The sequence below is a fragment of the Sminthopsis crassicaudata genome, chromosome 4 (genome assembly GCF_048593235.1).
Source record: "Sminthopsis crassicaudata isolate SCR6 chromosome 4, ASM4859323v1, whole genome shotgun sequence".
NCBI classification, from domain to species: domain Eukaryota; kingdom Metazoa; phylum Chordata; class Mammalia; order Dasyuromorphia; family Dasyuridae; genus Sminthopsis; species Sminthopsis crassicaudata.
In genome coordinates, this window is record NC_133620.1 from 165,312,022 (window position 1) to 165,600,379 (window position 288,358).

At 33.7% G+C, this 288,358-nt stretch overlaps 9 protein-coding genes and 3 pseudogenes across 11 annotated transcripts; 1 reads left to right on the top strand and 11 right to left on the bottom strand.

The window, feature by feature from the left end:
• Positions 1-1,645: 1,645 nt before the first annotated feature.
• LOC141541159 (trace amine-associated receptor 9-like) lies at positions 1,646-2,698 on the bottom strand. Its single transcript, XM_074265306.1, has one exon. The coding sequence runs from the start codon at positions 2,696-2,698 to the stop codon at positions 1,646-1,648; it is 1,053 nt and encodes a 350-aa protein (XP_074121407.1).
• A 13,407-nt stretch (positions 2,699-16,105) lies between these two features.
• LOC141540663 (trace amine-associated receptor 7a-like) lies at positions 16,106-17,167 on the bottom strand. The gene has a single exon (XM_074264685.1). It carries the CDS (start codon positions 17,165-17,167, stop codon positions 16,106-16,108), a length of 1,062 nt encoding a protein of 353 aa, XP_074120786.1.
• A 14,897-nt stretch (positions 17,168-32,064) lies between these two features.
• On the bottom strand, positions 32,065-33,108 carry LOC141540664 (trace amine-associated receptor 6-like). The gene has a single exon (XM_074264686.1). The coding sequence runs from the start codon at positions 33,106-33,108 to the stop codon at positions 32,065-32,067; it is 1,044 nt and encodes a 347-aa protein (XP_074120787.1).
• Positions 33,109-40,721: 7,613 nt separating this feature from the next.
• On the bottom strand, positions 40,722-41,783 carry LOC141540665 (trace amine-associated receptor 8b-like). Its single transcript, XM_074264687.1, has one exon. It carries the CDS (start codon positions 41,781-41,783, stop codon positions 40,722-40,724), a length of 1,062 nt encoding a protein of 353 aa, XP_074120788.1.
• A 14,426-nt stretch (positions 41,784-56,209) lies between these two features.
• Positions 56,210-56,784, bottom strand: LOC141540666 (trace amine-associated receptor 9-like; annotated as a pseudogene).
• A 13,527-nt stretch (positions 56,785-70,311) lies between these two features.
• On the bottom strand, positions 70,312-71,355 carry LOC141541160 (trace amine-associated receptor 6-like). Its single transcript, XM_074265308.1, has one exon. It carries the CDS (start codon positions 71,353-71,355, stop codon positions 70,312-70,314), a length of 1,044 nt encoding a protein of 347 aa, XP_074121409.1.
• Positions 71,356-94,849: 23,494 nt separating this feature from the next.
• LOC141541161 (trace amine-associated receptor 9-like) lies at positions 94,850-95,902 on the bottom strand. The gene has a single exon (XM_074265309.1). The coding sequence runs from the start codon at positions 95,900-95,902 to the stop codon at positions 94,850-94,852; it is 1,053 nt and encodes a 350-aa protein (XP_074121410.1).
• A 9,970-nt stretch (positions 95,903-105,872) lies between these two features.
• Positions 105,873-106,925, bottom strand: LOC141541162 (trace amine-associated receptor 9-like). The gene has a single exon (XM_074265310.1). The coding sequence runs from the start codon at positions 106,923-106,925 to the stop codon at positions 105,873-105,875; it is 1,053 nt and encodes a 350-aa protein (XP_074121411.1).
• Positions 106,926-115,418: 8,493 nt separating this feature from the next.
• LOC141541163 (trace amine-associated receptor 9) lies at positions 115,419-116,465 on the bottom strand. The gene has a single exon (XM_074265311.1). It carries the CDS (start codon positions 116,463-116,465, stop codon positions 115,419-115,421), a length of 1,047 nt encoding a protein of 348 aa, XP_074121412.1.
• Positions 116,466-118,202: 1,737 nt separating this feature from the next.
• Positions 118,203-119,781, bottom strand: LOC141541164 (polypyrimidine tract-binding protein 3 pseudogene; annotated as a pseudogene).
• Positions 119,782-124,063: 4,282 nt separating this feature from the next.
• LOC141540667 (E3 ubiquitin-protein ligase RNF8 pseudogene) lies at positions 124,064-170,882 on the bottom strand (annotated as a pseudogene).
• Positions 170,784-221,905, top strand: STX7 (syntaxin 7). 3 transcript variants are annotated; one of them, XM_074309811.1, is made up of 10 exons: positions 170,784-170,991; positions 179,105-179,257; positions 201,881-201,950; positions 210,239-210,332; positions 211,471-211,608; positions 212,714-212,766; positions 213,305-213,401; positions 216,855-216,927; positions 218,057-218,139; positions 220,631-221,905. In XM_074309811.1, exons 2-10 carry the CDS (start codon positions 179,173-179,175, stop codon positions 220,727-220,729), a joined length of 792 nt encoding a protein of 263 aa, XP_074165912.1. In that variant the 5' UTR covers positions 170,784-170,991; positions 179,105-179,172; the 3' UTR covers positions 220,730-221,905. The 3 variants fall into 3 exon arrangements, with proteins under 3 accessions (XP_074165912.1, XP_074165914.1, XP_074165915.1); XM_074309813.1 differs by having other exon boundaries at positions 170,989-171,189; XM_074309814.1 differs by lacking the exon at positions 170,784-170,991 and adding an exon at positions 178,839-178,861.
• Positions 221,906-288,358: the final 66,453 nt, after the last annotated feature.

Sequence of the window (288,358 nt, forward strand, 5' to 3'; positions counted from 1 at the left end):
CAAAAAGTACAAAGAAGACTGACGGAATCCTCTGACCACTTATCAACTGTGCCCAAGTGTTGAGCCAAAAATGGTGAGAAACCTTCCAATTTCCCCTGAACTGCCCAAAAGCCCCTCTATTCAAAAAAACCAAAACAAAACAAAGTGCCTTAGAGGAAGTCCAAGCCTATAAGCAGTAGGATTCTGGTTTCCTTGAAGGGGATCCAAGATTGATATAGAGGCAAAGTATTAAGTTATAAGGAAGACATAGTTTTTCTAACATTTTAATATTCTGCACAAATCACAACACAAAGAGAATTATATTTTCTAACAAGTCTGTTCTGCATTGAAATACACAAAATTATTAATACTTTTTCTGCATTTTTTTCATATACACCTCTTATTTAGTTGGTAAAGTTTTGAAATAAATATATTCACAATCTCTTTTTAAAATTTACTGTATTTGTAACTTAAAGAAAAAAGAAATTACACTTCATGGAATTGATGACTATACAGAAAATAGTAACAAGATAGACAAGTATCCTTATTAATTTTATGACTTTTTTAGATTATTAAAATAGGTTCTTATATTAATTGAGTGAGCATATAGTTGTAAAAGCAAATTAGATTCTGCTGTTAATTGCTTGTTTGGTTATGCCATATTAATGAATTATATTGTTGCTACTGAGACATCTATTTATTTAGTGAAGTGGATACAATTAGGGGTCTTAAATTAGAGTGAATAGTCTAGCCTCAATTACTTTTAATCCTGGACAAGTCACTTCACTTGTCTCAGATCTGTTAATTGTAAAATGGGGATATAATACCACTATTATCTTAGATTGTTGTGAAATACAAATAAGAAAACATTTGTAAAACACTTAGCACAGTGTCTAGTTCATAGACTATATAAATGCTTATGATTATTATTAATGAAGGGATGGCATAAAAACAATGATAAAATGTACTTACAATCCACAAAACACCTTTGTAGGACTAAATTAAATTTAGGTAATTCTCTCATTGAATAGAATATAAAGAAAACCAAGAACTTTAGGGGCAGAAAACCATTGTGATTGTATTAACTCCTTTTACATGGAGACAGCTTCATTATTAGTTGGAGATGGAACTGACCTCTCATTTCACTTTCTTTTTTTTTAAAGAAAGAAAAAACAAAATTATATCATTTAGAATAGAGCTGAAGCATTTCAGGGCTATTGATTCAAATAAATTAAATTGGTAACTACACAGTAGAAAATTATCCAGATTTTTACATACAAGTTTTTTTAAAAAAAACTTTTAAAAGGAAGCAAAGATATCAGAAATGTTCTTGCAATGAAAGAGAATAGGCAAAGTAGGTGCCTTATCTACCATATTAAAACATTAATGGAGGGAAGGGATTAGACAAAATTATAAAATATTAATTAGAGAAGAATTGGTCCAAGAGAAGAATTATGAACAAAAATATAGGCCAAATAAAACAGGAACAGAAGTGCAACTTTAAAGTCATGTAGTAAACACTATTCACATGTAATTTGGCATGCTAAATAAATTTTATTAACCATGAATCTTGAAAGGAGGATTTAGACTGTGTAAAGAAAGCATACTTCCCTCTCATAATAATTTACTTGATCCATTGTTGACTTTGTTTCATATTTTAACTTCTTCAATCTAAAGGCTTTTTTTCAGAAAACAAATCTATTGTTGAAGAGTGGCCTCTGAAGACTTTCCCAGTGATAATAAGTTTAATTGCTCTTCGAAACCAAGGGTAAAAGAAAGCATAAATCAGAGGATTCATGGCTGAGTTATAATAGGTAAACCAAATGAAAATCTCATAAATATAAGTTGGGGTGATGAACCCAAGGTAAGCATCAACTAGTGTCTCAATGAAATAAGGGAACCATGAAATCACAAATGCAATCACAGCAATACCCAGAGTTTTTGCTGCTTTTCTCTCCCTCTTGGATACTCTGGCTTTGTAACTCTCTGAGGATGACTCAGTTTTGTTGCTCATACTTTCAATCTTTCTAGCCTGTTGTTTAGCTACTAGAAAAATCTTACAATAAAGAATGACCATAACCAGAGTGGGAATAAAGAACAATAGAAAATCTACCAATACCCAGTTTTGATTCATAGCAATTTGACAACCTCCCACACATGTAAGAGCACTTACTAATTCCTCTAGTCCATCATCATTGGCACCTGTGTAAAAAAGTGAAAAACTATATGTAGTGGCAAGGAACCAGGACAACAAGATGCATATTCCTGAAACCCAGAGAGTGAATTTGGTTGGATAAACAAGAGGGTCAGTTACAGCAATGTATCTATCAATGGAGATGAAGCACAAGTGAAAAATGGATGAATAACAAAATGATCCATCAAAAGATGAATGAAATTTACAGTAACTCTCCCCAAAGTACCAACAACTCTCCACCAACCTCACCATACTGAAGGGCATCACAGTGACTCCCACCAAAAAGTCAGCACAAGCCAAGGAGGCAATGAGAAAATTGGCTGGAGAGTGCAGCTGTTTGAAGTGAAGGATTGAAATCATGACCAGAAGGTTTCCAAAGACAGCCAGCACAATTCCAAAACCAAATACCAGGTAGAGGAAGACTCGGGGTCCAGTGGAGTAGGAAGTTTTAATGCAGGACCCATTGATGTTCTCGTAGCATAGCTCTATAGCTATAAGCTGGGATCCATTGCTACTATTTATCATTCTTCTTTCTCAACTTATAAATTTCTTTTTTGTCTTTGCATTCACAAAAAAGTTATCATTAACATTTCCAATATTCCTGGGGGGGGGGAAATAAAGTAAATTAATGTCTGTACAAAGTAAAATACTATGCTTTATGAATCCATTTCACTGAGATAATATTTCAAAAACTCTTAACACATTGCCAGGCACAGTCAACACTATATAAATGCTTAATCTCTTCCCCCTTTCCTACAAACTATGAAGCCCTAACACTCAGTAAATAAAACTGCTTCCTTTAATCTAAAAACCACTAAATAAATAGCTTTAGCTGTCTCCTAAAGTTTGGCACCAAGACAGTCAATATGTATCTGCTTCCTAACATTTCCCCTCTAATCCTCATTCTGTATTTCTGATAAAGTTCTCTGTAAAGTTAAGTGAGATACTAAAGGATTCCTTAGTTCAAGGATCACCTTTTATTTGCCCTACTTCATGTTGTCAACTCTGAGTTAATGCCCAAAGTACTTCAACCTTTTGAGACCTTAGCCAGAGAAGTGCCAGAAAACTCCTAAGATACAATCCCTATGGGGTTATGTGTGAACTTAGAGAAGAAACTTTTTTTCCAACAACCATTAGTAAAGAATTCATTCTGTCATGTTACTGTGTACTTTCTAGGAATATAAATAATCCATTTTATTTTGTAAGATTTGCACATTTAGGTTTGTTGGGATTTTTTGGTGATTATTTTATGGATTTTGTTTTTGATGATTGGATTCATGGATAATGTACTGCCATCTCATATGTACGTATGTATGTACCTATATGTGTGTATGTGTGTGTGTGTATATATTCATATATAAGATGCAGTTATATATGTACTTTTATACACACACAAGTAGCTATGTATGTCTGCATATGTTTGTAAGTGTAATTATACCCTCTACATTTATATAAAAGCATGCGTATATGTGAAAATATGTGGGTATACACACATATGTACTTATATTTTAAAAGTTTCTCCTTTACTTAGGTATTGGTTCCCCATGTTAGAGTTTAACTCGTTAATAGCATTTTAGATATTTTTCCATTGTTAGCTGATCCCCATATCACAAGCATATCAGCAATTATTTATTCTATACTTCAAGTCTTTTCAGCTTTGATCTGCCTGAATATACTTGAATTCATTTTCAGAATTTTAGAAAACCCATATATATATATATATATAATATATATATATATCATATATATGTGTGTATATATGTATATACACACACACACACACACACATATATATATATATACATACATACATATATTTCATTAATGTGAGAAATTTCCAATATGGACATAACTTTCTACAAAGCAAATTGGCAACTACCACATAATTTACAATCCCATAGAATTCTGGGGGAGGGGTAAGGGAAGGGGAAAGGGGAAGAGGAAAGGAAAGGGTAAGGTTTTTGAGAGGCTAAAAATTTTTCTCATAAACCAGCATGTACCAGAACTCAGGTATTCATAATTACAAAGGAAGTCCTTTTTTTTTTAATTCAGTGTTGCCTCTAAATATATAGAGTATCACAAAAGTATTAGTGCAGTTTTAAACTTTAAGTACACTAAGACTTTAGTAGCTTGACTAGAATAAGACTATATACATATAAGCACATATGCCTTTATACACATATAAAATATATGTACACAGAACATGTATATATAATGTGCAAATATAATTATAAACATATATGTATATATGTATATGTATATATATTTTATACATAAATATCTATATATATCCCCACTTCTATCCAGATGAGACCCATGTTTGCATTGTATAGGAAATAAAACAAGATGTCAGAATTAAGTAATACTTGAAATCCAAATCAACATTTGGCCTCTTTCTGTGTAGCATAAAGAATTTCATAACTTGTAGGTAAGATGTGAACCTAAACTGGAGTAAGACTTCACAGCAATACTTTTCTCCAAGTTGAATTCTTTCCTGATAAATCTATTCAATAACAATTGCAATTGATTGGAGCTGTTTGTCCTTCATTTTAAAAAAAAAGGATCAATGTTCACAAGGGTTGATGTTTTGATTCATGGATGAATGAGATTTGAATTATATTTGGATAATCATCAGCCTCATTTTCTCTATCAGAGTCTCTATCAGAGTCCTGTCCAGTGGCAGGAAAAAGACTGCCAATGGCCTGAGATGCAACTTAATGGCTTTAATGTCTAACAAATCTGCCTTCATGACTGTTGTTACAAATTGTTTTTATTTGCCTATTGCAAAGGATTCACATCATTGAGATAGACAAACCCCTAATTCACTGATGAGTTTGAAAACTGTCAGTTCTCCTTAATTAATTAGCCTTTCTACCAATACAATCTCACCCAGGTTTGGCTTCTGCATGTTTCAGCTTCTTATAGCTATAGGTAAGAATTGGCTGGTTGGTGGACACCAAAGTGGATGAGCAACCATGAAAATGGCTTCACACCTCCTGGAAACCCGCATATTTCCTTGAACTGTACCTGTCATTTTATTGCTATGAGAAACTGGTGTTATGTAAACTCACCTCTGCCTAATGACAGTTGACAACATCTGTCATTTCTAATGCCTGAGAATTGGCTGCAGGCACCGAGAAGGAATGTGACTTGCCCTTGATCACAAATATATTAAGTGTCAGAGAGGATATATTACTTGTCCTTGGCCAAAAGCAGGGGTTCTCAAACAATGGCCCTCAGGCCAGATGTGGCCGGCTGAGGACGTTTATGTGGCCTGCTGGGTTATGGCAAATGGGCTGAGGGGAGGAGACAGAGTGTGAGTTTTTGTTTTTACAATAGTCCGGCCCTCCAACAGTTTGAGGGACAGTGAATTGGCCCCCTATTTAAAAAGTTTGAGGACCACTGGCCAAAAATATATTAAGTGTCAGACCCCAAGTCAAGATTCTGACTCCAAGACCAAGCCTCAATTCACTAGATCATGTTGCTTTTCTTTGCATTAATTATAAATAAGGAGGTGGTCCTAATCTAGGTATGTAATAATTTAATCTATAAAATACACATAAGAAGATAGTAAGTCCTTGTTGTTTCCTGCTTTCTAGAGCCCCCAAGTGAGGGTGACAAAATATGCCATGTTTTCTAGAGCCTCCACACTGGGGTGATTAAAATATCCTGTCCTAGTGGAGAAGTGATGAGGTAGTACTCCTGAGTATGGTGGAAATATGGAGTCCATTTCTTCCCAGCTCTTTCCCCTTTTTATGCCCTCATACCCTTATGTAACAAAACAACATTGGGCATGCAATAAGTATGTACTCTGCATGTGGGACCACATAAACAATTTGCTATTGTATGTAGTTTGCTACTTGATATCACTCTTTCACCTGATTTCACTCTGCTGCAATCACAACATAGGCCCCCTGACTTCTCAGGAAGGCTGAAAGCGCTTAAGGTAGATGGGGAGCCAAACCAGACATTGTTAGCAGGTTTCCTTTGGGATGAAAGGTCTTATACCTCATCCAGAGTTCCCCCACTGTCTGTGACCATCTACAAGCCACTATTTGGGTAACTAGATGTTCAAAGTACAGAATGCTGGAGCCAGGAAGAGTTATCTTCCTGAGTCCAAATTTGGCCTCAGACACTTCCTTCCTAGCTCTGTGATCCTGGGCAAGTCACTTAACACTGTTTACCTCAGTTTCTTCCTTAGTCAAATGAGCTGGAGAAAGAAATGGCAAGCCTCTTCCATATCTACCAAAAACAAACAAACAAACAAACAAACAAAAAAAAAACCCAAATGAGGTCATGAAGAGTCAGTGCAACTTTGCCTCACTTAAATCCAGTTAATGGGTATATCAAAACATCAAAACATGATGTCACTGGCATGTTCAAAAATGAAAGATGAACAACAGAAAGGGAAGAGACTGAAAAAGCCAAGATGGAGGAAGGATTTGATAGCACTTCAGTGACTTTATAATCCAGAAAAGAAACACTTTGTCTTTTTTCATGAAGAAATATGAACCAAATCTATAACCTCCAGTGAGATGCAGAGGACTTCTCAGCATCTGGTTTACCAGCAAGGAAACAGCCCAACAGAATAGAGTGTAATCAGTTTGGATGCTTCAGAAATATCCAGTTGATAATGAAGCCTTCATAATATGAGCTTGAGTGGCACAATGTACAGAGTGTTGGATGTGGACTTGGAAAGACCTGAGTTCAAGTACTCTCTTAGACATTTGTTTAGCTGTATGAGCCTGAACAAGCCACTTAAATTCTCTGACATTTATTTCCTTATCTGTAAAATGAAAGGCTCAGACTTGACTTCTTTGTTCCATTTCACCTCTAGATCTATGCCCTTATTAATGTGTCTGATTTTGGTATCTTCATTTTACCTCATTTCAACTTGGTCTCTCTTAGGGAAGTAACATTTTGTAAAAGCATATTGAAATGTCTAGCTGACAAGAATATGATCTATTTCAGGGTTTTTCAATAGCACCTGGAGACTATAGGGAATGATCCTCCTCACAGATGAGCCCTTTGTCCACTATAATTACATTGAATTGGATTCTTTTTTAAGGCAAATGCCAGCATAATCAGCAGAGATCCCTTCTATATAATCAAAAAAGTATAAAGAAGACTGAATACATTTTTTGATCATTTACTACACGACGCCCATATGTTGAACAACAAAGTAGGAGAAACTTTCAATTTTCTCGGCACCATAGGCAAGTTTCTCTTTAAAGAATCTGTGCTCTAGTGGAAGTCTAGACCTATAAACTGGAGGATTTGGTTCCCACCAAGGACATCCAAGACTGATATAATACCTTGTATTAAATTATGAGGAAGACAGAGTCTGTCTGACATTTTAATATTTCGTCCACAATCATAACACAAGGGATATCATGTTTTCCAGCAAGCCTAATGAACATTGAAATGCACAAATATTATTAAAACATTATAACATTTCACATCTCTCATTTATTTCTTGAAAATATAAAACAAATATGTTCACCATCTCTTTTGAAATTTCTTGTACTTTTTAATTAAAAAGAAAAGAAACTAAATTCTATGGAGTTATGACCATGCAGCAAAATATGCATTGGTTATACCCATTTTTGATAGCATGTGGTAAGCAATATCATAATAATATGTATATGTTTGTATATATGTATGTGTGTCTAAAATGGTAATTGACACCTAAAAGCAATGCTTTTTAACATGAATTCTATGGCTCTCTAGATTATTAATTTAAAGTTAGGAGATTGAGCAAATACTTACAAAAGTAAATTTTAATTATTTGCTATAATTGTTAGTTTGATAAAGTTACTAGCCTTGTGGAAGTATGTTATTGCTAATGAGGCAGTTAAATGAAAACTGCTGACCTGGAATCAGGAAAACCTGATTTAAAATTTAGTATTTTTCACTTACAAGCAATTCTAGCAATTCACGTAACCTCTCTGCCTCAGTTTCCTCAACTGTCAAATGGGAATGATAGCACCTAACTCCTAAGGCTGTTATAAGGATCAAATGAGATAATATTTGTAAAGTTATTGGAATAAAAGAAGAAAGAGGATCCCAAGAAGCCAGAGAATTTTTAATTAGCTGGGACACTATGTAAATATTAATCATTTATAGTAGTTTTTAGCAATTTTTTTAATAGGTTAGAGAGACATATAACTGCCCAAACTCTGAAAGACAATATGACTTGTCTTAAAGGAAAGAATGATTGTTTTTCATTTTCCATAACATAACATTATCACTAAATTAAGAATTAGGAATAGATCAGAAAATTATATTGGGAAAAATGCAAACTGAACTTCTATTGGACACTACAAGAACTTCTTGTATTTGAAGCAGCTCATAGTTTCATTTAACATTAGATTTCTTTATATTTATTTCCATGATGCTTTTGGTTGTTTTTCATTTCTTTTACTTTCAATTATACTAATAACTTCTTGAATTATTTTGTTGTCATATTTTCATAAAACTGAGTTTTGGGGAGTAAGAGTGAAAAATCAGTGTACGACAGGAAATGAGGATGATAGTATCTAATCTGATTTCAAGTTTAGAAAAATCAGTATCCACTGGACATACACATCCAATTAACAATTGTGTTTTTCATTATATTTTAATTTCTAATTTATGAAATAGAACAAGCTTTTCCACAATGGAGCACAATAAAAAAGGTGATTGCACATGAAACTGTAAATCCTCCATGGACAACTTGCTATTTATTTCAAATATACAAAACTATCATTTAAATTTCTTTTTTCTTCCTGCTCCATCCCCCCCCCCCCGAATAGTTACCATTAGGCAGCCACAAAGATGTATGTATAGGTAAAATTATTCTATACATACATATACTTATCAGTTCTTTCTCTGGATGCAGATATGTTTTTTTCATAGGTCCTTAAAGTTAATTTGGGTATTTATAATAATCAAAATAACTTATTCATTCAAATTTATTCATTCTTAAAACAATACTGCTGTTACTGTGTATAATGTTCTCTTATGCTCATTTCACTCTTCATTATTTCATACATGTCTTTCCCTCAGTGACCTCATCATTTCTTATAACATAGTAGTATTTCATTACAATCATATATCACAACTTGTTCAGCCATTCCCCGTTTGATGGATCTCTTTGAAATTTCTAGTGGTTTGCCACCACAAGAGGTTCTATGAACATTTTAGAACATCTAAGATCTTTTCTTTTTTCCCTAATCATCTTTCAAAGTAGACCAAATAATGGTATTGCTGGATCAAAGAGTATAGGTAGTTTAATAATCCTTTGATTTTAATTCCAAATTACATTCTAAAATGGTTGGATAGCTCACAATTCCAAGAACAATGCATTTGTATCCTGTGACATGAAGAGTCCTGAATGGTAGAAGGCAAGGAGATTTCACTTTTATATCCTGCCTTACCCCCACCCTCAGGTCTAGAAGGAAGGAGAGCACCTGTGTTGTGCTGATTTGTTTTTCCAAAGCTAGACTCCCCATTTGCCCTTTTGGAAATTGGATGGGTAAGGAGGGATAGTTAATTTATCTTTTGTTACTGATTTAAGCAGAGTACTAGCATACCATACCCATTGTGGGTGGCAGAGGGAAGAGGGAAGGGGAGAGAGCAGGGAGGAAGAAAGGGAAAAAGGGAGAAGAGGGGGAAGAGTGAGGCAGAGAGGGAGAGTGAGAGAAATTGCAAGCTAAAATGAGGGTAGCTAGGTCTTATGGTAGATAGAGGCCTGGACTTGCATTCAGGAATCTAGTCTCCGATACTTAATTAGCTGTGTGACCTTGAGCAAGTCATTTAATTCTGTTTGCCCTAATACCTCCTCTGTAAACTGAGCTGCAGAAGGAAATGGCAAACCACTCTAGAATCTTTGCCAAGAAAACCCCAAATGGATCAAGAAGAGTTCAACACCAACACTACTGGAAAATAATCTAAAACCAATGCTGGCCCATGTTAATTGTATGACTTTTTCAGATTATTAAAATAGGTTCTTATATCAATAGAACAAGCAAATAGTTGCATTGAGGTTCATAGGGGATCTCAAAATTTTGGGGTTCCAGACCAATACCATGAAGTATTTCAAAAAAATTTGTAGGCTCAGACACATCTCCAAGTCAATGGGCAAAGTTTATTATAATTACAACACCAGGTAAAGCAGGCAAAAGAAGTTAGCAAAAAAACAAACAAACCAAAAAACAAACAAACAAACAAACAAACAAAACTAGGGGCTTCGGGGAATTATCTTTTTAGTCTTGAAATATCGCTAGGTCAAATGGCAGACAGCCAATTTTGTTCCGTATTTGTGTCAACTTTAAGAGCCTCATTACTATTGTTTATTAGTCTCAGAAACCCTGAAGACTTAGCAAACTGGTCTTATAGGGTAAACTATGGTAGGATACCTTAAGGGAAGAATTACATTACTTTCATCTACATTACTTCCAAAGCCTGATGTCCTTAGGTTATTGCTACATCCTTCTTAAGGGCTAGCACATATCAGTTATGAAAGCAAATTAGATTCTGTTGTAACTTCTAGTTTGGTAATGTTATATTATTGTGTTATATTGTTGCTAATGAGACAACTATTTGGTGTAGTGAATACAATTATGGGTCTAAATCTGAAAGACCTGAAACAGCTGCTTACAATTTTAAGGAGTTCTGGGGAAGGGATTAGGAGAAAGGATAAGATACTTTCTCAGATACCAGCATGTGTCAGAACTCATGTCTTTAATAATTACAAAGTAATCCTTCCTTCTACTATTCATTGTTATAGCACCATAAAGAGTGTGAAACAAAAGTGAGTGCAAAAAATTGCAATTTTAAACTTTAATTGCTTAAGACTACACTAACAATACCTTAAGACTACAATAAGACTACATGTACAAATTAGACACACATATATTTGCAAATAGAATATATGTATAGAAAAGCATGCACAGATATAATATGGATACAGAACATACATAGGCATATACATACATCAATACCTTTAAGACACGTGTGCATTGCATAGGAAATTGCAGAACAAGGTGTTAAAATTGAGTAATATGTTGAAATCCAAATCAACATTTGACTTATTTCATGACTTTCACAAGTGGCACAAAGAATTCCACAACTTGTTTGTAAGATGTGAAACCAAACTAGAATAAGACTTCAGAGTGGTGCCTGACTCTAAAATGTATTCTATCCTGATAGATCTATTTGCTCCAAATTACTCTCCCTGACTCAAGACTTTCCTTTCTCTCATTTTCCATTACTAAAATACTTCATTAAATCATTAATCATTAAATTAAATCATTAAAGAAAACAATAACAAAAGTTATTGAAAGAATCCACTGATCATCTCTTGAAAGAAACCCCAAAATTAAAATGTCAAGGAATAATATAGCTAAATTCCAGAACTCTCAAATCAAGGAGAAAATACTGGAAGCAGCCAGAAACAATTCAAGTATCCTGAATTCTTAGGGAGTTGATTGATGATTTGTTCAATATTTTTTTTCTAAAACGAACTATTAAATTAGTTTATTTTCTCTTCTGTAATCAGTATAGTCTATATTTTTGTCAAGATATCACTCCATGATATCATTGGTCCTCCTCAAAAATGAACAATGAACAATAGGAAGTGGAGCCATGTGGTATAGTGGAAGGTAGGGTTTTTTATATCAAAGATCCTAGTTCTTTTACTTTTTCTGTCACTTATTTTGGAGGAACTTCAGGCAAGTTTTCAGCTCTCTCTGAAACTCATTTTTTTTCAAAATGAAGGTGATTGGAGTAGGTGACCATTAAAGATCTTTAGAAGTTTCTACATCTAAAATCTTATATAGTTTCCTATATAACTATATACTATATGCTATATATAGTGTATATAACCATATACTATAACACCTTTAAGGATCAGATCTGTTTCATTATTTGCTTTGTGTTGCCAGAAATTTGCAGTGTCGATAATGATTTTTACCTTGCCTTGATCACATTTCCCTTTTATTCATTTCAATAAACAATGCACCGGGGCTCAATGGCTTCTAATTTAAGTTGCTCTCCTGAGAATCAATATCATATGAAGTCGAAGCTCTTAAATTTTTCCAGTTTAAGTAGCAAAAAACTTAGTCAAATAAGGAGAAATGCTTTGTAGTAGACAGCTCAATTCCTTTGAAAGTATTTAGAAAATGTTGAAAAACTTCAGAAATAGTCTTTTTAGCTGCTATCTTATCATCTAGCATTGTTCAGCCTTTTTTTTTCCAGTCATCTATAACTTTTCATGGCTTTGGGATTTTTTTGGGAAAGGTACTAGAGTAGTTTGATATTACTTTCTCCAGCTCATTTTACAAATGGGGAAATTGAGAGAAACAGTGTTGTTAAGTTACTTGCTCAGGGTCACACAGCTAGTAAGGGTCTGATGCCAGATATACTTGCACATTTTATTCTCTCCCTAAGGCAGGTCTAGGGGAAATGGAGTAAAACAGATATAAGAATAGTATATGGAATTTCATAAATTTAGTGCTGGAAGGAACCTTAGAGTTCATAAAATCTAAGCCTCTCATTTTACATATAAGGAAATTGAGGCTTATAGAGTTTAAGTGACTTGTCCAGAATCACACAGCTAATAAATGTCTAAGGTAGCTTTTGAAATCAAGTCTTACAAGCTCCACATCCAGAAATCTTTGGCTATCTAATGGCTCCACTGGTTCCTTTGCTGGTAATACTAATATTGAGAAGTCTCCTGCCACTTTGCTTGAAAAAACCCAATGTATATTGGATTTCTGACACAAATGTGTATTGGCTCAGATTTCTCAATAGAAGCTAGAAACTAAAGGGAATGCCAAAGCTTAGAAATGAGTCCTTTGTCCAATATAAAAGCACTGAACTAGATTATCTCTTTTAAGGCATATTCCAGTTAGAAATGTGTTATGAAAAATCTAAGGAGTAAAAATCTTCTATACTCACAGTGTATTCTAACTGCTGTACAATTATCCTCTATACCTTTTATATGACCAAAAAAAAAAAACAACAATAAAGATTGGAAGCATCTTTTGGCCACTTAATTAAGCAATACTCAAATGTTGAACAACAAAAGATGTGAAACCCTCAAATTTCCTCTGAAGAAACCCCTCTTTAAAAAATCTGTACTCTACTGAAAGCTCAAGCATAAAAATTGTAGGATTTGGTTTCCACCAAGGGTACCTAAGAGTGATTTAAGGTAAAGTCCTCAGTTATAAGGAAGACACACTTTGTTCAACATTTTAATATTCAATTACAAATCACATTAAAAAGAGAATCATGTTTTCTAACAAGTGGGTTCTGCACTGACATACACAAAATTATTAAAATATTTCATATCTATCCATCTATCTATATGATTTAATTCCTGAAAGTTTAAAATAAATACAATCACAATCTATTTTTAAAATTTACTGTGTTTTTTACTGGATGAAAAAGGAAACTACATCCCATAGAATTGAGTACTATACAGCAAGTAGTAAGAAAAAATTTCTGTAGGTTTTCCATTCTCAAAGAGGTCCATGACATCAGGGAGGTGATACCATGACATGTAAGTAAGGGAGGGCTATGCAAAATCACCAATCTCATCTTCTCTTCCAGTTCATCTGGGTCCAGTAGCAAGATGAAAATCAGTAAAGCTGAAGATGACATGGAAGAAATGAGAAAGTTTGGTCCAATGCCCAATCATTTATTAAGACTAGGTACTCAAAGGTTGTTTTTTTTTGTCCTTTCTTAAAGAGAATTATGACACGAGAGGTGTGATGACAGGACTTGCAAATGAATTGCATTTTAATAAGAGACAGCTGTGTAAACTCACATGAGTTTATTATGAAGATTATAGGAGTGTGGGGAATACAGCAAGATAAGGTGAAAAACTTACAAGAATATGTGAATTCTTTTTCTGTATTTTATTTTCATTATTTCTGTGTTTCTGCTATGACCTGTATAATATGTGCAGGCCCATATTTACTTGAGCCTTGGCTAGCTTATAGCCATATTTACTTAACCTGAGCTGATGACATTTATCACTACTTGACATTTATTGATATGAATTTGATTTATCTATTAGCTGGACCACTATCTGATTGATTAAGCCTGAAGGCCTGATTTTCTGTTTCCTAGAAATCAGGAGATTTTGGGGAAACAGAAATCTTCCATTCCAATCTCTCCAAATAGCAACGACAATTAGATGCCTCCCCCTCCCCTTCTCAATTCTCTCTTACTTGTGATGTAATTTCTTGTATAAAAGCTATGTATCTTTACTACTTCTTTGGCCCTCCTATCTTCAGCTTAATCTTTTTTATCTCTTGATGGGACGGCTCATCCTCTGGAGGTTTTCGATTCTGCCTTCTACTGAATGATCTCTGAGTAGTCATTTTAGGTAAGGGTCTTCTACATCCCTCACAGGAGTTTATATGAAAAATATAACATAAGTAGTTGCAGCATATTTGATAGCATGTCCTAGTCAATAGCTTTACATTTATACATTTATATATTCACATACATGCATATATATTGCAAGTATTACCTAAAATTGAACCAGCTAGATGAGGTACTGTGAATAGAGTTCTGGGCTTGGATTAAAGAAGACATCTTTGTGAGTTTGAATCTGACCTCAGATATTTTGCTAGCTGTGTAAACCGTGGGCAAGTCACTTACACTGTTTTTCTTAGTTCCTCCTCTGTAAAATGGAGAAGAAAATGGCAAACCACTCCAGCATCTTTCCTAGGAAAACCCCAAATGCATCAACAAGAGTTGGACACAATTGAACAACAACCTAAAACAAATTCTGTCCCATATTAATTTTATGAATTTTTTAGATGATTAAAGTAGTCTCATATTAATGGTTTAAGGAAATAGTTTTAAAAGCAAATTAGATTCTGCTGTTACTGCTGCATTGATAATATGTTATTGATTTATATTGTTATTAATGAGGTGTGCTTGATATAGTGGATGTAATTATGGGTTTTAAGTCAGTAAGACCTGAATACAAATCCAGCTTCAGACATTTGTAATCTTGGGCAAATCACTTCAATTCTTTTTCTCTCAGTTTCCTCAGCAGTAAGGTGGGGGTTATAATAGCACCCAATCTCTAGGGTTCATGTTGAAAATCACTTAAAAACATTTGTGAAACATTTAGCACAATGCCTGGTAGGGAAATATATAAATGGTTGTGATTTTTATTAATGGAGTAGTAGCATAAGAAACAAGGATAAAATGCATTTACATCACAAAAAAAAGTAGGGTAAGGTAAATTAGGTAGTTCCACCAATAATTGGAATATAAAGAAAGACAAACTTTTAAGGCAGAAAACCATTGCTACTGAATGAATTCCTTTCATAGGAAGACAGCATCATTATAAGTTCTAAGTGAAATTTATCCTTCCCATCACCTTCTTTAAAAAAAAAAGGAAACAAAGTAAAACAGAAAAAGTAACAACAAAATTTTATAACTCAGAATAGAGCTGAAAACTTTTTAATGTTATTTATTCATATAAATACAATTATTAACTATACAATAAAACTTATTCAGATTTATTATATGTGAAAAATATTTAAAAATTAAAAGGAAGAAAAGATATTATAGATGTTCTTGGAAGGAAACAGAACAGGAAATACAGGTGCCTTATTTATTAGAAATGAAAGGCTAAAGGAGGGAGGACATGAGACACTATAATACGCTCATTAGAGAAGAAAAAAAATTGTTACCTCTTGGTCCAACAGAGGGAAAATGAACAAAAATAAATGTAGAATGAGAAAAGACAGGAACAGGAGTACGATGATGAAGACAGCTGGAAAATACATTCCCATATAACTTATAATGGTAAATAAATTTCATTAAACATGAACCTGAAATTGGAATTGGGGCTAAATGGAGAGAGGATACTTTTATTTTATAATAATTCACCTATTCCATTATTAACCTCGTTCCACATTTTTAACTTCTATCTAAAACCTTTTTTTTTTGAGAAAACAAATCTATTGTTGAAGAGTGACCTCTGAAGACTTCCCCAGTGACAATCAGTTTAATTGCTTTTCTAAACCAAGGGTAAAAGAAAGCATATATCAGAGGGTTCATGGCTGAGTTATAATATGCAAACCAAAGTAAAATTTCATAAATATATGCTGGGGTGATAAACCCTACAAATGCATCAATTATTGAGTCAATAAAGTATGGCAACCATGAAATCAGGAATGCAATCACTGCAATGCCCAAGGTTTTGGCTGCTTTTTTCTCCCTCTTAAACACTCTGGCTTTGTAATCCTCTGACGATGACTCAGTTTTGCTGCTCAAACTTTCGATCTTTCTAGCCTGTTGTTTAGCTACTAGAAAAATCTTACAATAAAGAATGACCATAACCATAGTGGGAATGAAAAACAATAGGAAGTCTATTAATACCCAGGTTTGATTCACAGCAATCTGACAACCTCCCACACAGGTGAGGGCACTTACTAATTCTTCCAGTCCTTCATCATTTGCACCTGTGTAAAGAAGTGAAAAACTAAATGTAATAGCAAGGAACCAGGACAGGAGAATGCATAGTCCTGAAACTGACAGAGTGAATTTGGTTGGATATACCAGAGGATCAGTGATAGCAATGTATCTATCAATGGAAATGAAGCATAAGTGAAAAATAGAAGAATAACAAAATGACCCTTCAAAACAAGAGTGAAATTTACAATAACCCTCCCCAAAGTACCAGCAACTCTCCACAGATCTCACCATGCTGAAGGGCATCACAGTGGCTCCCACCAAAAAGTCAGCACAAGCCAAGGAGGCAATGAGAAAATTGGCAGGAGAATGCAGTTGCTTGAAGTGAATGATTGAAATCATGACCAGAAGGTTTCCTAAGACAGCTAGCAGAGCCCCTGAGCCAAAAGCCAGGTAAAGAATGACTCGGGGTCCAGGGGAGTAGGAAGTTTTAATGCAGGACCCATTGATGCTCTCATAGCAGAGTTCTGGAGCTGCAGAATGGGACCCGTTGCTGCTGATTGCCATCTTTTCTCCTAGATTCTAAATATCTTTTCCTGGTAATCACACAAAAGTTATTATTGACATTTCTAATATATCTAAAAAAAGATAAATGCATATCTGTACAAAATTAAATACTATGCTTCACGAATTATGATCTACTTTACTGGGATAATATTTGAAAAGTACTTAACACTTTGCCTGGCATAGTAGGAACTATAAAAATAGTCTCTTCTCCCTTTCCTATAATAACTGAAGCCTCCCTCCCCCCTTATATTCAATGTGTCCATTTTACTCAGAACTATTTCCTCTAATCTAAAAACCACTAAATACATAGTTTAGAATAAGTATACTAAAGATCATCAAAGCTTATCTGCCTAGTAACATTTATCATTCTGTACCTGTGACAAGCTTCTCTGCAAAGTTCAATGAGATATCAGAAAATTCCTCAGTTCAAAGGTCACCTTTTATTACTTGGTCCTTTTTCATGTTGTCAACTCTGAGTTAATGCCCAAAGTACCCCAACCTTTCTGGAGCTCAGCCAAAGAAGTACCAGAAAACCCCTAAGATAAGATCCCTATAGGCTTAGGTGTGAAGTAGGAGAAGAAACTTTTTCCCCGGTAACCTTTGGCTATGAATTTACTTTGACTTTGTTTTGTTGTTGTTTACTTTCTAGTTACATAAATCATCCACTTTGTTTTATAAGATTTGTACATGTATGCATTTTTTTTGTTCTATGGATTTTTTATATACTAATTTATGGTGAATTTACTGGCATATATATACATACACAATTCTCCTACATATATGTTTGTATATGTGTTTATTTATACACATGTATGAGATGCTGATATATACATAATTGCATACACAAAAGTACTTATATATTTGTGTGAGTATATTTTAGGCGTAGCTTTAAAGCTTAACATTTCAGAGTATCTTTTAGGATACTCTGATCATATTTTATAAAAAGATATACATACACACATATGTATATATACACATATATAGATAGATGGATATAAGTATGCACACATTCACACAAATGTATGTATATTTTAATAGTTTCTCCTAATCATTAAACAAAATCTGTAGTTTCTTAGGTATAGATAGACTGACCATGTTAAGGCATAACATTTTAGAAGTTTTTCCTTGCTAGCTGAAATCCTAATGCAAACACAGTAACAATTATTAGCAATTATTACTTCTCTATCTGAAGCCTTTTTAGTTTTGATCTGTCTGAGTATAATTAGTTTTATTGACAGAATCTTTTTTTACCAGATATATGCATGGGTAATTTTACAATATTGACCATTGCCAAATCCCCTGCTCTAACTTTTCCCCTCCTTCCCCCCACCCCATGGCAGGTTGACCAATACATGCTAAACACGTTAAAGTATAAATCAAACACAATATATGTATACATGATTGACAGAATCTTAAAGAACAACTAATCCTTTCCATATTACATTGAGGCAAGAGAGGAAGATTTTATTGAAAATTCTGAATATATGTTTCATACATAAACATATAAATATAAGTATACATATACACACACATATATACTTCATCAATGTGAGAAACACATCTTTCTACAAAGAAAATGAACAAATATTGTATAATTTACAACGTTGTATAATTCTAGGTAAGGTAAAGGTATAATTCTAGGTAAGGTAAAGGCTAAAAGATTCTATCTCATAAAACAGAATGTGTCAGAATTCAGAGCTTCATGATTACAAAGCCTTCCTTCTACAATTCAGTGCTGCCCCTCCATATTTATGTTGTCACAAAACTATTAATGCCATTTTAAACTTTAAGAGCTTAAGAATACAATATGAATTTTGGGATATTCTATATACACAATTATATACAAAATACAATATATATTATATACATTTACATGTATATACAACACATACTCATATCTATACTATTTCAGTATACTCAAATATAAATCTATACCATTTGAGTAGCTAGATGTGTAATGGCTACAATGCTGACCTGGAGTCAAGAAAATTCATTTTCCTCATACTTTCTAGCTGTGTGACCATGGACAAGTCACTTAACTCTGCCTGAGTTTCTCAATAAGAAATGTTTCAAATAAGCTGTCAAATAAACTGGAAAAAAAGAAATAACAAACTACTAGTATCTCTGACAAGAAAATTCCAAAAAAGGTTAAGAAGAGTCATACATGACTGAAAATGCTGAATAAAAAGGCCCTATTAAAATGAGCACAGTTTCTAAGGAGTACAAACCTTTCTCAGACACAGGACAAGGAAAAATCAATGTCTCAAGGCAATCCCACTGTGGATACATCTAGATTGTCTATGCCAACCTAGGATTGGAAAGGAAATAATGCCTCTAAGCACATAGTATTTATAGTTCTAGGTCATTTTCCTTTGTTCTTCTAATAGCAATGGGGGCATACACTTGTCCTATCAGCCTGTTTTTATTTCAAATGTTACCATCGAAGCAATGGCCCTTTAGAGTTTTATCCAAGTTCCTGGAGATGCTGGACCTTTAGTGAAACCTATTCAACTGCCTTTCACCACTGGCAATATCATAACTGACAGTTGTCACTTTTCTCAAGGGAAAGAGCCACTTCTTCCTGACCCCTAACTCTACTGGAACAATTGTGGAAGCTAGCTGGCAGGGGAAAAATCAGAAGTAAAATCATGGGTAAAAACTCCAGAAAACTTCTCTAAAGTAGGTCCTTGATAAATGATAGCATTTTAATATCATTATTATTATTATTGTTGTACTTCTACTTTCATTGGAATTTTTAGTTAGGGTGGTAAATTTTTAATTTAGGGTGATAAATTTGGTAGAATGCTTTTTTGCTGATAAATGGGGCTATGCCTTCCCTGAAGCAGAGATACTTGGAAAAAATCTTGTATATAAATAAGATATTGTGCTTCATAAGACAAATAACAATATCTAGCACTTACAAAGTATTTTAAAGTTTTTCAAGCATTTTTCCAGAGTCACATAGCTATTAAGTGTCTGTTGTAGCATTGTAATTGGGATCTTTCTCTCCCCAAGTTTGTTTTTGTACCAGTTACAACAATCAGTTGCTTCCCTCTGCCAGGCAAGAGCTGGGCCATAGGCTTGGATCCTAGTAAGGAGATACATGACTAAGGATTGACACATAATCTAGATGTTACCTGTGCATCTCCAATTGAACATATCTAAAGCAAACTTCACTCTTCTTCCTCTCCTATAATCCTTTCAACTTTCCTTTGACCATCAAAAGCATTCTTTTGTCACCTAGGTTCACAACCTCAATTCATCATTGAATATTGCACCTATTCTGTCAGGAACTGTGGACCTAAGAATTACTTTCAATTCTTAGTTCTCAAATATCCCACATATTCAAAGAGTTGAACTAATATCTTTCTATTTCTACTACTTTAAGTTGTCCCTATCTTTCTGTTCACACAGTTACACACTGTTCACCCTAGTTTATTTGGATGGATATGTCTTAGTTTCTGGGGCCACTATGGACCTGTAAGAAAATATCCTCATCCCCTCTGCTTCTCCCCTCTCTGCCCCCCCCCACCCCGGCAATATAATCACCTGTTTTATCTCTTGCTTGGATTACTGTAATAAACTCCAAGTTGCTCTCCCTGACTCAAAATTTTGCTTTCTCTTATTCGTTTTCCACATAGCTACTAAAGTGATTTTCATAAAGCACAGGTTTGAGCATATCACTTCCTACTCAGCATGGCCTCTATGGGCAAATAGAAACTCCAAATTTATTTTAAACCTTCTATAAAACTCATTCCTGACAACCCTTCTAGCTTTCTATATTGCTTCTCAGTTCTGTATAATTTAACCAAAAGAGCTATTTTATTCCCTTACACAATGTCTTCTGTCTCTTTGCCTTTGCATTACCTGATTTCCACATTGAAAAGCAATCATTCCTCACCTTTGTCTCTAAGAAAGCTTTTGTTTCCTTTCAAATTCAGGTCAAGTGAAACTTTCTACATAAAGTTTTTCCTAATCCCCATCAACTTCAAGTGTCCTTCCCTCAGTTATTTGTGATATATTTATTTATATACATGTTGTATCCCTTGTTGAAATATAACTTTCCTGAGGGCACTGGCTATTTCATATCCATCTTTGTGTCTGTGACACATTGAGGTAATTCCTGGCACATGGTTTTTAGAAAGTGCTTATAGATTTATGACCATCATAATTTTTAATATTTTTCACCTTAAATCCTTTGGAAGGGGAAGTGGAAGATAATGAAATAGTACTGCTTAATTAAGACAATAAAAAGCAAGTAGGAAATAAATTTACAGAAAACTTTTGCAAGTGATCTAATTTGGCCAGATCACCTAAGAGTATTACCAAATGGAATGAAGTGAGAGACCAAAAAAAAAAAAAAAAAAAAAGAAAAAGAAAAAAGAAAAAAATGGAAAAGAAATATTAATGTTTCCATAGGCTCATAATTGAGTACAGAGGCATCTTATTTGATCTCTACCATCACAATCTTTGATTTGATGTATTTTTTAATAATGATTTTTTTCTAAAAGGATATTAAAGACCAGGAAGATGGAAAGAACATCCTGATTAGACCAAATATACATGTAGAAAATTATTGATGGGGGACATATAATATCTAAGGTTTGGGACACTTAAAAAATCAGATCCTATTACTCAATTTTAAGTTTTATTCAAATTATTTACTCATCACTATTACTCAAAAATGAGATCAATAAAATACCACTAACTACTATAATTTACATTCTTTCTACTCTATAAAATCTGAATTAGAATGATTTGTGCACCCATCAGTCAGCAAGTATTTATTAATCACATATGTCATGACAGATCATTTTTGAACAAAGTAAGATAAAATAATAAGCAAACTATTGCAAATTGTATTTATTAGCAGGCTATGTCTTGAAGTCATACAACTGTATGAACATGAAGAGAATGCAAGATCCTACTTTGTAAAAATAAATATTTTATTTGTAGAACAAAATGACCCCTTAGACACTCTGAATCATATGTTAATTTATATTAAATTCTTTTGTTCAATAGCCCTCATTAAGATCAAGAGAAAATGTACTAACCAGTGATGTTTTTCTCTGATATAGATGATGTCTAGTACAGAGTTCAAATGAAAAAAAATCAATACTCTAAAAATGATGAAATCTTCCAAGTGATCCAATTTGCTGATGAAAAGTGCATAAAGAGCAGGAATGTTCAGGGGGTCCTAAATGAGATTCAGCATAACAATAAAAGGTAGATAAAGAATAGCTATTGACCAGATTGTTTTATGTAGATGAATAGCCAAAAAGTTGAACTGTGTGTGTGAGAGAGAGAGAGAGAGAGAAAGAGTGTGTGCATGTGCACATATATGCACATTGACATACTTGACAACTTGCCTTAAGTTACATATTTTTACTTAATAAATGTTTATTCATTGTCTGTGTTTATGTGTACATATACACATCCATAGCATAATCACTAGTAGACAAAAGATTTATCTTATGATTAAAAATAAATAAAATTACAAAATTACCTTTGAGAAATTGTTTGGTGTTTTCTGAAACAAAGGCTAATATTTTTTTCATAAATAAATTTTTTCTGGCAAAATAATATATTCACACATTATTAAGCACCTGTCATGTGCCAGGCTAGGTTTTGAGCATAAATGAATAAAAATGATAATATTCACTACCCTAAAGAATTATACATTCTATGTGGGAAAATAGGTGTACATGTATACATATAAGAATATTAAACTTCATAAAAGTAAAAGCAATATCCTTTTGAGAAGTGAGGCAGTCATAAAAATGTTTATTCTACTGTCAGAGAATCTAGATTCAAATCTATCATTTAGAACCTCTGTGATTCTGATGTTTAATCTCTGGGCTTTAATTTCTTCATTTATTAAAAAAGCAAAAGATATTTGAAATAGGTGGCATCTGAGATCATTTTTTGGCTCTAGTTTTGGGATCATTTGAATAATTTGAAACATAATAACAGCTACTCTCTATAAGATTTATTAGAGTTGAACTTGAAAGATGTTAGGGACTCTAAAAGACAGAGGTGATAAGGAAATGCATTCCAGGTTTGGGGGCAGTCTGCACAAAAGCATTGTATGGATAGAATTTGGTGGTTAACGCAGACAAGAGACAGAATGCATGATGGTAAGTCATATATAGTATTACCTGCAAAGGAGGCTGGAGCCAACATGAGAGGGACATTAAATAACAAACAGAAGAATTTGTATTTGATTTCAGAGGAAATGAGGAATAAGTAGATTATTGAATTGTGAATTGATGTCATTCTTTAAGAATGGTGGCATGGCAGACTTTAACAGTGCTGTGGAGGATGAATTTGAAACAGAAGAAATGTGAGGAAAGATGCTCAATTTGAAGGGTATGGAAATAGTTTAGGTTAATAGTGAAAACAGGCTAAATACAATGGGGGCTTCATGATTTGAGAGTGATGGATGGAAGATATGTTGGAATAGTAAATCAAATAGATTTGTCAATGGATTATATTTGTATAATGAAGTAGAATGAGGTGTTAGGGATGATTTCAGTTTTGCAAACCGAATAGTTTTCTTGACAGAAATAGGCAAGTTCAGAATAAGAATAGTTCTTTTTTTTTTTTTTTTTTAGGGGAAAAAAAATTTTCACATTAGTCATGTTGTGAAAGAATCAGAACAGAAGGGAAAAACCATGAGAAAGATAAACACAATAACAAAAAAAATACTATTGTATGCTTCAATCTACATGCAAGCTCCATAGTTCTTTCTCTGGATATGGATAGCATTTTTTATCCTGAGTCTTTTAGAATTGTTTTAGATTATTGTATTACTAAGAAGAAGAATGTCTGTCAAAGTTAATCATTCATACAACATTGCTATTACTGTGTACAGCATTCTCTTGGTTCTGCTAATTTTGATTAGTATCAGTTCATGTAAGTTTTCCCAGACTTTTCTGAAATTATTCTGCTCATCATTTCTTATAGAATAATAATATTCAACTGCATTTATATACACAATTTGTTCAGCCATTCCCCAATGACCATCCCCTTGATTTCCATTTATTTGCCTAACAAGGAAAGCTGCTATAAATATTTTTGTACATATGGGTCCTTTGCCATTTTTAATGATCTCTTTGGGATACAGCATGGTTTGATAGCCCTTTGGGCATAGTTCTGAATTGCTCTCCAGAATGGCTGGATCAGTTCACAACTCCACCAACAATGCATTAGTGTTCCAATGTTTCCACATCCTTTTCAACATTTATCATTTTATACATACAAATATCCATCCATATATATGTGTATATACATATGTTTATATATATATATATATGTATATAATTATTTTCTTCTTTCTTCAATCTATTTGGAGTATTAGTAAGTTATAAGGTACCAACAGTTTCATTAATGTAGAGCCATAGTTCCCTACTGTTTTGCAGAATGGTTAAATCAGTTATAGCTCCATCAAAAATACATCAATATATTTAATTTTCCCATATTACTTAGCAACTTATGTAATTTTCCATTGTTTTTCAACTTTTTCAGCCTGATAGATTTAAGTTGAAATCTCATGCATTACATTTTTCATTTGAATAATCATTAGTGACAGTACATTTTTAAAATTTACCAATTGATACCTTGAATTTCTTCCCTTGAGAGCTGTGTTCATATGCTTTGCTTAACAGTTGGAAAATGGTTCATTCTTATTCATTCTAAATAATTCTTTCTTATTTATAATCAATATAATTAATTCCTTATTTTGGAAAGTCTTAGAAAATTTTCCCAAAAAAATTGCCCTCTGTTGTCAGTTTTCCTAATAATTTTAGTTGCATTTTAACTAATTTTATGTAATTATAATTATCTATTTGACTTCTGTGTTCTTCTTAACTTGCTGTTTGCTAAAGGATTCTTCTCTTACACATTGATCTAAAAGGTAATTCCTTCTAATTTGCTTGATATCATCTTTTATATCTAAGTACCGCATTCATTCACTGATTCGTATTCAAATCCTTGTTACATGTATTGATATATTCATCTGTAACTAGCTTCCAGTTTCCCCATTACTTTTTGCCCCTGTAAGAGGGATTTTTTGCTTTTACTAAATACTTGGCTATTTTAGTTTTGCTTCTGTATGTTGTAGGCCCAATCTGTTTATATTTGTTCATAGTGTTCCTTCTTTATTTTGATTCTCTGTGTTTAGGTATCAAAACCATAACTGTACATAAAAAGAATTTATTAGGATTCCTTATCATATTTGTTCAAATAATGTATACAACATTGGAAGTAATTAATTTTTGAATGTTTGATTGAATTAATTTGTAAATCCATACATTTCTATTTCCTTTGGGAAGCTATTTGTGGCATGTTCAATCTTTTTTCTAAGTTTGGATTATTTCTCTACTTTTTGTTCTATAAATCTGGGCAGCTTGTAAATATTCACACAATTTAGGTGAGCAGTTTTATTAACATACAAAAGGAAAATGTTATTTAAAAATTTTTTTCTTATTAATTATGCATTTCATTTTAATACTGATAATCATCTTTGGCTGCATCATAGAAATTTTGGTTGATGGGCTATTGCTGTCATATTTAATGAAAGTATTTATTGTTTTTCTCGTTTTTCTTTAATTCATCAGTTTTTAAATATTCAGTTATTTAACTTCAATTATTTTATTCACTTCTTTAGTGGCTTTTAGTTGAACATACATTTTATTGTTCTGTGGTAATTAAAAAATGTGATTTTCTGTATGTTAGTGAAGTTTAAGCCTGGTCATAAAGTCAATTCTTGTAAACATGTCATGAATAGCCAAGAAATGTCTATAAACATTTATATTCATATTCAATAATCACTGGAGGCCCATCATCTTGAACATTTCAAAAAATTTACTTAAATCTTTAGCTTTTTTCTAGTTTGGGGATTTTTTTTGCTTATATAAGTCTAGGTTTAAAAGGGAAAGATTATTTCTCCCTATAACTCATTCAACATTTCTTTTAATATTTGGATGCTATTCAGTCTAGTAAGTATTATTATTAAGTTATGTTTTGGGTATCTTTCAGCATAATGAAATTTCTTTTAAAAATCTCTTTTATTCAAGCAGATTTTTGCTGTTGCCTTATATAAAACCATGACTGCTATTCCTACCTATTTATACGTTAGCTAAATCATGAGATTTTGCTCCCATACTTTAATTTTAATTATGTGTGAATCTATTATTTTATTTGTGTTTTTTAAGCAATATTTTTTTAAATTTTGTTTTCTAATCTATTCTGTTATCATCTTCTGTTTTATGGGTAATGTCATCCCATTCACATTTTATGATCATTAATTAGATGGTGCTTTCTATACAATATTCTTATTTTTTATCTTTACAAAGAAGTGGCTGAGAAGGGGAAAATATATTCAGAACCATTCTTCTGTGCTAAATTAAATCTATTCCATTCCCCTTCTTTTCTTCTACTTTTAATTTTAAAACACAGATTCTGATATTTTCATCTCTTTAGAAGCTTCTTTTCATAATTAACACTTCATCATTAAATTGTTTTCCTTAGGATTCATAAATTCTTGAATATATTAGTGAACATACCTTCGCTTTAAAACCTTCATCCTTTCTCCCTGCACACTATTAATTCCCTGTTGAGTAAAATGCATTCCTGTACTAAAAATATGTTGGTGTGTATTCCATTTGACTTTGACTGTTTAAAATCAGAGCTTCCAATGATACCTAGACAGAAAAAGAATACATGAAGGATAGATGAAAATAGGTAGTGTCTCCAGGTAAGGTAATTATGTAGGAATTTTGTGTTGAAGAGGATAAACTTCAGGGTCTATCTCAAAGAATGTGGGTCAGTGGTAGAGAATGTTAATTCATTATTATTATCATGGAGATATCATTTTACAGGCCAATCTCCTTTCATTGCTGAGCCTCCAATATTAACTCAATAAACATTTATTAAACACCTATTTTATATAAGACATTGGTTTAGGTGCAGGGAAGACAAAGAAAGGCAAAACAGGCCCTGCTTTAAAGGAACTTGTCTTTGAATGGATATGTTCTTTGCTTGTAAATTACTAGATATGGAAAAGCTTTATATAAACTAGTTTGGTTATTGGCTAAGAACCTCAGACCAATGGTAACCCAAATTATCATCATCTTCTTCCTTTTGTATTTTGCATTTTGAGGGGAGGCAATTGCGGTTATGCAACTTACCCAGGATCACACAGCTAGTTAGCTAATCTGAAGGTACATTTGAACTCAGGTCCTCCTGACTTCAGGGCTAGTGCTCTATCCACTGTGCCACCTAGCTGTCCCTAACCCACATCTTCTAGAGTATCTCCATTCCAAATGCTACTAGATAAATCAAGTACAGTTTTTCAGAACTTTCCAGAAAGATCATATGGTTATAGAATTAGTTCATGGAATGCTGCAAGTGATCTTAGAGATATATTGAATCCAACTGCCTCATTTTCTTAATTTACAGATGAAGAAAATGTGGCTGATGAAGAAGTTTAAATGACTTGGCTAAACAGCTAATAAATAAATTAGGCAAGATTTAGATTCAGGTCTTCCTGAATTAAAAAAAAAAAGCAATCTATACACTATGCAACTTAGCTGTCTAAGGTTAATTTAACTTTTAAAAATTATTATTCACTGCAATTTTCAAAACAAACAAACAAAAAAACAAAAAACAAACTAAAGTGACATATCAATTATTTTAATTACTTCAGAAAACACTTCTAAAGATTATAAACTTTTTAACTACTATCTTGTCTACATCTCTTTATATTAATTCCCCAGCAGCAAGTGTGAGAGATTTATATTCAGGTCCAGCTTTTTAACCCTTTAGCAATCACAAAATTTGTACCTGAGAAAAGATTGGTGTAAGATGGTCTTCTACACCTGTACTCATATCTTTTTCTCTGGGGAAGGCTTGAAGAACAGTATTCTGACTCTAGCCTCAGATCCTATCAGTAGAAAACCTATTTAAGATTTTAGACATAGTATTTCATTTTTTTCATGACCATATTTGCCATGTGACTTCAAGCATTATATCTATTCATGGGAAATAAATCAAGCCAAGGATTTAGTGGGGGTGACTAATAGACTTGTTGTAATGCTAATGTTTTCCTTTAGTGTTCAGATGGTGATAAAATTTTATAACTTCTGTGCTAGGTAGCAGACTCCTGTTGTTATCTTGATTGTATGGGTTATACTAAGTTGGCTCATTTCTTCTTCAGTGATGGAATTCTTCCTATATCCAAGACATCTACCAGCTTCTGAAGGAAGATTTCTGATTTTTCTTCTCTTATCTCTGATTAGTTATCTATTTATCTCCTACTTCTGGCTACCATTTACTTTTATTTAAACAGTGATTCACTTTTATTTGATCTATCACCAAACAATCTGATGATCATAGAAAGTGCACATATTAAAACTGGGGGTAAGTTCTGATGCATTCCCAAACCAGGGAACAGAATCTTTGGGGTCATACTTGCTACTATTAGACTGGCTACATCACCTACTGATTACTATATATATGACATATGTATGACCCCGTGCATCCAACCAGAACTTTTTAGATGAAGAGTGGTTTCTATCTATTGTATCTTTTTTTATATTTACCCCCTTGCAATATAGTTGTCAAGTCAATGGCTATCTGGTGGTGCTGAAGGCTACTGATTCAGACTTGAAGTATACTCTACTGATAGCCAAAGTTGATTATAAGCAAAGAGAGAGTTAAAACTATAACCTTGGGTCTTTGAACTTAGAAATTAGTTATGAAGAGTTTTTACATGCCAAAAAAGATTATATTTGATCCTAGAAAGAATAGGGAACTACAGGAATATATTGCATGGGGAAGGGTTCTCTGACAAAGATCTGTTTCTTAAGAGAAATAACCTTTGAAGCCATGTGAAAGATAGTTTGGAGTAGGGAATGGTTTCAAACAAGATCACATAGGAAATGTTTTCAGTAATCTAGGTTATAGTTTATCTTGAAATACAACCGTGATAGTATGAATGATGAGACTTTTCTAAATGATGTGTAGATATCCTTCTTAGGTCTCTCCTTCACTCAGATACCCTCACTGGCTCCCTCTAGCTCATCATACAAATTCCACAGCTAGATATTGAAAGGCCTCAATAGTCTGACACCAATAGACATTCTCATCCTTATCATGCTTTTCCAGAAAGTGTCCTAGATAAACTTTAGGATATTTAATCATAGAATCAAACATTTTGGCCTAGATAGGAACGTATGTATTATCAATTTATAGTTAAGGAAAATAAAGCCTAGAAAACTCTAATGATTTATTCAGGGTCAGAGATCATGTCAGAGGCAAAAATTTGAATCTAGATTCTCTGAATCCCAGTGCAGGGCTCTTTATCAATGGAGAATACTGCTTCTAACCAATTTCTGTCTCATCCTTATTTCTGTTTTCATGTCTTTGCTCATGCTACCCAGGGTTTTTTGGAAAGTACATTCCCTCCTTCTCAAACTATTGAAGTACTTTCCTTTAAGGCAAAACTCAAGTACCATTTTATCCTTCAAGTAATTCCAGACTCTGCCTCCCCACGTTCTTGAGTTAGAACAATCTCTATGACCTCCTATCCTAGACCAAATCAGAATGGTAGCATAGTATAGTGGATAGGCATTGGATTTGGACTTAAGAAGGTGTGAATCCTAATTCTGCCTCAGAGTGTCTGTGTGAAGACACTGGGCAATCAGTGGACCTCTGCAGACCTTAGTTTCTTCCTCCACAAAATAAATGTTTTGGACATCATGATTTATAAAGTATAAATTGATGCTTTTAGTCTTAGAGCTTTTTATCTTGGTCCCTTGTTTATACTTACTTCTTTTTTTTGTATTTCAATTATTGGTATCTATAACTTCCTCATAGATTATAACACATCATGTATATGTGTATTTATGTATATATATATATACATATATATATGTTTCTATTATTGTTGTTTAGTCATTTTGATCTCTTCATGACCCCATTTGGGGTTTTACTGGCAGCTCATTTTATAGGTGAGGAAACTGAGGCAAAAAGGATTATGCTTGTCCAAGATCATATAACTAGCAAGTGTCTGATTTCCAATTTGAACTGAGGTCTTCCTGACTTCAGATCCAGGGTCTTTTCACTATACCACTTAGGTACCCTTTGTATATAAAAATCCATTCATCTATTTTTCTATCTATCATTTATTTTTTTTATCTCAAGATTCTGACATTCTTCTTAGCAAATAGTTTTTAAATTTTTGTTAAATTTACAAATGAACTAACATGTTCTCATTGTCTTTGATTACAAAAATTTATTGAGCTACAATACCACATATATGGCCTTCTTGCTAGGGGCTGTTGAATGAAGTCATTGGGTAACTAGCAGGACAATGGGTCCATCAGTCTGGAATTATGGGAGCTAACAGTGCATTCAGATTTACATAGACAAGAAGTTTTCTACATACCAACCAACAACTACAAAAGGAACTTATATGATGTGAAAAACTTGGAAACTTTCACTTTAAGTTTTGATACAGTATTCTAATATTTGTGAACTCAATGTAGTACATATAATTTTTTTCCTTTGCAGTAAGTATGCATTAATGTCCTTGCCAGAGAAAGCTTGTAATCTATGGATACATACATAAATAACTAAAACATCATATAGCATCTATGGATACATACATAACTAAAGCATCATATGGCATTTTCTTCTGCAGAAGTGAATTCACATGCCCCAAAGGAGCAAGTAGTTATAGGGAGAGTTGATAAATAATTTATTTTTTTGATGTGTGGTTATGTAATTTACCTCATGTACATATATCCTGTAGAAGACAGGATATATTAATATTAATTGTAGGGAAAGGACCATTTATTATATAATCTGTATATCACTCAGGCTGTTGAATAATACTGTGTATTTGTTAAGCGAAAATATTTATTGAATTATAAACTTTGCCAAAACAAAACCAGAAAAATACTTAAATAGTTTACACTCATCTAAGCAAAACAAAAATTAAACGAGCACCAACAATCAGTTGCACTTTAGTTTTATTATGTGAAAAGGAAAAAGTCTAGTGAAATATAATAAGCCAAGATATTTTGTAAATGTGATTAAAATGATTTAGGGCAGTATCAGCAGAGCATACAATTTGTAGGGAAATGTGATATCAGATAATTCCCAAAGCCTGTATCAGCAACAAGGAGAGAGAGGGTGTTGCTATATTAGCTAGCAATCAGAAACAAGCAAGACAACTACTATTAGAAAATGATACACCATACCTCATAAACTGGAACTTAGTCTAACTTTATACCCAATGAAAACAGCTTTGGTCAAAGTGTTACTTTATTAATATTACAAGGAAAATTTATTAAATGGTGTTTTTTCCTTAGGCAGGAAGAAAATGAGAATTAGGCTTTTCTTGGAGATTGCCAACCTATGTGGGCAACCTATGTGGTAGGAACCAGTGCACACAAATGAAAATTGAATAAATAAGGAGGGGCAGGATTGTTACAGCTGAGATATTTCACAAGTTCTTGGGAAATTTTGGAGATAGAAAATGAAGGCAAGAAGAATATTTAAGAATACACATCAGGGATAAAAGAGTAGTGGAATTAAAAAAGTAAATGAGCCAATAAGGGTGTTGATTAGAGCAGAGTTAACTAATATTATTCCTTTGTAATATCTGCCAGAAATTTTGTTTTTAGTAATATCAGAGAGACATACAACTGCCAAAACTCTGAAAACCATTATGACCTGGCCAAAAAGAAAGAATGATTCCTTTTTTCACCTTCTCTAAGAGGTTTGTTAATTACATTTAGTTTAGTCATTTAGTAATACTTAATAAAGTGAATAATTTAGAAAATCAAAAATAGCAGGAGAAATGAAAGTGAAATTTCTCATTTTAACTTTTATTCTTGTTCAGAAAACAAATTCATGGTTGAAGAGCCATTCTGTAAGATTTTGCCAGTGACAATGAGTTTTATAGCTTTCCTAAACCAAGGGTAAAAGAAAGCATAAATGAGGGGATTCACAGCTGAGTTATAATAAGCAAACCAACAGCAAATTTCATACACATAGGCAGGGGTTACAAAGCCAAGAAATGCATCAATTAATGAGTCAAGTGAGTAGGGTAACCATGAAATTAGAAAAGCAATCACAGCAATGCCTAGTGTTTTTGCTGCTTTTCTCTCCCTCTTGGCTACTCTGGCTTTGTAACTACCTGAAGATGAAGATTGACCTTTACTACTTGTGTTTTCAATCTTCCTAGCCTGAAATTTTGCTACAAGAAAAATCTTAGAATAAAGAATAATCATAACTAGACTGGGTATGAAAAACAACAAAAAATCTATTATGATCCAGTTTTGATTCACAGCAATCTGACAACCTCCCACACAAGTGAGAGCACTTACTAATTCCTCCAGTCCATCATCATTGATACCTGTGTAAAAAACAGAACCACTGTAAGACATAGTGATGGTCCAAGAAAGAGCAATGCATAGTCCAGAAACAGAAATGGTGAACTTGGTTGGATAAACCAGAGGGTCTGTAACAGCAATATATCTATCAATAGAGATGAAGCACAAGTGGAGGAGAGAAGTATAACAAAATGCAACATCAAAAGTGGTATGCAGTTTGCAGTAACTTTCTCCAAAATACCAGCAGCTCTCTACTGACCTCACCATGCTGAAGGGCATCACAGTGACTCCCACCAAAAAGTCAGCAAAAGACAAGGAGGCAATGAGAAAATTGGCTGGAGAATGCAGCTGCTTGAAGTGTAAGATTGAAATCATGACCAAAAGATTTCCCAAGACAGCCAACAGAACTCCAGAACCAAAGGCCAGGTAGAGAATGACTCGGGATCCAAGGGAATAGGGAATCTGAATGCAGGATCCATTGATGTTCTCATAGCAGAACTGTACAGCTGCAGACAGGGACACATTGCTGTGGCTCATGATTCTTCTGAACCTTTCAATGTTTATATTTCTTGTGATCACACAGAGCCTTACAATGGTAAGAAAATAAGCTGGTGTCCATACAAAAGATACCATTTATACCTTCAAAACAGTAGGAAGTTTTTCCAGGTTAAATATCTGATCAGAGGCACAATTATCTTATACAATTAGTTGTTGATATTGTTGCGTAACATTAATAACTGAGAAAAAAAGTAAGCCATGAGTTTTGACTCTTGATCTTCTACAAAAAGAGATCTGAACCTCTAAGAAACTGTCTTAAGTAAACAGCAAAAAATTGTGATATTACCCATATAAAGGGGCACCTTTTATTAATATTCCCTTTTATCTGATCCAGGTTTTTCCCCAAGCATTCTGTACTCTCAGAAAGTCAGCAAATGAAGCCTCATCCCTAAAAGGCCATTAGAGGGAATCCCAATAGTAAATGGTCCCAGTAGTTTAAGCTGTGAACTGTGAGAATACACTATTTTTTCCTCCTCCAGTAATCATTACTTAAATATTCTAGGGACAAAAAGGTTTTTGAATTCAACCTATGTTCTCTCCCTCAATGATGTGATCTGAAAAACTATAGAAATTTGTATCAGCTATGATAATATAAAATGTAATCAGATATAACAATGTAATTATTGACAATCTCCAAAGACTTTATCTATCAATATCAGCCTCTTTAGATGCTCTATTAACTGAAAAAAAAAACAGAAAACATGGACTTCAAAAGTTACAGTATCAACAAAAATTCATACTTTAATATCCAGGACTTAATGCAATGAGTGCTTGCAGTATTGACTTTAGCCAATCCACACTTTCTCTGTGAAATTCTTTTCCAGGCATTTTCATAAACTTTCAAATTTAGGGTACAGAATGAGACATAGGCATATGTGTAAATAGGTATATGTATTGATATCTGTGTTGAATTGTTTTCAGTTCAATGTTTGTGACCTCATTTGAGAGTTTCTTGATAAAGATACTGCAATGGTTTGCCTTTTTTTCCACTTCATTTTTACAGATAAGGAACTGAAGCAAACAGGGTTAAGTGACTTGTCTTGAGTCATACAACTAATCAATATCTGAGGCCAATTTGAACTCCACACACACATAAGCATACACACACAAGAATGTAATTACATTTATATATTTACATGTCTCCATCTATTGAGTGAATTTGTTTTACAGAACTCTGTTTGACTGTTTTAAAGGAACCAAGAATACATGCTGATGGTTGTTAAGAAAACAGGGAATACTCTATCTTCTCAAAGACTGATTCATTGATAGTTTTTCTTATTTCTATTATAAATGAAAAGTTAGCAGGAAGGTTTATTTTATGTAGACATTTGCTGGCTTTCCTATCAGGTTTTGAAGTGATTTTGGCAAATTTGCCTTAAAATAAATTTAAAAAATTTAATGATAGTCATCAGAACAACTTAGGAATAAGAACTGATTTCAGGATTTGACTTTCATTATCAATATCATTGGCTATTTCCATGTGTTGAATTTAAAATTTCAGTGTCAAAATCAGATTTTACCATTTATGTATGACTACATTAAAGCATTTATGAAAAAACTTGGCTTTTGGGAAAGACAACTAAAATTTGTTTTTTGACATATCAATTATCAAGTCATTTGGCCCTTGATGTTTCAGTGAGTATCAAAATATTCAATAATTAATATTTGAATTTGAAAAGTGATTTGGAGTATTCAAAGGAAGTTAAAACTCTTCAGGATTTCATTGTCTTTTGATATTAAAAGCAAAAAAAAATTGTTCAAACAATGCAGGAAGACTTTTAAAGAAGAACAGTAGAATTATAATAGGTCAAATATAGAATTTAGACAATTTTTGGTTCATTGGATTAGTTTGTACAGAGAAAGTCAAGATGAAAAAAGAACTTGGGAGCACCATTACCCCTTTATGACCCAGGAAAGACACATCTTGTGGTTTTTTTATGAGGAAGAGATGTGAACCAAATCCTTCACTTCCAGTAAGATGCAAGGGATTTCTCAGCATATGATTGATTTACCAGTCAAGAAACAGCCTTACAGAATAGAAAATGATTAACTTGGAAGGGGAAGCTTTAGAAGCATCCTATTGATAATGGAATCTTCATAATGTGAGCCTGGAGCTATTAGACAACTAAGTGGCACAATGCATGGAGAGGTGCATATGGAGTTGGAAAGACCTGAGTACAAATCCTCTTTTAGACATTTATTGTCTGTATAACACTGGACAAGCCATACAAACTCGGTAACATTCAGTTTCCTTATTTGTAAAATATATATTTATTTAGAACACACACAAACACACACACACACACACAACACAACAGATTCTTAACTTGTAAGTTGTGATCCCATTTAGGATGTGTAACTGAATGAGGAATCACAACATTATGAATTTTTTTTTATCAGTAAATGTTTGATTTGTATATCTATTTTATATATCTATATATCTGGGGTCTCATAAAAATTTCTCCCATGAAAAGGAGTAATGAATGGAAAACGTTTAAGAAGCCCTGATTTAGAAGAAATGGCACTCAAACTTAGATCTGTGTTTGTATGCATTATATTTCCTGATGTAAATGTACTCTAATTTCTCTCAATAAGGTATAAATTGTGAGAAAGCTTTGTCTAGACTTTCTGAGAAAAAAAGAACAATGTAAGAGGTCATGAGAATGAAGTGGGAAGGGAAGTATTCCTATTTTTCCCATGATCAATTGATATTTCTCTACATTCACAGAATGGTAGATGCCAACCTTTAAGTTATGTGCACTGACTTGGCAGAATTTTGCATGAACTTGGGATAAAGACTGTACTGGGACCCAAAATAAGATTGTGCTGGGGCATGTCATAAGGATAATAGGAATTGTCTATCTATCCATCCTAAGTATTAAAAAAAAAAAGCCTTGAGACTCTTGATTTTTTAACAAATAGCTTTATTTGGCTCCTCCTCTATCTCAGTCTTATCTCCCTAAAATGAAAGACTGAGTATCAAGAACTTCTACCAAATCTATTAATATCTCACTATTGCATGATAAATACAATATTTCATGCTGTTCAAATCTTCAGATATGATGATACCTGGATCTGCTGGCTTGAAATACAAGGTGAGGTTCACTATCAAATGGAATAAGCATCTCATAATTCCCAGGGTGGGATTGGACAGTCATGCATATATGACAGGTTTCTACTTCCTCACCATAAAGTCATTTCTGTTTAACATTCTTTTCATAAACTGGAGCAAATCCAAAATTGGTTTCTTATTCTCCTCCCTGTTCACTTGTCTTTCTACTACATCACATTCCCTTAATGTGTTGGCAGATGAGCAAAACCATCCTGAGGGTAACTGACAAGCCTCAAACCTATTTGGTAAGTTAGGGGGATGTCTACCCCTCCCTGAAGAATAAGTAGATGAAACCAATTGGTTCCAACAACCATGAGAGTGGAAAGAGTAGGTACTTTGGAGGCTTAGAATTTGGTCAAATATAGAAGATGCCATTATCACCCACTGTTTCCTAAGGTATAAGTTGTCATGATTTTTATGGTGCCATTGAATTTTGATGATTCTGAAAGAGAGAGTCGGGCTGATGACTTTGTGCAACTCTGTCTCACTTAAATCCTTAAGAAATCAGTTGAGATGTCACTCCATGATATCATTGGTCCTTTTCAAAAATGAAGGACAAACAACAAGAAGAGGAGTAATGTGGTGCAGTGGAAAAACAGGCCCTTTGGCATCAAATTTCTTTTTTTCAACACTTAATATTTGAGGGATCTCAAGCTGTTGTCTGCTCTCTCTGAAAATGAATTTTCTAACTTACAAAATGAAGGGGATTGGAATAACTGACCATTCAAGGTCTTGTAGGGGTTTCTAATTCTAAAATCCTATATTGTTTCCTTTTATAGACTGTAAAATCATTGAAAGCAGGGTTTATTTTATTTTTTGCTCTGTATCTCCAGATCCTAGTAATGTCCATAGAGATTTTTGCCTTGCTGGGATCAAATTTCCCTTTTTTATTAATGTCAATAAACAAGGTACTGAGGCTCAGTCACCTCTTCAGTAAGGTGCCCTTCTGAGAGTCAATATCATAATATCTAAGTGCTTAAACTCATCCAATTTAAGTAGCAAAAGACTGAGCCAAGGAAGAAGGAAAGTTTTGTAGCAGACAGCTCAATTACCTTGAAATTATTTAGAAATTTTTGCAATATTATTTGGAAATTGCCTTGCCAACTGCAGCCTTATTATCTAACATTGTTCAAACTTTTTTTTCAGTGATATGTGACTCTTAATTACTCTATTTGTGATTTTCTTGGAAAGATACTAGCATGATTTGCTATTTCTTTCTCCAGCTCACTTTACAAATGAGGAAACTGGGGGAGACAGAGTTAAGGACTTGCCCAGGATCACACAGCTAGTAAGCATCTGAGGCCAGATTTGAACTCAGAAAGAGGGGTCTTCCTGGCTGCAGAGCTGGTACTCTCTCTTCTGCACCATCGAGCTACCTTCATTAGTTTATTCCTACATTATTTGCATATATATATTTTTTTCTCAAGGAATTCAAGAGAAAATGGATCAGATCTTGAAATAGAAACTTAGCTGGATTCAATGTATAGCAGCAAGAAGTTCTGCCTCCAAAGGAGCAATGTCTAACCTATCTAAATAATATTTAGCTTTAAGGTATTTTTGATTTCATGTACAATTTCTTATTTAATATGAAAACAAACCAAGGCCTGTGAAGATTAAATCTGAAGTCATATAGATAGTAAGTTTGGATTCTGGTCATCTGGACTGACATGATGAGTAGAGTAAAAGAGAATGGAGTGAATTTTGTGAACATCAATTATAGAAAAAGAGAGATGTGTTTCAGAATATGAAATCCTGTATCATCAGGGAATGTTGGAATTTGAGTACCTGTTTACAAGTCAGATATTAGTGGCCAAAAAAAATTTAAAACAAATCCTGGTTTCTTGTATTTCTTCTGGCATTAGAAAACCAAGTTGGGATAAAGCCTGGGTAGCAACACAATGATTTTATGACCCAGAAAATATTAATTTTCCATGAAAAACAGTTACACACTAAACTCTCCAGGAAAATTGGTGGATACCAGCCCAACAGAGAATAGTGTAATCAACTTAAATGGAAAATGAATTGGGGAGTGAAACCTTTGTAATCTAATCCTGTTTTCAAGATACCAGAACCATTAGACAGCTTAAGTGGAAAAGTGTATCAAGTTGTGAACGTAGAATTTGGAAGGTGAGTTCAAATCCTCCCTTAGACATTTATTATCTGTGTGACTCTGGACAAGTCATTTAACTTTCTTTCTTTTTTTATTTAAGCTTTTTAATTTTTACAATATCTGCATAGATAATTTTTCAACATTAACTCTTGTAAAATCTTGTGTCCCAGTTTTCCCTTGCCATCTAGAGGAGGAAGTAGAAATGAGGTCAAAAATGGCCTTTTTTATCTAGTCAAGGAAAAAAAAAAACAACCAAAAAAAAAAAAAAAAACCAAACAAACAAACAAACAAACAAAAAAAAACCACAACCAACCAGGGAGGGTCAAACTCTCAATGTTTCTGGCAAAAACAGAACCGATTGCTCTAATCAAGGTCCGAGCAATGTCCAAATGAGCCTTGGTCTGGGACCTGATGTTGTTGAATCAATAAGAGCCAGATAGATTTGGATTTAAGGCTAACTCATAAACTCCAAGAAATCTAAAGCTATAAAAATTTACATTCCTTTTGTGAAGATAACCTGCAAATAAGGGTATGATACCTATGTGGGCAGAGGGAAGAGAATGGAAAGGAAAAGAAAAGGGTAGGGAAAGAGAAGGTATAATAGAAGTGAAAAACCATGTTGCCTAACTCCATTTCCAGTCCCCAATAAGGCAGCTCTTCTCCTCCCCTTGAAGGGGACCATGACACCAAGGAAAAGGTGCCATGACATTTAATTTAACTGAATTTAAGTGAGGAACCCCTGGGAAAAGTCACGTTATACTAAAAGTAGAATTTTCATAGTTACAGCATATTTGATAGTATGTGGTGGGCAATAGTTCTGTCTAGAGACACTCTTACACACATTTATTTACATGTATACATATATTCATATCCATCTATACATATAATTATCTATCTATCTATCTATATCTATCTAGTACAATTGCAACCTAAAATTGTGGCAGTTAGGTGGGGTATTGTGGATAGTGTGCTGGGCTTGGATTCTGGAAGATTTATCTTCATGAGTTGGAATATCATCTCAGATATTTAACAAGCTGGAAAATTCTGAGGAAGTCACTTAAGTCTGTTTGTCTTAGTTCCCCATGGAGAAAGAAATAGCACAAGCATCTTTGCCAGGAAAACCTAAATAGATCAAGAAGTGTTGAACACAACTAAACAAGAACCTAAAACCAATCATGTCCCATATTAATTTTATGACTTTTTAGATGATTAAAATAGCCTCCCATATCAATGCTGTAACGGCTGGTTTGGTTATGTTATATTGTTGCTAATAAGAAAGCTACTAGGTGTAGTGGATACAATTATGAGACAAATCAGGAAGATCTGAATTCAAATGTAATCTCATATTTATAGTCAAGTCACTTTAATTCTGTTTGCCCCAATTTCCTCAACTATAAAATAGGGATAATAAGAGTTGTTGTGCAAAACAAATAAGATAACATTTGTGAAGCACTAACCTTGTGTGTGTGTGTGTGTATATATATATATATATATATATATATATATATATATATATATATATATATATATATATATATATATATATATATATATATATATATATATATATATATATACTACATACATGGTTGCAGTTATTATTAATGAAAGAATGGCATAAGAAAGAATGATAACATGGACTTAGACATACACATACACACAAAACTCTTGTGTAGGCCTAAAGTAACTTTAAGTAGTTCTGTCACTGAATACAATATTAAGAAAGCAAAGGATTTTGAGGCAAAAAACCATGTAAACTCTCTCATGTAAACTCCTTTCATCTGGAGGCAGTTTCATTATTGACTATTGGTGGGATTGATACCTCACTTCCATTTCTTTTAGAAAAAAAAAGAAAGAAGGGGGAAATGGCAATAAAGTAACATGATCAAGAATAGAGACGAAAACTTTTCTAAGTTATTGATTCAAATAAATGCAATAGTTAACCACAGAAGATTAAATTGATCAGACCCCAAAATTTTAAAATTAAACTTTTGAAAGGAAGAAAATGTCAGATGTTCTTGAAAGAAGCAGAATAGGCAAAATAAGCAACTTATCTACTACAAATGAAAAGCTAATGGAGTGAGATTAGATAACATTATAAAATGTTGATTAGAGAAGAAAAAACATCTTTTGCCCTTTGGTCCAAGAGTGGAATAATGAACAAAAGCAAGGATGAAATAAGAAAAGATAGGAAAAGAAATGCATTTTGAAGCCAAAGGGAAACAGTATTCACATGCAATTTGGCATGGGAAATAAATTTCATGAAACATGAGCATTAAAATTGGGACTAAATGGAGAGAAGATACTTTTATCTCATAATAATTCATCTGTTCCATTTTAAACTTTGTACTATATTTTAAATTCTTCAGTCTAAAATCTTGTTTGTTTGTTTTTTTTTTCAGAAAACAAATCTATTGTTGAAGAGTGACCTCTGAAGACTTTCCCAGAAACAATCAACTTAATTGCTCTTCGAAACCAAGGATAAAAGAAAGCATAAATCAGAGGGTTCATAGCTGAATTATAATAGGCAAACCAAGTTAAAATTTCATAAATATATGTTGGGGTGATGAACCCTAAGAATGCATCAATTATTGATTCGATACAGTATGGCAACCATGAAATCAGAAATGCAATCACTGCAATGCCTAGGGTTTTAGCTGCTTTTCTCTCCCTCTTGGACACTCTGGCTTTGTAACTCTCTGAAGAAGATTGAGTTTTGCTGTTCATGCTTTCGATCTTTCTAGCCTGCTGTTTAGCTACTAGAAAAATCTTACAGTAAAGAATAATCATAACCAGAGTGGGAATGAAGAACAACAGAAAATTTATCAGTACCCAGTTTTGATTCACAGCAACCTGACAACCTCCCACACAGGTGAGGGCACTTACTAATTCTTTCAGCCCATCAGCATTGGCACCTGTATAAAGAACTGAAAAACTAAATGTAATAGCAAGGAACCAGGAGAACAGGATGCATATTCCTGAAACCATCCGAGTGAATTTGGTTGGATAGGCCAGTGGGTCAGTGACAGCAATGTATCTATCAATGGAGATGAAGCACAAGTGAAAAATGGAAGAATAACAAAAAGATACATCAAAACAAGAGTGAAGTTTACAGTAATTTTCCCCAAAGTACCAGCAACTCTCTACTGACCTCACCATGCTGAAGGGCATCACAGTGACTCCCACCAAGAAGTCAGCACAAGCCAAGGAGGCTGTGAGAAAATTGGCTGGAGAGTGTAGCTGCTTGAAGTGAAGGATTGAAATCATGACTAGAAGATTTCCCAAGACAGCCAGAAGAGCTCCTGAACCAAAAGCTAGGTAGAGGATGACTCGGGGTCCAGGGGAGTAGGAGGTTTTAATGCAAGACCCATTGGTATTTTCATAACACAGCTCTACAGCTCTAAGTTGGGACCCATTGCTGCTGCTTATCATTCTCTCAGCTTAGAAGTACCTTTGTTTTTCTAGGAAAGCACAGAAAAGATCTCTTTGACATTTCCAATATTTTTGGGGAAAAAAAAGAAAGAAAAATGCCTTTTTGTATAAAGTCAAAGACTATTCTTCATGAATTGTGATCTATTTCACTAAGATAATATTTCTAAAGTAAGTAACACATTTCCTGGCATAGGGGGCACTAATATATCTCTTTCCCCTTTCCTATAAACAATGAAACCCCCATTTTCAGTTATACTCAAAATATCCTATTTCTCTCAATATACAATTGCTTCTCCTATTCTAAAAATCAATAAATAATGGCAGAAATTAGATATGGATCCACACTTAACACCATATACCAAGATAAGATAAAAATGGGTCCATGATTTAGGCATAAAGAATGAGATCATAAATAGATTAGAGGAACAGAGAATAGTCTCTACTTCTCAGACCTGTGGAGGAGGAAGGAATTTATGACCAGAGGAGAACTAGAGATCATTATTGATCACAAAATAGAAGATTTTGATTACATCAAACTAAAAAGTTTCTATACAAACAATACTAATGCAAACAAGATTAGAAAAAAAGTAACACATTGGGAAAATATTTTTACAGTTAAAGGTTCTGATAAAGGTCTCATTTCCAAAATATTTAGAGAACTGACCCTAATTTATAAGAAATCAAACCATTTTCCAATTGATAAATGGACAAAGGATATGAACAGACAATTCTCAGATGATGAAATTGAAACTATATCCACTAATATGAAAGAGTGTTCCAAATCACTACTGATCAGAGAAATGCAAATTAAGACAACTCTGAGATATCACTACACACCTGCCAGATTGGCTAAGATGACAGGAACAAATAATGATGAATGTTGGAGGGGCTGTGGGAAAACTGGGACACTGATGAAAAGGCTGTGAAAGAATCCAGCCATTCTGGAGAGCAATTTGGAACTATACCCAAAAAGTTATCAAATTGTGCATACCCTTTGATCCAGCAGTGCTGCTATTGGGCTTATATCCCAAAGAAATACTAAAAGGAGAAAGGGACCTGTATGTGCCAAAATGGTTGTGGCAGCTCTTTTCATAGTGGCTAGAAACTGGAAGATGAATGGATGTCCATCAATTGGAGAATGGTCGGGTAAATTATGTTATATGAAGGTTGTGGAATATTATTGCTCTGTAAGAAATGACCAGCAGGATGAATTCAGAAAGGTTTGGAGAGACTTACATCAACTGATGCTGAGTGAAATGAGCAGAACCAGAAGATCACTATACGCTCCAACAACAATACTGTATGAAGATATATTCTGATGGAATAAAGAAGATCCAACACACTTGCAGTTGATCAATGATGGACAGAAACAATTACACCCAGAGAAGGGACACTGGGAAGTGAATGTAAATTGTTAGCACTACTGTCTATTTACCCAGGTTACTTATACCTTCGGAATTTAATACTTAATGTGCAACAAGAAAATTGGATTTACACACATATATTGTATCTAGGTTATACTGTAATACATGTAAAATGTATGGGATTGCCTGTCATCTAGGGGAGGGAGTAGAGGGAGGGAGGGGAAAATTTGGAAAAATGAATACAAGGGATAATGTTATAAAAAATTACTCATGCATATATACTGTCAAAAACAATTTATAATTATAAAATTAAAAAATAAACAAATTAAAAAATTTCAATAAATAGCTTTGAATAAGTCTATTAAGGATATGCATCAAAACAGTCAATACTTACCTGCTTGCTAGCATTTTCCTTTAATACTGTGATTCTGTACCTTTTACAAGCTCCTCTGAAAAGTTCAGCGTGATACTAAGGGATTCTTTAATTAGAGTCACCTTTTATTTACCCTTTTTAAAGTTATTGACTCTGAGTAAATGCCCCAAGTACCCCAACCTTTTGGGAGCTTAGCCAGAGAAGTGCCAGAAAACCTCTAGGATACAATCCCTATGGGGAAAAGTGTGAACTATGAAAATAAACTTTTCCCAATAAGTATTAATAAAGATTTTTTCCTGCTATACCAATTTATAGGAATATAAATTATTCATTTTGTGTAATAAGATTTGCACTTATGTGAACTTTTTTGTTCTATTTTTTGATGGTTAAATTTGATGGTTAAATAAATAAAATATATATTTTAGTATACATAAACATGTATGAGAGCAGGTTTATACATGTACATGCATGTAGTTATGTATGCACGCATATGCTTATATATGTAATTTAATAGCTTAAAACTGCACTGTCTTTTAGAACATCTTGCTTTTATTTGTATAAAGACACATACATATATATGAATAAATGTAAATATATACATTCATGCACATATGTAGGTGTATTTTAAGTCTCCTGCTTATTAAAAAATAACATGCAGGTTTTTTAGCTCTTGGCTTCCTCTATGGAACTTAACTCCTCAGTAACATTTTAGAAGTTTTTCCATTCTAATTCATTCTTAGACCACAACCATATAAGTAATTATTGCTTCCATAATTAATTCTTTTTAGTTTTGTGCTGCCTGAAAATACTTGGATTAATTGGCAGAATCTTAGAAAAGACTTGGTCATTTCCCTATTACACTGAGGCAATAGACAGATGAATATAATTTGTTCCAACAGACATAAAGGCAAGTGAAACAGTTGCTATGGAGTCCTGGGTTTGTCAGTATTGAAAAAATTAAGGTCTCAGGTCATTGCCATTCTGAATTTTATTTATTATTATATATAATATTACAAAAGGAGGATTTTATTGGAAGCTCTGAATACTTAATTATACATATATTCATTATATATGTACACATTTCATCGATGTAAGAAACATCTCACTGTGCACATGTCTTTGTACAAAGGTATCATCTACTGTATAGTTTATGGTGTTATAAAATTCTGGGGAAGGAATTAAGGAAGATATTGAGAAGCTAAAGGCTTTCTCGGGAACAAATATGAGTAAGACCTCAGAGCTTCATAATTACCAAGCAATCCTTCCTTCTACTATTTAATGCTGCCCCTCCTTATAGAGAGTGTCACAAAAATTTTAAACACTTATTGTTTGACTACACTAAGTCTTTAATAGTGTAAGCTTAAAAATAATATATACATACATTTACACATGTATAATATATGCACATATATACAAATGTAAACATCTGTAATATGCACACAAAACATGTATATATACAACTCTAATATATATATATGTATATATATACTATATTTACACCATGTGCATTGTATAAACAATAGAGCAAGATGTTAAAATTAAATAGTAAGTTGAAGTCCAACTAAAATTTTAACCTCTTTAATGAGGTCATAAATTCATAATTCTGCACCTTATTTGTAGATATAAAATAGAATAAAACTTCATGGAGCCTGCCTCCAAACTGTATTCTCTCCTGATAGATCTCAACAACTGCAATTGATTGGGGTTGGAATGGACTGCACTATACCTGTTCTTGTTTGTCCTTCATTTTGGAAGACAACAAATGACTTCAAAGGGCAATGTCTTAATTCATAGGTGAATTGGATTTAAGTGAGTCAGACAGGCGTATACAGTTATCAGCTTTACTTTCTCTTCCAAAGTCAACAAAATCCAGTGACAGGAAAAAAATTCAGAATGGCAATGACCAACTATTTTACCTTCCTTCATGTCTGTTGAAACAAATTATATTCAGCTCAGTGCTGGGGATAGGGTAGAGGTGGGGAGTCTTCACATGCTTGACATAGATATAACTCTAACTCACTGAAGGGCTTGACAGTTGTCAATTATCCTAAACTTAGGTTAGCCTCTCTGACAGACAATTATATCAACGTTTGGGTGCTGTACATGCTACAGCTTCTTAGAGATATAGGTGAGGAGAGCCCTGAAAAGGCCTTGTTAAGCCTTTATATAAGAGATTTTCGTCCTCCTGAAATATTTCATATAGCCCTGAACCATACCTACTTGTTATTTCATTACTGTGTAGGAACTGATAATATAAAAATTTTCTGCACTAATGCCTAACAATTGCCTGTGGGCTTTGAGTAGGTATGTAATTCTCCCTTGGTCAAAACTACATTGTCAGAGGTGGGAGAGGATCCCAAGACTCTAAATCAAGATACTGACTCCGAGTCAATTTACTATCATGTTGATTCTTTATGCATTAATTATAAATAAGGAGAGTGTTCTATATAGGAAGCAACTTAATGACAATAAAATACACATTAAGAATAGGAAGATAAGGAAGATAGTAAGTCCCTGTTTGGGTAGGCAATTGTTCAGGGGGTAGAATGATCAGAAGTCAGAAAGACTCATTTTCCTGAGTACAAATTTGACCCAACTCTTCCTAGCTATATGATCCTGGGCAAGTCACTTAACCCCTTTGCTTAAGTTCCTCTTCTGTCAAATGTTCAGAAGAAAGATATAGCAAACTACTCTAGTATCTTCACCAAAAAAAAAAAAAAAAACCCAAATGGGGTCACAAAGTCAGACGATAGAAACTCCTGAATAAAAAATCCCTGATTAAAATGAGTACAGTTTCTAAGGAGTACAGATCTTTCTTAGATCTAGTAAGAGGAAAGTCAATGTTCTTCTAGGTTCTGTCACCTATAACCCAAAGTGACTGGGAAGTTAGGAATGCCTATGAAAATACAATATTGATAGCTCTATCTCATTTTTCTTTGTTCTTTTAATACCTAGCATGGGCATGCTGTCCTGTCAGCCTATTTTATTTCAAATATCGACACTGAAGCAATGCAGCAACACTGGAGGGGTAGATCCAGGCTGCTGGGGACACTCTGGAACTTTAATGAGGCCTTCTCAGGTCTACTCCATCCTTGGCAACATTATCACTCTTATTATTTCTTGCCTTGATTATTGAAAATTGCTCTCCATGTCTCAAAATTTTCCTTTCTTTAATGCATTTTCCACATGGCTCCTAAACTGAGTTTCCTACAGCACAGGTCTGACCATATCTCTTTCTACTCATAGATCTTTCTATAGGAAAATAGAAACTCTGAGTTTTTATTTTAAACCTCTTCTACAAGGTGACTCCACATATAGCTCTTTATAATTGATGGTTTAATCCAAAAGGATTGTTTTGTTTCCTCACACTCAAAACTTTATGTCCCATCTCTTTCCTTTTCATTTGTTCTCCATGCTTAAAGTCAGTTTTTCCTCTCCTGTCACTAAAAACGCTATTATTTCCTTTAAAATTCATTTCAAGTGCCACTTTGTATATAAAGTCTTTCTCAAAGCCCATCAGCTACCAAGGCTCTTCCTTTAAGTTACCCTGTAACTGTTTGCTACATGCTTATTTATGCACACATTGTGTACCTTGATAAAATATAACCTTCCTGAGAGCAAATATTGTTTCATTTTATCTATGTTTCTATGGCTCATTGAATTAGTAACTGGAATATAGTTTTTAATAAATTCTTTTAAATTCGTAACACATAATTTTTGTCATCATAATCTTTCTAGAGTCCTTTTGAAGAGGAAATAGAAGATAATGGGAAACTATTCCTTAATTAAGACAACAAGAAAACTATTCATTAATTAAGAGAGCAAGATAGGGAATAAATTTATAGAAAGTGGACAAGTGACCTAGCTTTCCAAATTATCCTGATATTTACAAATGAAGTCAAAAAGGGGACAAAAAAAGAAGCAAAAAAGGAAGAAAGAGCTGTCAATATTCCTACAGGCTCTTAACTGAGTGCTTTGCCATTATATTTGTCTTCTAATATCACAATCTTTGATTTGATTTGATTTTTTGCATAAGGACATTTTTAAAAAGCAATTAAAGAAAAGAAAGAGAATCTAATGTAGACCAAATATACAGTTAGGAAATTGTTGAGGGTTATATAATGTCTAGGGCTTAGGAGATGTCAAAAAGAATCAGACAATACTAAAACAAGATTAAGAAAATATCAATATAAATGTTGGAGAGTATGTTGGAAAATTGGGACACCAATCCATTATTGGTGGAATTGGAAACTAATTGGGAATTATGCCAAAGAGCTATAAAACTGTGCATACTTTTTAATCTCTCAGTGTCACTATTGGGTCTGTATACTAAAAAAAAAAGATCATAAAAGATGGAAAAGCACCCAGATACACAAAAATTTTTGTAGCAGTTTTTTGCATTGACAAGGAATTAGAAATTGAGTGAGTTCCCATACATTGGGAACTGGCTGAATAAGTTATAGTATATGAATGTAATGGAATATTATTGTTCTTTAACAAATGATGAGCAGGCAGATTTCAGAAAAGCCTAATGTCTAAGTTCTTTAATTTCTTAAGTAGAAAAAGATGGAGTCAAGGAGGAAAGCATTGTAACAGACAGCTCAATTTATTTGAATGTTATTTAGAAATTATTACAGTAAGGGGCGGAGCCAAGATGGCGGAGAAGAAACACACAACTCTGTGAACGTCCTTACTCCCTCACTCAGAAATAGCCCTGGACTGATAGATACCACAAGGACTGGAAGCATGACTTACCAGCTGAAGAGAATCTGGAGTTTCAACAGAAAAGGTCAGTTCCCAGGGGAGGAAGAAGAGAGGCCAGCATAGACGGCTGGGTGCTAGCATACTGCACCGCTGATTGCGCTGGGAAGGGCTCTGGGATCAGAGAAGACACTGAGATAAAGGAACCTGTCACAGGCTGTTAGCTCTTCTATGCTTATAATATAGCAGTTCAGAAGGGAAATCTAAACACTTTAAAAATTCAGATAGATTAGATTTTTCCCGATCCTGGGGGTGACTCAGCAGATCTCGGCACCAGGGGGTGTGGCCTCAGCCCCCACCTAAGACTAGTTAAGAGATTGACAAGTGGGCAGATACGGCCCAAGGCAACACACACTGCCTAGCTTAGCTGGAGGGGGTGGAACTCAGGTGTGGAACTCACCTCCAGAAGTCCCAGAGAAGCGGAACCTTTGAACTAGGGGCCACGGTTTCTGGCAGACACTTCCAGTTTGAGCGCAGGGGCTTTTCACGTCACCTGCTGCAGACATCCACGCCCCACCAGGAAGCATAGGCTGGGCTTTGTGCCTTCTTTACTTCAATCTCAAAAGTCAGGGAAGCCTCTAGAACACAATGCCCTCAAGGCACAGCAGTGCTAGTCACCTCTGAGGCACTTCCAGGGAGGGGGTGGGGAACTCTCTCCCAGAGCTCTATCTTAGCTCAGGCCCAAGAGCCGCTACATCCATCCGGTCTGGGAGGAAGCTGATAAAGAAGTAAATAAATAATTTCCTACCCCAGGGACAGACCCCAAAAGATTTTTTAAATATGAACAAAAAATGCCAGGAAAACTATAGATTCCTTCTACACAAAGAGCGGGCATCCAACCCCTTGGAAGTTAACAGCAAAGATTCAGCAGATAACAACCTAAAGGGGAACGATTCCTGCCCCCCATCACATAACTCTCTCCTAGAAGAGGCTATTAAAAAGTTAAGAGATTTTGAAGAAAAATGGGGAAAGGAAAGGGAAGCAATGATAGAGAATAACAACGTCCTGAAATTGGAGTTGGAAAAAATAAAGAATTCACAGGAGATGCAGGGAAACAAAATTTGTGAATTAGAAAAGCTTAAAAAATCACAGGAAAGTAGGATTTCTGAATTGGAAAAGATAAAAAAATCTCAAGAAAATAGAATTTCTGAATTGGAAAAAGAAACTAATTCTCAAAAAAAAATTAGGGAAATGGAAAAAAATTCAATAGAGCAAAATAATTCATTTAAAAACGAAATTGGGCATTTACAAAAAGAACTAAAAACTGTGAAAGAAAAAAATAACTCATTAAAAGGCAGGATGGAACAAATAGAAATGAATGATTCACAGAGAACCCAAGAATCAGTCAAACAAAACAAAAAAAATGAGAAGCTGGAGAACAACGTCAAATACTTACTGGGAAAATCTATAGACCTGGAAAATAGATCTAGGAGAGATAATCTGCGGATCATTGGACTTCCCGAAAACTATGACCAAAAAAAGAGCCTAGATTCTATTACAGGAAATTATCAAAGAGAACTGTCCAGAGATAATAGAAACAGAAGGGAAAGTAGATGTGGAAAGAATTCATCGAACTCCTTCTGAAATAGACCCTAAAAAAAGAACACCACAGAATATAGTGGCTAAGCTGCAGAATTACCACACAAAGGAGAAAATCCTGCAAGCAGCTAGAAAAAAAAAAACAATTTAAATACCAAGGTGCCACAATAAGGGTCACTCAAGATCTGGCTGCCTCCACATTAAAAGATAGAAGGGCCTGGAACCTGATATTCTGTAAGGCAAAAGATCAAGGACTGCAACCAAGAATGAACTACCCAGCTAAGTTTAGCATCTTTTTCCATGGAAGAAGATGGTCATTCAATGAAATAAAGGAATTCTATATGTTTCTAAGAAAAAAACCAGACTTAAACAAAAAATTTGATCTACATCTACAAGACTGAAGAGACACAGAAAAAGGTACACAGAACCCTTGAGAACTGTAACTCTGTTGTGGGTATATAAAAAGTACTCAAGGATAATTTGATTTTACTGATATAAAAGAAAAAAAAGGGGGGTGTAGTAAAGGGAAGGAGGTCGTTTCAGAAAAAGGGGAAGGAATGATAAAAAGAGGGAAACTACGTCCCATGAAGAGGCATAGAAAATACACCATATCTGAGGGAATTTAGTAAGGGGGAGAATCATTGTGTAAATCTTACTCTCATCAGAAGAGGCTCAAAGAGTAAATAATTAACATATTTGTTTTTCAGAGAATTTTCTCTCACCTCATTAAAAGGGGGGAGAGAAAAAGGTAAAAGGAAAAGGAGAATAAGTGAAGGGACTTGGAGGGAGGGGGGAGGGATACTAAAAAACAAGGGAGGGTTGCGCATCACAAGGGGGGTCTGTAAATTAAATATCGGGGAGGGGGATCAGGGGCGTCAAGGGAAAAAGCATAATCTGGGGATAATATGATGGCAGGAAATACAGAATTAGTAATTTTAACTGTAAATGGGAATGGGATGAACAATCCCATCAAATGGAGACGGATAGCAGATTGGATCAAAAATCAGAACCCTACAATATGTTGTCTACAGGAAACACACTTAAAGCAGGGAGATACATACAGAGTAAAGGTAAAAGGTTGGAACAGAGCCTATTATGCTTCAGGTAAAGCCAAAAAAGCAGGGGTAGCTATCCTTATCTCAGATCAAGCAAAAGCAGAAGTAGATCTCGTTAAAAAAGATAAGGAAGGAAACTATATCCTGCTGAAAGGTAGCATAAATAATGAAGCCATATCAATACTAAACATATATGCACCAAGTGGTATAGCATCTAACTTTCTAAAGGAAAAGTTAAGAGAACTGCAAGAAGAAATAGACAGTAAAACTATAATAGTGGGAGATCTCAACCTTGCACTCTCAGATTTAGACAAATCAAACCACAAAACAAACAAAAAAGAAATTTAAAAAGTAAATAGAATATTAGAAAAACTAGGTATGATAGACCTTTGGAGAAAACTGAATGGCAATAGAAAGGAATATACTTTCTTCTCAGCAGTTCATGGATCCTATACAAAAATTGACCATATATTAGGACATAAAGATCTCAAAATTAAATGCAGGAAGGCAGAAATAACAAATGCCTTCTTCTCAGGTCACAATGCAATAAAAGCTACATTCAGTAAAAAGTTAGGGGTAAATAGACCAAAAAGTAATTGGAAACTGAATAATCTCATCTTAAAGAATGACTGGGTGAAAGAGCAAATTATAGAAACAATTAACAATTTCACCCAAGATAATGACAATGATGAGACATCATATCAAAATCTTTGGGATGCAGCTAAAGCAGTAATAAGGGGAAATTTTATATCTTTAGAGGCTTATTTGAAGAAAATAGAGAAAGAGAAGATTAACGAATTGGGCTTGCAACTTAAAAGGCTAGAAAAAGACCAAATTAAAAACCCCCAACCAAATATTAAACTTGAAATACAAAAATTAAAAGGAGAAATCAATAATATTGAAAGTAAAAAAACTATTGAATTAATAAATAAAACCAAGAGTTGGTTTTATGAAAAAGCCAATAAAATAGATAAACCTTTGGTAAATCTGATCAGAAAAAAGAAAGAGGAAAATCAAATTGTTAGTCTTACAAATGAAAAGGGGGATCTTTCCACCAATGAAGAGGAAATTAGAGAAATAATAAGGAGTTACTTTGCCCAACTTTATGCCAATAAATTTGATAACTTAAGTGAAATGGATGACTTCCTCCAAAAATATAGGCTCCCTAGATTAACAGAGGAGGAAATAAATTGCTTAAATAGTCCCATTTCAGAAAAAGAAATAGAACAAGCTATTAATCAACTCCCCAGGAAAAAATTCCCAGGACCAGATGGATTCACATGTGAATTCTACCAAACATTTAAAGAACAATTAGCCCCAATGTTATATAAATTATTTGAAAAAATAGGGGACGAAGGAGTCCTACCAAACTCCTTTTATGACACAGACATGGTACTGATACCTAAACCTGGTAGATCGAAAACTGAGAAAGAAAATTATAGACCAATTTCCTTAATGAATATTGATGCTAAAATCTTAAATAAGATATTAGCAAAAAGACTTTAGAAAATCATCTCCAGGATAATACACTATGATCAAGTAGGATTTATTCCAGGAATGCAGGGCTGGTTTAATATTAGGAAAACTATTAATATAATTGACCATATTAATAATCAAATTAATAAGAACCATATGATCATCTCAATAGATGCAGAAAAAGCATTTGACAAAATCCAACATCCATTCCTACTAAAAACTCTTGAGAGTATAGGAATAAATGGACTATTCCTTAGAATAATCAGGAGCATATATTTAAGACGGTCGGTAAGCATAATATGCAATAGAAATAAACTACAACCTTTCCCAGTAAGATCAGGAGTGAAACAAGGTTGCCCACTATCACCATTACTATTCAATACAGTACTAGAAACGCTAGCCTCGGCAATAAGAGCCGAGAAAGAGATTCAAGGAATTAGAGTAGGAAAATGAGGAAATCAAACTATCACTTTTTGCAGATGACATGATGGTATACTTAGAGAACCCCAAAGACTCTGCTAAAAAGCTACTAGAAATAATTCAAAATTTCAGCAAAGTGGCAGGATACAAAATAAATCCACATAAATCCTCAGCATTTTTATATATCACTAACAAAATGCAACAGCAAGAGATACAAAGAGAAATTCCATTCCAAACAAATGTTGAGAGTATAAAATATTTGGGAATCCATCTACCAAAGAAAAGTCAGGAATTATATCAGAAAAATTACAAAACACTTGCCACAAAAATAAAGTCAGATTTAAATAATTGGAAAGACATTCAGTGCTCTTGGATAGGCCGAGCGAATATAATAAAGATGACAATACTCCCCAAACTAATCTATTTATTTAGTGCTATACCAATCAGACTCCCAAGAAACTATTTCAATGACCTAGAAAAAATAACAACAAAATTCATATGGAAGAATAAAAGGTCGAGAATTGCAAGGTATCTAATGAAAAAAATTCAGAGGAAGGTGGTCTAAGTGTACCTGATCTAAAGCTATATTATATAGCAGCAGTCACCAAAACCATTTGGTATTGGCTAAGAAATAGACCGGTAGATCAGTGGAACAGATTAGATACAAAGGACAAAAAAGGATACATATATAGCAACCTAATCTTTGACAAACCCAAAGATACCAACATTAGGGATAAAAATTCATTATTTGGAAAAAACTGTTGGGAAAACTGGAAATTAATATGGCAGAAATTAGAAATGGATCCACACTTAACACCATATACCAAGATAAGATCAAAATGGGTACATGATTTAGGCATAAAGAGGGAGATAATAAATAGTTTAGAGGAACAGAGGATAGTCTACCTCTCAGACCTATGGAGGAGGAAGGAATTTATGACCAGAGGAGAACTAGAGATCATTATTGATCACAAAATAGAAGATTTTGATTACATCAAACTAAAAAGTTTCTGTACAAACAATACTAATGTAAACAAGATTAGAAGGGAAATAACAAGTTGGGAAAATATTTTTAAATCTAAAGGTTCTGATAAAGGTCTCATTTCCAAAATATATAGTTTCATTTAAATGTTCTGCCTCAGTTTCCCTGAATTGTCCTGCCTCAGTTCTCCTAAATTGTTTTGTCTCAGTCCCCCTTGTTAAACATTCCCCCACCCTTGTTTCTGACAATTAGAACTGATATAAATTAGGGATGGGAGCTCTGACCATTAGCATTCCATAAGAGCAAATGGCTAATCTCAGATACCTAGCTGGCACCCTTTATCTTTCCTTCCAGACTTTCTGTCTCTAGCTTGACTACCTACTTCACTCTCAATTTATAGGGATTTATGATCCTTCCTGTCAGAACCAGATTTATGGTTCATTCCTAGAAATTCCTGCTCACCAATGTTCTAACCTCCCCCCTCCAACTTTGTTTCCCTGATAGCTGGAACCTATAAGAATCTTTGGAATTCTTCATTTGTTGCTGGATTCTTTGAGATGTGAGTCCAATCCAGTCAATTAATCTAAGCTCTCCAATAAAATATTAAAACTCTCTAATTTCTATCTTGCCTCAGTTTCTCCAGCATTTCAATGTTATATGAAAAGTATAACATACATAGTTGCAACATATTTGTTAGCATGTATTAGAGAATAGCTATACACACATTTATATACACATGCGCGCGCACACACATACACACATTGCAATAGAGTGCTGGACCTGGAATAAGGAAAACTCATCTTTATGAATTGAATATGACCTCAGACACTTAACACTGTTTGTCTTATTTCCTTCTCTGTAAAATGGAGAAGGAAATGACAAATCACTCCAGCATTTTTTCCAGGAAAACCCCAAATGTATCAAGAAGAGTTGGATATAACTGAACAACAACTTAAAATCAATACTACCCAAGATTAATTTTATGGCTTTTTTAGATGATTAAAGTAGCTTCATATTAATGGAATGAGGAAATGCTTGTAAAAGCAAATTAGATTCTGTTGTAACTGTCACATTAGTAATATTATATTATTGAATTATATTGTTGCTAATGAGGCAGCTACTTGATAGAGTAAATATAATTATGGATCCTGAATCAGGAAGAGATGAATACAAATCTAGCCTCAGATATTTTTAATCCTGGGCAAATCACTTCAACTCTTTTGTCTCACTTTCTTCAACTGTAAATTAGGGATGATAATAGCACCTACATCTTAGGGTTCACTGTGAAAATATTTATGAAGCATTTATCAGAGTGCCTTAGTATGGAGAATAAATAAATGCTTGTGAAAAGTATTAATGAGATAATACCATAAGAAACAATGATAAAATGTATTTACACTAGAAAGAATACCTGTGGAATATGTAGAGGATAGTTCTTAGATAGTTCTCTCTTTCACTGGAATATAGAGAAAGACTAGAACTATTAGAGAAGACAATTGCTATTGAATGAATTCATTTCAAAGGGAGACAATTTCCTTATTGGCTATAAGTGAGATTGATCCCTTACTTTATGATCTTAAAAAAAAGAAACAAAGGAACAAAGAAATAAATAAAGGAAGGAGGGAGGGAAGAAAGGAAGGAAGAAAAATAAGAAAAATGAAGAAAGAAAAGAGAAACAAAGAAAGGAAAAAAAAAAAGAAAAAGAAATAGCAGCAGCAAAATTCTATAACCCACAATAGAGTCAAAAACTTTTCAGGCCTTATGATTCAAATAAATACAATTCTTAACTATATAATAGAAACTTATTTAAATTTATTATATGTGAAAATTAAAAGGAAGAAAGATTTTGGAGATATTCTTGGAAAGAAGTAGAATAGACAAAATAGAGGTCTTATCTATTAGAAATGAAAGGCTAAGGGAGGAAGGGTATTAGATATAATCATAAGATATTTATTAGAGAAGAAAAAAATACTTTACCCATTGGTCCAAGAGAAGAAAAATGAACAAAAATACATATAGAATGAGAAAAAGCAGGAATAGGAGTGCAACTTTGAATATTATTGGTAAACATTATTCCCATATAATTTGTCATGGTAAATAAATTTCATTAAACATGAAACCTGAAATTGGAATTGGGATTGAATGGAGAGAGGATAGTTTTATCTTATAACAATTCATCTGTTTCATTGTAAACATTTTCCCATATTTTAAATCCTTCAATCTAAAACTTTATTTTTTTTTTCAAAAAACAAATATATTGTCAAAGAGTGACCTCTGAAGAATTTCCCAGTGATGATAAATTTAATTGCTCTTAGAAACCAAGGATAAAAGAAAGCATAAATCAGAGGGTTCATGGTTGAGTTGTAATAGACAAACTAAAGTAAAATTTCATAACTATATGTTGGGGTGATAAATCCTAGATAAGGATAAAATATTAATTCATTAAAGTATGGGAATCATAGCAATCTGACAACTTCCCACATAAGAGAGGCAATTACTAATTCCTCCAGTTCTTCATCATTAGTACCTGTGGAAAGAAATGAAAAGTGGAATGTGATAGCAAGGAACCAGGAAAAGAGAATGCATAGTCCTGAAACCTACATGGTAAATTTGGTTAGGTAAGCCAAAGGGTCAGTGACAGCAATGTATCTATCAGTAGAGACAAAGCACACATGAAAAATAGAATACAAAATGACCTTTTAAAACAAGAGTGAAATTCATGATAACTTTTCTCAAATTATCATCAATTCTCCACAGACCTCACCATGCTGAAGGGCATCATAGTAGCTCCCACCAAAAAGTCAGCACAAGCCAAGGAGGAAATGAAAAAATTGATTGGAGAATGCTTGAAGTGAAAGATTGAAATTATGAGCAGAAGGTTTCTCAAGAGCAGTAGAGCCCTTGAGCCAAAAGCTAGGTAGAAGATCACCTGGGGTCCAGGGGAGTAGGAAGTTTTAATGCAGGACTCATCGATGTTCTCATAACAGAGTTCTTGAGGTGTAGGATGAGACCTATTGCAGTTGCTTAACATTCTTCTCTCTCAACTTCTAAGTATATATTTCCTGGTAATCACACAAAAGTTATTAACATTTCCAATATTCTTAAAAAGAAGATAAATATATATTTGTACAAGTCAAACACCATCCTTCATGAATTATGATCCATTTCATTAAGATATTTGAAAAGCACTTACCACTTTGCCTGGCACAATAGGCATTATATAAATGTTAATGTCTTCCCCCTTTCCTATAAACACTGAAGCCCCCCTCCTCTGTTATACTCAATATGTGTAAGTTCTGGGATAGCTCTCTGGAGGCCTCAGAATCAGCCACAGTCAGGATAAGCAAAAGTCCTTGGTCTTTAGGGGGAGAAGTGAAGGGGATGGACAAAACTGCCAGAAGCTCTCCACCAACCTACCTTCTCCTCGTCCTCCTCCAAAGTGACTCTGGCTTGTCTTACTCCACCTTCTAATCCCTCCTATGATTATTTGTATACACCAAAAGATCAAACCAGCAGGGAATAAGGAGAAAGGCCATTTTTCCAACCATATGCTAATAGAGTTAGTGTCCAATAGGTAATTAGCCTTAAGTGCTCGGTTGTCTGATTCCAGTGCACATATTCGGTTTCAGCCCTTTACAAATATGTGCCCATTTTACTCAATAGAACTGCTTCCCTTAATCTAAAAAACATGAAATATGTAACTTTGAATAAGTCTACTAAAGACTACAGCAAGACAGTCGATGCTTAGCTGCTGAGTAACATTTATCATTCTGTATCTATGACAAGCTCCTCTACAAAACATGGGTCAGTTTTTATTACTTTGTTCTTCATGTTGTCAACTCTGAGCTAAAGTCCAAAGTACCCCAATCTTTCTGGAACTCAAAGAAGTGCCAGAAAACCCCTAAGATATGGTCTCTTTGGGGTAAGGTATAAACTGCAAGAAACTTTTCTCCACTAGCCTTTGGTAAGGCATTTATTGTTTTGCTGCTATTTATAGTTATACAAATCATCCATTTTGTTTTGTAAGATTTGTAGATTTATGTATTTTTGTTCTATGCATTTTTATGTTATAATTTATGATGAATTTACTGGCATTTGAGATATTTATGTATATGTATATTTTATAGACAAACACATCTATATTTGTATACATGATTATACACACATGAGATGCTAGTATATACATATTTATATACACATCAGTAGCTATATGTGTGGTGTATATTTTTATATGTAGCTAAAATTTCAAAGCTTAAATTTACAATGTTTTAGCTAAAATTTCAAAGCTTAAATTTACAATGTTTTTTTAGGATATTGACTACATCAATGTGAGAAACTTCCACTATGCACACATCTTTCTGCAAAACAAATCAACAACTTTTGTATAATTTACAGTGTTATGGATGAAAGTTTGGGAAAGGTACTGAGAGACTAAAAGACTATCTCACAAACCAGTATGTATTAGAACTCAGGTTTTAATTACAAAGCAAATCTTCCTTCTAAATTTAGTGCTGTTCCTTCATATTTATGGTGACACAAAACTATTAATGCAGTTTTAAGCTTTATGAGCTTAAGACTACAATAAGAATTTTGGGATATCATACATACATAATTATATACAATGTATATTATATATTATATATATATTTATATGTAAATATAACATATACAACCATATCTCTGTATGTATGTATGTGTGTGTGTGTGTGTGTGTGTGTGTGTGTGTGTGTGTGTATAAAATGTGTCTGCATTGTGTAGGAAATAGCAGAACAAGATGCTAGAAAAAAGCTCCTCACATGTTTGAGCGAGACATAACCCTCACTCACTGTTGGATTTAAGTACTGTCTCTTATTCTCAACTTGATTAGCTTCTATTCCAAGATAATCTTAGCCAGATTTAATTGTTATTCATGCTATAGCTTCTGAGAGCTACAGATGAGACTTGGGTGGGAGCTGGAAATCAAAAGTGCACTAGGAGTACTTAAAAAGATAAAACAAACCAACCTACTAGAGGTTCTAGTCTTCCTGGAACACCTCAAACATCCCTGGACTGGATTTATCTGTCATTTTTTTGCTGTGAGGAATGGAAGGTGTGGAAACTCCATCTGACAGTTGATGACTTGTTTATCTCTTATAATCCTTGAGAGTTGGCTGTGGGCACTGTAAGTATATGTGACTGGCCCTTGATCACAAATGCATTAAGTATCAAAAGTGGGAAAAGATCCCAAGACCCCAAATCAAGATTCTTGACTCCAAAATCAAGCCTCAATCCACTATACCATGTTGCTTCTCTCCACATTAATTTTAAATAAGGAGATGGTCCTGTTCTAAGTATACAGTAACTTGCTACAAAATACACATAAGGAATAGGAAGACAGCCCCTATGTAGATAGGTGTGTAATGGATAGAAAGGTGATCTGGAATTAGGAAGACTCATTTTCTTGAGTTCAAATCTGACCTCAGATACTTTGTAGCTGTGTGACCCTGGGCAAGTCATTTAACCCTGTTCACCTCAGTTCCTCACCAGTAAAATAATCTGGAAAAACAAATGCAAACCACTAATATCTCTGTTAAGAAAATTCCAAAAGGGGTCAAGAAAAGTCAGTTATAACTGAAACTGCTGAATAAAAAAGCCCTGTTAAAATGAGCAGTTTCGTGAATGGATCCAACCATTCTGGAGAGCAGTTTGGAACTATGCTCAAAAAGGTATCAAACTGTGCATACCCTTTGATCCAGTAGTGTTACTACTGGGAGTATATCCGAAAGAGATCTTAAAGGATGGAAAGGGACATGTATGTGCAAAAATGTTTGTGGCAGCTGTCTTTGTAGTGGAAAAAAACTGGAAACTGAGTGGATGCCCATCAATTGGAGAATGGCTGAATAAATTATCGTATATGAATGCTATGGAATACTATTGTTCTGTAAGAAATGACCAAGAGGATGATTTCAGAGAAAATTGGAGAGACTTAGATGAACTGATGCTGAGTGAAATGAATAGAACCAGGCAGTCATTATAAACAGAAACTACAAGACTATACAACTATCAGTTCTGATGGACATGGCTCTATTCAACATTGAAAGGATTCAAATCAGTTCCACTTGTGCAGTGATGAAGCCATCTACACCCAGAGAGAAACATGGAAATAGAGTGTGGAACACAACATAGCATTCTCACTCTCTCTGTTGTTATTTCCTTGCATTTTGTTTTCTTTCTCAGTTTTTCTTTTTCTTCCTTCTTGATCTCTTGTGCAACAAGAAAACTGAATATATATATATATATATATGTATATACATATATATATGTATACACACACATATATATTGGATTTAACATGTATTTCAACATATTTAACATTATTAGACTACCTGCCAGCTAGGGCAGAGGATAAGGGGAAGGAGGGGAAAATTTGAAACAAAAGGTTTTGCAAGGGACAATGTTAGAAAAACTACCCATCCATATGCTTTGTAAACAAAAAGCTTAAAAAAAAACATGAGCAGTTTCTAAGTATCATAGACCTTTCTCAGATACAAAAGAGGGGAAATATCAATGTCTCAAGACAATGCCATGGTGGATACATCTAGATTGTCTAACCCAAGCTGATTGGAAAGGGAATAATGTCTCTGATCATATAGTATTTATAGTTCTAGGTCATTTTTCTTTATTCTTCTAATAGCCAATGGGGGCATAAACTTGTACTTTCAGCCTATTTTTACTTCAAATGCTGACATTGAAGCAATGGCCCTTTAGAGCTTTATCCAGGTTCCTGGAGTTGCTAGACTTTTAGTGAAACCTCCCTACCACCATTGGAAATATCATAACTGACAGCTGTCACTTTTCTCAAGGGAAAGAGCCACTTCTTCCTGACTCCTAACTCTATTGGAACAATTGTGGAAGCTAGCTGGAAGGGAAAAATTCAGAAATAAAATCATGAGTAAATGCTTCAGAAAGCCTCTCTAAAGTAAGTACTATATAATATAATAAATAATAATAATTTATATATAAAAGCTTATTGACTGACTGATTTATTGACTGAAGCTACTTCTTCCAATCAAATCAGGTCACATGTGCCTGGTCAAGCCTCCCATTTTTGGGATCCAAGGTAGGCCTTTAGCTCCTACCTTCCAAAGGTAAGACAGAAGTTAAGTGATGTAATTGAAGAATAACTGGACCTGGACTCAGAAACACCTGTGTTCAAATGCTGCCACTTATTAGCTGTGTGACTCCAGGCATGTCATTTAACCATTCCCTGGCTCAGTTTCCTCATCTGTAAAATGGACCTAATAATAACATCTGTCTCCTTATGTTGTTGTGAGGTTAAATACTATTTAGAATTCACTTTATAAATGCTAGTATTTTAATATTATTGTTGTTGTTGTTATTGTACCTCTACTTTCATTAGGAATTTTTAGTTAGGGCAATAAATTTGGTAGGATTAAGATTCTGTCTGCTGATAAATGGGGCTATGCCTCCCCTGAAGCAGAGATGACTTGGAAGAAAGCTTGTATATAAACAAGATATTGTGCTTCATAAGACAAATAACAATATCTAGCACTTACATAGTGTTTTAAAGTTTTTCAAGCAATTTCCCAGGGTCACACAGCTATTAAGTGTCTGTTGTAGTTTTGAAATTGGGATCTTTATCTCTCCAAGTCTGTTTTTCTACCAGACAGCTTGGTTGATACTAAAGAACATGATGGTATGCCTGCAAAAGCGGAATGAAGTCAACATATGAAGAGCTTTCAATACTAAACAGAGGAATTTGTATCTAATCCCAGAGATAACTGGGGAATGAGTGAAAGTTATTGAGAAATAAAGTGATGTCATTTCTTTAGGAATGCCACCATGGCAGTGGTACTGCCAGTTTTCAGTGCTATGGAGAATGAATTTGAAATAGAAGAAATGTGAGGGAGAGTCTCCAATTTGAAGACAATAGTTCAGGTTAGTAATGAAGAGAGCTTACACACAATGGGGGCTTCCTTATTGAAAAGAAATGTTGAGTTCCATGGATACAAGATATCTACCTCATTGTAAAGTGAGGTAGAGTGAGGAGTTAGGGATGATTTCAATTTTGTAAACCTGTCTAATAGTACTTTTGACAGAAATAGGTAATTCAAAATAAGGGTAGTTATTTTTTTCTTTTTTTAAAAACATTTCCACATTAGTCATGTTGTGTAAAGAATCAGAACAAAAAAAAGTGAAAATAGTATGCTTTAATCTGCATTCACCTTCCATAATTCTTTCTCTGGATGTAGATAGCATTTTCCATCAGAAGCCTTTTAGAATTGTTTTAGATTATTGTATTAACGAGAAAAGTAAAGTTTATCAAAGTGGATCATTCGAACAATGTTTCTGTTACAATGTACAATTTTCTCTTGGTTCTGCTCATTTCACTCAGCATCAGTTCAAATAAATCTCAAGATTTTCTGAAATCACCTTACTCATCATATCTTTTTTTCCCTGAGGTAATTGAGGTTAAGGGATTTGCCCAGAATCTCAAAGCTAGAAAGTGTTAAGTGTCTGAGACCAGATTTGAACTCAGGTCCTCCTGAATTCAGGGCTGGTGCTCTATCTACTGCACCACCTAGCTGCCCCCTACTCATCATATTTTATAGTTCAATAATATAACAGTGTATTCATATACCACAATTTGTGCAGCCATTCCCCAATTGATAGGCATTCCTTCAATTTTCAATTCTTTCTTACTACAAAGAGACTGCGATAATCATTTTTGTACATGCAAATTCTTTGCCATTTTTGATGTTCTCTTTATGATACAATGTAGAATATTGCTGGATCAGAAGATGTGCATAGTGCATAGGCAATAGTCATTTGAGCATAGTTACAAATTTCTCTCCAGAATGACTGGATCAGTTCACAACTCCATCAATAATGCATTGGTGTTACAATATGTGTGTATGTGTGTGAGTGTGTGTGTGTGTGTGTGTGTGTTCATGCGCACCCACACCTACCCACACACCCACACACACACCCATAGAGAGAGAGAGAGAGACAGAGAGAGACAGAGAGAGAGACTTTTTCCTCTTTGTTCTCTTTAGACCTATAATATCAGTGATATTGATAGGTCATAGGGTACACATAGTTTCACAAATTTGGAGTCACAGTTCTATATTGCTTTTAAGAATGCTTGAATCAGTAATAGTTTCATCTTAATTTCCCACAGACTTCACAACATATGTAATTTTCTTTTGTTTGTTTTTTTTTTAATTTCTGATAGATGTGAGTTGAAACCTTGTACATTGATTTTCATTTCTTTAATCATTAGTGACTTAGAACATTTTTTAAATTTACCTATTGATATCTTGAACATATTCTTTCAAGAATTATCTGCTCATATTCTTTACCTATTAACACCTAGGTAATGACTCATTCTTACATATTTCAATCAATTCCTTTTTGGAAAGTCTTATCAGAAAGATTTTCTATTAAAATTCATCCTTCATATCAGATACATTGGAAGTAATTGATTTTTCAATGTTTGATATAATCATATGAATTTATAAATGATTTCTATTTCCTTTGCGTAGATATTTTTGGCTTGTTCAATCTCATTTCTGTTGGAAATGAGCTCTCTATTTCTTGTTCTATTAATCTGGACATTTTATAAATATTCACACAATTTAGGTGAGCATTTTTATTAGCATAACATAGGGTAATATATTTTAAGTCTTTTTTTTCATTTCTTATTAATTATCTATGTCATTTTGATACTGATGATCATCTTTGGCTGCATCATATAAATTTTGGGTTAATGTCTCATTGCTGACATAGTTAATTACAGTATAGTTTTTCTAATTTCTTTCTATGACCTATCAGTAGCTTGTGATTAAATTATTAAACCTTCAATTAATTTTATTCATTTATTTAGTAGGTTTTAATTAAACACATTTATTGCTTTGTGATAATTAGAGAATGTGGCTTTCTGCATGTTAGTGAAATTTATGACCTGAACACAAAGTCAATTCTTGCAAATATGTCATGACTAGCAAAGAAATAGCTAAAATGTTTTCTATTCCTATCCAATATTTATCAGAGGTCCATGAGCTCTCACTTTTCTAAAATTTTCTTTAAATCTTAAACTCCTTTCTAGAGGATTTTTTTCCTTATAAAAGACTAGGCCTAAAAGGGGTGCCTATTATTTTTACTGCCTATTTCTTCCTATAATTCATCCAGCATTTCTTTTAAATATTTAGTTGCTATTCATTTTATTAAATATTGTTATTAATTTATTGTTTTAGGTACTTTTCAGCATAATGATGTTTCTTTATCTTTTAACCAAGCCAATTTTTACTGTTGCCTTATGTAAGAACATTATTGCTATACCTATGATTTTTTACTTCAGCTGAATCATAAGATATTTTGCTCCCATAATTTAATTTTATCTATGTTCAAATCTACATATTTCACTTGTGTTTATTTTAAACAATTTTGTTGGATTCTACTTTCTAATCCATTTTGTTATCATCTTCTATTTTATGTTACATCCCATTTGTATTTTATGATCATTAATTGAATATTGCTTTCCATCCAATACTCTTGAGGTTTTTTTAAATCTTTACTTCCAGCCTCCTCTTTATAAAATGAATACAAAACAGACTCAACCCTACTCCTCTGTGCTAAAGTAAATATTTTTCTATTCCTTTGCCTCTCTTTTCCTTTCCCTTTAATTTTAAACACAGATTCTTATTCTTTTGTTTCTTTCAAACTTCTTTTTATTAAAAAAACACTTCATCATTAAAGTTTTTTATTCATATTTTCTGAATATACCTTCCCTCTAATAACCTCACTCTTTCTCTTAATTCCCTCTTAATTTCCTATTGAGAAAAATGCATTTCTGCACTAAACAATGTGTTGGTGTGTATTCTACTTGACATTGACCCCTTAACATGAAAGTAAGGTTCCAGTGTGATACTTAGATAGAAAAAGGCTACATTGATGCGGCCTAGGCCCCTTTAAGATTCCTTGTCTGATCTACCTTTGGGACTGATCTTTGATTTACAAGATCTGGTCAAAACCCCAAGGGAAGAGATCAATATCTGAGCCAGTTTAGGCTTGTACCCAACCCCCAACTATCTGCTCAGATTTCCCCAAAACAGTTTCTTCCTTATCTGAAAAGCTGCCAAAAATCTGGCCTTCCAGAAATCAACCTGAGCTCCGCCCATATGCTTCTTCAAGCAGATAAAGGCAGCAAAGGTGGGGTCGTCCTTTGTCAGAGAGTTGAAAGATGCCAGAAAAGATGCTTTGCATCAGAGACTCTCTGTCCCGCCACTTTTGGCGCATATCTTCCTCTATCTAATGCCTTTTACTTACCAGACTTTAACCTTGCTTCCAAACCCTACAATAAATCTTGTTTTTACCCATCTAGGTTTTCGGGCCTGTAAATTCATTTACAGGAGACTCTCGCCGCCACTAGACCTGATTTAACTTTGTATCCTTGAGCCGAATCCTAAGGGCTTGCAGGGGAGCTCCATGTGACTCCCTGTACCCCAATTCTGCCACTAGGCCTTAATCCTAATCCCATTGAGGTATATACCTCACCATTAAGTATTTACCTCAATTATTTGGTTCCCTGTTACCTCATCATGTTACCTCATCAACATGAAGGATAGATGAAAGTAGGTAGTGTCTCCAGGCAAGGAGGATTAATTATGTAGGAATTTTATGTTGAACAATGTTGTGGGTCCAAAGAAAAAATCAATTGTGCAGAATGGATCATTCATTTTTGTTATGGGAGAGATCATCTTAATAGACCATTCTCCCTTCACTGTTAAGCTTCCAGTATTAAATCAAGAAATATTTATTAAGCATTCACTTTGTGTCAAGCTTTGCGTTAGATGCAGGGAAATAAAAGAAAGGCAAAAATAGGCCCTGATTTAAAGGAACTTGCTTTTGAATGGTTATGGTCTTTGCTTGTAAATTATCAGATACAAAAAAGAATTATATAAATTAATTGTGTTTTTGGTTCCAAGAACTCAAAACAATAATAACTAAAATCTTCCAAAGCATCTCCATTCCAAATGCCTACTAGATAAATCAAATACAATTTTTCAGAATTTTTCAGAAAATTTATATGGTCATAGATTTAGATCATGAGTTAGAGATTTGTGTGACTTTAGATGTATATTGAGTCCAATCCCCTCATTTTCTTATTTTACAGGTTAGATTCAATTTTAAAGGTTTAATGGCTTGCTTAAATAGTTAACAAGTGAATTAGCCAGGATTTTAATTCAGGTCTTCCTGAATGTAAAAAAAGCAACTTAATAGTCCACTATACCTTCTGAATATTTAGTATTCAATTTCACTTTTTTATTATTCACTGCAACATGTAAAAAAATCAAGACACTAAATTGATATATTAATTACTTGTTACTTCAGAAAACACTTCTAAAGATTATAAAATCTTTATCTACTAAGCCTTAGCTTAGCTATATCTCTTTTTATTAATTTCACATCAATAAGTATGAAAGATATATATTCAGGCCCATTAGCAGTCACAATATTTGTATCTGAGAAAAAATTGGTCTCAGATGCACTTTTGTACCTCTACTCACCTCTTTCCCTCTTGGGAAGACTTGAAGGACAACATTCTAGCTCTGCCCCAAGATATTGTCAATAAGGAACCTATTTAAGACTTTAAACATAATTGTTCCTTATTCTCATGGCCATATTCAAAATTTGATTTAAATCAGTATATCGAGTATTGGGAATTAAATGATCAAACCAAGGATTTAGTTCATAATTAGATGATTTCCTTATGATTCATATCTTATTAAATATATTCATGAACATACCTTCCCTCTCTAATTTCACCTTTTCTACCTGCCCTCAATTCTCTATTAACTAAACTGCATTTCTGCACTAAACTCTCTGATTTTAACAAGTATATTCAGTCATGGGAAATAGATGATCAAGTCAAGGACTTAGTGGGAGTGACTAATAGATGGTGTAATGCTATGGTTTTCCTTTAGAGTTTGGATGGTGACAAAATTTTATATCAAAAGAGATGTACTTCTGTCCTAGGCAGCAGAATGCTGGATATCTATGTTTCTTAAGGAAGATTTCTGGCTTTTCTTTTCTTATCTCTGATTAATCATCTATTTATCTCATACTTCTGGCTATAATTCACTGTTATTGAGACAATAATTCACTTTTATTTGACCTGTCACGAAATAATTTGATTTACAGAGAGAACACACAAATTAGGGGGTAGGTTCTGGTCTATTCCTAAAGCAGGGAAGGCAATCTATGAAATCATACTTGCTACCCAAAGGCTGGTTAGATTATCTTCTGACTACTATATACATGGCAATCAATGCATTCAACTAGAACAGTGGTTTATATTTATGCTGTCTTTTTCATATTTACCCCTTATGATACAGTTATCACAAACAATAACTATTTGGTGAACATGGAGGTTACTGAGTCAGACTTGAAATACACCCTACAAATAGCCAAAATGGGTTACAAACAAGGAGACAGTTAAAACTGTAACATTGGCTCCTTGAACCCAGAAACCAGTTTTGAAGACTTTTACATGCCCCAAAAAGTTATATTTGTATTTAGCAAGAGTAGGGAACTATTGGGATATATTGAATGTGGAAGTGTTCTCTGACAGAAATATTTTTAAGAGAAACTAAAGTTATGTAAAAGATAGACTGGAGTAGGGAATGGTTTCAAACTAGGAGATCATGTAGGAAATGTTTCAAGTAATCAAGTAATCATATTCATGGTAGCGTAATTTCACTTAAATACCTAAACTGGCTCTTCCTAGCTTGCCATACAAATTCCAGAGCTAGATATTGAAGACCCTCAATAGTCTGATACCAGTGAACATTCCCATCCTTATGATGCTTCCCAGAAAGTGTTGTAGGTATATTTAAATATATTTAATCATAGGATCAGACATTTAGGGCTAGATATTACCACAAGTCTTATCAATTTATACTTGAGGAAAATAAGACATAGAAAATCTATGATTTATTCAGGGGCACAGAGATTATGATAGAGGCAAAATTTGAATCTTTATCTTTAGAATCCCAATATAGGGTTATTTTTCATTATAGCACACTGCTTCTGAACAATTTTTGTCTCATCCTCTCTTCTCCTGTTTTCATGTCTTTGCTCATCCTATCTAGTTTTTCTTGGAATGTACTTTCCTCCCTTCTCAATTTATTGAAGTACCCTCCTCAAGCACCATTTTATCCTTTAAGTAATTTCAGACTCTGAATTCCCTACCTCCTTGAGTGAGAGCAGTCTCTATGACCTCCTATCCTCCATCAAACTAGAATGGTAGCCCCATATAGTGGATAGAGCATAAGATTTGAATTTAAGAAGACATGAATCCTAATTCTGTCTCAGACCATTACTAACTGTGTGATGATACTGGGCAATCACTGAACCTCTCAAGGCCTTAATTTGTTCCTCCACAAAATAAGAACATTGGATGCCATGACTTCTAAGTCTAAATTGATGCTTCTATTCTTAGAGCTTTTAACCTGACTCCCTTGTTTGTACTTATTTTATTTTTCTTTGTATTTCAGTTATTGGTGTATATAGCTTCCAGTTAGATTATAAAACACATCATATATATATATATATATGTGTATATATATACATATATATATATATGTATGTATATATAATATGTGTGTATATGATTATGTTATTGTTGTTCAGTCATTCATCTTCATGACCCCAATTGAGGTTTTGCTAGGAGTTCATTTTATAGGTGAGGAAACTGAGGCAAAAAGGGTTGTGTTTTTCCAAGGTCACACAAGTAGCTAGTATCTGAATGAGGTTCTGAACTTGTATTTCTGATTCTCTGATTATAGTTTCAGTGCTCTCTCCCCTATACCATCTAGCTACCTTGTGTATGTAAATATCCATCTATCTCTCTATCTAGCAACTATGTAATCTTTGTATCTCCAGATTCTGACACAATGACTATCAAATAAGTAGGGTTTAAAGAAATTTTTGTTAAATTTACAAGTGAACTAATCTGTTGTAATGTCATTAATAACAAAATTTTATTGAAGTTCAGCATCACTTGTATATAGGCTTCTTGCTAAGGAATTACTGAATGAATTCATAGAGTAACTAGCAGGACAAGGGGCCCACCAGTCTGGATTTATGGGAGCCAACAGCCCATTCAGATTTACTCAAACATGAAATTTTCTACCTGCTAACCAACACCTAAAGAAGGAACTTTTACAGTGTGCTAAGCTTGGGTACTTCCATGTTAAGTTTTAGTATAATATTCTAATATTTGTAAACTCAATGACACAATATAAAACAATATATATATATATACATATATATATATATTTTTTTTTTCCTTTGTGGAAGGAATTAAAAATGTCATTGCCAGAGAGGAACTTGTAATCTACGGCATACATATGTACTTAAGTAAAAAATCATATGGCATTTTCTTCTGAAGAAGGGAAAGTTGAAAAATGATTTCTTCTCATGTACATATTCTATGTCCTCTAATTGTAGGGAAAGAATTATTTATTGTATGTTTGTGTGTCACTCAGGTTGCTGAATTACAGTATTATATATTTGTCCAATAAAAATATTTGTTGAATTGTAAACTTTGCCAAAACAAAATCAAGAAAAGCATTTTAATAGTTTAACCTCCTCTAAGCAAAACAAAAACAAAAAATCATCAATAATCAATTGCAGTTTAGTTTCTTCATATGAAAAGGAAAAAGTCTAGAGACATAGTCAGCCAAGATATTTTGTAAATGAGTTGATTAAAATGGTTCAATGTAGCATCAGCAGAGCACACAGTTTTCAGAGTGTAAGGAAAACATGGTATCAAGGAATTTTCAACTCCTGTGTCAGCCAGGAAAAAGAGGAGGGTATTGCTATACCAGCTGGGGAGCAGAAATAGTATCAGTAAGACAACCATTTTTAGAAAATGATCCTTCACATATCACTCACTAGAATTTAATATAATTTAGTACTCAATAAAAAAATTGCTCTGGTCAGGGTGTTACTTGATTAAGGAAATATCAAATTGTGCTTTTCCCTAGGCAGGAAGAGAAAGAAAATCAGGCTTTTTTCCAGAGGCTACCAGCTGTGTGGGCAGTCAAGAACAAGTAGGAACTAGTGCACACAAATGAAAATTGAACAAATAGGGAGGGGCAGAATTGTGAGAGTTGAGACATTTCTCATGATCTTGGGAAATTGGGGAGGAAAAAAAATGAAAAACAGAAGAAGCGTATTTTAAAAACACATCAGAATAAAAGAGTAGTGGAATCAAAGAAATAAGTGAGCCAATAAATAAGTCAAGGAGTTATTTAGAGCAAAGGGAATAATGTTAATCTTTGTATTATCTGTCAGGAATTTTTTAATACCATAAGAAGCACATAAACTTCCAAAATTCTGAAAAGCATTATGACCTGGCCAAAAGGGAAAAAAAATGATTCCTTTTTCATCTTTTCTAAGAGGTTTGCTAATTTAGCTTAATCACAATAATTCTCAATTAATAAAAGAAAATAGTTTAGAAAATTGTAAATATCAGGAGAAATTCAAGTCTTTATTCTTGTTCAGAAAACAAATTCATGACAGAAGAGTCATTCTGTAAGATTTTGCCAGTGATAATGAGTTTTATAGCTTTCTGAAACCAAGGGTAAGAGAAAGCATAAATCAGGGGATTCACAGATGAGTTATAATAAGTAAACCAACAGCAAATTTCATAGACATAGGTAGGGGTAATGAAACCAAGAAATGCATCAATTAATGAGTCAAGTGAGTAGGGTAACCATGAAATTAGAAAAGCAATCACAGCAATGCCTAGTGTTTTTGCTGCTTTTCTCTCTCTTTTAGCTACTCTGGCTTTGTAACTATCTGAGGATGAAGATTCCCGTTTGCTACTTGTGTTTTCTATTTTCCTAGCCTGAAATTTAACTATGAGAAAAATCTTAGAATAAAGAATAATCATAACTAGACTGGGTATGAAAAACAACAGAAAATCTATTATGATCCATTTTTGATTCACAGCAATCTGACAGCCTCCCACACAGGTAAGAGCACTTACTAATTCCTCCAGCCCATCATCATTGATACCTGTGTAAAAAACAGAACCACTGTAAGACATAGTGATGGTCCAAGAAAGAGCAATGCATAGTCCAGAGACAGAGTTGGTGAACTTGGTTGGATAGACTAGAGGATCTGTAACAGCAATATATCTATCAATAGAGATGAAGCACAAGTGAAAAACAGAAATATAACAAAATGCCACATCCAAAGTGCTATGCAGTTTACAGTAACTCTCCCCAAAATACCAGCAACTCTCCACTGACCTCACCATGCTGAAGGGCATTACAAAGACTCCCACAAAAAAATCAGCACAAGACAAGGAGGCAATGAGAAAATTGGCTGGAGAGTGCAGCTGCTTGAAGTGAAGAATGGAAATCATGACCAAAAGGTTTCCCAACACAGCCAGCAAAATTCCCGAACCAAAAGCCAGGTAGATCAGGACTCGGGATCCCAGGGAGTAGGGAGTCTGAATGCAGGACCCATTGATATTCTCATAGCAGAACTGTTCAAGTGCAGACTGGGAACTATTGCTGCTTCTCATGATTCTTCTTTTGAACCTTGCAATGTTTATGACCCTTTTGATCACACAAAGTTTACTATTGAAATCTATGGTTTTGTAAGAAAATATTCTGTTAAGCTGATGTCCACACAGGAGATGCCAGTTCTACCTTCAAAGTAGTAGGAACTTTTTCCAGTTTAATTATCTTATTAAAGACATAATTATCTTATAGAACCAGAAGTTGTTGATACAGTTCAGAGAGTAACGTTAATAATTTAGAAAAAAGCAAACAAGTAATTAGTTTTGACCGGTGTATTGGAGAAACTTGCCTTTTGATTTACTAAACTAGAGGTCTATACCTCTTAGAAACTATCTTAAGTAAACAGCAATAAATTGTGGTGCTACCCATATCAAGGGGTATATTTTATTAATATTCCTTCTTCTCTTTTCTAAGCTTTTCCTCAAATCCCCTGAGCTCTAAGAAAATCAGCCAATGAAACCTCATCCCTGAAAGGCCATTAGAGGGAATCCCAATAGTAAAAGATCCCAATAGACTACTTTTTTCCTCCTTCAGTAATCATTATTTAGACACTTATTCTGAGAAAAAAATGGTGTGGGGTTATCACTTAAACTTATGTCCTCACCAAATCAAACTATCACTATTTGCAGATGATATGATGGTATACTTAGAGAACACCAAAGACTCTGCTAAAAAGCTATTAGAAATAATTCAGAACTTTAGCAAAATTGCAGAATACAAAATAAATCCACATAAATCCTCAGCATTTTTATACATTACCAACACAATCCAACAGCAAGAGATACAAGAGAAATTCTATTCAAAATAACGGTCGATAGTATAAAATATTTGGGAATATATCTACCAAAGAAAAGTCAGGAATTACATAAGCAAAATTACAAAACACTTGATACAAAAATAAAGTCAGATTTAAATAATTGGAAAGACATTAAGTGCTCTTGGGTAGGCCAAGCGAATATAATCAAGATGACAATACTTCCTAAACTAATCTATTTATTTAGTGCTATACCAATCAGACTCCCAAAAAACTATTTTAATGTCCTAGAAAAAATAACAACAAAATTCATATAGAAGAACAAAAGGTTGAGAATTTCAAGGGAAGTAATTTAAAAAAAATCAAATGAAGGTGGCCTAGCTGTACCTGATCTAGAACTATATTATAAAGCAGCAGTCACCAAAACCATTTGGTATTGGCTAAGAAATAGACTAATTGATCAGTGGAATAGGTTAGGTTCACAGGGCAAGATAGTGAATAAAAATAGCAATCTAGTGTTTGACAAACCCAAAGATCTCAACTTTTGGGATAAGAATTCATTATTTGACAAATACTGCTGGGAAAACTGGAAATTAGTATGGCAGAAACTAGGCATGGACCCACACTTAACACCACATACTAAGATAAAATCAAAATGGGTCCATGATTTAGGCATAAAGAACAAGATTATAAATAAATTAGAGGAACATAGGATAGTTTACCTCACAGACTTGTGGAGGAGGAAGGAATTTGTGACCAATGGAGAACTAGAGATCATTATCGATCACAGAATAGAAAATTTTGATTACATCAAATTAAAAAGCTTTTGTACAAACAAAACTAATGCAACCAAGATTAGAAGGGAAGTAACAAATTGGGAAAACATTTTTACAGTTAAAGGTTCTGATAAAGGCCTCATCTCCAAAATATATAGAGAATTGACTCTAATTTATAAGAAATCAAGCCATTCTCCAATTGATAAATGGTCAAAGGATATGAACAGACAATTCTCAGATGAAGAAATTGAAACTATTTCCACTCATATGAAAGTGTTCCAAATCACTATTGATCGGAGAAATGCAAATTAAGACAACTCTGAGATACCACCACACACCTGTCAGATTGGCTAAGATGACAGGAACAAATAATGATGAATGTTGCAGGGGATGTGGGAAAACTGGGACACTGATGCATTGTTGGTGGAGTTGTGAAAGAATCCAATCGTTCTTGAGAGCAATCTGGAATTATGCCCCAAAAGTTATCAAACTGTGCATACCCTTTGACCCAGCAGTGCTACTCCTGGGTTTATATCCCAAGGAAATACTAAAGAAGGGAAAGGGACCTGTATGCCCCAAAATGTTTGTGGCAGCCCTTTTTGTGGTGGCTAGAAACTAGAAAATGAATACCTGCCCACCAATTGGAGAATGGTTGGGTAAATTATGGTATATGAATGTCATAGAATATTATTGTTCTGTAAGAAATGACCAACAGGATGAATACAGAGAGGCTTGGAGAGACATCAACTGATGTTGAGTGAAATAAGCAGAACTAGTTGATCATTATACACTTCAACAACAATATTATATGAGGATGTATTCTGATGGATGTGGATATCTTCAACATAGAGAAGAGCTAATCCAATTCCAATTGATCAATGATGGACAGAATTAGCTACACCTAGAGAAGGAACACTGGGAAATGAATGTAAACTGTTAGCATTTTTTGTTTTTCTCCCCAGGTTATTTTTACCTTCCAAATCCAATTCTTCCTTTGCAACAACAACAAAAATAACAAAATTCAGTTCTGCACATATATATTGTAGCTAGGATATACTATAACATATTAAATATGTAGGGGAATGCCTGCCATCTAGGGGAGGGGGTGGAAGGAAGGAAGGGAAAAATTCAGAACAGAAGGGAGTACAAAGGATAATGTTGTAAAAAAATTACATTAAGCATATGTACTGTCAAAAAAAGTTATAATTATAAAATTAATAATAAAAAAAAAACTTATGTCCTCACCCTCAATGATGTGATCTGGTAATCCATAGATATTTGTATCAGTTATAATAGTTTATGCATATAACAATGCAATTCCTAACAGTCTCCAAAGATTCTGTCTGCCAATATCGGTCTCTTTAGCTTCTCTATTAATGGCAAATGAAGCAGAAAACATAGTTCAGAAGTCACAATACCAACAAAACGTCATACTTTAATATTCAACTTTAATGCTATGAGTGCTACCAGTATAGACCTTAGCTAATCCATACCTTCCCTTTGAAATTCTTTTCTAGGTTTTTCCAGAAATTTGAAAAATTAGGGTGCAAAATGAGACATATGTAAATAGGTCTATGTGTAAGTATGTATTGTTGAATTATTTTCAATCATGTTAAACTCTTTATGACCTAATTGTTTACTTTCCCTGAAAATGAATTTTCTTATTTACAAAATTAAGAGGATTGGACTAGGTGACCATTCAAGGTCTTTTGGAAGTTTCTAATTCTAAAATCATATATTATTTCTATTTATTAACAACTTGAGGGCAGCTTCTGGTTCGTTTTTTGCTTTATATACCCAGAACCTACCAATGTCTATGGAGATTTTTGCCTTGCTGGGATCATATTTCCTTTTTTTTTTTTTTTTTTAGTTTCAATAACCAAGGCACTGTGGCTCAGTTACCTCTTTGTTAAGTTGCCCTTCTAAGAGTTAATATCATATAATATCTAAATGCACAAACTTTTCTAATTTAAGTAGCAAAAGATAGAGTCAAGTAAAGAGGAAAGCTTTATAATAGACAGCTTAAATACCTTGAATGTATTTAGAAATTATTGCAATATTATTCAGAAATAAGACTGCAGCCTTATCATCTAGCATTGTTATTTTTCAGTGCTTCATTACTCTATTGGAAATTGTTTTGGCAAAGATACTAGAATGGATTAATATTTCTTTATTCAGCTCATTTTACAGATAAGGAAACTGGGGGAAACAAGGTTAAGTAAGGATTTGCCCAGGGCCACACAGGGAGCAAACATCTGAGGTCAGATTTGAATTCAAGAAGATGGATCTTCCTGACTCCAGACTCACTATGTCCCTTGCCCCATTATATATTCCTACATTATTTTTATATGAAATTTTCTCAGGGAATGCAAGAGAAAATGACAATTCAGCAGGATTCAATGGATACTAACATCTCCAAAGAAGTATCAGGAACATTCAACCTTTTTAATTGAAGATAATGGAGAAGTAATCTAGTTTGAATCTTATTGTTAGATTGAAGGAGTTTATTGAGAATCACTGTCAGTTAGTGATTGTAGCTTTTTGCCCTGAGAAGATGAATAGGGTGAGTGGTAGGATGCTAGTAAAGAAAGCGAGTTTATCTTTGAGTTCACATTGTAAAAAGTTCTTATTTAATATGAAGAAAAATCTGAGACTATATAGGTTAAATTTATGGTTATTGAACTAGTAAGCTAGGACTTATAGAAAGCTGGACTGACATGATAATTAAAGTAGAAGAGAATAGAGTGGATTTTGTGAGCATCAGAGTTATGGGAGAAAAGAGAGACATGTTTCAGAATATGAAATTCTGTATTTCCAGGGAGTGTTGTGATTTGAACACCTGATTACAAGCCCCAATAAAGTACTTTTATTAAAAACTTCCTGATTTCTTATATTTCTTCTGGCCCTAGCAAGTAAAGTTGGAGTAAAGGCTAAGGAGCAACTCAATGATTTTAGGCCCAGAAAAAAATAAATTTTAGATTTATTTCATGAAAATAGTCATAAACCAAACCCTTTACCTCCAGTAAAAATGCAGGGGATTCCTCAATATCACTTTTATAAGCAACAGAACCAACCCAGCAGAGCATAGGGTAATCAACTTAAATGGTAAGGCTTTAGAAGCATTATTTGGGGAGTGAAGCCCTGGTAATTTAAGGCTACTTTCCAGACACTGGAGCCAGAGTATAACTAAGTGGAAAAGTGTATACATTTCTGTTTGTGAATTTTGGAAGACTTGAGTTCAAAACCTCCCTTAGATATTTATGCAAGAATGCATTACAATTTCCTCTGAACCATAGACACAACACTTTACAAAGAATTTATACTGTAGTGGAAGCCCAAGCCTATAAGCTGGACCATCTGATTCCAATAAAGGGGACACAAGGGTGATATAAGGCAAAGCATTAAATTATAAGCAAGAAACAGTTTGTTTGACACTTTAATATTCAATTTACAAATCACAGCACAAAGAGAATCATCTTTTCTCCCAGTTTTGTTTTTCAATGAAATACACACAAACTTATTAAATTATTTCTAGTTTTATCATATATATATATATATCTAATTTAGTTTCTAAAGATTCAAAACAAATGCTTCCCAATGTTTTGTTTTTTTTTTTAATTTGCGGTACTTTTTAGTTAAAGAGAAAAAAATTACATTCCATGAAATTGATGACTACAAAGCCAATAATAACAAAAAGTTGTTTATCCATTTTCAAAGAGATACATGATATTAGAGAGGCATGACATACATGGCATATAGTGAACTGGATTTAAGTGAGGGAGAGCTGTGCAAGATCTCCAGCCTTACCTTCTTCTCAAGAATAATCTGAGTCCAGCAGCAAGATATAGATCAGGACAATTGGAAATGACCCTGCAAGCAGTGGGAAACTCCAGGTTAATGCTCAATTTAAGGCTAAATAAGAAATGAGGCAGAGATTGGCCTCTTTTTCCTAGTTTAAAAAAACAATAAAAGAGACATACCCTTAATGTTTCTGGCAAAAAAACCAGAAATAATTGCTATTTAGATTCACTCTGCACCAATCAGGGCTCAAAGAATGTCCAAGTGGGGCTTGGTCTTGGACCTAAAGTTGTTCAATCAAAAAGAGCCAGATAGATTTGGATTAAAGGCATGGTCCTAAATCATAAACCCCCAAAAAATCTTGTGAGGTTTAAACTATAAAAATGTACGTTCCTTTGGGCAGAGCATCTGCAGATAAGGGGGTTGATAACTTATGTAAGCAAAGGGAAGAGAAGGTAAAGGAAAAGAAAAGGGTAGGGAAAAGGGAAGGGAAAGTAGAAGGGAAGAACTATGTTGCCCAACTGGACAATACCAGTTGTATCCCCAGTAAATTAGCTGCTACCCCTATTCCTACTTAGCGAGCTTGTTGTTTGTCCTTTCTCAAAGGGGACCATGATGCTAAGGTGGTGATACCATAACATTTAAGTGAACTGGATTTAAGTGACAAACCCCTGGGCCAAGTCACCATGTTACCAAAAGTAGAACTTTCATAGTTGCAACATATCTGATAACATGTGGTAGAGAACAGCTCTGTCTGTCTATATATACACATACATACACTTATATGTATATGTATATTCATATCCATCTACATTTCCATTATATATAGTACAATAGAAACTTAAAATTGTGGCAGTTAGGTGGGATACTGTGGATAGAGTGCTGGGCCTGAATTCTGGAAGATTTATCTTTATGACTTGGAATCTGGTCTCAAACACTTAATTATCTGTATAACCCTGAGGAAGTCATTTAAATCCTTTTTTTGCCTCAGTTCTTTATCTGTAAATTGAAGAAGGAAATGGTAAAGCACTACAGCATTTTTGCCAAGAAAACCTCAAATGTATCTAGACCTATTGGACTTAATGGAAAAAACAACCTAAAAACAATAATGTCCCATGTAAATTTTATGACTTTTAAATGATTAAAGTAGCCTCCCATATCAATGCTGGTTTGGTTATGTTATGTCATTGAATTATATTGTCACAACTACTAAGAGTAATGAATACAATTAATTATAAGGCTTAAGTCAGGAACTGAATTCAAACCTAGCCTTAGACACTTATAATCTTAGACAAGTCACATTAGTTCTTTTGCCTCAGTTTTCTCAATTGTAAAATGGGGATAATAATAGCACCTACTCCCTAAAGTAGTTGTGAAAAATAAATGAGATAACATTTGTGAAGCACTTAGCACAGTGCCTGGTATATTTACTACATAAATGGTTGTTATTATTAATGAAGGAATGGCATAAGAAACAATGATAAAATCCACTTAGACACCAAAAAACACCTGTATAGGCCTAAGGTAAATTTGAGTAGACCTGTCATTAACTTGAATGTAAAAAGAAGCCAAGGACTGTTGGGATAGAAAACCATTGTTACTGTATGAACTGCTTTCAAAGGAAGACAGCTTCATTATTGACCATAGATGGGACTAATCTCTAACTTCAATTTCTTTTAGGAAAAAAAAAGAAAGTAAACAAACAAAAAAAAGCAACAAATAAATACAACAGTTAACTACAGAAGATTAAATTGTTCAGACTCATTATATGTAAATTTTTTTAAAAAATAAACTTTGTGAGAGGAAGAAAATATCAGACATGTTCTTGGAAAAAAGCAGAATAGGAAAATAGGTACCTTTTCTACTATAAATGAAAGGCTAATGGAATCAGGAAATTATAAAATGTTAATTAGAGAAGAAAAAAATGCCTTTTACCCTTTGGTCCAAGAATGGAATAATGAACAAAAGCAAAGATGAAATAAGATAAAACAAGAAAAGGAGTGCAACTTCAAAAGCAGCTTGTAAAGTCTATTCACATGTAATTTCCCATAGTACATATATTTTATGAAACCTGAAATCTGAAATTGGAATTGGGAATGAATGGAGAGAGGATACTTTTATCTCTTAATAATTCACTTGTTCCATTTTAAACTTTGTACTACACTGTAAATTCTTCAACTCCCAAAAAATATTTTTTTCAAAAATCTAATCTATTGCTGAAAAGTGACCACTGAAGACTTCCCCAGTAATAATCAAGTTAATTGTTCTTTGAAATCAAGGGTAAAATAAAGCATAAATCAGAAGGTCCATGCCTAAGTTATAATAGGCAAACCAAAGTAAATTTTTATAAATATACTTTGGGGTGATAAACACTAGATAAACATTAATTATTGATTCAAAAAAGTGTGAAATCAGACCATGAAATCAGAAATGCAATCACTGCAATGCCCATGGTTTTATCTGCTTTTCTCCCCCTCTTGGACACTCTGGCTTTGTAACCTTCTGAGGACAACTTAGTTTTGCTATTCATTCTTTCAGTGTGTCTAGCTTGTTGTTCAGCTACTAAAAAATCTTACAATAAAGAATGACTATAACCAGCGTGGGAGTGAAGAACAACAGAAAGTATATATCAATATCTAGTTTAATTCCCAGCAGTCTGAAAACTTATCACAGTAAGTGACCACAGAAAAATTCCATAACTTGTTTAGAAGATGTGCGATCAAATTGGTACAATCCTTCACAGTGGTGCCTGCCTCCAAACAGTATTCTCTCCTAATAGAGCTCAGCAACAACTGCAGTTGTTTGGAGTGGAATGGACCACATCTATTCTTGTTCTTCATTTTGGAAGACAATAAGTGATTTCAAAAGGCAATGTCTTGATTCATGTATGCATTGGATTTAAGTGAATCAGACATACACATTTATGAGCCTTACTTTCTCTTCAAGAGCCAAAGTCCAGGGGCAGGACAAAAGTTATACTGACAATGACCAGTGACACATCTTGATGTATTAAATGTCTAATGAAACTCAGAACACTCCACAGCAACTGCTTCATCTGCCTTCATGTCTGTTGTTATGAATAGTATTCTTTTTTTCCATTTTGGGGGGTTGGGGGGAAGAAGTGGTGAATCTTCACATTCTTGATGTAGATTTAACCTTAATTCACTGAAGGGCTTGAAGACTGTCAGTTATCCTCAACTTGGTTAGTTTCTCTGCCAAGACAATCGTATCCAGGTTTGGCTTCTGTGCATGCTTCTTAGAGGTACAGGTGAGAATTGAGTGGCAGGTGAAAACCCAAAGGTGATGAAAAGCCCTGAAAAGGCCTTATTAAGTCTTTACAGAGGTTTTAATCCTCCTGAAACATATCTTATAGCTCTGGACCATATTTATCTGTTATTTCATTGCTATAAGAAGCAATACTGGAGGGTAGATCCAGAAGCTGGGGACAATGGAACTTTAATGAGGCTTTCTCAACTCCATTCTACTCTTATCATCTTTTGCCTGGAATATTGATTGCTCTTTCTGACTCAAAACTTTCCTTTCTTCAACTCACTTTCCACATAGCTACTAATTTTTTTTGTGAAGCACAGATCTGACCATATCAGTCCCTATTCAGCATTGTTTCAATGGATAAATAGAAACTCTGAGTTTGTGTTTTAAACCTTTTCTACAATCTGACTTCAAGCTCCATTTCTAGCTCTCTATATTACTTTTTGTGGGACAAAAAGCACCAACTCAAATAAGAAGGAGATTTTTCAAGGTCAAAGCAAAAAAGAAATTTTATTAAGATCTCTTGAGAAAGGGTGTTTCCCTCTCAAAACACAGTCAAGCAAAGAGGGGTAAATTACAGAAGGAGAGAACCAAACTATATGCCTCTAAGGCAAGAAATCTCCCATCCATTAGTGGCCTCATTCCCAGTAACCAAGAGGCAGGCTCATAATGTAAGTCAAAGGATAAGAAAGCAAAATTCAACCAATACAAACTCATAAACTTATTTAGCATAACTTTTGCTGATGTGGCAATCTTGTAAAAACAGTCAAGGGAAGAGGACTCCCTGAAGTTCCTATTTCTGGTAAGTCAGAAGATTCTTAGTAAGTGACCTTGAGGCATAGGATATGAAGAAATTTATCCTAGTGGCTCTGAGAAGTCTTCATTTATCACACTCACTTCTCTATTAAAAACCATTGGTTTAACCAAAAGGATTGTTTTGTGCCCTCACACTCAACACTATATGTCCCATCTCTTTGCTTTTGCATTAGCTGTTCTCCATGCGTGAAGTCAGTCCTTCCTCACCTCTGTCTCTAAGAATGCTATTTTTCCTTAAAATTCATTTCAAGTGCCACTTTCTATATAAAATGTTTCCCAATGCCCAATCAGCTTGCAGGGTCTTTCCTTCTAAATTGCCTCATAGTTATTTGCTATATGCTTATTTAACACATTCTATATCCCTTCTTGAGGGCAAAGACTGTTTCATTTTATTTCTGTTTCTGTGGCACATTGAAGTAGTATCTGGAATATAGTTTTTAATAATTCTTGTAAATTCATGACACACATAGTTTTTATAATCATAATCCTAAAATTCTTTGGAAAGAGAATTAGAAGATAATAGAAAACGATTCCTTACTTAAGATAGCAAGAATTAGGTAGAGAATAAATTTACAGAAAGTGGACAAGTGATCTAGTGTACCCAATTATCATAAGAATATTTACAAATGAAACTGAGAAAGGGACAAAAAATAAGAATAAATAAAGGACAAGAGCTGTCAAAATTCCTACAGGTTTTTTAACTGAGTGTTGAGCTTTTATATGTGTTCTCCAATATCAAAATCTTTGATTTGATTTGATTTTTTTTACATAAGGATATTTTAAAAGGCAATTAAAGAAAAGAAAGATAGGAAGAGAATCCAATTTAGACCAAATATACAGTTAGGAAATTTTGTTGGTAGAAATATTATGTCTAAAGTTTGGGAGACATTAAAAATCTGATAATATTACTTAAAAACAATATTAAGAAAAAACTGATATAAATATTAGAAATGTATGAAAATTGGGATGAGATAATTCATTGTTTGAGGAGGTGGTAACTGATCCAGCAATTCCAGAGAATAATTTGCAATTATGCCAAAGAACTATAAAATTGCATATCTTTTATCTATCAGTGTCACTACTGGGTCTGTATCGTAAAGAGATGATTAAAGAGGGGGAAAGGTCCACATAAACAAAAATATTTTTAGCAGCTTTTTGCATTGGCAAGGAACTGGAAATTGAGTGAATTTCTTTAAATTGGGAAATGTTTGAGTTGAATGTAATGAAATATTATTGTTTTATAAGAAATGATGAGCAGGCAGATTTCAAAAAAGCCTAAAAAGATTTACACAAACTGATGCTGAGTGAAGTTAGAAGAAACGGCAGAACTCTGTACATAGTAACAGTAAGATTGTGTGATTATCACTATGATAGAGACTTAAATCTTCTCAGCAATGTGATGATCCAACACATTTCTGATAAACTTGGGATGGAAAATATCATCTACATACTAAAGGAGAAATAGGTATTCTGAATAGGAATGAAAGCATACTATTTTCACCTTTTTTATTTTTTCCCTTTTCTTAGCTTTTTCCTTTTACTGATTTTTTCCCTTTTGCTCTGATTTTGCTTTTACAACATGACAAATATGGAAATATCTTTAAAATGATTGTATATGTATAGCTGATATCAGATTGCTTGCTATTTTGGGAAGGGAAGGAAAAGGGGAAAGGGATAAAAAAATTGGACATTAGAAATCAATCAAATAAAAATATTTTAAGTGAAAAAAAATGGAGAAATATATCTAATTAGAAAAACAACCAACCTGGAAAATAGACCCAGAAGAAATAATCTAACAATTATTGGACTATCAACCAGATCAAAAAAAAAAACAAAAAAACAAAAAAACAAAAAAAGGAGGTTGAACAACATCTTTCAAGAAATAACTAAAGAAAACTGACCCAATATCTAACACCAGAAGATAAAGAGTCCACTGATCACTTCCTGAAAGAGATATCAAAATGAAAACTCCAAGGAATAATGTAACTAAATTCCAGAATTATCAAATCAAGGATAAAATACTACAAGCAACCAGAAAAAAAGCTATTCAAATATTCTTATAAATTAAGATAATGTGGATAGAATGTCTTAGGGAGTACATTGATGGTTTCTTCAATTCTTCTTTCTAAAATTGTGTTATTTAAATATTTTATTTTCTTTTCTGTTAATGTAATCTTTATTTTTGTCAAGACATCACCCCATGATAACACTGGTCAGTTTCAAAAATGAATGCTAACAACTGAGAAGGGAGTTGTGTGGCACAGTGGAAAGAAAGGGCTTTTGGCATCAAAGGTCCTAGAAACAGAATTTTCTTTTTCTACCATTTATTATTTGGGGGCTTTCAGGCAAGTTTTCAACTCTCTGAAACTCAATTTTCTTATTTTTTTTTCAAAATAATTGGAATTGGTGACTTGGAATAGGTGACCACTCAAGGTTCTACATCTAAAATCCTATATTGTTCCCTTGATAAACTATAATACTTTTAAGGGTCAGGTCTGTTTCATTTTTTGTTTTGTGTCCCCAGAACCTTGCAGTGGCCATGGTGATTTTTGTATTCCTTGGACCATATTTCCTTTTTATTAATTCCTATAAACAAAGCACTGGGGCTCAATGACCACTAAGTTAAATTGTCCTTCTGAGAGTCAATATCATATGAGCAAGGAGAAATTCTTTGTAGTAGACAGCTCAATTACTTTGAAAGTATTTAGAAATTATTGCATATTATTTACAAATAATCTTGCTAGCTGCTGCCTTATCATCTATCATTGTTCAGGGTTTTTTTTCCCAGTCATATGTGACTTTTCATGATTCTCTTTGGAATTTTCTTGGCAAAGATACTAAAACAGTTTGTTCTTCATTCTCCAGCTCATTTTCCTGAACTGAGGGAAACAGTGACTTGCACAGGGTGCATGGCTAGGAAAAATACACGGGCAAATTTGAACTCAGGAACACAGATCTTCCTGACTTCAGATCTACTAATCTGTCCACTGCACCATCAAGTGTAGTGCTACATTATTTTAATGTACATTTTATCTCAAGAAATTCAAGAGAAAATGGATCAGATGTTGAAATGGAAATCCTCTGGATTCATTAGGAATGTCCAACTATCTACAAGGATTTAATTTTAAGGTATCTTTGAATTCATGTGGTACAATTTTCTTAATGTGAAAAAAAATTGCAACCGATGTATGTTTAATCTGCAGTCATATAGGAAGTGCGTTTAGACTTCTGGACATCTAGAATGATATGGCTTGTCCTGGAACCTATTGTTGTTTAATGGAGAGTGAGAGTGATTTGGGTTTAAGGTATAGTCCTAATCTATAAAACCCAAGAAATTGTGTAGTATTTTAGCCATCAAAATTTATATTTCTTGAAGCAGAGCACTTGCAGCTAAGGGCATGTAAATTGATTGAAGAGAAAGAAAAGGAAAGAAAAATGGAAAGGAAAAGACAGAAAAGGGAGGGAAAAACTATGTTGCTGACCTGGCCAGCTTTAGTTGGGTCCCCAGTGGGGCAGCTTCTATTCCTACCTACAGAAATTGATTTTTGCCCTTCTTTTTTAAAAAGGATCATGACATAAGGGCTATGATGCCATGACTTACAAGCCAGTTGCATTTTAGTAAGGGACAGCTATGTAAACTCACTATGTTATATGAAAAGTATAACATATGTATGCCAAAAACTTTTCAGGCCTAATGATTCAAATCAATATAGTTGTTAATTATACAATAGAAAATTATTCAGATTTATTACACATGAAAATTTTTTTAAAACTTTAAAAAGGTAGAAAGGATATTAGAAATGTTTTGGGAAGGAAGCAGAACAAGAAAAATAGGTGCCTTATTTTATTAGAAATAAAAGGGTAAGGGAAAGAGGCTATTAGAAATGATTATATAATATTTATTATAAAAATCATTTTACCCCTTGATCCAAGAAGAAAAATGAACAAAAATAAATTTAAAATGAAAAAAGACAGAAAAAAGGAGTGCAACTTTAAAGACAGCTGATAAACACCATTCATATATAATTTGGCATGATAAACATGAACCCTGAAATTGGAATTGGAACTGAATGGAGAGAGGTTTCTTTCACCTGTTTCATTGTTAACTTTGTTTCATATTTTTAACTTCTTCTATCTAAAACTTTCTGCCTAAATCAGTAGGCTATTGTGGTTTTGCTTTTGTATGTTGTATTCCTAATTTATAATGTATTTTGTTTTGACTCTGTATTTTAGGTATCACAACTGTAACTGTATCATAGAAAGAATTCATTAGAACTCCTTATATTTGTTTAAATAGAGTATGCAACATTGGAAGTAATTGATCTTTCAATATTTGATAGAATTCACTTGTAAATCTCTAGGATTCTGTTTTCTTTGGGTTGTTATTTTTAGCTTGTTCAATCACTTTTTTTGAGTTTGGGTTAAATTCTCTATTTCTTGTTTTGTTAATCTGGGCATTTTTGTAAATATTTACAATTTAGGTGAACAGTTTATTGGTATACAATAGAGCAATATATTTTAAATTAAAAATATTTTCATTACCTACTTCCTTTCAATACTGATAATCAGCTTCAACTATAGCATATATATTTTGGTTTAGTGTCTCATTGCCATAATTATATTTCATGAAAATATTGTTTCTCTAATTTTTTTCTTTGATACAGCAATACTTTAGGATTAGGTTATTAAGCTTTCAATTAATTTTATTCATTTCTTTAGTGGCTTTTAATTAAATATACTTTTTTTTTACTTTATAGTAATTAAGGAATGAGGTTTTTTACATTTGTTAATGAAGTTTATGTATCTACAAAAGATCAATTCTTGTAAGTATATCACGAATAACCAAGGAATATCTATAATCCTTTGTATTGTTATTCAATAATTGTCAGAAGTTTATCATGTCTAACTTTTCTAAAATTTTCTTTAAATCTTTAACTTCTTTCTAGGTTTCTTTTTTTGAGGGGTTTATATAAGGCTAAGCCTAAAACAGGTAAATTATTGTCTATTTTTAACTGTCTGTTTCTTCCTATAACATTTCTTTTAAATATTTACATGCTATTCATTCTATTAAATAACATTATTAGCTTATTGTTTAGGTACTTTTCAGCATAATTGTGTTTTTCTGTTTATCTCTTTTAATCAAGCTGATTTTTGCTGTTGCTGTTGTTGCTAAGAACATGACTGCTACTCCTACATTTTTACATCAACAGAATCATAAGAGATTTTCTTCTATTAACTTTAATGTTAACTATGCATGAATCTATATATTTCAATTGTGCTTTTTTAAAGCAGCCTTTTATTGGATTCTTCTTTCTAATCCATTATTTTATCATCTTCTGTTTCAAGGGTGACTTCATCTCATACACATTTTATGATTATTAACTGTATATTGCTTTCCATCAAATACTCTTAGTTTTTTTTTTTTAATCTTTACTTCTTGCCTCCTCTTTACAAAATGGGTGATAAGTAGAAAATAGACTCAGTACCATTTCTCTGTGCTAGATTAAATCTGTTTCTACTCCTCTGCTCCTCTTTTCCTATCCCTTTAATTTTAAACTTATATTTTTATACTTTGCTCTTTTCAAACCTCTTTTCACAATCATTACTTCATCATTAGATTTTTTTCTCTTATGATTCATATTTTCCTGAATATATTCCTGAACATACTTTCCCTCTAATACCCCCATTCTTTCTCCCTATTCACTCTTAATTCCCTGTTGAGGGAATGCATTTCTATATTAAAGAATGTGTTGGTGTGTATTCCACTTTATTTTGACTATTTAAAATAAAAGTGATATTCCAGTAATCCTTAGAGGTTAAAAGGCTCCATGAAGGACAGATGAAAGTAAGTAGTATTTTCAGGTAAGAAAATTATATAGTAAGTTTATATTGAAGGCCATATACTTCAATGTCCACCCCAAAGTATGTAGGTCCAAAGAAACAATCAGTTGTGGAGAATGGATCATTCATTACTGCTATGGGGGACATCATCTTACAGACCACTCTCCCTTCATTGCTAAACCTCCAGTATTAAGTGAAGAAATAATTTGTGATAAACACTGTGTTAGGTTCAGGGAAGACAAAGAAAGGCAAAAATAAATACTGCTTTAAAGAAACTTGTCTTCTAATCTGTAGGCTCTTTGCTTGTAAATTACCAGATACAAAAAAAAAAAAAAAAAAAAAAAAGGGAATCATATAAACTAGTTCTGGTTTTGGTTCATCAGAACTTTGCAGAAAGATTTTATGGTCATAGATTTAAATTTAGACTTATAAGGTCTAAATTGATGCTTCTATCTTAGAGCTTTTTATTTGACTCCCTTGTTTATACTTATTTAAATTTTCTTTGTATTTTAATTGTTGGTATACAACTTCTTCCCAAATAGATTATCAAGAACATAATGAATATGTAAATATATATTTATATTTATGTATGTGTATGTTTCTTTTATTGTTCTTGGTTGTTCAGTCCTTTTGATCTCCCCATGACCCCATTTGAGATTTTCCTGGTAGCTCATTTTATAGTGAGAAAATTGAAATAAAAAGGTTTATGTTTGCCCAAGATCACACAACTAGCCATTGTCTGAATCTAGTTTTGAACTCGGGACTTCCTGATTCCAGCTGTGGTGCTCATTCCCCTATACCATCTAACTACCCTATGTATATTATTAAAACATTATAACATTTTTCCATACATCTCTAATTTAGTTCTTAAATATTTAATATTTAAAACAAATATGTCCACAATCTTTTAAAGTTTCTTAATACTTTTTAGTTAAAAGAAGAGAAACTAAATTCTATGGAATTAGTAACTATATAGCAAGTAATAACAAAAACATAATATTGTTGCAAGTATATTTGATAGTCTATGGTAGGCATCAATATGTTAATATTATTCATGTATGTATATACATCTATGTATGTATTCATCCATATACATATCTATTTGTATAATTATATATATGCATATATAACTATAATTGAAAACTAAAATCAATGCTTTCCAACATTTGGTAATTCTGAAGTAATAAATAAAAATAATTCAGAAAATCATATCAGGAGAAATGCACAACTAAATTTCTGTCAAAAACCATAAGAACTTGCTAAAGATAAATTAGGTCACAATTTCAGTTAACATATTTTACTACATTCCTTTCCATGACAATCTTAAATGTTTTTGTTTACTTTTACTTTTAGTCATACTAATAACTTGAACTTCCTTGTTTTTGTTATATCTTTATGAAACTAAGTTTTTTATTATCTAAATAAAAATCAGGGTAGAACAGGAAATGAGAGTAGATTAATCAATCTGATTCCAAGATTAGAAAAACAGCAGTTTCCATTAGATACACATATCCCCATCAATAAGTAATTTTATTTCATCATTAAATATTATTTTTAATTTATAGAGTAAAACAAGCATTTCTACAATGTAGTACAATTAAAAATGATGATTGCACACGAAACTAAAAATCTACTATGCACAACTTAATTTTCCTTTCAAATTTATAAGAAAATTATCATATATATTTCTTTCTTCTCTTCCTCCCCCTGAGATGGTTACCATTAAACACAAATTCTTATATATATATATATATATAAGAATTTGTATATATGTATATATGTAAAATTATTTTATAAATAGCTTTATTTAGTACTTTTTAAAAGATGCATATAATGTCTTTCTTCATGTATCCTTTATAGTAAATTTGAATATTTATGATAATCAAAATAAATCATTTGTTCAAAATAATTCTTAATATTACTATTATTATATAGCATGTTCTCTTGCTTCTCCTCATTTCACTCTTCATTATTTCATGAAATTCTATAAAATCATTGAGTTCATCATTTCTTATAATTGGTAATATTCTTAGAATAATATAATTGGTATACAATTTATACCACAGCCTGTTCAGTCATTCCCTAATTGATGGACACACATGTAATTTCCAGTTGCATGCCAGCACACACACATACACACACACACAAAAAAAAAACAACTCTGCTATAAACAGCTTAAAAGATTCTAGTTTAAGATAATTTAGAAGAATTTCAGGAAAGATATGTCTCATTTGGGTCAAAGGATAATACAGCCCAATGCAGACAGCTTTCAAAAAATGCAGTAGTAGACTGTAAGCCACAACATGGATCAGCTACTGAGACCCCATGTTTCTGGCTCACCAGATCAATGCATAACAGGACATTAGTGAGGCCTTCAACCCCTGGACAGAAGGCAGACAGTCCCAGAACCATGGCACAATAAACTTGACTAGGTTGGGCTACTCCAGTGCAGTGGCAAAGTTAACAGCACCTGACGCTCAAGAACAGAAATCCAGGCCTCTGGACACCTGCACAAAAAGATTGGGACAATGTCCCTTGTGCTTTAAGAGCAGAAATCAACTTTAAAGTCATGAAATAGACTAAAAATCTATTTTCACTGACCATAGAAAGCTATTTTTGTACCAGGGAAGATCAAAACACAGACTCAGAAGGGGACAATAATACCTATCAATGCCTTCTTGTAAAGCTTGAAAGGAGTATATGAATTGGTCTTAAGCTCAAAACGCCTACTTGGAAGAGCTCAAAAAGGAATCAAACACTGTAAAAGGGGATAATAACATCACTTAGTTTTTTAGTGTTGTGAGGATTGAATGAAGTGATATTTATAAAATGCTAAACACCTGGCACAGAGTAAGTGTTCAATAAATAGTTCTGTTCCTTTTTTCACTTCTCTCGCTAAGATAAAATCACAGGTTTAGACCAAAAAATGACATGCAGTTCTCATGGAGGAAACATAGACTGGGGGAAATTGAGACTTCCCTAAATAGCATGTTATTATTGTTCAGTCATTTCAGATTCTTCATGCCCCCATTTGGGGTTTTCTTGGCAGTGGTTTGACATTTCCTTCTCCAGCTCATTTACAGATGAGGAACTGAGACAAAAATGGTTAAGTGATTTGCCTAAGATAACACAGATATTAAGAGTCTGGGGCCCGATTTAAACTCAGAATGGTGAATCTTTCAGATTCCAGGCTCAGTGCTATCCCATGTATAATGGGATAAGGTACAACGAGTTTCTAAAACTGATTAAGTTATCTACTACCTCTGTGGCTCTGAAAAATCTTCTTAACCTATTTGGAATTCATTTTACTTCCTTGTAAAATGGCTTTGCCTATCTTGCCTCCCTAGCAAAGTTGTAGGATTCTAATGAGATTGTGTTTAAAACCATTTTTTAAAGATCTAGGCAAATATAAGGTATTATTTCAAGAAACAATTCTCTTTCTTTCCTTTTTCCTGTAAAACTGTACTGTTTCCACCTATTTCCTTTCCAAATCTAAGACCCCATTTCTGCAGAACAAAACAGTCATGTAGCTTGTTCGGTTAAGGGTCTCACAATCAAGGACTATTTTTCAAACTGTTCTTTAATATTGGCTTTTTACACAGTTTTCAGAGGAAAAATAATAATGATGATGATAAAAAACAAATATTTGCACAAATCATAAAACATCATTTCCAGTACCTATACATTACTATGTCTTCTCTAGTTGTGGTTACATATGACAAAAGTTTAAGAATGAAAGGGGCATAATAGACATGACATCTCATCTTAGGGGAAAGATTATTTTCTATTTCTTGCCTTTTTTAATTGGAGCAGGCCACTCTGAAAAGAACACACTCTGAGGCATAGTGATTTTTGATTTTGAGATATGATTTAGAAATCCTAGAAAGTAGATATGATACACAGAAGTTACATGATAGTTAGCCTGATTGTAGTGGTATAGAAGACTAGCATACACTCCTGGAAGTTACAATTACTAGTCCGTCCTAGGCCCAACAGAGTACCTTTGACCACTGACCTTTGCAGTGTCAACTCTATCCGGCTCGCCTCTGGCCATGATCTCTTGAATCTATAGTTTAATAACTGGTAGTGCACTCAAGAACAGCCGCATGTAATCTTAAAAGCCTTTATTATACCTACTCACATAATGCCCTGACTTGATACCCTGACTTGTTGGTTCCCTAATGAACACCTGGTCTGAAGGCCCACATGTTCACTACCAAACTCCTTACCTCTCGGCTTTCCATCCACTTGGCTCAGCTACCCCAGGTTAGGGAGCCAGGTTAAAAAGTGCCAAGTTAAAGAGAGCAACTGCTGTCTGCAGTGGGCTTATAAAGGGCCTGTGAGGTCACATACACAGCCAATCAGCGAGAGAGTCACCAATTACGAAGCTATCTCAATGTGGCCAAGATCCCACCTACAGGGCAGTCCTAATATCCACAGAGAATACTTCCTGGGGCACTCAATCTCCCATTGCACTGTGGCGCCACCCATTTAAAGAGCCCTTACAGAAGACTAGGTAATGGTTATACTTAATAAGACTGGAACATGATGCAATAGGGGTATAGAATACAGAATATCAAACTGAGTACATTTATCTTCCCATCAGCGGGAATGGGGAAAGAGCAGGTCCTGGAGTCCCTTGATGCATCCAGATATTATCCAAGAGCTCTCTGAATGTCATAGCACGCAAATGTATTATGGACTCTACTTGTGATGACATTATATAACTTTTGATGATACTTGACAATCTGGACTGTCATGTTAGAAACTGAATAGAGGAACAGAAAGAAGACAGAATTTGGAGTTAAAAAAAACCTCAAGCACAATAAAAGTAGTATCTCTGTTGGTACATTAAGACCATATGCAAAAAATAATGTTTGCTTTATGTTGGCTGAATGCTTTATTAGATTTCCTTTCCACTTAATTAAGAATAGAGTTAAAACACATTTTTTGTTATTATATATTTTACTTCAAATTTTAGAAATAATTTCATTTTTAAAAATTTTATTATTTTTTTTAAATTATAATTATTAATTTTTTGACAGTATATATGCATGAGTAATTTTTTATAACATTATCCCTTGTATTCATTTTTCCAAATTTTCCCCTTCCTCCCTCTACTCCCTCCCCTAGATGACAGGCAATCCCATACATTTTACATATATTACAATATAACCTAGATACAATATATGTGTGTAAATCCAATTTTCTTGTTGCACGTTAAGTATTAGATTCCAAAGGTATAAGTAACCTGGGTAAATAGACAGTAGTGCTAACAATTTACATTCACTTCCCAGTGTTCCTTCTCTGGGTGTAGTTGTTTTTGTCCATCATTGATCAACTGGAAGTGAGTTGGATCTTCTTTATGTTGAAGATATCCACTTCCATCAGAATACATCTTCATACAGCATTGTTGTTGAAGTGTACAGCGATCTTCTGGTTCTGTTCATTTCACTCAGCATCAGTTCATGTAAGTCTCTCCAAACCTCTCTGTATTCGTCCTGCTAGTCATTTCTTACAGAGCAATAATATTCCATAACCTTCATATACCATAATTTACCCAACCATTTTCCAATTGATGGACATCCATTCATCTTCCAGTTTCTAGCCACTATGAAAAGGGCTGCCACAAACATTTTGGCACATACAGGTCCCTTTCCCCTCTTTAGTATTTCTTTGGGATATAAGCCCAATAGCAGCAATGCTGGATCAAAGGGTATGCACAATTTGATAACTTTTTGGGCATAGTTCCAAATTGCTCTCCAGAATGGCTGGATTCTTTCACAGCTCCACCAACAATGTATTAATGTCCCAGTTTTCCCACATCCCCTCCAACATTCATCATTGTTTGTTCCTGTCATCTTAGTCAATCTGACAGGTGTGTAGTGATATCTCAGAGTTGTCTTAATTTGCATTTCTCTGATCAGTAGTGACTTGGAACACTCTTTCATATGAGTGGATATAATTTCAATTTCATCATCTGAGAATTGTCTGTTTATATCTTTTGACCATTTATCAATTGGAAAATGGTTTGATTTCTTATAAATTAGGGTCAGTTCTCTATATATTTTGGAAATGAGACCTTTATCAGAACCTTTAACTATAAAAATATTTTCCCAATTTGTTACTTCCCTTCTAATCTTGTTTGCATTAGTATTGTTTGTACAGAAAATTTTTAGTTTGATGTAATCAAAATCTTCTATTTTGTGATCAATAATGATCTCTAGTTCTCCTCTGGTCATAAATTCCTTCCTACTCCACAGGTTTGAGAGGTAGACTATTCTCTGTTCCTCTAATCTATTTATGATCTCATTCTTTATGCCTAAATCATGGATCTATTTTGATCTTATCTTGGTATATGGAAAACACTTTTATTTTTGAATCTCTGTGATACAACTAGTCCCATGACTTAAGGAACATCTTAATGTTTGATGAAGCATTTTTCTTAATAAGTAGTAGGAAAGGTACTAAAATGATGGAAGGATAATTTGTTTTGGGTCAGCATCTAGAAATTAAAAGAAAGGCTACATCTTCAAATCATATTCTAATGTGCACAGCTCATCTCACAGGTAAGAAAGTACTTTGTGCTAACTTTAGGGAGAAAAATTGAGACAGAGAGAAGCACACAGATGATTTCCAAATTTAAAATATACCTTAACATAGAAATAGAAGTAAGTTGGGGAAGAACAAGGGATAGACTGTTGTTCTGAAGATTTTTCAAATGTACCATAATTTGGCATTTATATCTTATGTTTTCCAATTTTGTGGGTGTTGAAATAATTATTGAAATGATGATACAGATAAATTTACCTGAAAATAGACTAATTTTTTCAACATTTTCTCTCTTTCAAGACCCTGAGAAAGGCTTCCAGAAACCTGACTTGCACTCAAGGAGAAGAGATAAAATATTACACAATTCACTACAGCATAAAATAGAATTTGCAAAGTACATTTATTTCAAAACACTAAAGGTAAAGGAGAGTTCATTGCTGATACTACTATTTGATTATTGGCAACATATTCCATTTTTAGGAAAATTTTCAGTAATTTTGAGGCAATAAGATGGCAGAATAGATAGAGCACATATCTTGGAGTCAGAAAGTCATCCAAAGCCAGCCTCAGGTAATTCCTTATAGTATGATCCTGGGCAAGTAACTTAAACTTTCTGCCTTGGTTTCCTCAGCTGTAAAATGGAGATATACCTTTCTGAAATATATTGAGAATAAAATGACCTATATATAAAGTGCTTTAAACCTCAAAATGCTACATAAATGCTAGTTGCTGATATTACCTTTCTTTTGGGTACCAAACATAAGTGAAAATGCTACAAAGATAAAATTTTAAAATTGTAAGTTATTTGTAGAGAGAAGCAAAAGGCAACTCAAACAATTTTTTCCAACTCTAAATTTATTTTCTTGTTAATTGTCTAAATATTGATGATGAAAAAGAACAGTTTAATCTCTTCATTGAATATACAAAGATTTATTGATGCCTTCTGATTTTGTATCACTGACAATTATGTTATGTCCCTTGTATTACACCTCATCTCTCAAAGTTCCTGGTAACAAAAAAAAAAAAGTTAAACAAATACACAAAATACTCTGATACAGTAATTACATTTGATATTGTAGCTACCATCCTACCTTCATATTTTATCATGTCTTTGTTAACAAAAGAGAATTATATTTCATTAGATATTCTTTTGGATTTTTTTTTCAGAGTTTAGTTTCTATTTAATGACCTTTACATTTACATTGTCGAAATCATTGTATACATTATTCTTTGTTTTGTGCTTATGTATTCATGTGAATCAAAGTCCTCATATTCATCATTTCTTACTAATAATAGTCCATTTAATTTATGCACAATATCCTCACCCCACCCAAATGATGGGAATCTATTTTGTTTCCAATTCCTTTCTATATTAAAGAAGCTGTGTTGAATATTTTGGTACACAGAGAATTTCTCCTTCTCCTTGTGTCTCTTTAGATCAACTTTCCTCATTTTATAACTGAAAGTTACATAGAAATTTTACACTGTCAGAAAACACTATCTACTTCTGATATTACTTTGAAAATGTCTGAGCATATCATGGCAAGAAATGTCAGAATTATTACCAGTTGAATATAATTTTCTATGAATTTAACAAATATATTTAATTTCTTGAATTGCCCATCAGAGATTCTAGATTTCCTTTCATTTTCGAACCATATAAGTCTGTACTTCTATGCAAAACTTTTCTCATTTATGTATTTCTGCTTTTTCAGAAAATAAATTCATCTCTGAAGAACCATTCCTCAAGACTCTGCCACTCACAATTAGCTTAATTGCTTTCCGAAACCAAGGGTAAAAGAAAGCATAGATCAAGGGATTCATAGCTGAATTATAGTAAACACACCACACTAAGATTTCATAGATATAAGGGGGAGTTATGAAATTCATATAAGCATCAATTAATGAATCAATGAAATATGGCAGCCAAGAGACAAGAAACACAGCCATAGCAATCCCTAGTGTTTTAGCAGCCTTCCTCTCTCGTTTGGCCACTCTGTCCTTATACTTCTCTGCAGAGTTCTGGGTTTGACTGCTGGTACTTTCTATCTTTCTAGCCTGCTGTTTAGCTACCAAAAAAATTTTACCATATAAAACGAGCATGGCAATTGTTGGTATAAAGAACAAAAGAAATCCAAAGAGAACCCAGTCTTGATTCATTGCAGCCTGACAACCTCCCACACAAGTGAGAGCAATTACCAAATCCTCCAACCCAGCATCATTGACCCCTGTGTACACAAGAGAAAAACTATATGTTACTGAACAACCCCAGGACACAGCAATACATATCCCTGAAATGGGCACTGTGAACTTTGTTGGATAGACCAGAGGATCAGTGACAGCAATGTATCTATCAATGGAGATGAAACACAAATGGAAGAGAGAAGCATAGCAAAATGACCCATCAAAACATGTGTGAAGTTTACAATAACTGTCCCCAAAGTACCAGCAACTCTCCACTGACCTCACCATGCTAAAGGGCATCACAGTGAGTCCAACCAAAAAGTCAGCGCAGGCTAAGGAAGCAATGAGGAAGTTTGTAGGTGTATGTAGCTGTTTAAAGTGAAGAATGGCAGTGATGACCAGCAAGTTGCCAAATACTGCTAGCACAGCTCCAAAGCCAAAAAACACATACAGAATCATTCGAGGCATAGGAGAATACGAAGTTTTGATGCAGGATCCATTCACATTCTCAAAACAGAGCTGCACAGCAGCAAGTTGGTAAGAAGTGTTGATCCTCATTTCTGTGTGTGAATCTTCCAGTATTTCCATATTCCTTCAGCATTTCTAAAATTTTAAATTTGGAGAGTGAGATTAAAAATTCGTAGTCAGGCATAGAGTATCACAATCAATGTATTAGAGTAGCTATGGAAACCATTGCCAAATAAATCTCAAATCCTTCATTATTTTTAGACTGATAAAATTTGCTTCTATATAAACCTACATTTAGCACATGATTAAAATTTGTTTTAAATGGATATGCTATTTTTTACTGATTTGAAAGATTGTCTTTTGTAATTTACCCTTCTGAATTGCTCCTTTATTCCAACACTCATAACTTGGTACTTTCTCAGACTCCTAATGGCATTTGTATTTTCTGGCAGTTTAAAAAAACGAAAAATGCTGATCACTTTGTGAAGTTACCAAAGGAGTGTTTTATTAGGTTATAGTTCCCTGAGGAACCATAGAAGAGCTAATCATAAAATATACTCTCAAGAAGCAAGAGAATATGTTAATCTTCTCAAAACTTTTATAATGAAATCCCCAAGGTGTGAAGTGTGAATCATAATAAATGTGTTTAGAAGCTATCTTAATAATGTTGATATGCAGCATGGTAAAGTAGGTCCTTTACCTACTCCTTGAATTAAAGGAGACCTGATTCAAATCTTAATTATGACATCTAATAGCTGTATGACAATGGAAAAGACCCCTAACTTTTCAGAGCCAGAAGAAACTCATGGGACTACAAATTACAGAATTCTTACACAATTTTACAGAAATCTATAGTCTTATATGACTAAGTTACAAAGTTCTAGGATAGGAACCATTATCCTAGATGCAAAGCCTGAGAAGATAGAATACTGTTTGATTATTCTTGTCAGACACATCACATAGATACTTCTACATATCCTGGGGTTCCAACCACCAAATGTAGCTTTGTTTATTTTGCTAGATAAAGCTTTCTTCTTTCCTACTGGTACCTGTTAAACTTCATCATTCTTATTCAGAATATAGAAGGATCCTTCCTATTTCAGAGATTCCATCTCTACTCACTATGGGCAGGGTCTCAAATCTTTTAAGGTTCAATGATTTTTTCCCTCCCCGCATCTGCCTTAATTTCAGTGTTTTATTCTGTGACCTTCCAAATTCCTGACCCCGATTTGAACTTCTCTTTGCTTTCCTTGACTCTTCCTCTTATACTTTCATATTTTTAAGTCTTAATCAAATTTATCTTCCTACACTTATCATATATTATTCATCTGTATGTATCCTATGGTCCTCTGAGCTGGCTTTGCTGTTCTTCATAAGCTTCTTTCCATCTCCTGTTTTATGTGTCTACACATATTATCTCCCATGTCAGAAATGTACTATTCTTACTTCAAATCTCAGGGTTTCCTATTTCCTTCATAACTTTGCTCAAGAGCCAGTGTGTCCCCTTCCTCTTCCCCCCAAAAAATCAATTTGTATTTGTGTAATTTATATTAAATATATTTTCATTTACATACATGTTATCTCCTCCTATAAAATGTAACATGGCCTAGGATCAGGATGCTTATTTTTGCATTTTTATTCTCATGTGCTAGCTTGGTGCATACAACAGGGATTGGTTGATTAGAAGATCTTCATTTTCTCCTTCCGATGAAGGAGTTTTGAAGAATTCCTCCAACTCTTTCATTCTTTTCTTACTATGGAAATTTTCTTCACTTGCATTTTGTATCTGCATATTTGTGGGATACGGGTGGCTAAGCATTGCAGTGTTTCCTTCTTGTAATTCAATGATAAGAAATTTATCTGATATTAAAAATATTTTCCTATATAATGGGAATTCATAAGAAGTGAATCTAGATCCCAGGGGACTGGGAGAAATATATGCATTTTCTTATCACCTTACTCCCACTCATATGAGAATTTTGGACTTTGGGGATGGCATTAGTGCAGTGGTCAAGTTGGCTGAAGGAGGAAAATTCCTAGAGGCAGAACCACCAACCAGTAGAATTCTAGGCCACATAATCTTAAATACCAGGAGGAAATTTTGAGACAATCCCAATTTCTTGTCCAAATCTCCTGGGGAGAAGAGAAAAACTCCCTAGATAATGCTGAGTTCCTGAATCAAAGTGGGAGTTCTAGGACAAACAAGAAATAAAGCTAGGAGTAGCAAGGGATAAAGCTATGATTTGGAAGAGCAATGGCAATCCTTGTCCTCCCCTAGTACTATAACTTACTCAGACTCTGCAGTTGTAGAGTAAAGGAATCAACTTTAATAATTTCAGGTGTTTTTCTGTACATATACATTTAGGTATGTGTCTGCATCTGACCATATATATGAAGACAGCACTTTAAATAAGAAGGCTAGATAGTTCCTGGGAGAGGTAAAGCTTTATGAGTCTTAAGTGCTTTCTTTTTAGGGGAATCTCAATGGGGATTATATTATAAAAATAGCACTGAGGGCCCAGGTTCTCTAAAAGGCAAAGTTCCCAAAAGACAGAAACATTGACTATTAAATAAACACAAGTCTTTTCTCCTTCAAGAAAAAGGGGGGAGAATTTAAAAAAAAAAAATCCAAACACTAGGGGTTAATTGCTTCTATGGAAGCTGGATGTGCATGAGGATTAAGCCCTCCATATATAACATATTTTTTTTTTTTGCCATAAACTCACCTTCTTTAAATCTTTTTTTTCTCTCTCCAGGAGATTTGATGATTTTTTTCCTCATCACCTGCTCTACGACTCTCTTTCTACTGTTTCCATCTATAGGGCCAAAATGTTTTCTGCAGGGACCTGATTCCAAAAATGCCTTTTTATCTCTCTCCTCTCTGTGTCTGTACTTTTGCATTTAAAAAGCTACATTTTACTAGTCATTGACCCACACATAATACTGTATACCAAGATAAGGTAGAAATGAATTCATGATCTACAGGGGTTCTCAAACTACGTCCTGTGGGCCAGATGCGGTGTTTATGTGGCCAGCCGGGTTATGGCAAATGGGCTGAGGGGCAGAGATAGAGTGTGAGTTTTTGTTTTTACTATAGTCTGGCCCTCCAACAGTTTGAGGGACAGTGAACTGGCCCCCTATTTAAAAAGTTTGAGGACCACTGGTAGACATAAAGAATGATATTATAAACAAATGAGAAGATCATAGGATAGTTTTCCTTTCTGATCTGGAGAGAGGAAGTAATTTGTGACTAAAGAACAACTAGAGGTCATTATTGATCACAAAATAGATCATTTTGATTATATTAAGTTAAAAAAGTTTTTGTACAAACAAAACCCAATGCAGATAAGATTAGAAGGGAAGCAATAAACCGGGAAAACATTTTTACATTTAAAGGTTCTGACAAAGGCCTCATTTCTAAAATATATAGGGAATTAACTCAAATTTACAAGAATTCAAGCCATTCTTCAATTGATAAATGGTCATAGGATATGAACAGACAATTTTCAGATGAAGAAACTATTTGTAGTCCTATGAAAAGGTGCTCCAAATCACTATTGATCAGAGAAATGAAAATTAAGAAAACTCTTGAGATACTACTGCATAACTCTCAGATTGGCTAATCTGATAGGAAAAGATAATGATGAATGTTGGAAGGGATGTGGGAAAACTGGGACACTGATACATTGTTGGTGGAATTGTGAACAGATTCAACTGTTCTGGAGAGCAATTTGGAACTATGCTCAAAAAGTTATCAAACTCTGCATACCTTCTGCATACCTCTGCAGTATTTCTACTGGGCCTATATCCAAAGAGATCTTAAAGGAAGGAAAGGGACCCATGTGCAAAAATGTTTGTGGCAGCCCTTTTTGTAGTGGCAAGAAACTGGAAACTGAGTGGATGGTCATTAGTTAGAGAATGGCTCAATGTGTTATGGCATAAGAATGTTATGGAATGTTATTATTCTATAAGAAATAATCAACAGGATGATTTCAGAGAGGCCTGGAGAGACTTACATGAACTGATGCTAAGTGAAATGAGCAGAACCAGAAGGTCAGTATACATGGCAACAACAAGACTATATGAGGATCAATTCTGATGGACATGGCTCTCTACAACAATGAGAATATTCAAACCAGTTCCAGTTGTTCAGTCATCAAGAGAGCTATTTACACGCAGAGAGAGGACCATGGGAATTGAATATGAGCCACAACATAGCTTTCTCACTCTTTCCGTTGTTGTTTCCTTGCATTTTGTTTTATTTCTCAGTTTTTTCTTCCTTCTTGATCTGATTTTTCTTGTGCAGCAAGATAACTGTATAAATATTTAAGATATATTTTAACATATTTAACATGTACTGAACTACCCGCCGTCTAGGGGATGGGGTGGGGGATAAGGAGGGGATAATTTGGAACAGAAGGCTTTGCAAAGGTCAATATTGAAAAATTACCCATGTATATGTTTTGTAAATAAAAAGCTTTAATAAGCTTTAAAAAGCTATATTTTAATTGGAGTTCAGTTTTATAACTAATCAGAACTCATTCAATGCTCCTGAAAAGTGGTAGTACTAGAAATTTATCATATAATAATGTTCTAATTAGAAGCCTGCTAAGTAGTTTGGTTTATGGAATATTGGGCATAGATTCAGGGAGATGATTTCACATCTGAACTCAGACACTTACTTGTTGTGTGAGCCTGGCCAAGACATTTGAACTATTTATTAATCCAATAGAAAAGGAAATGAAAGAAAAACTCCTAGACCATAGGGTTACAAAAAATCTGACATGACTGAAAAACAACAATGTAATAACGACTCCATTATTTGTGTTTATATATTTATTTATATTTATGTATGTAAATCTCCATTATTTATGTGTTTATACATATTCACAACATTTGTAGAGAAACATATTCAGCACCAATACTACAACTTTGTCAGGAGTAGCAATGAGGACTACACAACACTTACAAAGTTTTACAAGATATTTTTCAAATATATTATGTCTTGGCAAGTAGTACCTTATATTCCCTTTCCCAAGATAAACAAACCCTCCCTGTCAATGTTAAGAATCTTTTTCCCACTCAGCCACTAAATTTTCAATGCTATTTGAAGTTTCATTTTAATTTTGGATACATGGGTCAAATACAGAGCCAATATGATGAAATTCTGATGGAATTTATCTTGGTGTCCTGGATGAAAATTTCTAAATACAGTAGCTTGTATGTTCATTTTGATTGTCCACAATTTTTATTGTCCACTGCAATTAAGTAGGGGAGAAGGAAATTTCAAGATGAGGTTTGTGAGTTCCCAAATAAGAAAATCCTCTCAGTTATTTCAGAATGGTTATGATTATACTTAAAATAAAGACAAGATCTACTTCTTTTCTTGCTTAGTATCTACTCTCCTTAATCAGTGAATAGGTATGGCCTCAATGAAACCTGCTAAGGACTTAGGTCTCCCATTTTATTCAAGTTCATCTCCAGTTGTCTTGATCTATGTGTTTCCACTGGATCCAGATAGTAGTGGAGGGAAAAATGAGGCAGGTGCCTTGAACAGCCCTCACTTCAGTCCAATTCACTTGCATGTCATAGCATCACCTCCCTGAAGTCATGGTCCTCTTCAAGAACAGGACAAACAACTACTGTGTTCAGTGAACAATGGATTTTAGGTGTTTTGACTAATTCACTTAGTCAGGACTCCATCCAGCTATTGGGTTTCTATGTGTCAATAAAAGATATGTATTAAAAGTTTTCTGTGAGCCTTCTGAATTATAATAAGAAATAGGCATCTTTGGTTTCAAATTTTCCCTTGTTAGTACTAATAATTAAATTTTGTTTCTAAGTCAAATACTTTGCATTTATGTAATTTTAATGGAAATACTATGAACTTTATCAATAAATACTCATGTAACTCATAGCAAGTTATCCTGTCTCTATGAGTCTCAGTTTTCTTATTTGCAAATTTGAGAATAGAAATTCTTGCCTGGACTAATTCACTAAGGAGGTGAGAGTATCAAATGAGAAAATTTATGTAAATGCCTCAAAATCCACAAAGTACTATGCAAATATCAACTATTATAATTTTAAAGCCTTTTTACATCTATTATATTTTTTATCCTTACTAAGAAACCTTTTTGTCATAGATAGAGCATTATTAGTCCAACCTTCCAATAGAGGAAACTGAAGTACAGAGAAGTTAGTTAATTTCCTTAAGATCACACAGTCATATAGTAGCAAGATTGAGAGTGGTCCTCACATGTTCTATCTCAGTACTCTTTCTATGAGATCATGTTTCAAACTGCTTTATTTACTTGTTTTAAAACATGATTCCCAATCTGAATCTCCCTAAATTCCAAATTTCTCTGAATTTCACTCCCCTCTTTGTTTGATTTAAGATATTTGTAATTATAAATGATTTTTTTTTCTGAATAGCTCCAAGTCTGAAATAAGAGGTTGGGAGGAAAGGAGTATGCTCCCAGATTTTGAATTGCAACTTATTGTTGTTTTTGTTATTATTCAGTCATTTCAGACTCTTCATGCCTCTATTTGGGGTTTTCTTGGCAAATATTGGAATGGTTTGACATTTCCTTCTGGAGTTCATTTCACAGATGAGGAACTGAGACAACTGGGTTAAGTAATTTGCCTAAGATAACATAGATATTAAGAGTCTGGGGCCAGATTTAAACTTAGAAAGATTAATCTTCCTGCTCTAGCCCCAGTGCTATATTCTCTGTTCCACATAGTATAAGATTAGTGAAATGTATAATGGAATAAAGTACAAAGAATTTCTAACACTAATTAAGTTGGCTACTTCCTCTGTGGCTCTGAAAAATATTCTTACCCTATTTGGAATTCATCTTACTCCCTTGTAAAATGCTTTGCCTGTCTTGCCTCTTAGCAAAGTTGTAAGATTCTGATCAGATTGTTTTTAAAACCATTTTTAAAGAGCTAGATAAATATAAGTTATTTCAGGAAACAATTTTCTTTCTTTTTCCTATGAAACTGTAGTATTTCCTCCTATTTTCTTTCCAAATATAAGATCCCATTTCTGCAGAACAAAGTAGTCATATGGCTTGTTTGGTTATTGATGGAAATGGCCTCACAATCAAGAACTATTTTTCAAAATGTTCTTTGCTATTGTCTTTCAGACAATCAGTTTTCAGAGGAGAAAATGCTCCAAATGAAATATCAGGACTTCTGTTAAATAATAATAAAGCAACTATTTGTTCAAATAAGAAAGGTTACAATTATTAAGACATCCCTTTGTTTTCACTTCCAGTTCCTAAAGCATGAGTATTGACATACATTATTATATCTGCTCTAGCTCTGCCTACATGTGGCAAAAGTTTAGAGTGAGAGGGGCATGATAGACATGACATTTCATTTTAGGGGAAAGATTTTTTTTCTATTTCTTGTCTTTGGCAATTGGAGCAGTCCACTATGAAGGGAACTCATTCTGAGGCATAGCAATTGTTGATTTTGAGATCTGATTTAGAAGTTTTAGAAAGCAGATATGATGCACAGAAGTTACCTGATAGCCTGAGTGTAGTGGTACAGAAGATTACGTAATGGTTATGACTGATAGGAGTCTGGAGCATGATGCAGTAAGGTATAGAACATAGAATATGAAACCAAGCACATTTGGGTAAACCCCACTCCAATAAGCTGGAATGGGGAAAGAACAGAGTCTGAAAGCCCTTAATGCCTCCAGATGTTATCCAAGAGATGTTATTTCTAAATGTCATAGCAGGCAACTGTATCATGGACTCCACTTGTGATAACGTTGGAATAACTTTTGATGATACTTGACAATCTGGAATGCCAAGTTAGAGACTGAATAGAGGAAAAGAAAGAAGACAGGATCTGGAGTTTAAAAAAATCAAGCTCAGCAAAAGTAATGTCTCTGCTAGTACATCAGCACAATATGCAAAAAATGATGTTTGTCTTATATATATATTTTTGCTGAGGCAATTGGGATTAAGTGACTTGCCCAGGATCATACAGTTAGGAAGTGTTAAGTGTCTGAGACCACATTTGAACTCAGGTTCACCTAACTTCAAGGCTGAGTACTCTATCCATTGTGCCAAATAGCTGCCCCAATGTTCACCTTATATTGGCTAAATGCTTTATTAGCTTTCTTTACAGTTAAATAAGAATAGAGTTAAAGCGCTTATTTTTAAATCTCTTTGACATACACTGGCCCCATGACTTAAGGAACATCTTCATGTTTGATGAAGTATTTTATTGGTAGGAGACGTACTAAAATGATAGAAGGATACTTTGCTTTGGGTCAGCATCTAGAAATTAAAAGAAAAGCCACATTTTCAAAAACAACATATTTTAATGTGCTCAACTCAGAGATAAGGGAATATTGCATGCTCACATTAGGGAGTAAAATTGAGACATAGAGAAACACACAGATGATTTCCAAATTTAAAATAAACCTTTAGCACAGAAATAGAAGCTGACTTGGGGAAGGACAAGGGATGGAGTATTCTGAAGATTTTTCAGATCTACCATACATTGGCATATATGTTCTATATGTTCCAATTTTGTGGAAAATTTCTCCTTTTTGTGGTTGTGGAAATAACCATTAGAATGATAATACAAATAGATTTACCTGAAAATTGACTTTTTTTCAATATTTTCTCTCTTTCAAGAAAGACCCTGAGGAAGGCTGCCAAAAACCTGGCTTACACTTTAGAAGAAGAGGTAAAATATACAAAATTCACTATAGCATAAAATATAATTTACAAAGTAGATTTATTTCAAAAGCACTGAAGAGAGATAATAGTTCATTGTTGACATGATTATTTGCAACATATTCAATTTTTAGAAAATTTTCAGTTGTTTTGAGGTAATAAGGTGGCAGAATAGATGGAGCACAGGTCCTGGAGTCTGAAAGTCTTTCATCAAAATCCAGCCTCAGGTACTTCCTTGTAGTGTGATCCTGGCAAGTAACTTAATTTCTTTCTGCCTTGGTTTTGTCAGCTGAAAAGTGGAGATAACGATACCTTTTTTTCCCCATAAGTATGACGAGGATAAAAATGAGATAATATCTATAAAGTATTCTACCAACCTTTTAAAGTGCTATATAAATGAAAGTGCTTCTATTACCTTTCTTTTTGGTAAGTGAAAATGATACAAAGATAAAAGTTAAACTTATAAATTATTTATAGAGAAGCAAAAGACAAATACAAACCATTTTTCCCACTCTAAATCTATTTTCTTATCAATTGTTTAAGTACTGATGAGGGAAAAGAACAGCTTAATCCTTTCATTGAATACACAAAGATGTATTGATACCTTTTGCTTTTATATCACTGAAAATTCTGTTATGTCCATTTTATCACACCTCATCTCTCAACCCAGAATTATACCCTTCCTGGCCATAAACATTGTTAAACAAATATAAAAATTACATTTAATATTGTAGCCACTATTCTATCTTCATAATTTCTCACCTCTTTGCTAAGAAAGTAGGATTATATTAATATGTTCTTTTGGACTTTTTTCAGAGTTTAGTTTCTATTTAGTGACCTTTTCATTTATATTGCTTTATGTATAATGTTCTGCATCTAGTTCACTGTGCTAATGTGTTCATACAAACCTTCCCATGTTTGTCAAACTCATATACACCATTTCTTACTAATTAATACTCTATTAATTTGTGCACCATTTAATGGTAATCTACTTTCTTTCTATTTCCTTTCTGTGTTAAGGAAGCTGCTCTGAATGTTTTGGGTAAGAAAATTTCTGCTTCTCCTTGAGCCTCTTTGAATCAGCTTCCGTCATTTTATAATTGAAAATTATATTAAAAAAAGGAAATTTTACATTGTCAGTAAACATTATCTACTTCTGATATTAAATTGATATTTAATATTAATTTGAAAGTGTTTGAGCATAAGATGGCAAGAAATTTGTCAGAATTATTACCAGTTGAATGTAATTTTCTATGAATTTAACAAATATATTTAATTTCTTGAATTGCCCATCAGAGATTCTAGATTTCCTTTCATTTTCAAACCATATAAGTCTGTACTTCTATGCAAAACTTTTCTCATTTATGTATTTCTGCTTTTTCAGAAAATAAATTCATCTCTGAAGAACCATTCCTCAAGACTCTGCCACTCACAATTAGCTTAATTGCTTTCCGAAACCAAGGGTAAAAGAAAGCATAGATCAAGGGATTCATAGCTGAATTATAGTAAACACACCACACTAAGATTTCATAGATATAAGGGGGAGTTATGAAATTCATATAAGCATCAATTAATGAATCAATGAAATATGGCAGCCAAGAGACAAGAAACACAGCCATAGCAATCCCTAGTGTTTTAGCAGCCTTCCTCTCTCGTTTGGCCACTCTGTCCTTATACTTCTCTGCAGAGTTCTGGGTTTGACTGCTGGTACTTTCTATCTTTCTAGCCTGCTGTTTAGCTACCAAAAAAATTTTACCATATAAAATGAGCATGGCAATTGTTGGTATAAAGAACAAAAGAAATCCAAAGAGAACCCAGTCTTGATTCATTGCAGCCTGACAACCTCCCACACAAGTGAGAGCAATTACCAGATCCTCCAACCCAGCATTATTGACCCCTGTGTAAAAGAGAGAAAAACTATATGTTACTGAACAACTCCAGGACACAGCAATACATATCCCTGAAATGGGCACTGTGAACTTTGTTGGATAGACCAGAGGATCAGTGACAGCAATGTATCTATCAATGGAGATGAAACACAAATGGAAGAGAGAAGCATAGCAAAATGACCCATCAAAACATGTATGAAGTTTACAATAACTGTCCCCAAAGTACCAGCAACTCTCCACTGACCTCACCATGCTAAAGGGCATCACAGTGAGTCCAACCAAAAAGTCAGCGCAGGCTAAGGAAGCAATGAGGAAGTTTGTAGATGTATGTAGCTGTTTAAAGTGAAGAATGGCAGTGATGACTAGCAAGTTGCCAAATACTGCTAGCACAGCCCCAAAGCCAAAAAACACATACAGAATCATACGAGGTATAGGAGAATATGAAGTTTTGATGCAGGATCCATTCACACTCTCAAAACAGAGCTGCACAGCAGCAAGTTGGTAAGAAGTGTTGATCCTCATTTCTGTGTGTGAATCTTCCAGTATTTCCATATTCCTTCAGAATTTCTAAAATTTTAAATTTGGAGAGTGAGATAAAAATTCGTAGTCAGGCATAAAGTATTACAATCAGTGTATTAGAGTAGCTACAAAAACCATTGCAAAATAAACCTCAGATCCTTCATTATTTTTATACTGATGAAATTTGCTTTGTTATTTTATACAAACCTAAATTTAGCACATGACTAAATTTTTAAAAATTGTATATGCCATTTTCTACTGATATGAAAGATTGTCTTTTGTTATTTACCCTTCTGAACTGCTCCTTTAATCCAATAATCAAAACTTGGTATGACTCCTAAAGGCATGTGGGTTTCCTGGCATGTTAAAAAATGAAGAAATGCTGATCAGTTTGTGAAGTTGCCAAAGGAGTGTTTTATTAGGTTATATAGTTCCCTGAGGAATCATAGGAGAGCTAATCATAAACTATACTCTCAAGAAGCAACAGAATATGTAAATCTTCCCAAAACTTTTATAATGAAATCCCCAAGGTGTGAAGTGTGAATCATAATAAATGTGTTTAGAAGATATTTTAATAATGTTGATATGTGGCATGGTAAAGTAGGTAAAGTAGGACCAGCCTTGAATTAAGGAGACCTGATTCAAGTCTTTATTATGACATCTAATAGTTGTATGACAATGGAAAAGATCCCTGTTTTTAGAGCCAGAGGAAACTCATGGAATCACAAATTACAGAATTCTTGCACAATCTTACAGAAATCTATAGTCTTATATGACTAGGATATGAAGTTCTAGGAAAGGAACCTTTATCCTAGATACAAAGCCCGAGAAAATAGAATACTGTTTGATTATTCTTCTCAGACACATCACATAGCTACTTCAATATATCCTGGGTTTCCAATCACCAAACGTAGCTTTGTTTATTTTGCTAGAAAAAGCTTTCTTCTTTTCTACTGGTACCTGTTAATCTTCATCATCCATATTTAGAATGTAGAAGAATCCTTCTTTTTTCAGAGATTTCATCTCTATTCACTATTTAAATGGTCGCAAATCTGTTAAGGTTCTATGATCCTTCTTCCTCCCCCTTAATTTCATTGTTATATTCTTTGACTTCCAAATTCCTGACCCAGGTTTGAACTTGTCTTTGCTTTTCTTAACACTTCCTCCTTGTACTTCTAAGCCCAACACAGCCTGAATCTAATCTGTTCTTCTAGGCTTATTATACATTATTCACCTTTATGTATCCTATGGTCCTCTGACCTGGCTTTGTTGTTCTTCATAAACTTCTTTCCATCTCCTGTTTTATGTGTCAACACACATTATCTCCCATGCCGGCAATGTACTGTCCTTACTCCAACTCTTAGGGTTCCCTATTTCCTTCATAACTCTGCTCAAGAATCCCCTTCCTCTAAACCCCAAAATCCATTCGTATTTGTATAAATATATATTAAATATATTTTATTTACACACATGGTATTTCCTCCAACAAAATGTGAAGTGGCCTAGGACCAAGGACACTTATTTTTGCCTTTTTATCCTCATGGACTAGTTTGGTGCACACAACAGGGATTGGTTGATTAGAAGATTTAAATTTTCTCTATTATATGAATGAGTTTTGAAAAATTCTTGCAACTCTTTCATTCTTTTCTCCATTATGGAAATTAATCCGCATTATATGCATGAATATTTGTTGGACGTGGATGCATATTTGTGAAAACTACGCATCACCTACAAAGTTTTACAAGATATATTTTTTTCAAATATATTGTGTCTTGGCCAGAAATACCATATATTCCCTTTCCCCAGATAAACTAAGCATCCCTCCCCATGTTAAGAATCTTCTTCCCACCCAGCCACCAAATTTTCAATGCTATATGGAGTTTGATTTTAATTTTGAATTCATTGGTCAAACACAGACCCAATATGATGAAATCCTGGAGATATTTGTCTTTGTGTCCTGGATGAAAATTTCTAAGACACAGAGATTGCATATTTCTTGAATATCCACAATTTTTGTTGTCCATTATAATTAAATAAGGGAAAAGAAACTTTAAGATGAGGTTTGTAAGTTCCCAAACAAGAAAATCCTCTCAGTTATTTCAGAATGGTTATTGTTATACCTAAAATAAGGACAAGTTCTACTTCTTTCCTTTGCTAAACATCTACTATCCTTAATCACTGAATAGGTATGACCTCAGTCAAACTGAAACTTGTTGAAGACTTTAGCTTAAAAAGGCTAAGGTCTCCTATTTTATTCAGGGTCATCTCCAGTCAGTTTAAACTATATCTTGTGGACCCAGATGGTACTGGAGGGGAAAGTGAGACAGGTAACTTGCACAGTCCTCACTTACTTCAATCCAATTCAGTTGCATATCCTAGCATCACCTCCCTGAAGTCATGGTCCTCTTCAAAAACAGGACGAACTACAACTAGTGTATTTAGTGAACAATGGATTCTAGGTGTTTTGATGAATTTACTTAGTCAGGACTCCATCCAGCTATTGGGTATCTGTGTGTCAATAATAGATATGTATTAAAAGTTTTCTATGAGCCTTTCGAATTATAATCAGAAATAGATAGGCATCTTTGGTTTCAAGTTTTCCTTTATTAGTACAAATAATTAAATTTTGTTTCTAAAGCAAATACTTTGCATATTTACATAATTTTGAAGCTATTGTAATAAAGTGTTAAGTGACAGGTCAATTCTCTGACAGCCTCTACAGCTGTAGATCATAGCTTCTGAAGGAGTTTCAGGGCAGCCTTTGCTGACATAGATGTTGCAGAGTGGGAATTAGATAAATTGGAGGCAGAGGGAAGAGGAGAGAAGTCAGACAACGTAACGGCCTTTTAGTCCGGGAGGTCAAAGAACAGCAATGGCCTCTCAGTCTTTTGTATCATTCTCTCACAAGAGAAGATCCATGCTGGATTGGATCTCCAGCAGCCATTGTCAGATGGCTCCCGTGTATTCCAGAAGCTCTCCTGTGTATTCCAACAGGAAAGAACATTGGGTATGGGATCAAAAGATGTAGCTTTATCTATGAGCTTTATCAGTAAATTCTCATGTAACTCATAGCAAGTTATCCTGTCTCTATGAGTCTCAGTTTTCTCATTTGCAGATTTGAGAATAGAAATTCTTACCTGGACTAACTTAGTAGGTAGTTAAGAGTATCAAATGAGAAAATTTATGTAAAATGCCTAAAAATGCACAAAGTCCTTTGCAAATATCAACTATTAACATTTTAAAGCCTTTTTACATCTATTATATTTTTTACCCTTATTAAAAACTTTTTGTCATAGATAGAGCATTATTAGTCTGACCTTCCAATAGAGGAAACTGAAGTACAGAGAAGTTAGTTAATTTGCTTAAGATCACACAGTCATATAGTAGCAAGATTGAGAGTGGTCCTCACATGTTCTATCTCAGTATTCTTTCTACGAGATCATGTTTCCAGATTAATTTGTATACTTGCTTTAAAACATGATTCTCAATCTGAATATCCCTAAATTCCAAATTTCTCTGAATTCTACCCCTCTTTGTTTGATTTAGGATACTTGTAATTATATGTGATTTTTTTTTTCTGAATAGCTCCAGGTCTGAAATAAGAGGCTGGGGGGAAAGGAGTGTACTCCCAGATTTTAAGTTGTGACCTGTAGGGGCAAGAGGTCTTACAATGTTAAATGCTTGTCATTGTTATGTTCCAGGAGTCCATAATTTTTAGTACAAAATGAGGAAATGATTGTTGTAAAGTTCTCAGAGGAAGATGAAAATTTATCTCAGTTCTTGACCATATTCTGTTCTTAATCCTGGAGATACTAATACTTTAAAGCAGAACTCGTTTCCCTTTCTTAACTCAGCATATTGGTTTATCTCAGTAACACAAATGCAGTAGAAGATAGTCAATTGAAAGTATACTTTCTAATTAATAAAAGCATGTGAACAATATTTCACCTGGATATAAAATTGACCAGATTTATTTCTTTGTCAATTCAAGGAAATTTACTTGATAACTTTGTTATATGTTTAAAAGGACTAGAAAATTATACATAATACATTTGCAGTTTTATGTGCAATCATAATTGTTTTATTCTGTGATATTATAGAAATACTTGTTTTGCTTCATAGATTAAAAAGAAAATAAATAAAATATAAAAGGTACTGAGAGATCATACTACCAGTGAATTGAAGAAAAAAGTCCTGGAAAAAATATTTTCCCTATTGTTATTGACATTTCAAGGTATAATCTTAACATATGAAGATTAGCTCTACTAGCCTGCTTTGAGTTGTTTTCATATACTTGGATGGATGACAACAAATAATACATGAAATTCCCTTTGTGATTAATGGTATACTTTTGCAAGAATTCAAATGAGTTTTAGAGGGAATTATAAAGCATTATTCTTCCTTTGTTAGTTTGGTGGACTAAGTCCTAGTAATTTTCATCTTTATTCTTCTTTTAAAAGTTGCCTTGAAGATTTGTTTGGTAAAAGCCCTCCATTATTTTCTCCAATCCTTCCTAATAAAAGTTTTCTCCTATTCTTACCTTTTCCCCCTTTTAATTATTTATGTTTTACACACACACAAACACACACACACATACACACACACACACATACACACATACATACACACACCAGGAGTTTCATACATGGATAAACTCACAGATTCAGACCAAAGCTAACAAAATAAATAAACCTGACATAAGATATGTCCATTAAGGACTTGGATTACCTTGTTGGGGAGAGGGAGATTTTATGGTTCTGTTGGCCTAAAAACAGAAGAGAATAGAAAACATCTCATGGCAAAAACAGTTGGAAAACTGATCAAGGGGAGACAATTAAAAAACAGTTGGACTACCTAAAAGATATAATTTTTAAAAAAAGAATATTGATACAATATTTCAATAAATTATCAAGGAATATTGCCCTTAAGTTCCAGAACAAAAAGGCAAAAAAGACATAGAAAGAAATCCACACATCACCACTTGAAAGAAAGGAGGAAAATTTACAGGAATATTATAGCCAAGTTTCAAAGCTCCCAGGTTAAAAAGAAAATATTTCAAGCAACAGCAACAACAAAAATAAATACTATGGAGCAACAATAAGGATTACTCAAGATCTAGCAGCTTCCATGTTGAAGAACTCTAGGTCTTGGAAAACTATATTTTGTAAAGCAAAAGAGCTGATGTTATAAATAAAAATAATATACCCAGAAAAGTTTAAGTGTGATTCTGAATGGGGAAAAAAGGGAAAAAAACATTTAATGAACTTATATTTGGTCTTTATTGATCTCCATAAGGTCCTTTTTCTTTTTTGTTTTTACTTCTTATGTGTTAAAATGTTATCAGTATTCTTATAACTGCCATCATTATTTAGTAGTTTAGAAGAAAGGCTTAGACAAAACTATGTTTGTGGTGATTTAAAAAAAAAACACATCAAACTGGGTAGGGAGAGATAAAAAAGAATAATTATCTTATACAAATATATCTAATGGAGGTATAAAAGTCTTCTAAATTGAGTAAAAAAATAAAAATGGCAAGGGGACAGAAAAGCAGGGATTCTGAGGCGTGAGTAGGTAAAAGAATTGGACATCAAGGCAGGTAGTAGAAGGAAAGCAGAAGAGTAAAAAGGGATAGGGTAAATTGGGTGAGTGCTTAATGAAGCAAAATAGGAAGGAGAAAAACAGTTACAAGGTAGCTTAAAATGTGAATGGGATAAATTTACTTACAAAACAACTGGATAACAGATTAGAAATCTGAATTAAACAAAATGTTGTTTTCAATAAACAATAAAAATAAGAGATATAGTCAAAGATAAAATTAATGGCTGGAGTAGAATTTATTAAGTTAAAAAAGCAGGAATAATAATCATGATTTCAGAAAAAGTTAAAGCTGCAATAGATTTAATTAGAAGAGGAAATTGGGAAACTACACTGTCACCAATATTATTCAACATTGTTTTAGACTATAATTAGACAGTATAAAATGCCTGAAAATATGCCCCAAAACACAGAGAAATTACATGAACATAAACATAAAGCAAATTTGTACAAATAATTGGAGCAATATTTATTGTTCATAGCTAGGCAAAGCAACATAATAAAAAACCAATATTTTGTCAAACTAATCTATTTAATCAGTGCCATCCCAATTAAGTTAGTAACAAAATTATTATAATGAATTAGAAAGAATAGTAACAAAGTTCATTTGGAAGAAAAGATTGGAGTTTCAAAGAACCTAATAGGAAAAAAAAAAAAACTAGTGAAAAAAGATGTAAAGGAAGTGATTACAGCAACAGCAGACTTTATTTAAACCATATTATTAGTGCTATTGAAGTGTTATCATTTTAAATTAAAGAATGCAGGAATTTTTTAGGGGTGGAACTATCATGAACTATCTCTCAGATAGAATATGATCGTATTGGAATACTGCTCTGTTACTAAAAATGATGAGCTGATTAAGTTAGAAAAAAATATATAAATACTTGGACCTATGAAGGAAAATGCTATCTACCTCCAGAGAAAGAGATGCCAAGTAGAAATATACATAGTATGGTCTTACAAATATGCTTAAAAATGTGTGTGGGTGTATGTGTTTGTGTGTGTGTGTGTGTGTGTGTGTGTGTGTGTGTGTGTGTGTAACATTTCTGAAGAACTTCAGAATTAATTGTGTGAAATGATATCCACTGGCACAGGATTGCCCAGAATGGTGTACCATCATCAAAGAAAGTACTGAGCAGTATGATCAAAGCAGAAATGCAGTAGCTCAAAGGAAATATGAAATGCACAGATTTAGAGAATTACCTCAAATGTCCACATGGACTCTTTCTGCCCAAGCATTCCTTTAATGGCTTCTTCGAAACCCCTTTCCTTGCTAACTCTATTGTTCTCCCAAATTTATTTCTATTTACTATTCCTGATGCCTAATTTTCCTCTTCATTTTGTCTTTAACCTTTTCTTTTAACTGAATGTACGTTTTGGCAAAAAAAAAAAAAAAAAAAAAAAAAAAAAAAGCTCTCTCATCACAAATGCATTGTACCTTGTATTTTAAACTAGGAATTTCTACTCTATTGTTTCCCTTTCAAGTTCATAAAATAGGGGTTTATTTTACAATATAACCTATACCAGAGGTGTGAAACAGCTTCATGTGAACCACAACTCAACATTGTATAGCTGAACTAGATTAAAATGTAATTAAGAAATACTTTAAAAAAAATAAAAATAAGACATGGATAATTTTAATTTGTGGATTTTCTAAATGAATATCTCCATGAAGAGATCCTTATGTATGTTTGAAGGTCTCCCATTTCTATTTAGATTTGATATCACTGAATTATACATATAGAGCTTTGACAGACATTTAAAACCTTTGTTGGGAGGGTAAGAAACCTGTTGTTTATTGTTTTGTTCATTTCTTCCCTCATGTTACACTTAAATAGATCACAAAAGCTTATCTTGCAATTAAACTGAATTAAATTTTTTTGGTAATAAGAATATGCAATAAAACTTGAGGTAACTGAAACCACTCACAGAGTGTTAAAAAATTCTTTTTTAAGAATTGTTGATTTAGTTATCATTGAAGTGGCTGCCTATGTAATAGATACTGAACTGGGAAAAAACAACATAAAAACTTCCCCCTCACAGATTTGTTTTCTTTTTTCTACTAAAACAAATTATACATGTTCTCAAAAGAAAATAGTATACAATATACCATGTTTACAATTCCACTGTATATTAGACATTACACCCAGAAAAATAGGTTATTTCTAACATGACATCATAGTTAATCATCTTTAAGAATATAAACATAGTGTTTTAAATATATGATTTCTTCCCAAACCAGTTGTTGTGAAATCTCATTTTTAATATGTGAAATCTCATTTAATATGAAACATTTGGAATTAAAAAAAACTTTCTAGTACTATCAAAAAAAAAGATCATTATTAGATGTTCATTATAGCATTTAAAAGTAAAGGCATTTTATTTCCAACAATCCTGTAGTTGTACCAATACCAATTTTACAGATAAGGTAATTGAGCTTCAGAGAAGTCATATTATTTATCTGTCAACCTCAAGCTCTTCTCTCAAATTTATCTGAAACTAGAGTTTTTCAAGTCTTAAAATATGAATTTTTCAAGAGGAATTTTTGCTGCATATATTTTGAGATATTATATATACTGGGTGTATGTGAGGGAAAATAATAAAGTTTCAAATTGAAGAAGTGGAGGAAGGGATAGAATTTAGCTGACTGAAATAATTGGTAATTGGTTAAAAAAAAAGAGATATCAGAGATACAAACAAGCAAGAATTGTTATAAGAATACCATAGCTACATATGAGCCAATTTTATAACTCTCAGTACATATGCAGATATTTGTTCCAAATCCATCAGTAGCTGAATGTAATTTTCATCTGATTGAATGGATCTTACATTTCTAAGCATAGGTTTACATTTTTAATCTAATTCCATATACAAGATTTAATTTAGATTTAATGCAATTTTTCAATCTATTTCTGCTTCCTCAGAAAATAAATTCATTGTTGAAGAATCATTCCTTAAGACTCTACCACTCACAATCAACTTTATTGCTTTCCGAAACCAAGGATAAAAGAAGGCATAAATTAAGGGATTCATAGCTGAATTGTAATAAACACACCACACTAAGATCTCATAGACATAAGGGGGAGTTATAAAATTCATATAAGCATCAATTACTGCATCAATAATGTATGGCAACCAGGAAACAAGAAAAGCAGCCATGGCAATCCCAAGTGTTTTAGCAGCCTTTCTCTCTCTTTTGGCCACTCTGTCCTTATAGCTCTCTGCAGAAGATTGGGTTTGGCTGCTGCTGCTTTCTATCTTCCTAGCCTGCTGTTTAGCCACCAGAAAAATCTTGCCATATATAATGATCATGGCAACTGTGGGTACAAAGAATAAAAGAAAACAAAGTAGAACCCAATTCTGATTCAGTGGAGCCTGACAACCACCTACACAAGTAAGTGCAATTACCAAGTCCTCTATTCCATCATCGTTGGCCCCCGTGTAAAAAATAGAAAAGCTGTATGTCACTGAAAAGAACCAGGAAAGGGCAATGCATATCCCAGAAACAGGCACTGTGAACTTGGTTGGATAGATCAGAGGGTCAGTGACAGCAATATACCTATCAATGGAGATGAAACACAAATGGAAAAGGGATGCAAAGCAAAAGGATGTATCAAAACATGTGTGAAATTTACAGTAACTCTCCCCAAAGTACCAGCAGCTCTCCACAGACCTCACTGTACTGAAGGGCATCACAGTCACCCCAACTAAAAAATCAGCACAGGCCAAGGAGGCAATGAGGAAGTTTGTAGGTGTGTGCAGCTGCTTGAAGTGAAGAATGGCAGTAATCACCAGCAAGTTGCCAAATACTGCTAACACAGCCCCAAAGCCAAGCACGGCATAGAGAAGGGCTCTAGGTCCTGGGGAGTAAGGGGTTTTGATGCAAGATCCATTCACATTCGCATAGCAGAGTTGCACAACTGGTGGTTGAGACAAATTAGTGGTCATTACTTTTCTATAAGAATTCTTGATTCTGGCAATTCTGGAAAATAAGGAAAAGTCTCATAAGTGTGGAAGTTAACATGACTTTTTCGTCAATTATTACATTTTCATATGAATTATTTGGTATCTGAAAATAATATTCAAAACTTTTGGTATATTTAGAAGTTAAAATTATACTAGCAGTCTATTATGAGATAAATAAACTAAGCAAATGACTAAACAGCTAGAAATACATTTACAAGTAACAGAAAATGTAATTTACTCTTCACAGGAAATAGTCTTTTTTAATTATTTACCTTATAAAAACTTCCTTGTTCAGAACAGTTGTAAGTTGAAGTGCATTTGAATAGGTTGCCCAATATTAAAGGTTTATTTAAAAGGTGATTTCCCCTGAGTTGTCCCAACAGCATCAATGATAAAATACATCCTATACACTAAAGAAAAACAAATAACTGTCCCTAATCATTATTGTGAAATCCCTGTAGTATATAGTGTGAAGACTAAATTTATCCCTAATAATAATTGTTAATAAGTTATTTTTTTTCTCTTGGAAGTAAAACTAGTTGTTCTCTCCTTGCTTGGTAAGCCTAGCTCAGTGACATGATTTACAGAAATGTATGTCAAACAACAAAACTAAAATAAACATAGAATCATAGAATTATTTCAAAAGACCTCAGTAGTGGTCCTGAAAAAGAAATACATTATACTTAACATTAGTTATCTAGTCTCTCCTGGAAGACCTACTGTTGCCAAAAACAATCCATTCTACTTTGATAAAATTCTAATCATCAGGAATTTTTTTTTATGTGAATCCCACGTTTGCTTTTTGTGACATCCACTAAATGTTCCTACCTCAATCTAGAGCCAGACAGAACAAATCTGATTCATTTTCTGAATGGTAGCCTTTTTTTATTTTAATCAGGACTATTTTTTCCTTTTAATTTTTTTCCAGAATCAGATACACATCATTTCATGGGGAAAATGTCATTGTTAATTCAGATAAAACATGATTTTTTACTCAATAAACATTAATTAATCTTATAAACAGGTCTTGGTTCTATCTCAATCCAACTTGATTTGGGGAAGAGAGTTAGGCACTGCCTTTCTTTAAAAATCTTACTTTCATAATAAAATTAAGAACATAAAAATGATTCAGAAAAGTCCAATGAATGAAAAGATCAGTTGTTTTTCATTAAGAAATTCATAATTAGAAATTCATGTTTGAGACATTAGTCTTTCAATTTGCCTTTGAATTCATTATCACATGTCACAAAATAGTGACCATAAATCACACTTTCTAATCAGAGACAAATACATGAATTTTTGCTTACACACAGTGATTTAAAAGTACTGATATTTAAATAGTTCAAACCATGAAGGAATTTGGAAATGTTGTGTAAGCTTGATTTGGACCCAAAACTAAAAGTCTAATCTCTGAAAGAGAATTAACACAGGGCATCTGATTGAAAAAAAAATATTCCTTTTTTAATAGGATATTTCCACAGAAACTTTGGTGCGGAGAAATAATAATAAATCTTTTATACCACATACTGACAGAAAATAATGGAAAAAAGGTAATCCCTTGATTCTTAACTGTGTATGAATACAATCAAACATCAAACTCAGTGAGAGTTTAATTCAGTATTTTGTAAAAGAGGCAGAATTCATCTTAAGTTGCTTCAGTCTGTCTGAAGGTTTTACTGAAATTGTGGTCCAGTCTTAAAAGGAACGTTCACAGAAAAGTTAAATTGTTGACTTTAAGAAGGAAACTCTGGGGTGGTGATTTTCTCCAAGATCATGATTATGCAACTCAATAAGTGCCTGAATTGCTTCCTTTACAGATCCCAACTGGATAAGTGCCATTTTGCAATCTTTCTGGAAGAATTTGAAGGCTTTGACTGTACATCCAGCATCTGTAAATAGATTCTTCAGGTCATCAACCATAACTGAAGATGGGATATTTGAAAGATGCAGGGTGGCAGATGGTGGGTAGATATTCTGGAAATTCTTAGAGCCAGGCTTCTTAAAATGATGTAAAGGACTATTGCTAAAATCCTTAGTCAAACCTTGGTCTTCTTGGCCCTCATGAGGAAGCTGGACTGACTGATGTTTCGACAGAGTAGCGCAAAGCACTTTTCCATAAAGTCTCTGACCACTCAAGTGGTTTATGGTTAGTTGAGCTTGATTTGCATCTGCCATCTGAACCAAAGCATTTTCTTTTTTATTAAACATAATCTTCACATGTTATACATCACCATATACTCCAAATAGGATAAAAAGTCCATGTGGTGTGATAGCATCAGGATTGAGGTTGCTGACAAGCAAAACAGAATTCCCAAATACAACCAGAAACCCCAGGAATTGCCATTCTTCCAGTGACAGCAGAGATTGTGATGATTAAAGAATCAAGAGCTCCAGGAACAGCTGGAACTGAAAGACCTGTAGCTTGAGGAAATCCAATGGCTGGGGCAAATCCAACAGCCCCTGCATATGATAAGGAAATTATACCAGGTGCACCAAAAGCAGCAGCCATAGTAGGATCAATGGATGGCTGGCCATCACCAGAAGGAAAGTCAAGGCGAATGAAATCTCTGCTTTTGTCATTATTATACTTCACATTAAGGCTGGCTAACTTGGAGCAGTCAATTCACAGAGTGCAGCATGCATTATAGATATTCTGGCCATCCAGAGCCATTTTGGCATAATGTGTATTCAGTGGGTTGGCATACTGAAGCAAGGCCTGAAATTGATAGTTCTTTGTAAAGGTGATAATCCTCATACTGTTCCAAACTTGGAAACAACCTAATAGAGTACTTCAAGAGTAACAGGGTAAAAGAGGTTTTTCACAATTATTCACAGAACAGGGCTTTGCCCAGGAAGAAATCCACCTTCATTGCCTGGGGCTGCAGGGAGGGCCAGACTTCCAGACTGGACAGCATTCATGGCTTGCAATGCAGCTTGAGCTCTAGCTTGATTAATTAGATTGTCAGTCTTAAATTCTCCGTGATTAGAATACTGAATATAAACAGGTTGACTTTGGAGGTGAGGAATAACCGGAGTGTAGTCGTTCACCATAGTAACAGAAGCTTCCTCAGAAGCCATTTCTAAGAATGCCTGGCTTTTTCCTTTCAACATCAAGAGATTGGTTAGTTTGCCAAATGGTAGACCTAATGATATGACTTCTGTTTCAGTAACATCATTTGGAATTTTAAGAAGATGGAGAACATGAGAAGGAGAGCAGGGAGACCGATCTCCTTTAAATTTCTTGTTATCATTCCCTTTAGCTGTAGCTGGAGTTGAATTGCTCATGGTAAAAGGCCCGTTAGTGATACCAGAAGAAAGAATCTCATCAGATCCCCACCATCCATGGCCCAAGAAGGACGGGAAAACTTGGAGCAGGAAGGAGAGAGGCTGTGGGGAAGTCCTCGGGCTGGTGGGCCTGGTGCAACACAATGAGTGGCGGCCCCAGGACTCCAATAGCCTTTCTTTTTACAAGAAGAAATTTCTTTTTTTAGAACCTTATATGTATCTATTCATTTTAAATAATAACCTTTTATTTAAATATATATATATATATACACATACAGGTTTACAAAGTCTTGTGTTCCATTTTTTTCCTCCCTTTCCTATTCCCTTCTCCTGGACAGCAAATAATCCAATATATGTCAAACACGTGCAGTTCTTTTATAGATATTTCCACAATTATCGTGAGATGTAAGAAAAATCAGTTGAAAAAGGGGGGAAATGAAAAATAGAAAAAGCAAGCAAAAAGCAACAAAAAAAGGTGAAACTACTACACATGCAGGCTCTACAATCCTCTTTCTGAATCCTCTTCTGAGAGACATCTATCTTTCTCCATCAAAAGTCTACTGGAATTGTCTTGAATCACTTCATTGTTGAAAAGAATCATGCTCATCAGAGTTGATTATCACATAATCTTGTTGTTGTTGTATATAACATTATTTTGATTCTACTCACTTCACTTAGGATCAGTTCCTGTAAGCCTCTACAAGCCTCTCTGAAATCATCTTGTTGATTATTTCTTACAGAACAATAATATTCCATAACATTCATATGCCATAACTTATTCAACCATTCTCCAACTAATGGCCATCCACTCAGTTTTCACTTTCTTGCTATTATAATAAGGGCTGCCACAAATATTTTTGCACATGCGGGTCCTTTGCCCTTTTGAGATTTCTTTGAAATACAAGTGCAGTAGAAACATTGCTGGATCAAAGAGTATGCAGTTTGATAGCCCTTTGAGCAAAGTTTCAAATCGCTCTCCAAAATGATTAAATCAGTTCACAGCTCCACCAGCAATGTATGTGTCCTAGTTTTCCCACATTCCTCCAACATTTATCATTATCTTTTCCTCTCATCTTAGCCAATATGAGAGGGGTTAGTAGTAGACAACCTCAGAGTTATCTCAATTTGCATTTCTTTGATCAATAATGACTTAACAGGGGTTCTTAGCCCGCCAGATGCAGCCTGCTGAGGACAGTTATGTGGCGCTGGGTTATGGCAAATGGGCTGAAGGGCACAGACAGAGTGTGAGTTTTTGTTTTTACTATAGTCCGGCCCTTCAACAGTCTGAGGAACAGTGAACTGGCCCCTTATTTGAAAAGTTTGAGGACCACTGACTTAGAGTATCTCTTCATAAGATTGGGAAAGGTTTTTATTTCTTCATCTGAAAATTGTCCGTTCATATCCTTTGGCCATTTATCAATTGGAGAATGGTTTTAATCTCAATAAATTTGAGTCAATTCTCTATATATTTTAGAAATGAGTTTATCAAAACCTTTAGATATAAAAAACTTCCCAGTTTACTGGTTCCCTTTTAATCTTATCTGCATTGGTTTGTTTCAAAAACTTTTTAATTTGATATAATCAAAATTATTTATTTTACATTTTATAATGTTCTCTATTTCTTCTTTGGTCATGAATTTTTCCCCCCTTTTCCAGAGATGTGAGAGGTAGACTATCTCTTGTTCTCCTACTTTTCTAAATAATGAATCCATTTTGACCTTGTCTTGCTGTAAGATGTTGGATATTTATTGGTCAGTGTCTAATTTTTGCCATACTGTTTTCTAATATTATTGATAGACTTTTCAAATCTTAGAAGAGAGCTATCATATTTCTCTAAGTCTTCTTTTCTCCAAGCTAAACATCAGCTCCTCTGAACCACAGAATTTTGTGTTTACCCTCCACTGCTTCACTAGTGTATTATTTTCACTTTAGAAGATTTATACAATAAAGAAAAGCCTTGAACTCGAACTTAACCACTGGAAATGAGTCTCAATTAGGGTCAACTATAGCAATATTCTTATGTCACTACTATTTCTTATGTTCCTACACTGAACCTAAATTCAGGAGCTTTTCTCTTTTTATTCACATTATTAAAAGAAGGATCTCTACTGCTAATGTCTGTTTTCTATAAATCATGCTCCACACTCCAACTCAAGTAACTACATTCCTCTGCTAATGTTATAATCAAACACATACTCCATTAAGTGTCTAAGAAATAAGTATTAATTCAGTCACTTTATAAAAAATCAACTAAGTAAAAATGCTTTTACTATTAAGTCCTGGTTACTACCCCACATCCCATTTAAGGTCCTTATCATCCCCAAATCAACATGCCATGTTAATCTAAGTCTGATTCTTTTTCCACTTGGAAAAGGCTTTGAATTCTTGCCTTTGCTAACAGATTTTACTAAGAGACTTTCCAAAGATAAAGAGTACAGAGGTCTAACACTATTTTACAGATAAGGTCTGGAAATGAAGTGTCTTGACAAAGATTACACTGCTGGTTAATGGTGAAATTGTAACATTTCTTATTACCAGTCCATTGAATCTTTATACTATGTTCTATTACCTCCTATGAATATATTCTGGGACTGCAGGATAACTCTTGATTGGGTCTTGGTCAGTCTAATATAAGCCTTAGCGGCTAACTATACCACTATCTTCTTTTAACCATGGCTTTGTATAGGTTTAGATTATTAACTGTCTGGAAAGTGTTACATTGGGAACTTGAGTTCCTAATCTTCTTCAAGCTATTCCTTTTGTTTGTCCCATACTATATATCTAATTTTTATTATATGTAATAATGATAATAATAATTTTATTCTGAATTTAAGGCATATGTGTGCATACACACACATAGATATACACACACAAACCTATGAGCATATCCATATTCAATGGAGAACATAAATGAGCATTGTATATAAAACTGTTAATCTCTATTTCACATAGCTTGCTTTCTAAGAAGTATAAAATAAATGCAACACATTTCAAAATGTCCTATTTGTTAGTATATTCTTCTGACTTTCCATCTATTAGTTTTTATACATGATTTAATGGTTTTCTTTTTTCTTTTTTTTTACATTAGATCCATATTATCTTTCTTTATACATAGATCTGCTTATGCATAAATAAATAAATATTAATTTTTATCTGGTCAGTAAACAAAAGGAAGGGTATAATGGTTAATATTTTGGATAAAACTTACTTGAATAAAAGTTTCCACGCAGTCTTGTGCTCCTTTATTATAAAGTTTCTTTCAGGAGATGACCAGTATAATCTTTCTATTTCTACCTTTCCTTCTAGTTCTCAGAGATACTGGGTACTTTTCATTTATTCCTTCTTAAAATATGATATTGAGGCTCTTATTTTGGGTTATAACTTTCAGATAATTCAATGACTATTAAATCAATTCTTTTTATCTAGTTTCTTGGTTAGTTATTTTCACTTTGATATAGCATGTTTTCCTGAAATTATTTTTTCACATAAAAAACTAACTTTTAATTACATACATTTACAAATAAGACAGATCATATTTCTATGATATTTGGTAAAATGTATTGGTAATTCCAGATGTACGGCTGAAGGAAGACAAACCCTTCAATAGGACTTCAGCAGTACAGAACAATTGGTCCACTTACCACATATTGGAGCAGAAAGGAAAACATAATTGTGTGAAACTTTAACAGAGTACATCTGCTCTAAGTCAATGAGATATGACTTAGTCTCCCTGACTAATGTTCATTAATGGAGTATCATTTAATCCTGGATACATCTGCTTTGTTGCAGTCAATGAGCTGCCTGTGTTTGCTTGTGAAGCTACATTGGTGCTAAAAGGGAAGGAAGGTAAACACACCAAAACCCAGCTAAGTAGCTGATACATTTTATTATTTATGAATGGATATTTAAGTCCACCTAGGAGAGATATACCTGTCTTCCTCCTGCAGCAAAACAGCTTAGCTACACCAGGTATTTGGGTAATTCACAGCTTCCTCAAAAAGTCAATGTGGATGACAAAAAGGGACAAAACCCTCATTATTGCCAAAACCCCATTTTTATGTGATGAAGTGCTTATGATAAAACATCCTCCACAAAGTGACAAATAAAAACAACACCCAAATTGGGGAGCTGCTCTGGTAAACAAAATGATGATGCAGATAGTGATAGAGGCAGGAGTTCAGTACATCATGTCCAGATCTCTGTTCCAAAGGCAGAAATGAGCTCCTTATGAACAATGTCCCTCCAGATCCTCATTGAAATTTCCTTATCGCATATGTTGCAGGGAGCTTCAGTCTTCAGAGTAGGCTGTTTTCTCTCCTTTCATTAATGAGAATTTGTCCTCTTTCATTTCAGAGCTCAGTTTCTCGACCGTCTTGTTGATGCAGTTGAACAGCACTAGGGAACAAGTTTCAGATTCAATATCTTGTTCAACAGATAGAACATTTCACTTTTTGCTTCATTTACTCATTGATGCAGTAGGAGCAAAAACTATGGGCACAGCTCAAGGTGATAGCCCCAGTGAAGTATTCCTCGAAAATGATGTATTGAAGCTCATTTTCTAGCACATCATTCATCTGGTTTAGAACCTCTTCCTTCTGGGTGCTCACTTTGTCTTTCTCCTCCTTGGTCTGTTCCAGATCTTTATTCTTAGCTTGAATGATTGTTTCAAAGTCCTTTTTGCTCTGATTTAATTAACTCTTCTATTAGAATATGATGTTCCTACAAGACCTATGCCAGCTGTTCCTTCAGATCCATTTCCCCATGCTATTTCTCCAAACCCTCTAAGTGCTGCTCCTTCCCCTGAAAAACTTTCTCTAGCTGCTCCACTCTCTCCTGTTGCTGGATCTGCTCCGTAAACAGCTGGTCCTGTAACTTCTGGAGCTCTTACTCCATCTTCACAATTGATTTCCTTCTGGGCCCCCTTGTGGTTTTGCTGATTCATGCTCAGAACAGCTACCTGCTTCTCCTGAACCTTGACCTTCAACTTAAGGATTTTGACCATTGTCCTCTTGTCAAGCTGCTCTGGGGCTGTGACAAGCTGGGGCCTTTGTGCTCCTTGATCTACAAGATTTGCTTTTTTTATGAACAGAATGAAGGTCATTCTCTGTTGCTCTCTTTCTACATGGTCCAGAAGAAGCCAACTTTAGGTCCATGTTTTTAGGAATCTGTTTGGCCATTTAGGCTCTTCCACGTGATTTCCCTGACTGCTCATAGGTCATTGGACTTTGATTCCAAGTCTGGAGAATCCTCTGATCTAGGACTATTCAATTCCTCTAAACTACATTTCTTTTTGGTTCTTGAGCTCTTACTACTGATCTACTGTTTCGCGGAATAAGATATAAGTGAATCTTGTCCTAGTCTTCTTCTATTACTGCACATTTAGATTCTGCATTCTATTTTCTAGTGAACTCCAAGCTGGATTTATTCCTGTAAAGTTTCCATGTTTCCTTGTTCATTCAAACCTCATTCACACTCTTGCTATCATTGTCTACTGGCCTCAGCATTATGCAAGAAAATACAGTGGTTTCAGCAAAGTTAGATGGTCATCAGATAGAGTATTAGCTTTGGAGTTAGGAGGACCTGAGTTTAAATCCAGCCTCAGACACTTAACACTTATTAACTGTGTGACCCTGGGCAAGTCATTTAACCACAATTGCCTTGCCAAAAAAAGAAAAAAGAAAACACATGGTTTCAAGAAATCATCAATGGACAAATTTTTGAAAGAAGCTGGTATGTGACATCAAATTTTCTACCAATTGTCACCTCTCTGTGATCCTCCAGCAGCAACCACTTGGCACTCATCCCTACTTGTTGCAGGTACCAGGCCAGGCAGCTCCCCACTGGGATCCCCCATGGCAGGTGAGACCAGTACAGACCTATATCCGACTCTGGTCTGGGATCTAATCCCCACTCTCTCAGTTAGCACTGGGCAGGACCCGGGTCCTGCTACTGCCATCACCACCATCATGTCTAAATAACAGACAGGAGCCCAAGTTTTATTTTATTTTGTTTTTCTTCAGTTTTTTTTACTTTATTTTGATACTTCTTGTGTCATAGAGGCATTAGCTTTTATTTGGTCCATTGTAATTTTTAAGGCCAATTTTTCTTGGATAAGGTATTATATCTCTTATTCTGAACTGTACATTTTCTTTCCAAATCTTTCTTTTGCAGCGACTTCTTTCTTTTTCCATGTTTCTTTCTTGTATTCTCATTTGCTTTTAAAAATCTTTTTTTGTATGAATTGATGCTGAACAAAACAAGCAGAATAAGGAATACATTGTACACAGTTACAGGATTGTGCAACAATGCTCAAGTACAAAATATTTGGTTCTTCTCAGGGGTTCAGTGATCCAAGGCAATCCCAATAAATTTTGGATAGAAAATAATATCTGCATCCAGAAAGAGAACAATGGAAATTGAATATAAATCAACACATGGTATGTTCAGTTCTTTTTTCTATTTTTTTCTCTCCTCTGGCTTTTCTTTTTCTGATTTTTCTCTCCCAACATGATTCATAAAGAAATGTGTATTTTAAAAGTCAATATACATGTAAAAATAATTTTTTATCTTTAAAACAAAAGTTGCTTCATGCTTGAATTTTCATTGGACTAGTGTCCAGGCTACATTTTAATCTGGAGTTTTGCTTGTCAATGTTTTGGGGTCATTTTCTACTAGGTTTGGATCTTGACCTTCCCTCTCACTATGAAACCTCTTTAAGGAGAGAAACTATTATGTTATTTATTTCTTGGCTTGATTATTATTCTTGCTTCTTTATATCTTTTGTTATTCTCTTTACTCTTTTGTTAGTCTCTTCTGTGTCTGGAGAATTATGGGCTCGGTTTCTATCTTCCTGAGACCTTCATCTCATTTCTTGGAGATAGTGAATGTTATAGATTCTTTAATAATTAGAGCTATCCAGAAATAAAGTTGCCCCAGGATCTAAGTGACTTCACAATAGAACTAGCTTTTTTAGTGCACCCAAAATAATCTGATGCAGGAGAAAGTCTGATTATTGCCCTCCATTTAGGAGCTCTTCAAGATCCTGACCTGGAGTGTAGGGCTTAGGAACTCACTTTTTGGCTCCACTCTGGTAAGAAGTTTGAGACTGCTTTTGAACTCAACCAGCTAGAAAGTTCTCTCAGTCAGCTAGAAAATTCTCTCAGCATTGCATGCTTCCTATCTTGGGGAGAAGGGGAGGGAAAGGAAGAAAATCTTGGAGCACAAGGTTTTGCAAAAGTGAATGTTGAAAATTATCTTTGCATGAATTTGAAAAATAAAATACTATAACAAAATTAAAAACAAACTTTTAAAAAAGTTCTCTTAGCTAGTTAGAAAGTTCTGCACATTTGGAGTTACAGAATTTTAGGTTCCATCTTTGCTCAGGGATTTCCATCCTTTCTATTCTACTGATGGCTTCAGTTTGGATTGGAGGCAGAACTGAGATCTTGCTTCACTCCTAAATTCAGAGCTACATATTTACTGTTTGCTTCTGAATTTGTTTCTCACTTAATACATACCCTGAAGACTTTGAATACTCCCCATCCTGCTCTACTTTTCTTCTTCCATATCTTTAGACTGTTCCCTCTTGGCACAGGTTTCTTCCTTAATGTGCCTTCGATCTGTGACCCAGGATTAGGCAGTGAATGATAGAACTACCAATTGAAACCTGTTTCTGTCTTCTTTCTAGACTGAAGTTCTCCTATGTAAGTCTGAGGATTTTTTTCTCTCCAGCATTAAGTCTCAGTATTCTTTTGGTTCCAAATGCTAGAAATGCTCCAAGTAGAATGCCCTTGCCTCTCTATCTGTCTCTTTGTGTTGACTTGACTTGGAAATATGAGGCACTGTTATTTTTTTGTTTCAATTTCCTGATCAGAACTCATTCTGGTATTTTTTAAATAGATCTTTGTGGAGGAATTATGGAAGAATTCCTGCTACTCTACCATCTTGGCTTCTAGTTCAAAACCACTGTTAGTAGGGTGAGTCTGTTTTTTTCCTTGAAAGGTGACAGTGGTATCTCTGGATTAATCAGGATTTTATTAGTCAAGGAGCCTAAGGTTCAAGTCATTCCTACTTTAATAAAGTTTCCTAATATCTTTGGACATATTTATGTGGCTTAATGGTCAGCTAACAATATGAATTTTATTTATCATATTCTCTTTTCCCCTACTAAATTTTGCATTATTTGAGGGAAGAATCAGAAAGGTCATATCTAGGATTTTCAATTTCCTCAGTGCTCTATCAAAGTAGATGCTCATAAATACATGTCAAATTATTTTCCCCCCCAATGAATTCTAGAAAATGCATTTGAATAAGTTTCTTGTGTGAGTTACATATCCAAAGAAGTTTAATCAGGATCTACCTTTTTAATTTTTCTTTAGAACAACATCTGGTGCAGGCAGGTGCTTTCCAACAATAGGCTAGTCACTGAAACAAGGTTTCATAGACCAAAGTTCTTTGTTTTCAATTTTTTTTCTGCAGAGTTCCCATTGAAAAACAAGAGGAAAAAAATGCCCCACTAACACTTTTTTTTTACCTCTTACATTATTTAAAAATCCCACAGAGTGGGACACTATCTTTCCTTTAAAATCCCTAACTATATCTATACCTATCTATCTATGTATATCTACATAACTACATGATCTTTCCTTCCTTGAAACCTACAAAGTAATTTATTGGTATCTTTTTTGGCTCTTATGTTACACTGATTTGTATTAAAATGTTTATATTGTAATTATTTGTTTTGTTCTTTTGTATTTTATTTATTATGTCTCCCCCCTACTGAATTATAACTATGAAGAAAGAGGTCAGATGTTATCTAGACTTTTAATCTCCTCAGTGATCTGTCAAAGTAGGTGCCTCATAAATACTTGTCAAGTTATTGTGATATATTTCACAATAACCATATTAATAGAATATATATATAAGCTATATATATATACATATATATATATAAACACATACATTTCCATAACATTTTGAAATATGTTGGGTCTATAACACGTACTCCACATATACTGATAAAATGGATGAGTTTTTGTGGTTTTTATTTCATGATCATTTTTAGAGAGCAAGATAACAAGATAGACACAAATATAAAAAGTAGCCTACAAATATGATATGATTGCCAAACTTTTGCTAAGCATACAATATACAAGGATTCAATGATTGTTTGAAGAAATATGAAGCTTCCTGGGGCAGCTAGGTAGTGCAATGGATAGAGCACCAGCTCTGAAGTCAGGAGGACCTGAGTTCAAATTTGGTCTCAGATACTTAACACTTCCTAGAGGTGTGACTTTAGGCAAGTCACTTAATCCCAATTGCCTCAGCCAAAAAAAAAAATTTAAAAAAAAATGAAGCTTCCATTGAAACATGAGGTACAAGACCACCATAGATTATTTACAAATTGCACTAAGCCCTGGAGTGGCTGTCTCATTGAAAACAGTCAACCCTTCTTCCTTTTCCATTGACCACGGCCTTCTATAGCTTTAGGAGTGAGAGACTAGTCTCATAATACCAATAGTTATTGTATTATATGCATTAGCTGCATGTTGCTGTTGTATGAATGGAAATAATATTTCAGTCTCCCAAGGCAACAAACACACTTTCTTTATTCCCATCTCAGTTTCATTGTGTTATCTCCTCCAGAATAGAAACTATAAGAATAGTCAAAAATAAAAAAAGCTTCGAGATTCTCTTTTCCCACCATGAACCAGCATGCTTATCCACTTTTATTCTTACTCTAAAGCAGACCCAGAGTTATGAAAATTTGAGTCTAAATCTGGCCTCAGCTATTCACTAGTAGTGTGATCCTGAGCAAATCACTTAACCTCTCATTGCCTCAGATTTTTCATCTGTAAACTGGGAATAATAGTATTTATAATATTGATTTGTTATGCATTTGTTATGAGGACCAACTGAGATAATAATTGTAAAGTTCATAGCATACTGCCTGATATGTATTAAGCTCTATATAAATGGCAGCTATTATTATTATTCATCCTCTGAAATTGTCATACCCATAATCCTTTGCAATAATATCCTTCTTATTGTAAACTTTGAATTAGGACCAATTTATTAAACATGCACTCTGTGTGTATTGTGCTAGACACTAAGAAAAATACAAATTTTAAATAAAATACAATCTCTGTTTCAGTAGCTTTAAAGTTTAGAAGGAGGGTAAAAAATAACACTAAATAAAAAGTTTACTAGAGTATAAAAGAAAGTTTTACATGAACTCCAATAGAGGAATGAAACAATAAGCAGGGAAGATCCAGGAACACTTCATGGAGTAGGTGAAGCCTAAATTGGACTTTAAAGGATGGGAAGAAATTAAAGAGGTTAAGAGGACAATGAAGGGTGTTATAAACATGGGGAACATAAGAGAATGAATAAGGCCAGAGATCTGTGAAAACACAGAACGTTATCAAAGAAGGGAGTTCTGAGAACAGTGGCCCAGTTTAAGGATTGTTATGAATTAGTGTGGTAAGGTAAGCAGTATCAGTTTATAGATAGACTTGAATGGCAGCTGAAGGAATTCAAACTTTACTTAGTAGAAATTACTGAATACTTTTTGAGTAGAAGATTTAATGTGACTGGATTATATGCTAAACATTAATCTAGTAGCAGTATGCAGATTTAATTAGAAGAGAGATAATAGATGAAGGGGATCTATCAAGAGGCTAATTATTAAGAGATGATGATAGTCCAAGAAGGTAGTAAAAACTGCAATTGCTAGAGTGATGACAATAGAAATAAGGAGAAAATGATGAACATATGAATAGTTTTGAGGTAGAATTTATAGTCTTTCTCAATTGATTGGCTATAAAAACCAAGAGAAAAGAGTTAAATATTACTCCAAGGCTTCCAACATGGAATACTAGATAAATGATAGTGCCATATGGAGAATGAACTATCATAGACTTCTTTTCAGACGTCTATAGAATACATTAGTAAAGAGATGTATATTAAATATCTTTAAAAAGAAGGCATATGAGTGAAATGAATAGAACCAGAAGATCGCTGTATACTTCAATGCTGTATGAAGATATATTCTGATGGAAGTAGATGTCTTCAACATAAAGAAGATCCAACCCACTTCCAGTTGATCAATGATGGACAGAAATAACTACACCCAGAGAAGGAACACTGGGAAGTGAATGTAAATTGTTAGCACTACTGTCTATCTACCCAGGTTACTTATACCTTCGGAAGCTAATACTTAATGTGCAACAAGAAAATGGTATTTACACACATATATTGTATCTAGGTTTTATTGTAATACATGTAAAATGTATGGGATTGCCTGTCATCGGGGAGAGGGAATGGAGGGAGGGGGGGATAATTTGGAAAAATGAATACAAGGGATAATATTATTTTTTAAATTACTCATGCATATATACTGTGAAAAAAAATTCTAAATAAAAAAAAGAACCTATCATCCTAAAAAAAAAAAAGAAATATGTTTAGAAGAATTGTATGTTTAACCTCCATGGAATTGCTTGTAGTACTGGGGGGAGAAGGAGAAAAAAAATTGGAACTCAAGGTTTTATAAAGGAGAATTTTAAAAAGTATCTTTGCATGTATTTGCAAAAATAAAATATTATTTTAAAAAATAATAAAATAAAAAGAAGGCATAAATATCCAGAATAGCTTATAAAGAACAGGTCATTTATTCCAGACTAAATGTATTTCTGTTTTTTTTCTTTTTTTTCTTTTTTTTTTTTTGACAGGGAACGTATAAATCAGAAAATGGTATAGAAATTGCTTGTCTAGATTTTAACAAAACACTTGTTAAAATGTCTCATTTTGTGGATGTATGTGTATGGGAATCAGATCATAAGATCATAGACAACACTAAAAAGAACATTAGTGGTCATCTAGCCTAGTCTCATCATTTTATTAATAAGGAGTCCAAAACTGCTTGAAGAGAAACTAGAAAAGGATGACCCCACTGACTTCAGCCTCAGTCAAACTCCATGTGGAGTATTTTGTTCAATTCTGGATGCCACATTTTAGGAAAGATTTTGATAAGGTAATATCTAGAAGAGGGGCACTCAAGAGAATGGTGAGCTTCTAAATCATGTCATATGCAGATCAGTTGTATGAACTGAGAAAGTTCAACCTGGGAAAAGAAGACTCGGGGCAAATGCAGATTTCTTCAAATGTTTGATATGGAAAAATAAGTTCTGCTGATTCTATTTGATGTCAAAAGACAGAACTGTAGGTAGAATTTGTAAACACACAAATTTAAGTTTGATGGGAGGAAAAATGTTCAAACAGTTATCCATAAAGAAAGTTGCCTCAGAAGATCATTTGTTTCCCCTTATTGGAAATCTCCAACAAAAAGCAATATGACCATTTGTTAGGTTTGCTTTGGAAATTGATTGGAAAGAACAGGGGAAGTGCCTGGTGAAGGTCCTTCCAATTCTAATATTCTGAAAAATAGTGACTATAGATGGAAATACAATTTTTATAGGAAAAACCAATTTATAGGAAAAACCAGACTTTTAGATGTGTGGAATGGGAGGCTATAGTGAGACATTATTACTCCAGATTAATATTGCAACAAGTAGTAATACATAGCATATACATATAATATGTGGCCATAATATGATATGGCCACTCACTATATTTATTTCAGGGATTGCTGAGAAACATGTCAAACAGCTAATATCTATCCATCTTTCTCTCTCTAAGCCTTTAGTGAAATGATGACTATATAAGGATATATGAAAGGAAATAGAGAAGAATCCCTATCCATCATCTAGTGCTCGAAGGATAGGAAAAAGACATCTTGAGAAATACATGGGGATTTAGTTTCCACAGAGTTATGAAAATTAAATTGGAAAAATGAATCTAAAATTAGAAAATTGAAACCCACAAGGACATCACAGAATTATCAGGGATAAAGGCTTTAGATTTGAATCTGAGTCTTCTGGATGTTTCCCCTTTATCTTTCTCAAAGTTATCTTCCACCATAAGAATATAAGCTTCTTGGAGGCAGGGACTGGCTATGTGATAAGAGCTAGAAATTCACATTCTGTAGTTTCTGCAGTTAATGGAGATTTGGGAAGGGACTTGTACTTCATAATGGGAAATTAAATACTGCCTTTTGCAGTTTCAAAGGTTTGTCTACTAACCTAGGCACCCATTCTTGGAAGAATGTAAAATAAAATTTTCCTGCATTCATCACTGAATCAGTGGAGTTCTTGGTAAGATATTTTGTTTCTTAAACATCTTACAAAATTTCTTATTCACATAGAAAGGAAAAAGTTCCCTGTGTGTGACAGAAACATCAGGAGTGGTGTTTCACTACATTTCAGTACATGAAACAAATGTGTGCCTGGAAATTTATCCATCACCACGCCACTTTACAAATGAAAAATATGTTTTCCTGTATTGATTCTTATTATGTTATTCAAAATATATAGGTATTTCTAGACAACTACTGGCAGCAAGATATATTGAATGGAAGTCAGGAATATTTAGGTTCGCATTCAGACACTTCACTTTTTGACTCCGGGTCAAATCATTTATACAATCTTGGCCAAAATTTTTCATTTGTAAAATAATAGATTTGGATTTAATAACCTCTGAGACTCCCTTCTAGCTCTAATTCTCTCATCTTATCCTAAATCAGGGGAGAAATATAAGCACTTTCTTTTAAAATTGATTTTCTTCCTTCATTTCTTTCTTTTATTTCTTACTCTTTTGTTTTGCCAATTTTAAAAACATGAATACATATTCCTGAAACCTCCCCATATTCCTTTGCTATCTATTGCTTGTTTTTTACCTGAATCCAGAGGATAAACATTTCTAAAAGCAGTGAGTGATATTCAGCTGCTGACAAAAATTTAACTTTAGAAATAATTTCAGAGAAACATAGTTTTATATCTGGGAGGGACTTCAGGGTGATCTACACAGGTAATAAGTAACATGGACAAGATTTTAAATGAAGAATTTCATTTCTGACTTCATTTGCTAATATTCTAGAATACATATAAATCTTTAATTGATTTTCTAGCTCTAAACCCAGGACTCTTTTCCAGCATATAATTTGACTTTTTTTTTTTTTTTTTTTTTTTTAACAAAGAGGTCAGAGAACTTGGCCCAGAAGAAAATAACAGCAACAAAACAAACAAATGTAAAAAACAACAACAACAACAACAACAACAACAACAAACATAACTTGAAAATCTTTGTGCATACTTAGTTTTCATTTCTATCAAATTAGGTGTGCAGGAATCACAAAGTAACATGGGATTGTGAAATTGCTGAAGATGGAAATTTAGCACAATAGTCTTTTCATCCATAATAAATACTTTTATGTGGACAAATAGACAAATCAAGTTATTTAGTGGTAATCATTAATAATCAGTGATATATATATATATATATATATATATATATATATATATATAACATATATACAAATTGCATGCACACATTTATCTATGTGTTTATGAAGAGAGAAGTATAAGACTAAGACAGAATGCTGTCACTGATAGCCTAGTAAATACTTAGTAATTCTGAACATAAAGTTATTTAAAAAGAAAACTGAAAAGAATTTATAAAATGCATGTTCCTCCCTTTATTATAGAAGTATAAAACAGTGAATATGGAATATTATATAAAGGTGTATTTCTGTCTATCTGTGTGTTAGTCTTTATGTGATATATATATATATATATATATATATATATACATATATATAAAATCTGCAAGTGTGTATGAAATTTTTTTAATTAATTTCTTCCCCATTTTAAACTGTTCTTACAAAAAGAGGCTCTTTATTTAGGACAGGGATATTTGAGAAATTATTGAGATAAACATGATATTGAGATAAACATGAAACATGATTTGATGGATAAATAATTTCAAAGAAATTAATCTATACAAAAATAATTAAGTGTGTTTCAAAAACAATTTTCTATATTCTTTGTCAAAGATTAAATAAATGTAGGAAGGTTGGTCATCTTCTTCCAATTAGTTTCATACTTTGTAGAGAAAGAATAAAGAACTGAGCGTTCAGCAAGACAGGAAGATTTCATTTTGTACAATGGGAAGTAAAGGGCAAAACTTAAGAAGATGTTTATTTATTTTATTGACAATGATAATACTTGGGTTTGTATGGTTTGTTATACTTTTCAAAACACGTTTACTTCCATGGTCTCACTTGATGCTTTTAATTTTTGTTATTACTCCTTGCTCTAAAAAGCTAGCCAAATTTTAAAAACAAATACTCATTTTTGACTAGAAATATTAAATTAATTTTATTAGCATTAACATTATCATAATAAAGTATATGAAAAGAAATTTCACTTCTTTCTTGTCTTTATTACATGAAATTCTACCAAATATGTTAAAAGTATTAATTAATGTTTTAAGAATGACATCCAATAACAATGAATTATAGGACTGACATAATAAATGATATTATACAGCAAACATTTCAACATTGTATATGCAAAGGAAACAGTGGTTGTAATTATTGACAAAATTATTGGCAACATCTGGAATAATAATAGTATAAAATCATAACATTCACAGCAATTCAAAATTTACAAAGTATGCTCATATAGGTTATCCCACAACAAACCCTGTGAAGTGGGTAAGACAGATATTATTATAGCATATATGCAGCAATTAGGTAGTGCAGTGGATTCAGCATTGGTGGGTGCTCAGGAAGGTCTGAGTTTAAATCTGATCTCAAATACTTATTAGTAGTGGGATGCTGGCAAGTTATTTAACCTTGGTTGCCTTCATTAAATGAATGAATGAATAAATAAGTATATAAATAAATAATGAGCAAGCAAATGAATGAATAAATAAATAGATAAATGAATCAATAAATAAATAGTTTATACTAATAGAATTCAGTGTACTGTGGTAGCTAATGAACTAGCCTCAGAATTAGGAAGATCTGAGTTCAAGTCCCCTATCTGCCATATATTAACTTCACAGTCATGAGCAAATCATTTAACCTCTCAATATTATGAGATTTCAAACTTTATAAGAGCAACTGATTTGCAGTCTCACTAGGAGTTTCCAATACTAGTAAAGTCTCAGATTTGGAGGGGGGGAAAACTGTGTATAAGATGTACACTAAACGAAAGAATGTTAAAGCAGTAAAGAACCTTGAAGATCATTTAACTCAAATTGCTCACATTATATATGAGGAATCTGTGACCAAGAATTTAAATGATTTTTCTGTGCTCACTCAAATAGAAAGTGTTTCAATTAGGACATGAACCCAGTTTTACTGACTCCAAATCTGGGGCTCTTTCAACTGAAGTAGATTTTTCAATCTGAAAATAAGTTCATAGAGGAGCAATTTATCCATAGAATTTTGCAACTTAAGACCACTTTGATGGCTTTCCGAAACCAAGGGTAAAAAAAAGCATATATCAAAGGGTTGATGGCAGAGTTTGAGTATGCAAACCAAATCATAATGTCAAGAGCAAGAGGTGGGATTATGTAATGGAAAAAAGAATCAATCATTACAGTGATAAAATAAGGGGACCAGAATACTTAAAAAGCCATTACTGCTATCCCCAAAGTCACGGCTGCTTTTCTTTCTCTTTTTGACACCTTGTCACTCTCTGAAAACATTTTTTTACCCGTTTGTTCAATCGTTCTAGCTTGATGTTTAGCTACAGCAAAAATCTTGCTATTCAAAAGTATCATGATAAAGAAAGGTATAAAGTATAGGAGAGAAGATATAATTACCCAAGTTTTGTTAAACAGTATTTGACAATTACCTTCACAGTGAAGAGCATGCACTACTTCCTCCAGACCTTCTTCATTTGCACCAGTGTATAGTAATAAGAAACTATACAAGAAGGCAGATATCCAGCTAAGAGCTATGAACACCCCTGATAGAGTTACTGTGAATCTGATTGGGTAAAGCAAAGGGTCAGTAATGGCTACATATCGATCAACTCAACAGAGACAAAGCACAAGTTAAACATAGAAGCTAAACAAAAACAAATATCTAAAGCAGAGTGAAACTTGCAGAATCTGTCCCCAAAGTACCAACATGTTTCAACAGATCGTATTGTGCTGAAAGGAAGTACAATCAATCCCAAAGAACAATCAGCACAGGCCAAGGAGACAACCAGGAAGTTAGAAGGAGAGTGAAGCTGTTTGAAATACATAATTGAAAAAATTACCAGAAGATTTCCACCTACTGTAAAAATTGTGATGAAGCCCAAGATCCCATAGAGACTGATCCGAATTCCAGGAGACCATGGAGTCATCATACAAGAACCACTGATGTTGTGAAAGCAAAACTGAACATCTCCATTTTGTTGGTTGATAGAAGCCATATTTTTTCCCTTTTGCAATTCTTTTGCTATCAAATTGTCGGGTTCCTAGAATGATACAAATAAGCCAGTTGCAACTTAAGATTCAGATGTTAAGATAAGATCATGCAATTTTTTTCAACACAAGAAAAATCTTCATTTTATTTTAATATATAATTCCTAGGGTTTGGATATACTGCATTACAAGGTCAAACTTACATAGAATGTCTAAACTTTATAAATATAAACTTTCAAAATCATCAGAAGAAAAGAATTTGTGGAACTAAAGAGAAACAAAATAAAACAAAAAGTTATTTTTATATACTAAGTAGAAGTCAATTACTTTGAATCACCTTATGTTTAGTCTCATGAAACCCTATTTTTCCCAATGAAATAGTATTTGAAGTAATTACAAAAGTATTTTACATGTATATATAGATTTCCCCTTGACTTATTTTTTTCACAATCTCTTTTCTTTCCAAAGGACATCCTACCTCTCAAAAGTATAATACGAGAAAGTTCAGAGCAATCGACAATCATCCCATATGACACATTCCCTCAGGGAAGAGGTGTGAGCTCTAAGAAACAAATACCTAACAAGAATTATTGAGTACCATATCATTTGTTTATTAGTTAGAAAAAAGTTAAGTTGAACCAAAAAGTTTATTTTATTTCTATTTTAATTGACATAAATAATGTGGAGTATAAATATTACCAAAGAGGGAGTAGATTCCTACATAAAATTGTAAGAATTAAACTTTTTATAGTTTAATTAATGAAGAAAACTATGACAGTTAAAAATTCAACAAAATATGAATAATAATAAAACATTTTTGTCACCTGAATCAAAGTGCTTATTAAAATCTTACCTACATTGATGATTTTATTGCTTTTGCAATATGGAATTATTAAAATACAAGAATAATGGGATTTTTGCTAAGAATGGCATTCATCTAAATAGGACTGGTGAGAATTTATTTTTCTGGAGTCTTGTAAGAATGGTGATGGAAAATGTTACTATGATTTTGTTGGTAGAGAGAATTCTCAGATAAGGAAAGTCCTTGCAAATATAGGTCAGCTGCTTCTCTGCAACCTGAAATTTAGACAGATGTCTAAAACATTGAGAAGTTAAATAACTTTGCCAATATACCATGCTACTTCTATAACAAACCTAGTTTAAAAAAAGTTTTAAAGTAAAAGAGAAAAAAAAAACTACTGTATCCACAAAACTAGAAAGATTAGATTATATAGATTAGCTATAATATAAAAAGAATAATAAATGAGATTCTCAGAAATCCACAGGAGACAAAAGACTCAGTCATAAGATCCATGTAATCAAATTCTCAATAAAATATAAGGTGTCATGGCATAAGGGACAGACTATTGAACCTAGAATCAGGAACACTTGGTTTAAATCCCAACTCAGGCCTTCCTGCTATTTGACCATAAGTGATTGCCTAAAACTCCCAATCTCAGTTTCCCCATATGTTGCAATAGGAAGATAATAATAGTACCTATCATAAAAGGTTGATGTAAAGATTAAATTAGATGATAAGTAAAAACATTTTGCAAAACTTAAAATGTTATATAGATGTTGGCATTTGATATATAAATAACAAAACATGGTGTATAAAGATCAAACAAAAACCAGCAAATATGATTGATAGACATTATTGAAAATTGATCAGATATGCCTTATGATTTGCATATAACTTTGGAAAGGCATAAATCCATTACAAAGAAAACATATAGGGGGCAGCTAGGTGGCACAGTGGATAGAGCACCAGTCTTGAATTCAGGAGGACCAGAGTTCAAATCTGGTCTCAGACACTTAACACTTCCTAGCTGTGTGACCCTGGGCAAGTCACTTAACCCCAGCCTCAGAGAGAAAAAAACAAACAAACAAAGAAAACATAATGGACAAAGAGAGACAAGGATAGATATGCATTAGCTATTATTATAATAGCCCACTGTTTCATTCCAGTTCTTTAAAAATAATTTTGATTTCATATCTACTCTCATTGATGCTTTCAAATTTCATCCCCTCTTTATTTCATTCTAATAACCAGTCACTTTATTAATCATATGATACTAATTGTAGTGGTAGAGAAATAAAATACCAATGGCCCAAATCAAATCATCTCCCATCTTCCCAAGATTGGTAGTTTTAAGTTTAATGAGATTTATATTCCAGTCCTGTGACCTGGCTATGGCTCCTTTAATGATGAATGTTGGAGGGGATGTGGGAAAACTGGGACAATTATACATTATTGATGTAGTTGTGAACTGAGCCAATCATTCTAGAGAACAATTTGGAACTATGCCCAAAAGTAGTGTCTCTACTGGGCCTCTATTCTAAAGAGTTCATAAAACAAGCAAAGAGACCTAGGAGTGCAAATATGCTTGTAGCATCCCTGTAATTGCAAAAGACTAGTATGCTTGTCAGTTGGAGAATGGCTGAATAAGACATAGTATATGAATGTTATAGAATATTATTGTTCTATAAAAATGATCAGCGGGATGATTTCAGAAAGGTCTGGAGAGACTTACATGAACTGATGCTAAGTGAAATGAGCAGAACCAGGAAATCATTGTACATGGCAATGAGAAGATTATATGATGATCAATTCTGACGGACATGGCTCTTTTCAATAATGATATGATTCAGGCCAGTTCCAATGATCTTGTGATGAAGACAATTATCTACAGCCAGAGAGAGGACTGTGGAAACTTGAATATGGATCACAACATAGCATTTTCTTGCTTTATGTTGTTGTTTACTCACATTTTATTTTTTCTCAGATTTTTTGCCCTTTTTGAACAAATTTTTCTTGGACAGCAAGATAATTGTATAAATGTGTATACATATATTGTATTTAACATATATTTTCACCACATTTAACATATATTGGATTACTTGTCATCTAGGGGAGGGAGAAGGGGAACAGAAGGGGGAAATTGGAATACAAAGTTTTGCAAGAGTCAATGTTGAAAAATTATCCATGCATATGTTTTTTATTTATTTTTTATTATAGCTTTTTTATTTACAAGATGTATGCATGGGTAATTTTATAGCACTGACAAGTGCCAAGCCTTTTGTTCCAATATTTCCCCTACTTCCCCCCACCCCACTCCCCCAGATGGCAGATTGACCAATACATGTTACATATGTTAAAGTATAAATTAAATACAATATATGTATACATGTCCAAACAGTTATTTTGCTGTACAAAAAGAATTGAACTTTGAAATAGTGTACAATTAGTCTGTGAAGGAAATCAAAAATGTAGGCAGACAAAAATAGGGGTATAGGGAATTCTATGTAGTAGTTCATAGTCATCTCCCAGAGTTCTTTCGCTGGAGGTAGCTGGTTCAGTTCATTACTGCTCTATTGGAACTGATTTTGTTTATCTCACTGTTGAAGATGGCCACATCCATCAGAATTGATCATCATGTAGTATTGTTTGTTGAAGTATATAATTATCTCCTGGTCCTGCTCATTTCACTCAACATCAGTTCATGTAAGTCTCTCCAGGCCTTTCTGAAATCATCCTGTTGGTCATTTCTTACAGAACAATAATATTCCATAATATTCATATACCACAATTTACTCAGTCATTCTCCAATTGATGGGCATCCACTCAGTTTCCAGTTTCTGGCCACTACAAAGAGGGCTGCTACAAACATTCTTCATGCATGTGTTTTTGAAAAAAAAATGCTTTAATTTAAAAAAAAAAGGAGAAATGATTAGCAGGATGATTTCAGAGAGGCCTGGAGAGAATTACATGAACTGATGTTAAATGAAGTGAATAGAACCAGAGCATTGAATATAGCAACAGCAAAAGTATACAATGATCAATTCTGCCAGACATGGTTCTTTTCAATAGAGGAGTAATTGAGACCATTTCCAAAGGTTTTGTGAAGAAGAAAGCCATCTGTACCTATAGAGAGGAACTGTGGTAACTGAGTGTAGATCATTTTTTTTATTGTTGTTTGCTTGCATTTTGTTTTCTTTCGCATTTTTTCCTTTTTTTTTTTGTTTGTTTTTTGTTTTTTTGTTTTTGTTCTGAGGCTGGGGATAAGTGATTTGCCCAGGGTCACATAGCTAGGAAGTGTTAAGTGTCGAGACCAAATTTGAACTCTGGTCCTCCTGAATTCAGGGCTGGTGCTCTATCCACTGCACCACCTACCTGCCCCACTTTTCCCCTTTTTTTATCTGATTTTTCTTGTGCACCATGATAATTGGGGAAACATGTATAGAAGAATTGCAATATTTAACATATTGGATCACTTGCCTTCTAGGGGAAAGGGTGTGGAAAAGACATGGAAAAAATTTTGGAATACAAGGTTTTGCAAAGGTGAATGTTGAAAATTAACTATGCATACATTTTGAAAATAAAAAAGTTTTATTTTTTAAAAAATTTTAAAAAGAAAAAAATAATTTTCATAAGCTAGTCTAGGGTGCAGGTTTAGAGCCCAGCATGTCCTCTACATTTCCCACTTCTTTTAATGGAAAGGGACAGTGGTTTCTTCTGTAATTGCTTCAGTGGAGAAGGGGGTATAGAGCTGAGCCTGCTTTACAGATCTCAGTCAGAGGTGATGAGTTCAAGGCCCCAAAACCTGATTGAAGCAGCATCAAATGGCTGAAATTTTGGACATGCATATATACATGTATGTTTACATATATATGTATGTATATGTATACAGTCAGCTTGTTGAAGGTCTAGGACTGAGACAACAGAACTTGAAAGTTACCCTAGTGTGCCCTCTGCAGTTATGTAATATACATGACAGGTGGAGCTGCATACTTTGACAAAATGTATTGTTTCTGAGAAGAGGATTAAATGTGAGTCACAAGAATATTCATCCTCACCCCCTTACTTAGATAGTAATGGGGTAACTTCAATGATCTGGTGTAACTAATAATAATTTGTTGATTTCCATACAGATAGCTTCATCCTTCAAAAGATGGAAGACTCAGTGAGGAAAATTCTGTTCTTAGCCTGATTCTCACTAAGAAGGATTTTTTAAAAATTTGTCTTAAATAACATTTTTTCTTCTTAAAGAAATTAATGTATTGATGTATTTTGTTTTAACATCCCAAAAATATATAGATTAGTATTTTTCTCTGAGAGGTTTCTTATAGAAAAGTGAACTAGTTAAATAGATGTATTAATGCCAGTGATATCATCTGAAACATCATACATTTTCCATCTGCAACATCTCAATATCTTATTTTAAAAATGAAAAAAAGAGAAAGGAAAAACAAATCAAATCCCCTTAAACAAATATGCATTAGGCCAAGAATTTATGTGTATTTCTGTGCCCTAAATTCATCACCTCTCTAAAATGGATAAAGTGGTTCATTACTGATCCCCTGGAATCAAGGAGGAACTTTTGCTACAATATAAATATTGGGAACCTTGGAAGAAAAGATTCTGAAGCTAATAGCTATTTCATCTTAAAATTTAAGAATGTAAAAAGAAAGAAGATGAGCATAGTTTAAAATATATCCTAGACTTTGATTAGATTGCAAAGGATATAGAAAAGCAAGTAACATACCATGACAATTATCATATTCTCTTCTAAATCTTCTCTTCTCCAGTCTAATTATCCCCTTCTTCAATATATGTTCATTTGTCATAGTTTTGAATCTTTCCACTATTTGCCACCCTCTTTTAGACGTATAAAATCTCATAATCTCATGAAAGAAATCCTAGCAGGTATATCATTCACATAATTAGATAAAGATTAGTTCCATGACTGGCATAAGGATTATTTGAGTGAAGAACTCTGCCCACTGATATAGTTTGATACTTTCTCTGAAAGTTATGATCTTAGAAATATGGACACCAAGATGTTTAGTTACTGGCTCAATGTCACATAAACATTATGTGGCAGAGGCACAACTCTTCCTATCTCTGGATCCAAGCTCAACTCTATTCACTTTGTGTGTGAGTTCATCCTATTTGCACCCACAGTTATGATTACAAAGTGTGTATTTTCTTTCATTCTATTTTCTCCTATTTATTCTTTCTCTCTTTTAATTCTATGCTTCTTCAAAAATCTATTTTGATTCTGACCACCACCTTTCTTAAACCAACTTCCCTTTTGTTACCTCTACCATCTCTTATTCCCTCCCCCTTATGGTTTTCTATTGATTAAGAGAGGTTTCTATACTCAACTAAGTCTGTGTATGTATCTCTCCTTTCCTCTTTGAAACAATGCAAATGACATTGAGGTTTAGGCATTACCCACCCTACTCTACATTTTCCCATAGACTAAAAAAGCTTTTCCATATGCATATTTTTATGTGAGAAAATTTCCCCATTCTATTTTTCTCTTCCACTTCTCCCAGTACTACTCTTTTCCATCCCTTCTTTTTTTTTTTAGAGATCATCCCAACATAATCAATTTACATTCATGCCCTCTGTCTATATAAACTCTTCTAAATGTCTTACTAATGATAAAGTCCTTAGGAGTTACTTGTATAATTATACCATATGGGAAAGTAAATAGTTAAACTTTATTAAATCCTTTAGATTATTCTTTCTTGTTTACCTTTCATGTTTTTTTTTTTTCTTTCTGATGTTTAAATGGCAAATCTCTATTCAATTCTGGTCTTTTTTTTTCTGAGGCAATTGGAGTTAAGTGACTTGCCCAGGGTCACATAGTCAGATTCTTGGAAGTTTTCTTTTATTAAATATCCATTTTTCCCCAGAAAGATTGTACTTAATTTTGCTAGATAGGTGATTCTTGATTGTAATCCTAGCTCCTTTGCCTTTCAGAATATTATATCCCATGCTCTCCTCTTCTTTAATATGCAAGCTGCTAAATCTTATGTGATCCTGACTCATATGATGCAGTTTAAACACAGAAGAACACTGGAGAGTTTTTGCAGGCAAGCTTAGGAACTTTATTCATGTGGTTTATATCCTACTCTAAGACCTCCTGCACTCTCTTAGCTCCTTTTCCTTGACATAGCTCCAGGTAAAAAGGGTCTGACTCCTTCCCCACTGAGCTTATATCAGGTCCATGTGGTCACAGGCACAGTCAATCAGAGACAGAGACATTTCCCATTCCTCACTAGATTTCAGAGTGTTCAGGGTTTCTAAGATGGCTGGAGATCCCACCCAAGAAGGTAGTCCCTATGTACTCATACCCAATTACATCCAGGGATCTCTAGGCCATATGCCTGTGTTATATCCTAATTGTGCTTGCCTGGCCTCTCTTAGAGACCCTTACAAATAAGTTTTTGTGCCTTTTTACCCACTTAGTCAATTCTACGTTTTAAAAATAATTTTCTTCAGTGAATTGTTGTTACTCTTTTTTTTACAAGCTATTACTTATCTTTTTATAATTTTCTTGCAATCTCATTTCTTTTCTTAATTTTTCCTCTACTACTCATCTCTTTCTTTAATTCTTACTGGACTTACAAATAATTGTGTCTAGTTAGTATTTTTCTCCTTGAGATTTTGTTGTGACAGTTTTTATCTTCTTGTCTTTTGAGTTTGTCTTGTACTTTCCTGTGACTGTAGTAATTTTTTTGTGATCAAGTTACTTCTTGGTTGTTTGCTTATTATTCCAGCCTATTTCTTGACTTTGAATCTTATGTTAAACTTGGGCTCTATTCACCTGAGTTTGGGAACTCCCCAACTGTTGTTGTTTTCAGAGTAGTTCTAAAACTTTGTACATTTTCAATGTTCATTTCCTCTCTGGGGAGAGGTATGATCAGAATTCTCATGGCCTACACTCTTGTCTTTATCCAGGAAGGGCTCTTGCTTCCCAGCAAGTGCTAGAGTTTCTCTTAGTTCTGGAATTGTATACAAGTCCCCTGCTTTCCTGTAGTCATAAGCAGCAGTGCTCTTTTCTGCCTTTAAACTGAGAGCAAGGGTCCTGTTCCCTTGTCACTGACCTGGTAGTGCATCCCAGAATTTTGTAGGAGCAATAAAGTTGCCAGTTAGTGTCAGCACCACTTAGCAAAGGATGCTCTATAATTTCTTTCTGACCAATTGTTCAACCTCCTTACCATCTCTATCCTGAAAGTCCCATCAGCTATTGCTGCTTCCACTATCATAGCTGCCTCCAAATCTCACTGTTAAGTCTGCTGATGCATATGTTCTGGTCACTCCAGTGTCATTGACTTCTCTTGTCAACCTCCTAAGTTGTTGTGGACTGAAAAAAAAATCACACTCTGACTTTTAGTTGGCTCTGTGACTCTGAAATTTGATTTAGTTAGCTAATTTAATTATTTAATAATAAGAATATGTTGGAAGAGTTCAACTTGGCTGCTAACTCTCCTCTTCATCTTTTGTCTTTCTACTTGATTATTTATATCCGACTTGTGGCAGATCATTATGTGTTCATATTGGTCTAAGAAGTCATAGTCAAACATACTAACTTGATTTTAACATATTGGTATCATTTTGATCCTCTTCAAGAATGAAGGGCATCACCCAACCAACCAACGCCCTACTCCCTTCTCTTATTTTAAAGGGGAAGAAGTTGAGGCTCAAGTTTGTTAATCTAAAGTAACTAAAGAATTGTGTGCATGATAATTATAGAAATATATATATAGAAGAATTGGGCATGTTTAACATATATTGGATTACTTGCTGTCTAAGGGAGGGAGGAAAAAAGGGAAGGAGGGAGGAAAGGAAAGGAGGTGAGAGGGAGGAAGAGAGGAAGAAAGTGAGGGAAGGAAGAAGGGGAAAAGGAAGGAAGGAAAGGAGGGAGGAAAAGGAGGGAGGGAGGGAGGAAAAAAGGAAGGAAATAATCATAGACTGAGAGCAATAGGTTTACAGAAGAAAGTATGTTGAAGAAAAACTTTGCCCACTTCACAATTTGGTCTAGAGTCAATCTTGTGTGCTGTCAACTTTCTTTTAACATTCGTTTAAGAAATATTTGTGAGTGCTCACTATGCTCTTGAAGAATATGGGTAGCTGAGAGGAAGTAAATCAAGCAGAATTAATGCTGTCTTTGACTTAAATATTCATAAAGAGGAAGGAATCATTCTTTAATCCAAAGAGGAGGAAGTCTGAGCTAAAGAGACCATATTTATATTCTGATGAAATTTGGGGTTTTCAACATTTAAAAAAAAGGAGACCACTAAATCTAAGGCAATTTATTTAATGAAAATAAACATCAACAATATTGAAAAAAAATGTTTTATTTAAGGTCAAAGAAAACATTGATTTTTCTGTAAATAATCAAAGAGAGCCTATCCAAATAGAGAAGAAAGTTTAATTGAAGCTTAAGTATTAATAGAAAGCAGCACAACACTCACTAAATGCTTGTTTGCTTTTTAATTAATACATCTACTTTCTCTTACTCCCTCTCCTTCACTGATCAGAACACTGAAGCTCACAGATAATATTATATGACATATATAGGAGATTAGGAATAATCATTTATGTAGGGCCTTTATATCAGATATCATGCTAAGTATTTTACAATTATCATGTCATTTGATCTTCAAAACAATCATAGGAGCTATTATCATTCTTATTTCACAATTGAGGAAACCAAGGCAGAGGCCAAGTAACTTGTCCAGCATCACACAGCTAGTTAGAGTTTGAGGTAGAATTTAAACTCAAATGTTTCTGACTCCAAGCTTGACATTCTATCCAGTGCTGACCTACTTGCTTTTAAAGGTTAAAGATGTATAAACATACACTTAAACTCTTTACCTATTAAGTCTAGATTACAAAGGGAACAGGATGAAGACAGAGTGGAAGGATGGACAGAGAGTAAAGAAAAGTGATATTAGGTGACACTAATGGAGGAAGAATATAGCTGGAGTGGGAGGAAAATAGAAGATATGATTTCAGGTTATAGAAAAGAAGAATATAAGTAGAAAGAGAGAAAGGGGGAGAGAGAGAAAGTGATAAAGACAGAGAGAGAGGGAAGGAAGGACACACACACATTTTTAAGTTCTGGATCATGGAGTTAGAATTCATATGGATGGTAATCTGTTTGTGACTGAGGTAAAGTAAAGATGAAGGTCATGTGATTCTGGGTAGGGACCTTTATATAGTATTATCCATACTGTCTATAAGGAATTAAATGCATGCCATTTGTATAACTGTATAGCAATGTGGAATGCTAAGAATGACTTTGAAGATCATTTCCCAAAAGCAGTAGATAAATTATTCATTTATTTATTCTTTCATTTTATCAATAACTACTCATTAAGTGCCACATACTTGCAAAGAACTCTGCTAGGTGCTAGGAGAGACATAAAAATATTTTATTGGAGGATATGATATACACATAAATATGCAATTCTCTAAAAATAGCTATAATATAGAATAGGATGTAAAGAAAACACAAAGTTCTTCCAAAGAAGGCAAGATAATTATGCATATTCTATTTTTTTAAACTAAAAGAGCAGGATTAAATATAACTTCACACTCATTCTAATAAGAATTTTCTTGACTAATTTCTTTATATTCCTTATGCATTACCTTATATTCTAGTGCTCTCTAGTGTTCTCTATGAAACATAGCACGTTGGTAAAGAAAGGAAAGAAAGAAGGAAGGAAGGAACGAAGGAAGGAAGGGAGGGAGGAAAGGAGGGAAGGAGGAAGAAAGGAAGGAAGGAAAGAAGGAAAGCAGGAAGGAAGGAAGGAGGGAGGGAGAGAAGAAGGAAGGAAGGGAAGGAGGGAGGAAGGAAAGGATCATAGATTCAGAAGTGAATAAAACTTTTTTTTCACATTTTCCTTTTTTAATTAATTTAATTTTTTAATTAAACTTTTTTTTGATTTTCAAAACATATGCATAGATAGATTTCAAACATTCACCTTTGCAAAACCTTGTGTTTCAAAAAATTTCCCTCCCTCCCACCTTCTCCCCTAGATGGCAAAAAATCCAATATATGTTAAACATGTACAATTTTTCTACACAGATTTCCACAATTATCATATTACATAAGAAAAATCAGATCAAAAAGGGAAAAAATGAGAAAGAAAACAATTTGCAAGCAAACAACAACAAAAAAGTGAAAATACCATGTGGTGATTCACATTCAGTTCCCACAGTCCTCTCTCTGGATATAGATGGTTCTCTTAATCAGAAGACCATTGGAACTGGCCTGAATCACCTCACTTTTGAAAAGAACCTCGTCCTTCAGAATTATTCCTCATATAATCTTGCTGTAGCTGTATACAATGTTCTCCTGGTTCTACTCAAGAAGTGAAAAAATCTTAAATCATCTAGTCCAGTCTTCCTATTTTCTAAATGAAAAAAAAAAAAAAAAAAAAAAAACTGAGACCAAGGCAATCTAAATGGTTTGCTGAGAATAATACAATAGATTAATGGCAGATCTAGGGGGAAAACTCTAATGTATGGCTCCAATGCCCTTACTCTTCTAAAAAATATTGATGAATTATAAAGGGTTTTCAACACCTTTATAACACCTATATAACAATGTTAATAAATAGCAATCATATGGCATTTTTTTTTACATTTTATCTACCCCAAGAAACTCAGTTATTGTAGGGATGGGGACAGGGAAGAGAAAAGAAGGGAATAAGCACTTATATAATACCTGCTATGAATCAGGCACTGTACTAAACTTTTTTTTTTTTAAACAAATGTTATATTGATCCTCATAATGACCCTACAAGGTTGGTTCTATTATTATTCTCATTTTATAGTTGAGGAAATGAGATAGACAGAGGTTAAAGACTTGCTCAGGATCCCACAGCTAATAATTTCTGAGACCAGATTTGAACTCAGAAAGATGGTAAAATGAACCTCCATTCTTGTATTAAATGTGATGTGGCTAATGTAATGGGATCAGGAGAGACACCATAAGACATGATAATGTTAGGAGATACCATGAGAGATGGGGAAAGGGGAAGGAGAAAGACATCATAAGACAGAGTGATGTGGCAAACTGACCCAAAGGAGGACAATGAATAAGACATGGCTATAAGTACAGGGAAAATTTAACCTCAGCAACATGACTGGGATTTCTGATAGGACGTGGCAAAATAAGTCTACCCAAGACTCTTACATGGGTTGTGCCTCAGTGGTTTGATATAATTTGGATTGCTAACTGGATGACCTCCCCAGAGATTGGGACCATGAAGGAAAATTAATTTCTATCAGCACTTTCTCCCTGTCTGCCTCAGAGCTCAATTCTTCAGTTTCTCTCATATCCACCATACAGGAGCTATGAGTGACTATATGGTTTATACTGGTTCAAGAAGATAACTCTGCTTCTTTTACTGTATTTTCCTATTGGGATTCTGTGTTCTGCTGTAGGATTTCTTAGAACATACTGCTTTTATCTCAGGAATCATCTTCCTTTGTCTTTTTAGGAGAAGCAATTTTGCCTATTTTTTAAAATTTCTCAACATATTTTCCTTGAGCCCTTAACTTGGAAGCTGAGTGATCAACACAATTCTCTCACCTTGCTTCCATGGTCCATACATGGATAGATTGTGATTCAGTTAGTGATTATTTTAGGTCTTGACATTTCCTTTTGTTCTTCCCAGTTCTCCTGGAAAAGATTTATTCTTTACACCCAGTTGCAATTGAAGGGAATTGGTTCAAATTGAATCTGTCTACTTCAAGGTAGAATGGAGAACTAGAAGCCTCAAGGTATCTTTCTTCATCCATTTTTCCCTTCTTGGTCAAACACTCAGAAAAGCTTGTCTACATTTGTTGTCTCCATTTGCCCTCATCTTAGTCACTCTGTAATCCTTTGCAAACTGGCAAATTTCAACTGAAATTATTCCCTCCAAATTTACCACTGCTAAATCTTAAAGGTCTTAATTGACAACTTTGATGATCTATTCTCATTCCTCATTCTACTCATCATATCTACTGAATTTAACACTGTTGATCACCCTCTCCTCTTAGATACTTTTTTTGATCATTCTCTCATCTTAAATACTCTCTTGCCCATAATATTACTTTCTTCTGGTTTACGTTCTATATACCTGACTATTCTTTCTTAAACTTCTTTGCTGGCCCATTATCAATATCAGGCCCTTATTAACTGAATTTAACTGTCTTAGTCTCTAAATTGGATCACTGGAGCCATACAAAGCAAAGACAGGTTTTAGAGATTCAGTAGCAATTTAATTAATCATTTTCAGATTGAGGAAACAGGTTGCAAACTGAAAGTTCTCCCAGGCTGGAGACCTCCCCCTGCTGCAACAGAAAGGTAAATATTATATACATAAATCATAAATGAGAAAGGAGAGGGAAAGTAGACTGCAATACAATCATTTTGTTGGATTTGAATTGTTTCCCATGACAAGCCCACAAGTGCAGAACAATATAGGTATTCTCCAGTCCTGTGGGAATAGTCTATAACTGATTGTTTCAAATCACTGAAATAGTTACTTGGTGGGGGACAAGACCAGAGTTTGGGGACAGGAACAGGTTCTACCATTTTTGATTTATTTCATTTAGCATACATAGTTGTCAAGAGATGAATGATCATTTCAGTCTGCATTGTAAGACTCTTGACTCCCAAAGTAGAAGAGGCAGCTCTGAGAAATATAAGTTATTAACATATTCATTATATATAGCATTTTTATAATGTTAAAATTATAATATTTCCTCATTCTCAAACTATGGATATTCCCCAAGCTTCTGTCTTAGTCTCTCTTCTCTTCTAAATCTATACTCTCTCTGTGTCTGCACTAGCACTATCATTTAACTATCACCTCAAATCAGTTATCCATCAATAAATTAATCAACAGATATTTTGTTGCTACCTATATGCCAGAACTCTCATATCTATATCTCCAGGTCCATTTTTCCCTTCAGCGTTAGGCCCACATAAGACATTTGTATTGTTACAAATGAAAATCTCAGGAGACAAAATTTTTGGGTAATTAACAACCAATTTATTAATTAGACAAGCTAATAATCAATAAACTATCATCATTGGTCTCTCTTGATAACCAAAGACCAAACCATGAAGATTCCTGTATGCTTAAATACCTTTAGAAAAGACACCTTTAGTGCCTCTGACAAGTAAAAATCAATCTCGATTTGTAAGCAATTGATAAAGGGGTTAACTTTCAAATGAGAAGATGAGCTAAAAATCTTTATCAACTACTGCTGAGAACATAATTTGATCATAAGACAGTCATTTCCAAAAATCTGGACAAAGAAATTCATCTCATCTAGATTAGTCAAATTGCTCTTCTGTTTATAAGCTGGGTCCCCTGGATTCTAAAAGAGGGATACAACAACAACATGGGTCAAATGCTATAGAGGTCTAATGCACCTAGGTTAGATTCTATTTATATTACAAACAAGAGTAAGGTCCCTCTGTTGGATTAGGTTCAATCAAGATTATGGAGCATATATCCTAAGAATTTGGCTTATCTCATCTATCGGCCATGTCCTTCAGAAACTGACTGAATGACCTACAAAGTCTGGTCCCTAAAATAGGAAACCAGAAAGGAAAAAAAAAATAATCCCAATTTAATAATTGGTTATTAATATAATAGGAAAAAATCATTCCTTTCAGTATGTATAAACACACATACAAATACACAATGTATACATACATATATATAAGAACACATATGTATATATATATATATATATAAACTATATGCACATATGGAATATACATAATGTTTATTATACTATACATACATATTTATATAGATATATGTAGACAAATATGTTTTATACAGCTAGGAAAGCATATTCACACCCACTCAAGTAAGTTTAGTTGTCTCCTGAAAAACAGCCCTTTAGCACAATATATACATGGGGTAATATGACTCCTCATTGATTGAAGGACTACTGGAAAATAGAAATAAAGAATAGAGAAAAAAATAAAGAAGACTGTATGAAATTGGACCTCTATTATAATTTCTTCAGATTTTTTAATATTTATATTAAAATGGTAGTTCTAATACTGCCCAACTTGTTTTTATCACTTATTAGTTCCTTCTATCATTCTTTTCTGTTACTTTCAAGGGATTCATTCAATTTTTGTCTTTTTTCTTCTTTTTTATTACTATTTTTTACCCTCTCCTTCTCCTTGAATCCCAAATACTGCTATGAATTTTGGCCTATATTCCTTCAGAACTTTATATTGTTTTGTGATGATGATACCACCACCAATGTCTGTGCTGCCTTTATATTTTCCAAGTAACTTTTATGAAGTCTTGAACATTTAAAAACTTTGATCATTTAAAAAATATAAATTAAATTTGTATAAAAACTTTATGCATTTCCTATTTTTCTATACTGATAGTTTTTGTATAGCTCATGTTGAAGCCATCTTCTCATTTTTTTTCTTTTCCTTTCAATTTAATTTTTTTATTTCTCTAACAATAGAATATGATAAATTGCATAAAATTTGTTAAATAATCTCAAAATGATTGGTCTCAAGATTCCTTTGAATACAGACTTTTAGCCAAGATGGCAGAGAGGACACACACACCTAAGCTCTTTCTTATCCTCAGAATACTTTTTCATGATACAGTCTCGGAATTAGTACTTGACTGAAAAAACTCATGAATATATTACCAATAGAAGATATCCTCGAAATTCACCAGAAAAGGTCTGTTTTTGCTTGCAGGTGGGGATGGTTACACCAGGCACAGACTGCAGGCAGACAGTGAAAGAATGGAAGGCAGCTCACACTGAGAAGACTGGAAGGGGTAGTCACAGTCATAGGAAAATTTGTGTGGAGAACTTTACCCAGTGTGAACTTCTTTGCCTTGGCATTAAGCCAGTAGATCAGCAGAGAAGCTATAAACACAGGGGGTAAAGACTTCAATCCCAAAATACTGGCATCCCTTGGGACCTGACCACACCCACCTAACACCCAGAGTGACTCAGCAAGCTCTCAGAATCTCAGAGAGTAGCCATTGTTCAGACTGCACAGCCATTGCTGTTCTACTGCTGCTTCATTGTTACCTCCGGTAGTCTGTAGAGGAAGCTTGGTAATACCATACTGCCCAAAAAGCAGACCACATTTGCTTCTTTTTGTTTGTTTTCTTTGATTCTTTTTTGTCAAAATGAGCAAAAAACTAAAGCAAACTCTAACTATAAATGATAGCTTCTATATGGACAAAGAACAGACTTCAAACTCTGAGGAGACTAAAAACAGATTGTCTCCAGATGTCTCCACAAAGGGGAATATGATCTAATCCCCACCACACAAGACTCTCATAGAAGAAATTTAAAAGGCTCTTACAAGAGATCTAGAAGAAAAATGTGCAAAGGGAAGGAAGCTTGGCAAGAGGGTCTGGATAAATCATCCCACTCATTTAAAGAGAGATTGGATAAAGAAATCAACTCCCTGAAAAACAGAATTAGTGAACTGGAAAAGGTGAACAATTCCAAGGAAAACAGAATTAGTGAATTGGAAAAAGAAAATAGCTCTCTAAAAAATAAAATTGGTGAATTGGAAAAAAATTCCATAGAACAAAACAAGTCACTTAAAAACTCAATTGGACAATTGCAAAAAGGAAAAAAAGTAAATGAAGAAAATAATTCATTAAAAATCAGAATTGAACAAATGGAAATGAATGACTTGAAGACACATCAAGAATCAGTCAAACAAAACCAAAAAAAAAAAAAAATGAAACAATGGAAAAAAAAAGTTAAATATCTTCTAGGGAAAACAACAGATCTGGAAAATAGATCTAGGAGAGAAAATCTGAGAATTATTGGACTTCCTGAAAATTATGATGAAAAAAAGAGTCTAGACACAATTTTCCAGGAAATCATCAAAGAGAAATGCACAGATGTTATAGAAACAGAGGGTAAAATAGACATTGAAAGAATTCATCAATCACCTACTAAAAAAGAGACGCCAAAATCAAAACTCCAAGAAATATTGTGGCTAAATTCCAGAATTATCAGACCAAGAAAAAAAATACTACAATCATCTAGAAAAAAAAATTCAAATATAGAGGAGCCACACTAAGGATTACTCAGGCTCTAGCAGCATCCACATTAAAGGATCAAAGGGCCTAGAATCTGATATTCTGAAAGGCTAAGGAACTTGGTATGCAGCCAAGAATAACTTACCCAACCAAAATGAGCATTTTTTTTTCCAGGGAAGAAGATGGATATTCAACGAAATAGGAGAATTTCATCTATTTCTGATGAAAAAACCACAACTAAACAAAAAGTTTGATCTCCAAATATAGGACTTAAGAGAAGCATAAAAAGGTAAAAAGAAAATATTGGGAACTATATTTCTAATATAAATATATATAAAGAGCACCATGTATAATTTGATTTTACACTTATAATATAAAAAAGAAACTAAAGGTGGAAAGGAAATTGTACCAGAAAAAAGGGTAAAGTGGGGTATGCTACATCTCACAAAGAGGCAAAGGAAACCAATTATATCTGAGGGAAAAAAGGGAGGGGGATGAACATAGTGTGTAGCTTATTCTCATTAGAATTGGCTTAAAGAGAAACATAATAGACATATTCTCACCTCATTGAAAAGTGTGAGGGGAAAAATGAAAAGGGAAGGAATAAGCTAAGTGGAAGGGAATACAGAAATTGTGAAGAAAAGGGGTAGTAAGAAAAGGGGAGGAATTCTAAGGTAGGGGGGTGGGATCCTAAAAAGGGAAGGCTGTGAGAGGCAAGTGGTGCTCACAGGTTTAATACTGGAGAGAAGGGAAAGGGGGAAGGAAAGGAGAAAAGCATAAGTAGGGGTTAACAAGATAGCAAGAAATACAGAATTAGTCATTTTAATCATAAATGTGAATGGGGTAAACTCCCCCATAAAGCAGAAGCATATAGCAGACTGAATTAAAAGCCAGAATACTACAATATGTTGTTTACAGGAAACACACTTGAAGCAGGGTGATACATACAGAGTAAAGGTAAAAGGCTGGAGTAGAATCTACTATGCTTCAGGTGAAGTCAAAAAAGCAGGGGTAGCCATCCTGATCTCAGATCAAGCAAAAGCAAAAAATGATCTAATTAAAAGAGATAAAGAAGGGCATTATATCTTGCTAAAGGGTAGCATAAATAATGAAGCAATAATAATATTAAACATATATGCACCAAGTGGTGTAGCATCTAAATTCTTAAAAGAGAAACTGAGAGAGCTGCAAGAAGAAATAGACAACAAAACTATAATAGTGGGAGATCTCAAACTTGTTCTCTCAGAATTAGATAAATCAAACCACAAAATAAATAAGAAAGAAATCAGAGGTAGATAGAATACTAGAAAAGTTAGGTATGCTAGATCTTTAGAGAAAACTAAATGGAGACAAAAATGAGGATACTTTCTTTTCAACAGTTCATGGAATCTATACAAAAATTGATCATATATTAGGACATAAAAACCGCAAATTCAAATGCAGAAAGGCAGAAATAGTAAATGTGTCCTTTTCAGAACATGATGAAATGAAAATTACATTGAATAAAAAGCCAGGGAACATAGACCAAAAAATAATTGGAAACTAAATAATCTCATCCTAAAGAATGATTGGGTGAAACAGCAAATCATAGACATAATTAATAATTTCATCCAAGAAAATGACAATAATGATACATCATACCAAAACTGTGTGGGAGCAGCTAAAGCCTTAGTAAGGGGAAATTTTATATCTCTAGAGGCCTACTTACATAAAATAGAGAAAGAGAAGGTCAATGAATTGGGCTTGCAACTAAAAAAGCTAGAAAAGGAACAAATTTAAAACTCCCAGTCAAATACTAAACTTGACATTCTAAAAATAAAAGGAGAGATTAATAAAATTGAAAGTAAAAAAAAAAAAACTATTGAATAAATAAATAAAACTAAGAATTGGTTTTATGAAAAAAAGCAACTAAATAGATAAACCTTTGGTAAATCTGATCAGAAAAAGGAAAGAGGAAAATCAAATTGTTTTAAAAATGAAAAGGGGGAACTTTCCACCAATGAAGATAAAATTAGAGCAATAATAAGAAGTTACTTTGCCCAACTTTATGCCAATAAATTTGATAATCTAAGTGAAATGGATGACTACCTCAAAAAATATAGGCTTCCCAGATTAACAGAGGAGGAAGTAAATTGCTTAAATAGTCCCATTTTAGAAAAAGAAATAGAACAAGCTATAAATCAATTCTCTAAGAAAAAATCCCCAGGACCAGATGGATTTACATGTGAATTCTACCAAACATTTAAAGAACAATTAACTCCAATGCTTTATAAACTATTTGAAAAAAATAGGAATTGAAGGAGTCCTACCAAATTCTTTTTATGACACAGACATGATACTGATGCCTAAATCTGGTAGGTCGAAAACAGAGAAAGAAAATTATAGAACAATCTTCCTAATGAATATTGATGCAAAAATCTTAAATAAAATATTAACCAAAAAATTACAGAAAATTAACTCCAAGATAATATGCCATTACCAAGTAGGGTTTGTATCAGAAATGCAAGGGTGGTTCAATATTAGGAAAACTATTAGCATAATTCACTATATCAATAACCAAATTAACAAAAACCATATGATCATCTCAATAAATGCAGAAAAAGCATTTGATAAAATTCAACATCCATTCCTAATGAAAACACTTGAGAGTATAGGAATAAATGGACTTTTCCTTAAAATAGTCAGGAGCATCTATTTAAAATCATTAGTAAGCATCATATGTAATGGGGATAAACTGGAAGCATTCCCAATAAGAGCAGGAGTGAAACAAGGTTGCCCACTATCACCATTACTATTCAATATTGCATTAGAAATGCTAGTTTCAGCAGTAAGAGTTGAGAAAGAGATTAAAGGGATTAGAGTAGGTAATGAGGAAATCAAATTATCACTCTTTGCAAATGAGATGATGGTTTACTTAGAGAATCCCAGAGATTCTACTAAGAATCTATTAGAAATAATCTACAACTTTAGCAAAGTTGCAGAATACAAAATAAATCACATAAATCATCAACATTTTTATACATAACCAATAAAATCCAATAGCAAGAGATACAAAGAGAAATTCCACTTAAAGAAACTACAGATAGCATAAAATATTTGGGAATCTATCTGCCAAAGGAAAGTCAGGAATTATATGAGCAAAACTACACAACACTTTCCATACAAATAAAGTCAGATTTAAACAATTGGAAAAATATTAAGTGCTCTTGGATAGGCTGAGTGAATATAATAAAGATGACAATACTATCTAAACTAATCTATTTATTTAGTGCAATACAAATCAGACTCCCAAGAAACTGTTTTAATGACCTAGAAAAAATAACAACAAAATTCGTATGGAAGAACAAAATGTCAAGAATTTCAAGAGAACTGTTATGGGCCAGAGCTCTGAACTTAAAACAAAGGATTCTTACAAAGTACTAAGTCAGTGGAATTGATAGAGACAATAGTTATCTAATGGTTTAGTATGATTGATTTAATTCTACTAGGAGATGTTATGGGCCAGAAATTGAATTGGAATTGAGGAGACAACAATTAAATCTAGTTAAGCATTGATTTAATACTACAACAAATAATGGTTTCCTAGTGATATAATGATTTATTTGTACTCAGTGTGGGACATATAAGCTAGAAGCTTCAGCCAGGGAGATTCAAGACAAGCAGACAGAAGGCTGGAGCACAAGTCCAAGCCCTAGGACTCAGACAGATTCATCCCATCTCATACCACCTTGGTGGCAGGCTCTCCTCCTTCATGTCTCCACTGAAACCAAGATTCTGGAAGGCCCCCAGAAAACTAGCCAAGCCCCAAATGAAGGAGATAAGACTTTGAAGGAGATAATAAAGGATTTGGACTTTAACACCTGGAGGTACTTGTGGTGATTACTGAACTGAAACAAAGGCTGCTCCCAGAGACCCCAAGAAAACCTCAACAGAGAACATTACATTTCTGGTGCCCAATGTGGAGCTAAGAACCTTTATCTGTGACCCAGAAATTAGGGTGAATACAAAAATAGGCAAGGAAACTTTGTTAAGGGCTAAAGTATCCCAGCTGAAATGGTATATGTTTAGAAAATAGCCTTCTTTTCCAATTCAAGGGAAATATGTAGAGAGCTTTGTCAGGATTATGAAAAACCAAGGCTTGATGGTAACTTGGATGCAGATCATTGAACTTTTAGAAACTGTACAGTACTCATTTCCTTGATTCTGTAAGGAAAAAGAATTGAATCCAGATGAGTGGAAATTAGTAGGACAGCAACTATGTCAATACTACAGTGATAATGAACCTGACTCAATTTCCAAAGAAACAATTTATATATATATATATATAATTTAATACAACTGGCTTTAAGAAATTATATAAGTTATAGAACAAGGAAAAAGAAGAAAGAGCAGGAGGGGGAAGATCCAGACAAACTAGGTGAAAAGGATGAAGAATCAGATAAGAATGGAGTTAAGTACAATTCTGAGTGTAGTGCTTCACAGCAGAAGCTATTAAGGCCATCCCCTAACCTACTTCCCTCAATTAACCCTTCATGGGTGGAAGGAGAAGGAGGAGGGGGAGAGGCAGTAACACAATCAGTACCACCTAGGAATTAGCCTATGACAAGATTACAAAAGACACTGGTTAAGGCAAAAAAAGAATGACAGGATATATCTGATTCAATAAATTCATACCCTATGATTGAAGAGCTTGACTCTATGGAGAAGATACACTCCTTTTGATCTGGAAAAAGTTAAGGATTTGGAAAAGGATTGAACTCTTTATGGGGCTACATTATCTTATGTTAAGAAGTTACTAGAAAATTTGGCTTATGAAATGTTAACCCCTAGCAACCCCTAGTTAATCCATAGGAAGAACATGTTTAGAATCTGGACAAAACTTGTTGTGGCTTTCAGAGTATAGTGAATTATGCAGGATACAAGCCCAACACAATAAGCAAACTGGAGCTACATACAAATCAACTTTGACCAACTAGCAGGTAAAGGTCAGTAAGCAGACAATTCAGCACAGACTAATTATCCCATAGTAGCATATGAGCAAATTGCTATTGATGCAATTAAATCTTGGGGTTCCCTCCCAGTAAAAGATTAAAGGGAAGCCTTCACAAAGATAGAGCAAGGTCCCAATGAACCTTTTGCTGATTTTGTGGGGCAATTGCAAACAACTGTCACAAGAACCATTGGAGAAAATGCAGCTACAAGAATTATGATAAGATAATTGGCTAAGGAATGCTAATGAGATTTGCAGAAGAATTATACGGAGATTACACAAAGATGCTCCTTTAGAGGAGATCATAAGATATTGTGCCACAGTGGGCACAAGTGCTTATTATACCCAGACTATGAAGAACATAGGAAGACAGAGTCCCTCTTGGCAAAGGACTTCTAAAGAGATTTGTCGATGTTCTCAGTGTGGATAAATAGGACATCTGAGAACACAATGTAGGCAAAGGGATAGAATGAAAGGACAGGGTGAGAGAACACCTAAAACCTTATGTCCAAAATGCAACTGAGGCTTCCACTGGACTTCAGAATGTAGACTGACCGAAAGAAATGAGAGGCAGGATGCAGCTCCAAGATATAACAAAAGACAGGTGGGGCATGATGGCAGCTAAGGTTACACCTTTAGAAGCTCAGGACTCTGATGTGATCAATCAGCAAGAAAAAAAAAATCTGATGGGAAAAAAGGATTACATAATCTATGAGCCAAAAAGCAATCAGATGACAGAAAGGGATTACAGTTGGAGAGAATATAGGCTTTTTTAACCCAACAGAAGGGCAGTGTCCAGTTCAAGCAGCTTGAATGTAATTGCCAGATGATGTGGAGAGATCCAGAAAGTGGTAAATGGAAGGGACTAGATAGGTTAACTTCTTGGGAGAAAGGATTTGCTTGTATTTTTACAGATGGAGAAGGAATCAAATGGGTATCAACAGTACCTGGCTCAGAGAGACAGAAAAAGAGAAAAACCTCAAAACAAAGGAGAAGACCTAAGAACAAAATCTGCAGGAATCATTGGATTCCCTAACAAGAGATGAGACTATTACAAGACTTCAAAACTTGCAGGAATTATTGGATTCCTGGCACATGAAATAATGGACAATAGATTCCTTTTGAACTATTTCTAGGACTTATGGTCATGTATAATTCCTGATGTTGATTCATGTTATTTGTTACATCACTACTAGCTTATGTTATGTTACTATGTAATTTATGTAGTAATGTGTAATACCTCCCATATTGATGGATTTATGTATATTTGTTTTAAGAGTGAGACCCTTCATAAACCTGCTAATCTGATTTGATTTCCCATTTCCTTTGGTATCTTCATTTCCCTTCCTGAGACATCAGGGAGGGTATGATCATCTCCTTTTATGGTGTTTTCACCCCTTTTTTGAGCAGACAGGGAAGGCATTATTATCTCCTTTTGTGGGGTTCTCACCTCCTTCAGAAGCCAGGGATGTCATGACCAACTATGTTCTAAAAACAAAAGAAAGTGGGAGATGTTATGGGCCAGAACTTTGAATTTGAAACAAAGTATTAAGTCAGTGGAATTGATAGAGACAATGTTTATCTAATTTAGCATGGTTCAGTATGATTGATTTAATCCTACAGGGAGATGTTATGGACCACAACTTGAAACAAGGTACTAAGTGGAATTGAGGAGACTGGTTAAATCTAGTTTAGCATTGATTTAATCCTACAACAAATAATGGGTTCCTAGTGATATAATGATTTAGTTGTACTCAGTGTGGGGCACATAAGCTACAAGTCTCAGCCAGAGAGATTCAGAGACAAGCAGACAGAAGCCTGGAGGCTGAAGGCTGGAGCACAAGCCTAAGCCCTAGGACTCACAGATTCATCCCATCTCACACCACCTTGGTGGCAGGCTCTCCTCCTTTGTTTCTCCACTGAAACCAAGATTCTGGAAGGCCCTCAGAAAACTAGCTGAGCCCCAAGTGAATGAGATAAGACTTTGAAGGAGACAATAAAGGATTTTGGACTTTAACACCTGGCTATATTTGTGGTGATTACTGAACTGAAATGAAGGCTCCTCCCTTAGACCCCAAGAAAACCTCAACAGAGAACATTACATTTTACAGAGAACATTACAGGAACTAATGAAAAAAAAAAATCAAAAAGCTGTACCTGATCTGAAACTATATTATAAAGCAGCAGTCACCAAAACCATTTGGTATTGGCTAAGAAGTAGACTAGTTGATCAGTGAAATAGGTTAGGTTCACAGGACAAAATAGTCAATAACTATAGCAATCTATTGTTTGACAAACCTAAAGATCCCAACTTTTGGGATAAGAATTCATTATTTGACAAAAACTGCTTGGAAAACTGGAAATTAATATGCAAAAACTAGGCATGGGCCCACATTAACCCCATACACCAAGATAAGATCAAAATGGGTTCATGATTTAGGCATAAAGACCAAGATTACAAATAAATTAGAGGAACATAGGATAGTTTACCTCACAGACTTGTGGAGGAGGAAGAAATTTATGAACAAAGAAGAACTAGAGATCATTATAGAAATAGAAAATTTTGATTATATAAAATTGAAATGCTTTTGTTCAAACAAAACTAATACAAACAAGATTAGAAGGGAAGCAGTAAACATTTTTACACTTAAAGGTTATAATAAAGGCCTCATTTCCAAACTATATAGAGAATTGACTCTAATTTATAATAAATCAAGCCATTCTCCAATTGATAAATGGTCAAAGGATATGAACAGACAATTTTCAGATGAAGAAATTGAAACTATTTCTAGTCATATGAAAAGATGCTCCAAATCATTATTAATCAGAGAAATGCAAATTAAGAAAACTCTGAGATACCACTACACACCTGTCAGATTGGCTAAGATGACAGAAAAAAATGTTGGAGGGGATGCGGGAAAACTGGGACACTGATGCATTGTTGGCGGAGTTGTGGACAGATCTAGCCCTTCTGAAGAACAATTTGGAATATGCTCAAAAAGTTATCAAACTGTGCATATCCTTTGATCTAGCCATGTTACCACTGGGTTTATATCCCAAAGAGATCTTAAAGAAGGGAAAGGGACCTGTATTTGCCAAAATGTTTGTGACAGCCTCTTTGTAGCCGTAGAAACTGAAAATTGAATGTATGCCAATTACTTGGAGACTGGTTGGGTTAATTGTGGTATATGAATGTTATGGAATATTATTGTTTTGCAAGAAATGACCAGCAGGATGAATACAGACAGGCTTGGAGAGACTTACATGGACTGATGCTAAGTGAAATGAGCAGAACCAGGAGATCATTATACACTTTAACAACAGTACTGTATGAGGATGTATTCTGATGGAAGTGGATATCTTCAACAAATTCAGTTCCAATTGATCAATGATGGACAGAATCAGCTACATCCAGAAAAGGAACACTGGGAAATGAATGTGGATTACTTGCATTTTTGTTTTTCTTCCTAGGTTATTTTTACCTTCTGAATCCAATTTTTCTTGTGAAACAAGAAAACTGTATGAATCTGTACACATATATTGTATCTAAGACATACTTTAACATGTTTAACATGTATGAGACTGCCTGTCATCTAGGGGAGGGAATAGAGGAAGGGAAGGGAAAAGTTGGAACAGAAGTGAGTGCAAGGGACAATATTGCAAAAATTACCCATGCATATGTTCTGTCAATAAAAAGCTATTTTTAAAAAAAAGATTCCTTTGAATACTTAAAAACTCTTGAGAACTTTAAAGAGTTTTGTTTATATAAGTTATATTCATCAGTAGCTACCCTGTTACAAATTAAAACTGACAAAATTTTAATTTACTTATCATTTCATTAAAAATAACAAAATCAAACATTATGAGATTTTACAATCTTAATGAAAATATCTAATTTTCAAACAAAACATTAAGAAGTATTATTATTTTACCATTGCTGTTGTTTTTAATCATTTTTATTTGTTTTTAATAACATTTTATTTTTCCCAATTACACTTAAAAATGTTAACATTTTATTTTATTTTGCATTTCAAATTCTCTCCTTCCTACTTTGCCCTCCATGTTTTGTGAAAGAAAAACAGGTTCCCCATCCCCACTCACCCCCCAAAAGTAAAAAATAATATGCTTCAATCTGTATTCAGACTCCATCTTTTGAGATGGACAGCTTTTTTCATCATGAATCCTTTGGAATTACCTTGAATCATTTCAGATATGGTATGACGAAGCCACCTTTTTGTACATTATTTTTTTATTTATTCCCTTGATATTCTTAACCTTTTGTTAGGTGATCTTGCACAACCCTCCCTCACTTAAATCCAACTCACTTGCATGGCATGGTATCACCTCCTTGATGCCATGATCCTCTTCGAAAATAAAGTACAAATAACAATAACAAGAATCTTCCAGAAAAATCCTATTATTTTTTCTAGTTATATAAAATAATTTTTGGTTGCTTGATTTATATGGCTCTGAATAAGTATACCATCATATCATCTGTAAAGAGTGATTTCCCCCTCCCCCCTTATTGCCTATTCTAATTCCTTCAATTTATTTTTCTTCTCTTAGGACTACATTAACATATTATTAATAATATTAACATACGTTAACAATATTGAATTGTTGTGGTGATAATAGGTACCCTTGATTCACTCTTGATATTATGGGGAAGACTTCTAACTTATCTCCATTCCAGGTGATGTTTGCTGATGGTATTAGATAGATATTACTTTTCATTGCAAGGAAAACTCCATTTATTCCTATTTTTCCCTGTGTTTTTTTAATAGGAATGAGTGTTGAATTTTATTGAAAAGCTTTTTATTCATCTATTAAAGTAATCACATGATTTTTGTTGCTTTTGTTATTGATGGTAAAGATAGCTTTCCTAATATTGTACCAGCTCTGCATTGTCATTATAAATTACAACTGGAAGTACTTTGTGACTGGTATGATATATTGCTATAATCTCCCTGATAATATTTTATTTTAAATTTTCACATCAATATTGATTAGAGAAAATGGTCTACACTTTTTTTTCTTTTTTCTTGTTCTTCCTGGTTTGTTTCAGCAATATATTTGTCTCATAAAAATAATTTTGTAGGATTCCTTCTTTCCTTATTTTTCCAAATAGTTTATATAATATTGAAATTAATTATTCTTTAAATGGCTCATATAATTCATTTGCAAATCCATGTGGCTCTGAGAAGTTTTCTTAGGGAATTTTTGGGGCTTATTTAATTTCTATTTTCTACAATGGGCTTATTTAAGTATTTTATTTCCTCTTCTGTTAATCAGAGTAATTTACTCTGATTTTTAAATTTATTGGAATATAATTATGCAAAATAACTCAGATTTTCAAACTTATCGCAATATAATTGGACAAAATAGCATCTAATAATTATTTTGATTTCCTCTTCATTGATGGTGAATGTAACCTTTTCATTTTTGATACTATTCATTTAATATTATTTTGTTAAAAATCAAATTAATAATGGTTTATTTATTTTATTGGTGTTTTCATAAAACCAGTATCTTCTTTTATTTAATAGTTCAATGGTTTTCTTCCTTTCCATTTTATTAATTTCTCCTTTGATTTTTAAAATTTCCAATTTAGTACCTAGTTGGGATTTTAAATTTTTTTTCTTTTCAAGTTCTTTTTTTTTTACTTGCTTGCCCAATCCTTTTATCTGTTCTTTTTTCTACTTTTCTGATGTTACCATGTAGAGATATAATTTTTCATTGAGTGCTGCTTTGATTTCATCCCATAAATTTTGATATGCTGTTTCACGAATAATGTAATTACTGATTGTTTCTATGATTTGTAATTTATCATATGTAATTTATTACATGTAATTTTTATTGCATATAAAATGCATTCAATATTTTTGCTTTTTTGCATTTGATTGTGAAGTTTTCATGATATAATATGTAGTTAATTTCTGTGCAGGTTTCATGTACCACTGAGGAAAAAGGCATATTACTTTCTATTCCCATTCAATTTTTTCCAAAGGTCCACCATATTTAATTTTTCTAAAATTCTATTCCCCTTATTTCTTGATTGCTTTTTTTATACTTAGATTTATCTAGTTCTGAGAGGGGACAATTGAGGTCCCTTCATTTTCTCCTATAACTCAGTACTTTTTCCTTTAAAAATTTGAATATTATACTGTTTAATGCATATATGTTTGTTATTTATATAACACCATTTGCTATGATGCCTTTTATTTAGCAAGATGTTCTGCCTTATCTCTTTTAATTGAATCTATTTTCATTTTTGCTTTCTCTGAGATCATGACTACTACTCCAGCTTTTTTTTTTTTAACTTTAGCTAAAGTATTAAAGATTCTGCTCTAGACCCTCGACATTACTCACATGTGTGTGTTTTTGCTTCAAATATATTTCTTGTAAACAAGGTATTGTAGGGTTCTCCTCTGCTATCTGCTTCTGCTTTAGGGGTAAATTCCTCCCATTCATATTCATAGTTATGATTACTGTGAATCCCTCCCCCATCCTATTTTTTTCCTATTTATTCTCTCTCTCTCTCTCTCTCTCTCTCTCTCTCTCTCTCTCTCTCTCTCTCTCTCTCTCTCTCTCTCTCTCTCTGTCTTTCTCTCTTTCTTTCTCTCTCTCTCTCTCTCTCTCTCTCTCTCTCTCTCTCTCTCTCTCTCTCTCTCATACACACACACACACACCCCCCCACACACACCCCCACACACACAGAGCCAGAGTGTTTTGCTTTTGACCACTGTTTCCCCCAATCCACCATCCCATCTCTGTTACTCCCTCCTATTATTCCCCTCCCTTCCTCCTTCCCTAAAGAGTAAAATATATTTCTGAACTAAATGAGTGTGTATGTTTTTCCCTTTTTGAGGCAATTCTGCCCACCAGCTCTCCTCCCCCATATGTCCTTCCATGATAGAAGATTTTTCAGTCAGATAATTTATGTCATTTTACTTCTCTCTTTCTTTTTCTCTCAATGCAATCTTCTTTCTCTCCCTTTAATTTTTTTTTAATATCATCTTATCAAAGTCAACTTATACTCATGCTCTCTGACTTGTAAATTCTTTCTTACTGATCTAATAGTGATAAAATGCTTACAAGTATCATCTTCCCATGTAGGAATGTAAATTGTTTGACTTAATTGAATCCTTTATGTTTTATCTTTCCTGTTTATTTTTTTAATGCTTCTCTTGAATTTCATAATGGTTTTATATATCCATATCCATATCTATCTATATAATATACACATATGTATCTTCTAATTGTTGATGCATTTCATTATACAATATTTTAAAATTACATTTATTAATATATATGTGTGTCTGCAGTTATTCTTTCAACTAAAAATGATTTATGAAAAAAGTGCTAGGTCATCTGACAACTCACATGATTGCACAAGTAGTTTTCTTGGAGACAACCATCACTCTTCAGTATGCAGCAGAAGTGCATTATGTATACTTCCCTTTTTTTTTTTCACACAGAACATTAAAAAGATATTACTTAAGTGTTGAGATTTCATAAAAATCAATACTTCCTATTCCTTCATCAAGGACTTTCTTAAATTAAATTTTTTTTTATTTTTTTCACTTCAAGTGAATGGGGCTATGAATGCAATGACTACTAATCCAATTTGGAGATCATCCCTTGATTTGTACTATAGCATTAGGAGTTTAATCCGGAATTACTTTTGTACCATCAGCATAAAAGTCAATAGTTTGCTCTAGGGTAAGCCAAGAAATTGGAAAAAAAAAAAGTTATGCAACATTTTGTATATTTTAGCACTATTTGGGTCTGTTCCCAAGAATTCAATATGTTCTTCTTCAATGATTTGCTGATATTAAATGAACACAATTACAGAATTTAAGAGCTGGAAGACATTTCATTGGCCATTAAAGATGCTCATTAAAAAATAATTCCTTCAGCATTTTAAAGAAAGCATTCCTAATGGGTAAAATAGGCAACATTATATACCATGAAGGGTATAGCATCCTCCAAATCTATAAAGAATTAATGGGAAGGGATGGGCAGACAGGCAAGCAGAGGGTGAGGGAAGAAGACAGGAAGGGATCCATGGTGAGGGGATTAAATAATAGCAAAGCAAGTTAAGGAGCAGAATTAAAGCAGTCAGCAGAGATTGGAAAAATATTTGTGTGTGTGTGTGTGTGGGGAGGCAAATGTGTCTATGTATGTGTGTGTATATATCTACATATGTATGCATAAATATATCTTTACTTAACTATAGCTTGCTTGGGGCTTGCGGGATGAAAGGGGAAAAAAGAATAAAGTAAAAAAAGGTAGGCAGTTGAGAACAAACATACAATTTATAAGGAAGGAAAGAAAAAATGGACAGTCATGAATATAACTTTTTCTATTTATATATACTTGAACTGGTAATTTGTGATTTTATATTTTGAATTCTTCCTGATGTTCTGCTGAGCACATGACAATTTTCTCTTTTGTTTTGTTTCATTTTGTTTTGTATCCCTTTTCTGTATTTTTCTTTTTCTTGTTTTTTAAATAAAATATTTCTAATTAATTAAAACTTTTTATTTTTAATACATATGCATGGATAATTTTTCAACATTGATCCTTGTAAATTTTGTGTTCCAATTTTTCCCCCTTGCCCCTACACCTCCCCTAAATGGCAAATAATCCAATATATGTTAAACATGGTAAAAAACATTAAATCCAATATATGCATATATATTTATTTATACAATTATCATGCTGCATAAGAGAAATCAGATTAAAAGGGAAAAAATGAGAAAGAAAATAAAATGCAAAAAAATAATAATAATAATAACAAAAAGAGTGACAATGCTATGTTGAGATCCACACTTAGTTTCCACAACCCTCTCTCTGCATGTAAATGGTTCTCTTCATCACAAGATTATTGGAACTGGCCTCAATCATCTCATTGTTGAAAAGAGCCATGTCCATCAGAATTGATCATCTATAATCTTCTTATTGCCATGTACAATGATCTCCTGGTTCTGATTTCACTCAACATCAGTTCATGTAAGTCTCTCCAGGCGTCTCTAAAATCATCTTTCTGATCGTTTCTAATAGATCAATAATATTCCATAATATTCATATACCATAACTTATTCAGCCATTCTCCAACTGATGGGCATCCACTCAGTTTCTAGTTTCTTGCCACTGCAAAAAGGGCTACCACAAACATTTTTGCACATCTGGATCCCTTTCCCTCCTTTAAGATCTCTCAGGGATATAAGCCCAATAGAAACACTGCTGGACCAAAGGGTATGCACAGTTTGATGCCTTTTTGAACATAGTTCCAAATTGCTCTCTAGAATGGCTGGATCAGTTCACAACTCCATCAATAATGTATTAGTGTCCCAGTTTTCCCACATCCTTTCCAACATTCATCATTATAAAATATTTTTTTTTAAAAGAAAGAATTCCTAGCATATAAACATGAATCTTATGAGTAGTTTATAAGCCTCTGTACCTTTTGATTACTTATTACTTTATAATATTATTTATATTATTTTATCATTCTCTTTGTACCCACTTTTATCTTGAAGTCAGATACTCAATTCATATACATACATACATACATATATATATATATATATATATACATATATATATATATATATATATATCCATCATTTATATAAAGTTATCTCTCTTTGTCTCTGCATTTGTTGCAGTTTCTGTGTCTTTATATCCTCTCTTCTCTCCTCTCTTGGTCTTCATGCATAGAACTATAGGTATTTGCATATGAATGTCTATTCTTACTTCATCTACTTCATTTTCCCTAACAGCTATAAGTGCATAAGTTTCATCTTCATGATGGATTTGTTTTAATTAATTAAATAATTTTGCTTATGCTCATTATGTATTTTAGGATGAGAGAGCCTGATATCAAACAGGAAATTATATTTCTCATTGTTCCCTTTGTCAATCAATGGTCACAAAAAATCTGTCAATAGATATGCCTTACCTTTCAAAGGGAGATGCAATCAAAATATTTTTCTAACAATATTTTCTAAAAATGAGCTTTCATTTTAAAGTCCCAAACAATGACCTCATTCCAATAACCTTTCCAAGCTTACCTTTTCATGGATTATCTACATTTTATTTATTTTGAGCAAAGCATCTATTTCAATATCAGATAGCATTTGTTAAACACAATAGAAGTTCTCCCCGCTTTCCTGACCTTCATAGCAATTTTGCATTAGGATTAGAAAGACTTTTATCTTGAGGCATTTAAAACCTTTTGCAACCTGAATCTTTTATATGCTTTTAGGTTTCTGATATTTTACTCTTCTCTATTCACTTTGATCCAACATTGCACTACCCCATACCATCAAGTACATACTCTACTTCTCATCTAGGATATCTCTGCACCCCCATGAATAGAATGCTCTGCCCCCTCACTCCTAACTTTTAGTTCCTCTCTTTCCCCTTCCTTCTTCAAAACTCACTTTAAATGTTTTCTACATAAGGGCTTCGCCTGTTCCAATTGCTGCCCCAGATTACCCTTTCAGATTACATGCATGCAAACCTATACATATGTGTAATATACATAAAATATGTAAACTTATTTAAATATATACATTTGTACATGTCTAGATACATATGTAGATTGTTGTAAATAGAAGATATAAACATACCATATATGTGTGTATATATAATATAATATAATATAATAATATTAATATTATAATATAATATGTAACAATGCTATATATATCTTCTATATGTGTTCTTCCCTTCCCCTGTGAAGACTAAGTTAGCACCCTGGATGCCTTAGAATCAGCCGGAGTCAGGATAAGCAAAAGTCCTTGGTCTTTATTCTTGATCTAATTTAGGGGTAGAAGTGAAGGGGATTGGCGAAGGATCTCCATGACCTCCCTTCTCCTCCTCTACCCCAAAGTGACCCTGGCTTGTTTTACTCCACCCCCTAATCCCTCTTAAAATTCTCTGTATAACCAAAAAGATTGAGCTAGCACAGAATAGTGGGAAGGGCCATTTTCCAAGCATAAACTAATAGAGTATTGTCCAATCAGCAATTAGCCTTAAGTTCTGGATTGTCTGATTCCAGTCCATCAACTCAGAGTTTCAGCCCTTTTTCACTCCCCCATCTTAGATTTAGCTCCTTGAGATCTGGAGGATTTTTGTTGTTGTTGTTGTTGTTGATTTTGATTTGCTGTTTTGATTTTTTTTTTTTAAACCTTTGCATGGAAGGGTTTAACAGGGTCCCTGACATAATAAGAACATAATAAATAAATTCTTATTGATTATTTGACTACAGTCACACCCTGGATATTACTTTTCACTAACCATTTAATTCAGCTTCTGGGATGATATGTGCCCTTATATTTTCAAGACAAAACAGAATTCTTTGTCTCAGTCTAAACGAAGTCAAAAAACAATGATAATATCGCTTTTCCTCCTCATAGGCGGAGAAAAATGAACAGAAAGGGAGGGATCTGCTACTCCTCCTCCCTTGGCCTCTGTGTGTCTCTCCTATTTAAAGGTAAATTTGTGAATGGAAGTTCTGGATGCGTATTCCTTGCCATAACTACCCAAAGGTTTGTGGACTTTTTAAGGACTGAAATGCAATTTAATCATACCAAAAATTAATACAAACAAATTAGGGTCTTTTGTATCTCCAGTGAGCAGCGGCGACAGCCACTTTCTTCCAGGTAAAGGAGACCGACAAGCAACCTTGATCCGCGTGACACTGAATGCACTGATTAAAGGGCTAACCTATCTCCACTACTCTGTCCCGGCTCCCTCTGGTTAGAACCCATTATTTCGCATACAAAAAAAGGGAAGGGTGGGAGGGAAAGGGTGAGTGTCACTCAACACTTGCGGCCAATGAGAGAGGTCGGGGCCCCGCCTCTTTTCCTGGGCTTTGCAGCAGGGCAAGCGCAGCAGGGAGGCGGCTGCTGCGAACCACCGCCCATCAGCTGAAAAATTCAGCCGGGTGCCTTCCGGGACGTGTAAGGGTGGCTGCCGGTGGAGGAGGAGGAGGAGGAGGAAAAGGAAAAGGAAAAGGAAAAGGTGGTGGTCTTGGTAAGAGGACATCTGGGGCGCCTTGGCCTTCAGAGAGCCTATGGAGTGGTGTCAATGCATTTGCGGCCTGCCTAGTGTCTGCGGGGGGGTCTCTGCAGCGTTCCTCCTTGTTTGTGTAACGTGGTATTTCTTGGACGCCGCCCTGGGCTTTGCCGCAGCAGCAGAAGCTGCAGCTGTGGGAAGGACAGAGAGCCTCCGGTAATCGCAGCTACTGAGAGAGCGCCCCTTTTCTTTGCTTCCCTTCTCCCTTCCCAGTTGATAGGGTGGAGGAGGCCTGAGCAGTTTCTATCTATATTGGGGCTGAGGGGCGGTTTTTCCTGACCTGGCATAAGGAGGGAGTGTGTTGGAAGGGGGATGGGGGGCGCTAGTTCCGCATTCCTGGCGAGATCAGCTGGCTTGGGGACCTAGGACTTGCCTCTTTCCTTATGGCGCTCACCCCAGTTGTGTGCCCAGATTTCTCCCTGTGCTTCTCTTTCCTGTTGCCTCCGTATTCCCAAAGCTCTGCCACCTGAACCTGTTGCTCAGAAAGGACACTGGAGAGTAATGTCAGTGTTCTTGCGGGCACCTGGGGAGTATGAAAATAGTCTAACACTCCTATCCTTTCCTGAATCTTTCCAGGTCTTTTCTTTCTTAGTTCATCCTGGCCTGAGCATCATGCACACGTGAAGTCAGGAGGTAGGGAAAAAGCTTATGGTGTGCTTCCAGTGATTGAAAAGTTCTACTGGGAAACATTACCACAAACTCTAGAGGAGTTAGCTGCTGAGATGAACCAGAAATTCATAACTTCCCCTGAGGGATGGAGTTGACCTGTTCCTTTTTTCAACTAATGTGTTTAATAATTAAATTTCAAAGTATCCTTTCTGAACATTGGGGAACTGAAAAAGAATATTGTACAGAAATAAATGAACCATAGTTCATATTGTCAGGAAGTCATACTTTGGGTTAAGTTCATTTATTGACTTAAATTTTCTGTTATGTTCTTTAAAAAAAAAAAAAAAGTGATTATCAAAAACTTGAAAACAAAGAAAACAGAATCCTTCCAGGTTCTCCCTAGTCACTTTTTCTTGCATTTCTTATAAATAGAAAAATCCATTACCCAAGTCAGGCCACACTTTTTTTTAACCGTTTAAGTTATTGACATACAGTATTTTAAAATGAAATTTTGACTGTACTGCCTCCCAACATATTCCATCAAGATTCTTCAGAACTTTTTCCTGTTTATATGCAGACTTAAGCAAATAATTTTTCAGGTTTGTGAAATACCTCTCAATTTGTTTATGTCTTGATAGCTTGGTAAGTAACCCTTCTGGTTTAGCCTATACCACACATGCACAAAGATTGATAATGGTCCTGACTTATATCTTGTGATAGGGAGTGAACCTTAGTAGCAGGTTGCTTCAAACTTGTGACTGCAAGATTATGCTCTGGATTCTTAGTTTTCACATCAGTTAATAAGAGACCATATTAACTCACTAATACTAACTATCCTGTCTTTGTGTCTTTGCTTTTTTTTTTTTTTTCCCTCCTCTCACTTTAATTTTACTCTTCCTTATGATACAAACCCTAGACTTGAGTTACACAAGTAATACAGTAGGGAAGAGTTAAATTAAGTATGAACTTAAATATGAAATTCTAATTGATCCCAGAATTAGGTGCTTGTTGGAGTGAAGATTGTGGGGAACATGAAAAATCCCTGTGGTAATATAAACTGAGATTGAGGAGCACTTAGATTCTAGAACTCTAAAGTGAAGTATTATGAATTTTTTAAAAGTTCTGAGAACCCCAAAAGTTCTGAACAACTATCTATTTATGAATTATGACATTAAAAAATAGATAGTGGACCTGTCATTTCATTGATGTAGGGAATTTCCATATATGGAAAGTAATTCTATCAATGCATATCAGCATTTTCCATGAAATTTATAGTTTTAGAATTGCCTAGAACAGAGATAGATTAAATGAATTGTTCAGGGTATATAAATATGAAGTGAGACTTGAACCCAGGTCCCTCCATTACACCAGACTACCACTGTAACATTCATTTTTCTTTGTTTTTTTATTTCTTTTTTTCCACTGGAACATTCATAATAAACAGTAGAAGAAACAGGTACATTTTAAAGGACATTTTGAAATTTGATAAGGCTTGGATATTTCTTCATTCTTCATGCTGTTCTATCTTGGCTATCATTTAAAACTTTTCCAAATAACAAAAGAAATAAAACATATTGTTCTACCTATCAGAATCAAATTCATCAAATGAGACATTTTGGTTCTTCAAAGTAATCTTAAATATTGGTCCTATATAGTTGGTGTATCATTGAAGATGTGTTTAATTCTTCATGACTCCATTTTGGAATTTTCTTGGCAAAGATGTTGAAATTTTTGCCATTTCCTTTTCCAGCTCATTTTATAGATGAGGAACTGAGCCAAACAGGAGTAAATGACTTGCCCAAGTTCACACAGCTAATAAATTTCTGAGACTGGATTTGTTTTTAATTTTTGGAAAAAACCAAACATTTTCATAACATAGTCTAATAAAGAAAATTATTGCATATGAAATAGCAAATTATGTACAATATGGAGTTTGGTTTTGAACTCAAAATAAGTCTTCCTAATTCCAAATTCAGTGTTAGCTCCACTTCATCACTTAACTTTGGTAGCCATTCTTCTATAGTTGTTATATTTTAAGTGACCTACAGGGTGATGGGGCATATAAATCCTACGTTCATGATGGCTATGTCTTTCTGATAAAACAGCCAGCATTCATTATGTGTTAACTGTGTGACAGGTCCTGAATTAGGGGCTGAGATACAATAAACAAACAAACAAACAAACAGGAGTCTAAGAAAGCACTGAAATTGATTTATTGTCATTGTGTAAGTTCCTTTAAGTAAATTTGTTTATATCTATAATTGAGGGTAGTGCCCTACCTATGCCTCAGTACTTAAAAGATCAATATTTATATTGGTATGAGATGTTTCCCCTTTCATTGATCACAAGTCTTTTATGCCTTAGTGTCTTCATGAGTTTCTATAGTAAGACAATTCACTATTCTGCCTCTAGTAATGCTGGTGACAATCTCAAAGATTTTAAATAGGCTTTTTCTTATCCAGTGGATATGTAATCTGAGCCCAGGCCCATAACAAAACCCCCTTAAGATATATTAAGATATATTGTCTTGGCCTTCAAGAACCTACAATCATCTTGATATTATGATGAAGTTTCAGATTAGAATTCTAATGGTGGCATTTCACTTAGTAAAACACTTGATAAGTGCTTTTGAATTGAAGTGCCCATGAAAATTTTGTACCCCAGCATATAGTTTTACCAAAACTTTAAAACCACATGTCTATTAATTAAAAGATACTATTTAGTAAAAAAAAAAAAAAAAATCTTTTGTTTGAAAAATCTGCTTATATCTTTAAAATGTTCTTTAGAAATGTCTTGAGGGAAAAATAGAGTAATGATTGCTATTTGGAGCATTAAACCTCTGTCAGCTTTTTAGTCTTGTCTTTGGCATCAATATTTTTAAGTTTGTTTTTTGAGGGTGATGCTGGATTTGGAATTAGAGAAGCTAGGTTCAACATTTGAGTTTTTAATTCCAGGTTAAACAAGTTCCTTATCCTTACTAGTCCTTGATTTGTTCATCTTTAAAATGAAGAGGTGAAATCATATGGCTTCTAAGGTCCCTAATGTTGAATGTGCGGCTGGAAATTCTGTTTCCTAATCTGATGAATTTGTCACAAAAGAGAAAAGATTCAGTTTCTAAATACAATATTTCCAAAAGTTATCTCAGAAAAATAACAAGAAATTTTCAATTCTAAAAAATTTTTCTTTGTGAAATTAATATCTAAAGTTTTTGACAGCCAAGATAGTGTGGAGGGTTTGTTTGTTTTTTAATTGTTTTTCCTTTCATCATTATATTTCCTTCTATTAAGCACATATTTGGTACTTAATAAACACTTTTTTGAATTGAACTTCTGCCAGTCATGAGAGAGTATATGCATTTCATCATAATTTTAAGTAAACTGGCAGACCAATAATAACATGTATACACTGATTACAGTAGCCAGCTCTGAAAGTAACTTTCAATAATCTCTCTCTGTAATATATTTAATCATTTCTTGCCACTTTTTTGTTTCCACCTTGAAAATTTTTCAGCTTTCTAAATTCCTGATATTCAAGTTTCCATAACTTTATGATCATTTAGATTTTGATCATCATTTAATTATTTTTCTTCTTGCCAGTGATTGCACTGTGCAGAACTTTTATTCCTTTTTCTTCCATTCCTCACATTCTTATTTTGAGATGATCATTTCTTTGCTTGTATTCTAAAGACATAGAGAACACTTTGAAGCTAAGAATAGATAATGTCCAACAACTTAGCTTTATGATCAATCTCCATTCATTTCATAACTAAGAAAAATTAGCATTGACAGTAAAGGAGAAAATTAGGTGAAACTGATAATGGATAGTAGCCAATGACATTTGTCAGCATTTTCTTCCATTCTATGCTGTGGGCAGTGAACATCAATTTAGTTCAATTGGCCCCCACCAAACTACCCTGTTCTTTTTCCTATTGCTTACTTAGCCAACTACCCATGAGTTTTATACAGCTAGCCAAATAAAAATACAAACTAGTTAAACTTTCTGAAGGAAAACTTGTTCTCAAGCTTTGATACAACTTATTACTAAGACTTAATTGATTAATCTGTTTCATTTGTCTGCTAATTTGGTAACTTTATCCTCCACCACATAACCACTTTATCTGATAAATGTTCTTTATGTGATACTTTGTTACTTTGGAATTCTGCCTAATACAGAATTTCATGGGGAAAGACTCTTGGGTAAGGTGTTTGCTGATTATACTATTGAATATAAAAATGGGTAGTTTTTTTAGCTAAGAAAAAATAGACCTTAAAAGTTTAGAGTTATTGAATGTCCCATATTGGCTGAACTTTTAACCACTTTAGAGGATAATGGGACCTAGAATATTTGAAGGAGGAAGACTTTTTTTTTTTAAATCTCCACTCCTGTCTAATATAGTTTTATAAATCACTAACTTCCTCTTCTTTCTAACATATCCATCATAATTTTCTCCAAAGAAAATCTGGAAAAGTTTAACTTTAAAAAAAAAAAAAAGCATTTGGAAACTGTGTAAAATAAAGGAACTATATACATGTTTTTTTTTTTTTTTTAAATAAGTAGTTTATAATAATTACTAAGCCTTGTACATGCTGCTATTCTAAAAACCACAGGATATGATTGATGCTATTTCTTAGTTGAAGATGGGAGCATTGTTTTTATGGAATTCTTTCTCTCTCTCTCTTTTTCTCTCCCATTTTCCTTCTCCCTTTTTTCATCCTTCCTCTCCCCATTTCTTCTCTTCTCTCCCCTTTTCTCTTCCCCCTTTCTCCTCTTCTGTCTTCTCTTCCCATTTTCTCCTGTCTCCTTTCCTCCTTTCTTCTTTGTTCACTCTCACTCTCCTATCTGTCCTCTTTTCACCTTTTCTTTATATCTCCCCTTTGACTCAGAAGACCTGGGTTCAAATCCTAACTCAGCAACTTATTGGCTAGGTAATCTTCAATTTTTGTTTGAGTTTTCTAATCCATAAAATGAAAGTCATAATACCTCTACCACCCATCTTACAGGGTTGTTGTAGGGATTAAATGAGCTAATGGATATAAAGTGCTCTGAAAATCATAAAGTGACATATGATATCAGCTATTATAATTGCTTATTCATGATCTCAGTTAGTTGTTCAACTCAAAATACTGTACATCTTGGCTCCCATACACTATCCACACTTTAATAGTTAACATAAAATAATATAAATTTCTATATGCATACATAGATTTATTAAGAAAAGAGCACATTTTATTTGATTGTTCTCTTTGTTAGAACTATTTCTCTAGTTCCTATAGATTACAAAATACATACACATACATACACAACACCTTTTTTCTTCTTTTTTTTTTTTCCCTTTGGCTTGCTTCATTCTTCTTGCTGATGGCTTAGTTTAAAAAAAAAAAAAACTCAGAAAGTAGTTTTAGGTAAAGATCACTTTGACCAATCACTGCATTTTATGGGATGTGAATTTATGCAAGCATTCAATAGTAGACTTTGACATGTGATAATGTAAGCTTTTGTGCCTATTTTTAAGCAGAGAAGCAAGTATATGGACTCAGTTTTAATGACTTGCCTTTTGTCCTCCAAGCCTTAGCTTCTTAAACTGTGATGCCTGATCTCATATGGGGGCTTGTAACTGAATGTGGGGGTGGAAAAATTATGATTTATTATTAGTAAATGATTGATTTTAATGTCTATTTTATATACCTACATGCCTAGGGTCACATAAAATTTTTTCTTGGAGTTACAAGTGGAAAAAATTTTAAGAAGCCCTGTTCTTTAGAAATAACTCGGGAGTAGGATGAAAGATGCTTTCATATCTTTATTTCATTCATAACTAAACTCTGAACATTTTGCTAACAACCTTGTCTCTGTTGTTCTTTCTTTTAAAATTTTATCTCCAGGAGAAAAAAAGAGCTTCCATCATGACCTTGTGGAAAATGTTAATTTCAGTGACCTCTTCTTAGGCAAATTTAATGTTCTCTTTTCTACTCAGAATTCCCAGCTTTTCTATTTTTATAAGACTTAAGACAAATCTCCCTTCCTGATATTCTTTTTAGGCTTGATTTTTGGGGACACTATATCTACTGTTTCTCCTACTTATATGTCTCTATGTGCTTCTTTTCTCCCCAGAATTCATCTGGAAGTATTTCCAAAGATGAGAACTTTAGCCCTGTTTTCAGACTTTTTTGCATATTTATATTCATACAGTGTGATTTCATTTAACTTCTATGTATAAATGACACATTTTTGTATTTCTAACCCTTATGTTTTCCTTTTTTTCTATTCTTCATTTCTCATTATCTTTAACATTATCCTTTGACTTTCTAATTGAATCATACATTTATAAAATTAGATTTTATAATTTTTCCACTTTACAACATTTTTATCATCATTTATAACTCAAATTCTTCCAATGGCTTTTGTATTTTTTTTTTTTTAATTCCAAAAATTCTTCATAGAAACAATGAAAGAAGGGGGAAAAGTCTTACAAATTTTTGTTATATTGGTACTGATCTTTTAAATTATTTCCAAAACTTAGAATTTACAAAGATACCTCTGTAATCTAGACATTTCAGCCTAATCACATTTTACCAGCTGCTTCCAGGGCATTTCTATGAGCAACACACTGTAATGTTAGACTCAGATTGCCAAAAATTATTTATTATCTTCTTCTAAAACTAGACTTCCTCTTTAGCAGCCTGCCTATTCCTATTAACGACAAAGCTAGTCTCTCGATCCCAATCTTGAAACTGTAAACTCATCTTTGACTCATCCCTTTCATTCCCTAGATTATGTCCTGTTTCAATCTGTCCCATCTTTGCCATCACTGTAGTTCAACCTTTATCTCAATGCTTCTTCATATTTCAGTAATTTAGGCACTAGAGTGGCTGAGAAAGCCTTGCATTAAGCCCTGTATCAATACATCCCAATCTGGATTGATTGAGGTAATGGTGTAATGTAACATAAGAGGAAAATCTCAAATTTGTGTGCCCTTTGGTGACCACATTTGGTAAGCTCACTCAGGCTGGTGTATGAGTTTCCTAGCAATCCTTTGTCTTAAATACCCTTCCCTTATAAATATAAGAAATCACTAACCTTATTTATTAAAGAGACTTTGTCTTTTAAATTTTTGTTTTAAAGAGACTTACTGGAGGCAAAAGTTTGAAGTGTGCTTCAGATCAAGTGAATATATACTTTGTTGCTTTATCCCTTAGAGTGATAAAGTCTTCATTAACAGGTTTTGTTTTTTTTTTGTTTGTTTGTTTTTGTTTTTTTTTTTTAATAACTATTTTATTTTATTTTGCACTGGGTATGACTATATAGTTCAGGTTGTTAGTTATTCAGAATTTCTGTATTTTTTTCCCCATAAGCTGATTTGAAGATATCAATTTCACTTTTCTGGTTGATGCTTTTAAAATGACAACTTTTAAATGAATTATTTTTATATTAATCATGCAATTCTGTTTTGCTTTCATCCTAGATGGTCATTTAGAGAAAATTTCTCTTTTCTCTCCCATCTGATGAGATTGGTCAGTGAACAGATCAGCTATGTCTTATACTCCAGGAATTGGTGGCGACCCAGCCCAATTAGCTCAACGCATCTCTTCTAATATCCAGAAGATCACACAATGTTGTAAGTTAGAATTTGTAATTTTTTTAATGCACTTAAAACACTTATTAACTTAGACACCAAGGGAAACGGGAATATATTTCCATAGTCATAGCAGGATACGAAAAGGAATTCTCTGTGAAACTACAAATCTCCATCTCCTGCAATTTACAATATGATACATTCTATACATTACTTTTCAAATAGTCCTGCTTTTCTGTACTTCCTTTTAAATTTCCTCTGTCCATGTATTAATAATAATTTTAATTCCTTTCTACATTTTTATTTTATTTTTATTTTTTGGCTTCACTATTGATAACTCCCCTGACTTCTTAACTCCCTGCTCACTTTCCCAATCCAATTCAAAACCAAGAAAGAGAAAGGGAGATAGATTTTTATTACAAATGATTATAATCAAGCAAAATTAATCTATACAGTAACTATGACCAAAAAAAAGTATGTCTTTTTCTGTACTATATCAAGAGGTAAATGGTAATGACGGTGGTGAACTCTGAAACTGTGTCCCCTTTGATCTGTAAAAGAAGGGAGATTTGGGGTCTTAGACTCCAGAGTATCTGGGAGGGGGCATAATTTCCAGAAGGCCCTTTTCTAAGATAAGCAGTGTCATTCAATTGGAGATCTTGGGCAAATCACGACCTCCTCTCTCCTTTCCCCATTGATCTTTTGGGAATAGTCGGATCTCCTCCTTTCAGGAAATTCCAGTCTCTGGGGAAAAAAGACTTCAAAGTGATTTCATTCAGTTGGGAGATCTTGTTCTGATAACCAGCCCAAACTGCTCCCAGCCCCCAAGATTTGCTTATAAAATAGGTTTCTGTTAGCACATTTCTTGCAAATTTCCTCATTAAGAGATTTGCCCACTTCGTGAAAAATTAAACTTCCTTTTGCCATTCAGATTTCAGGTTCATGAATTCTTTCACATTGGACTTGCAATTCTGACCAAAGAGGGGATTCTCATGTCATTTCTCTACTACTAGAACTGCATTAGTAATATGTTTCATCATATGTCTTCTGGAGATATAATTATTGTATTACAAAAGTTATCACTTCAAAATTGTTTTCCCTAACAGTATTGCTTTTCTCATAAGAATTGTCCTGCTTGCTTTACTTTGCATCAGTTTTCTACCATCTAAGATTTTTTGAAATTTTCTCATCTCATTTTTTTATGGCTCAGTAATAACATTTCAAGCTGTAGCTTTAAAATGTTGTTGATTTTGTTTTCAATTCATAACCCACCTAGAAAGAGATTCACAGGAGGATAATAAATGATTAAGAGGATGGTGTAGTGTAGCATATAAAAAAATACTAAAACGTAACTCAGGCTTAAAAAGTAAAATCTTCAAGATCATCTAGTTCAATGAATCACAGAAGTCAAGTTCACAAGTATTTATTAAACAACCTACTATGTGTCAGGCACTGTGTTAAGTGTAAAGAATACAAAGAATGGCTTTTTAAAAAGCAATCTGCATTTTCAGCAAGATCACAGTCTAACAGAGAAGATAATTTCTTCTATATTCTATACTATATACTATATATATACTATACTATACACAAAGATATCCACAGGATAAATTAGAGATAATCACTGAGGGAAGGTAAGTGGGTGATAATCATTTACTAAGTATTTACTATATGCTAGGCACTGTAGCTAAGCATTCCAAAACATTGGTATTAAAAAAGATTAGGAAAAGCTTGTAAAAAGTAGAATTTTAGTTAGGACTTGAGTTGGAAGGGACCTAAAGACCAACTAGTCCAACCCATACATAAAAGAGACAAAGAATGAACAATTAAGGAGATAGGATTACTGGATGTTGTGACGTCTTCTAAAGTCAAGATAAGAGACTATATCCAATTACCTAGATATATGGGATATTTAGCAGTACAAACAATAGAGAAGTCATTGGTGAATACTGAAAGGAAGTTCTTGAATTTGGCAATAATTAGGTTATAATTAAGGGAAATGTATAGAATGTTGACTGTATGTAGAGAGCTTTTAAAAAATTAAAATGTGTTTGGAAAATTAGAGAACCTCAAAAAGATGGTGAATTAACTTAAAATGGATGAAATGCCATAGAAACACCCTCTTACTTCCTCCTTCCTCCTCTCAGCTCCATTGATTTGTGCATATATTCATGATGATAAGATTATGGTAAGTTCCAAATCTCATAACTTGAAGTTAAGATATGAAATGCCAGGCATAATGGTAATAGGCCCATCCATAATAGTTTTAATTTCTGCTCCTTGGGAGACAGAGATCACTTGAGCTCAGTATTTCAGAGCTGCAGTAGACCAAAGCCAATCTAGTTTCCATGCTAAATCAAACACTGAAATGGTAAACTCCTGGAAGTAGAGGTTAACAGTATGTTTGAGTAGGAGAAAACTACCACAATAAGAAACTGAACATGTTGAAATCTGAGAGTGTATCTCATTTGGAGATCCAGCCTCAAAAAAAAAAAAAAAAAAAAATGACATAAGATATTTTATCAATTATAACCTTAGTCTTGTGTAAAGTAATACCAGTGAAGATTTTCAAGAAGTCTAGAATAAAAGTAATACCAGATTATAAAGATAGGTCTGGGTATATCTAGCAATTTTTGTAGTGAAAGAGAAAATCATAAATGGATGGATTTCTTTCCATTGAATTACTTTATAGATATTAAATAATCTGGGAGGAGACCTCAGGGTTTCTGGCCAAAGTAGAAATGATTGCTATTTGCATTCAATCTGAATCAATCAGGACCAAAACAATGACCAAATGGGGCTTGACCTGGTATCTATTCCTGGACAATCATTGAGAATCAAAGTGGTTTGGGTTCATTTATTTATATACATATTGTTTTTTTTTTTGGGGGGGGGGGAGACAAGGTATAAGAGAAGATTCTTTGCCTATAGTTACTACCTAGCCTTAATCACTGAATCAAACTAAGGCCAGTTGAAGACCTTAGCAATAAAAGGCCAAGGTCTCCCATTATATCCAGGGCCATCTGTAGTCATCCTGATCTCTATGTGACCACTGGACCCAGATGTCTCTAGAGGGGAAAGTGAGGCAGGTGACTTTGCACTGCCCTCTCTCTCGTAAGTCCAACTCATTTGCATGTTATGGCATTATCTCTCTGTTGTCTTGATCCTCTTTAAGAAGTAAGGACAATCAACAACTTTATAGATATTGTGTACCATATAGCTTATTTACTGTTTTTTTAAAGTAGGTACTGTTAATATTTTTCAGTCTGTTACTTATTTCTTCTGGTATATTGAATAAGTGACTTGATTTTAGGGAGGCCTTAATTTTCTCACATATAAATTAAGGGATTATGACTGAAGGATTCCTAAATGTTCCTACCTGTTTTAAATCCTGTAATTCAAAAGAAAGAGCATGCTAATGCTAATGAATCAGGCTGGTAATCAGATCAATCTACAAGCATCTGTTAAATGCCTACTAAGTGTCAGGTACAATACTAGTCCTAGGGCTATAAAGATATAGCTACATACTTAAAGTTTTCAGGGTTTATTATTATTATTATTGTTATTATCATTATTATTCAGTTGTGAGACTTTTTAAGGTTTTCTTATCAAAGGAACTGAAGTGCTTTGCTATTTACTTACCCACTTTATTTTATAGATGAGGGACTGAGGCAAACAGAATTAAGTGACTTGCCCTGGGTCATAGAGCTAGTAAATGTCTGTGTCAGATTTGTTTACAGGCCCGGCCTTGTATCTGCCCTCCCACCTAAGTATACCTCTAATTAGAGGAAGGCAATTCAACTGGTTACCTGTCTCAATGGAAATATCCCTTTATAACTTCCGGGACAATTGGTTCTAATTCTGCATTCCCCCAAACATCTTCTATTCTGCATTTCCTAACTGGATTTTTCTTAGTGATTGGTATAGCAGATAATCTTTTCAGTCTCACTTTTCTCATTTGTAAAATGGATGTGAGAATAAGAATATTTACCTTACAAAGTTTTTGTGAGAATCAAATGAACTGATATAAAAAATGTCATGTCAACCTCAAATCATTAAATTATCATCTTCCATGTGCAAATTGAGATTTTAGGTAACAGATGTGTCTTTTATAAGTTTGGTTAGCATCATTCAGATACCACTTCCCCACCCCCACCCCTACCCTGAACCTCTTCACTGACTACTGAAATGGAAAATTCAAATTTTTGAACCAATGAAAATGAACAGTGACATAAAATGAATACAGAAACCTTGTGGAAATGAAAAGAAGTGTGAACTTTCACTTCACTTTAGACCAATTAACTTTTCTTACTGTTTTTAGTGGACAGAAGACAATTGGTATATTTTTCTCAAGATTTTATCCAATATGGTTTATATAGAAATAGATAATATAGTCAGACTGCATGAGGATAAGTCATCAGACCTCTTATTTAAGAATATTAGATATTTGGGTTTCTTGAACACTGAAGCCTGAAGAAATATAGCATGTATATAAAGCACAGGGCAGATAATACGCTTTCTGACTATCTTCTTCCCTTCCCCCCTCTTTTTCTTCCTTTGCTCCTCCCTCCCTCTCTTCCTTCCTTCTTTTTTTTCTTCTTTCTTCTTTTACCATTCCTTTACTTTCTTCCTTTCTTCTGAATTAAAGCTAAAAGAGAGGCTTTATACTTGAATTATTGTGAACTGGACATAATAAATAAAATAGGTTGTATGCATAAAGATTGCATTTATAAAATAATGGAGATCTTCTTTTGTGAAATTTAATAAGCTTAATAGTGTTCTACTGCTTCATATCGTGAAGCCATTAAAATTTTAGTGTAAAGTTCTATGCTTTAGACAGATACATCCACTTTAAGTTCAAATGATGAAATATGTCTCTCAACCTTCCATTTTCACTTCTGCTTTGGAATCATGGTATTGACTTAAACTATTTTTAGTGTTTTAAAAACAATTTTTGGTTGGTCATCTTGGGAAGACTGGATATTAATAAGTCCTCTGGGGAATTTTGTTATTTTAATAATTTAAAATTTATTTAATCTTGATAATGAAGGAAGTTTGGTTTAATTTATAAGTTTTTCAGCCCTGAGATTCTAGGATTCAATTCAGTAGGCATTTATTGTCCTGTATTTTCAAGGTACTATACTGGGACTCTAAAGGTGAAAACAAAAGTCTTTATCTTCAAGGACCATGCATTCTACTAGCAGGAAGAGAGAATGCAACACACATAAATTAGTGAATTTGTGATAATTTGAGGAGAGAGAAAGCAGAAGTCCAACCTCTTGATAAAGTATTAATTGTCATAAATTATTGAATTTTAAGAGAGGAGAGTTTTGTCTTAGATAGCTTATAATTTTTCTGAAAATTATTTTTTTACTGAAACATTTGTCATACAGATGCATATTGCTTTATAGAATAGTTATTCTCTAACATTTAAAAATTCCCTAAAATTTAATTTTTTATGATTAACAAAAAAATTTATTTTCTCTTCCTAGTACCTTTCTTCTCCCCATGAGGTGGGGGAAGGAGAGAAGAGAGCAAGAAAATCTTGTAACAAATATACAGTGAACAAAACTAATTCCATCACTTGTGAAATCCAAAAATATTGTCTCAGTCCATAACCCCTCTGACAGGAAACAAAATAGACCTATTCTGAGCAGTGGAGTGCAAGTAATCTTATGTTAGAGTTGAATCATATCTGAATTGTATTAGCAGACTGAATTTAATTTATCACTGAATTTTTTACTTTGACACATAAACGATGGGGTAAATATTGTTACTGTTTTGTAGGTCTTGAACTTTTTATCTTCACTATGATCTAAATGATATAAAGAGGACAGGGAAGTATAGAGAGGACCTAAATTCATCCCTATACTTCCCTGTCCTCTTTATGTGGTTTCTCCTAATTAGTTTTCTTATCCCCATTCTCACTTTTTTCCAAGTCATCCTGCCAAAATGATATCCCCAAATTTATATTTCTAAAGCATTGATCTGACTGTGTCATTCCCTTGTTCAAGAATTTCCATTAGTTTCCTTTGCTTACTAGAGTAAAATACAAACTTCTGTATCACATTTAATGTAAACTCCTTGAGATCAGGAACAGTTTCATTTCTCTCTTTGTGACCTTCATACCTGGTGTAGTATCTGGAATGCAACAGTTATTTATTATATACTTATTGGAGGAATAAAATAGGCAACCATAAAAAATGGCACTCAGTCACTTGGAGTTCCTAATCACTCTTACAGTGATGGTAGTGGTGGAGTTGAAAAAAGTGTGAGGGACAAGATGCATGCTAAGAAATACTGATTTTTTTAGGTCATCTACAGCCAATGGTAGCTACTTGGAATGTGCAATTTTTATCTAATGATTAAAGAATTGATTCGCCAAGAACCAAGATTACTAAAAAGATATGGACAAGAATCATGTTCAATAAGAATGAATGAATCGATAATGTTCTACATAAATTGAAGACTATGATGAGATCGAGATTTCATTGATGTATTGAAATATATTACCTTTTGTAAAATACTCAGATTTAATGGAGAGATACACAATAACATGGAATATATGATTTTTGTTTATTTGTTCTTTGTATCTCAAATGCAGCAGCAAATTGATGAAATTCAGTTTGCAAATTTCATGATAAGCTAAAGAGCTCATTTTATACTAAGACAGTTTGACTTCCAATTATTCTGATACCCTTTTATTTGCTTAGTTAGTTCAGTGTCTTATAATCAGTGTGATACACCTCAAAATAAAAGCTGTTATCTTAATGCTGTGGAAATTTTAAAGAGAAAATGGCAATCTGAATTTTTAGCAAATTGGATACTTCATCAGATGACTTACATGGAATATTTGAGTGATTTCTGTAAATGTGCCTTATACTTTAGGTTCTTCAGAAATTGCTTGTGACTGAATATAAGCTACTTTTTAATGCAATTTTAATTTCACTGCGGTAATGAGATTTTTTTATTTAAAATGCCAATTACATACTTTTCTATATTGCATTTGCAAAGCAATCTGATTACACATTTCCAGAATGACAGCACTTTTTTCTTTTAAAAAGTGATGGGAGAAATAAGTCTAATTATACCTCAATCTAGTTTTACATATTGATTCAATTTTAGAGTTAAAAAAATTTTACATCATCACCACCCCAGCAAAGATAAAACAAAAAACAAAATTACCTCAACCTCATCAGAGCTATTTTCTTGTTCTAGTCTCCAACTCTGGCAAATTATACACTTATTTGCCTTTGAAATTTCTTTGAAAATTCTAAGTTATCATTTCCTAAGCCATTTTGACTCTACAACATTTTTTTCAGCTTAAAATATATTTACAGGTGCTAATCTTAAGAGTACAAAACATGCCTTAGAAAAGAGGAAGTACTGAAAGAGTTTTGAAATAATAGATGAAAGGAATTTCATTTTTATCTTGAGGAAAAATGGCGCATGCAATAAACATTTTGATATGCACACAATTTCTACATTTATTATTTTAGAGAGGAGAGATTGTATTTGCGTAGAAGTTTTCTTATGGTGTCACTATTCACATTGTCCAGAGACAGTTAGGTAATAGAACAGGTAAAGTATTGGAACTGGGAATCAGGGGAACTCAAGTATGAATCCTACCTTAGATTAACTATGTGAACCTGGCACAATCATCTAAACTATCATCTTTGTTTTTTTCATTTGGAAAATGGGGATAATATATTATAATAGTTTTTATCTATTGGTAAGTAGTATTATTGAAAGGGCAAGATGCATACTAAGAACTACTGAGTTCTTAGATCATCTACAGCCAAAGGTAGCTACTTGGAATGTGCAATTTTTATCTAATGGTTAAGGAATTGATTCACCAAGATCCAAGATTATTAGAAAGACATGGACAAGAATCATGCAAGATAAGAATGAATAGATTGGTAATGTTCTACAAAAGGATGTTATTATTAGGATTAAGTGAAATAACATGTAAAGTATTTGCAAATCTAAAACTGAATATAATATAATGGCAGTTATTTTATAATTCCTAATATCCAAGAATATAGGAGTTTTATAGAACAAAGTCTAGAAAGCATTGTTCTATTGAATTGTTCTATGATTGGCTTAATCATGTATCATGGATATATACACATACATGGACATATATTTTCCTTTCAGAGCTTATCAATCATTAGGTAGGGAAACTTTTTTTAAACTATCTAATTTTTTTTAACATTATTAAATCTAAGTTAAATGTAATCCAAGTATAAGTACTCTGAACAAGTGTTTATGTTTAAACAACTCAGGAAACTTTCACACAAAATAGAGATTGTTATGTGGCATTTAATGTTGTTGGTTCACAGGCTAGCATTATATTCCATGTTGCTCCATGAGGATGCTATTAGCTTACTTCAAATACCTAAAGGCTTATTCTATGGAAGAGGGACTAGGTTTGTTATGCTTGGTTTCAATGAGCAAATTTGAGTCTAGCGAGTTGTTACAACAATTGATTTAAGTTTAATGCTAGTAAAAACTTCTGAGTGTAACTATTGCAAAGTGATTATCTGTTGCCTTGGGAAGCAATTGGGGATGTAGCAAATGATGTTCTTATTCAAGTACAGGTTGGGCCAGATGAAGTCTTAGATCCCTTCCAAGTCATAGATTTTGTAAGCTGTGGAAGACATTCTAAGCAAACAGGTTGGCATATGATTTCCTCAATGTCTCTGAGACATAATCTGCCTTATATTATTGCTTTTATCTTGGGGTAGGTGGTGAGTAGTGGGTGATGATTGAACTCAAACCTTAACTCATCAAGCTTTGTCTAAAAATGATACGAGTGTAAGATGATAGAAAGAAAAGATGTGAGAGAGGGAAGAGAAAAGATAGACAGCAAAAGAGAGATAAAGTGACATAGCCAGACATAGAAAAAGAAGGATAGAAATGGAGAGAGAATATGTTAAAGTCCTTCCCTCTATGCCAATCTGATGATAGTAGTAGTCTGTATGTTTGGGGCAGCTAAATGGCTCAGTGGATGGAGAGATGGACTTGAATTCAGGAAGCAGTGAATTCAAATTTGACTTCAGATAGTTACTAGCTATGTGACCCTAGACAAGTTATTCAACCTCTTTTTGCCTAGGAGGTAGCTAAGTAGCTTGGTGGACCAGGAGTCAGGAAGACCTGATTCAGAATCCAGCCTCAGACACTATTTCTGTGAACCTGAGCAAGTCATTTCACTTCTGTTTGTATTAATCTACTAAGCCATTAATTTTATGCTTCCTCATTGTGGTTATCTGGATTACTTATATGAGCAAATCTTGATTTGCAATTGCCCTACTCTCCCTGCCACTTTTAAAAATCTTTTGCTTTTGAATAAATTATATGCTCCTAGGGAAATATTGCTGTCATACATTTTCTTCATAAGTATCAGTGCCATATAAGGAACTAAATTTTCTTTCTTGTATTGACCTCAGTTCACCTAGTGTCTATTTTGTACATTCCCATATGGAGATTTGATCCATAGGTTTTTTATTGCTTGTTCCTTGTGTTTATTTTTTTTTTATGAAGTACTCGACATTTCTGATATTTCTCTTTGTACATTGTAACTAATGATTGTATCACTTAGCTGAAATACATAGTTTTTTTTTTTTTAATCAATTCTTTGCTAAATACACTCTTATCATTGACAAAGGAGGTCATTATCCTTTATTTTAAAATTAGATAATCTCCATGCTTCTTACCAGTATTATATATGTACTATATGTGTACAGTACTATAAATGTACAAGGTATGTACTATATTTTCAGTTATTTCACGTACTGGAGTACTTTTGAGAATTAAAGAACTGGTAAAAGGCCAGAACTAGAGAAAATGTTTTTTTCTTGTTGTCAGCCCGCATTAGAGATAGTAGTCGGATCTTGTTTGACAAATTGTAATCCTTTCTACCGATAGTAAATCCATCCTAGAAATAAGCTTAAAGATAGCTACATTTAATGGATTTGGTAGCAATAGGCTCAAGATCAAGAAGCAAAAGGATCTTTATGAGTGAAATGGAGTGAGATCTCTCAAAACAGTTGTGAAAATTGAGTAAGGCTTCACCAACCCCAGAGTTGGTATAGGCCTGAACCAATTAATACCCATCAGAACATACCTACTTCTCCTTCCTGCTATTCTTCCATGATGTGATGTCATTCGCTTCCTACCTCAACCTAAACAAATATGGGTTACTATGCTCTTATTGGCCAAAATTCAATTTCCTGGGGTAGTGCCCATGTAAACATGTAAAACCCTCGGCCAATGAGGATGAGGGTCAGTGGTGGAAGAGATTTTTGTCTTGGGGACCATTTAATCTGCTGTTCTGTCTCTAAGGTGCCTTCCCCCTTGGATTCCTTGCTCGACTGGAGTGACATCCGCTTCTTATGAGAATGTATAATAAACTTTTGTTTTGCTCCTAGAGATATTTCCAGCTTTTTTATTTATTTATTTATTTATTTTTTTATGTGATGGTCACTCATTTCTCTAAGCCACATATTTAGATATGTCATTCTTCCATATCTATCTTTTTAAATATTTTCATTTAAAATTTTGAGTCCCAGATTCTATTTCTCACCTCCTCCCTTCTCTCATGCTTTTCTGAGACAATACGCAATAAGATATAGGTTATACATATGCAATTATATAAAACATTTCCACATCAGTCATTTTGTACAAGAAGACTCAAAAGAAAAAAAAAATGAAAGAAAGTGGAAAAATAGAATGCTTTAATCTGTATTCAAACAATTTCTTATGCTTCATCATTAGTCATTTGGGATTATCTTGAATCATCACATTGCTGAGAATAGCTAAGTCATATCTATTTTTCATTGAACAATATTGCTGTTACTGTATATAGCATTCTTCTATTCACTTCATCAATTCATGTACATCTTTCCAGATTTTTCAGAAATTGTCCTACTTGTCATTTCTAATAGCACAATGATATTCCATTACTGTCATATACCACAGGTTGTTTAACCATTCACCAGTTCTTGAGTATTTCTCTCATTTCTACTTCTTAGCCACCATAAAAAGAGCTGCTATAAATATTTTTGTATAAATAGGGTCTCTCCCCTGCTTTTTTTGAATGTCTTTGTGATGTAGACCTAGCAGTAGTATTGCTGAATCAAAGGGTATTCATGGTTTTATAAACCTCTGGCCATATTTCCAAAATGATTGGATCAGGTCACAATTCCACAAACAGTGCATTAGTGTCCCAGTTTTCCCACATCTCCTCCAACATCTAACATTTTCCTTTTTTCTTATATTAGCCAAGGTGTGAAGTGATACCTCAAAGTTGTTTTGATTTGCATTTCTTTACTCAATAGTGATTTAGAGCACTTTGTCATATAACTCTGGATACCTTTAATTTCTTTGTCTGAAAATTATCTTTATATTCTTTGACCATTTATCAATTGGGGAATGAATTGTATTTTTATTAATTTTATATAAATGGAAAAATAAAAATCCTATAAATAAAAATATAAATTTCTCAATTCCCTATATATTTGAGAAATTAGGCCTTTATCAGAGATACTTATTATAAATTTTTTTTAAAAATGTTTTTCTGCTTTTTTGCTGCTATTCTTATAATTTTGGTTGCATTGGTATTTTTTTGTGCAAAATGTTTATAAATTTCTTATAACCAAAATTTTCTACTTTACATATTGTAATACTCTCTGCATCTTCTTTGGTCCTAAATTCTTCCCTTATCCATAATTCTGACAGGTAAACTCCTCTATGTTCTCTTAATTTGCTTATGATATCACCCTTTATGTGTAAATCATGTATCCTTTGCTACCAATCGTTCAAAGATATTTTAATCACCTAAACATCTTGTTAATAACAGCCAACCAATACCTTTTCTTGTTCCCTTCTTGATTATTCCTCCCCAATAAACTCCAAGTCTGAAGTAACATTAGAATTGGAATGTCCATACTAAGAGGAAATGCAGTCATCATATGCAAACATCCAATTTGTGTGATTTTCAGTGACTTTTTTCTATGAAAACCTTATAGAGAATCTTAGAGTTCTCTATAAATTTGTGTTCTGACATAGGCTTCCTAATGGATTCAATCTTGTCATATATTATTATTGTTTATTTTATTTGGATTTGTAATTGCATTGATTTAAGATATTTTCTCTACTAGTGTACATCTACAGATCTACAATTTATAGTCTTAGAACTTTATCTGGGACAGTGGGAGGTTAAGTAATTTGCCTTGTATGGATCAGGGGCAAGATTTGAACCTAAGATATTTCTGACTGAAAGAAGTGAAAGTCTAGCTCTCTATCCACTATGTCATACTGCCTCTTATCTTAGTAAACCATAACTTTAAAGCTTAAAAAAAAAATTCATTTTCAATGATCTCTTTCCCCACTCTGAATTTCTAGAAAAAATCAAATAACTTTAACCTGGAAACCTTCTCCAGTAACAAAATTTAGATTGCTTGAGTTGGGAGTGGTAGTGAAACAAGGCTCAGGTATTGTATTGTTATAAAAAGCTAGATGTTTCCTTTTGAGGTTGTCTTGCATGTTAGATAAGAGCCTATAATTCAGTGAATGGGAACACTGAGATTTTGCAAGTCTCTACTCATTTCCTTATTCAAGTTTGCTTCTTTTTATCACTAAACAAGTCAGGCCAGTTCTTTTGAAATAAAAGATACAAAGTTGTTGCTCCCTGATAGTGTCATAAGACCTGTCATGGGATAGAGATAGTATGAAGGAATTATAATTGTATAAATAGAAAGCTTTCATGTTCTTTAACAAATACTTCTATGTTTTTGAAAAATTTTTCTACTTGCAAAGTTTTTTTTTTTCCAAAATGGAATTCATTTCTCATAAATTCATAACTGAATTAGTTCTTAATTTAACTTTATTACCTCTAGATCTTTTAAATTACAAAATGCTAATTTCATTTAATTTGTGATTTTTTTAAAACTTGATACATTTTGTTTTATAAAGACCCTTGACAAATTCCATTCAAATATTTTTAGAGCAATTATTATGTTTTAGTTACTATTTCAAATATTGAAAGATACAAATGTAATATCAGCAGCTTCTTTCTTCAGGATATTTACATTGTAAGGAATTGGGGAACAGGGACTCTGAGCTATAACAAGAAAGTAAATACAAAATTATGCAAAGTAATTTCTGTAGGTGAGAGGACTAATAAGGGAATGGGGGGGGCAGAGAGTAGAGATCAGTGTAGGTTTTTTATTGGGTTAGCCCTAGTTCTGAGCTTTGAAGGAAACTAAAACTTTTATGAGGCAGAGGTGAGAAGAAAATAACTCTAACAATCCCCTTTATAGAGTCTGTTTCAGGAAAAGTATAGTTAATTGTTAACAACAAAAAATGAGCATGTCCCTTAACTTTGATAACATATACTTAATATTATATTTGATCAGAAATATGTTGATTTTCCATGGTGATTTTACTTAACTTGTAGCCAAGTTGTTGCAATTTTATTATATGTTAATCCCCATTAAAAAAAAAAGTCTCATTTTTACTTTCAGTCAGATATCTAGAGGCAGATGAGTGACTCATCTGGAGCACTGGATCTGGAGTCAGCAAGACTAATTAAATTCAAATTAAGCCTTAGTTACTATCTGTATAACTCTGGACAAATTGCTTTGTCTCTGGTCTTCCTTTATTTCTTCTATTATAACATGGGGTTAATAACAGCATCCAGCCTTAAAGAGTTGTGAGGATTAAACAAGATATTATTAAAGCCTTTGGTATAGTGCTTGGCACATAGTAAACACTACAGAAATGCTTATTCCCTTCCCCCCTTCTTAGATAAAACCCCAGGATTTGCTCATGAAGTTTTGTGTTAGTAAAGTTACTATTAAGAATGACATTTCTAGGCAACAAGTTGGCACAAATCTCTGGGCTGCACTAAGGAAGACCTGAGTTCAAATTGTAGTCGTGGCTGTTCATTTGTTTCATTCATGTCTCACTCTTTGTTACCCCATTTGGGATTTTCTTGGCAAAGATACTGGAGTGGTTACCATTTCCTTCTATAGCTCATTCTACAATTGAAAAAACTTAGCCAAATAGGATTAACTGATGTGCACAACTAGTATCTGAAGCTGTATGTGAAGTCAAATCTTCCCAACTCCAGTCCTGACATTTTATCCACTGTGCCACCTAATTGCTTTTAAATCTGAGCTTGGGCACTAACTATACAACCTTAGGCTGATCACTTAACCCCTGTTTGCCTCAGTTTTGTGAACTGTAAAATGGGATAATAAATGCAGCTTATCTCTTAGGGTTGTTATGAAGATTAAATGAGATAATATTTGTGAAGCATTTAGCACAATATATAGGTACCATACCTATAAAATGCTAGGTATTATTATGAATATTTTTTTTAATTTATGTATTTTTCAAAATAGTTTCAAGGACATTCTCCTTTGATCTTAATAACACAGTGAGAGAGGAAATAGAAGATAGATGGTGATGAAGAAAGAACAACAACATCATGCTAGGAGTCAAAAGCCCCAGCTTCAGTCCTGACTCTCACTATGAACTATATTTTTTAAGCAAAGCACCTGAATTCTGTTTCTATCAGTGGCTGAAAACTTCTAGAAATATTATCAAGGAATGACTAACTCTCTTACCTCTGGAGTAGGGGCACTGCTAATAACCGAAATTTCTATGATACTTGAGGGTTTACCAAGGACATTTGTGTCTTCTCATAGGATCCTCACAACTCTCTAAGATAATCAGTGTAGTTTCCTTTTATTTATTTGAAAAAGGCTTATCTTGTGGTGTGTAGCCAGAGTTGGCGTAGTTGATATCAGCTACAAATGGCGAAGCACCATGTTAAAGAGGCTACTTCCCCTACAATTTAATGCCATTTTGATATACTGTGATATTATAGTCAGGCTTTTGTAGGGATGAGGGAAATATGTCCAGGGATTGTATGTACTTTGATGTACTGTAGTGTTTGAGGCCTTTATTATAGTTACTATTATTAGTAGCAAATTGTCTGTCAGCTAGAATGTTTTTTTCAGTTGTGCCACCAGGTGGCAGCAGACACATGCACAAGAATACTATTCTGCTAATATAAAATAATCACTGACATTTTATATATGTATATATAAAATCTCTTAAAGCAGGGATTCCTCCACTTTTTTTGGGGGGGGGCAGAATTATAGGATTCCTTGTCAGTCTGATTAAACCTATAGACCCATTCTCAAAATAATGTCTTTAAATATGTATAATAAAGTAAGATAACAAAGGAATCTAGTTATATTGAAATAAAGATGTATTTTTTTTTCTGATTTATGTTCACCAACTCCTGAAAATCTTTACAAGGATACACAGATGTGAATCCCAGGTTAAGCACTCCTGTCTTATAATATTGCTTTTAAAATAATAATAATGACAAGTATGTAGAAATGCCATGATTGCTTTGTGATCATAAAAAAATATTCTTTCAATGATTCCATTTATAAAGCAAATTCTTTTGTTTTATTATAGCTTTTTTTATTTATAAGATAAATATATAGGTAATTTTTCAGCATTGACAATTGCTAAACCTTTTGTTCCAACTTTTCCCCTCCTTCCCCCCACCCCTTCTCCAGATAGCAGATTGACCAATACATGTTAAATGTTAAAGTATAAGTTAAATACAATATATGTATACATTTCCAAGTAGTTATTTTGCTGTACAAAAAAAAAGGGGGGAGGGGGCTTTGAAATAGCATACAATTAGCCTGTGAAGGAAATCAAAGGGATTGGTAATTCTAGGTAGTGGTTCATAGTCATCTCCCAGAGTTCTTTCACTGGATGTAGCTGGTTCAATTCTTTACTGCTCTATTGGAGCTGATTTGGTTCACCTCATTGTTGAAGAGGGCCATATCCATCAGAATTGATCATCATATAGTCTCGTTGTTGAAGTATATAATGATCTCTTGGTCCTGCTCATTTCACTCAGCATCAGTTCATGTAAGTTTCTCCAGGCCTTAGAAAGCAAATTCTTAATGGAAAGGAAGTAATGATATAACTAGTGTAAAACAGTGACTTATAAAAATTAGAATTGTTGTACTAAATTTTGTAAAGTAAGATTAAATCAATGCATTGAAGAGCTTGCTAATTAAAAGAATACAATGGTGAATTCTGTAAGGTCAGGATTTTTTGTGGCCATATAAATAAATTAAATTTTTTATTTGCAAATTTGGATGTTCTTAGATTTCATTAGAATTTTCATTAATACTTAGAATAAATCTGTTCTGGAATTCATAATAACTTATATTTATATAGTACTTGACAGTTTACAAAGTTGTTTTGTTATTGTTGTTGTTTTTGTTTTTTTGTTTTGTTTTTCTCACAACAATCCAATAAGCAATATCAAAACAATCCAAAAAGAATATGAGTTCTCCTGATTCTGGGCCTAGCACTCTATCTACTCTACCACCTAGCTTGCCTTTTCTTCTATACCCTCTTTCTATATTCTATTCTGTAGATTAATTTTCTTATTGTACTCTTTCTGATCATATCACTTTCTTTATTGATAATCCCATTTTGAATAAAATCCAAACTCTTTGGTCTGTCATTAAAGACAACACTCTGGGCATAATTTGCCATTCTGGATTTATCTTCCATTATTCCTTATTGTATATGCTGTGCTACAGCAAATTAGACTGCTCACTATTCTCCCCAAATTATCTTGCTTTCTTTGCTTTTATCCCATAAAAAGCTTGAAATACTTGCAGTCCTTACTTGTTATAGTCAACATCTCATCTATAATAGTGGGAGATCTCAACCTTGCACTCTCAGAATTAGATAAATCAAACCACAAAACAAATAGGAAAGAAATTAAGGAGATAAATAGAATATTAGAAAAATTAGGTATGATAGATCTTTGGAGAAAACTGGATGGTGATAGAAAGGAGTATATTTTCTTCTCAGCAGTTCATGGAACCGATACAAAAATTGACCATATATTAGGACATAAAGATCTCAAAATTAAATGCAGGAAGGCAGAAATAGTAAATGCTTTCTTTTCAGATCATGATGCAATAAAAACTACATTCAACAAAAAGCTAGGGGCAAATAGACCAAAATGTAATTGGAAACTAAATCATCTCATCTTAAAGAATGATTGGGTGAAACAGCAAATTATAAACACAATTAATAATTTCACTCAAAATAATGACAATGATGAGACATCATACCAAAATTTGTGGAATGCAGTCAAAGTGGTAATAAGGGGAATGTATCTTTAGAGGCTTACTTGAATAATAGAGAAAGAGAAGATCAATGAATTGGGCTTACAACTTAAAAAGCTAGAAAAAAAGACCAAATTAAAATCAATCAAATACTAAACTTGAAATTCTAAAATTAAAAAGGGAAATTAATAATATTGAAAGTACAGAAAACTATTGAATTAACAAATAAAACTAAGAGTTGGTTCTATGAAAATACCAATAAAATAGATAAATCTTTGGTAAACCTGATTAGAAAAAGGAAAGAGGAAAATCAAATTGTTACCCTTAAAAATGAAAAGGGAGAACTTTCCACCAATAAAGAGAAAATTAGAGAAATAATGAATTACTTTGCCCAACTTTATGCCAATAAATTTGATAACCTAAGTGAAATGGATGACTACCTCCAAAAATAAAGGCTTCCCAGATTAACAGAAGAGGAAGTAAGTTGCTTAAATAGTCCCATTTCAGACAAACAGATAAAACAAGTTGTTAATCAACTCCCTAAGAAAAAATCCTCAGGACCAGATGGACTTACATGTGAATTCTACCAAACATTTAAAGAACAATTAGCCTCAATGCTATATAAACTATTTGAAAAAATAGGGAATGAAGGAGTCCTACCAAATTCCTTTTATGACACAGACTTGGTACTGATACCTAAACCAGGTAGGTTGAAAACAGAGAAAGAAAATTATAGACTAATCTCCCTAATGAATGTTGATGCTAAAATCTTAAATAAGATATTAGCAAAAAGACTACAGAAAATTATCCCCAGGATAATACATCAAGTAGGATTTATACCAGAAATGCAAGGCTGGTTCAATATTAGGAAAACTATTAGTATAAATGACCATATTAATAAAAAAATTAACAAAAATCATATGATCATCTCAATACATGCAGAAAAAAGCATTTGATGAAACCCAACATCCATTGCTATTAAAAACACTTGAGTATATAGGAATAAATGGATTTTTCCTTAAAATAATCAGTAACATCTATTTGAAACCATCAGTAAGCATCATATGTAATGGGGATAAACTGGAACCATTCCCAATAAGATCAGGAGTGAAACAAGGTTGCCCACTATCACCATTACTATTCAATATTGCATTAGAAATGCTAGTTTCAGCAGTAAGAGTTGAGAAAGAGATTAAAGGGATTAGAGTAGGTAATGAGGAAACCAAATTATCACTCTTTGCAAATGAGATGATGGTTTACTTAGAGAATCCCAGAGATTCTACTAAGAATCTATTAGAAAAAATCTACAACTTTAGCAAAGTTGCAGAATACAAAATAAATCCACATAAATCATCAACATTTTTATACATAACCAATAAAATCCAATAGCAAGAGATACAAAGAGAAATTCCACTTAAAGAAACTACAGATAGCATAAAATATTTGGGAATCTATCTGCCAAGGGAAAATCAGGAACTATATGAGCAAAACTACAAAACACTTTCCACACAAATAAAGTCATATCTAACCAATTGGAGAAATATTAAATGCTCTTGGATAGGGCGAGCAAATATAATAAAGATGACAATACTACCTAATCTATTTATTTAGCACTATACCAATCAGACTCCCAAAAAACTATTTTAATGACCTAGAAAAAATAACAAAATTCCTATGGAAAAACAAAAGCTCAAGAATTTCAAGGGAACTAATGAAAAAAAAAAAAAAATCAAATGAAGGTGGCCTAGCTTTACCAGATCTAAAATTATATTTTAAAAAAGCAGTTACCAAAACCATTTGGTATTGGCTAAGAAATAGACTAGGTTAGGTTCAAAGGACAAAACAGTCAATAACTTTAATAATCTAGTGTTTGACAAACCCAAAGACCCCAACTTTTGGGATAAGAACTCACTGTTTGATAAAAAGTGCTGGGAAAATTAGAAATTAGTATGACAGAAACTAGGCATTGACCCATACTTAATACCGTGCACCAGGATAAAATCAAAATGGGTTTAAGACCTTAGGCATAAAGAATGAGATTATAAATAAATTAGAAGAACATAGGATAGTTTACGTCTCAGATTTGTGGAAGAAGAAGGAATTTATGACCAAAAAAGCACTAGAGATCATTATTGATCACAAAATAGAAAATTTTGATTATATCAAATTTAAAAGGTTTTATACAAATAAAACTAATGCAGACAAGATTAAAAGGGAAGCAACAAACTGGAAAAAAAACATTTTTACAGTCAAAGATTCTTATAAAGGCCTAATTTCCAAAATATATGGAGAATTGACTCTAATTTATAAGAAATCAAGTCATTCTCCAAATGAGAATCCATTGATTGAGAATCATTTGGTCAAAGGATATGAAGAGACAATTCTCAGACGATGAAATTGAAACTATTTCTAGCCATAGGAAAAGATGCTCCAAGTCATTATTAATCAGAGAAGTGTAAATTAAGACAACTCTGAGATACCACTACATACCTGTCAGATTAGCTAGAATGACAGGGAAAGATAATGCAGAATGTTGGAGGGGATGTGGGAAAACTGGGACACTGATACATTGTTGGTGGAACTGTGAATGAGTCCAGCCATTCTGGAAAGCAATTTGGAACTATGTTCAAAAAGTTATCAAACTATGCATACCCTTTGACCCAGCAGTGTTTCTATTGGGCTTATACCCCAAAGAGAGCTTAAAGGAAGGAAAGGCACGCACATGTGCAAAAGTGTTTGTGGTGGCCCTCTTTGTAGTGACCAGAAACTGCAAACAGAGTAGATGCCCATCAATCAGAGAATGGCTGAATAAATTGTGGTATATGAATATTATGGAATATTATTGTTCTGTAAGAAATGACCAGCAGGATGATTTCAGAAAGGCGTGGAGAGACTTACATGAACTGATGCTGAGTGAAATGAGAGGACCAGGAGATGATTATATACTTCAACAACAGTACTATATGATGATCAATTCTGACAGATGTGGCCCTCTTCAACAATGAGGTGAACCATATCAGTTCCAATAGACCATTAATGAATTGAACCAGCTACACCTAATGAAAGAACTCTGGGAGATGACTATGAACCAGTATATAAAATTCCCAGTCCCTCTATTTTTCTCCACCTGCGTTTTTTATTTCCTTCACAGGTCAATTGTACACTATTTCAAAGTCTGATTCTTTTTGTACAGAAAAATAACTGTATGAACATGTATACATATATTGTATTTAACTTATACTTTAACATATTTAACATGTATTGGTCAACCTACCATCTGGGGAGGGGATGGAGGGAAGGAGGGGAAAAATTGAAACAAAAGGTTTTGTACTTATCAATGCTGAAAAATTATCCATGCATATATCATGTAAATAAAAAAGGTATAATAATTTTTTTTTTAAATTATACCCTTTGTTCAGAGAGGGGAAAAAATGGAAATTAGCATATCACCATTCTCTCTATCCTACAAATGAATGACTAGGTAATCACTATTGAAGTATTTAAGCCATATGAATCACTCATTTCAAAAGAAAAAGTGGTATGGAATTTTTTTTCTTAGAAATATGTGAAATCTAACTACTTTGAAGATGGTTTTTAACAGCTTATTTCCATTTGACATTTTATTTATGCACATATAAAACTGGAAGGCTTACCCTTTACTGGAGAGCTGACACTTGTAAGCTATAGGTACCTAAGCATAGTGCTATTTTTAACTTAAATTCTCTTACTCTATTTAACTTTCATAAGATACAGGCTGCACACAAGCAAAACTTTCACCCTATAATTGTTAGTAAGATAGTCTTATTTATATTTTATAATCTTGGCATTAATTATGGAAGCATTGCATTATTTTCTTCAAATATAAGTTCATGTTCCAATATTCTATTACCATGCATCACTGCATCACTGCCCAAATTCTACCTATTCCTCTATCTCCTTGATTCCATTTTCTCCTGTCTTTTGGGACCTAACTATAATATGTATGTATGTATGTGTGTATATATATATATATATATATATAATATGTATATAATATGTATACATTTGTCTGTCTCTCTCTCTCTCTCTCTCTCTCTCTCTCTCTCTCTCTCTCTCTCTCTCTCTCTCTCTCTCACACACACACACACACACACACACTCACTCTTAATGTCAACTATTTCCTTCCTGTCTGCTATAATATGCTCTTTTCTAGAAAAGGGGAGAATTTTCTTCCAATTTTTCTATATCAGTTGGCTGTCCCTCCCCCATTCTAATCTAAATCTAGTTCTATCTACACAAAAACAATGAAAAAGATGAAGGAAGTTTATAAGAAATGTTTCTGAGCATTCATATAGTTTTTATCTAATAGCTTTATATTTGTGGTAGGTAGTACGCAGATGTAACAAAGAAATTAAATCCATAAGGACTCAAAACTCTCATTAGTTTTAAATTCTTTCTTTATAACACAGATGAACTGAAACACTAAAAAATAGAAAAGTTAGACAGAATTAAATTTCTTTTTGTGTCATCCAACCCTAAGTGGAAGTGATAGAATATATTTCTTCCTCACCATTTTTGCCAAGATTCTCCAATAACCCTAGGAGTAATACAGCTGTTATTTTCCCAAAGAACCTGTTAAGGGACTAGCCATATAGCTAGTAAATGGAAGATCACTGGCAACTTTGGAGCCTGTTTTGTATAGCTTCTGTCACCTGCATGCTGGAAATAATTAGTAAAATAGTAAAATGGTGATTTGCCCCACTTCAAAATCCAGTAAGTGGAAGATCTGGGATTTGAACCTACAACCTCTGAACCAATATTCTTTCCATTCTACCACATTGTTTGAATTTATGGATATAGAAATTGAGACTTAAGAGAGGTAAATTCAATAGAACCAGGATGATATTTACTTCTCACTTTACTCCTAAATAAATTATTGGTGATCTTTGGGAAACTAGATTTATTAGAGTTGGGGAGGGGGCAGCCAATTGATATCATAGAAAACTTGGAAGAGAGACAGAGAGACAAAGAAGATTATATATATTATAGTTAGGTCCCAAAATACAGGAGGAAATGGAATTAAGGTGATAGAGGAATTAGATGGGGAGTTGAGTGGGAGATTGAACTCCATAAATTTCAAAGTTGCTTACAATCCTAGTATTAATAGAAAATTAGTTCTGTTTAATGATTCAGACATAAAACCTGCCTGTTTGAGCTTTAGTTCATAGTTAAATTTGTATGTTTATACTTTTGAGATGAATCTGAAGTAACATATTTTAACTAGCTGCTGTCTTATTTGCAAAATGGATACCTCAGTGAAAGAGAATTCTTAGTACATGTTTCAACATTTATTTAACTAAGTATTTCACATAACTCATGTCGTTTGTTTGATAACTATAATTTGAAAACTATTATACAAAAAGAGTTTTATTGCTATAATAAAGCAATAGTCTAAATAAAATAACTTATTGATGGTTTTTTCCCTCATTCTTTCTTATAGCTGTGGAAATACAAAGATCATTGAATCAACTTGGAACACCTCACGACTCACCTGAATTGAGGCAACAGCTGTAAGTCTTTTTTTCTTTGTCCCAATAACCAAAGAAATAACATGTTTTTGTTATTTGCAGTATATATTATTTAAGGCTTAATTTAAGGAGCAGTATACATGAAATTAAATACAAACTTTTCCATTGAAATCCATTATTGCTCTTTTTAAATTACATGATTCCAAAATTGATTACAAAGTTTATATTTAGGAAAGACTTAGGATAAAGTACATAATATAGATATGCATATGCACATACATATACCCACATAAACCCACACACATAGACACACACATATTTTTCCTATCCCTGCTGACCCTTTGCTTTAATTCTGCTCCTAACTTGCCTTGCTATTACTTAACCTATTCCCACCTCTAGATCCCACTCTTGTCTCCTTCCTTAACCCTTTGCTTCCCTGTCTGCCCATCTGTCTCCCTCATATTTCTTCATAGATTTTGGAGAGTATTAAGCTCTTTCTATTTAACTCGTTCCGATGTAAATAGGTTTTCCGAATTGTGAGCCCTCCTCTACCCTAATATCTCTAGTGTCTCTGCACCTCATTTGTATGACATAATTACTATTTTTTCTTTAATTCTGCCCCAGTCTTTCTTTTGAGCTGTTATATTATTGATGTCATTCTTGAACATATGCTATAAATTTCCAGTGTAAGAAAAAAAAAAAAGGCAATTGATCCATGTTATTCCTTGAAATTGCTCTTTGAAATTGGCTCTTATGTGTTAAATTTTCTATGAAGTTTGAGTTTGGTTGCTAGAAAGTCCTGAAAACCTTCAAATTCATTAAATGTCCACTTTTTCTTGTTCAATATTATAGATAATTTTGCTGGATATGACATCTTTGGCCACCGGCCTAGGTCTTTTGATTGTCAATAGATATGATTACAGGAACTGTGGTCTTTTATTATGGCTGCTGCAAAATCCTTTGTAATTCTAATTGCAGCTCCATAATATTTGAATTTTTTTTTTTCCTTGTTTCTTGTAAAATGTTCTCTTTGATCTGGGGATTTCCAAATTTGTCAATGTTCTATGTGCTTTCCACAAAGGATCTTTTGTTGAGGTAGCAATCAGTGAATTTTTTCTATTTCTACTTTCTTCTCATGCTCTGTCATTCCAGGACAATTTTCTTGGATTATTTCATGCATTATTGTGAAAGGTCCTTTTTTAAGTTGTCCAGTTATTCTTATATTTTCTCTTCTTGATCTGTTCTCCAGATCTGTCATTTTTCTTAAAAGATGTTTCACATTCTATTCTATTTTTTTCAATCTTTATGATCTGTTTTGTTACTTTTTTTAATCTCATAGCTTCACTTTCATCTTTGAAACTCTATCCTTTTCTAGTTGGTTAATTTTTTTTTATAATCTTGTTTCTTTTGGATGGTTTTTATTTTTAGTTTTTTAGTTTTTTCCTTAGTATCTCTCATTTGACTTCTAAAAAATTTTTTTTTAAGTTCTATAAATTCTCTCTGGGCAGGGAGCCATTTCACATTACTCTTTGTGGTGAAAGCTTTTTTACTTCAGTGTCCTTGTGTGAAGATGAACCCAGGTCTTCTCTGTTTCCTTAGTATGTTTCTTTGCTGACTCTTTTTTTTTTTTTTTTTTTTTTTAAATAAGAGGTATTAGTATAAGAATCTAATCCTGGGGCAGGGGGAAGGCTGGGGTGGATAGTGTCTCTGGCTTCACTTCAGCTTTCTCCTCTGACCTAGAACCCCAAATCAAAAGCTCCACCCTCTAGTAGGTGCTTGCAGCCAGCAGCCTCCCTTCCCCACTACTTTTGCATTCACTGGTGTACTGATTTCTTCTCTCCCAGTGCTGTCTCAGCCACATAGTTTGGCCTACTGTTCCCAATCAGCCAAGCTTCACTCAGTCTTTCCAAACTTAGGCCTCAACTCAATAAACTGTCAGGGGGGGGGTTAAAGTTTCTGTGGTCCTTGCTGAGATTCCATACAAACCCAGATACCCCCAGGGTGTTTACACTTCACAATTAAAAAGTCTTCACATCAAATTTTCTCTAGTTGTGCCCAGAAGACTAGGTGTTCTGCCCCAAATTTTCTTGATTTTTCCCCACTCTATGTTTTCCTTGAGGTGTAAATTTGTTCTGTTTGGGGAGGAAATCAGGAGAACTTGAAATTTACTAACCTAATCCACCATTTTCCTAGAATCCTCTTAAACAGTCTTTTAAACAAATGATTGTGTTACCCATGGCCCTTAGGAAGTCTTTGCTTTTGAAACAAGTGCTTTCAGACTCTTATAGTAGAATCACATGCATCTTGGATCACCTTCAGTGTAAGTTCTCCTCTAGTTCTGGGACTGCTTTGAAAAACCATTTAGAAGACTTTTGGTAGGTTCCAAAGAAACCCATTATGCCTGAAGGTAATGAAGGGCTTTCTCTATTTAGGCTGCTATAGACTTTATGAGGATGTAATTAGATTCTGGGCAAAGATCTAAAGGTCAAATGGGAGCATTGGGTAGATAATAGGAATAAAAAGACTACCTTCTATCTTCTTCATACACAAAGATGAGTAGGAGACAACTGGTGGCTATCTCACTAATTACATACTTAAATATTTCTTAGTATTATAAAAATGGTGGATTTATTCTAGCCCAAAATGTTGCTTTTGATAGTATGTCATCAGATTTTTAATTAGTTGGAAACATATTCATTGTGAATAATACCAAGAGAATTTCTGGTTTGATATTATTAGTATTTCCAAGAGAGTGAATTACTTATAGAACCCTATTTGAAATAGAAAATGGGTGGTTTATTCTGTATATGTTTGTATACATGCTAATTGTCTTCTATATTATGAGAAAATCAAATAGTGATTTTTATATTTGATGCCATTTTATACTTGATTCTATTCTGCAACTGCCTGAGCCATGTTTTTTATTTATGAATTAAAGTTCAGAAGTTCATGAGTCCAGAAGTTCAATTTTCCTCTTTAAGTTACATTTTAAAAGTCATTTTCCTATAAATCACTTTAATTGAAAGAAAATCATTATCTCTGTACCATCAGCTGCCCTTGTATGAATAGAAGAAATCTGTTATTCTTGAAAAATACATGTGGGTGCCAGGGAATCTGGTTTCTTATTTCTACAACATTGGCTATTCTTCAAAAAATCCTGATCTGTTATCTCTGTGACACTATCTGTGCAGGTAGATACCACCAATGAGCTTACCATAATACCAAGATAGAAGGATGGGTTATTTCTAGTTTTGCATTCCAGGCTTTTATCCAATCATATTATTTCTTATAATGTATGAGAAATTTAAATGTGAATAGTGTCTATGACTACAGGCACTAGGGATAAAAATACAATGAATAAAATAATCTTTACCATAAAGAGTTTACATTCTAATGGAGGAGATAACAATTACATATGAGCACGTAAAGAATACATTCCCTGTGCTCTACCTCAAAATCAGAAAATTAGCTTTCTACATAAATTAATTCTGTTAAATTCTATTGAAAATATTAACATTATCAGCAGTTCTCTTAGGATTACTCACATTGAACATGTGTGCCAACTTATTAAAATATATATTCATTTTTATTGTCAAAAGCAATATTTATTTGGGGCTTTAAAAAAATCTCTCTAGTTAGTTTTAAGGTTCTGGTGTAGTAGACAAGTAAAATATATGTAAATGACAAGAAATATTTGATGGTATGTTTCTTAGAAGTTATTTAAGCTATCTTTCATCTTTTTTTCCTGTTGGGCTTTCTTGGCATGATTAGGAAACACCAACAAAGCCTTAGCAAGTTGATTAACATTTTCATGTAGCAACTCATCAGTCACTAATCTTGTGTTTAGTAATGCATGTGACAATGAGTGGAAATCTTTCCCAAGAATTTTTACCCTGGAGCCTTGAAATTTAATCAAAAAGGTTTTAAACTAAAGGGGAAAAAAAGGAGGAAGGAGAATATTATAGGGAGAATTCCATTAGTAATTTCCAGAAGTTCATAGTAGTAAAATTCCAAAAAATTCAATATGTCTCATGAACTCATTTGTCTGTATACAGATATGTCTTGATAGGAAAAAAAAAAAAAAAGTAAATGAATTTAGGAAAGAGATCACAAGCCCAACAGAGAGGAATGATAGTGATGATGGACTTCAGTTACCAATACATTAACTGGATTTCTCATTACCAAAAACATAATAGCTAATAATTATTTAACTTTCCTTACTGAGTCTATTATCCCTCAAAAGATAGAAAATTGCCTACTATGAGTAATTTTATTTTGAGTTTGATCTCAACAAGAAGGAAATTATTGTTAGGGGTGATATTAACATATAGGTGAGGGAAAAAAATTCTACTTTAGAATTTGTGCTAGAAAAAGAGAATATATACAGATGTAATATTAACAGATACAGTATAGTTTTATTCACTCTAGATTTTGGGAGATCAGATTTCAAAAAGTAAAAATAAAGAAAAGGTAGGATTCCTGTGCTGAATTTTTGCCAGGGATATTAGTTGGGAAGAATGAGAAACTCTCAGGAATGAGATTCTGAAGATAGAAAGAAGAAGAAATTTAAAAAACTGTCTAAAGAGATTGATGAAGATTCACTGAGAAATCTTCAATCATCTTAAGTAATTTTTTTTTTGTTTTGTTTGCTCCTTTGTTTGGTTTTTGTTTTGTTTTGTTTGCTGAGGCAATTGGGGTTAAGTGACTTGCCTAGGGTCACACAGCTAGATGTTAAATGTCTTGAGACTAGAATTGAACTCGGGTTCTCCTGACTTCAGGGCTGGTACTCTATCCACTGCTCCACCTAGCTGCCCCAGTCTTAAGTAGTTTTTAAGGACCTATACCGAAGGTGGAAGCAATAGCAGTTAATGGAAGATGTTCACAAAAATGTGAATTGATTCCATAGTAATAATAGCAGATTTAGTAAAGCCAAGAATAAATTGTAGCTGGCAAGGAAACCTAAAGAATGAAAGTATTTTCAGAGGCAGCTAGGTGATGCAATGGATAGAGCATAAGCTCTAAAGTCTGGAGGACCTCAGTTCAAATATGACCTCAGACACTTAACACACTTCCTAGCTGTGTGACCTTGCGCAAGTCACTTAACCCCAACTGCCTTTCCAGGAAAAAAAAATGGTATTTTGGAGGCAATAAGAGTGAAAGAGACAGGACCACTGCCCAGGATGAATGTGTCAATAACAAATGAATAAGAGAAGGAAGAACTGCTCAAGTCATTTATTTCTTTTTTTTTGTGGCTATACATTATTTTCTTATTGGCTCAATTCCTCAAAAAAAATTTAGAGTATATTAGTAAAGGAATGGTTAATGAGCTTCTCAAGAAATGTTAGGTCTTTTTCAAGAACATGTTAGGCCAGACCAATCCCTTTTCTTTGACAATTGGAAGATCAGGGGAATACCATAACTAGTCTTCACTGAAGCATTTGATAATTATTTCATGAAATGGAGAGATGTGAAGAGACAGCTATACATTTAAGTAAACTTGGAATTAGTTGAATGGTGCGATTCAGAAAATAGTTATTTATGGCTTAAATTATTTCATTGAATAATCTCTTAAGTATTACATTCTGAGCTTTAGTAGAATATGATAATAATCTCTTCTTGGCCCTGTGTTGTTAGTCATTATATAGATGGTATGTTTATCTTATTTTCAAATAGTACAAAACTAGAAAGGACAACTACCACATTAGTGAAAGAATCTGGATCCCAAAAAGACCTACATAGGCTACAACCTAAAGGTCCAATCTAATAAGACAAGAGTCAAATTTTACCCGTTCAAAATCTTAGTACAATCTCATATACATAGGTATAATATAGGAAAGATATGGTGAGATGGTAGCTTTAGTGAAAAAAGAATCTTAGGGATTTTAAGTATCTCAATATAATGCAATAATGTGACAGAAAAAAAAAAGTTAAAATACTCCATGTAACAGATTTGTTTTTGTGAGGTGTCTATACTCATTGTATACTGCCTCATTTCTCTCATAAGAAGAGGTGGTTATCTGTTTTTAAGATGGCTCAATCACTCCAACCTGCTATCTCACTAGCAGATCCGATTTCCCAAAGAAAAATCATTTGAATTTTCTCAAGGCCCTAGGGATAAACAACCTTGTGGAGGGAAAATACAATCCCTCAATTTTTTCAGTTTAACCCTTAAATCTTTACTGATACATTTCTTTTTACAAATATCAGATGCAACAATAACATTCTTAGATTTTAAACATAATTTTTTTAACAGTAAGGCAAAGGAAATATTATAGATAATCATTAAATCAGATATAGTAATAAGAACATTATGATCTGCATAATCCTAGTTCACATTCTCCTATCACTACTTAGCTATCGTGGAGAAGGCTGGTCACACAAATATAGGACTTTGTCAGGGAAACATGTGAGGCTTCCCATGTGCTCATCACAATTTACAACTCTGGACTGCAGGCTTTAATATCATTGTCCATTCAGGAATACATACACCATACAAAATAGCTTGTCTGCTAGTCTCCATTACTCTCCGATGAGGCAGCTCTTGTAATCTTCTCATTTTAATTTAAGGAATGGTACATTCTTTAATTGAAGAATAGAGATGAGAAAACTAAGGTTTTCTCTGTAGGTATTTAATATAGTTATTTAAAAAAAAAAACTATCATGTGCAAGAGGGACAAATAGGTTTTACTTCTTGGCTCCATAATGTATAATTAAGTGATAGAGGTTTGGAGAAAAAGTTCCATGTAAAGAAAAACTTATTAACAAAGCTGTGTAAAGTGAGCTGTCTTGGAGATAGTAGGTTCACTATTGCTGGAGGTTTTAAGCAAAATATGTGTAGCCACTTCTCAGAAATATGAAGCAACATGATATAATGGATAGATAGTTACACTTGAAGTCAGGAAGTTGTTTTGTTGCTGTTGATTAGTTATTTCAGTTATGTCTAACTCTTTATAACTCTGTTAGGGTTTTTTTTGGCAAAGATTCTGTGTTAATTTACTATTTCTCCATCCCATTTTGTAATGGGATGAAGTGTAATGGGATGAAAAAGCCGAGGCAAACAGGGTTATCTAAATAACTTGCCCACCAGTATTTGAGTAAGTAAGCCAGTAAGTATCTGTGGCTTGATCTGAACTCAGGTCTTCCTGACTCCGGGCTCTGCATTCTATTCACTGTGCCACCTAGCTGCCCTTGAGTCCTTCCTTTGATACTATCTGAGGGACCATGAGTGAGTCATTTAAACTCTTTAAACCTCAGTTTCTTCATCTTCATGTTTAATTAGGATAACATCTATAGTACTGCCTCCCTTAGGCTTATTGAGACAATGCATATAAACTTTTTAGCAAACTTGATAATGCATATGTCAGCTCTCATCATTGTTACCACCAAATACTCAGTTATAGCCAACTGGAATACTTCCCTGACACAATGACAGCTGTTGAGATCATAACAGTTACTGGACATCCTTGAATATCATAACTTTGAATTTTCTAGTATCAGGTCTTACTCAAATAATTTAGTCTTTAGAAATACAGAGAAAGTTATAACATTAAGTCCCTGAATACCACAATATTTTCTATTAGAATAACAATCCAATTCAAATAACTTATTCTTTAGAAACTGAGTAAACTTCCTCAACATTTTCATTTTGTAAAATGGAACTGTGAGGGCCAGGCTTTAGATACTTTTGGCTAACTACAGGAAGACTACCAGGTAATTAAAAAAAATTACCTAAATGTGAATTTTTAACATCCCAATCTCCAGCTCCCTGTGCTCTTTTTTCCAGATTCTCATCTCCTTAAAAGGTAATTTTTGCTTTCATCAGTGTCTTATACAGATAGTATTAATGTAATTTTACTTATTAGCAAACATTGCACAAATCAAATAAAAATTTTGACAATTTCCCTGAAAATCATGTAGGAAAAAGAAAACTACACTATGAGTAATGAGAAATGAGATTTAATCCAGATTTTGTTAGTAATAAGATGTTTGTACTGAGGTAAGTCACTTGTCCTGTCTGCCTCTTAATTTCTTTATCTGTAAAATGACAGAGCTGGTCTAGGTGAACTCTGAGGCCCCTGCTACTTCACATATTCTATGATTCTTAGGTTATTGATTAATTTTTATTTCCACCTTGTGATAATAACCTTAACCAGAATGGGAACATTATTTACTATATATAGACTTTGTAATATGTTTTTCTGCAATCTTTTGGGACCATCTTTAAATAATTCTTCTATAGAAAACCATTAATTTGAGTTGGTGTAGGCACAATTGTTGATTTAAATGTATTACTGTACTATTTGACTATAATAATTTTGTTTTTTCACTAGACAACAGAAGCAACAGTATACAAACCAACTTGCCAAAGAAACAGATAAGTACATAAAAGAGTTTGGATCTCTGCCCACAACCCCAAGTGAACAGGTATTGAACTTTTAAATATGTTGGTAATATATTTACAATAAAATTAATTATTAAAATGTGTTATGATCTATTTTAATAGTATATTGGCTACCATTTAAAAAAATGTTATTGCAGGTTAATTCACAGATGGAAAAAAAAAAATCTTATACTAAGCAGTGACCCTGATCTATAATTAATCATATGCATGGTGTTTTCTTTCCTAGTTCTCCAAACATTTATTCCAACTTACAGATTAGGGTTTGTTTTTTCACTTGTTGCTTTTGTATAATGTAGAGTTGGAAGGTGTCACCAAGATAAGTTTATTGAAAACTTGTCTTTAAGAAAAAGGTGCTTAATCTGTTTTGTAGTAATAAATTAACAACTAGCTCTTACATAGAAAATTTAAGTTTACAAAGAGTTTTACAAGTCATCTCATTTGATCCTTAAAATTTGTGAGATAGATGCAGTTATTATTCTCAGGTTCCAACTGCAGGAACTGATTCCTGAGAGGTTGTCATTTGCTTATTCTAGTAATGTCAGTAAGTAGCGGAGGCAAAATTTGAACTCAGATGGAAAGGGAAAGGAATAAGCATTTATAGAGTGCCTACTATGTGCCACATACTGTGCTAAGTGTTATATATAAACATTATCTGATTGGACTCTCACAAAAACTTTGCTGTTATTAACCTTGTTTTACAGTTGAGTAAACTGAGACAGAGAAATGACTAATGCAAGATCACACAGCTAGAAATGTCTGAGGCCAGATTTGAACTTAGGTCTTCCTGATTTCAGATTCAGCACTATATCCACTGTTGCACCTAGCTGCATAGTAGGCAATGGGTAAGAAATCCAACAATGTAGAAATGAATAGCACATGGGAGTGCTAGTAAAAACTATACATTCATTTCTTCATTCAGTAGTTACTAAATCATACAAAGAATGTGCTAGGTTCTGGAGACCTTTCAAAGCTAAATGATGACCTCATGCTCTTGAGAATCACTTTGTTTTTTGCCAATGGAAAATTGTTTCATTACGTGACTAAATATAAGCATGGAAATAGTGAAAAGCAAAACAAAACATGGCAAAAATTTTAACACAGCTGGACTGTAGAGTAGACTGGACAGCTTAATTCTAGTAAACCTATTTCTCTTTTCTGTAGCGTCAAAGGAAAATACAGAAAGATCGCCTAGTTGCTGAATTCACAGCTTCACTAACAAATTTCCAGAAGGTCCAAAGACAAGCTGCTGAAAAAGAGAAAGATTTTGTTGCTAGAGTAAGAGCCAGTTCCAGGGTTTCTGTAAGTATCTAAAAATTCATGATTAGAATAAAAATATTATGATCCTTTCTGAGGATTGCTTAGTGTGTATATCCGTCTTTATCATTCTATGTTGACAAAAAAATTCATCTGTTCAGAAAATATTTATTGAGCATCTACTATGTGCAAAGTGAAGATTTTGGTGAATTTGTTCTTTAGCAAGTTGTCAAATTCAGAAGCACATGGACTAAGTACATCCTGAATGTTAAAGCCTTTCATCTTCCTTTATTTTTTTCTTTGACTAATTATGGAACCAAGGGAATAAAATGTATTTGTATATGTATTATGTCTGTTCTTTTGTCAGTACATTTCAGAATTTTTCAAATAACTTGTCCTTCATAGAGCACATCTTGCTTGGAGATGATTCAGCTCAAAAACTTGAATTTTACAGTGAAGATTTTTTCTGCATGAAACTAATGATGCTAACATTTGTTTTCTCCAGGTTTCATGATGATGATGATGATTTTTTTTATGTTTTTTTCTTTTTTTTTTTTTTTTGCTGAGGCAGTTAAGGTTAAGTGACTTGCCTAGGGTCACATAGCTAGGAAGTGTTAAGTGTCTGAGACCAGATATGAACTCAGGTCCTCCTGACTTGAGGGCTGGTGCTCTACCACTGCACTACCTAACTGCCCTTTTGCATGATGATTATTATGAAAAGTTTTCAAGTAAATTGAGTAAAGATATTACCTAGATCCAAATAAAATTAATATAATCATGAAGACTTCTTTTGATAGATTGGCAATCCAAAATAAAAAGCACAAACATTTTAGAGTTAATCTGATTTTAAGTTGTCCTAGAAAAAGAAAAGAAGTGATAATACCAGTGGTGATAATGATTTCATAGAGGTACTCATGTTTAACAGATTTAATATTTATCATTTGTTCTACATAACATATGTTGTGAATACATTGCTGAGTTAAACTTTTGGTGTTTCTTTTAATAGAATGTCAATTTTTAAAAATGTTGGTTTGTAACAGCATGTACTATCTATTTATAATAACTTCCATAAGAACTATAACTTTTTCTTCCCTCTTTTTTTTTTTTTTTTTCCTCTTCTGTCATTCCATCTTATCATTAAATTATACAGGGTGGTTTTCCTGAAGATAGTTCTAAAGAGAGAAATCTTGTATCTTGGGAAAGGTAAGTGATTATGCCATTATGATAATTAAAAGATATGTTCAAATTTGTATTGAAATGATCCAAAATTAAAACTTTGAATATCATATTTTACAAAAATGATAATAAATTGAAGAGAAGTATCAAGCTTTTATTCCTTACAGAACAATTATCAGCTTTAAAAACTTGGATGAAAACATTTTGGTTTAGTGAAAATTCATAAGGCCTAAATAATTGTTGACAACTAATAACTGGCCTTGTTTAATTAAATAAAAAGCATAGCAAATCAACAATAAATTAAATCATAAAGAAATATTTCATTTTCAGATACACTTTTTAGAATCACAAAAATGAGACAAGATCAACATGGATCAAAATAGTTTAATGTGTCATCTTTGAAGAAACAGATTAATTTGACCTATTTAATGTTTGTATTATGTTAAGAAAACTTTCACATAAGCAATTCTAAACTAATAAATTTTCATACATAAAATATGAATCAAATTAGTTTCACCCCCCCCCCCCCCCCAAATTCACTTGTCTTTACTCTTTCTTTCTTTAGTCAAACCCAACCTCAAGCTCAGCTGCAGGATGAAGACATTACAGAAGATGATCTCCACCTTATTCAAGAGAGAGAATCCTCCATTAGGCAACTTGAAGTAAGCTGTGCTGCCCTCTTTTTCTACAACTGCCAAATCTACTTGCAGTAAGGCCTTCTCAGGGCTGTTTTATTGCCTTAAAAATGAACAGTGAGTTAAAGGAAGGGATACAAAATGATGTCAGGGAAAAACACAAGTCACCTTTAAAGTATAGACATTAAAATGGACTGTTTTTCTTTGAAAGCAAGCAGGACTTAGACAAAAGATGCAAGGCCTTGGGGTATTTATGGAAAAAATGCAAGTCAAGTTATTGGATATTTTTCAGTGAGCTGAGTACATTAATCCCTAATGATTTAAAGCCACAAGAAAATAATTGTACAAAGGGAAAATCTGTGGCTCCTAGGTAGTTTCTAATATCTACATTGGATTGCTACTGTATAATTCTTCTGTTATTTCATATACATATACATATATATGTTTGTATCTTTACAGTGCTACAAATTATTCAGCATAATGTTGTCTTACATATGTATATAACTTAACTAAGGTACAAAAATATAAAAATTTCTAAGTGGTCCCTATTGGAATCTATTTTTCTTCTACTAGTTATCCAGTTATTATTTCCAAATATTTTTCAAGCACCTACTATATTAAAAAATAGTATGGCATGTATTGGGAAGGCACAAATGAAAAATTAGGTAGTTTTGATTCTCAAAAAGCTCATTATCTAATAGTGAGGAGTTTGGGTATAGGATGAAAAATAAGGCATTATTATATAAATTATTATATTAATAATTATATAAATTATTATACAAATTAACATGATACAGAGTAGAATATTATAGAGACAAAAAAGAATTCCAGAGAATGATAGAAGAAATTTGAAGAGGGAGAAGCTTATAGGGAGAAACCTTAGAAGAAACTTCATGAGGAAACTTGTATCTGAGTCAGATCTTTAAGGAATAGAGTATGTGTGTACTTAGGTGAATTTTAATAGTTGTAAAGGAGTGGATTATCTCAGGGGACATTTTATAACTCTGCGATGATTAATAAGCTCAGAAGACATTTTGGTGTCTTAATTTTATTAATAATAAAAACTAAAGTACTTTGGAAGATGTTACATAGAGGATAGGATAGTAGAAAGAGCACTGGACTTTGAATCAAAGAACATCACTTCAAATCTCATCTCTGCTACTTTCTATGTGAATTTGAGCAAAGTATTTGTCTTCTGCATCTTTATTTTTTCTTTTGTGAAATATAGAAGGGGATTAGATGATCTCTAAGATTTCTCAAAGATCCAAAAAACATTGTAAACCTTGTTATACTATATACATCTGAATTATTAGGATCTTTGTTATTACGATAATCCTATAATGAACTTTTATGTTCTAAATGTGCTAATTATCTTAAAATCACCTAATTTAAAATAATTACAGATAATATTGCCTTAGTCTTAATTCATTAATAGAGTCATCTAGCTTATAATCAATAAGATTTGAATTCAGATCTTACTATTGATACTAATTTTGTGATTCTAGGTGAATCATTTAGTCTCTATGTATCTAGGATTTACCTAATTCATAGATGAGCAGCAATCTTTGTTCTTAGAGGGAGTTCCCACATAGACCATATTGTTTTTGTTTTTTCATCTCCAACAATGATGACAACAAAGCACTTATTAAGCCCCACTGTAGGCTTAGCATTGGACACAAAGAAAAGCAAAGATTCTGCCTTCAAGGAACACAGTCAAATGGAAGTAAAATGCAAACAACTATGTATAAGCAAGAAATGTATAAGTCCATGTTATTTCAAACACTAATCCTCTGAATTCATTACATATATTTGAATGTACATTAATTAGAATTATAATATATATATGTATACATATATATAGCAATTGGTTCAAGCCTAATGGGAATATGCAATGTAAATTCAAATTATGTGACTACTTGAGGGATAATTTATTCACATTAATCAGGACCTTACTGTGTATATAGAGAGAGTAAATTGTCTATAATCTTAGAAGGAAGTCCTCAGCATTGGTATTGTTAACATGGATGGGGTCCTCAGTAATTTTACAAATGTAAAAGTATGTCAAGATCAGAAAGATTGAGAGCAGCTACTCTAGATATTATGTTTTTATGATTAGAAACAAAGATAGACTTCACTTTTTAAAAAATTGTTGCCTCTCTTTTTACATTATTGATTTATATTGAGCTTACAATGCCCCTAAAACTAACAAAAAAAAATCAATCCTAGATCTTTTTCACTTGAATTCATGTGCTTTCCTTTATCCTCACTGTGCAACTGATTTGTGTCACACCCTAGTCAAGAATCCAAATCTTGTTCTCGGATAATATATCCTTAACTAGCTGTCCCCTTCATAAACAGCATATTCTTAACTAGTTGTTTCCTTCATAAAGTGACAATCTTTTTTGAAGCCTCTATCTTTATTTGGCAGTGAAAAAGAAAACATTCAACTGTGTGACCTTACAGTCATGATTTCTTCCTTATAACTTTATAATCCCTTCCTTAATAGTGCTTTCTAAATTTCTTCTGGCAATGTCACTTTTACCCATATAAGTCATCAAGTTGGGTACTGGTTACTCTAGTTAAGAAAAATTGCCATGTTCTTTATCATTTCCCAGAAATATACCCTCAAGGAGAAAGGCTTATAATCAGAGTTATCACCATGATTAAGGAAGGCAGTAAGGTTGGTGGTAGGAGAAGGGGTATATTAAGGAGGTCATTTGATAATGAAGTTTTGAAGAGAATTAACATAAGTAGGCATGAATTCTAAAGAGGGCAAAGTTGTTAGATAAGAGTAGTAAAACAAGTTCTAAAAGAGGATATGGGATAAAGGAGTAATGTGACTTATATTTGTGCTACTATATAGGTGGCAGAGAGTGGCCTAATAGAAGTGATGTCTTTTTTTTTTTTTTTTTTTTTACTACAAAGAAGATTTTAGTTAAGGCAAAGGAATGGAAGTGAAACTCATGAACAAAGTTTATGAAGTTAGTTTATCATAAAATAAAAGTTCTAGTGAGGGTAATGGAAGGGGAAAATGGAACAAACTTTCATAGTGTAGTTCTTATAGCATAAGGTGAGCAAGCTGACGAAGATTTCTTTTTCTTTGCTTAGAGTAGCAATTGAAATTGATAAAGATATATGGCATAGAAGCTTAGAGATTAGTGGAAAAGTTCTTAATGATAGAGGAGGAAACAATGGGTATTAAAGAACCCCAAGAATTTCCATTATGGATAGGATGGTATGTGCAGGATGATAAAAACAATAAATCATATCTCAGGAGAACTCTGATGATGAGTGGCTTTTCAATTAATCAGTACAGTAGTTTTCTGGAATTATCTATGTAATTACAGATTTGGGATATATGCTGATACAAAAAAAAAAAAGTGTTTTTGTGTTTATTTTATAGGATAAGATAGTAGGAATGGGGTGGTGTGAGATCTTAGTTTCTGTTGTTAACCAATTATTCTATTCTTTCCCCATCAGGCTGATATTATGGATATAAATGAAATATTTAAGGATTTAGGAATGATGATTCATGAACAAGGAGATGTGATAGGTAAGCACATGTAATTTAGATGTATCAACATAAGGTTGATTTTACAAATGGTTTTACTTTTTTCCTTCTTCTTTGGCTGCCTTGGGGGAATATATCAATTCCATTTCTGAATCTCATAGTACTTTATGTTGATTGTTCTGTTTAGTTCCACCACTTATCCTGTATTGGGACCTACTTTGTTTGGGCTTGTATTTGTTGGAGGCACTAGTAATTAAATTATTGCTAGCAGAGTGAAAAGCATCAGTCATGAGACACAATGAGAGCCTTTTGCTTCTGCTACTTCTAAGAGAGCACAATCTTAACTGACTTTAAGTAGCTTGGAGTCAGGTCTGCTGCAAAGCATAGCTTGCTTGCTATGCCTTAGCTCTGAAAAACAGGGTATCTCCCAAAATATACATCCACACATGCATTGTGTGTGCGTGTGTGATGAAAGAGAGCCAATTAAATGGAATATAATTTTTTGAATACAGCAATTTGCCATCTGAAATAGACTACATTTAATGGATAGGCATTTAATTCTTAAAAACATAATAACATAAACTTTACAAATCTTAAAGTGCAACATAATTGCTAGCTATTAATAAATATTATTCAAAACCAAAGAATATTACATATTTTGCTGTTTGATACAATTAAATATTTCCATTTGGTGTCCATATTTTGTCCTGAATGAAGTATTATTCTTGGAAGGAATCTATTATTATTTTATTTCTACTCAGTAGAGACTTCAGTGATGGAAAAGAGATGGGAATAAATAGTTTCAGGTAGTGATGAACCCTGATATTAATTACCACATTTAATATTCTATTTTGAGGGAGTTATTGAAGATTGAGAACGAAGACTTCATTATAAATCTATATGATCATATGTTTTTTTAAATTTTCTATTCAGTTTATTCAGTATACTGGTATTAAGGCATGTCACTGACAACAATAATGATTAGATTTTGAAAACCAGATATTCAGATTACCTCAAATTTAGGTCAGCTTTCATAAAGCTGCTGCTTTTGAAAATCAGAGATCTCTGTGACCTTGGTTGAGTGAAGATGAATACTTGGGGCCACTCCACCATTGGCAAACAAACATCTGGAGAGCATAACTAATTTATACATGTCTATGTTTTTCTAAAGACAGCATAGAAGCCAATGTAGAAAATGCTGAGGTACATATCCAACAGGCAAACCAGCAGCTATCAAGGGCTGCGGATTATCAGGTAATGATGAAAATTCACCTATCTCTGTTACAGTAACCAATATTAATCTTTCTAATTATATTTTTATTTCTTTAAAAACATTTTTTAAAAACTTAAAGTAGGGGATTTGGAGATTTAGAATTTAATAAAATAGAAAAGAGCCTCTAAAAAGAACTGGTCATGCTGCTAACTGTAAATATACTTATTAACAGTAGTTGGTTGGAAGACAAAGCTCACACACACACACACATATATGTGGCTTACTTAATTCTAGCAAATACAGGTGATACTCCAAAACTCATTGTTAATGAATCACTTTCATTTCTCTTTTTTTTCCAACTCCCTTTCTCTCCTTTTTTTTCCTCTTTCTCCTTGAGATTAATATTAATGCTCACAGCATTGTTTAATAACTTGAAGGAGTAAAGAGATTGCTACTTTCTTTCCTAGAGCGATTCCTCTAGCTATCCAGAGATCACACTGGCAGACAGATAAGTGGGTAAATTCTATGGTACCCAATCAAGTATTACTAGTTTGGTCAATGAATGGTGGACTTTTTACTAGTTCAGTTTTTAGTGCCCTCCCCCTTTCAAAAAAACAAAAAAAAGTCACCACTACATTGATTCTAGAATCCCTTGGAAGATCAAAGGCAGAAGAATAACACATCAGTGAATCATTGCAATGTAGGGGCTTGAATTCTGGTCCATACATATACAAAGAGCTATGTTATAACCTGATAGATTTGATCCTAGACTGTCTTAAAAAGTATCTGGAGAGAAGGCCACATTTGTTTGATTGGAGGTTTTCTCACTTAAGGTTTTGCATCTGATGCAATGTTTCATTCAAAGCCCTGATGTTCAAGCTAACAGTTTTTTATTTTAAAAAATATATGTTCTAAAACTCTCAAGTTAAAGCAGTTCTCTAGGTGGTTAAAAGCAATTCAGGAAGATAAAAAATATTTTAGGATTCAGAAGAAAAGAGGGAGAGAGAAGGCTTTTCATCTTTTTCCATTAGAGCCCAGATTTTAAACCTACTGTGCTGTGAAAACTTACTCTCAGATGATTTGAAAATTGTTATAAATCCTCATTACAATAATAGTCAAGGATTTTCCCTAATGAAGGTAGGGATATGATAGAAACCTGTTCCCAATAGTCTTGAAGCTTAGTATAAGTTTAGGATTTGAAGGAGAGAAACTCAGTAAATGAGGACCATTATCTCCTAAAATACTATTGTTCTTCCAATTTTGGTAAATGATTGAATTTTATAAAAGATAATAACAGAACTTTTGGAGATTTCACTGAATCTACTACATCTGGTTATTTTAGGGGCAGGTAAGAAGGGTGAAATAATTGTGTCTCTGGAATTCTGAAAGTTCTCATAGTTTAAAGGTTTACTTTTGGCCTTTGGGGCATTACTATTCTCCTTGGAGTAACTTAATAAATCTTTCTATTCCTTTTAAAAATAAGAAACATGATTCCTGCAAATTGTAGTGATATTTTAAGATTTAAAAGAAATGTGAAAATCTGTTTCTAAGTCCAGATTGAAGAAATGGAACATAATTCCCAACCACAGACATGTCTGATGTATCATCCAGGAATTTTTTGTTTTAAACTTTTTATGGGTTATGTTTTGAATTGACTTCTGTAATGTTAATAGGAGAGCTGTTGACAAATAGGTTATATTTACATTAGAAAAAAAAATAAGTTTTGATAACGATGCTCTATGTCTGCTTTGGGGCCAGCATTTGGGTCCCCATGATGCATTATGATTCTATTATTCAAGCGTTCTCTGCCACTTCCTACTATTTCACCTCCTGCTCCTAAATAGAACTCCCTTTAATAAACATAGCTAGGCAAGCACTTTTCATTGACCATGTCTAAAAAATATATGTCTTATTCTGTATTCCTAGTCTATTGCATTTTTGCCAAAAGAAGGAGAAATGGTTCATTTCTCATCATTTGAAGTGAAGCATGATTGCTCACTGCATTGATTAGTGTTGTGAAGATTTTCAAATTTGCTTTCTTTTACATATCTAATCTTTACCACTGATCAACTTTTCTGTTTGTGAGCCAGTATCAATTATTTTTGATGGTTATTTCATTAAAATATAGTCTGAAATCTGATCTCATTAGTTTCAATTTCCATTCAAATATTTCCTTATTTATTTATTTATTTATTTTGCATTTAAACCCATTCAGTCTCTACCTAGAAGTTCCTTAAATTTGAAGAAATTATTACAGCTAAGAACTAGAAACTTGATTATAATTTTGATTGAAGTATAATTTCTGTTTTGGTGGAATGATAACAATATAGAAATTGAACAGTTGTTCAGAATATTATTTGAAGATGTAAATAGCAAAAGTTAAGGCATCTTTTCTTCAAATAAAATAGGCTCAACAACTGAGGCTTATTTTTCTGTTAGTTGCAATATAAGGAATATATGTTAAGTTTACAAAGATAAACCATGAGATGACTTTTCATCTTGTGTTTTTGTTTGTTTGTTTTCTACCTGCAGCGCAAGTCCCGAAAAACTCTGTGCATCATCCTTTTTATTGTTGTCATTGGATTGGTGATTATTGGACTCATCATTTGGGGATCCTTCAGAAAAAGTTAAAAGGAGAGCAGTTGTACTACATCATCTAAATTATGTAGGGAAATTCCTCTAATTGTAGTTTTTATCATTGTATAGTTATTGAGTAGATGAACACTGTCATTTTTATTTGAGGGGAAGTTTCCTTTGGTTTCAATACAATATTTTCTAATATTGAAATGTTTTCTAAATTTTTCTGCTGTTGTCATATTCTTCAATTAACAGTTACTGAATTTTTGTCCATATTTAAATTTACTGTTGGCTCATTATTTAAGTTGTTGACAGTTAACTTAGTTTTTATTATTAAAAACTCTTGTGTCATGTGTGCATTTGTATTGCTGTACATGCTTGTACCTGATTTTATGTTGGCCCAAGGAAAATACCTGATTTTGATTTCATTTTGGGCTAGTGGAAGAAATATTGTCAAACAACTTTTTAAAATTGGTTAGATCTGTTATTGGTTAACAGATCTCTGCATTGCTTAGTTCAAAATATAAAATGCTGACACTCTTTCTTGGATGATTAATTCTTTTGATAACTGTATTAACCTAGAAAAAAATATATGGACACATTTTTAATTTGTCTCAAAGGTATGATATGTGTTTATTAAGCGTGAACCTGGTAAATACCTCTACTGTGAAGAGCGGTGATGATTATTTAGGCTGTATTTAACTTTTAACTCTGTTTGAAGAAGTATAATTTTTTGTAAATGTTTACTGTGCATTAAAGAAAAAAATGCTGTAGCTGATAATTTTTGGATTCCTGAGAGCTCAACTTTCTTTATAACTGACTACACTGAAAACAGAGACCCAAGTTTTTTTGATGGGTTCTTATTTACCTTTCCTCATATCTGACTGGATCAAAATTGTTATCATTGACTAACACAGTGACTAGTTTTCTCAGGTTTGTTTTGCTTTTTCTCATTTGTGCCATTTTCCATCATCCTTCATTAGAATGGGGATTCAGTGTTTTGCCAATGAACCCACTAGCCTTTTTAATCAATGTTGTTTTAGTGCAATTATCTGAAATATTGTAAAGTGGATTCTTTCTATTCTGATTCTGTATTTTATAATGTTCTTGTACAGCAGTTTAACAGTGAATGCACTGTTTACATGGCAAGCTATGAGGCTTTAATTGGAAACAAATAAAATTAATTTAGTGAAATATAACTATGCAGCCAAAATAAAGAAAATTACATTGTCTTGGTTTCAGTTTCTTGATTCTTTTTCTCTTTAAAAATAACATTCCTGGGGGCAGCTAGTGATATAGCACCAGCCCTGAAGTCAGGAAGACCTGAGTTCAAATAAGGCCTGAGTCACTTAACATGTCCTGGCTGTGTGATTCTAGGCAAGTCACTTAACCCCAACTGCCTCAGCAAAAATAAATAAATAAGTAAAAATAAATAAAAATAATAACATTCCTACTTTATAGAAATTCTACTCACAGGATTACTTAAAATCTTTTTTTTTTTTTTTTTTTTTTTTTTTTTTACTAAGGACATAGTAAAACCGTTTTACTATTTTGAATTAAGAGTAAAGCAGATAATAACTAGGAAGATAATTTATAGAGCTTTTTAAAAATACATTTTTTCTAATAAATAAAAAAATCAACAAATGTTGTTAAATGAGGTTCAACTATACATGCTTTAATAAATATGGCTAATTTGTTCCCAAAATTGAATTCTATACAAATTTTTCAACCTTATTTTGGAAAATCCCTCCCCTCTTCCACACTCTATATCACTCAAACTGGACTCTGTGTCCTTTTCCAGTTTCCTCCTGCTTTCTTTCAGTCCCAGATATACATGCAAATTCTCTCTCATGCTTGGAATTTTCCACACATATTTAAGTTACTTTCTACAGTAGAGATACTTATACACATATGTGTTTGTATCGATATATATGTATATATAGCCCTACTCTGACCCCTTTGTAGTCAAAGGCTATTTTTTAAATCTTTGTATTCCCAGTGCTTAGCACAGATAGGCATTTAATATTTTCCCCCAGAATCAAATACTGTTAAAAGTATTTTGAGATAATTTTTACGGTAAATATTTTCATATTCTGAGTTTATCACTTATCTGAAAGTGCTCATTTCAAAGGTACCAGTGATCTAGGGGCACCTGCGTGAAGTATTGTACCTGCCATAGAGTCAGTCAGGAGGTCTTGAGTTCAAACCCAGCCTCTGACACTTTACATTTAGCTGTGTGACCCTAACAACTCAATTAATGCTGATTAGTCTTTCCTAGTTACCAGTGGTCATCTGGTTGCCAAAACCAACAGCTTTTTTCTTCAGTTCTCAATCTTTCACAAGTTCTCAATCTTTCACAAACTCTTAGCCACATTTTACTTTAATGATCACTCTTTCATTATTGTGCATTATTCCCTTTCATGCAGAGTTGTGTTAACTAGGGATTGACTATTAGGAGCTAAAAAGAGCATAATATCATTTTTTTACATTTTTTAAAAAGTTCTAAACCTAATAATATAATTAAAGTATCAGATTTTTAAAAGTCATTAAAATCATCAGGTTATTTTAATTATATTTACAGTATTTTAATTTTAAGAAAATGTTAACAAAATATTTTCTTTTTATCTTGGTGCAGATGCTCTTATTCATAGTTCCTTTTTCTGGGGCATTAAAATTATACCTTTTCTCTTTCTACTTTTGGTGTTGCTCCTGGGCAAGTAAACTTAAGGAAAAGTTGCTCCCAAGACTTGATACCTAAGGCCCCTAGAAGTACTTGTTCTAGTCATGGATAGGACCATTTGGAAGAATAGCCATCACATGACATAGAAGGAAGACTTTAGAATCAAAGGATCATAGGATCAAAAATTTAGAGCTGGAAGGAATCTTTGACTACAGTCTAGTCCAATCCCCTTACAGATAAAGAAAGTGGGAGCAGAAATGTCACACAGGAAGTAAGACTCCAACTCAATTATACCTTAAATATTTGAGTTCAAAGTTCTCTGAGTACTTTTGTGAAATCCCTACTATGTAAATATCAGGTGATCTTCAGAAAGCCCTTCAACCTTTCTGGAGCTCATATTTTCTCAAGGGATGAAATGAAGCAAAGCTGGTGATGTCTAAAGTATCTTCTGTTTCTGAATCCTATAATCTACCCATTTGATCACCAACATAGAATTCTACAAAGTTTGCAGAGCACATGCATTTGAAACTTACAACAACTGTATAAAGTAGGTTATTCTATCATCATTTTATGAATTAGAAAATTCAGGAAAGTAATTTTCTCCCATTTTCATAGCTATTAAGTATTAGAAGAAGGATTTGAATACATGAAATGTGGATATCCTAAAACATGAATGTCTTGATCCTCAGCCTTTCCACTTTGACTACTTAAATGGTCTTGTGTTCTACAATTCTGTGTATCACTCTTTTCATCATCATTAGTTTTCTAGGTCTATATTAAGATGGTGGTGTTCTTGATATCCTCTTCCCATACTTTGTAATTATAGTTAGTATCTGTAAATTTACAAGTTCATGGTGGTATTGACAGGGGAACCCTGAAACTATCTCTCTCTGACTTTGGGGGGAACACTTGAGAAACTCCTTGAACCCTTGGAAAAGCTCTCTCCTGAGAAAGACCCACCCTAGGGAATCAAGATAAGTAGTTTTATTCTCTTATCCTAGAGGAGACTGGCACACCCCATTGATAAAACTACTGATTACACCCTTTATTGAGGGACTCATTCAAAGGAAAATCTTCTATTCAATTGGAAGAATCTATCTGATTTCAACTCAAACTGCCCCCATCTCCCAGTCAAGATAATATAAACATTCACTAGCTCAAATCTTTGCAGAAGCCCAAAGTAGGAACATGCCATGCTAAGGAACCTCTCTCTCCTTGGCATAGCTGCCCATGCGGACCCTCTGCCTGATGAGCAGGCATTCTCTTTTCAGCCTTAACCCCTCTTTATCTTTCTCACCTGTTTCCCTTACAGGACTACACTCTTCTTTACCTCTCTATAGGGATTTCTCTGCTAGGAACTTTCTGTCAGGACCTTGCCACAAAGCAAGTCAGTCTTCCTAGCAAAGGCTGAATTCTCAATGCCAATAAATTTCTTCTTGCCAAGTCTAACTTTGGGTTTCTAAATTATTTTACTGTGCCTACTAGAAGGGGTGCCCACAATTCTCTGCTCTGCATCGAACTTCATCAGTATCTTAGCTATATAGCCAAAACTAAGGTATGTTCTTTACTTTGAGATCCAAATTTAAATTCAATTTTCCACTTAAGACAAACATTTATGCTTTGAGTTTAGGGCAGTCCTGAATAGAAGAAGGGTTTTTTGGGGAGTTGATAGCAGTCTTCAAGTATTTAAAGGCTGTCACCTACAAGAAGGATTAAGCTTGTTTTTCTCAGGCCCTGAGAGCAGAAGTAAGAAGTGTGGAAGTTACAAAGAGGCAAATGTACACTTGAAGCCAGGAAAAACTTCCTCATCATTAGAGTGATACAAAATTAGAATGAGGAGTCTTTGAAGGAAATGGGTCCTCCTCCCCATTAAAGTCTTTAAAACAAAGGCCAAGATGATGACTTTGGGAAAATTTTTTAGAAGTGATTGTGTTCAAGTATGCATTGGTTTAGGTCCATTCCAAATCTGAGTTTTTGTAATTCTGTTCATCAAAAGCCCTTTCTAAGATAAATCCCTGGCCTTCCAGGCACTGAGACCAGAGGGTTGTTGGATGAAAATTTCTTTCCTTTGTATACTTAATTTCTAGAAAAAGTGTTAATTTTCTGCATTTGTTGTGCAATTCATTTTCCATCATGTTTACTTTTTCATGACTCCATTTTCTTGGCAAAGCAGTAAACTAGTTTGTCATTTCTTTCTCCAGCTCATTTTACAGATGAGGAAACTGAAGCAAATATGATGAAGTGACTTGCCCAGGGTTGCATAGCTCAATGGTTTAATTCCAAACAAATCAAAATCAAAATGTAGATGCTACTGTTTTTAACCAACTCCCTAAAATGATAATTTGCATGTAAAGTCTGAGTCCTACTGACTGCAACAACTGACTCACCACTAGGATTTTAAATTGGACCATATTTTCATCTGAAGCAAAAACAACTGAGGAAGTGGTACATGAACAATCTGAATAATGATAGCATTCCTTCAAGGAAATGGATGGTGGTGGGGTGTTCAGTCCCTGCTACCTTAGGGAAAATGAAATAGTAAGGAAGAATTCTTGAGAGAAGTACCTGGTGATGGAATTCTAGGGTGGGAGGATAGTTGTGCTAGAAAACGTGATGAAAGGCATGGGGATATAAGGATGGTAATTTCTTCCCTGTAGTAATTAGAAGGAAAAAACATTCCTCTTAGGTGTTGGAACTTATGGACAAAGGATCATTTGCCCTATATTAGTTATAATTCTGTCTTGAGGTAGTAGCCAGAATTTAGGTTTAGAGGATTGTGGTTGTTAGAGCCCAAATTTGCTTAAAGTTTTCACAGTTATAGGTACAGTATTAGGGACCAGGAATAGGATTGTTACATTGAATTTTGAAAAATATGCACAAAAATATACAAGCATAGCAATTGGAATGTTATTAGCAAAATATGCCTAAAATTACTTTGGCTAACATTTTAAAATAAATATATATTTTTTCATTTTGTCTAAACAAGATGAAATGAATATTTGTGATAGCCAATAGCAATTCAACTTTGCTCAATTAAACATTCTATCAATTTACTCTTTTCAATGGAAAACATATAATTAACTCTTTTTGGTTGCATTGTAATACCTCAGTTTCCCTGAATTGTAATACCTCAGGTGAAGTGTGAAAAATGAGGATTGAGAGATTCCCATGGTCAATGTTGCAGATTCTTTGTGAAAGAATCCGCAAACCTGAATGGTGAAGTTTGTGACAAAAGTGGGTTTATTACACGAAGAAAATAGTTTACTTAATGGAAAAAATCCTTTTAGGATTATTTGTAAAGATCTGGGCACATAGCATTTGGTTTTATTGGATTATTTGCTTCCCTGAGCTAGGGAGCAATTTGAGTGACTAATTTTCAATCCAATAGAGGGTAGTGATTATGTCCCAGGCCAAGATCTCCAATTGAATCTTATCTGGTAAGGAATTGATTACTTATCTGGGAGAAGGGGAAAGCTGGGAGGGGTTTTGATTCAGGGCCTTTCCAATCCTTACCCTCCAAAGATCAGAGGGACAGTTTACATTACCTGTATTAGTTTCCTTGAATTATAATATCTGTTTCTCAGAGTTAGTATGCTATAACCCCCCTTCCTGACCATTAGGACTGAGATAATTAGGACTGTGGAATCTGGCCACTCAGCATTCCAAAAAGTCTTAAAACTTCAGATGGCTTATCTCAAATACCTTGATGGCACCTTTCATCTTTCCTGACCCAGACTTCTTGTCTCTTGCTTGACCACTTTCCTTACTTCCAGTTTATCAGAATTTATGGTCTTTCCTGACATTATGACTTACTAAATGTTGCTCCCCCCTTGACTTTGTTTTCCTGATAGTTGGAGCCCTATAAAGGTCTCTGAAATTAATTGCTAAATGCTGGGTGCTTTGAGACAAGAGTCCCATCCAACCAACTAGTCAAAGCTCTCCACTAAAACAATATCAAAAACCTCTAATCTCTGTTTTGCCTCAGTTTCTCCAGCATTACAGCACCTTTGAAAGAAATGACATTCTTTTCACACTTTGCAGATGTAATAGCAGTTACAAGCAACTACTATCTATATTAATAATCTCTCTCCACAACATTTTAATAGTAAGTACCAAAAAACCCCAAAAAACCCCAAAACAAAACACCCACATTAGAATTGAATAACTGATATGCTGTGCTTTCTTTTAAGAAAAGAAAATCAGGCACCATTGCTTCTGGCAAACTCTTAAGAGATTGGTCAGTTAATTAGTGAGAGTTGGCTTCTTGGTTTTGTGTAGGATAAGCATTTTTTATGAAAGTAAACCCAATTTCCTGTGTACTCTGTACATGAAGAAAACCTTGATTTGCTTTAGAAGGAGAGCTTTTAATACTAAACTAGATCTTTAAGTAAATGTTAAAGGGTAGCAATCCTAAGTACAAATTCTTAAAGGTTTACAGTAAATATTAAGAAATGTACTTGCTAACTCCACACATGATGACTCATCTCTGGAAAATTTAAGAATAATTATTTAAATTACAAGTAAGCCTCACTAATGTTGATTTCTTTAATGGCAAGTTAAGCCATCAAACAATCCATATGTATCTTCTAAAGAAAGGGAAAATATATTGAAGAAAGAGTAAATACAAACTGAAGAGCTGGATATGTTACTATTTTTTAAACTTGACCAGCTGAAAGATTATTAATAATTTTCAGGCCAGATACTTTTTGTCAAAATTGAAATTTGGTGCATAGGACCAAAGTTCAATTAACAGGGAGCTGAAAACTTTATTTTCTCCCTGTCTAGATCTAAGTGCATGATTAGTGATGAATATTTTAAAAGAATTTACAACTCATTTATTTTCACATTATCAAGTTATATTTCTTTATCTCCATGAAAGTTTCTCTTGTTATGATATTTCACCAATGTTTCACTGTGAGAGATTTAAGGAGATTTATTAAGAAAATTGTATGTATGCACAAGTATCATAGCATTTTTTCTACTGATCTTTGTTTCAGTTAAGAATTTGCTTGTTCTAAATCAGAGGTAGTCTTTTTTATTTATTTATTTATAATTTTTTTATTGCTTTTTGTAATTATAACATTTTCTTTGACAGTACATATTCATAGGAATTTTTTTTTAACAACATTATCCGTTGTACTCCCTTCTGTTCCAAATTTTTCCCCTCCTTCCCTCCACTCCCTCCCCTAGATGGCAGGCATTCCCATACATATTAAATATTTTATAGTATATTCTAGGTACAATATATATGTGCAGAACCGAATTTTGTTGTTGTTCTTGTTGCAAAGGAAGAATTGTATTCGGAAGCTAAAAATAATCTGGGAAGAAAAACAAAACAAAACAGTGCTCACAGTTTATACTCATTTTCCAGTGTTCCTTTTCTGGATGTAGCTGATTCTGTCCATCATTGATCAATTGGAATTGGATTAGCTCTTCTCTATGTTGACGATATCCATTTCCATCAGAATACATCCTCATACAGTATCATTGTTGAAGTGTATAATGATCTTCTGGTTCTGCTCGTTTCACTTAGCATCAGTTGATGTAAGTCTCTTCAAGCCTCTCTGTATTCCTCCTGTTGGTCATTTCTTACAGAACAATAATATTCCATAACATTCATATACCATAATTTACCCAACCATTCTCCAATTGATGGACATCCATTCATTTTCCAGTTTCTAGCCACTATGAAAAGGGCTGCCACAAACATTTTGGCACATACAGGTCCCTTTCCCTTCTTTAGTATTTCCTTGGGATATAAGCCCAGGAGTAGCACTGCTGGGTCAAAGGGTATGCACATTTTGATAACTTTTTTGGGCATAATTCCAGATTGCTCTCCAGAATGGTTGGATTCTTTCACAAGTCCACCAACAATGTATTAGTGTCCCAGTTTTCCCACATCCCCTCCAACATTCATCGTTATTTGTTCCTGTCATCTTAGCCAATCTGACAGGTGTGTAATGATATCTCAGAGTTGTCTTAATTTGCATTTCTCTGACCAATAGTGATTTGGAACACTCTTTCATATGAGTGGAAATAGTTTTAATTTCATCATCTGAAAATTGTCTGTTCATATTCTTTGACCATTTATCAATTGGAGAATGGCTTGATTTCTTATAAATTAAAGTCAATTCTCTGTATATTTTGGAGATGAGGCCTTTATCAGAACCTTTAACTGTAAAAATGTTTTCCCAATTTGTTACTTCCCTTCTAATCTTGTTTGCATTAGTTTTGTTTGTGCAGGAACTTTTTAATTTGGTGTAATCAAAATGTTCTATTTTGTGATCAATAATGGTCTCTAGTTCTCCCTTGGACACAAACTCCTTCCTCCTCCACAAGTCCGAGAGGTAAACCATCCCATGTCCCTCCAATTTATTTATGATTTCATTCTTTATGCCTAAATCTTGGACCCATTTTGATCTTATCTTAGTATGTGGTGTTAAATGTGGGTCCATGCCTAGTTTCTGCCATACTAATTTCCAGTTTTCCCAGCAGTTTTTGTCAAATAATGAATTCTTATCCCAAAAGTTGGGATGTTTGGGTTTGTCAAACACTAGATTGCTATTTTTATTCACTATCTTGCCTTGTGAACCTAACCTATTCTACTGATCAACTAGTTTATTTCTTAGCCAATACCAAATGGTTTTGGTGACTGTTGCTTTATAATATAGTTCTAGATCAGGTACAGCTAGACCACCTTCATTTAATTTTTTTTTTCATTACTTCCCTTGAAATTCTCGACCTTTTGTTGTTCCATATGAATTCTGTTGTTATTTTTTCTAGGTCATTAAAATAGTTTCTTGAGAGTCTGATTGGTATAGCACTAAATAAATAGATTAGTTTAGGGAGTATTGTCATCTTGATTATATTCGCTTGGCCTATCCAAGAGCACTTAATGTCTTTCCAATTATTTAAATCTCACTTTATTTTTGTGGCAAGTGTTTTGTAGTTTTGCTCATATAATTCCTGACTTTCCTTTGGTAGATATATTCCCAAATATTTTATACTATCGACCGTTATTTTGAATGGAATTTCTCTTTGTATCTCTTACTGTTGGATTGTGTTGGTAAGAGGTAGTCTTTTTACTTTGTTGAAACCACTTTCTGGTCCCTGCCCAATTTTTTTCTCAGTAATTTGATCCCCCCATTTTGCAACAAACTTTTACTTAGCCAGGAATATAACCCATAATTCTCTTTCTTTTCTTTTAGAATGGCATTGAGCCTTTAGAACAAAAGGCTCATTTTTTATGAATAGAGAAAACAGTAATGAAATGGACTCCAAAATAATCCAAGATATTATTTTTTTCTAAGCTCCAGACATCATTCTCATCATAAAAAGGAAGAATAGAAATGGCTTTTTCATTGTAAGAAAAACCTAATTGGTCTATCTTCATCATTTCTAAATTGATATTCCTAAAGCACTAGTTTGACCCATCTCAATTTGCTATTATTTACAATTCTTCTATTTGTCTTTTAAAGTCCTTCATAATCAAAGGACAATTTATCTTTCCAGGCTGATTAAATTCCTCCTCACCCACTCTGTGTTCCAGCCAAACTGACCAATTTGTAGTTTCTCCATATAGCACACCCTATCTCCTGCCCCTCATGCCTAGACTGATATGCCACCTCACTGCTATTCCTTGAAATAGGGGCAGCTGATGCAGTCAGAAAGACTCCTTTATATGAGTTCAAATCTGTCTTCAGACACTTAATCCAGGGCAAGTCACTTAACCCTGTTTGCCTCATTTCCCTCATCTGGCAAATGAGCTAGAGAAGGAAATGACAAATTACTCCATTATTTTTGCCAAGAAAACCCACATAGACTTCATGAAGAATTAGACATGACTGAACAAAAATACTTCCTGGAATCTCTAATTCTGGTCAGACCTCAGCTCAAATGTCACTTCCTATGACAGTCTTTACTTGGTTTCCCTAATTTCTTGTTTTTCCACCATGTGAAACAGACTTGAGAGAACTGATCCTTGCTATAATTTGGTGCTCCAGTTCCTGGAAAATCCCCCTTGCTTGTACCCTTTGTAATCTATAATCTCTCTATTCTTGTACCCTGAAGATGGAGTGGATTCCTGTGATAGATTGTGAGCCCTCCTGATAAGTCAAGGACAGCTGGAACCCAAATTGGGGTAAAAAAAAATTGTTTAGGGTATAAAAACATGCTTTGCTGCCTGCCCTTTGCCTTACTCCATTAGAGTATGCTAATGGAGGTGACATGCTTTTTTTTTTTTTCTTTTTTGCAGAAATTGAATAAACTGCTTTCTGTTCTGACTCTGAGAAATGTTTATTTGAACTATTTTGGGTAAGTGGTTGCTGTCCTACACAGTTTTCTGGGGGCTTGTCTGGGATTGTGCTCTCTCACTGGCTACTCTCTTTCATTACTCCCAAAGGCAGGCACCTGTCTGGAGCAGCCCCGATAGTCTTTGGACTTGATGGGGGAGGTCCCACTATGGCAAATGTAGGAACCTGAAGAGATGGAGTCACCAGAGCAGAAAACAGAAGAAGTTCCAGCAAACTAAAAAGAGAAAAATCCTGGGTGGTGGTGAGAGGAACAGTCATGCAACTATACATGTATAGTCTAATATAAAAGCTTAAAGGGGCAACACCTGATGAGCCTCTCTGGGTAACTGAGGGAAGATGTAGTCCCTTGTGTAATTGGCCTTCAGTAATAAATTTGGAGCATGAGCCTAAGAAACAAATTGAAAATTGGGGTGAATCCCCTAGGTGTATACTAGGAGGAGGTGCCATTTGGCCCAATTACTGATCCTCCAAAGATTGGGTATGTTAAAACTAAAATTCACATGTAAAATAAGGAATTTAAAAGCAGTGTGAAGGTATGAGTCTATGTTTTATTATCAATGTTTTTGTCAGTTAGCTGAATTGCAAAAATAAAAGTACTTGAAAGTCACTTGATGCAAAGTGGCCCGACTTTTTCTTAAGTTTTCAAGTTCTCTCACTATGAGGGACTGGGAATGACCAGAGCTGCTATGTGTGGATTTATATCCATTCCAGCATCTCCAAAGAATAGTAGGCTTCCCCAAAACCCCATGCTCTGAAGTAAGCCTCAGTTTCACTCTAGAGAGTCCCTATGTTTCCCAACCCTCAAAGTTCCAAATTCGCAGGGGACTCTGGACTCCATAAAAGATTGTGGTCTATGTTCATGTGTCTTGGGGACAGAAGTCCACCTTGGAAGAGTATAATTTTTGGGGGGAGGGGCATAGGAGCATTGCCATTTTGCTCCCAGGAACTCAGGTTTCCAATAGTTTAATGTGATTTCAGAGATTTCAGGCAGTAGAGGAGAATAGAGTTTTTGAGGGGGAAGAGGAATTTTCTCTCAAAAATATGTCCTAAATTACTGTGTGTTTAAATTTAAATGGTATATGATAGAATTTACTCCTTTCTTTCTTTCTTTTGCCTTTTTTGCTGAGCCAATTGGGGTCGTGACTTACCCAGGATCATACAGCTAGGAAGTGTTTAGTGTCTGGGGCCAGATTTGAACTCAGGTCTTCCTGACTTCAGGGTGGGGCTCTATCCACTGTGCCACCTAGCTGCCCCCTAGAATTATTTTCAATGGATGCATTTGGGAATAAGATTTTAGATTTACTTTTAGATTTAGATTTAGAATAAGATTTTATGTGGTTATTAATATTGAAATATTGCTACTAGAAGCTTAAATCTGTATTTGATTTGATCTTAAGTTTTTAAAATTGGTTATTAAAACAAAGTTCTCTGGTAACACCTAAAGAAGTCACATGCTTGTATTTCCTAAATAGATAAAATATGTTGCTTTCAAAATTGTATATTGAATAATTTGTGAAAATTATGAGCTGCATTTTAAAATTTAGCCAGTTCTACTGGACATATGTATAAGCTTTAAAATTTATTATTAAAACTTGAATTATTTTGGATTAGTGGTTGCTGTTCCATACAGTTTTCTGGGAGTTCATCCGGGATTGTGCTTTCTCTCACTGGCTACTCTATCTCATCACTCCCAAAGGCACTCATCTGTTGGAATAGCCTTAATAGTCTTTGGACTTGATGAGGGAGGTCCCACCATAGGAAAAGTAGGAGCTTGAAGAGATGGACTCAGCAGAGTAGAAACCGGAAGTTCCAACAGAATAAAAAGAGGAAAATCCTGGGGTGGTGGTGAGAGGAACAGTCATGCAACTATTGTAAAACTGTAAGTTTTGGGTATATCTGCTTCTTAGAAGTGACAGAACAAACCCACTCACTGAAGCTCACCCTACCAACTTCTGCTATCTTCCTTGCTGGTTAAATGAAATTACTTTAACAATTGCTTTTATTGTTTAAATGAATAGCTTACATTTACATAGTGTTAATAACTAAATATTTATTTTTAAGACAAAATCATGTGTGATGCTATAGCAAAGGTTCAACCACTTAGCAATGCAAGAAACTTCTAAGAGATGTTTTGTTAGATTTCTGGTTAACTGCAATCTCTCTGAAAGTGGTTATTTCAAATCTAATATTTATTAGGTGCATCATGGTCTCATTATTTAATGAATATGATCTATAGCTTTCTTGATCTTGGCACATGGGATAGATATTTTAGGATTTAAAATCTTATTAATGAAATTTGCTATTGAGATGAAACCTTCCAAGATTACAACTATTGTTTTGAGTTTTGAATTTGGGAATGATTATCTGATAAATTGTTAGTAACCCACCATCTAAGAGCTGAATTGGCTAAAATGGGATTGTTACTACATGATTAGTTGTCAAACTGTGCCCTGAAGAATCAGTTTTGATGCTATTATAATCATGCCCCTGCTTTTTCCTCTTATAGCTAATTTCTACAGAGTAAGTGGTCAATAGAAGTCATAAGCAAAGATCAAGTATATAATGTTTTGTTATTTTTTATCTGGAAATATGTAGTCATTATACCTTATACTAGATAAACGAATATTTGGCCTGGTTATCTATTTGTTGCTAGATGGATGTGTCTGTATGAAATAAGGTTTTTAAGAATATTATATAAATGTAAAAACAGTTGATACAACTGTTTGTGAAACCTGTTATTTTATTGATTATTGAAGCTGTAGCTGAAATATCTTTCGCATTTTTTAGAAAAGAGAATTTTAGTGTACTCAAGTTTTCTTAGAGGGATATGTTTTATTAAACCAATGGGAAAATTTCTAGAAATCTGAGTGATTTTTAAAAACTTTCAGACCAGCTTCTAATCCCAAACCCAAGTTAGTGGAACTTCTTAAAACCTACAGCAGTCTATGAAGCTTTTGTGAAATCTATTTTCACTGGTCTCAGGCTAGGAGCCCAAGTGACTCTTGAAAATGCCATTGAACCAATCCTTCTGATACCTGTTCAGAGTTATAGAGATACTTGTTTAAATTTTATATATATATATATATATATATATATATATATATATATATATATATATATATATATATATATATATATATATATATACATACAGAGAGAGAGAGAGAGAGAGACTTTATACATATGCCTCATGCAGAAGTCTGAGTTAATCTCTATCATTATCCTGCTTTTGATAGAAAAATGAGACCTGTTGAAGGATTTTTTGAATACTTCTGTTATTCTGATGGAATTCCTCCTTTCTGAAAATTACTTTTGGGGTATAATGTCTTTAAAAAAGAGATGATGCCTAACTATTTACATTTCTTCACAGCTCCCAAGAATGAGGGTCCTGCTCTTTATATTTGCTCTCTCTCTAGTTCTCTTAGATTTGTTTTCCTCTAGGCTTTGAGCAATTCTTCTTCAAAAAACCAGCCATAGACAGCTGTATTGAAAAACTTCAGGGATCTTACTCAATTCACTGGATCTTCAATAAACTCAAGCTCCTTCAAATGGGACCTTGTAGGATGATTCAGCTCAGCATACATTCTCAGCAGGAAGTAATTTCAGAAGATGAGATCATTACCTCATATCCTAAACGAATTTAAGCCCTATTTTTTTGGGAAGGAACTGGACCTGGTTGGTGAATGGACCTGAAAATACTCAGTGTCTGAGTGGGTTCCTTGTAAGGAGTCCATCAATCCTGTGAAGGGGGAGGTTAATGCTATCCCCTGCTGCTATAGTATTTGGAGCCTAAGATGGGGACATAGGTGAAGATTTGAGTTAATATTACTGGGAAAGAATATTGCACAAACAATTCAGTTTATAGAATTGTAGAGGCTTGACTAGCCTTGACAAATAGGTACAATTGTGTTCTAATAGAGAAAGGGGTTTTTATGAAACTTCCTGTCAAATTTGGAATAATGTTTATCTTGCTACAAGGGCTAGATATTTAAAAAATGCAGATCAGAAAGTAAGTTGGTTATACATATAATAGATATAGATTTTTTTAAAAGATCTGGAATCAAGTTAAGGACTTAAGGCAAGTAACAGACAATAATGCCTGGGTAGAATTGGTAAAGTACTCTGTAAAAGAATCTAAACAAAAAGCAATTACTATAACTGTACTACAGGTTGCCCCATGGCCAGATAGTACCATTCCCTTTGAGTAAGAAAAAACACAAGAGTGAATGCCTCCTGCTCCAAAATTGCAATGCTTTATACTAGTCCCTTACTCTTGGAGATTAATTAGTTTACCTCTCATGGCAAGGTGAAAGATTCCAAAATCTAGGGATTGTAGTGTCTAGAATGTAACTGACAGTAGCTCTGGCAATTTCTCTGATAAGCAAACATACCCCAAGCAAATCTAGTATTTAGGTGGCAGTACTCTCAAACCTGGGAACTGAGTGGGCACCTATCCACTGATTCAATTGGCTATTCCTTTTATCTTGGCATTTGATGAAGAAAGACTGAATCAGGAATAATTAAATCAAGGATAATAACTGATGAAGGCTAGAAATCTAGTTCTGAATTTGGGTCATTCCTGCTCAGGTGAGTATATAGTGCTGGATAAGATAGACCAGAGAAGCAGTAAAGAGAATAGCAGACTAGTTAGATGCCTCTAATGAATGGCATGGAAAAATAGAATGACTCTAGAAAGCTTAATGACAGGAAGAGGAGGAACATGTGTTACAATTGGAAATTTCACTCCTGGTACAGCCCAAACCAAATTATTAAAAAGAAAAAAAAAGGAATTGTGAGGATGGGCATTGTTTTTTCATGGTTGTGAAAATTGCATTGGAGATATGAAGCTTGAATTGGAAGGCTAAAGCTCACAAGGACATCAAGAAATAATAATCAAGAGTGGAGTTTATTTTCACCCAAAAGAATGTAGGTTCCTTGGAGCAGGGATTGGCTATGTAGTGAAAGGTGGAGATTCATGTCCTGTGACTTCTGTGTCATCCAAATTGACAAGGAATCAGAGGGAAAGCTGATAAATCAGGAGGTTAAGGGAAGTTCGAAAAAGGAGATAGATATAGAAGTTGAAAAATTATATTGATATTGACCTGAGAAGTCCTCAAATGCTCAAAAAGGAGGAGGGATTATGTAGGATGGACTTGAGTACTGACCTCTGCCATAGTTTCGGGCTACAGTTCCAGGAAAACTCCCGTTGCTTGTATCCTTGCTTAATCTTGCACAAACCACTTTGTAATCTATAGTGCCCTTGCTTTTGTTTTTGTTTTTTGTTTTTTGTTTTTTTTTTACTCTGACAGTGAAGTAGATTCCTCAGATAGACTGTGAACCCTGATAAGTCAAGGAAAGCTAGAGTCAAGATAGGGTAAAAAAATTGTTTTAGGGTATAAAAATGTGCTTTGCTACCTATATTTTGCCTCACTCCATTAAACTAATGGAGGTGAAGCCCTTTTTCTGAAGAAATTAAATAAACTGCTTTCTGCTCTGACTCTGAGAAACATTATTTTGGATTAATGGTTGCTATCTCATATACCACAAAACTACTTTTTTTTTGGGGGGGGGGAACAAATTTGTGATTTCTACAGACATCTCTAAATGTAGGAATTCTACCAAAGCAGAATTCTACCAAAGCAAAATACCCCCTTCACTGAAATTTATAAGCTTAGAGAGTTGTTCAGAACAATGAGCATTTAAGTGTATACCTAGAATACCCAGCTAGGTTGTGTCAGAGGCCTTCCTACTCTGAGGCCAGCTTTTTCTCACTATGCTACACTCCTTTATTATTTATATTCTGTGTATTTTGCATTTTTGCTTTGTTTATGTTTTATTTTTATTTGAATATATACTGTTCCTCTATCACCCAGGAGAATGTAAGCTCAAGACTATAGGTGGTTTTATTCTTTGTACTCATATTCACAGGGCCTTGCAGAATTCCTGACATACAGTAGATAATAAATATTAAAGAAATTAAATAAATTCTTGTTGAATTGAATTAAGAAGATTCCTCAAAAGGAGAAAGGGTGGCTCATCCTCAAGCTTTCTGACTTGCACTTGACATTGCTGACTGTCCTCAACTGGATACTCCTCTTTGGATTTTTGGGATACTCCTCTCTCTTGATTCTCCTTCTATCTGTTTGAACACTTTTCCAGTCTACATGTCTCACTCCCTAATTGTAGGTATATGGCTCTGTCTTTTCTCTATTCATTTCCTTGAAAAGACTTGTCTACAATGGGTATCTCCATTTTTTTCCGCACTATCTTCTTAACCTCTTACAATCTGGCTTCTGACCTATTTTCCTTAAAACTACTCTCCAAAATTATTAATGAACTTTTAATTGAATTTCAATGACCTTTTCTCAATCCTTATTCTCAATCTTTATGTAGCTTTTAATACTGTTGATCACTCCTCCCTTGTTGTTCTTTTCTCCTTAGGTTTTACAGACATCCTCCAGATTGTGCTTTCTACTGATAGGTGTCTCTTAGGATTCTTTTCTGTATCTTTTTCTCTGCTCCCTCTACACTATTTTAATTGGTGATCCATTAGCTCCCATGGATTTAATTGCCACCTTTATGTCAATGCTCATATTTTCCTGCCCCAATTTCTCTATGGATCCTATCTTCACATGCCTTTCAAATATTTTGAACCAGACTTCCAGTAGACATTTTTAACATAGTATAGCCAAAACATAACTTATTATCCTTCCCCCCAAAATCCTCCTTCCTATTTTTTCTATTACTGTCAAGAGAAATACTATGTTCCCCAATCCCTTAGGTTCACAATTTAGGAGTCATCCTGGATTCTTCAGCTATTTCTCATCCAGCATATCCAAATTACTGCCAAGGCCTGTTGATTTTATTTTTGCAACATCTCTTCAATATTATCCTTTCTCTCCTCTGACTCTACCCCCAAACTACAGCAAGTTCTCATTACCTTATGCTTTTGTTTTTGCAATATCCAGTTTGTAAATTAGTCTACCTCAAGTCACTCCATTGTAATCTATCCACTCAGTTACTATAGTGATTTTCCCTAAAACACAGGTTCAATCTTGTCACCACTCTACTTAATAAATTCCAATGGCTTCTTATTGTCTCCTGGGGGTAAATACAAAATGCTCCATTTGTCATTCAAAACACGTTATAACCTAGTCCCCTCTTGCCTTTCCAGTCTTTTTCCTTTTTCTTCTTGATCTGTATCCTGACACTGGGCTCCACAATTAAGACATTCCATCTCTTGGCTGTTGGCATTTTTTTCTGGCTGTTCTCTAGTACTTTTTTTCTCTTCCTCTTTTGCTGCTAACCTCTCTGTCTTCCTTTAAGTCTCAACTATGATTCCATGTGAGAGTTAGGTGGATCAAGTGGAAAGCAGCCTTGTAAAGGGTTTGGCAGCCTCACCCCAGAGGTACTAGTCTTTTCTGAACACACCCAACACATCAAACTGAAGGTATACAGAGATGTTATGTTCATTGTTGTATGTTTATGAAATCTGGAGAATATACAAAAACCATGCCAGGAAACTGAATTACTACCATTTGAATTGTCTCAGGAAAATTCTGAAAATTACCTGGCAGGATAAGATATGAGACACTGAAGTACTTTCTTGAACTAAATTGCCAAGCATTAAACCTACTGCAGAGAGCATAACTTTGTTGGGTTGGACACGTTGTTTGAATGCCAAATGTATTCTTGCCAAAAAGACTAAGGATGTATAATTTGATTTATACTATCAAATTCAAAATTTCTTTTCTTTGCAAATCCATTCTAAGTATGCCTATCTCTTTTAAAAAATTATTTGAGATACTGATTACTTTTATTTGATCTCATCATTAGAGAATTTGTATCAATTGTTGACTTTTGATGTCTTTAAATTATTTTGTTCTACTATACACTTTTCCCAACAGTTTTTGTTTAACAATGAATCATTATACTATCACTTCACAAAATGCTGGGGAATTCAAATAATAATAATAAAAGAAACACAGTCCTTGCCTTTAGGAGGGTAGGAAGAATATGACAATCCATTGGGGAAAGACAACACAAAAAGAAACTGAGAAGATGATGTTCAGAGGAGAGAAATAAAATAGAAAAAAGAAGTTGGAGTTTATTTCATATGAGAACTGGTTGAAAAAATAAGGAATATTTAGTTTAAAGAAAAGAAGACAGGAGGAATGTGATAGTCATTTTCAAATATATAAGGGCTATCATGAGAAAGGTGGTATATGCTTGTTCTGAAGGGGAATTAGAAGTCAAAACTAGTATTAATGATTAGATGTTGTGAGGAGATGAATTTAGCCTTGGTATTAAAAATTTGAGCTATCTCAAGTAGCATGGTTTTGGAAGGTAGTAGATTTCCTTTTGCTAAGTCTTCAAAAAGATCCCTTGTTGGGTATGAGGTAGAGAGGACTCTTTTTCTAATGCAGGCTAAACTAGATGGCCTTTGAATTCCTGTCTAACTCTGAGATCCTATGACAGATAAACACAATAATAGATCAAATTATTGTATCCTTTGAATTAATTGACATATATGTGTGTGTATAAATATATCACCTGACATATACACATAGTGATTCATAAAAATCTGCATACTTCAAATTAATAACTGATATTTATGTAGCATGCTTTCTGTTTCCAAAGTGTTTGTATAATACACATTATAATATACATTGTTCATTTGAGTCTCATGACTGCCCTGTGAATCGGGTACTATAGCTAATATTTTTCTTACTTTACAGAAAAGGAAACTAAGAATGATGTCAAATGACTTTTCTAGAGGAGAAGGAAGAAGGAGGGGAATAAACCTTCATATAATGGCTACCATGTAGATACTATGGGATAATAGGGATCTTTTGAGGCTCAGGAGAATTAATACCTGTGATGTGAGAGCTTGCTGAGCCCTTTTCAGGATTGCTCATCTACCTTTGGCATTAACCTTTCACCAAACTCAAATGTGTCTCCAAGAAGCTGTAACATGTACAGCAGTAACCTTGTCTCAGCAAATGGATTAAAACTAGTTTGCTGGTAATCAATGATCTTTACACTCATTGGAGGAAGGGGGGGTGTCTACTCCTGTGAAAACTTCCCCAAATGGGCAGATGAGAACATTTTGTTCCAATGGCTGTGAAGACAGATGAATTAGAGCACTTAGAGCTTGGTTAGACATCAAAGATGCCATCTCCAGTCACAGTACCTCTCACATAAGCAAAATGGTAGGAAGAAATGATGATGGCTGTGGTCTTTATACATAGGAAGTAAGTTTCAGTTAATTATTTAATTTAATCAATTGTTTTATTAAGACATCTTGGATCATGTCAAATTGGACAAGGGTAATTGATCCAGAAATGTGATGTGACAGGGTGTACATACTGATGAGTTGAAAGTAAGATGTATCTATCAGAATAGAGAGAGTATAGGATAGGAAGTAGATAGAGTCTAATGAACTCTGTGCTCTTTGGTTAGAACTGCTTTGTTCCAAATTCCATAAAAGCTGAAAGATGTTAGGAACTCTAGGAATAGAATGTACAGACAGAATGTTTCCCACAGAAAGAGGAAAGATTAGAACAAGGCACTAGATGATGTGAAGGGTTAGATTATTTAGAAATAAATCACCATCTAAATTGAACCAAGGATTCATAAAGTTGCATTAGAACTATATATCTTATTTGAGAAGTGTATAATCTTTCTTTAAAAGGTTAGACACAAACTTGTTCTCACTGACCTGTCCATTTTGTTTTGTCAGTAACTAGGTTACTAGTAGGAAGCTTTTATGCTTCCAGTTTCTGTCCCAATCATATTTAGATCTTTTTTACACTGTAATTTTCTAATATAAATGAAAAATGGAGTGGGACAAGTGGAACATTTCAATCTGTGCTCATCATCTTCTTTCTTCCTGGATACCTTCATTTGGAAGTTACATTGGTCTTTGATATTTGTGGCTTCTTCTTGCTCGTGTAGATATATTAATGCGCTAAACAAATCAAAATTTTTACTTCATGGAATATTTTGTTTCATAGACTTATAGATCCTGAAAGTTAGAATCTCATTTTGTGGAGATTTTGTAGTTGTAAATCAATCGTTTCAGTCATGTCCAATTCCTTGTGGCTCCATTTAGGCAAAAATACTAGACTTTATTTTTTTCTAACTTTTTTTTTTTAGGTAATAGTGGTCACAAAGAGTCACATAGCTAGTAAGTGTTAAGCAATTAATGTCACACATGAACACATTTGAAGTCCTCCTGACTTCATGACAAGTGCTCTATTCACTGCATCATCTAGCTGGCCCAATACTAGATCTTCTTGGAAAAGATACTGGAATTGCTTGCAGTTTCCTTTTCCATCACATTTTATGAGGGAAAACTGAGGCAAACAGTATTAACTGGCTTGCCCAGGATCACATAGCTAGCAAGTATCTGAGATTAGTTTTGAACTCAGGTCTCCCTGATTCTAGGTCACGTACTTGATATACTGTACCACCTAGCTGCCTTGTCTGCCTCTTTACAATTTTATGGGAAAAGTACTAACTGTGGGAAAGAGGCCAAGACTTGGATTAAATAGATTGAAGTAAAGTCTTAGCTTCATTGCTTATTCACTATGACCTAGGATTTATTTAAGACTTGGATTTCTTATGTATAAAATGGTAATAATATTTTCCCTATGTCAACCTATGTTGTAGGTATCAAGTAGGATAATATATTATCTTAAAGTGTTTTGTAATCATAAATGTTTATTAAATGTAAGCTTTTTATTATTTTTTTTTATACATGTGGTCTTTATTTATATCCACAACAGAAATACAGATCCCAAGAGTTCCTTTTACCTTTTTCTGCTTCTCTTGAGTCCTATGTTTGGAGATCAATTTTTTTGTTTAGATCTGTTTTTTTCCTTAGAAACAAATGGAATTCATCTCTTTCATTAAATGTTCCTCTTCTTCCTTGGAAGAAAATGCTCAGCTTAGCTGGGTAATTTATTCTGGGGTGCATTCCAAGTTCTTTTGACTTTTGCAATATCAATTCCAGGTCCTTTCGATCCTTTAATGTGGAAGCAGCCAGATCTTAAATGACCCTTATTGTGGTATCTCAGTATTTGAATTGTTTCATCCTGACTGCTCATAATATTTTTTCTTTAGTCTGATAATTCTGAAATTTGGCCACAATATTCCTTGGAGTTTTTATTTTAGAGTCTTTTTCAGAAGGTGTTTGATGAATTTTTTCAATGCCTATTTTATGTTCTGATTCTATTATATCTGGGCAGTTCTCTTTGATGCTTTTCTGTAAATAGTATCATGGCTCTTTTTTTCATCATAGTTTTTGGGAAGTCCAATAATCCTCAGATTATCTCTCTTAAATCTATTTTCTGGGTCTGTTGTTTTTCCAAGTTGATATTTAGCAGTTTTTCCTAATTTTGCATTTTTTTGGTTTTGCTTGACTGATTCTTTTTTTTTTTTTTAATTTTTATTTTATTTTATAATTATAACATTTTTTTGACAGTACATATGCATGGGTGATTTTTTACAACATTATCCCTTGCACTTACTTCTATTCAGAGTTTTTCCCTTCCTCCCCAACCCCCTCCCCCAGATGGCAAGCAGTCTTATATATGTTAAATATATTACAGTATATTCTAGATACAATATATGTGTGTAGAACCGAAATTTTTGTTGCACAGGAAGAATTGGATTCAGAAGGTAAAAATAACAGTTTACACTCATTTCCCAGTGTTCCTTTTCTGGATGTAGTTGGTTCTGTCCATCATTAATCAATTGGAATTGAATTAGCTCTTCTCTATGTTGAAGAAATCCACTTCCATCAGCATACATCCTCATACAGTATCATTGTTGAAGTGTATAATGATCTTCTGGTTCTGCTCGTTTCACTCAGTATCAGTTGATGTAAGTCTCTCCAAGCCTCTCTGTATTTCTCCTGTTGGTCATTTCTTATAGAACAATAATATTCCATAACATTCATATACCATAGTTTACCCAACCATTCTCCAATTGATGGACATCCATTCATCTTCCAGCTTCTAGCCACTATGAAAAGGGCTGCCACAAACATTTTGGCACATACAGGTCCCTTTCCCTTCTTTAGTATTTCCTTGGGATATAAGCCCAGGAGTACTATGGCTGGGTCAAAGGGTATGCACATTTTGATAACTTTTTGGGCATAATTCCAGATTGCTCTCCAGAATGGTTGGATTCTTTCACAACTCCACCAACAATGCATCAGTGTCCCAGTTTTCCCACAGCCCCTCCAACATTCATCGTTATTTGTTCCTGTCATCTTAGTCAATCTGACAAGTGTGTAATGATACCTCAGAGTTGTCTTAATTTGAATTTCTCTGATCAATAGTGATTTGGAATACTCTTTCATATGAGTGGAAATAGTTTTAATTTCATCATCTGAAAATTGTCTGTTCATATCCTTTGACCATTTATCAATTGGAGAATGGCTTGATTTCTTATAAATTAAAGTCAATTCTCTGTATGTTTTGGAAATGAAGCCTTTATCAGAACCTTTAACTGTAAAAATGTTTTCCCAATTTGTTACTTCCCTTCTAATCTTGTTTGCATTAGTTTTGTTTGTGCAGAAACTTTTTAATTTGGTGTAATCAAAATGTTCTATTTTGTGATCAATAATGGTCTCTAGTTCTCCCTTGGACACAAACTCCTTCCTCCTCCACAAGTCTGAGAGGTAAACCATCCCATGTTCCTCCAATTTATTTATGATTTCGTTCTTCATGCTTAAATCTTGGACCCATTTTGATCTAATCTTAGCATGTGGTGTTAAATGTGGGTCCATGCCTAGTTTCTGCCATACTAATTTCCAGTTTTCCCAGCAGTTTTTCTCAAATAATTAATTCTTATCCCAAAATTTGGGATCTTTGGGTTTGTCAAAGATTAGATTGCTATTTTTATTCACTATCTTGCTCTGTGAACCTAACCTATTCCACTGATCAACTAGTCTATTTCTTAGCCAATACCAAATGGTTTTGGTGACTGTTGCTTTATAATATAGCTTTAAATCAGGTACACTTAGACCACCTTCCTCTGACTTTTTTTTCATTAGTTCCCTTGCAAAGCTTTTTATTATTAATGAGGAAACTGAGACTCCCAGAGAATAAATGACTTTGTCTAAGGTCATTCATTCATCAAGGTAAATAACAAAAATCTCCTGATTTCCTGACCTGTTTTGTTTGTACTAATTAACCTCTTTACTTTCATGTGGTAAGAGAATAAGGATTAAAAAGAGTTCAAACAAGGAATAAACTCAAAGATCTTAGCAGTTATACTAGTCAAAAGAAAAAATATTGCATTATTAGAATGAATAGTAACTAAAATATTTCTCTATTGATTAAAATTAGCTATTTTATCTTTTTTTGAAGTTAGCTACATTTTATTAAATATTCTATTTTTACATAACCTTCATTAACAAATTATTCTCTTTCCCCTCTTCTATTCAGGGACTCATATTTTTTAACAATGATTTGTTTTGAAATAAAAAAATAGTTCAGCAAAATTAATCAACAAACAAATTAACCCATATACTATGTTCAATTATGGTCTCCTACCTCTTCAAAGAAGAGGAGAAACCTTTTCTTATTTTTTTATATTGTGCTGAGCTTGATTGTTAAAATTATAGTTTTCAGAATCAATTATTGAAATTTTATTTATTAAAAATTGATGCTGAAAACTATAATTTTAATGATCAAGCTCCTTCTTTCCTGGTTGTAGGTGAATAATAATTTTGCAAAGAACATTGTGTTTTCCAGATTTTTTTTTTTCTGCTTGCAATAGTTCACAAAGACTTAAAAGTTTTATCAAACCTAAGGTATAAATGATTGGGTGGCGATGTATATGCTTGGATGGGCAGTTATTTAGTTAACTAGAGCTTGGTTGGTATTAATGAAACTAAAAGTACAAGTGGATTCTCAGTGGTGAGAATTGGCTTAACTTGCTTTTATGACAGCTTGTACCTTGAAACTCAACTGGATGGCTTATAAATGTGGATGTGGGTTTGGCATTTTGGTGAAATGACAGAAATCCATCATCACCTTTTAAAAAGTAATTAAAAGCATATGATCTGCTATAGAAAGATCAGTAGCATCATCTTTACTGACAAAGGGAAGCATTCAGGCTTCTTTCCACATTAGTTAACTGCCTCCCACAATCACTTACACACATTGATTCCTTGCCAGAACATTTGTGTTTTTCACTAGCAAGACAACCTTCATCACATTCCAGGCATGACGAATGCCTCAACATGTTTTTCTCCCTCAGGCACAAGACAGTAATCATCTGAGGACTTAAAAACCTAAATTAAAAGCTCAATTCAGTCGTGTCTTTAAAAAAAAATGTTGCCAAACAAAAAAGTCATTATTTATATGATAGCATATAATATATGATACATTATATCTATCTGTTGATTTATCTATAATAGTATTGGTTTAAAATAGAATAGTAACTATGTTTTCCACAATGACATTGGTTGTCACTTTTAAGGAATATTCAAAACAAAAAAAATTTCATTCATTTTTTTCTATTTTCTAAAAATAAGAAGCTCTTGTTCTTAAGATGCTCTTTTGCCATGAAGGTGCCCTAGTTGTACCAAAACTAAAATTATATTATAGAGCAGTGAGCATCAAAATTTTGGTACTGAATAAGAAATAGAGTAGTTGATCAATGGAATAGGTGAGGTTCACAAGACATGTCAAGACTATAGTAATCTAGTGTTTGATAAGCCCAAAGACCCTAGATTCTGGGATAAGAACTTACTATTTGACAAAAATTGCTAGGAAAATTGGAAATTAGTATGGCAGAAACTAGGCATTGCCCCACACCTAACACCCTATACCAAGATAAGATTGATACGGGTTCATGATTTAGACATAAAGAGTGATACTATAATCAAATTAGAAGAACAAAGGATAATCTGCCTCTCAGATCTATGGCAAAGGAAGAAATTTGTGGCCAAAGAAGAATTAGAATAAATTGTAGAATGCAAAATGGATAATTTTGATAATATTAAGTTAAAAAGTTTTTGTACAAACAAAACCAATGCAGACAAGATTAGAAGGGAAGCAATAAACTGGGAAAAAATTTTACATCCAAGGGTTCTGATAAAACCCTCATTTCTAAAATATATAGAGAATTGATTCTCCCAAAGAGATCATAAAAAAAGAAAAAGGACCCATAAGTGTAAAAATGTCTGTAGCAGCCTTTTTTTTATAGTGGCAAGAAACTAGAAACTGGGTGGATGATTATCAGTTGGAGAATGGCTGAATAAGTTCTGGTATATGAATGTAAAGAAATATTATTGTTCCAAAAGAAAGGATCAGCAAGGTGATTTCTGAAAGGTCTGGAGAGAATTACATGAAGTACTACTAAGTGAAGTTAATAGAACCAGGAGAACATTGTACACAGCAACAAGATTATAAGATGATCAACTCTGATGGACATGGTCTTTTCAACAGTGAGGTGATTCAGGCCAATTCTAATAGATTTGTAATGGAGGGACATATTTTGAAGAGTTGAAAGCTGGAGTCAACATGTCTATGAAAATGTATTTGAAAACTAAATAAAGCACCTGGGATAATATGGATGGAGAGCAGCCAGGTTTAGGCTTGCTCAAATCACCATACCCCAATGGAGGGTTTGCTGCTGGTATACATACTCACTTCAGACAGTAATGTGAACCCTGCTTCACTTATATCCTTTTGTGAAACTGTCACAGTCTACCTTGATAACAAAGCCTTACCTCTGTGTTGCATGATCCACTCAGATATTATGAATGTTTTCTAGGATGAGTATTTGAAATAAATTTGTGGCATTTAAAAGCATCTATTAAGTGATTACTATATGCCAGGAATTATGATAACTTCTGGGAATACAGAAAAGGCCAAACCAAACAAAATAGAAACAAAAAACAAATCAGTCCCTGATCTTTAGGAATAATCAACAAAGTGAAGGCACTACAATTATGGAAGTCTAGGAAACACATTGTTTTAATTAATTGGGTTTTTTTCCTGATTATACAAGAACATTAAATTTTGAAATATACATTTCTTTATGAATCATGTTGGGAAAGAAAAATCAGAACAAAAGGGAAAAACCACGAGAGAAAAAAGATAAAAGAAGCAAACATAGTATGTGTTGCTTTACATTAAATCTCCATGGTTCTCTATTTGGATACAGATGGTGTTTTCTTTCCAAAGTTTATTGGGATTGCCTTGTATCATTGAATCACTGAGAAAAACCAAGTCTTTTACAGTTGATCATTGCATAATCTCGGTATTACTGTATATAATGTATTCCTGATTTTGCTTGTTTCATTCAGCATCAGTTAGAAAAGACTTTTGTAAAGAGTGAGATTTTACTTAGATTTGAAGGAAGCTAGGGTAGGCAAAAGATAGATCAAAAGGGAAGAATTTAAAGGGATTACAAGAAATTTTCTAATGCAAAGTCACAATGTCCATGCACCTTGAATCAGCATTAGACAAAAGCAATTTTTAAAAATAAGGTTAATCTTAACCTAGGACATTTTGCAGTATTTTTTTTTTTAACTTCCTGTCTAGATAGAGTGTCTCATAGCCCTGGATGCATACTAAATAAGAAACTTTTTGGGTGAGGAATCATCTTCAAAAGATCTTAGTCTTGTCCTCTATTTTGGATAGGACATATTCTCTCAGGTTAATTTCAATGATGGCATCCAGAGATAGATAATGTTATAAGGGGAAAAGCTTTCATTCTTTATCCCTTTTACATGTACCACAGTATATGAGCCTCATTTTTAAAAACATCAATTTATTTTTCCATTTTAAACAAAGGAAATTCAGTTGGTAAGTTCAAAAGATCAGGAGAGTGATCTTCCAGAGGCCTGATTATCTGGAAGTTTGCAACTAATACAGGATTTATATTCTGAAGAGTAAGGAGCAGACTCACCCCAATGGTAGTTAAGAAGGAATTCTTCTAACCATAATGTCATATTTGAACAGAAGTTTTGTGGGAACAATACTATAGAGAACCATATTAAATCTGAGCACATTCTTCTAGAAACCAAGGTAATCTACAAAATTTATCTTTTTTTAGGAGGAAAAGAGTAAAATTATTAGAATAGTTAATACAAAGTTTACCTTTAAACATAAAATGATCTTTTCTATCCTCCTGAAAACAAAACTTGAAAACTTGAATAGTGAGCTAAATTGCCCCTTTCTCATCATAAATTCTACATTTTTTATTTAAGATTGAAAATTAATAGTAGTTACTATCAAACTGGGATTAAACAGGAAAAAACTAATAAAATAATTTTATAGAAAAATAAATTTAATCTACAAAATTATGTAAGCATTTATTGCAGATAGATGTGTATATGTATGTCTATGTGAGTGTATCCTTGTAATATATGTATCTTTATTTATAGTCACTGAGTTAACATCAGAGAATTAGGAAATGCCAAGTACCTAAAATAAGACTAAATAAATATGTATCCCAAAACCCACAGAAAATTCCAAAATCATTTAAAAGTCTTTTTTTTTGAAAGGTAATCTTTAATGAAAAGAATAAATAATGAGAAAGCATCTATTGAAGATTGTAGCATGATACTAATTCAGAACAACATTGCACAATTGTTAACTGCTGGTTCAGAGGGGCTAACTCCTTTTGAATGGATATGATGACTATCTCAGAACAACGTTTGACATTGGAAAACCAATATTGTTTACGTTCAAGAAAATGTGCTGTCAATTGTTTTAATGAATTTAATGAGATCCACAAACATTTATATAAACTGTAGTCTATGTTCATATTATTTTGCTTCAATTATGTTTTTTTCCCAAAATTCAACAATAATCAGCACCATAAATGAATCCATATGCATAGAATAAGCAAACAGTATCATTCTCTCTCACATTTTAATTTACATCTTATTTTTCCAAGAAACAGAGATCACAAATTCAGAGATGGAAAGACTCTTACAGGTAGTGTAATAAGTTATGAGTTCTGAGGCAAGTTGCTCAAGAATATTAAAGTTAAGCAAAAAGATTTTTAAAATAAGAAAAGTATAAAAGTATACTAAATTAAAATGATGATGATATAATACTTCATAACAAATGTATAAAATTTGAATACAGAGATTTGGTAGACTGAAATGGATGACATAAAAAAAGAAAAACTTAACATTGCTAAACTTATTATTCCATTTATTTGTGGTTTTATTTTTGAGAAAAACTTTTTCCATCAATAAAGATAATGTGGAGTGCCAACTTGTCTCTAATTTACAGTGTTGGATAGTTGCTGGGGGCACTAAGAGGATAAAGGACTTGCTCAAGATCATACAATTAGTAGTTACCAAAGATAAGACTGAAACTCACATCTTTCTGATTCTAATACTGTCCCTCAATCCATGCTCTTTCTCTTCCAGTTTGATTTGCAGTCAGTAATTCTAGAGAATGGGAAAATAATTTGTAAGTGTAATAATTGGAGTCTGACTTTTTCTTTGTTTTAATTTTTTTTCCCCACTAAAATCAGAATGCACAATTTGGAATGACAATTGAATGTCCAGTGTTTTAACTTATACCTAGTATGTAGCTCTCTATGTAACTATTTTTCTTCTTTTGGTTCTTCAGGGTTCAGCAACCATTTTCTTCTTCCATGAAAGCTATAAAGGGGGGAAATTAGCCTTCCTATGATATATTCAGGAATCTTCATGGAAGTTGGGGTATATATTCAATTATACCAGGAGAGATGAGTATTAAGTTCTTTTGCTTTCTGTCTTTGTTGCTATTACCCAATGGATTGCAACTCTTTTCTGCGATTAGCCTTCAGAAATGTAAACCCATTTTACTTCTTGTTGGCAAGGCTAATGGGTCTAAAATAGTTATTTTGGGAGCATTGAGAGGAGGATGGGGGAAAAGAGGGAATAAATATTTATATGGTGACAACTGTGCCATGAAGTAATTCAGGAGGATTAGCACCTTTGGTGTGAGGGTTTATTGAGCCCTTTTCAGGATTACCAATCCACCTTGCTGTCCATCTGATACTCAATTCTAAAGTATAGCTCCAAGAAGCTGTAGCATGCAAAGCAGTCACCCCCAAGTAAAACTGTCAAAAAACAGGCAAAAATCAGATTGAGGCTAACTAGCTAGCTTTAAACCCACTGGTGAATTAGGGAGATGATTACCCTAAGCATCAGATGACTTCCCTTTCACAAAGGGCAGATAAAAATATTTTGTTCCAATGGCCATAGAAGTGGCTGAAGCAGATACTGTGGAGTGCTTGATCAGACACTGAAGTTGCCAGGGTCATCCACTGCATCATGGGTCATCACAAGTCATCTAAATATCCCAACTGTCACTGGCCTTTACTGACTTTAGGAGAGTGAGGCTGATGACTCTGTGCAATTCATGCATGAGTCAAGACATCACCTATGATGGATTTGTCCTCTTCAAAAACAAAGAATAAATAATAACCTCTATGTACCAGAAACTGCTAAGCACTTTTACAAATATCTTATTTAGTCCTCGCAACAGCCCTGTGAAATAGGTGATTGATATTATCTTCATATTATAGTTGAGAAAACTGACAAACAGAAATGATGACTTGACTTGCTCAGGATCACACAGTCAATGTGTGAAAGTGGAGTTGAACTCAGATCTTCCCAGCTCCAGCCAGCTCATAGTGATAATAAATAGAAGTATTAATGGAATCATGAAGATTCTTAATGGGACAAACTATGTATAGATAGACCACTAAATAAAAAGAGTAGATACAAAAGTCCAGCTTTGGTGATGTCTTACTTAGAAATCCCTAAATTTGAGATGCTTCTAATCAAAGACTGGGAATCAGTCTTATTTTTGATTAAATGAAAAGTTTGTCTTCTTTTTTTTTCCTGAGGCAAAATAAGTGACTTGCCCAGCATCATAAAATCAAGAAGTGTTAAGTGCCTGAGGCCAGATTTGAACTCAGGTCCTCATGATTTGCAGGGCTGGTGTTCTATCCACTACATTAACTTGCTGCTCCCCTGTATTCTGTCTAGCACCATCCACTTTGTATTTTTCACCCGAGCAAAGCTTTCTCTTAACTTTTTTTGCTGAGGGGAGGGAGACAGAAAGAGTGAGTCAGAAAGAAATGAAAACAAATAGGAACAGAGAAAGAAAGGAGACAGAGAATCAGAGACAGATACAGACATAGAGACATAAGAGACAGTGAAACAGAGACCCAAAGACAGAGACAAAGGCAGACACAACAAAAGAGAGTCAGAATGAAAAAAGAGAGTCAGAGACAGAGACAGAAATATAGATAGAGAGACACAGAGATAGTGAGACAGATAGAGACAGACAGAAAAGACACAGAGACAGAGGCAGAGAGAAAGACAGAGAGAGTCAGAATGAAAAAAAGAGACAGACAGAGAGACAAAGACAGAATGGGAAGCAATGTGAAGAGAAAACAGACAAGAATAGAATTCAGGGGAAGCCAACATTTAGACATTAAGTTGTGGGAGGAGGAAAAAGAACCAGTGAAAATACAAAGAATCATTGAGAAAGTTTGGCATACTGATTATAGTTCTAAATTTGGGGTTAGGATGAATTTGAATTCTCTTAGACATTTGTTCTTTATACAACACAGGTCATGTCATTCATCCTCTCTTAATATCAGTTCCCTTACGTGTAAAGTGGATAAAATTGGTAGTACCTATTACACAGAGTAGTGCTAATAAGCTAAGGAGATAATATGAAAAGCATTTTGGAAATCTTAGAATGCCAAATAAATATTAGTGGTGATGATGAAGTGATGACGATGATGATGATGTTGACAAGTGGGAGGAGAACCAAAAGACTACATATTGTCTTAGAATCCAAGGGAAAAGAGAATTCTTTTTTATAATATAAAACTGATTTAAAAAAAATAAAAACATTTCATACACAAAGGACAGGAAAGAGGATTTCTATATAAAACTGTTTCTCATTTTTTATAGCTTGTTTTGAAAATAAATGTAAAGATATTAAATTTAAATTGAGTTTATAATTGTGCTAAGATTTTTGGAACATGCTATATATACTCAATTTAATACACTACTATTTTCATTGCTCCACTTATGTGTTCTCCTTCTGAACTTCTTTCTGCTTCCCTCTATATATTTTAATTTTTCATTAATGATTTTTAATTTTTTCTTTACATTTTTAGTATTATTATTAATATCCATTATTCTCCTACTCAACTCTTTCTTCCAAAAACAAATACCTCCCCAAAAAAAGAGAGAAAAAGGAAAATAAAAAGAAAGCTCTCTTTTGTAATTAAGTGCAGCCAACTAAAACAAATTCACATATCAGCCATCTGAAAATCTTGTCTCCTCTACTTTCAGTCCATCATTTCTCTGCCAATAGGTAGAAAACATGCTTCATCATGAGCCTTTCTGATTTATGATTAGTCATTGAAAGTTATTGTTTTTCAAAGTTGTTTTCATTTAAAATACTGAAGCTATTATATAAATTGTCTCATGCTATCCCTTTTTTTAAATCATTTCATGAAGTTCTTCTAACTTTTCTCTGAATCTGTCCTTTTTAGTATTTCTTGTAGAACAATAATATTTCATTACTTTCTTATACTATAATTTATTCATCCATTTCTTAATTGATAAATATTTTCACTTTGTTTTCAATTCTTTGATATAATAAAAAATACTGCTATAAATATATTGATGCATATAGATCTTTTATTCTGTCTTTGATCTCCACAATATCTAACTATTATTAAATTAACTAGTTATATCATTGAATCAAAGTATGTGTACATTTTAATGGCTTTCAGGATTTAGTTCCGAATTGTTTTCCAGAGCCAAATATCAGCTGCACCAATAGAACATTAGTGTATCTGCCTTTTCATAAGTCCTCCGAAAATTGTTATTTTCTCTATTTTGGGTCATTTTTAGCAATTTGATGGGAATGTTATAGAACTTTACAATTGTTTGAATTTTTATTTATCTTTTTAAAATTCTTTTCTTAATAGTATTTTATTTTTCCAATTTCATGTAAAGATAGTTTTCAACATTCATTTTTGTAAGATTTTGAGCTCCAAATTTTCTTCCCTCCTTCCTTCCCTTACTCCCCTTCTCCCCAAAACAGCAAATGATCTGAGACAGGTTATACATGAACAATATTTTAAAACATATTTCTATATTAGTCATTTTGTCAAAGAAAAATCCAAACAACAGGGGAAAAATATCATGGGAAAGAAAAAACAAAACAAACAACAAAAACAAAACAAAACAAAAGAAACAAAACAAAAAAAAACAAAACAAAACCCGAAAGGAGTATGCTTTGATCTGCATTCAGCCTGAATTTGCATTTCTCTTACAGTATCTTGGAACACTTTTTTTATATGGTTAATGATTGCAATTTTCTTTGGAAACATCACTTTTCATAGACTTTAACCACTTATCTATTGGAAAATGAAATTTGTAATTATGAATACTTATATTTATAATAACAACTATTATATATTTATATCAATTCCTTATATAGCTTGAATATTAGATCTTTATCAAACTTGTTAAATTTTCTTCCATGGCTTGTCATTCAAACTGCATTAGTGTTTGTGCAAAAACATTTCAATTTCAAGTATTCTAACAATGATTTTCTCTATATCTTGTTTGATCAAGAACTCAGTAAAAGAGTTTCAAGGAAAGGAATAATCAACATCAAATGCAAAAATGGTCACAGGAAGATTGGTGGCTGGGAAAAGACTTTGTGAACTTTGTATCACTGCAGAGGAATATTGGTAGGCAGCAGGAAGGTGGAAACTAAATGACAAGGATTTGAGGAGTGTAGGAATAAGAGAGGGAGTAGAAGCATTACATATAAACCACACTTTCAAAAAAGTTATTTTTTAAAGAGAGACAAGAGATTAATGAGATTCCAGGGTATCTTTAAAGTTTTAGACAAAGAAAAGTGATATATACATATACACATACCAAACATGTGCATAGGTATGTTTGTGTTTGTTTGGACAGAAGAAAAGGGATGGGAGATTTTGAAGCTACAGAAAGAGATAGCTAATTCATGAAGAAAGAAGTAGCAGGGAATGAGAGAACATAAGTTAAAGAAGAAATAGCTTTGAACAGAACAATAAAGAGACTCTTTTCTCCCAGAAAAGTACACATGCTGACTGCAGAATAGATAAAAGCATACAGAAACATGAATATACTTGTAGGGTTGTGTGTGTGTGTGTGTTTTTTTTTTTTTTATCATAACAGAAAAATCACTTGAATTATTCTGGCCACACTGAACCTGAACAAAAAAACCTGTATGCTAAAAAGCAGTTTGTAGAAAAGAGGGAACTACTATCTTAAATTACAGCTGTGGAATAAAAGATACTAGTAGTCAAATAATCTCTCAGATATACTCACATTTCTGGCCTACATACAATTTCTATGTAAACTCTCAAAGGAGTTTGTGGCTGCTTCATCTCCCTCCCATGAGAAGAGAATGAACTTCAATAAATTTTAAGTACAGTATCCTTAAAAGAAAAAAAAAAAAAAAAACACCACAACTCTAGTCTCTGATATATAATTGTAGATTGTAAAAGATTGTAAAACATGTACTAACTGTTCCATTTGGTCTGACAATATTAATAAGAAAATGTTGAACCTTTGGCTGAAAGTTAAAAGAAGCTATCTTTAAATTGTAATTTTTCAGGTCACATTTAAAAACTCCAAAGATGACCTAAAAACCTAGTTGAAACAATTAAGAATTTAAGCAAAGTGGCAGGATATAAAATAAGCCTACATAAATTATCAGTATTTTTATATGCTACCAACAAAATCAGCATCCAGAGATAGAATGAGAAATTGAATTTAAAGTAATTATAGATAATGTAAAATACCTGAGAGTCTACCTGCCAAGAAAAACCCAGAAAGTATAGGAACACAGTTGTAAAACATTTTCCACACAAATAAAGACAGATATAAACAACTGGAGAAATACAAATTGCTCATGGGTAAACCAAGTCAATATAATAAAAATGACCACTTTATTAAAATTAGTTCACTTATTCAGTATTGTTTCAATCAAACTGTTAATGAATTATTATATAGGGCTAGAAAAAGTAATAACAAAATTCATCTAAAATCAAGGATATCAAAGGGCTCAATAAAAAAAAATAAATGAATATCAAAGCTATGTATATAGACACATGAAAAGATGCTCTAAATCACTGCTGCTCAGAAAAATGAAAATTAAAACAATTCTGTAGCACTACTTTCTATCATAGTAGGTGATATGTCAGAAAAGGAAAATGACAAATGCTGGTGGACATGTGGAAAAATTAAGACATGAATGTCCTGAAATTAACACTAAACTAAAAGTTTGTGGAATTGTGAACTAGTTCGACAATTTGGAACTATGCACAAAGAACTATAAAACTGCACAAACACTAATCCAGCAATATCACTACTGGATCTGTATCCTAAAGAGAAAAATGATATATTTGTACAAAAAATATTTGTTACAGATCCTTTCATGGTGATAAAGAATTTAAAATCAAGGCAATGTTCATCATTTGGGGTATTTCTAATCAAGCTGTATATCATTGTAGTGGAAAACTATTGTGCTGTAAGAAATGACAAGTAGGATGGTTTAGAAAAATCTGGGAAGACTTATATGTACTCATAGAAATTGAAGTGTGTAGAAGCAGGAGAATATACAATAACAGCAATAGAATATGCAATAACAGCAATATCATATGGATGATCAGATGTAAAAGACTTATCTACTCTAATTGAAACAATGATGCAATGATCCCTCCTTCTTCCTACCTCCTCTCCTAGATGGTAAGTAATCCAATATATGTTAAACATGGTAAAAATATATGTAAATCCAATATAGGCATATGTATTTATACAATTATCTTGCTATACAAGAAAAATCAGATCAAAAAGAAAAAAAATGAGAAAGAAAATAAAATTCAAGCAAACAACAACAAAAGAAATGAAAATACATTATTTCAATCCACAGTCAGTTCCCACAGCCCTTTCTCTGGGTGTAAATGGCTCTCATCATCACAAGATCACTGGAACTGGTCTGAGTCATCTCATTATTGACAAGAGCCACATCCATCAAAATTGATCATTGTAAAATCTTTTCATTGCTATGTAGGATGAAATCTGGGTTCTGCTAATTTCACTTCGCATCAGTTCATGTAACTCTCTCCAGTCCTCTCTAAAATCATCCTGTTGATCATTGAAACATACTTAATAAAAACAAAAAAAACAAAAAACTTTCCCTCTCTCTTTTTTTTTTGCCTGTATGTTATTTTGCAACTTAGCTAATATGAAAGTGTTTTGAGTGATGTCATGTACAAGAAATTTGATATAGCATGCCTTTAAAGGAGGGCAAAGAAATAAAAGGAAAGGACAGAACTTGGAACTCAAAAGATTAAAAATGAATGTTAAAATTTGTCTTACTAGCAATTAGGAATTATATAACAAAATAAAGATATATTTTAAAAAGAAAATATCAACAATTTAGCACTTTGAATTAATACTTCATTTCTTCTATGAACATTTAAAAACTCAATCAAAGGAACAAAGACAATATCTTGGCAAGGACACTTTATAACCATTTTCAAAAACATAAGAAATGGAAAACAGAGTGAATAAAGAAAATATGTATAATATGTATATGTTATTTTAGGGAAGAACAGTAGCATTTGTGTATGAGGCCAATCCTATATTCCTAACTTCTTAAGAGATTTAACATTTAAAAAGCATTAGATGGTTTAAGGCTTTAAAATGTGTTTAATATTTATCTTCACTCTTCCTTTCTCCTTCAAAGAAAATTGAGTAGAAACAGAAATAAAACTTTTATGTAATGTTTGTGTTAATGGACTTCTTCACTTTGACCTAGACATATACACTGTGCATAGTCTTTATGCAAAGAGATAGGAAGCATGAGGCTGAAAAGCAAAAGAGATTCATAGTTAAAGGTTACAATGAAGTAAAATTTAAAGGGACAATGTAATACTCTCACCTGTTGCTACATTCCCTCTTTCTATCAAGGATTCTTGAGTTTTGACATATCTGGGGAGAGGGAGGGTCAAAGCTGAAGGTTATCTGGCTGGCAGAAATAGTGGGAAAAATATATATAGTCACCAAAGAAGCAGCATACCAAGGGAGACCAATGGAATTACCAAAAATTTTTTACCTCTTTCTTATCCCAAATTGTTTTGAAAGGCTCTTCCTATCTCAGCTAACCCCACTCCTTCCATACCCAGCCCCAATTCTTGTAAGTGTTACTAGAGAAGCTGAGACATCACTGATTGGGAGCAGTTCCTCTATTCTGGAATTCAAATGTTGTTTCTTTTACTTTCAATTTCAATTAAATAAACACACTTTGATTTGTATGTAAATGAATAATCCTTTTAGACTTAAGCAAATGCAAAGAGGGGGAGGGACTTATAGAAATGGAGGCTAAGGCCATTTGATGTTATGAAGTACTTTAGGAAATACTCCTAACCTTAGTTAGAAAAACTGGAGAAACGAGATCAAATAGATCCTGTCCACACACGGATTTTAGAAAAAGCAGGGGAAAGAATGAGGGGCCTCCTAGTTTCTGTCCACCCATATGCAATTAGTCAAGCTGGTAGCTTAGGACTTGAAGTGCCATCTGGTGGCTTAACCAGAAATAACCATTTTGCTATCCAATCAGCCTATTCTAATATAAAACAGCTGCCCCAGAGAATGGCTTCTTCCCTTTCCACACACACACACACACACACACATCCACCCCACCCCCAAGAATTGACCAATGAGAGTCCAGCCCTTTGATCATCTCTGGTGGACCCATGTGGATATTTTGTGAGTTTTCTTCCAGACATACCTGAAATTTATCCCTTCCTTAATCTTATCTCTCATCAGCATGAAAAATTTCTTAATTCCCCAAATACCCTATTTCCCATAATAATTTGTATATAACTATTTTGTTTATAGATTTGTCAATGTTAATAAACTTTACAGCTATTCTGTATACATTTTATCTATATTAGTTGTCTTCCTGTATTAGAAGGTAAGCTCATTATGGATCTGGATTATTTTATTTTTTGTCCTTGTTGCTCTAACACATACAATGCCTAAAGGTGCAGTACCTGAAAGATAACATGAACTTAAAAATACCTATTGATTGACTTTTATTTTACTGTCTCATAGATCCACTTATCCTTTGGTTTTTGGACTAAGAGTTACTTTGTCTTTGCTGCCTAAATCCAATTACTTTCTGGCCTGCAAGGTATTCCCCTATATCTTCTGGATCCAAAAATGCTTCCATTATTCCAAGTGAGACAGGGTAGGCTTAAAAATTATACTCCCAAATATGCTAAGCAATTAACATTAAGCAAAATGAGGTTCAAAATCCATTTTGATCAAATTTTTATTTTATTTTTTTATTTTTATCTAGATTTTGATATAATCACAGAGTTGTTCTTTTGTTCAACCATCTCTAATCCTATTAGTCAAAACCAATTCACCCATCTTTATCTTTTAGGAATCTTCCTTTTATCCTTCTCAAATTGATGAGGGCTTGGGCTGAGGGAAAAGACCATAGCAGTTTGCCTCTGAAATCCCTTTTTTGATTGGGACAATGAATTATTAAGATACTATTGGATGCAGGATGACCCGGAAAACTCATTCTTATATCCCCAACACATTATATAACAAATAAAAAGCATTCTAATGAAGGAGCAAAACTGAGAAGCTCAGTGAGGTATTCTAGTTCCAGGATATAGTGGGGAAGGGAGAATATAGAAACTACTTTCACTCTGTTTAGAGGAAGGAGAGAGTACACCCAATAAAAGATAAAGACATTCTTTATCTTAGCTCTGTCAAATGTACCTTAGCCAATGTGGGTAATCATTAGATTTTTAATTATTCATATCACTGGAGTTTCTCTTAGTTTAGCACAAGCACTCTAAAATTAAATCTGAGGAGTGGAACAAGTCTAACTTTCAGGCATGTACAGCTCTTGTTTTTATTGACCACAAATAATTAAGGATAAGTATATGAAGAAATTTTAGCCTGAAATAAGTAGTGCTATTTATGAGAATAATTATTGTTTATTCACCATGTGCGAAGGAGTCAGTGTTGCTGAAAACAAGTGATTATCATGAATTTTGCCAGAATTCTAATGATGAAGTGAAATCTAGAACTGGAACAATGATCTAGTTCAAATTAAATATTTGCCTTTACATCAAAAATCTAGGAATCTGAGCAGAAAATATCTATGGTAGAGAGTAACCTAGTCTCAAGAATTTGTAAATGCCCATTAAATGGAAAAGGTCCTTTAAGTATATTCTTGGTAAAGATAGTAGAGTGGTTTGCTATTTCCTATTCAAATTAATTTTTACAGATGAACAACTAAGGCAAATAGGGTTAAGTGTCTTGCTCAGGATCAGATGGCTAGTAAGGAATCTTTTTAACTCCAGGTCCAGAACTCTACCCACTGTACCATCTAGCTATCTTTAACATTAAACTATAAAAACACAATTATGGTGTCCAATGGTGTAGTGTTCTCTTCTCTAAAATGTAATGTTCTCTGGGAACAGGTTTCTTGGGGAGCTTCTGGAGGCAGCCTTAGTTTCAGTTCAGTTCAATAATCCCAAATACAGCCAGGAGTTAAAGTCCAGATCCTTTATTTTCTCCTTCAAAGTCTTGTCTCTTTTCCTGGGCCTGGTTAGCTTTCTTAGAGACCTATCTCTCTCCTTGGTTCTGAGAGCTCTCTCCGAATCTCTCCATCCAGCACAAAGGTGGAAGTTGGAATGAATCTTGACTCCTCTTCCCAGAGAGTGGGCTTGTGGGTTTCTGTGGGCTTGTGAATCTCCCAGAAGTCCAAGAGCTTTAGTGGAATTGTGAACTCCTCCTTATATATGCTCTCTAAAGGTGTGAATGTGTGAACTAATGTGTGAACTCCTTTAAAGGTGTAAACTCCTTTAAAAGTGTGAACTAAGTACATAAGTATTAGTACCTTATTTCAAGTTCTGGGACATAACACAATGGCTTCCTGCAAGAATAATCATATGATATATTCCTAAGTCCAATAGATGTGATTTTAATATTTCTCAGTTGTTTAGGATTATCTGTCTCTTACCACTAACAAAAATGAAAGTTGGTCATAGACCTGAATATTTTGCTTGTCTATTTTAGTGATGTTTAACTCAGAGTCTTATTTATGCTCCTTGTATCTATCTACACAACTGTACCATATTGATTTTTAGGGCAGACTGAAACAATGAACATTTCATAGTCCTGCTTTTGTTAATTTGCCACTTATAAGCATAACTTTAATTAATGCATTTGCAAGACTCAAGGGAGTTAACATAACTTTTTATAGACACATAGATGCATTCATACATACATATGTAATTAGTACAAACATGGGTTAAGCAGAGGATATGATGATTCCTATTCTTTAAACAAATTTAAATTTTTAACAATAATGTTAAGGCACAGAATTTCTTTCCTAATCTTATTTTTATGAGTAACTTTTAAAAAATCACTTTCATTTGTTAAAGTTCTCTTGTCTCCTACTCAGTGAGCCAGATGTAGTTACAAGAAAAAAAAAAAAAAGATAAACAATTCAGTAATACTCACCAACAGCCATGAATAATAGTACATGTAATAATCTCTCAGCTCTGAAAGAAAAAAAAGAAAGGTAAGTGAATTTATTTCAAAACTGTAGTCAAATTTTATCATTGTAATAACAGAATTTAGTTTCACATTATTGTTCTTTTTACTCAAACTTATGTATGTTGCGATTCTGTTTCTTCTTACTTTATTGTGTATAGGTTTATACATGTTTTCTAATGTTTCTCTCGATTCTTTACATTCATTGCTTATGGTACAAGTGAAATATTTATTATAATTTGTTAAACTAATTATCAATTGATGGATGCCTACTAATTTTCCAATTATCAACTATGACAAAAAAAGAACTATATTTCTTAATTGAGAAAAATTAGAATTTTTCTCCTTGTTTTATATAGTTAAAGTCATATTAAGTCACTGTCATATTGTAAATAATATTCTGGTTCTGTAACAAACATTCATTAGAGACAAACAGGGAACAAGTCCAATGAGATCAAAATGGCCTTCTTATTGAAATATTAGAAGTCTCCCTTTCAACATTACAAAAACAAGCTCAATTCTTTCTGAATGAAATCTGGACAAATAAACATAGTTCTTTCAGAGGACTCATTTAAATAAAAACAACACCAAATTTAAACCCATAGGAATGAATAGACATGTTAAAAGCCAATGCAACTTCCTTCCACAGACTCTTTCTCTGTATTTCATCAGCATTACTTTTTTTTCCTATTTATTATTTTGAAAGTTTTTAGTAATGGCTTTTGTGTTTGTGAAAAAAAATCTAGACTATTGCTCCCTACATCCTTAATTACAGAGTTATAAAACTGGATAATTGGAGAAATGGTATATTATATTATTAAGTTATTAGCGGAGACACTGATATCAGGAAAGAGAGTGAATTTGGGGTGGTGGCAATGTAAATTAAGGTTTTGATATGTTGAATTTGAGGTAATGGTAGGACATCCTTGTGAAAATAAGCAGGAGCCATTAGAAAGCTTTTCTCTGGGGAGAAAAGCTAGGGATGTTAATATGATTAGAGGAGTCTTTCACAGAAATTTTTTTAAAGGTTTCACATAATTTTAGCTGAAGTCATGAAAATAAATGAGGTATTAGAAAGAAAAAAGCAGTCTTCTTATATAGATGGTTAACTGAATAGACAGCATGTATAATCTTGAAGTATTTGTTATTACAGACTTTGCAACTTTACAAACTTTGTAATTTTCTTTTTTGGTGGGTACTATAAAGTTGCCAGTGTCATACTGAAGATCAATTATCCAAATGGCACATCAGTGTTCCCATTTAGTCAACAGCAGGTGAAAGGGGTTCTATTGATAATTGTGAACATCTGAATACATCTTATCATTTGCTTAAAAGGTAAAGGCTTTTTCCTAAATGTCATCAGAATTTGTAACTACTGACTTGTTGCTGTTTTTGTTGTTGCTGCTGCTTCTGGTTGTTTGTCCTTGGTTCTTTTATTATTATTATTTTCAAAACATATGCGTGGATAGTTTTTTGACATTGACTCTTGCAAAACCTTGTGTTCCAAATTTTCCTCTCCTTCCCTTTATCCCTTCCCATAGATGGCAAATAATCTAATATATGTTATACATATTTATGTATATACATTATACATATACGTATTAAAATATATGTTAACATATTTATACAAAAATCAGACCAAAAAGGGAAAAAAACAGAAAGAAAAGAAAATGCAAGCAACCAATAACAAAAAGAATGAAAATGCTATGTTGTGATCCACACTCAGTTTCCACAGTCCTCTCTCTGGGTGTAGATGACTCTCTTCATCACAAGATCATTGGAACTGACCTCAATCATCTCATTGTTTGAAAGAGTCATGTCAATCAGGATTGATTTTTGTATAATCTTGTTTTTGCTATGTACAATGATCTACTGGTTCTGTTCATTTCACTTAGCATCAGGTCATACAAGTTTGAAATCTGAAATCATCCTGCTGATAGTTTCTTATAGAACAATAATATTCCATAACACTCATATACCATAACTTATTTTGCCATTCTCCAACTGATGAGCAACCACTCAGTTTCCAGTTTCTTGCTACTACACAAAAGGCTGCCACAAACATTTTTGCACATATGGGTCTCTTTCCCTCCTATAAGATCTCTTTGGGATATAGGCCAAGAAGAAACACTGCTAGATCAAAGGACAGTTTGATAACTTTTTGAGCATAGTTCCAAATTGCTCCCCAGAATGGCTGGTTCCATTCAAAATTCCACCAGTTTTCCCACATCCCCTCCAACAGCCATCATTATCTTTCCCTGTCATCTTAGACAATCTGAGAGGTGTCGAATGGTATTTCAGAGTTATCTTAATATCTTAATTATCTTAATCTGATAATGATTTAGAATACCTTTTTATATTTGTCCTTAGTTCTTGAAGAAGACCTTACATCTGGGAAGTGATGTCATTATGTGAAAGTGGATTGGATTTGAGTGGGGAAGGGCTGTGCAAAGCAAGGAGTGTTACTGTCTCTTCAATGACAAAGATGACTAGAGATGCAGTGAAAAACCTTGGCCCATGAAAGGGGTGAATAGGTTGAGGAACTAAGTGATCAGGGTATATGAGAGAAAATCAAGGAAGCATTAAGGAAGACGTATCTGTTAGGATGGCAGAAATTAGATATGGACTTACACTTAACACCATATACCAAGATAAGATCAAAGTGGGTCCATGATTTAGGCATAAAGAATGAGATCATAAATAGATTAGAGGAACAGAGGATAGTCTACCTTTCAGACCTGTGGAGGAGGAAGGAATTTATGACCAAAGGAGAACTAGAGATCATTATTGATCACAAAATAGAAGATTTTGATTACATCAAATTAAAAGGCTTTTGTACAAACAAAACTAATGCAAACAAGATTAGAAGGGAAGTAACAAATTGGGAAAATATTTTTACAGTTAAAGATTCTGATAAAGGCCTAATTTCCAAAATATATAAAGAACTGACCCTAATTTATAATTAATCAAACCCTTCTTCATTTGATAAATGGTCAAAGGATATGAGCAGACAATTTTCAGATGATGAAATTGAAACTATATCCACTCATATGAAAGTGTTCCAAATCATTACTGATCAGAGAAATGCAAATTAAGACAATTCTGAGATACCACTACATACCTGTCAGATTGGCTAAGATGACAGGAACAAATAATGATGAATGTTAGAGGGGATGTGGGAAAACTGGGACACTAATGCATTGTTGGTGGAGTTGTGAAAGAATCCAGCCATTCTGGACAGCAATTTGGAACTATGTCCAAAAATTTATCAAACTGTGCATACCCTTTGATCCAGCAGTGCTAGAAATAAAGAGAAATACTAAAGTTGAGAAAGGGACCTGTATGTGCCAAAATGTTTGTGGCAGCTTTTTGTAGTGGATAGAAACTGGAAAATTAATGGATGTCCATCAATTGGAGAATGGTTGGGTAAATTATGGTATATGAAAGTTATGGAATATTATTGCTCTGTAAGAAATTACCAGCAGGATTAATAGGTCTGGAGAGACTTACATGAACTGATGCTGAGTGAAATGAGCAGAACCAGAAGATCACTATACACTTCAACAACAATACTGTATAAAGATATATTCTGATGGAAGTGGATATCTTCAACATAAAGAAGATCCAACTCACTTCCAGTTGATCAATGATGGACAGAAACAACTACACCCAGAGAAAGAACACTGGAAATTGAATGTAAACTGTTATCACTATTGTCTTTCTACCCAGGTTACTTATACCTTCGGAATCCAATTCTTAATGTGCAACAAGAAAATTGGATTTACAGACATGTATTGCATCTAGGTTATAATATAACACATTTAATATGTATGGGAATTGCCTGTCATCTAGGGGAGGGAGTAGAGCGAAGGAGGGGAAAATTTGGAAAAATGAATACAAGGGGTAATGTTATAAAAAAAAATTACTCATGCATATGTACTGTCAACATTTTTTTTATAAATATAACATTAATAAAAAAAATTTTCCCACCCAAAAAAAAAAAAAAAAAGGAAGAGGGATCTGCTGTAGATCTAAAATTTGATCTGCTTGATCATCTCACAATTACTTGAGTTGGTTTTATTTCTTAAAGAAAGAAAAAAAAATCTCATTTATCTCTGTCTCTATTTTTATATAGGTATTTCAAATCTGAACAATTTACAAATTGTAAAATCAGTCTATAAAAATGGGATAAATAGGGCAGGGTTATTTTGAAGATAAAATGAAATAATATTTATAAAGCACTTAGCCAATATAAAAATGCTGTATGAATGCTAATAGTAGTTGTCATTGTTGTTGTCTAACAAAACCTGGAAGTTCAGGCTAGAATGAATAATGACTAAAAAAAAAAATCTAATGAGTAACTACAGTGGGCAGGTCAACATCCACCACAGAACTACACAAAAATTCAGTTAGAAACAGGCAATCAGTAGAAAACAAAAGCCAGCAACAGCAGAAAAGAGTAAATTTCCAATACAATGAGAAATGGGATATGCATAACTTAAGATTCTGTGTCTGGGTGCTACAAAGGAAGAATAATTCCCTGAGAAGTCTAAAGAATGGGAACATTGGAAGCCCTGGGAATCTGTAGCATTCAGGGACCAGCAAGATTCCAAACAGTGTGTTGCAGTTCCAACTGTGATGTTGCAGTGCTCACATTGGAACATTTCAAGTCCAGAGGTTCTTAGAGTACCTAACACTGTCCTGGGACAGAGGAGAGTTCTCTGAACATTAAGTGATGTGAACCTTTAAGGTGGGACAGATGCTAACTGTGAAAAGTTGAGGTAAGCATAAGCCCAGAGGACCCATAGTGAAATCAAATATGATTGATTATGTCACCTGAAAATGTATGCCTGGTACAAAGCCCCAATTCAGAAACTGAAGCAGAGAGATGAGGAAATTAAATAAAGTACTGATTGAACATAAAAAGTTATTGCAAATTTAGAGATCCTCCTAACTTTGCCAAAAAAAAAAAAAAATTTGTAAGAGACCCATAGGGGGAAAAGTGACCATAATTCTATGAGAAAAAAATACATCATTAAGAAATGAAAACTGAGTAGGAATTCTGAAATATGAACATGTGTTCATAGACAATTAGAAAGGTAAACTTATTTGAGTAATTAAAAGTTTGCTTATGATGATGTAGCACTCACATTCCTATAGGAGGAGAAGAAACAAGTATACCTTCAGAACCTTAATGTCTCCAAAGAGTACTGAGGAAGTTTGAAACACAAGGAGATACAGTCAGACAGAAAGAGAGAGAGATGGAGAGAGGAAGAGAAAGAAAAAGAGGGAGAGAGAGAAAGAAAAAGAGGGAGAGAGAGGAAGAAAAAGAGAGAGAGAGAGAGGAAGAGAAAGAAAAAGAGGGAGAGAGAGAAAGAAAAAGAGGGAGAGAGAGAGAGAGAGAGAGAGAGAGAGAGAGAGAGAGAGAGAGAGAGAGAGAGAGAGAGAGAGAGAGAATGAGAATTCTTGGAAGTTAAATTGATTCTATTCTCAGGAGAGAAAGGAGAATAAATAAAAGGAATTCACTAGTGTACAATGGGGAAAGGAAAAGGGAAGAAACTGCTGTTTCTTATTATTGAGTTTGTGAGATGGAATATACAAATATGAAGGAAAGAGGGAGGGAAGTAGGTATGATGTAAGTTTCCCTCTTATCTGAAATGGACAAAGAAGGGTTAAATACATACACACACACACACACACACACACACACACACACACACACACACACAGAATCTATACCTTATTCCACTATCTCTTTTTTCAGGAAGTGGGTAATACATTTCATTATAGGTCCTTTGGAAACATTTGTTGATCATTAAATTAATTAAAGTTCATAAATCTTTCAAAATTCTTTTTCTTTATAAAGTCACCACCCTTACATAAATTATCTTAATTCTGCTCACTCCATTCTATATTAGTTCATAATACCCAGGATTCTTTGAAATCATATCTTTCCTCATTTCTTATGGCACAATAAAGTTCCATTGTATTCAAACAGAAGTAAAGGGGTCCACATTTTGTTAAGCCATTTCCCAAATGCCAAAGTGACAATCTAAGGGAATCCTTTCAATTCTGGCTTTTAAAATTTCTTTTCTTTTTTCTTTTTAATTCTTCCCTTTCAGGATCAGGAAGTTTGCTTTTCTCATGACTGTTTCCTCCCTTAAACTACTCCCATCCCTTCATTATTTTCCCTTGCTTCCAAACTATTAGAACCATTGAATGGGCATTGAATTTGAAAATATGTCCTTTTGTAGATCATCACCCATAAAGAATTAAAGCAGAGTAACAAGTCAGTGAGTCATTAATTTTACAATGAAAGTTTTGCAAAGTGAGTGATTTTTCTAACAATTTTCATTTTGCTGAAATATTGCACTTGGATAAATTAATGTTTTGCAATCAGTCTACCTTGATAATTGTAGAATTGTAGAAGAAGTTTCCTTCAATGTCTGGATTTTTAGGTGAAATATTTGATTTGAATTAGATAATTGTTCTAGTTCGGCATTCTACTTTATCAGAGGAATTCTGACAAAGATCAGACAATATCCCAAGTACATTATAGTTCTCATGGATAATTTACAAAATAACAAGCACAGTAGTTTGTAAAAAAAAAAAAAAAAAAAAAAAGAATTTTTAATGAAAACTTGAAACTTTCATGCATAATAAACAAGATTTTTTTCAACTTTATTTAAGTTATGTATTTGGATTCCATGCTAATGATTTACAATTAATATTATGGAGCTATAGATCATGGAAGCTAAATGGCTCAGTGGATTGAGTCTAGGCCTTGAGTCAGGAAGATCAGAGTTCTTTTCCAGCTTCAGATACTCATGGAAATACACTCCAGTATCTTTGCCAAGAATACCTCAGACAGGGTCAGGAAGAATTGGATAGAACTGAACAACAATAGGTCAGGACAGGTAGATAGATGTTTAGGAGGAGAATGAGAAGATGCTGGTGGTAAATCTATGTAACCATGAAAATACATACTGAAAATGGTTAAATCATCTTTAAATCTATATGAGAAATGGATATGATAGGTTCATTCCTCCTATTTTTCAGGGAAGTATCAGCTTATAAGCTTATTTTTCTAAACTTCAAGTTAATTTTTTTCTTGGAGCAGTGAAGTAGAAGATAGAGAAATAAATAGTAATAAGTGAACTAAATGTGGTTACGTAGCAAAATAAAAAAGACTGAGTTAATGTGCTTAAAAAGACAATCTCAGCTATCTTCACAGATCAAATAAACTTGTACTCTCTTTTTTTTTTTTTTTTTTTTTCTTATAAGCCCCTAACAGGAAAAGGACTTTCTTAAGCATTCTATTCTGACTTCTTGGTCAAAGGTCAGTATTAGTTTTATGTAACTCATAAAAAAGTAAGTATTCTGTAAAGAGCTGTCAAAAGCCTTGGGTCATATTTGAAAGTCTGAGAATGACTCTTTTTATCCCAAAGTAACTACTCTTAAGCAAGCCAGAAAAAACTGGTCTGCCTGTAATTTCAGTCCTCATCCTGGAAATGACAGACTATGTGGTATAGGGAAAAGGAGAGTTGGATTTGGAGACAGATGACCTGAGTTCAAATCTTTCAACTAATTAATTATAGCCTGTGTTACTTAGGACAAATCATTTTTGTCTTTCTGAGCTTCAGTTTCTTCATCTGTAGAGTAAAGAGGGGAGCTTTCCTAAGTGATCTTAAAAGACCCTTCCAATTTTAAATCCTAGTCAGGCCTGGAAAATCTAAAGAGAACAGGTGAGAATTCATGTACAGGAATTTAAGTTGCTGCTCTTGATTTTTGAGTCTATTGGAAAGGAAGGGCAAGTCCATCCCTGGTAGTATTTGTGTGGGGTCCTCTCATCCCATCACACTTTCCCTGTCCTTTGATCTTATTTGCCCTGGACTTCTTCACCTCTGTATTTACTGTTAATGACATGTTGGTAGTATAACAGTTGCCTTGTAACCATGTTATTGGAGTCAGCTGAGGTTAACAGGACCCCTTGCATGTTTTTAATTATAGAGATCTTAAATAGTTTTGCTGCTTTTCCATGCACTTTCCTTCTTTCTCTCCATGATTTTTGCATGGTTAGGTAATTCTTCCCTTTCATAATTTGTGGGGCAATAGCAAGAACTACTTTATGTAATTCTTATTTTCAAAAGTGAATCATATGAACATTTCTCAAAATAGAGTGGATTGGTTTTTTCAGAGATAGATGTGATAGGGGAAAAACAGGAACAATTTCACTAACATTTTACAACCTTGCCCCTGGGGGGGGTTATTTCTAGGTCAAATGACAGCTAAATTTCCAGATATATTACATTTTTTGCCTTCCCTTTTTTATGAATTAAGAGATGCAGAAATCCATCTTTTTTTAGACATTTAGACATATGATGATATAAAGCTCTGGATGTTAGACAATCTCAATTGCAGAAGAATCACAATTTTAGGGGACCTACCTAGCAATGGTATAATATCCCCTTAGAGGGTAAAAGTAATTTGTATTATATATTGCTAACAATGATTGGCATACAAGAAGTGGCAAATAGACACCATCAAAAATAAATGGCAGGATGACAATTTATTAAGTATATTAAGGGAGGGATTTCTAGTTTTGGAAATAGAGGACCTGCAAGGCCATCCAAGGCCAACTCTGAGATTTTGTATGTTTTGCTATATAAGTAATCTGGTGGGAATAATATTCTAATCCTTTCTTTTCCCACATATTCATGTAAGTTAAGTCAAGGTTTTCCTTAAAAGCTACTTCTATTGTCAGTGAGATTTGATTAGCTCAGGGCAATAAAGTTTGGACCATTGATGTGTGTTCCTATTTATTTGGGTACCAAAAAAAATGCTAGGACATGAGGGAGTAGAATCCTTCTCTGAGTCTTTAGAATATGGACCAACAATATGGATAACACTGGAAAACTGTGCTCAACTAAATCAACATTTTATGCTAGATAGATATCCCTTACCTGTTCTGATCATTCTTCCCTTTTTATAAATAATAGGACTTTTTTTTAGTAACTATAAGAAAAGAATAATTTTGTTTCAATTTTGCAATGAAACTAGTGGCCTGAGTCAGGATTAATTCATTACAACTAGCTAAAATGGTGATCTCTTCAACTAACAAGAGATGGAAATAACAGATAGCCTATATGCTATATTGGCACCCACCAATTATTCAAGCATTTGAAGAAGACTTATAGCATGATGTTTAAACCATCTCTTAAAGAGGCTTCCAACACTATAGTTAGACCACCTCTGAAAGGTTCATGGAAAAAATGGGATAAGAATTGTGAAGACCGAATTAGCACCCTTGGTTGCCTTAGAATCAGCCAGAGTCAGGATTAAAAAAAAACAAAACCAAAAAAAACTCATTGGTCTTTAAGGGTAGAAATGAATTCAATGGATGCAGGATCTCCATGACCTTCTTTCTCCTCGTCCACTGCTAAAGTGACTCTGACTTTTCTTACTCCACCCCCTAATCCCTCCCACAATTCTCTGTATACACCAAAAGACCAAACCAGCACAGAATAGTGGGAAGGGCCATTCTCCAAGCACATGCTAATAGAGTATTGCCCAATTGGTAATTAGCTTTAAGTGCTTGGTTGTCAGACCCAGTGCATCAACTCAGAGTTTCAGCCCTTTACATCTCCTATTTTCTTTTGTTTTAGAACACAGGTGGTCACACCATCCCCAACTTCTCAGGGAGGTGAGAACCCCCAAAAGGAGGTGATCACACCCTTCCTAACTTCTCAGGAAGAGGTGAAAGCACTAAAAAGAAGATGATCACACTCTCCCTAACATCTCAGGAAGGGAGATGAATAGCACCAAAGGGAAGGGTGGATTGCTAGTGGGTTTCTGGGCTGAAGGGTCTTATTGGAAACAGGTATGCACAAACTCATCAGCATGGGAGGTATTACACAAGCACATAGCAATAATGCACAGGCTATTAGTGATGACTTCCCCACAGCCAGTGTAGGCTCAATGCAGTGTAACAAACATGAATTGTACATATAAGTAGTGATATAATAAACAATATAAATCAACATGGTCTTGTAAAAGATTTCCAGAAGTCCTAGAAGGAGGCTAGGTAAACAACAGTCACACATATGCCTTCTTCAGCAGCCAAGAGATAGTCCAAAACCAATCTATTGTCCATTGCTTCATGTGTCAGGGAATCCAATGATCCCCACAAGTTTTTGAAGTCCTGTAATAGTCTTTTTATGTATTAGGGAATCCAATGATTCCTGCATATTTTAAAGTCCTGCAACAGTTTTTAATCATTTCTCAGAAAATCCAATGATTCCTGAGGGTTTTGAAGTCCAACAATTCTTGATGTCCATGAATCAAACTCCATAACTGCCATGCTTTTTCAGTGGTGGGCACAGTCAGCAACAGAATGATCTGATGTTTCTTGGGTCTTCTCCTTCATTTCAAGGGTCTGCTCCATCTCTCTCCAATGGACAAGGAAAATATGTCTCGTTGGCACCCATCTGATTCCTTCTCCATCTGAAGAGATACAAGCAAACCCTCTCCCCCAAGCAGTTAACCTATCTGGTCCCTTCCATTCACCACTTTCTGGGTTTCTCCACATCACCTGGCAATTATCTAAAGACAGTGGAGCTGCTCACACTGGACACTGCCCTTCTGGTGGGTTACAAAACCTATCTGCCAGAGCCAGTGCATCTTTGTCAAAGATTAAGAAGTTAATAGTATAAAGGGCTAGATTTAGAAGTCCTCTAGGGTTACCTGTGGCTCCCTCTTTCTTTTGTTTTTGGAGGAGCATCTTAATGTCTCTGTTTCTCCTCTCTACTATTGCCTGTCCTTGAGGATTAAAAGGTATGCCAGTGGTATGTAAAATCTTATATTGTGCACAAAAATGTGCAAAATGTTTAGAAGTATATGCAGATCCATTGTCTGTTTTATTGCTTGTGGCACAACCATAATTGCAAATGCTTGTATAAAGAATTGAATGACCACTCGGGCTGTCTCATTTGCTGCTGGTATTGCAAAAGTGAATCCTAAAAAGGTGTTTATACCACAACATGGATAAAAGAAAGATGACCAAAAGATTTAGAATGGGTCACATCCATTTGCCATATTTCATTGGGTCTCAAACCACAAGGGTTCTTCCCTGGAGGGAATATAGGAGCATGGAAAGGAATGCAAGCTGTATAGGCTTTTATTATGCTCCTAGCTTCCTCTCTTGTTATTCCAAATTGTAAATGTAAAGCTTGAGCAGCCTGATGATATTTAAAATAAGATTCTTGGGCTTCTTGAAATAAAGGAGTATTGGCTAACATGATTAGAAAGTAATCTGCCTTTGAATTACCATAAAAAATAGGACCTGGAGATCCACTATGAGAGTGGACATGCAAGATGTAAATCTTATCTGGATGCTTTCTCACTTGCTCTTGAAGTTCCTTAAACAGCTGGTATATATATATATATTAGAGGCTACAAATTTTATTTGGGCTGTGGCAATTTTTTGTACCACACCTACTGAATAGGCTGAATCAGATATTATATTTATATCTCCTGGATAATATGTAAGAGCTAGAATGATTGCATACAATTCATTCTGCTGAGTGGACTGAAAAGGAGTTCTGACTACTCTCTTTATAGTTAAGTCATGAGAGTATACAGTGCAAATATTATGTTTGGATGCATTTGTAAAGATAGTTGGTCCTTTAAGAGGAACTTTAGAAACCTTTTCTTTAAGAATCCATTGCCAATTACGTAATAGTCTGGTTATCTTTAATGGAGACCCATGTGTAAAATTTGGAGCCATGGCTAATAAAATTTGCCACTCTGGGATGATTTCACAGCATACATTAATTTGCACATTAATATAAAAAGTATATATCTTGTCAGGTCTTATCCCAAAAAATTGTACTGCTTGCTAACTGGTCTTTAATAAAATTCTAGCCAAAAGAAATAGACTAGTTGATCAGTGGCATAGGTTAGGTTCACAGGGCAAGATAGTGAATAAAAATAGCAATCTAATCTTTGACAAACCCAAAGATCCCAAATTTTGGGATAAGAATTCATTATTTGACAAAAACTGCTGGGAAAACTGGAAATTAGTATGGCAGAAACTAGGCATGGACCCACATTTAACACCACATACTAAGATACGATCAAAATGGGTCCAAGATTTAGACATAAAGAACGAAATCATAAATAAATTGGAGGAACATGGGATGGTTTAACTCTCAGACTTGTGGAGGAGGAAGGAGTTTGTGTCCAAGGGAGAACTAGAGACCATTATTGATCACAAAATAGAACATTTTGATTACACCAAATTAAAAAGTTTCTGCACAAACAAAACTAATGCAAACAAGATTAGAAGGGAAGTAACAAATTGGGAAAAAATTTTTACAGTTAAAGGTTCTGATAAAGGCCTCATCTCCAAAATATACAGAGAATTGACTTTAATTTATAAGAAATCAAGCCATTCTCCAATTGATAAATGGTCAAAGAATATGAACTGACAATTTTCAGATGATGAAATTAAAACTATTTCCACTCATATGAAAGAGTGTTCCAAATCACTATTGATCAGAGAAATGCAAATTAAGACAACTCTGAGGTATCATTACACACCTGTCAGATTGGCTAAGATGACAGGAACAAATAACGATGAATGTTGGAGGGGCTGTGGGAAAACTGGGACACTGATGCATTGTTGGTGGAGTTGTGAAAGAATCCAACCATTCTGGAGAGCAATCTGGAATTATGCCCAAAAAGTTATCAAAATGTGCATACCCTTTGACCCAGCCATAGTACTATTGGGCTTATACCCCAAGGAACTACTAAAGAAGGGAAAGGGACCTGTATGTGCCAAAATGTTTGTGGCAGCCCTTTTCATAGTGGCTAGAAGCTGGAAGATGAATGGATGTCCATCAATTGGAGAATGGTTGGGTAAACTATGGTATATGAATGTTATGGAATATTATTGTTCTATAAGAAATGACCAACAGGAGAAATACAGAGAGGCTTGGAGAGACTTACATCAACTGATGCTGAGTGAAACGAGCAGAACCAGAAGATCATTATACACTTCAACAATGATACTATATGAGGATGTATGCTGATGGAAGTGGATTTCTTCAACATAGAGAAGAGCTAATCCAATTCCAATTGATTAATGATGGACAGAACCAGCTACATCCAGAAAAGGAACACTGGGAAATGAATGTAAACTGTTATTTTTACCTTCTGAATCCAATTCTTCCTGTGCAACAAAAAATTCGGTTCTACACACATATATTGTATCTAGAATATACTGTACTATATTTAACATATATAAGACTGCTTGCTATCTGGGGGAGGGGGTTGGGGGAGGAAGGGAAAAACTCTGAATAGAAGTAAGTGCAAGGGATAATGTTGTAAAAAATTACCCATGCATATGTACTGTCAAAAAAATGTTATAATTATAAAATAAAATTAAAATAAAATAAAATAAAATAAAATAAAATTCTAGCCAAGCACTGGGTAAGGAGTAAGGCTTTGTTCTGGTTGTACTGGGAGGTTCACCTACTCTATCACACTATCTCCCTGATGAAGGACTGCTGTGGGTGCCTCTTGTGTAGCAAAAACTGATATTTCCAAGAGTTTCCAAGAGTTACCCTTTCAACCACATTGGATAAAGCCAGTTCAACTTCTCTTAAAGCCTCTTGAGCTTCTTTTGTAAGCTGATGTGGTGAGTTTAAAGCACTGTCTCCCCTTAAAATGCCATATTATGGTTGCAATTGATAGGTAGTCAAGCCTAACACTGGACACATCCATTGGATATCTCCTATCAATTTCTGAAAGTCATTTAAGGTGTTTAGCTTCTCTATTCTTAAGGAAAGTTTTTGTACTGTAAGCACCTTAGGGTATACTTCAAATCCTAAATATTGAAAGAGAGCATGTCTTTGAATTTTTTTTTTCTGGACATATGTGTAATTTGTAGTTCCTTAGTGTTTCTATGGTCTTTTGTAGACATCTTCTAACATTTGTTCTTCAGGTGTACATCCCAATATATCATCCATGTAATTTAATAACATTACTTTTGAAATGCTTTTTTTTACTAGAGGAAGAGCAGCAGCAACATACATTTGACACATAGTAGGGCTATTTTTTCATTCCCTGTGGCAAAACTGTCCACTCATATCTTTTATAAGACTCAGTTAAGTTAATGCTGGGCACTGACAAGGCAAATCTTTTCATATCTTCCTTATCTAGAGGGATAGAATAGAAACAAACCTTAATGTCTATAACCCAAAGAGGCCATTGTCTAGGCAACTGAGTAGGAGATGGAAGTCCAGGTTGAAGAGTTCCCATAGTTTCCATCTGTTAATTTAACTTTCTTAAATCAGTCAACATCCTCCATTTTCCAGATTTCTTTCTTACAACAAATACTGGGGAATTCCAAGGACTTAGAGAAGGTTGTAAGTGTCCTTGGTCAAGTTGCTCCTGTACTATATCTAATAAGGCCTGAATTTTATCACTACCTAAGGGCCACTCTTCTATCCACACTAGTATATCACTTTTCCATTGGATAGGAACAGGTGAAAGTGTTGGCAGGCCTTCAACAGCAGCTCTGCCTAAAAAACTGAAGTACTCATTTTTAGTCCTAATTGCTATAAAATGTCTCTTCCTCACAGATTGATAGGGATTTTTTCAACTATAAAAGGAATAAAAACTCCTGTTTCACATTCAGAAGTCCATCTCAAAGGGGTAGCACTAACTTCAGCTGCTATTGATCCTCCTACACCAGAAATGTAGGTGCCTTAATCTTTGGTCAGTGACTGGGCCAGTTGGCACCTCTAATGACTATACGATTTGCATCAGTGTCTACCAATTTTTCTAGTAGTGTGCCATTTATATAAATAGTAATCATAGGTCAGTCAGCTGTCATAGCTGCTGTCCAGTATATTCCTGGATTTTGTTGCTTGGAGTCAGAATCTGGGCAACTATCACCAGATTGCTTATTAGGAGTTTGTATCAGCAAACCTGATGCTACTACTTCTCCTGGTTGATAAGTCACACATTGTCTACCTGTATTAGTGACTGGGATATTATCTACACATTCCCCAGTTTCCCACATCAGTGTATGGATGGACACTGTTTTGTAAGTACTTTCAGGAGGTGAAATGGTCAAGCCTACTGTGCCTGGAGGCAAGGGATCCATAGGCTGGAGAGGAACAGATTTCACTTCTCCAGGGGGTATCTCAGTATTCTCAGCTACATACAACTCTATTCTCTCCAATTATAATCCCTTTCTCCCATCAGGTTGCTTCCAGGCTGATTTATTGTATAATCCCTTTCTCCCAACAGATGGCTTCCTGGCTGATTGGTCATGTCTGAGTTCTGAACTTCTAGGCACTCTCTGGGTATAGCATCAGCTGCCATCATGCCCATTTCCCTGAATCAGTCTATATTCTGGTGCCCAATGGAAGCCTCTGTTGCATTTTGGACATGGGGTATTGGGTCTTATTCTCACACTATGTTTTCTCATTCTGTTTCTATGCCAACATTGAACTTTCAGATGCCCTACTTTACCACATTGAAAGCATTGACGAGTCTCTCTGGAAGTCCCTTGCCAAAAGGGACCCTGTCTTCCCATGTTGGAATCTTGGGAAGTCTACATCATAGCCTGGCTATAAAAAGTATTTGTGTCCACTGTGGCACGGCATCTTATGATCTCCTCTAAAGGAGCATCCTTGCATAGTCCTAATATAATCCTTCTACAATCCACATTAGCATTTTCTTTAGCAAGTTGCCTTATCATAATTTCTGTTACTGCATTTTCACCATCAGTTTGTATGATAGCTGTCTGCAGATGTCCCACAAAATCAGCAAAGGGTTCATTTGGCCCTTGTGCAATTTTTTGAAGGCCTCACCCTTGTTGTTTTTACCAGGGAGAAAAGTCTATGCTTTGATAGCAGCAGCAGCAATTTGCTCATATGCTGCTAAGGGGTAATTAATCTGTACTGGAATGTCTACATAAGAACCTACACCTGTTAGTTGGTCATAGGTGATTGGAGGATTAAGTGCATTATGACTATTTTGTTGGGTTGTATCCTACAGAGCTCACTATATAGAGAAAGCCACAAAAGTTTTGTCCAGGTTCTAAGCATGTCCTTGCTATAGATTTCCACTCTCTAGGGATTAAGACTTCAAATGCCAAATTCTTTAATAACATCTTTACATAAGCTGATGTAACCCCATAAAGAGAGCAAGCCTTTTTTCCATCTTTGAGTATTTCTATATCAAAAGGAATGTATCTTCTACTTTCTTGACCTGAAGAGTTAAACTGTTGAATTACAAGATACATTCCTATTCTCAAATCAGCTATATCCTGCTTTTCTTCAGTGGCTTTAAGTAGTGTCTTTTGCAATCTAGTCATAGGTGGGGGTGATTGCTGGGGGGGGGGGGGGGAGGTGCTGGTGGTATCACTGCCCCTCCCACTATTCCTTCTCCCTCCATCCCGGAAGGTGGAGTTGATGAGGACATGTCAATAATCTGCTCCAGTTTAGGTGAGGTTGAAGCTGCCTTTTCAGGGGAAGAATCACCATGCACTTGAACCTCACTTAACTCTTAATTCCCTCTGGTGATATTGCCATTAATCTGTTCTTTGTCTTCCTCTTTTTCCTCACACTTTCTTATCTGGCTGTTCTTAAAACTTTTCTTTTTTCTATAACTTGCAGGATTCTTTAAGGCCAATTGTATTGTGTTGTATATATAGAATGTTTCCTTGGATATTGAATGAGGACCTTTATCGTTGTAGTATTCAAATAGTTGATCTAGCTAGTTTCCAATTATCTGACCCTATATCTTTTTCCTTTAAGAACCTAGGGGATATGCATTCTAATGTACCCAAGAGTCCACAGATCTGCTCCCAAGTTACAATTAAGCCTTTTCCCTTGATCAACTTAATTATGCTTTCTATAGCACTCCCTCAAGGCAGGGGTGGGGCTGAGAATGGGGGAGAATTTTTTCCTAATATCTGCCCCATTTCAGCTAGAAAAGGTTTCTAGTTTAGCCCTTTATCAAAGTAAATTCCCTGTTTGTCTATTAAAATACTCACCCTATTTCCTGGTCATCTGGGACTTCTTCAGTGAAATTAGGGTCCTTGGTCCACACATTGGGCACCAAATTCGAAGACTGAGTTACTACCCTGGATGCCTTAGAATCAGATATAGTCAGGATAAGCAAAAGTCCTTGGTCTTTATTCTTGGTCTTAAGGGGTAGATGTGAATTGGATGGACACAGGATCATCAAGACCTCTCTTGCCCTCATCACCTCACCATCCTACATAAAGTGACTCTGGCTTATCTTACCTCACCCTCTAATCCCTCCCACCAATACACCAAAAAATTGAACCAGCACAGAATAGTGGGAAGGGCCATTCTCTAAGCACATGCTAATAGAGTATTGTCCAATCAGTAATTATCATTAAGTGCTCAGTTGTCCAACCCCAGTGCATCAACTCAGAGTTTCAGCCCTTTAGAAAGAATCATACAAGATAAAATGAAATGGATGGTTCACTGCCTGCCACAATGTATCACATCAATGATATTTTAGATCCATTGAAAAGGAATCATAAAATCGAGCATAAAAATGAGATGAGCAGCTCAGTTAACATTCATAAGTACAACAAAAACTAGAAGGAAACAATCAATTTAATTCATTTGGACTAAGCAATTAAGGAAGCTGATTTCTAATATATAATTTATAAGAGTCAGTAGGGTATATGGTTGGAATGTCAATTCTAAAATCAGAAAGTTTGGTATTCAAATTTGACCAAGTTCTTGAATCAGTCAATTTACTTCTGAACACCCCAGAACACTCTTTATGACTCTAAGTTGATGGGCAAGCATTTGTTGATATGTGTTGGTAGAGGAAGTTTCTTTATCAGGATTTCTATGCTAATGAAATCATAAATCTGAAAGACCATTCAGTTCTTCCTCTTTCCCACTTCCCTAAAAAAGGACCAAATTCTGAATTTTTTATTCTACTCCAAGAAGCATTATTTTGAAGTCTTTTTTTTATCAATAAGTTTTTTTTCTGGCAAGGGAAGACTTGCTAGAATAAACTTTTCTACATAGAAGTTTCCCAAAAGTTGATATAGGCCTAAAGTCCTTTGTTTCAAGTCCTTCCCCTCCAAAATTAGCTTGTTGCAAAATTAAAGATCTGTCTTACAGCTTCTTGTGGTTACAAGATCAGGAATCAGGAAATAGAACAGAAAGAAAAGCATTGGAAAAAATGGGCATGGGAATGTATGAAGAGGGAATCAATAAGGTATAATAAAATATGGAAGGGAAGTAGTGGCAGAGGAGATCTGGGCACGAGGAATGATTTGAAATTTCATGCATTTAAATCCTAAGGTAATATATTGTATAATGAGCCAGAACTCCAGAGAAAGGTGTTAACTCAGTGGAATTGCTAAGAAAATGGTTATCTAGGTTAGCATGGTGATTAATAGTTTTCTAGTTCAGTGTGACTGATTTAATCTTACAACAAATAATGGTTCCCTAGTGATATAATGATTAGTTTATACTTACTGTACTGTAATGATGTAATTATAATAGAGTATATAAACTGGGGACAAACTTAGCCAGAGATAGAGAAGATTTGACCACCATCCTGGTGGCTCTACTGCCTCCTATATTCCTGTGCTGAAACAAAGGCTGGTCCGAAGGCTCTCCAGAAAGCTAATCAGAACATTACATTTGGTGCCCCAACATGGACTAAGGACCTACATCCAACTGACAAGATTGTGAGTTCAGTGGAGAAGTTCCAAGAAGTTTCCAAGTGACCTGGAAATAGGGTGAGTACAAATAGACAAGCAAGAAACTTTTGTAAGGGCTAAACTAGTGTTTCAGCTGAAATGGGACAAAAAAGAGCCTTTCTCACCCCAAAGGAAGATTGTAGAGTGCATAGTTAAGCTAATAATAAAAACCAAGGTTTGATTGTAACTTGGAAGCAGATAAATGAACTCTTAGAAACTTTACAGTACACAACTCCTTGGTTCTCTAAGGAAGAAAAATTAGAGCCAGATAAGTGGAAACTAGTAGAAAGCAACTAATTGACTATTACAATGATAATGGTCCTGATTCAATTCCTAAAGAAACATTTTGTAAAAGGCTGAAAGTAGGTGCACTGGAATCAGATAACAGAGCACTTAAAGCTAATTACCTATTGGGCAATATGCTATTAGCATATGCTTGGAAAATGACCCTTCTCACTATTCTGTGCTGGCTCCATCTGTTGGTGTATACAGATAATTGTAGGAGGGATTAGGAGGTGGATTAAGACAAGCCAGAGTCACTTTGGTGGCAAGCCTCTTGGAGTATCATCCATCTCCTTTACTTCTCCCCCTAAAGACCAAGGACTTTTGCTGATCCTGACTCTGGCTGATCCTGATGTCAACAGGGAGCTAATTCGGACTTCACAACATTATATATAACTTTAGGGAATTACATAAGTTTTAATAAGGAAAAAAGAAGAAAGAGCAGGAGGGGGAGGGTACTGATAAAACAGCAAAAAAAGCATGAAGAATTAGACAAGAAAGGAGTTAAGTACAATGCTGATGAAATTAAGCAATGTGTTGCTTTACAGCAGGAGCCATTAAGGCATTCCCCATCCCCTGAACTAACCCCCTGAATTAACCCTTCATGGGGTGGAGGGAGAAGGGGAGGAGGGGCAATGACACAATCAGCACCATCTATGAAGCAGCTTTGTCTGCCCCTTATGACAAGATTAGAAAAAGCACCAGTTAAAGCTAAAAAATGGCAGGATATATCTGATTTAAGAACAAAAGGTTCCCTATGATTGAAGAATTTGATTCTTCAGGTCAAGTGAGGAGAAGATACATTCTTTTTGATCTGGAAATTATCAAATATCTGAAAAAGGGTTGTACTATTTATGGGGCTACATCATCTTATCTTAAGATGGTATTAGACAATTTGGCTTATGAAATTTTAACCCCTAGTGATTGGAAATCTATAGCAAAGACATGTTTAGAACCTGGACAAAACTTGTGACTTTTGGAGTATAGTAAACTCTGTAGGATACAAGACCAATGAAATAGGCAAACTGGAGTTAATGTACTAGTCACCTTTTTCCAACTAGCAGGTATAGGTCATTATGTAGACACTTTAGCACAGATTAATTATTCTTTGATAACATATGAGCAAATTGCTGTTGCTACTATCAAAGCATGGGACACCCTCCAAGGAAAACAAGATAGAGGGGAAGCCTTTACAAAAATAGAACAAGGTCCAAACGAACCCTTTGTTGATTTTGTGGGATGTCTGCAGACAACTGTCATGAACTATTGATGAAAATGCAGCAACAGGAATAATGATAAATCAGCTTGCTAGAGAAGATGCTAATGAGGTTTGTAGAAGAATTATACTAGGACTACACAAAGATGCTCTTTTAGAAGAGATCATAAGATGCCATGCCACAGTGGGCACAAATACTTTTTATACCCAGGCTATGATGAACATGGGAAGACAGGGTCCCTTTTGGCAAGGGACTTCCAGAGAGACTTGTCAATGCTTTCAATGTGGTAAAGTAGGGCAATTGAAAGTTCAATGTTGGAATAGAGATAGAGTGAGAAGACAGAGTGGGAGAACAAGACCCAAAACCCTATGTACAAAATGTAACAAAGGCTTTAATTGGGCATCAGAATGTAGATTGATCCAGGGAAACGGGAAGTGGGATCCAGATTCCAGGGCCCCAGTGGGCATCAGAATGAATGTAGATTGACTCAGGGAAACAAGAGGCGGGGCCCAGCTTCAGGACCCCAGGCAAAAAACAGTTGGGCCATGATGGCCTAGACAGTCTTTAGAAACTTCTAAAGACTCATGTACTCACACATGATCAATCAGCCAAAAAGTAATCTGATGGAAGAAAGGAATTATATGATCTATCAGCCAAAAAGCAATCTGATGGGAGAAAGGGATTACAATTAGGGAGAATACAGGTTTTATAACCAATGGAATGGCAGTGTCCAGTGTGAGCAGCTCCAATGAAATCCCTAGGTGATGTGGAGAGATCCCGAAAGTAATGAATGGAAGGGACTAGATAGGTTAACTGCTTGGTGGAGAGGATTTACTTGTATCTCTACAGATGGAGAAGGAATCAGATGGGTGCCAATGAGCCATATTCTCCTTATCCATCAGAGAGAGACAGAAAAAAAGAAAAATCTTGAAACAAAGGAGAAAACTCAAGAAACATCAGATGGTTCCATCTCTAACTACATGTGCCACTGAAAAAGCATGACTGTTAACCCAATGTGTATGGCAATTGACTCATGAACATCAAAAAATTGTTGATTGTTACAGAACTTCAAAACCCACAGGAATCATTGGATTCTCTGAGACATGATAAGACTTTTGTAGGACTTCAAAATATGCAGGAATCATTGTTTTCCCTGACACATGAAGTGATGGGCAATAGACTGATTTTGTACTATCTTTTGGCTGCTGAAGGAGGTTTATGTGTGATTGTTATTTATATACCTTCCTTCTAGGACTTATGAACATGTATAATTACTCATGTTTGCTACATCACTACTAACCTGTGTTATATTACTATATGCTTGTGTAATACCTCCCATGCTGATGGATTTATGTATACCTGTTTCAAGTGAGACCAATCAAAAATCTGCTAACAAAATCTGGTTTGACTCCTCATTTCCCTTTGGTGTTTTCACCTCCCTTTCTGAGACATTAGGGAGTGCATGATCATCTCTTTTTTGTGTTTTCACATGCCCTTCTGAGAAGACAGGGAAGGTATAATCACCTCCTTTTTGGGGTTCTCACCTCCCTAAGAAATCAGGGACAGCATGACCATCTATGTTCTAAAACAAAAGAAAGCAGGAGATGTAATGGGCCAGAACTTTGGAGAAAGATGTTAACTGAGTGGAATTGCTAAGACAATGGATATCTAGTTTAGCATGGTGATTAATAGTTCTCTAGTTCAATATGATTGATTTAATCTTACAACATATAATGGTTCCCTAGTGATATAACAATTGGCTTATACTCAGTATACTGTAATGATGTAATTGTTACAGAATATATAAAGGGGACAAATTCAGCCAGAGACAGAGAAGACTTGACCACCACCCTGGTGGCTTTCCTGACTCCTGCATTCCTCTGCTGAAATCAAAATTCATCCAAAAGCCCTCCAGAAAGCTAACCAGAACATTACAATATTGTTTATTTTTCTATGATTTCTTGATTTAGCAAATTTGAATTATATCTACAGGATGGTCACATGAAAAGACACATGCGTTATCAGATATAATTTGGTATATTGAAGGAAACTCTGAAGTTGAGTCAGGAGAGAAATGAGTTTATTCTCTGTTTGTGATACTAATTGTGAGAACATTGCAACATATTTTAAGTCCTTTGAATGCCAAGTTATTTAGAATATCTCATATAAAGTGTGTGTGTGTGTGTGGGGGGGGGAGAGAGAGAGAGAGAGAGAGAGACAGAGAGAGACAGAGAGAGACAGAGAGATACACATAGACATAGAGAAACAGAGACAGAGACAGAGACAGAGAGAGACAGAGAGAGATAGAGAGATAGAGAGAGAGCACATGTATACCTGGAATACTTATATCACAGGTTTATTGCAAGATACAATAAGATATGATATTTGTAAAGTACTCTATTGATACCAAGCTATCGTTATTTTCCCCCAATTTTGGTGATTATTACTCTAAAGATAATTTCAAATAGGCAACTATTTGCTTGTCTCTTCAGTATTGAGTGTATGAAGTATTTCAGGTTTGGCTTGTTGAGAATACCCTGAAGTTGTTCTCTCTTGTAAATATTCTCCTCTTCTCACTTTTTTTTTTTTTTCTGTTTTATTTTGTTTTAGTTACTGTGTTTCTCTGATTTTTACCACATTGGGAAACACACACACATTTATTAGAATGAAGGCACTTCTGTTCTTTTTTTGACTGTGCTCAAAATAAATAGGGATTGTTATTTAAGCAATCATTTTACATTCAATGAATTGTGAATTCCATAACAGCCTCAGAAAAGAAATTGGGGATAGTTGGGAAAGGAGTGAACTGACAGATTTGTGGTTACACATATCCTGACTTTTAATCTTACTAATAGGTGGCTAAAATACAGTAAGATAAAATTGTTCTCTTGGTAGAATAATTATTTTTTCAAAAAACAAAATTAAAAATTTCTAAAAGGTTAATTTTCAAAGAACTAAATAAATACAGAAATCAAGTCAGATTTTTTGGTCTAAAAGATAATAATATGCATGATAGTTCAGTATAGCAATATGGCTTTACATAATACCTCACAATTGAAAACATGATAATGATTTCAAGTTTTTCTCTTTCAGATATTGAATGCTTATTTGAGAAAATACTAATAGAACAAATTTAATTCTCTGTGAAAATAAGTTACTTGAAATTCTCCTGGCTGAAATAATTTTAACTGATTTCAGAATATAAATAATTTTTTTTTAAACTATTAGAATTTTAGAGGGAAGTTTTTCTTTCAACGTATAAAGTTTATACTTAACAACTGGAAATGTCATTTTGTAGTTCTGCTTTTCCATTCCCCTTCATTTTCTAAAATGTCTATTTAGATATTTTATTTATTCTTTTGCTAATCTAGGCAATTTATATTTTGTAATTATTCTTCCATTTCATTTAAATTGATAATTTCTTGACCTATAATTATTAAGACTATTTGGTACTGGCTAAGAAATAGAAAGATAGATTAGTGGGATAGAGTAGAAAAAATTTGTAGCAGGCAATAAATGCAGTAACCTTGCATTTGACAAACATAAAGACAAGTTTTGGTATAAAAATATTTTTTGTGGCAAAAATTGTTGGGAAAATGAGAAAGCACTCTGGAAGAATTTAGATGTAGCCCAACAACTTATAACATTTACCAAGATAAGGTCAAAATATACCACCTATATATAAAGAAAAATATATCTATCTATCTATCTATATATGAAATATTGAATAACATGAAATGTATTACCTATCAGACTTATGGATAGGTAAGCATTTGATGAATAAACAAGAGATAGGATTATGAGATGTAAAATGGATAATGTTGATTATATGTAATTTAAAAAGTTTTGAATGAATAAGACATGTAGACAAGATCAGAAGAAAAATGAAAATTGGAGAGATGTATAGACAGTTTCTCAGATAAAGTTCTCATACTTGAAAAAAAATTGTCAAGAAATTATGTTAAGAAATAAGATATTACCCAATTGATAAATGATTAAAGGATATGAAGAGGCAGTTTTCCAATGAAGAAAATTTTCTATCATGAATCTTTTGGAATTGTCTTGAATCATTGTATTTCCTAGAAGATCTAAGTCAATCATAACTGATCATCTAACAATATTACTTTTACTGTATAAAATATTCTCTTGGTACAATATCAGTTCATTCAAGGTTCCCAGGGTTTTTTCTAAAATCTGTCTGTTCATAACTTTTTATAGGACAATAGTATTTAATTACATTCATATACCAAAACTTGTTCAGGAATTTCCCAATTTATGAGTATCTCCTCAATTTTTAATTATTTAACACCATGAAAAGAAATTCTGTATTCTTGCTAATGGAGGTCCTTTCCCTTTTTTTATGATCTCTTTGGGATACACCTAGTATTCATATTGCTGGATCAAAAAGTATGCACAGTTTGATAGCCATTTCAGCATAGTTCCAAATTGTTCTTCAGAATGGTTCACAACTCCATCAACAATGCATTCTTCTCACATTTTCTCTAACATTTATAATTTTCCTTTTCTGTAATATTGATCACATTTCTACTTTTCAAAAAAAGCATTTATGATATAGAAACATGGAAGTTCTCTGTAATACAGAAATCTTTGGTCTCTGTCTTTTATTTATCTGAATTACACTTTGCCATATATTTCTCTCTATTCTCACTTTTCTTGATGTTGACATTAAAGTCACTTAGTATCCAAATGTTTGTTGATTTGGTTTGGAGGGTTACATCAAAGATTCTGGAATCAGAAATTCTCCATAAAATTTCTCTACCACTTTATCCTCTGCAATTGATGCTGGTACAGAAGCTGCGATTATTTTCAGAGTTTTTTTCTAAAAATTTTTAATTAGTATTATAAAATGTGATGACCAAATGTCCCTTGAAATGATATACTTTGTAACTTTGAGTCATATAATTAAATCTTCTTTACCATCAATTTTCTTTGCCTTTCCAGGGACTACTGCTAGCCACCCTTCTATTTAGCTATAATTTCCTTTTTTTTTTTTTTTTTTTTCTGGTTTTGTTTATAACAGGAATGTCACAATTGATATGATTCAGTTCCTCCAGGAATAGAACACTCAGTCATTGGATGAGGATCTCATAATTAACACCTCCAACAGTTAAATTCAAGTTTGCTGATGGTGTAAAATCTATGATTCTTAACACCCCCTACTTCCTTTCCCACCACCTCAGAAGCAAAAGGAAGTAGCAAACATCTGAGATCCATTTTAGATCCATTTTCTCTACAAAAGTACTATTCTGACACCTCATTTTGATTTAGAGGTAACCTTGGGTTCTCAAAGGCTATATCAGTGAAAAAGTACTGGAGTATTCTACCATGCTGGAAAGTCTTTGAGTATGACTCTTGAAAACAGAAAGAGTCTGTTTTCTGAGAGCCTATCTGTGAGGTCATGAAGAAGTATGTCGTCTGTAGGCTGTTCACCTTTTGATGCAACATTTTCATTGCTGGCAGTCCATAAAATAGGAGGAAAAAATTATATATATATATATATATGTATATACATTTTAACCTATTTTCCTTCCTACATAATCCTCAAGAAGATTTGAGTCTCTCCCAATCTGAAAATATAAGAATACTTAGTTTGTCTTGGTTTAATATATAATTAACATTTATTCAGAAATTGCATGTTGGAAAGCTTTGTATGTGAGCAATTTGAGAAAAAATTCTACATTGATTAAAATGTTCAGCATTAATTGTTGTTTCTTTGGGGACCATATTAACAAAGTTTATTTATCATCCAATTTAAAGGGACAAAGAGAAGAAAGATTGGAGGCCAGTATGGAGATCAGTAGGGGATGAGGAGAGGAAGACACCCTTTTTTGGACACGGAGGTTTCCAAATCTTTTCCATGGGTGAATTTACCTTATAAGGAATTATTTCTTTGATCCAAAGAAATACTTTGCCAACAAAGTATTATGTTAACTCTAGTAGTATATTAATCTCTGTATTAGTGTTGGAGAGGAAAAATGATATATTTTTATTATTATAATTATTCACTATTGTAAACAAACAATTTTGTTTCTCTACCTATATGTTCTACCTATTTCTACCTATAAACAGATTATTTTGACTGATGTGACTGTCAAGAAAAAATAAAAACACACAATAGTGAAGTCAGTAAAAAAAAACTAATAAATATGATTTAAAAAAAAAAATTTGATTGTCAATCAAAATAATCAGGCTAGTTTATGCCAAACACATATTTCAAATTAAATTCAAATTCCAAATTACCACATTCAAATTACCTCAAGAAAGTATTTAAGTACTTATTAGTGTCATCAATTGTAATGTTTTCTTCTCTAAATTATAATGTTCTCTGGGAGCAATTTTCTTGGGGAGCTTTTGGAGGCAGGCTTAGTTTCAGTTCAGTTTCAATAATCACTTCAACTTGTGAATCTCCTCAATTTGTGAATCCTGGCTCTGAATCTCTGGAAGTCAATCCTAGTTCTGAATCTCCCAAAGCCCCAGTTGAGGCTCTCACCCTCCAAAAGTGTGAACTCCAATGTGTGAACTCCTTTAAAGGTGTGAACTAAGAACATAAGCATTAGCACCTTATTTTAAGTTCTGGCCCATAATCCAAAAGGAATCTATTCTCCATTAGTTCATGTGCAAGAATCCAATAATTCCTGCAAGTTTTGAAGTCTTGTTATAATCTCATCTTGTGTTAGGGAATCCAGTGATTCCTGATGGTTTTCAAGTCGTGCAACAGTCTTTATCAATAATTT

Excerpts from the sequence above, each read along its gene's own strand:
- LOC141541159 (XM_074265306.1), bottom strand. The coding sequence starts at position 2,698 with ATGATAAATAGTAGCAATGGATCCCAGCTTATAGCTATAGAGCTATGC.
- LOC141540663 (XM_074264685.1), bottom strand. The coding sequence starts at position 17,167 with ATGGCAATCAGCAGCAACGGGTCCCATTCTGCAGCTCCAGAACTCTGC.
- LOC141540664 (XM_074264686.1), bottom strand. The coding sequence starts at position 33,108 with ATGAGCCACAGCAATGTGTCCCTGTCTGCAGCTGTACAGTTCTGCTAT.
- LOC141540665 (XM_074264687.1), bottom strand. The coding sequence starts at position 41,783 with ATGATAAGCAGCAGCAATGGGTCCCAACTTAGAGCTGTAGAGCTGTGT.
- LOC141541160 (XM_074265308.1), bottom strand. The coding sequence starts at position 71,355 with ATGAGAAGCAGCAATAGTTCCCAGTCTGCACTTGAACAGTTCTGCTAT.
- LOC141541161 (XM_074265309.1), bottom strand. The coding sequence starts at position 95,902 with ATGAGGATCAACACTTCTTACCAACTTGCTGCTGTGCAGCTCTGTTTT.
- LOC141541162 (XM_074265310.1), bottom strand. The coding sequence starts at position 106,925 with ATGAGGATCAACACTTCTTACCAACTTGCTGCTGTGCAGCTCTGTTTT.
- LOC141541163 (XM_074265311.1), bottom strand. The coding sequence starts at position 116,465 with ATGACCACTAATTTGTCTCAACCACCAGTTGTGCAACTCTGCTATGCG.
- STX7 (XM_074309811.1), top strand. The coding sequence starts at position 179,173 with ATGTCTTATACTCCAGGAATTGGTGGCGACCCAGCCCAATTAGCTCAA. Across the intron at positions 179,258-201,880 it reads CCAGAAGATCACACAATGTT|CTGTGGAAATACAAAGATCA; the intron begins GTAAGTTAGAAT and ends TCTTTCTTATAG. Across the intron at positions 210,333-211,470 it reads CCACAACCCCAAGTGAACAG|CGTCAAAGGAAAATACAGAA; the intron begins GTATTGAACTTT and ends TCTTTTCTGTAG.